The sequence below is a fragment of the Grampus griseus genome, assembly GCF_964374135.1.
Source record: "Grampus griseus genome assembly, chromosome: 12".
NCBI lineage: Eukaryota > Metazoa > Chordata > Mammalia > Artiodactyla > Delphinidae > Grampus > Grampus griseus.
This window is the reverse complement of record NC_139006.1, coordinates 31,349,113-31,562,328: the sequence shown is the minus strand read 5'-3', so window position 1 is coordinate 31,562,328 and position 213,216 is coordinate 31,349,113. Positions and strand designations below refer to the sequence as shown.

Here is a 213,216-nt window from a genome sequence, read left to right as displayed (position 1 = left end):
TTCTGGTGCAAATGAACGTTTCCCTATCTTGGGCTGTTGAAAACTGACATTCTTAAAGCTTGTTCTCTTATGAGCACAGGTCCCCATAGTTAAGGTTAGGTTGAAAAGGGCTGTTCCTGTGCGTCCATAACCTTTGGTGTAGTCAACGGTCACAGGGCCCCTATTTCCTCATCGTGAATATGGTGCTCAGTGAATAGCTTTGCATGTGCCAGGCACAGATTTCCTTTCCTCATCAAACATATCATTTTTTATATTTCACAGCTGTAGAGAATCACTTCTGCAGCCCCAGTTTTAAACTGCAGAACTGCCTTTGTCCAACTGCTCTTTCTTCAAGAGTGCTGAAAAATACTGTTATATCCAGATTTTGTATGCTGTAAAAACAGGTTTTGTTTCTGTTCATCAATCATAGACTTGGCCAAGCACTGTGGATTAGCATCAGGCTTTAAAATCAGATGAATGTTTGGTGAGCTGAAAACTGCCTCGCTATCAAGATCCCACGGAGCCATTTTCCAGACCTGCAGTTGGTGAGAAAGCACAATTCATGATTCTAATTGAGAGCAAATCTGAAATTTGCTGGGGGGTTGGACAGCCCTACCTTTCATTTGGAGACTGCAGTATAGTCGTTCTAGAGTTGGTTAGAAATGGGGACAGAGGTCTCATTTATCCCGTGTATGTGCTTTGGATTAGAATCTACTAAATAGATTGAGATTTTGATGAATTTACACCAGTTTTAATGAGATTTAACGCCCAAATGACTCTCTCTTGCAAATCAAACAATAGACAAAGTTGCTCACCAATGCAGAATACATTTAATCTACTTACCAAGTCTCAAAACAAAAATGTGATAATAATTTAAGCCTATAGTATAGAAGAAATCTTTTACATGCTCATTATGCCTTGATATCTATAAAAACATAATTTATATTCAACATGTAGATAATTGCATTTCTGGCCATTAGAATTTTGTTATATTTTTATAGAAAACTCAAATATCCATTCATTTTATTTGCTTATTTGAGAATTTTTTATTTCCTTTGCCTGAAAACCCATTAGAAGATAAACATGTGTTCTGTTGGTTCATATTTATTCCTACATTTCATCAGTTTTCAATGTATGGCTAATTGACGGCATGTGAGTTTACATAATGAACTTTGAGGGTCTGAGAAAATGCCGTTATCATTTTTGCAATTCAAGCAACAGGAGTAAACATTTTACTTCATGTAGTTGCTAAGGTCCAAGACATAAGATGGCTGTAATTTATGCCCACATACATGGAAGAAATTCTTCAAATTAGCTGCCTTACACTTCTGTGTATGTATTAAAACAATGACTGATTTTTCTCACTGAATTTCCTATCATTTAGAATATATTCTGTTGTGTTTAGAAAATTCACAGATCTATCCATTTAATTTTTTATTTGGGAATTTTTTTTATTTCTTTTGACTGAAAACACATTAGGACAGATGCATAAGTTCTAAAGGTTTTAAGATTTACTTCATTAGTCATTAGTTTTAAATAAATGGCTAACAGATGACAGATTAAAAAAAACTAAGTTTCTGAATTTCTTATCCACTTTTATGTGGTTTTAGATGTCAAAGGCTTAGCCCAGTCAATAATTTTAATCACTTCAGTGCATCCAAGGTTGTGTGACAACTTTCAAATAACTATATGATATGGAAGCCCACGTCAATACCAATATCATTGGATATAACCTGAATTTTTAGTCATCAAGTTAACAAACTGATTAGAGAAGAATTTCCAGTAGACACACAAACTAATTTTTGTGTGGTTAAAGAAGTTCTTTTTACTAATTTTTACTTTTCTTTTTTTTACTAATCTTATTCTTAATGAATAATTTTATTCTTAATGAATAAACAAACCCCTACAATTAAAACTCAAAATTGCTGGTCACCTAAGTGTTGAAAAAACTGTCTTTGCCTTATGAAGAGTTGTTTTTTAAAATAGTTACAGTAATCTGTAACAGTGAATAGTGTAAAAGCAAACATGAATAGTATATCTGCAAACAAAAGAAGAGTCAGATACTGGGCTTCTAAATTCTTTTCTTGATAGCTTCCCACCTCATCTCTTCCCAAGCGCTCTTGGTGTACAGTTAGGAAAATTATATCTACGAAAACATTAGAGAAAGTTAACGTTTTAGGAACAATTATTCAGAAAAAAAACCCCTAGAACAGGCTCATTCTTTCCTCCATTCTACGAAAGAAGATCCCTTTGCTAAACAGCTCACTTGGGGATATGATTCTTGGAGTCATTGAACAATGAGTTTAGTGAGTTCAAGGAGTGACCTTTGAACAAACTGGAATATTAATCTCTTTACAATGTATATACAATATAAACTACCTCACTTGTCTTTCTTGGGAGAAAAAAATAACAGACGTTAACAATTTTTGTTACAAACTCTTCCTGAATCTTATTATTTAAGTCACTTCAGTTAGCTTTCAGTGTACATTTAATAATATACATTTAATGATGTAAAATATTGTTAGCAAAAGCTTTAAAACCAAATACTCTGTAACTATGATGTGTGGTGTAGACGCTGAGAGAATCCGTGTCCCTTAGTCATTGTCTTGTGTGTTTAACTGTGCTGAATCACAGGTTTTCAAATGTAGGAATTCACTTCATCTTCTTTCATGCATTTTCAACCGCTTTCCCCACATTGCACTTGACTAAAAGTAGCGTGAGATTAAACTTCTTTCTATCAAGCATATTTCAACTGTTTTTCATAAATGTATCACATGTCTGAAAGGAATATATATTACGGGATTGAATAGTTTGTTTTCTGACAGGCACTTTCAACGGTTTTTTTTTTTTCCATAAATATGTCACTTAATAAAAAATAATATGACATGGATTAAAATGTTTCTTTCAAACATTTTCAACAGTTGTACACACACACACACACACACACACACACACACACACACCCCTTAATTTAAAAATAACATCTTTTCTTTTAGGCATTTTCCAACTTTTCTAAAACTATGTGCTTTGATTGAAAAATCATGTTGTCACTAGGTTGCCAATTTTTTATGTTGTCTCCCATCTCAAAAGTTAATGTTCTTTCATCCCATCAGTTTCATTGTTAAGTATAATATGTATGTTGCATTTTATCCATAAAAATAAAGAGGAAAAAACTAAAAACATTATCATGAGAATCCTTATATTCAACTAGTCTGAGGTTACCATGGTGCTGGTGAAAGAAAAGGAGCTTTAAATTCAAAAGGTCTGTGTCTGAGCCCAGTCTCTGTCACCTACTAGCCAGATGGTGGTCTTGTGCAAAAATCACGAGGCACTAAGGTAATGGTGGATGTTTGTGCAAAAACTATTTACTAAACTTGTTTGAGTGCTTTTTAATCTGCACTTAAAAAAAAAAAAAGAATCTTTTCAATTGATACAGAAAAGACATTTGGCAAATTCAGTACTCATTCATGATTTTTTTACACTCAACATTTTACTGTATACCAAAGCAAGGAAAAGAAATAATAAAAGGCATAAAGGTTAGAAAAGAAGAAATAAAATAGTCTCCATTTGCAAATAATATGATTATTTATGTATAAAAGCCTAAGGTATCTTCAACTATTAGAACTAATAAGATAATTTAGCAAGGTCATGGAATACAAGATTATTATATAAAAATCAGTAGTATTTTTTATGCTAGCAGCAAGCCATTGGAAAATAAATTTTTAAAGCTTCCATTTAGAATAGCATCAAAAAACAAATACTTGTGAGTGCCTTTAACAAAATATATGCAAAACATGTATACTGAAAACTACTACTATACTAAAAGCAAAATATTTGTGGTAGAAATGAAAGTAGCTGAGTAAATATATAGATACAGTATGTTTCTAGATGGGAAGAGGTGGGTGGAAGAGAATTGGCAAGATGTCAGTTCTCCACAAATATATCTGTAGATTCAGTGCGATCCCACTGAACCTGGGCCCCCTGTATTGGGAGTGCGGAGTCTTATCCACTGCAGCACCAGGGAAGTCCCTCTCCTCCTGGCTCTTGACTGTGGAGTGGGTGCTCTCCTCTGCTGGCCATCCTGGAAGCTTTTCACCCTGCTTGAGCCCAGTTGCAACCTCTTCCACTACATCAATTTGGAATCCTGTTGGCTGTAACAAGTGATGAAGTACATTAGCTCAATTCCAAAGATCTCTGCAAAATGGGGTTTGACAGCAAAGCATATGAGCAGATGGAAAAGACTCAGGAATTCCCAGGGATGCTGGGGGCTTCCACATACCTGCTTCTCTTATCATCCCAGCAGTAAATGACACCTTTCCTGACAGGCCAGACAGAAGTTGGGAGCAGGTGGAGGGCAGTCACCAAAGGTTCATCTGAGTTTTATCAACTAACAATCACATGCTGACTCCTACAGAGTGTCATCTTGTTTGTGAACTTTTATGCTCTAACACTTCATTCTCAACTGTTGCTCTGCATTTGTGTAACATTTTTATTACTGCACAGCAGCGCAGCCCTTAGCTCCATGTCTTTAGATGACAGATTGGGAACAGGCTTTTCTACCATGTGGCCCTCACTATGTCACACTGCAATGGGGCAGCAAAAAGTTAGCCATAGAAGGAAATAATTGATAAATTGGATCCATAAAATTTTAAGAAACTGAAAACATAGATTTAGTGAAAAATATATAACACACTGGAGAATAAAAAAGGGAGTCTGGGGTGCAATTGTAATTGGTCATATTTTTTCTATAATCGAGGAATTCAACTAACCAGCATTTTATTGAGGATTTTCACATCTAGGTCCAAAAGTAAAATTGATCTATAATTGTCTTACAATTCCCTTACCTTGTTTTGGAGCCAGGGTTGTACCAGACTTGTTGAATGGGTAGAGTAGCTTTCCTGTTTTTGTCCTCGGCTTTGCAACAGTGTGTGAGGGGTTTCAAGGAGGACTGGGAGGGAGGGGTTGCAAAAGGGCAGGAGGAAACTCGGGGGTGATGGGTATGTTCATTATGCTGAATGTGGTGATGGTCGCAGGGATGGATACATACGCTCAAAGTCATCAAACTGTACACCTTTAAGTATGTGCTGTCAAGTTTATTGTATGTCAGTTATTCCTCAGTAAAGCTGTAAAAGAAACCAACTGCACACACTTAGGCCTGGGCTCTGCGCTTGGGCCCCCAAACATGGTGCCCTGGATTCCCCTGTGACCGGACCCTGGAAAACGGCCAGGCTTCGCCCACCACCATTGCCTGGAAAACAGCACCAGGCAGGACACCAGGGACAACATTTAGATTGTGAGACTGTCCAGAAGGACAGTCAAGAATATCTCCTGTGCAAACTGATGATTTCCATTGGAACAACTTCTGGAAAGAGACCGAATCTTCGCGTGCTCCTTTCCAGGAGTCGGGGGAGTCTGCAGTTCCTCCCGCCAGTGACCTCAAGGTTGGTTTGGAGGGGAGCACGAAGTCTCCACGTTTCTTCAGCAGGTTTGACTGCCGTTGTTGGGCTTCCAGGGGCCATGTCACAGCCAACACTGGACAGTAGTGACAACAGAAATGACTTACAAAGGCTTCCGGATTCCTTGGACACACAGCCTGTTGGGACATGCGGGGGGAAACCAAGATGTTTTACTTCAGCCTTCCCCGGGGTTCCAGATGGATGTGTCGCTGGGCCAGTGTTCCTCTCAGGAGCACTAAGGATCTGAAGTCACAAACCCCACGTTCTTTAAGAAGGAATTACCAAAGCAGCCTTCACTAATTTACAGCGGGAATGAAGCAACACACAGGAGGACCCCTTATCTGATCTGCCTGCAATGGTGGAGGCGTTAAAGGGGATAAACTGTGTTACATTTAATGCCTAGAGAGGGGCTGTTGGTCATTGCTATAATTCTTGAGATATTTCTTAGTCGGATAGTATCACTTGACAGATGTCTTACAACCATCAGGAAATAAAGGCAAAAACACAGTCTCCTTTCAGAATGACTTAGTGGTCAACGTGGTCTCCAGAGAAAACGGCCCCCAACCGCCAGGATAGCAGGCAGGAGATCAGGAGAGCTTGGGCCGCCTGGACAGACCTCAGGCCCCAAGAAGGCTAATTTCTCAAAAATGTTTCCCGGACAAAAATCAGCATTCATACATTGAGGCCTTTGAAAAGGCCTAAAGGTAGGAATAAAGGGAGTTTTCCCAGTTTGTGTTCTCCTACATCTCGACATGGGTAGAGTTGCTAGACAGAGCCTTGGCTTTCCACTCGGCGGAGGAGGACATTGCTGAGCCCAGCACGGCAGGGACCTCTGCAGCCCGTGTCTCTGAAACCAACAGGGAAGGTCCAGTGCTCACCCGGGCAGAGCAGGGCCTGCAGCTGCCCACACACATCGTGTGGATCATGCCCTCCAAATTGGACAGTTCATGGATTCCTCCACTGAGGGGACGTGGTTGCTGCTTCCTCGGGTGGGGAAGGAACCCTGTCCACCTTCCTTCAGTGAATCACAGCTCCTCAAGATGAAATGACAAAAGGCAATCATCCAAATAAGACATATCAGGGAACCAATGTGCCAAATGACATTCCCAGAAGCCTCCATCCTAGGCTAGCCCTCTCTCCCCTAACGCCCACCGCAATAGAGCTCTACCCGCCAGATGCATTAATATCGTTTCGTGAGGAAATGACACGCCTGCCTGCAAAAGAGCAAAGGCTTTCCGGAAAACCCATGGATTCAGCAAACTAACTCTCCGAACCCCACCTGGAGAAATCCCATCAACTCTTACCTTTACTGCAGGAATCCTTTCCAGCCTGTGTCAGCTACATCAAGCTCATCACCAGTTCTGAATAAACCGTCACTGATGGCGACCAAGGACAGTTATCTGAGGTCTGTCAAATCCACAGAGAACTGAAGTCCCTGGTCACCACCTGAACCTGACCTCACAGCAAGGGGACAAGCTGCTACCAGGCCCTGCATGGTGGTCTGTGCATGAAGTGAGGGAACTTGTGAAGGAGGCCGCTCCTCAGACTGTGGCACTCCTGGAAGAGCTCTGCAGTGGACATGGAACTGTCGAAGGTTCCTGAGGGACTGATGTGATGATGCAATTCATGAGACTGAGGCTAGGGTAGCACCAATGCTGGTCCCCACATAAAGAGACATGACAGTCGACAAACTGTGAGTCCATCCAGACTGTATGTACTTCTCAGGCGCACGGATGCCTTCTTAATGTTCAAGTGTGTGTGCTGCCCCAAGCTGTCTTCCTTTAGCAGAAGACCACCCCCCCTAAAAATTGTAAGACTGACATTTAAAATCTACTTCTCTAAAAGCTTCTCAAGGTATTAGTATACACAAATTTGAGTTCTATATATCTTAATTTTTAAAAATTGTACAGTTTACAGATATACTTTGTTCAGGAAAATGGAAGTTTTCTTGATTTAGGTAAATACATTTAGAACAGCTAAATCCCAAAGAGTAAAATATCAGGGATGAACATTTTCCATACGTAAGTCCACAAAAAAGTTTCCTTAGAAGAAAACTTGAAGAGGAAACTACATCGTGCTTTCTCAACCTGGCACTGTTGGTGTTTGGGTCCAGATCATTCTTGGCTGTGCAGGCTGTCCTGGGCATGGTAGGGTGTTAGCAGCACCCCTGGCCTCTCCCCACTAGATGCCAGAAGCCCCTCCCCTTTCTACTCAGTTGTGACAAGTAAAAATATTTCCAGACCAATGTCCCCTAGGGGGCAAAACTGCCTCTGGTTGAGAACCACTCAATTAGATGTACCTTCTCTTTCGTGAACATTCTCTCTGTGTGGTGCTATAATGCTCCATTCATGTACTATTTGTTTCCAGAAAGGGAAGAGCCATATAAAGTACTTCCTTTGCTGTTATTAGTTTATATCCTTTCTTTTTAAAAAAAGAAAAAGCTTGTAAGCTTTGGGGAAAAAAAAAAAAGAAAAAAACTTAGGTTTGCCTGAGTTCAGAGCCTCTGCCATGAGGCTGGAAAATCTAAAGACAGGTCATTGTACCCTAGTTTCTGGAAAGGCTGTAGGGGAGAAACATTTGCAAAGTATTTTTCATAAGAGGCTTTGTGAGCAGCTATAACAATGAAAGCCCCAGATGCTATCAGATGAAGGGCTGGTCTTACAGATCAATCTGTGAAACTCAAAAAGAGAGATGCAATTTCTATTTCAGAAAAAAAAAAAAAAGTAATTTCGGTGTCTGGATATCTCATGAGTTTAATGACTGACTTTCAGGGCACTCAGGAACTTCAAGTACCAAACATGGGCTGCGGTCACACATGTCTGCCTTGAGTGTCCCACCCTCCTCCTCTGAGAACAGATGTGTGTTCCTGACATGCATTTGACATGTAACTTGAGATTCTGCTTCCACGTCTGCCAAGTTGGGGTCTGGGCTGGGAGCAGGGGAAGGACACCGGCTCTGAACTGTCAGACTCATGAAAAGGCATTGCATTATCAGCTCTGTAACAGTGAGGAGACCTCTCCACTCCATCAGCGAATACCTGGCAGTTGGTGATAGGTGTTTCTACTGTTTCTCAACTGCTCTGACACTGGGGTGAGGCGGGGGGACCCCATCCAGATTCAGCACCCACCTTGCCATTTACAATCTCTAATCCCATGGCATCCACTTTGGTGCTGCTGATGCCCAGGAGGACACCTCTGAGGAGGTACGAAACTCCACCATTCTCTGAGGAGGTACGAAACTCCAATGTAATGTTCACATCTGATTGCACTTTGTAGCTTTTTTTTTTTTTTTTTTTTTGTGGTACGCAGGCCTCTCACTGCTGTGGCCTCTCCCGTTGCGGAGCACAGGCTCCGGATGCACAGGCTCAGAGGCCATGGCTCACGGGCCCAGCCGCTCGTAGGCTCAGCAGACATGGCTCACGGGCCCAGCCGCTCCGCGGCATGTGGGATCCTCCCAGACCAGGGCACGAACCCGTGTCCTCCACATCGGCAGGCGGACTCTCAACCACTGCGCCACCAGGGAAGCGCTGTAGCCTCTTTGACTGAAAAACACAAGGAAGACCCCCAGTTGGGGGGAACAGTAGCATATTCTTTTCTTAAGGAAAGAGGAAATACAGGCTTGGAGAATTAAATGATCAATTTAGAACCTTAAGCAGGGAGACGTCTCATTGCCAAAGCCATGCTCTTTTCACTGTCAAGCTCTGCCTGCCTGGCAAATGGTTGCGCAGTGCTAGGAATGGGGATGACCATTGTTCTGGTGGCTGCATCCTTACCTTCAATCAAGTTTAAACTGGCCTCCCTGTAGCTTCCATCTGTTGGGGCTGGCCTTGCTGTCTGAAGCAAGAGAATTAAAAAGGTAGATGACACCTCGAGTTTAGAGGAGACCGTGCCTACCCCCAAATCCACATTAATCGGGAGAGCTTCCCCAGGAGCGGCGGCAGCCCCGGGGCCCCATTTTCAACTTGCCCTCAACTGAAGATCACAAACGGCCTCCTTTTGCTGCTCGCAACCTGTCCCCGCATTCCTGAGCCTTAGAGAATTCTCCTGTTAGAAGGTGCCCATCACGCCTCTAGCAACTGTCCCAGGTGAGCCTGGCCCGTTCCAGGGCTGCTTCACTAACGGCACACGCTCGCCTCCCCTCCTGAGTGGCTTAAGAGCCCCAAGTCCACTGTGGATAAACAGAGTAATTTTACTCCGCTTTCTAATTTACGAAAAGAGATCATGAAATCACGATGTCCAGCTTCTCTGCAAATACCCTCTGGCTTTTGAGCAATCAATCACTGAGCATGACTAGGACAACGCACCGTTCCCAGCTTCTTTCCCCACCTCTCAGGCCTCGCAGGGTCCTTGCTTCTCGGAGCAGATGCTCTTTGCAGCGTGGGGTGGCCGCGGGTTTCTGCTTTCTACCGAGCTGGACAGCCTGGGTATGACTGACCCCGCCCCCGGGGCTGAGACCACACCACCAAACCGTCAACGGCCACCAACCGTCCTACCAAAGTCACAAAAGGCCGGGCAGTCACCTCTGGGCCCTCTAGCAACTTCCCTACTCCGCCCTCCGCCCCGGCTGCAGGTCGACTCCGCCCACTCTGCCAACCACCACGCCCACCGCCAGGCTGGTCCCATCCCTCTGTGCACCTTCCCGCTTCCCCGACCCCGCCCCTCTGAAGAAGGCCAACCCCGCCCATCCCACCCCATCGCCACGCCCACTACCAGGTCGGCCTCACTCCCCTCAAGCCCTGCTTGGAGCTCAGGCCACACCCTCTGACGTGGTAGCTGCGCGCGGCCTTCAGTTCCGGGGCGCACATCCTTTCCCGCCACGTCTAGCGCCCGCGGGCCTGACTGGCGTGATAGACGACGCTTTCCGCACTTCAGGGCGTAGCGCGCGCCTCACAACGCTAACCTGAAAGGTGAAGCTCTGAAGAACTTTGCCCCGGGTTTCCCGGTCTAAGGAGAGGAAAGGGCCCCAGAGAACCATGAAACTGCCCAAGCCGGCGGGGCCGAATATTCCATCAGGAGTCCAAGGCGGGCGAGGGCCGGGCCTCCGACGGAGAACGGCGGCTCCTGGGACTCCCGAGACCCGAGGCCGAGAGTGGCCCGTCCGAGGGGGCGGCTCGGCCGCGGAGGGGCCCAGGCCCCGGCCACTCCGGCCCGGTCCCCGCGCGGCCTCCGGCCGGTCCCCCCGCGTTTTCTCCTCCCGGTTGTTTGCACCGTCCCTTCCGCGAGTAAATGACACCCACGGCCCCGTGACAGTGACCGGGAGGCGTGCACGCGCTGGACCCGGGCTGGGCCGGAGCTGCGGACCCGAGAGGCCGCCGGGGCTCGAGGCGGCGAGGCTTCCAGGTGAGACCCGGGGTCAGGGAACCAAACCCGGGCCGAGGCGGGGCTGCTCCGTGGGTGAGCGGCGGCCGCGCCCGGTAAGAGTCCGGTGCTGGTGGTGGGAGCTCAGGTTCGGCGTGGTCTAGCCGATGCGCCGGGGGACACGGTAGGGCGTCACCGGCGCTGCCCCGGGTGGACGCTCATGGCTGCTGAGCAGAGAAGTGGTCCCGGAGAGGTGACCTTTAGAGTCACCCTGGCCTTCGCTGGTGACCTCAGTGCAGACCGTGTCAGGGGACCTTGGGGTGGACGCTGCATTGAGGAAAGAGGGAGAAAGGGAGGCGGGGGTGGAGACAGCCCTCTAAGAAGCTCAGACTTCTTAGGACGTGCTCCTCCACTCCCATATCTCAGCACCTCTGCGCCAGCTGTCCCTCCTGCCTAACAGCCTTCCAGTGCCACTCTAACCTCCTGCCCCGCAGCAGCAGACCCGTGCTTCATGCTCAGCCGTCAGACCTCAGCGTCTCCATCACGTCCTCAGAGAAGCTTTCTCTGGCCCCCCAGAGGACCAGGTTAGATCAGTCCTCCGAAGCCCCTTCAGGCTGCTAGGACAAAAATGCCATAGCCCGGCTGGCTTATAAACGACATCAGTTTACTTCTCCTAGTTCTGGAGGTGGAAGTCAGATCGGGGTGCCAGCATGGTTTGTAATCATATAGTTTTGTTCTTTTAAAAACTTGATATATATCTCATTCATCCTACACCCTACACACTGGATTGTAAACTCTGTGAGGATGGGAGCAAATACCTGTTTTGCTTACCGTTGGATTCCTAACATCTAACATGGCGGCTGGCGCGCGGTAGTTGCTCAATATATATTTATCGAGGAAGGAATGTTGTCTTTAACACCTTGGAAGTATAAGATTTTGTGGCTCCTTTCTTTTTTTCTGTTGTTCATTATCTACATTTGATCCCTGAGATCCATTTCTGTAATAAACAAAACTCCATCAGCATGACCTTGATTAATAATTTGGCCTAAAAATCCTCCCCTATAGATTACTTTTGGTCTAAGTCATCCAGGGAAAACTTCGTTTGTCAGGTCAGTGCTGCCATTCAGGAAGTAGGTAGCTGTTTCCAAAGGTTTTTAAAACAACATTCGAATTACTTGTGCCTCCTTGTTATTTATTAGGTGTGAAAAGTTTCATAAAGGATTTTGACACTGAGCCTCAGCTTCCTCCTCTGTAAGGTGAAGAACCTTACACTTACTCTGCCTGCTGCCGGGCATCAGTATGGTAACATGAGGTCATATACGTAAGAGCACTTTGAAAATTCTAGAATTCTTTCTAGAACCCTAAAACTCTAGAAACTTGAAGAAATATTTTTGTTATTCTTCCTTTTCAGTAATTGATCCAGGCCCCACTTCTCCAACCTTATGCGTTGTTTACAGCTCACATTACCCATATGGAAGAATGAAAACACACTTTTTTGCTATCCTCCCTTTAAAACTTTGGTTTCTTCTTAAAGACACTTGGTGTCTTCTGAAAGGTTTCTTAAAGGTACTTAGAGTTGCAAGTAATCCTTTTATCATCTGTGCAGGAGCTAAGCTCTCTAATGTTTTATCTGCATCTTACAGTAAATGTAATGCAAAGCACATTTTCTAGTTGCTGCTCAATGGCAAGAAAACAATTCATTTGTGGATTGGAATCTTTAGATATAAAATGTGCCATTCTTGACTATAGTATCTAAAAGCACATTAAACTTGAAGTATTTCTACAGAATGCAGACCAGTGCTCACCTAAGACAACCCATGAGAAGTCTTTCTAATCAGGCATAAATATTGCATAGATGGTCTCATTTACATGATATATGCAGTACCTATAAATTTGTCACAAGCCATACAGAAAAATCCATTTCATTACTTTATAATCTCCCTTAATCACTATAATCATACTTAGTATGGTAATTAAGAGCGAGGGAATAGGGAGAGGTATACAGGTATAAGCACCTCTATTCAGGTTTCACTCTGCTACCTACCAGTTGTATAAGTAAGTGCAAATTATTTAACTTCTGTAAATGTCTTAACCCAAGGCTGGGAGGATGAAGGTGGCCAGGTGGAAAGCGCTGCTGTCCTAGAGGAAATGGGGATAGGGGTATGGGATGGAAATCACCTGAGCAAGTTAGGAGGGGAGTTTGCTTGCACTAGTGTGGCACAGGGTGAATGGGGTAAGGGAAAAGGGAAAAGAAGGATCACTTTTTGGCTAAGCATTCAGCAGCAGGGAGAGACTGGAAGCAATAGGGATTAGACTGAGGCCTAGGCAAAACAGGTGACAGTATTTTCCTAACAAAAACATGAGAACTTGTGGACAAGTACAAAGGAACTTATGCGGATAACGTTACTAAATATCTAATTTGAATAGTTGAAGAAAGTGTGGTGTTTATGGTAGCCATACAATAGGAATGATCATTGGGGTGGGCTTGAAGAGGTGGCCTTTCCTATCCCTTGGTGTCTGTCATCTTTTCCCCATTCCTGGAAATCAACAAATCTTATTTTCTTCCTTTCTCCATCTTTTCTCTCTTTCTAAACAAGCCTTAATAAGGAAATTAAGAATGTTTTTATTATTAGCTTTTATATCTTAAAGAGTGGGAGAATTGAATATTTTACATTTTTCTTCAAATGTCAACTAAGCTATTATTGTATAGACTCTCAAATGATATTTTCCCCTTTGATTGAAGTCTCCTCACTTCTTTCTAACAAAATGTAAACATCCTTTGTTACTGAGCAAGGGCTTACTGCCCAGTGTGAATGGAAGCCAATACTATTGCACCAGGCTTGAGGAAATAAGAGCTTTATTACTAGGTCCACCAGCAAGGAGAACAGGAGTCAGGGCTCAACTCTGTCTTCCTGCTTGGGTTTGGTCAAACTTTTATGAGTTCGGGAGGACAAACTGGTATGCAATTTCTTGCAGTCAGATATATTGCATCAACTATTGTTTAACTTAACTACTTAAGATTGGTGAAAAGACAAACATTTAAAGATAAATAACAATGCAGTTAATAAGGAGTCCTTTGCAATGCAATAGATGCCCCAAGGTAAACCATGATTAATTGCCAGGTATATGTGATAAAATAATTCAGAAGTGGGCAAGAAAGGTTGAAGTGGGCTGGGAAGAATTCACATAAGAGGGGGAATTTAAGAATGTCACATGTAGAGAGATGAGAAGAATAAATTTTAGATGGAGAAGTATAACAGGCAAGAGTAATGAAGTGGGAATGAGCCAAAAGCAAAGATCCAATTTTGGCTGGGACAGAGGGCCCGGGAGATAAGGAGTTTGGGATGGTCCTCTATAGACTGTAGGGGATGGAACTCTAAGAGGGTGGAATTTATCTTACAGAGCCCTTGAGAGGCAAGAGGGGGCATAGTGATATAGCAAAGGAGCCCTTTAGCAGTGCAAGCAGGCTGCATTGAGTAGACAGCCCCCTCAAGCTGGAAGAGACTGACACCAAGGTGGTAGGATAGATGAAGTCAGGAGGGCGTGACTTGGTCTGTTTTGTTCGTACCCCAGGACCAAGAATAGTGCCTCTCATATAGTTATTGCTGTATATGTATTTATTGAATGAGTGGAAAAAGACAAAAACTAGCAAATGGAAATAAAGTTGGGAATGCAAAACACATTTTGAAGGGAAAAGCAGTAACACTGGCTGACTCGTTGGATATGAGTATTAGCATTATCCTGACATTTCTAACAATGGGATAATTTATAACCTATTGAAAGAATAGTAGCACCAATAAAAATAGGGAAATCCAGAGATGAAATTAATTGTGTGGGCTAGAGGTGGGGAGGAAATAGGCATGTTTGGACAAGGTGAGTCTGAGGTGCTGGGTGACACATCCAAGTGGAAATGCCTCGTAGCAGCAGGAACTGGATTTTGAAGGACAAGTCAGGACTGTGAATATTGATTTTTTGAATCTTTTGGAATACTTTGCACCTCGGATATGTTTGAAACCTTATATGTAGATGAGGTCAAAGTTAAAGACAGGAGAAACAGAAAGACAAAGTCAATATTGGAAATTTGGGGAGCATCCACATTTAGGGGATTGGAAGTGAAATTTATTAACTTTATCTGAGAAAAACACACACTGAATGTCTGCAGAGTGTGAAGTCAAGCAAAATGGAATTTTAGTATTTAAAGACTATTTTGTACATGATTAAAAACATAATATTAAGAGTGATAGTGATCGATGACCTGAAATGACTGAAATGAGTTCTCAATGATTTAAGATCAGACTGGTAAGAGAAAAAAATATATAACAAAAATCAAGAACCATGTTTTATTTTTTGTGGGGAAAGCATAGCATAGCAATAAATATTCTCTTAGCCAGCCTTATATTCACCTCCCCCGCTTCTAAGCCCACCCCTTCCCAAGCCCTCAATATTCATTCCCTGGCATATTCTCCTGTTTTCTGCATGGGCGTGTTAGACAGGTCTGAGAATTGTATTTAATTTTAAAAATTTCCTTCCAGAGTGTTTTGGGTCAGATCATATAAGCCTTCTGTCTTTTCTTACCTGCTATTTGTACAGGTTTAAAATGACTACCCTGAGGCCTAGCCAGATCCTCAATCAATTAAAAATTCATTTCTCATCATTTCATAGACAGTAAGTTAATTGGAGAAATCTGAAACACATGGAAATTTGTAGTTAATACTGACATAAGCAGAGATTTCAATTACCTTGAATATTTCACTTAATGAAGAACTGCAAACCCCCCAGGTCCCTGGTCAGTCATGTAAAGTGATTGCAGGGACGGTGTCTTCCCTGCAAGAATGTTCAGTGTTACAAGCATGCTTTGATGTATCACATTCAAATGCCCTTGTGGAATTTAAATTGAGCCTGTTAATAGCCATAGGACTAAAGAGAGAGGATTTGTGTTGTCAACATTTTTTGTTTGTTTGTTTTGTTTTTGTTTTGTTTTTATTTTAAATTAACTAATTTTTTTTTGCTTTACAATGGTGTGTTAGTTTCTGCTTTATAACAAAGTGAATCAGTTATACATATGTTCCCATATCTCTTCCCTCTTGTGTCTCCCTCCCTCCTACCCTCCCTATCCCACCCCTGCAGGCAGTCGCAAAGCACCAAGCTGATCTCCCCGTGCTATGCGGCTGCTTCCCACCAGCTATCTACCTTACCTTTGGTAGTGTATATATGTCCATGCCTCTCTCTCGCTTTGTCACAGCTTACCCTTCCCCCTCCCCATATCCTCAAGTCCATTCTCTAGTAGGTCTGTGTCTTTATTCCTGTTTTAACCCTAGGTTCTTCATGACATTTTTTTTCTTAAATTCCATATATATGTGTTAGCATATGGTATTTGTCTTTCTCTTTCTGACTTACTTCACTCTGTATGACAGACTCTAGGTCTATCCACCTCATTACAAATAGCTCAATTTCGTTTCTTTTTATGGCTGAGTAATAGTCCATTGTATATATGTGCCATCTTTATCCATTCATCCGATGATGGGCACTTAGGTTGTTTCCATCTGCGGGCTGTTGTAAATAGAGCTGAAGTGAACATTTTGGTACATGACTCTTTTTGAATTATGGTTTTCTCAGGGTATATGCCCAGTGGTGGGATTGCTGGGTCATATGGTAGTTCTATTTGTAGTTTTTTAAGGAACCTCCATACTGTTCTCCATAGTGGCTGTATCAATTTACATTCCCACCAACTGTGCAGGAGGGTTCCATTTTCTCCACACCCTCTCCAGCATTTATTGTTTCTAGATTTTTTGATGATGGCCATTCTGACTGGTGTGAGATGATATCTCATTGTAGTTTTGACTTGCATTTCTCTAATGATTAGTGATGTTGAGCATTCTTTCATGTGTTTGTTGGCAGTCTGTATATCTTCTTTGGAGAAATGTCTATTTAGGTCTTCTGCCTATTTTTTGATTGGGTTGTTTTTTTGTTTTTAAGCTGCATGAGCTGCTTATAAATTTTGGAGATTAATCCTTTATCAGTTGCTTCATTTGCAAATATTTTCTCCCATTCTGAGGGTTGTCTTTTGGTCTTGTTTATGGTTTCCTTTGCTGTGCAAAAGCTTTGAAGTTTCACTAGGTCCCATTTGTTTATTTTTGTTTTTATTTCCATTTCTCTAGGAGGTGGGTCAAAAAGGATCTTGCTGTGATTTATGTCATAGAGTGTTTTGCCTGTGTTTTCCTCTAAGAGTTTGATAGTTTCTGGCCTTACATTAAGGTCTTTAATCCATTTTGAGCTTATTTTTGTGTATGGTGTTAGGGAGTGATCTAATCTCATACTTTTACATGTACCTGTCCAGTTTTCACAGCACCACTTATTGAAGAGGCTGTCCTTTCTCCACTTTACATTCCTGCCTCCTTTATCAAAGATAAGGTGACCATATGTGCGTGGGTTTATCTCTGGGCTTTCTATCCTGTTCCATTGATCTATCTTTCTGTTTTTGTGCCAGTACCATACTGTCCTGATTACTGTGGCTTTGTAGTATAGTCTTAAGTCAGGGAGCCTGATTCCTCCAGCTCCGTTTTTTGTTCTCAAGATTGCTTTGGCTATTAAGGGTTTTTTTTGTGTTTCCATACAAATTGTGAAATTTTTTGTTCTAGTTCTGTGAAAAATGCCAGTGGTAGTTTGATAGGGATTGCATTGAATCTGTAGATTGCTTTGGGTAGTAGAGTCATTTTCACAATGTTGATTCTTCCAATCCAAGAACATGGTATATCTCTCCATCTATTTGTATCGTCTTTAATTTCTTTCAGCAGTGTCTTTTTTTTTTTTTTAACATCTTTATTGGGGTATAATTGCTTTACAATGGTGTGTTAGTTTCTGCTTTATAACAAAGTGAATCAGTCATACATAAACATATGTTCCCATATGTCTTCCCTCTTGCGTCTCCCTCCCTCCCATCCTCCCTATCCCACCCCTCCAGGCTGTCACAAAGCACCGAGCCAATATCCCTGTACCATGTGGCTGCTTCCCACTAGCTATCTACCTTACTACGTTTGTTAGTGTGTATATGCCCATGACTCTCTCTCGCCCTGTCACAGCTCACCCTTCCCCCTCCCCATAACCTCAAGTCCGTTCTCTAGGAGGTCTGCGTCTTTATTCCTGCCTTACCCCTAGGTTCTTCATGACATTTTTTTTTCTTAAATTCCATATATATGTGTTAGCATACGGTGTTTGTCTTTTTCTTTCTGACTTACTTCACTCTGTATGACAGACTCTAGGTCTATCCACCTCATTACAAATAGCTCAATTTCGTTTCTTTTTATGGCTGCGTAATATTCCATTTTATATATATGCCACATCTTCTTTATCCATTCATCCGATGATGGGCACTTAGGTTGTTTCCATCTCCGGGCTATTGTAAATAGAGCTCCAATGAACATTTTGGTACATGACTCTTTTTGAATTTTGGTTTTCTCAGGGTATATGCCCAGTAGTGGGATTGCTGGGTCATATGGTAGTTCTATTTGTAGTTTTTTAAGGAACCTCCATACTGTTCTCCATAGTGGCTGAAGCAATTCACATTCCCACCAGCAGTGCAAGAGTGTTCCCTTTTCTCCACACCCTCTCCAGCATTTATTGTTTCTAGATTTTTTGATGATGGCCATTCTGACTGGTGTGAGATGATATCTCATTGTAGTTTTGATTTGCATTTCTCTAATGATTAATGATGTTTAGCATTCTTTCATGTGTTTGTTGGCAGTCTGAATATCTTCTTTGGAGAAATGTCTATTTAGGTCTTCTGCCCATTTTTGGATTGGGTTGTTTGTTTTTTTGTTATTGAGCTGCATAGCTGCTTGTAAATTTTGGAGATTAATCCTTTGTCGGTTGCTTCATTTGCAAATATTTTCTCCCATTCTGAGGGTTGTCTTTTGGTCTTGTTTATGGTTTCCTTTGCTGTGCAAAAGCTTTGAAGTTTCATTAGGTCCCATTTGTTTATTTTTGTTTTTATTTCCATTACTCTAGGAGGTGGGTCGGAAAGGATCTTGCTGTGATTTATGTCATAGAGTGTTCTGCCTATGTTTTCCTCTAAGAGTTTGATAGTTTGGGGCCTTACATTTAGGTCTTTAATACATTTTGACCTTATTTTTGTGTATGGTGTTAGGGAGTGATCTAATCTCATACTTTTACATATACCTGTCCAGTTTTCCCAGCACCACTTATTGAAGAGGCTGTCCTTTCTCCACTGTACATTACTGCCACCTTTATCAAAGATAAGGTGTCCATATGTGCATGGGTTTATCTCTGGGCTTTCTATCCTGTTCCATTGATCTATCTTTCTGTTTTTGTGCCAGTACCATACCGTCTTGATAACTGTAGCTTTGTAGTATAGTCTGAAGTCAGGGAGCCTGATTCCTCCAGTTCCTTCTTTCGTTCTCAAGATTGCTTTGGCTATTTGGGGTCTTTTGTGTTTCCATACAAATTGCAAAATTTTTTGTTCTAGTTCTGTGAAAAATGCCATTGGTAGTTTGATAGGGATTGCATTGAATCTGTAGATTGCTTTGGGTAGTAGAGTCATTTTCACAATGTTGATTCTTCCAATCCAAGAACATGGTATATCTCTCCATCTATTTGTATCATCTTTAATTTCTTTCATCAGTGTCTTATAATTTTCTGCATACAGGTCTTTTGTCTCCTTAGGTAGGTTTATTCCTAGATATTTTATTCTTTTTGTTGCAGTGGTAAATGGGAGTGTTTTCTTGATTTCACTTTCAGATTTTTCATCATTAGTATATAGGAATGCCAGAGATTTCCGTGCATTAATTTTGTATCCTGCCACTTTACCAAATTCATTGATTAGCTCTAGTAGTTTCCTGGTAGCATCTTTAGGATTCTCTATGTATAGGATCATGTCATCTGCAAACAGTGACAGCTTTACTTCTTCTTTTCCAATTTGGATTCCTTTTATTTCCTTTTCTTCTGTGATTGCTGTGGCTAAAACTTCCAAAACTATGTTGAATAAGAGTGGTGAGAGTGGGCAACCTTGTCTTGTTCCTGATCTTAGTGGAAATGCTTTCAGTTTTTCACCATTGAGGATGATGTTTGCTGTGGGCTTGTCATATATGGCCTTTATTATGTTGAGGAAAGTTCCCTCTATGCCTACTTTCTGCAGGGTTTTTATCATAAATGGGTGTTGAATTTTGTCAAAAGCTTTCTCTGCATCTATTGAGATGATCATATGGTTTTTCTCCTTCAATTTGTTAATATGGTTTATCACATTGATAGATTTGCGTATATTGAAGAATCCTTGCATTCCTGGAATAAACCCCACTTGATCATGGTGTATGATTCATTTAATGTGCTGTTGGATTCTGTTTGCTAGTATTTTGTTGAGGATTTTTGCATCTATGTTCATCAGTGATATTGGCTGTAGTTTTCTTTCTTTGTGACATCCTTGTCTGGTTTTGGTATCAAGGTGATGGTGGCCTCGTAGAAGGAGTTTGGGAGTGTTCCTCCCTCTGCTATATTTTGGAAGAGTTTGAGAAGGATAGGTGTTAGCTCTTCTCTAAATGTTTGATAGAATTCTCCTGTGAAGCCATCTGGTCCTGGGCTTTTCTTTGTTGGAAGATTTTTAATCACAGTTTCAATTTCAGTGCTTGTGATTGGTCTGTTCATATTTTCTATTTCTTCCTGATTCAGTCTTGGCAGGTTGTGCATTTCTAAGAATTTGTCCATTTCTTCCAGATTGTCCATTTTATTGGCATAAAGTTGCTTGTAGTAATCTCTCATGATCTCTTTTATTTCTGCAGTGTCAGTTGTTACCTCTCCTTTTTCATTTCTAATTCTATTGATTTGAGTCTTCTCCCTTGTTTTCTTGATGAGTCTGGCTAGTGGTTTATCTATTTTGTTTATCTTCTCAAAGAACCAGCTTTTAGTTTTATTGATCTTTGCTATTGTTTCCTTCATTTCTTTTTCATTTATTTCTGATCTGATTTTTATGATTTCTTTCCTTCTGCTAGCTTTGGGGTTTTTTTGTTCTTCTTTCTCTAATTGCTTTAGGTGCAAGGTTAGGTTGTTTATTCGAGATGTTTCCTGCTTCTTAAGGTGGGCTTGTATTGCTATAAACTTCCCCCTTAGAACTACTTTTGCTGCATCCCACAGGTTTTGGGTCATTGTGTCTCCATTGTCATTTGTTTCTAGGTATTTTTTGATTTCCTCTTTGATTTCTTCAGTGATCACTTCATTATTAAGTAGTGTATTGTTTAGCCTCCATGTGTTTGTATTTTTTACAGATCTTTTCCTGTAATTGATATCTAGTCTCATGGCGTTGTGGTCAGAAAAGATACTTGATGCAATTTCAATTTTCTTAAATTTACCAAGGCTTGATTTTTGACCTAAGATATGATCTATCCTGGAGAATGTTCCATGAGCACTTGAGAAAAATGTGTATTCTGTTGTTTTTGGATGGAGTGTCCTATAAATATCAATTAAGTCCATCTTGTTTAATGTATCATTTAAAGCTTGTGTTTCCTTATTTATTTTCATTTTGGATGATCTGTCCATGGGTGAAAGTGGGGTGTTTAAGTCCCCTACTATGAATGTGTTACTGTCGATTTCCCCTTTTATGGCTGTTAGTATTTGCCTTATGTATTGAGGTGCTCCTATGTTGGGTGCATAAATATTTACAATTGTTATATCTTCTTCTTGGATCGATCCCTTGATCATTATGTAGTGTCCTTCTTTGTCTCTTTTAATAGTCCTTATTTTAAAGTCTATTTTGTCTGATATGAGAATTGCTACTCCAGCTTTCTTTTGGTTTCCATTTGCATGGAATATCTTTTTCCATCCCCTTACTTTCAGTCTGTATGTGTCTCTAGGTCTGAAGTGGGTCTCTTGTAGACAGCATATATAAGGGTCTTGTTTTTGTATCCATTCAGCTAATCTGTGTCTTTTGGTGGGAGCATTTAGTCCATTTATATTAAGGTAATTATCGATATGTATGTTCCTATTCCCATATTCTAAATTGTTTTGGGTTCGTTATTATAGGTCTTTTCCTTCTCTTGTGTTTCTTACCTAGAGAAGATCCTTTAGCAGTTGTTGTAGAGCTGGTTTGGTGGTGCTGAACTCTCAGCTTTTGCTTGTCTGTAAAGGTTTTAATTTCTCCATCAAATCTGAATGAGATCCTTGCTGGGTAGAGTAGTCTTGGCTGCAGGTTTTTCTCCTTCATCACTTTCAGTATGTCCTGCCACTCCCTTCTGGCTTGTAGGGTTTCTGCTGAGAGATCAGCTGTTAACCTTATGGGGATTCCCTTATGTGTTATTTGTTGTTTTTCCCTTGCTGCTTTTAATATGCTTTCTTTGTATTTAATTTTTGACAGTTTGATTAATATGTGTCTTGGCGTATTTCTCCTTGTATTTATCCTGTATGGGACTCTCTGTGCTTCCTGGACTTGATTAACTATTTCCTTTCCCATATTAGGGAAGTTTTCAACTATAATCTCTTCAAATATTTTCTCAGTCCCTTTCTTTTTCTCTTCTTCTTCTGGAACCCCTATAATTCGAATGTTGGTGCGTTTAATGTTGTCCCAGAGGTCTCTGAGACGGTCCTCAGTTCTTTTCATTCTTTTTTCTTTATTCTGCTCTGCAGTAGTTATTTCCACTATTTTATCTTCCAGGTCACTTATCCGTTCTTCTGCCTCAGTTATTCTGCTATTGATCCCATCTAGAGTACTTTTAATTTCATTTATTGTGTTGTTCATCGTTGCTTTTTTCATCTTTAGTTCTTCTAGGTCCTTGTTAACTGATTCTTGCATTTTGTCCATTCTATTGTCCATTCTATCTCCAAGATTTCGGATCAACCTTACTATCATTATTCTGAATTCTTTTTCAGGTAGACTGCCTATTTCCTCTTCATTTGTTAGGTCTGGTGCATTTTTATCTTGCTCCTTTATCTGCTGTGTGTTTTTCTGTCTTCTCATTTTGCTTATCTTACTGTGTTTGGGGTCTCCTTTTTGCAGGCTGCAGGTTCGTAGTTCCTCCTGTTTTTGATGTCTGTCTCCAGTGGCTAAGGTTGGTTCAGTGGGTTGTGTAGGCTTCCTGGTGGAGGGGACTAGTGCCTGTGTTGTGGTGGATGAGGCTGGATCTTGTCTCTCTAGTGGGCAGGTTCACGTCTCGTGGTGTGTTTTGGGGTGTCTGTGGCCTTATTATGATTTTAGGCAGCCTCTCTGCTAATGGGTGGGGTTGTGTTCCTGTTTTGCTATTTGTTTGGCATAGGTTTTCCAGCACTGTGGCTTGCTGGTCATTGAGTGAAGCTGGGTGCTGGTGTTAAGATGGAGGTCTCTGGGAGATTTTCGCCGTTTGATATTATGTGGAGCTGGGAGGTCTCTTGTTGACCAGTGTCCTGAACTTGGCTCTCCTACCTCAGAGGCAGAGCCCTGCCTCCTGGCTGGAGCGCCAAGAGCTTTTCATCCACACGGCTCAGGATATAAGGGCGAAAAAGTAGAGGGAATTAGGAGAAGTATGAGGAAAGAAAGAAGGAAAGGAGGGTAGGAAGGAAGGAAGAAAGAAAGAAAGAAGCAAAGAAGGAAAGGAGGCAAGAAGGAAAGAAAGGAGGGCGGGAGGGAGGGAGGAAGGAAGGAAGGAGGGAAAGAAGGAAAAAAGACAGAAAGAAAGAAGATACAGTAAAAATAAAATAAAGTATAATAAAGTTATTGAATTAAAAAATTCTTATTTAGAAAAAAAAAAAGGACGGATAGAACCTTAGGACAAATGTTGGAAGCAAAGCTATACAGACAAAATCTTACACAGAAGTATACACATACACCCTCACTAAAAGAGGTAAATGGGGAAAAATCATAAATCTTGCTGTCAGAGACCACCTCCTCAATTTGGGATGATTCGTTGTCTAAAGGAGGGAAGGAAGGAAGGAAAGAAAGAAAGAACGAAGGTAAAGTATAATAACGTTATTAAAATTAATTATTAAGGAAAAAAAATTTGAAAATAAACATGGACAGATAGAACCCTAGGACAAATGGTGTAAGCAAGACTATACAGACAAGATCTCACACAGAAGCATACACATACACATTCACAAAAAGAGGAAAGGGGAAAAAATCATAGATCTTGCTCCTAAAGTCCACTTCCTTAATTTGGGATGATTGGTTGTCTATTCAGGTATTCCACAGATGCAGGGTATATCAAGTTGATTGTGGAGCTTTAATCCGCTGCTTCTGAGGCTGCTGGGAGAGATTTCCCTTTCTCCTCTTTGTTCTCACAGCTCCCAGGGCTCAGCTTTGGATTTGGCCCTGCCACTGCGTGTAGGTCGCTGGAGGGCGTCTGTTTTTTGCTCAGACAGGATGGGGTTAAAAGAGCCGCTGATTGGGGGCTCTGGCGCACTCAGGCCGGAGGGGAGGGAGGGGCACGGAGTGCAGGGCGGGCCTGCGGTGGCAAAGGCCGGCGTGACTTTGCACCAGCCTGAGGCGAGCTGTGCGTTCTCCCGGGGAAGTTGTCCCTGGATCCTGGGAACCTGGCAGTGGCAGGCTGCACAGGCTCCGCGGAAGAGGGGTGTGGAGAGTGACCTGTGCTCGCACACAGGCCCCTTGGTGGCGGCAGCAGCAGCCTTAACGTCTCACGCCCGCCTCTGGGGTCCGCGCTTTTAGCCGCGGCTTGCGCCCATCTCTGGATTCCGCGCTTTCAGCCGCGGCTCGCGACTGTCTCTGGATTCCGCGCTTTCAGCCGCGGCTCGCGCCCGTCTCTGGGGTCCGCGCTTTCAGCCGCGGCTTGCGCCCGTCTCTGGGGTCCGCGCTTTCAGCCGCGGCTCACGCCCGTCTCTGGGGTTCGCGCTTTTAGCCGCGGCTCGCGCCCGTCTCTGGAGTTCCTTTAAGCAGCGTTCTTAAACCCCTCTCCTCACGCCCCAGGAAACAAAGAGGGAAGGAAAAGTCTCCTGCCTCTTCGGCAGGTGCAGACTTTTCCCCGGACTCCCTCCCGGCTAGCTGTGGTGCACGAACCCCTTCAGGCTATGTTCAAGCCGCCAACCCCAGTCCTCTCCCTGCGCTCTGTCCGAAACCGAAACCCGAGCCTCAGAGCCTCAGCTCGCAGCCCCGCCCGCCCCGGCGGGTGAGCAGACAAGCCTCTCGGGCTGGTGAGTGCCGGTCGGCACCGATCCTCTGTGCAGGCATCTCCCCGCTTTGCCCTTCGCACCCGTTGCTGTGCACTCCTCCACGGCTTCGAAGCTCCCCCCTCCGCCTCCCGCAGTTTCCGCCCGCGAAGGGGCTTCCTAGTGTGTGGAAACTTTTCCTCCTTCACAGCTCCCTCCCACTGGTGCAGGTGCCGTCCCTATTCTTTTGTCTCTGTTTTTTCTTTTTTTCTTTTGCCCTACCCAGGTACGTGGGGAGTTTCTTGCCTTTTGGGAAGTCTGAGGTCTTCTGACAGCCTTCAGTAAGTGATCTGTAGGAGTTGTTCCACGTGTAGATGTATTTCTGGTGTATCTGTGGGGAGGAAGGTGATCTCCGCGTCTTACTCTTCCGCCAAGTTCCTGCTCTCTCCAGCAGTGTCTTATAGTTTTCTGCATACAGGCCTTTTGTCTCCTTAGGTAGGTTTATTCCTAGATATTTTATTCTTTTTGTTGCAGTGGTAAATGGGAGTGTTTTCTTGATTTCACTTTCAGATTTTTCATCATTAGTGTATAGGAATGCTAGAGATTTCTGTGCATTAATTTTGTATCCTGCTACTTTACCAAATTCATTGATTAGCTCTAGTAGTTTTCTGGTAGCATCTTTAGGATTCTCTATGTATAGTATCGTGTCATCTGCAAACAGTGACAGCTTTACTTCTTTTCCGATTTGGATTCCTTTTATTTCCCTTTCTTCTCTGATTGCTGTGGCTAAAACTTCCAAAACTATGTTGAATAAGAGTGGTGGGAGTGGGCAACCTTGTCTTGTTCCTGATCTTAGTGGAAATGCTTTCAGTTTTTCACCATTGAGGATGATGTTGGCTGTGGGTTTGTCATATATGGCCTTTATTATGTTGAGGAAAGTTCCCTCTATGCCTACTTTCGGCAGGGTTTTTATCATAAATGGGTGTTGAATTTTGTCGAAAGCTTTCTCTGCATCTATTGAGATGATCATATGGTTTTTCTCCTTCAATTTGTTAATATGGTGTATCACGTTGATTGATTTGCGTATATTGAAGAATCCTTGCATTCCTGGAATAAACCCCACTTGATCATAGTGTATGATTCATTTAATGTGCTGTTGGATTCTGTTTGCTAGTATTTTGTTGAGGATTTTTGCATCTATGTTCATCAGTGATATTGGCCTGTAGTTTTCTTCCTTTGTGACATCCTTGTCTGGTTTTGGTATCAGGGTGATGGTGGCCTTGTAGAATGAGTCTGGGAGTGTTCCTTCCTCTGCTATATTTTGGAAGAGTTTGAGAAGGATAGGTGTTAGCTCTTCTCTAAATGTTTGATAGAATTCGCCTGTGAAGCCATCTGGTCCTGGGCTTTTGTTTGTTGGAAGATTTTTAATCACCGTTTCAATTTCAGTGCTTGTGATTGGTCTGTTTATATATTCTATTTCTTCCTGATTCAGTCTTGGCAGGTTGTGCATTTCTAAGAATTTGTCCATTTCTTCCAGATTGTCCATTTTATTGGCATATAGTTGCTTGTAGTAATCTCTCATGATCTTTTGTATTTCTGCAGTGTCCGTTGTAACTTCTCCTTTTACATTTCTAATTCTATTGATTTGAGTCTTCTCCCTTTTTTTCTTGATGAGTCTAGCTAATGGTTTATCAATTTTGTTTATTTTCTCAAAGAACCAGCTTTCAGTTTTATTGATCTTTGCTATCGTTTCCTTCATTTCTTTTTCATTTATTTCTGATCTGATTTTTATGATTTCTTTCCTTCTGCTAACTTTGGGGTTTTTTTGTTCTTCTTTCTCTAATTACTTTAGGTGCAAGGTTAGGTTTTTTATTCGAGATGTTTCCTGTTTCTTAAGGTAGGATTGTATTGCTATAAACTTCCCTCTTAGAACTGCTTTTGCTGCATCCCATAGATTTTGGGTCGTCATGTCTCCATTGTCATTTGTTTCTAGATATATATTTATTTCCTCTTTGATTTCTTCAGTGATCACTTCGTTATTAAGTAGTGTATTGTTTAGCCTCATGTGTTTGTATTTTTTACAGATCTTTTCCTGTAATTGATATCTAGTCTCATAGCGTTGTGGTTGGAAAAGATACTTGATACAATTTCAATTTTCTTAAATTTACCAAGGCTTGATTTGTGACCCAAGATATGATCTATCCTGGAGAATGTTCCATGAGCACTAGAGAAAAATGTGTATTCTGTTGTTTTTGGATGGAGTGTCCTATGAATATCAATTAAGTCCATCTTTTTTAATGTATCATTTAAAGCTTGTGTTTCCTTATTGATTTTCATTTTGGATGATCTGTCCATTGGTGAAAGTGGGGTGTTAAAGTCCCCTACTATGAATGTGTTACTGTCGATTTCCCCTTTTATGGCTGTTAGTATTTGCCTTATGTATTGAGTTGCTCCTATGTTGGGTGCATAAATATTTACAATTGTTATATCTTCTTCTTGGATCGATCCCTTGATCATTATGTAGTGTCCTTCTTTGTCTCTTTTAATAGTCTTTATTTTAAAGTCTATTTTGTCTGATATGAGAATTGCTACTCCAGCTTTCTTTTGGTTTCCATTGCATGGAATATCTTTTTCCATCCCCTTACTTTCAGGCTGTATGTGTCTCTAGGTCTGAAGTGGGTCTCTTGTAGACAGCAAATATATGGGTCTTGTTTTTGTATATGTTCATTTAATCTGTGTCTTTTGGTGGGAGCATTTAGTCCATTTATATTAAGGTAATTATTGATATGTATGTTGCTATTCCCATCTTCTTAATTGTTTTGGGTTCGTTATTGTAGGTCTTTTCCTTCTCTTGTGTTTCTTGCCTAGAGAAGTTCCTTTAGCAGTTGTTGTAGAGCTGGTTTGGTGGTGCTGAACTCTCTCAGCTTTTGCTTGTCTGTAAAGGTTTTAATTTCTCCATCAAATCTGAATGAGATCCTTGCTGGGTAGAGTAATCTTGGTTGCAGGTTTTTCTCCTTCATCACTTTAAATATGTCCTGGCAGTCCCTTCTGGCTTGCAGAGTTTCTGCTGAGAGATCAGCTGTTAACCTTATGAGGATTCCCTTGTGTGTTATTTTTCCCTTGCTGCTTTTAATATGCTTTCTTTGTATTTAATTTTTGACAGTTTGATTAATATGTGTCTTGGCATGTATCTCCTTGGATTTATCTTGTATGGGACTCTCTGTGCTTCCTGGACTTGATTAACTATTTCCTGTCCCATATTAGGGAAGTTTTCAAGTATAATCTCTTCAAATATTTTCTCAGTCCCTTTCTTTTTCTCTTCTTCTTCTGGAACCCCTATAATTCGAATGTTGGTGCGTTTAATGTTGTCCCAGAGGTCTCTGAGACTGTCCTCAGTTCTTTTCATTCTTTTTTCTTTATTCTGCTCTGCAGTAGTTATTTCCACTATTTTATCTTTCAGGTCACTTATCTGTTCTTCTGCCTCAGTTATTCTGCTATTTATCCCATCTAGAGTATTTTTCATTTCATTTATTGTGCTGTTCATCGTTGTTTGTTTCATCTTTAGTTCTTCTAGGTCCTTGTTAAATGTTTCTTGCATTTTGTCTATTTCATTTCCAAGATTTTGGCTCATCTTTACTACCATTCTGAATTATTTTTCAGGTAGACTGCCTATTTCCTCTTCATTTGTTAGGTCTGGTGGGTTTTTATCTTTCTCCTTCATCTGCTCTGTGATTTTCTGTCTTCTCATTTTGCTTATCTTACTGTGTTTGGGGTCTCCTTTTTGCAGGCTGCAGGTTCATAGTTCCTGTTGTTTTTGGTGTGTGTCTCCAGTGGCTAAGCTTGGTTCAGTGGGTTGTGTAGGCTTCCTGGTGGAGGGGACTGGTGCCTGTGTTCTGGTGGATGAGGCTGGATCTTGTCTTTCTGGTGGGCAGATGCGTGTCTGGTGGTGTGTTTTGGGGTGTCAGTGGACTTATTATGATTTTGGGCAGTCTCTCTGCTAATGGGTGGGGCTGTGTTCCTGTCTTGCTAGTTGTTTGGCATAGGATGTCCAGCACTGTAGCTTGCTGGTCGTTGAGTGAAGCTGGGTGCTGGTGTTGAGATGGAGATCTCTGGAAGATTTTTGCCATTTATTATTATGTGGAGCTGGGAGGTCTCTTGTTGACCAGTGTCCTGAAGTTGGCTCTCCCACCTCAGAGGCACAGCACTGACTCCTGGCTGCAGCACTAAGAGCCTTTCATCCACACGGCTCAGAAGAAAAGGGAGAAAAAGTAGAAAGAAAGAATTAGTAGAAGTAGAAAGAAAGAAAAAGAAAGAAAGAAAGGAGGGAGGAAGGGAGGAAGGAAGGAAGGATAAAAAGAGAGAAAGAAGATAAAGTAAAATAAAGTAACATAAAATATAATAAAGTTATTTAAAAAATTATTAAGAGAAAAAAACCCAAAAACAAACAAAAAAACGGACGGATAGAACCCTAGGACAAATGGTGGAAGCAAAGATATACAGACAAAATCTCACACAGAAACATACACACTCACAAAAAGAGGAAAAGGGGAAAAAATCATAAATCTTGCTCTCAAAGTCCACCTCCTGAATTTGGGATGATTCGTTGTCTAAAGGAGGGAAGGAAGGAAAGAAAGAACGATGATAAAGTAAAATAAAATAAAGTTATTAAAATGAAAAGTAATTATTAGAAAAAAATTAAAACAAAACAAAAACGGATGGATAGAACCCTAGGACAAATGGTGGAAGCAAAGCTATACAGACAAAATGTCACATAGAAGCATACACATACACACTCATAAAAAGAGGAAAAGGGGAAAAAATCATAAATCTTGCTCCCAAAGTCCACCTCCTCAATTTGGGATGAGTCGTTGTCGATTCATGTATTCCACAGCTGCAGGGTACATCAAGTTGATTGTGGAGGTTTAATCCGCTACTTCTGAAGCTGCTGGGAGAGATTTCCCTTTCTCTTGTTTGTTCTCACAGCTCCCAGGGGCTCAGCTTTGGATTTGGCCCTGCCTCTACGTGTAGGTCGCTGGAGGGCGTCTGTGTTTTCGCTCAGACCGGACGGGGTTAAAGGAGCCGCTGATTCGGGGGCTCTGGCTCACTGAGGCCGGGGGAGGGAGGGGCACGGAGTGCAGGGCGAGCCTGTGGCGGCAGAGGCCGGCGTGATGTTGCACCAGCCTGAGGCGCGCCGTGCGTTCTCTCGGGGGACTTGTCCCTGGATCCCGGGACCCTGGCAGTGGCAGGCTGCACAGGCTCCCCTGAAGGAGGTGTGGATAGTGACCTGTGCTCGCACACAGGCTTCTTGGTGGCGGCAGCAGCAGCCTTAGCGTCTCATGCCTGTCTCTGGGGTCCGCGGTTTTAGCCGTGGCTCGTGCCCGTCTCTGGAGCTCCTTTAAGCAGCGTTCTTAATCCCCTCTCCTCGTGCACCAGGCTGTGTTGTCAACATTTTTAAATTATTTTTTTTTTACAACTCTCTTGAGGTATATTAAGTACAGTTAAACAGCAGATATGTAAAATGACTGGTTTCGATATATGTATAGACCCATGAAACCATCACCACTAACAAAATAGTCAGCAGTTCCATCACCCCAAAAAGGCTCCTCATGCCAATTTGTAAATCTATTCCTCTCTCCTTGACCTCATTTTCTAGATTTTTATATAAGTGATATCATACAATATGTATTTTTGTGTAAGGCTTTTTTCATTCAGCATAATACTGATATTTCTAAGATTCATCCATGTTGTTGATATATCAATTGTTTATTCCTTGTTATTTCTATGTAATATTCCAGTATGTGAATATACCACACTTTATCAATTCTTATATTGATGGACATCTGGGATGTTTCTAGTTTTTGGCTACTACAAATAAATCTCCTAAGGATGTGTATCTACAAGTCTTTGTGTAGATATATGTTTTTATTTCTCTTTGATAAAAACCAAGAATAGAATAGAATGGACATGTGGTGGGTGTATATTTCACTTTTTAAAGAAATTACCAAACTGTTTTCCAAGGTGGTTGAACCATTGTACATTCCCACCAGCAGTGTGCAAGAGTTACAGTTGCTCAGCATCCTTGTGAACACTTCGCCATTCTAGATGGTATATAGTCGAATCTTTTTGTGGTTTTAATTTACATTTTCCTAATGACTAATGATGATGAGTATCTTTTCTTCTGCATTTGGTCATTCATATTTCTTCTTTTGTGAAGTATCCGTATCTTTTTCTCCTTTGTAATTGGGTTGTTTGTATTACTGTTGAGTTATAAGAGTTCTGTATATATTCTGGATACAAGAGCAGGACTGCTCCTGATGAATTATCTTTGTTTTCTTTCATCTGAGAATGTCCTTATTTCGCTTTTATCTCTGAAAGATACTTTTATATTTTCACCGGATGTAGAATTCTGGGTTGATAAACCCGTTTCTTTTTGTACATTAAAGATGTAGTTCTGCTATCTTCTGGCCTTTGGGATTTCTCCTGAGAAATTCATAGATATTTGAATCATTGTTCCTCGGTATGTAATGTGTACTTTTTTTCTCTAGCTGATTTCAATAATTCTTTAATTATTTTTGGATTTTAGAAGTTTGATTATTGTTGTTGAGGCATTGTTTTCTTTGAAATTTTTCTGTATGGAGTTTGCTGAGTGTCTTGAATCTGTAAATTTATGTATTTCACTAAATTTGGGGGACTTTTTGCCATTCTTGATGAAAAAATTTTTTTTGTTCCAAACACTCTCTCTTCTGCCTATAGGACTCCAATTATGCTATGTTAGATCTGTAGAAGTTATCTACCTGACACTCTGGGGTTTTTTTCAATCTTTTATCTCTCTGTTATGTTGGATAATTTTCATTGTTCTATTTTCAAGTTTGCTGACCCTTTCCTTTATCATCTACATTCTGATACTGAGTCCATCCAGTGATTTTTTTCACTTCAGATATTGTATTTTTCAGTTCAGTAATTTTCAGTTGGTTCCTTTTTCTATTTTCCATTTCTCTGTTGAGAATTTGTATCATTTCATTCATTTCAGATGTGTTTACCCTGACCTTTATGTAGCATAGATATAATCACTGCTTTAAGGTTTTTGTCTGATAGTTCCATTTTGAGGTTGGCATTTTTTTCCCCTTGAGAATTCGCCCTATTTTCCTGGTTGTATATATCAATATGTTGAAAGATTTTGAGTTGTATCCTGGACATAACAAATGTGAATGTTATGTATTGTAGACCCTGGGTCCTATTATACGTCACTGAAGAATTGTTGATGTTTTGTGTTTTAGTAAGAAATCGACTAGATTATGTTCAGACCATAAGTTCTGTCACACTTTCTGTTGGTTATATATCAACTAACACACACACACACACACAAATGCATACCTTTCACTTGACTTCGGGAATTGCTATGAGTCAGCAATAATTCACTGATTTGTCTAGTCACTTTATCAGTTTAGGATTCCTCTCCTTTTTCTCCCCAACTTTACTCAATTCCATTATAACAACGAGAGGAGGAAAAAGTGTTCTCTTTTAGGTTAGCCTATTAAGAAGTGCTTTCTTCAGTTCATTTCTGATCTCACCTAGAAGATTGAAAGATTTTCACAGAGTCTTCTGAGTTTGAACATTTTTTTCCAGCCAGACTTAGTGAGTTTAGCCTGCCAGCTGGTTTTCCACATTTTGCCTTTCTCACTCGTATTTTTTTCTTAAACTCCATGATCAATTTAATCAAACTTCAAAGGTACAGAATTACATTTTTAAAATTTTTTATAAATTTGTTTATTTATTTAGGGCTGCATTGGGTCTTCATTGTTGCGCATGGGCTTTCTCTAGTTGCGGTGAGCGGGGGCTACTCTTTGTTGTGGTGCACGGGCTTCTCATTGCAGTGGCTTCTCTTGTTGTGGAGCACGGGCTCTAGGCACGTGGGCTTCAGTAGTTGTGGCTCGTGGGCTCAGTAGTTGTGGCTTGCAGGCTCTAGAGTGCAGGCTCAGTAGTTGTGGTGCACAGGCTTAGTTGCTCTGCGGCATGTGGGATCTTCCTGGACCAGGGCTCGAACCCGTGTCCCCTGCATTGGCTGGCGGTTTCTTAACCACTGCGCCACCAGGGAAGTCCCAGAATTACATTTAAATCAAACAGTATTAATCAGGCTCATTAATTTCCTAACCACACCTAAATGCTGCTTACCTTTCTAGTCTGGTTGCAAATGGTTACACACCATTTTGGTTACATACCACATGTAACCTCTGGTGTGTCTGTTCCTCACAAGCTCCCATCTGCTCCCTTGACTGATGTTCTTTCCCTAATTGTTCTCTTCTGAGCACCTAATAGCGACACAACTCAGTGCTTTCCAATTTTTATTAAAGCTTTTTACTGTGTTTTTATTCATAACAGACAGTCACATTTGGACTTTGAACACATGCTAAAAATTAAATTGTTGATGAAATGCTTGATGTTTATAATGGTTCTGACTAAAACAAACTGCCATAAACTTTACTCTTTCATGTCAATGAAATTCCTCTAATTATGTAAACAGAGACCACCACAGCTTTACAATATTCAAGATAGGAGTTTGTGTTTTAATAGTTTATAATTAAATATTACCCACTACATATACTCTGAGAAGAAAATATCATTTCTAAATTGTGTTACTCAGAAAAAAATGATTTCCATTATGTTTTCACCCAAGTCCTTGCTTCAGACAACTGTGATGGGTCCCATTGCTGGACCCTGAGAGAGTTTGAAAGGAACATGAGCTATGTCTTTGTCACAGTTTGAAAAAATCGTGATAGTTTTGACACTTCAGAATATTAAGCTGAAAATTTCACTACATATTGATATTATGAAAACTGTTCAGCCTATAGAATTTCTTTTGGGAATATCTTGCAAAAGAGGCTTATTCTGCTTATTTGCTCTGTGCTTTTTAGATGGCTCAGAGGAATTACATTTGCAAAGAACTTTTGAAATTTATAGGAAGAACTACACTGCTGAGGTATTTTTGGAAAAAAATGATAAACTAATATTCAACTCAACAATTATCTACTAATAATCTCCCATAGGTCCTAATTATTTTAGCTCCGGGAGAAATGCCCAAGAAATATCCAACACAATATAGACCTTCCAGGAGCTATGAACCAATTAACAGATTGTTGAGGAGCACATACAATCTGAGGGGGAAAATGAGCATAAATAAGAACCATTAAAAAACAAAAATACTAATTTGAAAAGATACATGCATTCTACTGTAGCACTGCAATATAGCAATGTAGTAGCATTATTTACAGTATCCAAGTTATGGAAGCAACACAAGTGTCCATCAACAGACAAATGGATAAAGAAGATGTGGTACATGTATGTACAGTAGAATACTATTCAGCCATTAAAAATTTAAAAAGAATGAAATTTGCTCTTTTGCAACAACATGGGTGGAATTGGAGGGTATTATGCATAGTGAAATAAATTATACAGAGAAAGATAAATACTGTTTGATATATAAATGACAAAGCTTGCAGTAGTGAGAAGAGTCCTGGGCCAGTCCTTGATCCAGCCAGCTGGCTGAGACACCTCCATTCAGACGTTCTCACCATTCTCTCAAATTCAATACATTCAAAGCTTAAGTTCATAATTTTTCTCAATTTACCTCCTGTCTGTGGAACCACCGTTCTCATTGTCCAGGCTCCCGATCTTTTACTGCCTAAAGCTAATGTACTGCTGGAGCCTCTAACATTCCTATACACCTCTCTTGTCCTTTATCACTGCCCTGGTATCAGCCACCACTCAATTAGTGTTGCTCAACTGGCTGACTCAGGCTGCACTCTCCAGCTAGTTTATGATTTCAAATGCACCGTTTCATCACACCACTCTCCTAATGGAAAACCCTGACACTTCATAAGGCATTGCATCCAGTCTCCTTCCTACCTCCTTAACTTTTGGGCTCTCCATGATTAGGCCCCATCCACTCTGTTCTCTCTCCACCTACCCGTTCTCCCACCTGCCCCCCATTATTCCTAACAGTCCCCTTTCTTTCAGCTGGGCAGCTTAGACCCATGTGTCATGGTTCCACACCTCCTCTCTAGACCCAAACAACACCATGCATAAGAAAGCACTTTGTAAATTGTCTGTGGCCCACAAAAGCCACTGTTGTGCATTCTGCAAAGCCTAGTTACAGCTGCCTCTTTAAACCTTCCCAGACCTGTCTTTCTCATGGTACCACAACTTAGCCCTTGATTTATAGTGTTCTAAGGTGAGAATACACGTGTCTCCTGGCCCATCAATTCTAACAGAGCATTTTATCTATTTTCATCTCAATTTCTGGTTTGGATACTAAATTGGCACTTAATTCATAAGCCTGTGTTGAATATGGTTGTTCCATATCCAGCCACATGTACATCATCCCTAATTATGATGCATCCTTTTAGAGATGGTCGTACAGACAGACAATATAGGAAAATCAATAAGGTATTATATAAATCAGGCTTCATAAAGGTTATACCAGCTGTGTTAAATGCATTGGTTAGTTTTCTTTTTCTTGTTGCTGCTGTTTAATAAAGCTTGTCTTTAAACCAACTGATCCTTGCACTTTTTTTTGCCAGCAGGTGTGACTGAGGATTACATTTCACTGAGGATTAAGGTCAGTGTTATTGGCTTATCCAGATGTTCTCCTTTTTGAGTCAATTTTAGTAATATTTCCAAATATATGCCTTTCCATGGTTGGTATCATAACCACACCTTACAGGTAGAAGATTGAGGCTTAAAAACAGCATTGGAGGGCTTCCCTGGTGGCGCAGTGGTTGAGAGTCCGCCTGCCGATGCAGGGGACACGGGTTCGTGCCCCGATCCGGGAAGATCCCACGTGCCGTGGAGCGGCTGGGCCCGTGAACCATGGCTGCTGAGCCTGCGCGTCCGGAGCCTGTGCTCCGCAACGGGAGAGGCCACAACGGTGAGAGGCGCGTGTACCGCAAAAAAAAAAAAAAAAAAAAAAAGCACTGGATACTATGGGGAAAAAGTATGGTTGTTCCTCAAAAAATTAAAAATAGACTTAGACTTACCGTGTGATCCAGTAATTCCACTTCTAGGTATATACCCAAAAACATCAAAAGTAGGAACTCAAAGAAGTATTTGTTTACCCATATTCAAAGCATTATTCACAATAGCCAAAAGGTGGAAGCAACCCCAGTGCACACTGATGAATGGATAAACAAAATATGGTATATACACATGATGGAATATTACTCAGCCTTAAAAAGGAAGGAAACTAACACATACTACATCATGGATGATCCTGTAGGACATTATGCCAAATGAAATAAGCCAGTCACAGACAGACAAATGCTGAATGACTCCACTTATATGCGGTGACTAGAGTAGTCAAACTCCTACAGACAGAAAGTAAAATGGTGGTTGCCAGGAGCTGGGGAGAGAGGGGAGCTGGGAATTAGTGTTTAATGGGTACACAGTTTGTTTTGCAAGATGAAATGAGTCTTGGAGCTGGATGGTGGTGATGGTTGCATAAGTGTTAAAGTACCTAAAACCAGAGAACTATACACTTAAAAATGTTAAAATAATGGTTAAATAACTTAAAAATGGTTAAGATAGTGGTAAAAATGTTTTTAAAATATATTTATTTTTGACTGTGTTGGGTCTTCGTTGCTGCTTGCGGGCTTTCTCTAGTTGCAGCAAGCGGGGGTTACTCTTGGTTGTGGTGCACGAGCTTCTCATTACGGTGCCTTCTCTTGTTGTGGAGCACAGGCTCTAGGCGTGTGGGCTCAGTAGTTGTGACACATGGGCTCAGTAGTTGTGGCACACGGGCTCTAGAGCGCAGGCTCAGTAGTTGTGGCGCACGGGCTTAGTTGCTCCGCGGCATGTGGGATCTTCCCAGACCAGGGCTTGAACCCGTGTGCCCTGCATTGGCAGGTGGATTCTTAACTACTGCACCACCAGGGAAGCCCCAGTAAAAATGGTTTTATGCTATCTATATTTTACCACAATTTTAAAAAACAGTGATGGATTAACAAACTAAGCAAATGCTTGGGCCACCAAAAATAGGTTTTGAAAATAATCTGATGTTTCAATAAAAGCATCATGGGAAAAATATGATCTTCAACAAATTATGTTACATGTCTTTTAAGATGTAGATTTAAATTTTTTTTTTGAATTATTTGGTAGGGAGGGAAGGGGTATCAATCTTTCTAGGCCCTTGGAGCCTGTAGAGTGGGATTGCCAGATTTAGCAAATAAAAAATATATGATATCATGGAATAGTTAAAAACATGTTCATTGTTTATCTGAAATTCAAATTTAACTGGGTGTCCTGTAGTTTATCTGGCAACCTTACACTAAAGACCTGAATCCTGCCTTGCTGAGAGAGGTTAAGGAACCAGCAGAAGGCCCTGCAGTGAGAGTCAGAGCCAGGTGTCTTAGCTGCAGCCCAGGTTCTTTACCATCACGGGGAGACAGCCAAACCAAGGGTGGCTCTACGCATGCTCTGTAAAGGCCAAAGCGGACAGAGCTGGGTGCTCCCTTGAGGGGGTCTTCTAAGAGAGGCCTTGGGAATAGTTATAACCACAAAAGGCCCAAACTCTGTTTTAGCTTTATTAATAAGTTGGGAGGGGGAGAGAGGGGCAAAAGCCCATGGCAACTCTATAACCTGCTGTCTGTCCTGGTTTGGATCTTTTCCTCACCCAGTGTGATGAACCAAGGTCTAGAATGTCTGAGCCGTCATCTCCCGCTGTAGATGGTTTCCATAGAAACATGAACAGAAAGGCCACCCACGGCACAGTGAGGAGGCCCCTTGTGCATTTTCACTGCTGACATGGCAAATGCCCTTTTCCTAATCCAGCTGTCAAGTGAGCTGCCTTAAGTCTGCAGTTGTCTCAATTCCTTAAATTGCCAGATGCTATAGAACAGACGGCACTCCCGCAGTTGGCTGCTACCTTTCCTAATATCTTCATGCAGTTGTTTACTGGGAAGGAATTGCATCAGCCAGGAGGTGCAGATGGCCACAAGTGTTCAGAAACATGAGCAAGGCGCAGAAGGACAGGGCCCAGGACCACATTTGTCTTCCTTGTTTATGAAATTATTCTCTCTCACAGAAATAGAAATTGAACCTATCACCTTCCATATTATAAAAGCAGGTCATTTCTAAGAGTGGTAGAGACCTCTCTTCAAGTAATCATTTGCAAAGTGCAATCATTTTTCTGAAGCAAATGGAATAGTAGCCATTTTTTTTTAACATCTTTATTGGGGTATAATTGCTTTACAATGGTGTGTTAGTTTCTGCTTTATAACAAAGTGAATCAGTTAAACATATACATATGTTCCCATATCTCTTCCCTCTTGCATCTCCCTCCCTCCCAGCCTCCCTATCCCACCCCTCCAGGCTGTCACAAAGCACTGAGCTGATCTCCCTGTGCCATGCGGCTGCTTCCCACTAGCTATCTAACTTACGATTGGTAGTGTATATATGTCCATGCTTCTCTCTCGCTTTGTCACAGCTCACCCTTCCCCCTCCCCATATCCTCAAGTCCGTTCTCCAGTAGGTCTGTGTCTTTATTCCTGTCTTACCCCTAGGTTCTTCATGACATTTTTTTCCCTTAAATTCCATATATATGTGTTAGTATACGGTATTTGTCTTTCTCTGTCTGACTTACTTCACTCTGTATGACAGACTCTAGGTCTATCCACCTCATTAAAAATAGCTCAATTTCATTTCTTTTTATGGCTGAGTAATATTCCATTTTATATATATGCCACATCTTCTTTATCCATTCATCTGATGATGGGCACTTAGGTTGTTTCCATCTCTGGGCTATTGTAAATAGAGCTGCAATGAACATTTTGGTACATGACTCTTTTTGAATTTTGGTTTTCTCAGGGTATTTGCCCAGTAGTGGGATTGCTGGGTCATATGGTAGTTCTATTTGTAGTTTTTTAAGGAACCTGCATAGTGGCTGAAGCAATTCACATTCCCACCAGCAGTGCAAGAGTGTTCCCTTTTCTCCACACCCTCTCCAGCATTTTGTTTCTAGATTTTTTGATGATGGCCATTCTGACTGGTGTGAGATGATATCTCATTGTAGTTTTGATTTGCATTTCTCTAATGATTAGTGATGTTGAGCATTCTTTAATGTGTTTGTTGGCAGTCTGTATATCTTCTTTGGAGAAATGTCTACTTAGGTCTTCTGTCCATCTTTGGATTGGGTTGTTTGTTTCTTTGTTATTGAGCTGCATGAGCTGCTTGTAAATTTTGGAGATTAATCCTTTATCAGTTGCTTCATTTGCAAATATTTTCTCCCATTCTGAGGGTTGTCTTTTGGTCTTGTTTATGGTTTCCTTTGCTGTGCAAAAGCTTTGAAGTTTCATTAGGTCCCATTTGTTTTTTTTGTTTTTATTTCCATTTCTCTAAGGAGGTGGGTCAAAAAGGATCTTGCTGTGGTTTATGTCATAGAGTGTTCTGCCTATGTTTTCCTCTAAGAGTTTGATAGTTTCTGGCTTTACGTTTAGGTCTTTAATACATTTTGACCTTATTTTTGTGTATGGTGTTACGGAGTGATCTAATCTCATACTTTTACATGTACCTGTCCAGTTTTCCCAGCACCACTTATTGAAGAGGCTGTCCTTTCTCCACTGTACATTACTGCCACCTTTATCAAAGATAAGGTATCCATATGTGTGTGGGTTTATCTCTGGACATTCTATCCTGTTCCATTGATCTATCTTTCTGTTTTTGTGCCAGTACCATACTTTCTTGATTACTGTCGCTTTGTAGTATAGTCTGAAGTCAGGGAGCCTGATTCCTTCAGCTCCGTTTTTCATTCTCAAGATTGCTTTGGCTATTCGGGGTCTTTTGTGTTTCCATACAAATTGTGAAATTTTTTGTTCTAGTTCTGTGAAAAATGCCAGTGGTAGTTTGATAGGGATTGCACTGAATCTGTAGATTGCTTTGGGTAGTAGAGTCATTTTCACAACGTTGATTCTTCCAATCCAAGAACATCGTATATCCCTCCATTTATTTTTTATTATCTTTAATTTCTTTCAGCAGTGTCTTATAATTTTCTGCATACAGGCCTTTTGTCTCCTTAGGTAGGTTTATTCCTAGATATTTTATTCTTTTTGTTGCATTGGTAAATGGGAGTGTTTTCTTATTTTCACTTTCAGATTTTTCATCATTAGTATATAGGAATGCCAGAGATTTCTGTGCATTAATTCTGTATCCTGCTACTTTACCAAATTCATTGATTAGCTCTAGTAGTTTTCTGGTAGCATCTTTAGGATTCTCTATGTATAGTATCGTGTCATCTGCAAACAGTGACAGCTTTACTTCTTCTTTTCCAATTTGGATTCCTTTTCTTCTCTGATTGCTGTGGCTAAAACTTCCAAAACTATGTTGAATAAGAGTGGTGAGAGTGGGCAACCTTGTCTTGTTCCTGATCTTAGTGGAAATGCTTTCAGTTTTTCACCATTGAGGATGATGTTGGCTGTGGGCTTGCCATATATGGCCTTTATTATGTTGAGGAAAGTTCCCTCTATGCCTACTTTCTGCAGGGTTTTTATCATAAATGGGTGTTGAATTTTGTAGAAAGCTTTCTCTGCATCTATTGAGATGATCATATGGTTTTTCTCCTTCAATTTGTTAATATGGTGTATTGATAAATTGCATTGATAAATTGATAAATTTGCATATGTTGAAGAATCCTTGCATTCCTGGAATAAACCCCACTTGATCATGGTGTATGATCCTTTTAATGTGCTGTTGGATTCTGTTTGCTAGTATTTTGTTGAGGATTTTTGCGTCTATGTTCATCAGTGATATTGGCCTGTAGTTTTCTTTCTTTGTGACATCCTTGCCTGGTTTTGGTATCAAGGTGATGGTGGCCTCGTAGAAGGAATTTGGGAGTGTTCCTCCCTCTGCTAAATTTTGGAAGAGTTTGAGAAGGATAGGTGTTAGCTCTTCTCTAAATGTTTGATAGAATTCGCCTGTGAAGCCATCTGGTCCTGGTCTTTTGTTTGTTGGAAATTTTTTTTTTGTTTTTTTTTGCAGTACACGGGCCTCTCACTGTTGTGGCCACTCCCATTGCGGAGCACAGGCTCTGGACACGCAGGCCCAGCGGCCATGGCTCACGGGCCCTGCCTCTCCGTGGCATGTGGAATCCTCCCAGACCAGGGCACGAACCCGTGTCCCCTGCATCGGCAGGCGGACTCTCAACCACTGCGCCACCAGGGAAGCCCTGTTGGAAGATTTTTAATCACCGTTTCAATTTCAGTGCTTGTGATTGGTCTGTTCATATTTTTTTATTTCTTCCTGATCCAGTCTTGGCAGGTTGTGCATTTCTAAGATTTTTGTCCATTTCTTCCAGATTGTCCATTTTATTGGCATATAGTTGCTTGTAGTAATCTCTCATGATCTTTTGTATTTCTGCAGTGTCTGTTGTTACTTCTCCTTTTTCATTTCTAAATCTATTGATTTGAGTCTTCTTCCTTTTTTTCTTGATGAGTCTGGCTAATGGCTTATCAATTTTGTTTATCTTCTCAAAGAACCAGCTTTCAGTTTTATTGATCTTGGCTATCGTTTCCTTCATTTCTTTTCCATTTATTTCTGATCTGATTTTTATGATTTCTTTCCTTCTGCTAACTTTGGGGTTTTTTTGTTCTTCTTTCTCTAATTGCTTTAGGTGCAAGGTTAGGTTTTTTATTTGAGATGTTTCCTGTTACTTAAGGTAGGATTGTATTGCTGTAAACTTCCCCCTTAGAACTGCTTTAGCTGCATCCCATAGGTTTTGGGTCGTTGTGTCTCCATTGTCATGTGTTTCTGGGTATTTTTTGATTTCCTCTTTGATTTCTTCAGTGATCACTTCGTTATTAAGTAGTGTATTGTTAAGCCTCCATGTGGTTGTGTTTTTTACAGATCCTTTCCTGTAATTGATATCTAGTCTCATAGCGTTGTGGTTGGAAAAGATACTTGATACAATTTCAATTTTCTTAAATTTACCAAGGCTTGATTTGTGACCCAAGATATGATCTATCCTGGAGAATGTTCCATGAGCACTAGAGAAAAATGTGTATTCTGTTGTTTTTGGATGGAGTGTCCTATGAATATCAATTAAGTCCATCTTGTTTAATGTATCATTTAAAGCTTGTGTTTCCTTATTGATTTTCATTTTGGATGATCTGTCCATTGGTGAAAGTGGGGTGTTAAAGTCCCCTACTATGAATGTGTTACTGTCGATTTCCCCTTTTATGGCTGTTAGTATTTGCCTTATGTATTGAGTTGCTCCTATGTTGGGTGCATAAATATTTACAATTGTTATATCTTCTTCTTGGATCGATCCCTTTATCATTATGTAGTGTCCTTCTTTGTCTCTTCTAATAGTCTTTATTTTAAAGTCTATTTTGTCTGATATGAGAATTGCTACTCCAGCTTTCTTTTGGTTTCCATTGCATGGAATATCTTTTTCCATCCCCTTACTTTCAGGCTGTATGTGTCTCTAGGTCTGAAGTGGGTCTCTTGTAGACAGCATATATAAGGGTCTTGTTTTTGTATCCATTCAGCTAATCTGTGTCTTTTGGTGGGAGCATTTAGTCCATTTACATTTAAGGTAATTATCAATATGTATGTTCCTATTCCCATTTTCTAAATTGTTTTGGGTTTGTTATTATAGGTCTTTTCCTTTTCTTGTGTTTCTTGTCTAGAGAAGTTCCTTTAGCATTTGCTGTAAAGCTGGTCTGGTGGTGCTGAACTCTCTCAGCTTTTGCTTGTCTGTAAAGGTTTTAATTTCTCCATCAAATTTGAATGAGATCCTTGCTGGGTAGACTAATCTTGGTTGCAGGTTTTTCTCCTTCATCACTTTAAATATATCCTGGCAGTTCTTTCTGGCTTGCAGAGTTTCTGCTGAGAGGTCAGCTGTTAACCTTATGGGGATTCCCTTGTGTGTTATTTGTTGTTTTTCCCTTGCTGCTTTTAATATGCTTTCTTTGTATTTAATTTTTGCCAGTTTGATTAATATGTGTCTTGGCGTATTTCTCCTTGGATTTATCTTTGTATGGGACTCTCTGTGCTTCCTGGACTTAACTATTTCCTGTCCCATATTAGGGAAGTTTTCAAGTATAATCTCTTCAAATATTTTCTCAGTCCCTTTCTTTTTCTCTTCTTCTGGAACCCCTATAATTCGAATGTTGGTGCGTTTAATGTTGTCCCAGAGGTCTCTGAGACTGTCTTCAGTTCTTTTCATTCTTTTTTCTTTATTCTGCTCTGCAGTAGTTATTTCCACTACTTTATCTTCGAGGTCACTTATCCTTTCTTCTGCCTCAGTTATTCTGCTATTATTGATCCCGTCTAGAGGATTTTTAATTTCATTTATTGTGTTGTTCATCGTTGCTTGTTTCATCTTTATTTCTTCTAGGTCCTTGTTAAATGTTTATTGCATTTTGTCCATTCTATTTCCTTGGATCATCTTTACTATCATTATTCTGAATTCTATTTCAGGTAGACTACCTATTTCCTCTTCATTTGTTAGGTCTGGTGGGTTTTTATCTTGCTCCTTCATCTGCTGTGTGTTTTTCTGTCTTCTCATTTTGCTTATCTTACTGTGTTTGGAGTCTCCTTTTTGCAGGCTGAAGGTTCGTAGTTCCTGTTGTTTTTAGTGTCTGTCCCCAGTGGCTAAGGTTGGTTCAGTGGGTTGTGCAGGCTTCCTGGTGGAGGGGACTGGTGCCTGTGTTCTGGTGGATGAGGCTGGATCTTGTCTTTCTGGTGGGCAGGTCCACGTCTGGTGGTGTGTTTTGGGGTGTCTGTGGACTTACTATGATTTTAGGCAGCCTCTCTGCTAATGGGTGGGGTTGTGTTCCTGTTTTGCTAGTTGTTTGGCATAGGTTGTCCAGCTCTGTAGCTTGCTGGTCGTTGAGTGAAGCTGGGTGCTGGTGTTAAGATGGAGGTCTCTGGGAGATTTTCACCGTTTTATATTATGTGGAGCTGGGAGGTCTCTTGTTGACCAGTGTCCTGAAGTTGACTCTCCCACCTCAGAGGCAGAGCCCTGACTCCTGGCTGCAGCACCAAAAGCCTTTCATCCACATGGCTCAGAATAAAAGGGAGAAAAAGTAGAGAGAGTTAGGGGAGGGAAGGAGGGAGGGAGGAAGGAAGGAAGAAAGGAGGGAGGGAGCAAGGAAGGAAAAAGAAAGAAAGAAGATACAGTAAAATAAAATATAATAAAGTTACTGAATTAAAAAATAATTATTTAGGAAAAAAAAGGGACACATAGAACCTTAGGACAAATGGTCGAAGCAAAGCTATACAGACAAAATCTTACACAGAAGCATACACATACACCCTCACTAAAAGAGGTAAAGGGGAAAAAATCATAAATCTTGCTCTCAAAGCCCACCTCCTCAATTTGGGACGATTCGTTGTCTATTCATGTATTCCACAGATGCAGGGTACATCAAGTTGATTGTGGAGCTTTAATCCGCTGCTTCTGAGGCTGCTGGGAGAGATTTCCCTTTCTCTTTGTTCTCACAGCTCACAGAGGCTCAGCTTTGGATTTGGCCCTGCCTCTGCGTGTAGGTCGCTGGAGGGCGTGTTTTTTGCTCAGACAGGACGGGGTTAAAGGAGCCGTTGATTCGGGGGCTTTGGCACACTCAGCCGGGGGGTAGGGAGGGGCATGGCGTGCGGGGCGGGCCTGCGGCAGCAGAGACCGGCGTGACGTTGCAGCAGCCTGAGGCCCGCTGTGCGTTCTCCCGGGGAAGTTGTCCTTGGATCCTGGGAACTTGGCCGTGGCGGGCTGCACAGGCTCCCCGGAAGAGGGGTGTGGATAGTGACCTGTGCTTGCACACAGGCCCCTTGGTGGCGGCAGCAGCAGCCTTAGCGTCTCTCGCCTGTCTCTGGGGGTCCGTTCTTTTAGCCGCGGCTTGCACCCGTCTCTGGGATCCGCGCTTTTAGCCGCGGCTCACGTCCGTCTCTGGTCCATGCTTTTAGCTGCGGCTCGCGCCCGTCTCTGGAGTTCCTTTAAGCAGCGCTCTTAAGCCCCTCTCCTTGCACACCAGGAAACAAAGAGGGAAGAAGTAGTCTCTTGCCTCTTCTGCAGCTCCACACTTTTCCCCGGACTCCCTCCCGGGTAGCCGTGGTGCACTAACCCCTTCAGGCTGTGTTCACGCCGCCAACCCCAGTCCTCTCCCTGCGCTCCGACCGAAACCCAAGCCTCAGCTCCCAGCCCCGCCCACCCCGGCGGTTGAGCAGACAAGCCTCTCAGGCTGGTGAGTGCCGGTCAGCACCGATCCTCTGTGCGGGAATCTCCCCGCTTTGCCCTCCGCACCCCTGTTGCTGTGCTCTCCTCCGCGCCTTTGAAGCTTCCCCCTCTGCCTCCTGCAGTCTCCGCCCGCGAAGGGGCTTCCTAGTGTGTGGAAACCTTTCCTCCTTCACAGCTCCCTCCCACTGGTGCAGGTGCCGTCCCTATTCTTTTGTCTCTGTTTTTTTTTCTTTTGCCCTACCCAGGTACGTGGGGAGTTTCTTGCCTTTTGGGAGGTCTGAGGTCTTCTTCCAGCATTCAGTAGGTGTTGTTCTGTAGGAGTTGTTCCACGTGTAGATGTATTTCTGGTGTATCTGTGGGGAGGAAGGTGATCTCCGCGTCTTACTCTTCCGCCATCTTCCCAGCCAGTAGCCGTTTTGACTCCAGCCACAGCTGCAGAGCAAAACTAAATTATATTTGCAGGGAATTAAATGATCCTTCAGAGATCTTAGTTTAAAACTGCTTAGTTCGTTAAAATGTATTTATGGCTTTAAAATTTTCCTTCTTCTGGAATTTACACACATTCTCCCAGAAAAAGTAGCTGATCAAGGAAAACTGTTTCATCCCAAGGAGTGAAAATAAAATTAACAGTAAAGGAAGAGCTAACTAGTTATGATGCCACTTTTTTTTCTTTTGTCTTGCAAAATACTCCTCTGTTAGGTTAGGTCCTTACCAAACAAGGATATATCTAGAGGAGGCTCTGCCTTCTTCCTGTGTTCCCTTTGCCTGTGACTTGCTGGAGTCTGGTCAAAGTGCTTTTGGGGCAAACAGCTGGTGCCCTCAGCTGGAACGTACCCAGTAGTATTATTGAATACATGTTCTTTGTAGGAACTGGAGCTTAAAATATTGATAAAGAAATGAAAGTATTCATACTCTCCTCTAATCTAATCTATTATCGTCTATAGTGATATTTTATTTTTTAAAAGCTCAAAATGCAAAACATGAAATACTGTCAAGTAATCAATAGAATATTCAACATTTTAAGTTTCATTTAAAAAACTTTCAAGAAAGAGCCAGTGAATTCAATTTACATTTTAAACTATTTAATAGAGGTATTTGTTGTACATGTGGTTTTAGTTTTAGATTTTTTAGAGAAAAAAATTTCTCTCTGGAAACATTTAACCTGAGTTGGAAATGAAATCTGAACTAAAGGTTTTAATCCACCAAATAATTTTCCTCAAAATATAAATGATGATTCCCAACTGAGGAGTTCCCCAAAGTTCAGGACTCAGTCCCAGGACAGGAATGAGGGAAAACTCCTTGTAGGTCAAAAGCTGTGCTGAAGTCATAGGATTGCACTTGTGGGCCCTTAATTAGAGTGAGTTTTCTCAAACAGCCCCGGAAGGAGGTCTGGCTGCTCAGGCAGTTTTGCTTTACATCAGCTGTTTAGGAAAGAAGAGAAGATAGTGTTAAATTTTGCTAAATGACATAGGTAGCACAATAGGAACAAAAATAACTTCTTGTGGTTTCCAGATCAAAATCAGAAGAATATTTTTCTACATAAGTGGCTTCAGTGATAGCAGAATTCATAGAAAACTATTAATAAACAATGTTAAGGTATAGTGACTTAAAAAGTCATAAAAGGGATTTTTATTTTATTAACATTTGTATCAATTACTTGGAACATCTAGAATGCATAATTTAAATCCAAAAAACGATGTGAGAGGATAAGACACATTTTTATCCTCTAAAATGATTACTGACCCCTAAAATGATTCCCAACTTGGGGGTCATCTGAGAAGATGTTTCTCAGTGAAGTCATCCAGCTTCCTGTACATCACATCTGATGTTCTCGGAGTCTTACCTAGTGATTACCTTATATGCGTAGATTATTTTAATTTTTCCAAGAATTCCTAGGAATTTGAAATAGACTTTCTAAAATGGTAAAGGATTTATCACCCAAGCCATGTATTTTTCTTCATCCCTATTCTATATCCACATGAACTAAGACTTTCCCCAGTGGCAATGCCCCTCAAAAGTGAATGAGCAGAGCAGACGACATACGCACCAGGATAGCCACCAACATAAATGGGATTGTTGGTGTCAGCAGAGGTAGACTGGGTGTGTAGACTTTCAGCTCGAACTGCATTCCCATCGACAATCAGAACCACACGATGTTTGCTTTTGTTTGCCTGAAGTGTGTGCCATCTTCCATCACAGAGAGTATTGGGAGCACTGGGTTCGTATGTGGCTGTTATCCTACCAGCACCATTGTTAACGTGAAACAAGAGCTAAACAAACAATAGACACAAGCAAATATCTTGGTGAATTTTTCCCTATTTAAGGAAACCAGTCCATTCACATAATGTTCTTGTAGTGGAAAACATCAGAGCATTCTTCTAAAAAGGAGGGCTAACTATGAAAAACAAACAATGGTTTTGAAAAATAGCCTCTTAAGGATTCTGATGCTATCCTATGCCCGAGGTTTCAGAATGGAAAATGCCCACCTCCATGGGAACAAGCCTGAGCCACGATCTTAGCATTGCATCCTCAGATCAGTGCCTCATTTTCAGCACAAGAGTGCATGGGTTTACTGAGGGTGTCAGTTCCTAGAAGTTGCTATAGCACCTGTGAAGGAACATTTACTAACTCCCTTCTGACAAACCATAGATGCTCTACTACAGCAAGTGGTAGCACGAAAAACTGGAGACCTGCAGAAGGTGAGAGGGAAGAATTGTGACTATCCTGTTGTAAGGTTCTTATGCTATATGTGAAGCTACTCATTTCAAGGTAGACTGTGACAAATTAAAGAGATATACTGTAAAGACTTGGGCAACCACCAGAAATATTTTTAAAAGAACAATAAATAATAAGCTAATAATAGAAGTAAAATATACAGTACGTCAGAAATTACATTTTTGCAACTTATACTTATAACATTTTTCAGATGTCACATAAAAATGTGCAAATGGGGCTTCCCTGGTGGCGCAGTGGTTAAGAATCTGCCTGCCAAGGCGGGGGGATGCGGATTCGAGCTCTGGTCTGGAAAGATCCCACATGCCATGGAGTAACTAAGCCCATGAGATGCAACTACTGAGCCTGTGCTCTAGAGCCTGTGAGCCACAGCTACTGAAGCCCGCGCGCCTGGAGCCCGTGCTCCACAACAAGAGAAGCCACTGCAATGAGAAGCCCGCACACAGCAGCAAGGAGTAGCCCCCGCTCGCCAGAACTAGAGAAAGCCCACACGCAGCAACAAAGACCCAACGCAGCCAAAAATAAATAAATAAATAAATAAAATAAAAAATTTTTAAATGTACAAATGGATAAAAAAATTTTCAGAATTCTTTTGAAGTACAGCTAAGAAAAGATGTTGGCTATAAGCCACAGTGCAGAGCATCAGCAATAGGATGTAAAGGCACTTTTGTTTCAACATGAAGATGACATAAAGGGGGAGAAGAGGTGAAGGACTTGTGACTTTATTATATCCTCCCCACCCCCATTCTAGGATATCCTAGGGGCCAAAGTCCCAGTGGGGAGTAAGTAGGGAAATGCAAGAAACAAGCTAATAAGTTTGGGAGAATCAAGAGACTTGTTCCTTGCCTTCTAGGAGGCAGTAAGTAGCTCAGGAAGAGTCAAGCATCATAGTCCCACAACATGAGTTGACCACAGTGCAGTAAAAGTGCATTAGGGGGAGAGAGGACCCGAGAGACCACCACCTTGACTCCCCATGTCTGATGAGTGGTATAGCAGACCTTCCCAAGTTCTCATCTGGCCCTCTGGGGATAAGGAAGTTATAGAAAACAATTATGTTTTTGTATTAAAAAAATTAGACTGTTATGCATCCATCTTATGGAATACTCTGCAATAAAAAGAAATGAACTGTCTTCGACATTCACAACAAACCTGGATGAACTGCAAGGAAATGAGACAGTGTAAAAAGCCAATCTCAAGAGAATACATACTACATGACTTACTTTATGTAACAGTTGTGAAATAACAATCAGAGCGACAGAAAGCAGATCAGTGGTTGCCAGGGGTGAGGGAAGCAGGGAGAGAGTCGGCATGGATATGAAGGTGGTGGCTTGAGGGAGCCTTGTGGTAATGGTACCACTGTCCTGATTGTGGTGGTTACATGAAGCTACACATGTGATAAAACTGTGAAGAGCTACACACACTCTGGTAAACACGTATAACTAGCGTAACTGAATAACCTCTGTGGATTGAGCCAATGTCAGTTTCATAGATTTGATATACTAGTTATGCAGGATGCTAACCCTGGAGAAACCTAGGTGAAGGGCGCACAAGGACCTCCCTGTACATTACATTGCAGCTTCTATCATCTATAATGATTTCCAAATAAAAAGTTAACCAATATTAGGGAGAGTGGGGCATTAGGTTGGTAACTTACTTTCAGATGGTTTTCAGGGCAAAAAAAAGTTTTTTGTATTGTAGTTGCAGTTTTGCTTTACATTTTAATTTCTAAAATATAAAAAATTATTCTTAAAAAGCTTTTTTAGGATTATCTGTTTTTAAATATTAATCAGCCTTTTTCTCCATTCCACTAAAGTGAATAATTGGAAATTTGGTTCTAGATATGTCTACTGTTTCTTAACTGCTCTACTGTTTCTTAACTGCTCTGTCTCTGACACTGGGGTGAGGCGGGGGGACCCCATCCAGATTAAGCACCCACCTTGCCATTTACAATCTCTAATCCGATGGCATCCACTTTGGCACTGCTGATCCCCAGGAGGACACCATTCTCTGAGGAGGTACGAAACTCCAGCGTAATGTTCACATCTGATCGTACTTTGTAGCCTTCTTTGACTGAAAAACCAAGGAAGACCCCCAGTTGGTGGTGAGGCCTGCCCTGCCCAGGAAGGCCCAGGCTCAGAATGGCCTCAGGCTGGGCTGGCTGGCTGTGCATTTGGGCTCCTGATGAGGGTCAGGAGAGCTGGCTCCACCTCTTTCTCTGAATCCGGCTCCACCCCCACCAGCAAGTCATTTCCAACCCCCGAGCCTCAGCTTGCACCCCTGTAGGATGAAGCTGACTAGAGCTGAGGTAGGCACATCCTCCCAGCTACAGCCATACAGCCATGTGGGTAAAAAAAATCACAAGGGATTTGATCCGTGTAACTCCATCATCATCTATCCAGGAAGAATGCAATTTATTTTCCCAATATCTACTTACTGGGTATGTCATTATTTGCTGAGTATATTAGTCGGAGTCCACACTAGGCTTTTTTTTAATTGAATGAATTTTTCATTCAGGTGATAAAAAAGCTGAGATAGGTTAGGGATATTAGCAATAGCAGGCAGTTGTTACCGTGCCCAGGGCTGAAGGAAAAATGGGAGAAGGTGGTGCTACTAGATCTTGGAAGCACAGAGTGAAGGAAGGAAGCCTGCTGGCTTTCCCCTCCTCCCTCCCAACCTCAGTCTTCCACTAGAGCCTTCCTGGAAGCCAGGGCAAAGGAGCCCAGAAATTAGTTCTCTGTGATAGAAAAAAGAACAGGGCCAGAGAAGCACGGTTCTGAGTGCGAACAGGAAGTTAATCAGCAAATCAAACATCTAAAATGGGGAGAGAATGTAAGATATATTACAAGGGCTAGTTCTAAGCCTTGAGGACTTTACATTCTAAGGCATTTTAGAGATTTACATTCCTCTACTTATAACTGATTAATATTTCAACAACCTAAATGGGGTTAATTTCTTCATCAAATCTGACTCACATTTGGCTGGCTGGTCCAGACATTTTATGCTACTGATTTTGAATTCAAAGGTCCTAATTAACTTGGACAGGGAAAGTATGCCTTATGTAAATTTGGGGAAAGTACAGATGAAACCAGCACCACATGTTGCACTCCGTCTGGAGTGGCACCACCCCTGGTGGGAGGAAGCCACCTGGATAGCATAAGAGGTGAGAAGGCTTTTACGCCAGAAGCTGAGAAACCAGAATACACTAGAACATTTCACGAAACATGGTCTTGCTGCAGCTTGTGCAGTGGGTCCTGTCCTATCATATAGTTCTTGGACCCATATCATCTTAGGAGTGCAGGTGCGTCCCAGAGATTTCTTTCGAGATTGTTGATTATACATACCAAGGGCTGCATATCCACTTCCTTCAAAGAAAGTTCCTTCCTGGGCTGCTGCATAGCACCTGTTTACTGCAAATGCAGACACTGGGCTGTCCTTGTCCAGCTGTTTGCTGTTCACTGTCACCTCCCCAATGCAAGCAGGGATGCTGTGGGTGATCTAAGCCAAATGATGCAGGAGTAGATGATGGTGAGGACAGTGAGAAGGGCAAGCACAAATTTTCCCTACACGTCAACAAAACACATTAAAATACTGCCTTTCGGTTTTAAAAATCTAATTGCCACAGTACTTCACATGAATGTCTAACTTAAAGCTACTATAATGTAGTAAAAGGGTTTTATATTATTTTGAGTAAATATTGTGGAAATTAAGAATGTGGGGTAATTAAGAATGTGGGGTTTTCTAATCTGCAAATACAAATTTGCCAGACTTTCCTGCACTGTACTGGGGCTAAGTGGCTGTAGAAAGGGAACTGTTTGTTAACTAACCAGCAGGAAGGCTGGTTGGGCTTCAAGGAGGAGCTCCAACACACAATCTAGGAATGTGGATTGAAAGGCTTGCATCTTGCAGCCAAGCCCTGGGCGCAAACAAGATAATTTAAACATAAATATATTCCTCCACAAAACAAACACAACCACAGTAAAGGCAAAATGGGCCCAGAGAGAAAATGCTGCTTACATTTCCAATGTTCCTGGCCCTGTACTCGGAGGGAAGGCCTCCTAGGTACAACTTTCCTTCCACATCCAACGTGGTAGCATCTCCCGCCGTGGTCACCATGGGCGATTCCTGGCCGTCAACTGTCATGAAGCCCTTCCTTTTAAAGTACTCTGTCTTGACCTAGAGCGATGTGAAAACATGCATAATTTCTAAGGAATCTGAGAAATAGCAGTAATAACCTGAATGAAATCCTAAAGGTATGGCTCAGGTTTTCACACAGTTGGTGTTGAGAGGAGGCTGAGCCTGGAGCCGGTTAGAACACAGCATGCTCCAAAAACAGAAATATAGATCAATGGAACAGGATAGAAAGCCCAGAGATAAACCCACGCACCTATGGGCAACTAATCTATGACAATGGAGGCAAGGATATACAATGGAGAAAAGACAGCTTCTTCAATAAGTGGTGCTGGGAAAGCTGGACAGCTACAGGTAAAAGAATGAAATTAGAACACTCCCTAACACCATACAGAAAAGTAAACTCAAAATCGATCAGAGACCTAAATGTAAGACCAGACACTATAAAACTCTTAGAGGAACACATAGGAAGCACACTCTGACATAAATCACAGCAAGATCTTTTTTGATCCACCTCCTAGAGTAATGGAAATAAAAACAAAAATAAACAAACGGGACCTAATGAAACTTAAAAGCTTTTACAAAGCAAAGGAAACTACAAACAAGACAAAAAGACAACCCTCAGAATGGAGGAAAATATTTGCAAATGAATCAACAAAGGATTAATCTCCAAAATATATAAACAGCTCATGCAGCTCAGTATTAAAAAAACAAACAACCCAATCCAAAAATGGGCAGAAGACCTAAATAGACATTTCTCCAGAGAAGCCATACAGATGGCCAAGAGGCACATGAAAAGCTGCTCCACATCACTAGTTATTAGAGAAATGCAAATCAAAACTACAATGAGGTATCACCCCACACCAGTTAGAACAGGCATCATCAGAAAATCTACAAACAACAAATGCTGGAGAGGGTGTGGAGAAAAGGGAACCCTCTTGCACTGTTGGTGGGAATGTAAACTGATACAGCCACTATGGAGGTTCCTTAAAAAACTAAAAATAGAATTACCATATGACTCAGCAATCCCACTACTGGGCATATATCCTGAGAAAACCATAATTCAGAAAGACACATGCACCCCAATGTTCACTGCAGCACTATTTACAATAGCCAGGTCATGGAAGCAATCTAAATGCCCATCGACAGACGAATGGATAAAGAAGATGTGGTACCTATATACAACGGAATATTACTCAGCCATAAAAAGGAACGAAACTGGGTCATTTGTAGAAACATGGATGAATCTAGGGACTGTCATACAGAGTGAAGTAAGTCAGAAAGAGAAAAACAAATATTGTATACTAACGCATATATGTGGAACCTAGAGAAATGGTATAGATGAACAGGTTTGCAGGGCAGAAATTGAGACACAGATGTAGAGAACAAAGGTATGGACACCAAGGGGGGAAAGTGGTGGGGATCGGGGGGTGGTGGTGTGATGAATTGGGCGATGGGGATTGACGTGTATACACTGATATGTATAAAATGGATAACTAATAACCTGCTGTATAGAAAAAAAACAAATTAAATTAAAAAAAAAAAAAAGAATACGGCATGCTCCAGAGTCCTAGTCACAAGAACACAAATGCCATGATGTCAGGTTTGGCCCATTCATGCCACCCTGGGCTTGATTTACTTCTCGTCAAGCCAAGGACATTTCTGGTGCCTTTTTTTCATTTACCAATGTTTGCTGAGTGCCTACTAAGTGTCAGGCACTGAGTGAGGCCCTGGGGATATTTCCAGAAGCAGAAAAGGTCCCTGCCCGCAAGGAGTTTACATTCTATGGGGCAGATGTTAGACACAAAGCAATCTGGAAATCAAAGGGGATGATCCCAGTACCGTGAAATGGAGTGGACACTAGGGACACGTGGAGCAAAACTCAGAACGAGTGATCACAGCTTCCTGAGAGCGTACCGTGTGCCACTGGCCATCACTGAGCAGCGCAGGGTGCGAGACTTTTGTTCTGCCCTTCCCAAGATCGAACATGAAGTGGAGGCGGCCCCCGTGCAGCTGCAGTGTGGCGTAGTCAACCTGGTTTTGATGAGCCATGTAGTAAACCAGGCCACTGGAGGCGAATGTTCGGATACTTAGCTGGACCAAGAGCCTGGAGGGAAGCAAGAGCTCAGCTCTCAGGGATATGCTTTCACTTTTACTCTTTAACCTTAAAGAGAGACCCCAATAAGTGTTTCAACATTTATATTTAACATCTCAGGTCATTCATCCCTTCATTTACTTGTTATCCATTCATTCAACTCATGGTTACTGCGTACCTCCACCTGCCAGGAATGGTTGTAGGAGCAGAGGATCAAGCAGTGGACCGAGGAAGGTCCCTTCCCCGCTGAAACTAATACCAGAAATATATCAGGGTTAAAACTGGGGCATGTGAAGGCCCAAGTGGTGGCTACATTAAGTAGTCAGAGCAGGCGACTCTGAAAGATGGTTATTTCTGAGATCTGAAGGAAAGACAGGAGGAAGCCCCACAGACCTCTGCAGGAAAGGCCTGCATTTCGTTTTCAGACAGTGCAGAGTATGTGAAAACCACCGGTTGATTCTGGTGGTCGGCCAGGAATCCCCAAGGGGGCCACGTGGGAGACGGCCCCACATAGGAGTGGAGGAAGGTTTCGTCTGGGTGTCTTCCCACAGAAGGGAGCACAGGGTCACCGAGGCACACGGGGACAGGGGAAGGAGAGCGTGGCGGATTTCAGTGTAAGTGCAGTGGAAAGTCACGGGAGGATTTTAAGAAGGGGGATGGGCATGGCTGGATTTGTATCTTAAAAAGAACCTGTGATGTGAAAAGCAAATCAGATGGGGCCAGGGTGACAGCAGGTGTCAGGCTGGCAGCTGTTACAAGAGTCCACAGAGGCCAGGTTGGGGCTCAGACCAGGGTGGTTGGGGGGCGGGAATGCAGAGGAGGTGAATTAACACATGAAATGTTCTGGATGAAGAAGCCTCAGGACTTGCTATGGGACTGAATTTGAAGAGCAAGGGAAGGAACAAGCTCTAGACGTGGGCCTTGGGCAGCCAGGTGAATGGTGGTGACGCCTACAGAAATGCAGGTTTCGGGGAGATGGTGAATTCTCTCTGGGTGCACTGAGGCTGAGAGGCCTGTCCCCATCCACGTGGAGATGTCCAGGCAGTTGGGTGTACAGCCCGAGTTCTAGGTGGAGCTCAGAGCTAGTGATGTGGATGCTGGTGCGAATAGATGGCATTTCACAGCCACTGGAACACAGAAGGCGCCGTGGAGGGGAGGTGGGAGGGGCGCTGCCCCCTCTGATAGCAGAGGAGCCGGAGGAGGAGACTGAGCAGCGGGCGGGGCAGGGGTGAGGGGAGCGTGGCGCCTCGGCCGTGAAGGATGCAGAGGGGCCCAGGGCGCTGATGCCGCTGAGCGCCTGGAGGGGGCGGCACCACCACGCACAGACGTGGCCGCAGCAGGGCTCCGACGACCTGGCGAGGAGCGAGGCGAGGCTGACCGGGTGGGGAGAGGAGGGAATGGGAGGTGGGGAAAGACAGACAGCCACGTACGGCAACTCTTCCAAAATGTTCCACTGTGAAGCAGAGCCGGGATATTGAGTGGGGTGGGCTGGGATGTGCAGTGTACCAGAGCATTTCTGTTTTAAAAGTTAGGAACTCCTAGAGAGGAAGTCGGCGCAGTGGTCACAAGCACCTGGGTGGGAGTCTGAGCAGGTGCCTCAATTTCCTGGTCTATAAAATGAAGATAATACCCTCCTCACAGGATAATTATGAGGACTAAGTTGGGGTTTGTGTGTAAAATACCGAGACGGTCTCTGGTACAAGTGTTTGCTCCTTGGTCTCCCTGATGACGGGGTGATGGAGGTGATTCTGTGTGCTGACAGGATCAGGTACGAAAGAGGGAGAAATGGATGCTGCCCGTGTCCTGGGAGGAGGGGTGACGGCTCCAGTGGGCAAGACGAGGACCCTTCCTCCATGTGGCAAGGGAGGGGCGGGGGGACAGAGGCAGGATGCTCTTTCTGATGGTGGACAGAACGGGCTCTTTCTTCTCAGTGACGCAAGACAGCAGCTGGGGCATGAAAGGAGCTGTGGGGATGCATAGAGTTTTGAAAGAAGAGAAGAAGCTGCGAAAAATAAAAAATGTGAAGGTATTAGAGACGTATACTGGCTCCCCATACGTTTGGAGTTTGGAGGCTCCATCTAAGATCTGTGGCCACAGCTTTAAAGTCAAACCAGGTAGAAAAAAGAGATGCATCTCTGCAGCCCTGACCACCAGCTCGGGTTCTGGCATGGATTAGGCCCTGTATGGGCTTTACCTGGGGTCACAGTGAAGAGGAGAGGGTTAAGGGAGTTTGCAGAGGAATACCTGTAATAAAGGCATCAAACCTATCTGGGTAAGGGGGTAAACTGTGCTGTGGGAGATAGAAAAAGGGTGATGATGCTGAGAAAGCATGAGGGCTCAGGGGTCTTGATGCGGTTGAGGGACTGCTGGAGCCGGAAGTAAGGAGGAGGAAGAGGGTTTAGTAGGATGCTTAAGGTAGAGGTTGTGGAGGTGGGGTGGGTACTTATGTAGTACTCAAGGGTGTGAGCATGGGAGAGGGTGGCTCAGAGGGAAGGACGAAAAGACAGATCTAAGCCGGAGGACCTCAAAGATGAGGTGCTGGGCGGCTGCTGAACTCATGGGGAACGATGGCAGGGGCTGCAGAGAGAAGACGCTGAGCCGAGATGTGTACTGGGGCGGTGAGCTCAGATGACACGGCAGAGGCACAAGAGCATGGCAGGCCTGAAGGTGCGGACCTCAGGGCTGAGCCACAGGAAGAGCAGGGAGGACTGTGGGTCCTCGGCCATGAGATCCCTGGGATGTGAGCTGGCTTCACTGAACGGAGAAGGGTACCTGGGACAGGCATGTGTGAGGGCCGGGGGAACGTGCAGACTGGTGTGGGTGTGGCACCAGGAATTTGGGGGCACAGTGAAAGTTTGGGTAGGCAGTTTCATCAGATTAGTGAATGCTTACTGTAGAATGGGGTTCAAAGGCCAGATGATAGATCCAGAGAACCTGGGATTCCAGAAGGAAGGGGGATTTAGATACCTACATGCTTTCCTACATACACACAGACAGGCAGCAACCAGCCATCATCAAGATGGGGTAAAGACAAACCACAGCACCCCACTTAATCACGTTTAAGCATCTGAGGTCCACAGAGGCTGCCTTCCCCTCTTTGCCTTCTCACTGCTGCCCTGTGGTGGCAAGTTGAACACTCCATGGTGAAACACAAGAAGCTTCAAGACCCATTGCTGAAGAATACGTCCTAGACTCATCTAGCAGTGAGATACCTCATGAGGACATTAGAGCAACGCCTACCTCTTTCTGACAGCCAGCTGATTAAAGGGCAGCACCAAGTGGCTGCCTCCTGCGAGGCCGAACTGGCGGGCGTTGGGGACGTACTCCGGGGCTCTGTCCACGGCACACAATTCCTGTAAGACATGCACATGGTTCTCAGCCACACACGACCAGGACCCCCACTAACACTGACGCGTTTTTCCACGAGGGAAACATCTCAGAAGCAACTGTGTCAGAGCACCAGCAACACAAACACACAGCACCGATTTTACCTTCTTTGCTTCGAACAGTTTACTATACATCCCTTTATCTCTCTGAGAAGGCAATTAGAGTTTTTGTTTTTCACCTCAGCCCCACTCAAGTTCACCTAAATTCCCATGAATTTTCATCAGGCCTAAGGGGCAAAGGCCTTGCCCTGCACCCCTGTGCCCCTGAAACCCCTGCTCTGGGGAGGGCCTGAGGATGTCAGCAGTTACAGGAGCACCTGCCTCACAAGCACCGGGCAGCTGTAAGTGCCCACAGGTGACAGGCCGAGCCAGTTCCACCCAGACAGGAGCGGGTGCAGCCAGGAGGAGCTGGCCTGAGGGGCAGGTGCCCTGACTCCGGACCAAGTGAGGCCTTAGACTCAGTTTTCCAGGTTGGTGGACGGATGCTACCAAGACAACTGTCCTGAACTCAAAGATGGGCCCTGCTTGCAAGGTACTGCTTTTGTGTGATTGTGCCATCTAAATCAGAGGGTAAACTTTCAACCAAGGAAGTAGAGAAATCAGAAAAGGGAAAGAATAGTGAAAACTGACAATGGCTGCTGTTAAAAATACTTGGTCAAACTGGCTTTTCCTAGATGAATCAAATCTTTTTTTTTAAAGCAACAATGATACGTACGATGGCCTGTATAAATACTTATTTTCATGTTTCTGACTAAATCCAAAGTGATACTGAGTCCTTATAAAGCCTCTGCCTCAGAGCTGGCTGTGTGGCAACCAAAAGACGCACCCGAGCATTAGAGCTTGCAGCTCGGGACACTCTGCCATGTCTGATACGCTGTTTTCTCAGAGAGCCATCCCGCTTGCCCTGCTGCTTCTCATCACAGACTGGGGGTGACCCTGTAACTCTCCCAGATTCCTTTGGAAAGTGGCTTCCAGCTGGTTCATCCAGCCAATGGAAGGCAGTGCTGGGAGGCTGGAGAGTGAATGGGAGAAGCCGCGTGTCTCTCCCTCCTTCCTGTCTCCCTGGCAGGGCCTGTCTTCTCATGCTCCAGAACCCACTGGGAGACGCTCTGCTCAGACTCGCTCCCTGGGCAGCCCCGGCTCTTCCCTCTGCTCCTGCGGCTTTATCATGAGGTCCCCATTTTAACGTCCTCTGGGTGGTGCTCTTTTTTTCTGACTGGACCTGAACCATAGAATTAAAGAAAGCCCTTCTTACTGGACTTGGTAAAGGCTGGGGCTCTGGCAGGAGTTCGCCGTCCTCTCCGTGGAGAGCCATCTTTGGCCGTTCTGAGAGCAAGCAGGAGTCCAAGTCCACGTGTTCATAGCCAGTGGCACTAGTGAAATCCGAAAGTCTAGATACAAACAAAGTGTTTTCAAAATTAATGGGAGATAATACAAACCAACCCATGAACCAAGGTCATGTGATTATTGAACACTTAAAATCCATTAAAAAACATTAATATACGCGTGCCACAACTACTGAAGCCCGAACGCTTAGAGCCCATGCTCCGCAACAAGAGAAGCCACTGCAAGGAGAAGCCCACGCACCACACAGAAGAGTAGCCCCCACTTGCCGCAACTAGAGAAAGCCCGCATGCAGCAACAAAGACCCAATGCAGCCAAAAATAAATTAATTTTTAAAAAATCTACACACTACAATTCTGAAAGGCAAAACTATAGAGACAGAAATGAGATTAGCAGCTGTCAGGGACTAAGCATGTGGGAGATGACTGACTATAAAGGGGCACAAGGAAACTTTCTGGGGGTGATGGCAATCAAATGTGTAGTAGTTAGGTAACTATGTATTTGTCAAAGCTCATCAAACTGTACACCTAGAAGAGTTAATTTTGCTGTATTTAAATTATACCTCAATAAACCTGACTTTTTAAAAAACAAACATTAATATAATACTCTTAGAGTAACCAAACTGACCGTCTCCCACACTGACTAGAAGTCCACATAACCTCCCTTATCTATTGTCTTGTTTGATTCTTCTGCCTGAAATGGCAGCCCCCTGTCCGCCCGCCCCGCAGCCCATCCCCCCCCGTGTCCACCTGGCCATTCCTGAGTGTCCCTCAGGAGTCGGCTCAAATGCTGTCACCTGCTCCTGCAGCCTTGGCTGGGCTGCCTCAGGGCAAGAAGCTGGCTGTGGCTCCCACAGCGCTGCACAGCAGCCTCCATGAAACACTGGCTTCTTTCTCACAGTTTCCCTTTGCCAGGAAGTCGTGAACTACCCTGGTCATATGTCCCTTTACTCTACAACATGTCCCCTGTCTGCACGTCCTTTGTTGGCACTTTCTGAGGACATGGCTGTGAACAGTAGTACATAGATGTTTCTGCCCTTTCAGGTCCCCGGTCTCACGGCTTTCAGGAACAAGAAGGTCACTCTCCACACCTCCCCTCCCAGGAGCCTGTGCGGCCCACCACTATCAGGGTCCCGTAATCCAGGGACAACTTCCACGGGAGAACACACGGTGTACCTCAGGCTGTTGCAATGTTACGCTGGCCTCTGCCGCTGCAGGCTCGCCCCGCATCCGTACCCCTCCCTACTCCCCCGAGCCGAGTGAGCCAGAGCCCCCACATCAGCTGCTCCTTTAACCCCGTCCTGTCTGGGCAGGGAACTGACACCCTCAGGCGACCTACACGCAGAGGCGGGGCCAAATCCAAAGCTGAACCCCAGGAGCTGTGTGAACAAAGAAGAGAAAGGGAAATCTCTCCCAGCAGTCTCAGGAGCAGTGGATTAAATCTCCACAATCAACTTGATGTACCTTGCATCTCGGGAATACCTGAATAGACAATGAATCATCCCAAAATTGAGGTGGTGGACTTTGGGAGCAACTGTAGACTTGGGGTTTGCTTCCTGCATCTAATTTGTTTCCGGTTTTATGTTTATCTTACTTTAGTAATTAGAGTTTATTATTGTTGGTATATTTGTTAATTGATTTGGTTGCTCTCTTCTTTTTTTTATGTATAGATATATTTTTTTTCCTTTTCCTCTACTTTTTTCTTTTTTTCGTGGCACGTGGGCCTCTCACTGTTGTGGCCTCTCCCGTTGCGGAGCACAGGCTCCGGACGCGCAGGCTCAGCGGCCATGGCTCATGCATGGGCCTAGCCGCTCTGCGGCATGTGGGATCTTCCCGGACCGGGGCACGAACCCATGTCCCCTGCATCAGCAGGCGGACTCTCAACCACTGCGCCACCAGGGAAGCCCTCCTTTTTCTCTTTTTGTGAGTGTGTATGTGTATGCTTCTTTGTGTGATTTTGTCTGTACAGCTTTGCTTTTACCATTTGTCCTAAGGTTCTGTCTGTACATTTTCTTCCTTTTTTTTTTTTTTTTTTAGTTTTTAGCAATTGCTATCATTGGTGGATTTGTTTCTTGGTTTGGTTGCTCTCTTGTTTCTTTTCTTTTACTACTTTTAAATTTTTTTATTTTTAATAATTTAAAAAATTTTTATTTTAAGAACTTTATTTTATTCTTTCTTTTTTTCTCCCTTTTCTTCTGAGCCATGGGGCTAACAGCATCTTGGTGCTCTGGCCACATGTCAGGCCTGTGCCTCTGTGGAGGGGGAGCCGAGTTCAGGACATTGGTCCAGCAGAGACCTCCCGGCTCCACGTAATATCAAACGGCAAAACCTCTCCCAGAGATCTCCATCTCAACGCTAAAACCCAGCTCCACTCAACGACCAGCAAGCTACTGTGCTGGACACACTATGCCAAACAACTAGCAAGACAGGAACACAACCTCACCCATTAGCAGAGAGGCTGCCTAAAATCATAATAAGGTCACAGACACCCCAAAACACACCACTGGACGCAGTCCTGTCCACCAGAGAGACAAAATCCAGCCTCATCCACCAGAACACAGGCACCACTCGCCTCCACCAGGAAGTCTACACAACCCACTGAACCAACCTTAGCCACTGTGGGCAGACACCAAAAACAGTGGGAACTACAAACCTGCAGCCTGCAAAAAGGAGACCCCAAACACAGTAAGTTAAGCAAAATGAGAAGACAGAGAAACACACACAGATGAAGGAGCGAGGTAAAAACCCACCAGACCAAACAAATGAAGAGGAAATAGACAGTCGACCTGAAATAGAATTCAGAGTAACAATAGTAAAGATGACCCAAAATCTTGGAAACAGAATAGAGAAAATACAAGAAACGTTCAACAAGGACCTAGAAGAACTAAAGAGCAAACAAAAATGATGACCAATGCAATAAATGAAATTAAAAATTCTCCAGAAGGAATCAATTGCAGAATAACTGAGGCAGAAGAATAGATAAGTGACCTGGAAGATAAATAGTGGAAATAACTACTGCAGAGCAGAATAAGGAAACAATGAAAAGAATTGAGGACAGTCTCAGAGACCTCTGGGACAACATTAAACGCACCAACATTCGAATTATAGGGGTTCCAGAAGAAGAAGAGAAAAAGAAAGGGACTGAGAAAATATTTGAAGAGATTATACTTGAAAACTTCCCTAATATGGGACAGGAAATAGTTAATCAAGTCCAGGAAGCACAGAGAGTCCCATACAAAGATAAATCCAAGGAGAAAGTTGCCAAGACACATATTAATCAAACTATCAAAACTTAAATACAAAGAAAAAATATTAAAAGCAGCAAGGGAAAAGCAATAAAATAACATACAAGGGAATCCCTATAAGGTTAACAGCTGATCTTTCAGCAGAAAGTCTGCAAGCGAGAAGGGTGTGGCAGGACATATTTAAAGTGATGATGGAGAAAAATCTACAACCAAGATCACTCTACCCAGCAAGGATCTCATTCAGATTTGACAGAGAAATTAAAACCTTCACAGACAAGCAAAAGCTAAGAGAAATCAGCACCACCAAACCAGCTTTACAACAAATGCTAAAGGAACTTCTCTAGGCAGGAAACACAAGAGAAGGGAAAGGCCTACAATAACAAACCCAAAACAATTAAGAAAATGGGAATAGGAACATAAATATCGATAATTACCTTAAATGTAAATGGATTAAATGCTCCAGCCAAAAGACAAAGACTGGCTGAATAGATACAAAAACAAGACCTGTATATATGCTGTCTACAAGAGACCCACTTCAGACCTAGGGACACATACAGACTGAAAAGTAAGGGGATGGAAAAGATATTCCATGCAAAAGGAAATCAAAAGTAAGCTGGAGTAGTAATTCTCATATCAGACAAAATGGACTTTAAAATAAAGACTATTACAAGAGACAAAGAAGGACACTACATAATGATCAAGGGATCAATCCAAGAAGAAGATGTAACAATTGTAAATATTTATGCACCCAACATAGGAGCACCTCAATACATACGGCAAATACTAACAGCCATAAAAGGGGAAATCGACAGTAACACATTCATAGTAGGGGACTTTAACACCCCACTTTCACCAATGGACAGATGATCCAAAATGAAAATAAATAAGGAAACACAAGCTTTAAATGATACATTAAACAAGATGGACTTAACTGATATTTATAGGACATTCCATCCAAAAGCAACAGAATACACATTTTTTTCTAGCGCTCATGGAACATTCTCCAGGATAGACCATATCTTGGGTCACAAATCAAGCCTTGGTAAATTTAAGAAAATTGAAATCGTATCAAGTATCTTTTCTGACTACAATGCTATGAGACTAGATATCAATTACAGGAAAAAATCTGTAAAAAATACAGACACATGGAGGCTAAACAATACACTACTAAATAACCAAGAGATCACTGAAGAGATCAAAGAGGAAATCAAAAAATACCTAGAAATAAATGACAGTGAAAACATGACAACCCAAAACCTATGGCATGCAGCAAAAGCAGTTCTAAGGGGGAAGTTTACAGTAATACAATCCTACCTCAAGAAACAAGAAACATCTCAAATAAACAACCTAACCTAACACCTAAAGCAATTAGAGAAAGAAGAACAGAAAACCCCCAAAGTTAGCAGAAGGAAAGAAATCATAAAGATCAGAAATAAATGAGAAAGGAATGAAGGAAACAATTGCAAAGATCAATAAAACTAAAAGCTGGTTCTTTGAGAAGATAAAAAAAATTGATAAACCATTAGTGAGATTCATCAAGAAAAAAAGGGAGAAGATTCAAATCAATAGAATTAGAAATGAAAAAGGAGAAGTAACAACTGACACTGCAGAAATACAAAATATCATGAGAGATTACTACAAGCAACTCTATGCCGATACAATGGACAACCTGGAAGAAATGGACAAATTGTTAGAAAAGCACAAACTTCTGAGACTGAATCAGGAAGAAATAGAAAATATAAACAGACCAATCACAAGCACTGAAATTGAGACTGTGATTAAAAATCTTCCAACAAACAAAAGCCCAGGACCAGATGGCTTCACAGGCGAATTCTATCAAACATTTAGAGAAGAGCTAACACCTATCCTTCTCAAACTCTTCCAAAATATACCAGAGGAAGGAACACTCACAGACTCATTCTCCAAGGCCACCATCACCCTGATACCAAAACCAGACAAAGATGTCACAAAAAAAGAAAACTACAGGCCAATATCACTGATGAACAAAGATGCAAAAATCCTCAACAAAATACTAGCAAACAGAATCCAACAGAGCACATTAAAAGGATCATACACCATGATTAAGTGGGGTTTATCCCAGGAAGGCAGGGATTCTTCAATATATGCAAATCAATGTGATAAACCATATTAACAAATTGAAGGAGAAAAACCATATGATCATCTCAATAGATGCAGAGAAAGCTTTCGACAAAATTCAACACCCATTTATGATAAAAACCCTCCAGAAAGTAGGCATTGAGGGAACTTACCTCAACATAATAAAGGCCATATGTGACAAACCCACAGCCAACATTGTTCTCAATGGTGAGAAACTGAAAGCATTTCCTTTAAGATCGGGAACAAGACAAGGATGTCCACTCTATTATTATTCAACATAGTTTTGGCAGTTTTAGCCACAGAAATCAGAGAAGAAAAACAAATAAAAGGAATCCAAATTGGAAAAGAAGAAGTAAAGCTGTCACTGTTTGCAGTGACATAGAGAATCCCAAAGATGCTACCAGAAAACTATTAGAGCTAATCAATGAATTTGCTAAAGTACTAGGATACAAAATTAATGCACAGAACTAGCATTCCTATACACTATTGATGAAAAATCTGAAAGAGAAATTAAGGAAACACTCCCATTTACCACTGCAACAAAAAGAATAAAATACCTAGGAATAAACCTACCTAAGGAGACGAAAGACCTGTATGCAGAAAACTATAAGACACTGATGAAGAAATTAAAGATGATACAAACAGATGGAGAGATACACCATGTTCTTGGATTGGTAGAATCAACATTGTGAAAATGACTCTACTACCCAAAGCAATCTACAGATTCAATGCAATCCCCATCAAACTACCAATGGCATTTTTCACAGAACTAGAACAAAAAATTTCACAATTTGTATGGAAACACAAAAGACCCCGAATAGCCAAAGCAATCTTGAGAAAGAAAAATGGAGCTGGAGGAATCAGGCTCCCTGACTTCAGAGTATACTACAAAGCTACAGTAATCAAGACAGTATGGTACTGGCACAAAAACAGAAATATAGATCAATGGAACAGGATAGAAAGCACAGAGATAAACCCATGCACCTACGGTCACTTTATCTTTGATAAAGGAGGCAAGAATATACAATGGAGAAAAGACAGCCTCTTCAATAAGTGGTGCTGGGAAAACTGGACAGCTACATGTAAAAGAATGAAATTAGAACACTCCCTAACACCATACACAAAAATAAACTCAAAATCGATTATAGACCTAAATGTAAGGCCAGACACTATAAAACTCTTAGAGGAAAACATAGGCATAACACTCTATGACATAAATCACAGCAAGATCCTTTTTGACCCACCTCCTAGAGAAATGGAAATAAAAACAAAAATAAACAAATGGGACCTAGTGAAACTTAAGAGCTTTTGCACAGCAGAGGCAAACATAAACAAGATGAAAAGACAACTCTCAGAATGGGTGAAAATATTTGCAAATGAAGCAACTGACAAAGGATTAATCTCCAAAATTTACAAGCAGTACATGCAGCTCAATATCAAAAAAACAAACAACCCAATCCAAAAATGGGCACAAGACCTAAGTAGACATTTTTCCAAAGAAGATATACAGATTGCCAACAAACACATGAAAGGATGCTCAACATCACTAATCATTAGAGAAATGCAAATCAAAACTACAATGAGGTCACACAAGTCAGAATGGCCATCATCAAAAAATGTACAAACAGTAAATGTTGGAGAGGGTGTGGAGAAAAGGGAACCCTCTTGCACTGTTGGTGGGAATGTAAATTGATACAGCCACTATGGAGAATAGTATGGAGGTTCCTTAAAAAACTAAAAATAAAACTACCATATGACCCAGCAATCCCACTACTGGGCATATATCCTGAGAAAACCGTAATTCAAAAAGAGTCATGTACCCCAATGTTCATTGCAGCACTATTTACAATAGCCAGGACATGGAAGCAACCTAAGTGTCCACTGACAGGTGAATGGATAAAGAAGATGTGGCACATATATACAATGGAATATTACTCAGCCATAAAAAGATACGAAATTGAGCTATTTGTAGTGAGGTGGATGGACCCAGAGTCTGTCATACAGCGTGAAGTCAGAAAGAGAAAAACAAATATCATATGCTAACACATAATATGGAATCTTAAAAAAAAATTGGTTCTGAAGAACCTAGGGGCAGGACAGCAATAAACACACAGACGTAGAGAATGGACTTGAGGACATGGGGAGGGGGAAGGGTAAGCTGTGACAAAGTGAGAGAGTGGCATGGACATATATACACTACCAAATGTAAAACAGATAGCTAGTGGGAAGCAGCCACATAGCACAGGGAGATCAGCTTGGTGCTTTGTGACCACCTAGAGGGGTGGGATAGGGAGGATGGGAGGGGGATGCAAGAGGGTGGAGATATGGGGATATATGTATATGTATAGCTGATTCACTTTGTTATAAAGCAGAAACTAACAAACCATTGTAAAGCAATTATACTCCAATAAAGATATTAAAAAAAAGCGCATGCCAAAATGTATTTGACCTCTGCTGTGTGTTGACAGTACTATGGAACTAATGTTTAGTGGTTCTTTTTTTCTCATGCATGATGACCAGATTTTTCCATCATTCTAGTCTAATAAAGCCATTTGGCGGAGTTTATAGAACACGGGATTCACTTGTTATTCGGGAACTTGTAGAATTTGGGGCCATCTCAAACAGCAAAATTACGTTGTAGGTTAGTGTCAGTGCTGGGCATTAAAAGATCAGGAAGTGCAAAATCATGCTGAGAGCACAGTCACACTTACTCCATGTTAAAGATCAGGTTTTGGATACAGCCATGGAATGAGCTTCTCATCTTGAGCATGGGTGTCCCCTCGCCCTCTGGAACACCACCTATGTACAGGTTGGACACACTTATTGTCCTGCTTTCTGCTGATGGGCCCAGCTTCATTTCCACAGGAGCTGTCTCATCCAGTTGGACAGTGATAATTCTAAAAGGTTAAAGGAGAAAATAAAGGTTTTCAAATATAATGAAACATAACTGTCCATTTTAATATCTAATTCCAGCAAGTTCTTACTGAATTATAAAAGTGCCTTGAAGATACATTTTAACATGACATTTAACATGTGTGTGAATAAAAAAGTGAATCTTGAATAATAAAACTTACAGGTAAACGTTCTCCAAAAATGAATGGAATGTGATTAAATATTATTCGGTTCAATTGCTTTTTGGAGAGAATCTTTTACTTCTTTACCTGTGACAAAATGTGCAGTGTTTTTTTTAAAACTTTTGGTCTACAGTTCTGGAGAGAAATTATATAGAAATGTTGATATGACACTGTTTACTATTTCACTGTTTACATTTTACTATTTACTATTTGCTATTTTACCATTCACTATTAGAATTTACTAATACTGTAACACTATTTGACACAGAATTATTCCAGTGTAAAGAAACTTTATGCCGGGTCCCAGAAAGGGCAGGTTTAAGGATGTTCAATTATGAAAATTCTGCAAATATCTTATTACAAAGCAGATCAAATTGTTTTCCAAAGAGGTATTCTATCAAGCTTCTAGAATTATTTTGGAATTATAAAGACTCTGAATGACATCATACTAATTATCCCAATCATTTCACTGCATACAGGCCTCCTACTGGGGAGCCTTCGTAAGGTGACGCAAATACCTCCCGGTCCTTATCAAGGAGATGGAATGCTCTTGACCGTCACCATATGTGCCCGTGGGAGCATGCAGGAGAGCTCTTCTCAGGCTGGTTCCATCCCCAGGATTAACATGCACTTCGATGTGGCCTTCAATTAGCATGATGGAAAAGAAGGGCTGGGAAGGTCACACAGAGAATTCCCAAAGAAAAGACATTACTATAGGATTTAAAGAATTATCATCTTATGAAGGTAATGTGGGAGTATTGGCACCAAGGAAGCAGTTCCTTAAGAATATCACCATCTAACAACTATTTTATACTTTGTATATTGCTTTCTAACCTCTGCTGACATAATTTACATTCTGTATTATGCTATTATCACTAACCATATCAAAGATTTCCATTTCTACAGTCTTCATACTTATTATTTATTGCTACATTATGTACTAACAAACAGTTACATTGTAAGTCATTGATCTGTTTCTCCCTTTCCCATTTTATTGAGATATAATTGACATATACCATTGTGTTAGTCTTAGGTATACAACAGAACCATTGGATATTTGAATATACTGTAAATGATCACCTCATATAGTTACAAAATTTGTTCTTGTAGTGAGAACTTTTTAAGATCTACTCTCTTAGCAACTTTCAAATATGCAATATGATATTGTCACTATAGTCACCATGCTGTACATCACATCCCCAGAACTTATCTTACAACTTGAAGTTTGTACCTTTGACCCCCTTCACCCACTTCTCTCCTGCCCCTACCTCTGGTAACCACTAATCTGTTCTGTCTCTATGAGTTTTTTTTAAGATTCCACATATAAGTGAGATCATACAGTATTTGTCTTTCTCTCTTCGACCTATTTCATTTAACGTAATGCCCTCAAGGTTCATGCATGTTGTTTTCAATGGTAGGATTTCCTCCTATTTTATGGCTGAATAATATTCCACTGTATAAATAAATAAATAGATATTGATAATATGTATACATATACACACACCACGTCTTTATCCATTCGTCTGATAGACACTCAGTTTGTTTCCATGTCTTGACTACAGTAAATAATGTTGCAATGAACAAGAGGATATAGATATCTCTTCAAGGTAGTGATTTCATTTCCTTCAAATATATACCCAGAAGTGGAATTGCTGGATCATATGGGAGTTTGATTTTTAATTTTTTGAGAAAGCCCCATACTGTTTTCCATAGTGGCTGTACCAATATATTATACATTCCCACTAGCAGTGCACAAGGGTTCCCTTTTTTCCACATCCTCACCAGCACTTGTTATCTCTTATCTTTTCTTTTTTTTGTTTTTGCGGTACGCGGGCCTCTCACTGTTGTGGCCTCTCCCGTTGCGGAGCACAGGCTCCGGACATGCAGGCTCAGTGGCCATGGCTCACGGGCCCAGGCGCTCCGTGGCATGTGGGATCTTCCCGGACCGGGGCACAAACCCGTGTCCCCTGCACTGGCAGGCGGACTCTCAACCACTGCGCCACCAGGGAAGCCCATCTCTTATCTTTTTTGATGGTTGCCATTCTCAGAGGTGTGAGATGAAATCTCACTGTGGGATCTATTCCTTTTTTAAAAATGTAGGTAGTTTCTAACTTTTTATTACCATACGTAATGAACATTTAACTGTTTTTTGTTTTTTTTTTTTTTGCCTGTGAAATTTTTCTAAGATTTCTAAAGGTGGGATTAAAGAGTTGAAGGTTTGAAAATGTTTAAAGCTCTTAACACTCTTTTGCCACAATGAGAGAGGTCCACCAGCAGAACTGGAATGGGAGTGTTTCACAAGGTCTTGCCAGCACTGGATGACACCGTTCCTTTTTGCTGACTTAGTAGCAAACTTTGATTTATAAGAGGTCCTATTAAGATTGGTGGAGAAAAACAGTTTGATAGTTCCTCAAGAAGTTAAACATAGAATTCCCATATGACCCAGCAATTCCACCCATAGGTATATACCCAAAAGAATTGAAAACAGGTACTCTAACAAATACTTGTATGCAGATGTTCGTAGCAGCATTATTCACAATAGTCAAAAGGTAGAAACAACCCCAAACGTCCATCAATGAACTAATAAATTATGCTCTGTATACAGTGGGATACCATTCAGCCATGAAAAAGAAGGACGTGCTGATACATGCTACAATGTGGGTGGACCTCGAAAGCATGCTAAGTAAAAGACAGAATATCACTCATATGAGTCCACTTATATGAAATATACAGAATAGGTAAATTCATTCCTAGATACAGAAAGAAGACTGGTGGTTACCAGGGTTCGGGGAGGGGGTGAATGGGGAGTGACTGCTTAACAGGCATAGGCTTCTCTTTTGGGTGATGAAGATGTTTTGGAACTTGATAGAGAAAGTGGCCTCACAACATTATGAAAGCACTAAGTGCCACTGACTGTTTCACCTAAAAATGGTTACTTTTATTTTATGTAAATTTCATCTCAACTTAAAAAAAGGAAAAAAGATTGGTGGAGCCCATAAACCAATCTGTCCTTGTCAGACCTTCACTCAGTGTCTTGTGAGGTATCTGGGGTCTACAGACTGGTGTTCCAGGTCAGGCTCTGAAATAACGGGTGTGTGATCTTGTGCAGGTTAGCCAGGCTCTCTGAATCCATTTCTCCCTCAGCAAAATACAGGAAGCAGCATTCACCCTGAAGTGTGGCTGTAATAATTATACAGCAATGTCTGTAAAATACCTTGCACAGTAGAGAACAGTACTCTGAATTGTAGCTGCATGGCTTCTACTTCATTAATACATTAGTATTCTGTGAATCTCTTCAAATTACATAATATATAAAGTTCAAGCAGACGAAATGTAAATATCACCTATCCTATAAGAATCCTAGGTAGACAGCAAGGATCTTTCTTCTCAATGGCTAAACAAGGAAGATGGATTATGCAACACAAAGAGACCGCTGATTCGTAAGGGAAAGACATTCAGCAATAATCACTTTTGCTTATTAAAAACGCACACCCATTAACAACCAGGCACACATGTTGTAGAATACATGTTATGACTAAGTCATCTTCCATCCAGTGTTTCCTGAAGTCATTTCCTTCCTGAGCTCCTGGCTTGAGAGCCTTTGAGCCACTCACCTTGTGGGCCTGCCGGTGACCTTGCTTCTCCCCATGCTGGCCCAGGGCAGCCAGGATGATGCCGCTGCTGTTCCTGGTGGCAAATGTTGCCAACAATTCCGAATCTGGTGACAAGGACTTGGGTGGCAATTCAACGTAGCCGCCTCTCAAGAAGCTAACGCTTCGGACAGGCTGGTCACAAAGGAGAGGAGAAAGCACCATGAGGCCCACCCGCATGCTGAACCTCCCACCCTGGAGGCTGCTGCCGTTTTCCCCACCACCTCTTTTCTGTTCACACCCCTGGTTTAGATCCTGTTGCCTTATTATGTTAGTAAATCAGTGGGCATTTATAGAAACTCATCCCAATATTAATAAAACACTTCCCACCTCCAGTATACAGCCTTTTCTCACTCCGTAGGAATTTCTGAGTAAATCAAAGGTCGATCTAGATATTTCCAGGTTTTTGATACAGCCCACGTAGCTTTTGCTGGTGACACCTTTCCTGTAGGGAAGGGCAAGAGAACAACAGCAACAAAATTGGATTTTATAACTCCAGTTTTGAAAGAAGAAATAAAAATGGACCTACAAATAAGAAAGATCTCTTTCCTTGTGTCATTCTCATAAATGTCTAGGTCTCCCTCTAACAAGACTACTGATGGTGAGAATTCAGGTCAAACATGTACTCTCCTTAGGACTAAAGAAAGGGATTGAATTTATGAGGCTGATTACCTAGATGGCTACCTAGATAAAAGCATGCTTAATATTTTAAGGGAAACTATTATAGTCAGTACCATTTAGATATACTCACTAAAACAGAGGCTAATTATAAGAGAGACAGTGCACTGCCATAAGGAAATTATAGCATTTAGATTTCAATTCAGTCTCCGTGTAGAGCAAACATTCACCTCCCACGGGGGCAAGCGTGGGCAATGTGATTTCCCAGGATCTCGGTTAGAGACAGCATCGGCTCTTGTCCATACCACATATTCATGAACTTCCTCCTGAAGGAAATAACTGCATTTGGTGAAGTCTGGGATTATCCAGAACCCTTATTTCTTTGATACTAAGCCAATTCCATATTTTTATTAACAGAAATCGCCACTCTGCTGGGTGAGGTGAGCTTCAGTGTACTCAGGCTAACATTTCCAAATGATGGAGACTACTGAACATCTCCCAGTTACACCCTGAAGCATCAGCTAGTGACAGGAGAACTGTGCAGGAACATGGCTTCTTGCTACATGTCATATCTCACTTTTTCTCTGTGCTATGCAATGAGCTGTCGGCCATTAAGAAACCACATGATTTAGGGCAAATTTCAACCTTTCCGAATCTCAGTTTCTTCCATTGTAAATGAGGAGACTGGCCCCGATGACACCCGAGACCCATCTATCATGAAAGTCTGTGATTTGAGATGTCTTCCTAGTAAAGGGACTCTGTCCTTTTCTCCAGGGTCTATGCTGTGTACCATTTAGGTAAAGAACAAATGAATTACAACACAGCTTGTAACCTCAGAAACATCCCCAATGCCACTGTGTTAGGAATGACATCTGTAATCAGGGATTAAGGGAGAGGCTTCCAGTCCTGGCTCTGCCTTGGCAGAGGGGTAAGACCTGGGACAAGCGACCAACTCCACTGAAGTTTTGGGACATTTATTTCCAAGACCCTGAAGGTGGGTGACTGTGGTTGTAAACTATGTTCCTTGGAACTTTCACACATTTCTGGCAGAGAAGGGGGTGTGTCAGGAAGTGGATTCTGGGCTGCTCAACCCATAGCAACTGGAGTGGCTGCACTTCTGTATAAGAACCCGGCTTGAAGATGAGGTACTGCTACAAATATACATTTGAAAACCACGGGGCTGAGTGACTCGGTTTGGACATTTGGTGATTCCACTCCCTGGAAGCTAGGCTGCCTTGACTGTTGGCCGTATATGCCTTTTTTATAATGGTGTGAAACTTAGAGCTTACTTTGTCCCCAGTCCAAAATTACAAAACTGAGGACAGTAAACTACAGAAAGTTTATGAAATTATTAAAGTCACAAAGCTAAACAAGAACAAGAATCAGTGCATCTCTCCTCTGCTACCTTTAATCCAACTTGCTGATGCTGGTCTTTAAACTTTCACATACATTATTCATTCTAATCACCAAAAGGGGAATCCAGATAAGTCTGCAGAAAGCATGATTCCTTTCTTTTTGTCACCAAAAAGATTCTACCACTCTAGAATGTCTGGACAAGAGAGTGACGTGTGATGGAAAGTGGGTCTCCAAATATTGCACAGTAACAATTTTTAGATGTTTTATAGGCAATAAACAGAAAATCATAAGTTCTATTGCAGAAGGCTTTCTTTACTTCCCAATTATATGGCATACTAATCAAAACAGAACGTTATAGGTTAAATGGTGTTTCCCCACCTCGACCAAAAGATTTTGAAATCCTAACCCCCAGTACCTGTGAATGTGACCTTATTTGAAAATAGGGTCTTTACAGTTGTAATCAAGTTAAGGTGAGGTCAGTACGGTAGGTCCTAATCCAGTATGACTGGTATCTTTATAAAAAGGGGAAATTTGGACACTGAGAGACACACACAGAGGGAAGACAGCGTGTCCACACAGATAAAGAATGCCACCTACAAGCTGAGCAATGCCTGAAGCTACCAGAAGCTCAGAGAGAAGCATGGAACAGATTCTTTCTCACAATCCTCAGAAGGAAGTGGCCCTGCTGACACCTGATTTTGGAACTGTAGCCTCCAGAACTGTGAGAGAACACATTTCTGTTGTTTAGGCTGCCCAGTCTGTGGAACTTTGTTACGGAAACTAAGGCAGTTGGTAATTAGGGACATGAAAATTCTGCAATGTGATATCATACCTTACAACTCTTGACCTAGGTAATCCACCCACATAAATTGGATCCTTATCTAGACGATTGAGGTCAGAAGATGCTCCTGGAGTTTCCCCTTGCTTGGTTTCTTTGTAGCTGGTGTTATATGCATCAATAACTGCTAGGAGTCCTAGAGAAGATCAAGAGGAATAGACAAGAAAATGAGTCATTTTCTACAATAAAGTAAACACAGACGTCTAACAAAGGTCATTTACAAAGACATATTCTTTTACATTCTGCAAATTTGACCAGGGGATGTTCTTGACTGTTAAAAGACAAATGAAAACCCTCTTTACAAAAGTCAATAAATCCAGAATATACATGCTAAATGGTAGCAGTATGTGTGTCAAAGAAAACAGAATCAATTTTATCCTTGACTCCAATTCAGCATTTAACGTTAAATAATGCATTTGGAAACCATAGACAGAGAATTAGAATATTCCTCCAGCAAAATGTGAATCCTGGTGCTCAGTATTCCAAAGAAAACAATGGCTTTTGATTAGAATATCATTTAAGCATACCTAGAAAGCTAAAGTAAAAAAAGACTGCTGACCTTGGAAAGATTTCTATTCCTATGAGGGCGGCCGGCATTCCGTCCGTCTACCTGTGCATTTACCTTGCTTTCTGTTTCGCTGGAAGGCAATTTTGTACCAGGTTCCATTATTATAGCGTCTGTCAGTAGTAAGAGCAAGAGGCCCAGAACCCAGGTCAACTGTAACTCTAACTCTGCCGTCGACCAAGTCGATGGATAAAAAGTCTTTCTGTAATAAAGAAAAGTTACCCAAGGCTCCATTATTATCACAATATTTCCTTTCTCTTCAAGTCAGGGATGGCGGAAACCTCCTACAGTCAAACTAAGAAAACAGGATCTGGCCCAACAGTCCAAAATTAAAAGTGTCCACAAAGGCTTTCTAGAATAATATACAGACATATGTCAGATAAACTCATGGTCATCAAAATCTACAATGCAGGAAGAGAAGTGGAATCTCTATTTTTTTCATTTAGATTGACAACTGGGCCAATCCTAAAAATAAAACTAGAAGATTGAGAAAAATCAGCAGCACTTAAGATAAAAATAAGAACATGAACTTCCTGCAATGGAATTCAAATAAGGTGGTCAGAGTGAGTAAAACAAGACGTCTTATTCAAGCTCAAAATTTAATAATAAATGTTCAACTGATATTTATAATGATAGGAAGCTATTTTCTACTTGATATGCTTCTATACTTTCCAAACATTCTTCAGTAATTTTGTACTGACAAATCATTTAAAAAGGGGGACTGATATGGCATATATACGTATATATTATCCTAGCATGTGCTCATAAAACAATCATCAAACATAAATATCCTCATAGCAATCCAACTGTATACACACAGTAGGGTGCAGGGCCCCACAGACTCTTACGGTGCCATTTGAAGCCAGGTAGAGAAGCAGCCCATTAGGTGAAAAGGTACTAAAAAGCATAATTATCTGCGTCACAGTAGCCCGGAGCATCTTCTCCACGACAGAATACCCACTCCCATCAAAATGGAAGGAAGCACCTTCATTTTGGGGGCTGCAAGGACAGAAGGTGAAATACAATCCGTTCTTAGGAAGGCAGTTAAATAGAATACATGATACTTCTACTGAGTTCTTCCTCACAAAAGTCGTGATAGAGCATTTATTTCCATAATTTGATAACAAGTGTAAGTCATAATATCTTAAAATATGCTCCCCATGAGATCATGCGAGACAAGCACCCAGTTGCCTTGTAAGGAAATGAAAGTTAACATGGGCAGTGTTCACTGTAGTAAAAAGAAATTCCCTCAAAGGATGGATTACTGCTATAAATAGTTCTACTTAGTGACTAGATTTTCATTTGTTCTAATTCTCTTAATGTGACTTTGATGTCCCTTAATGTCTAGTTTCCTTTAATGTCCTTTCTTAATTCCAGCACTTTCAGAATAAATTTTTTACTGGCATGTATCACCTTATGCTCGTTTTTAACTAATTCAACTAAACTGGACTAATGATGGAAAACAAATATGTACCAATGTGCCAAAAGGATCAGTTTGCAAAAATATCATTGACAAAAAAGAATCTCAAAAATCTGCAGGATAAGCTTACAGCAGTTACATACCATGGACCCCAGCACTTCTTAGGTAAGTGTTTTCCAGTTTTCCCAACGTCTCAAAAAGCTGACTTGATTCACTCTTCAGGTACAAAGTACTTAGAACATATTCTTATGTTCAAAAAGTACTTTTCTGGAACGTCATAGGGCTCGAAAGTGAATTAGATTAGGGTGTTTTGGGGTAAGAATTTGCATTTTTCCCAGCTGAAGGTGCAATAACCACTCTGTGTCACATCTCCAAGCAGGAACAGAATAACCCAACAGTGAAATTGTTTCCATTAACAAAACAAAATGTAGCAGTGCTTTGTAAAACCTGAGGTTTCAAATTTATAGCTTTCTACAGTCCTGCTTTTTCTAAAAATTTCCGTCTTGAGATCTCTTATAAGGAAGTATAACTTTAAGGAAATGCACTCTGCATAAACAAACTGTGGCCTAATTCTCAATTATTTAATCCTTAAAACTTTGGCCTCCTAGAAGCATGTCCCATTGCTTTATCTTTTGGCAACCGGTTTCATGTAGCTAAGGACACACACTCCAGAACCAGATTGCTAGGGTTCAAATCCCAGCTCCCCAACTTACTAGCTGTGTAACCTCAGAGAAGTTACCTAACCCCTCTGTGTCTCATTTCCTTCATTTGTAAAATAGGGGTAACACTAGAACCTCTCTGGAAGAGCTATACATGATTTAATACATGTAAAGTTCTTTAAACGGTGCCTGGTACATAGCAAATGTTCACTCTGGTTTAGCTCTGAGAATTGTACTGTGTTCAGAGGTCCTAGTGGGGTCCCATTTTGCCTATTAAAAGCTGAGCCTCAAAGATTAAGTTCTTGCCCAAGAACACACACAAGAAGATGCAAAGCCAGGTTTCAAACGAAATTCCAGAAATCCGTCTGCCCTCTCCCTCCCCAGAACTCAGGAGTTCTCTGTTCTCAGGAAGGTTGAGTCTTTGCTTCTGGCTTCTCTCCTTCAGCAGGGCCTGCCCCAGTCAGGTGGCCACCAAGAGGGATGAATGCAAAGGAAATGATGACTGAATGCGATTCTCCTGAGAAGGCTCACATCCCTCGGGTCAGCGGCACATTTCTGGGGCTTGTCCCCTGTGGGTCAGACTTCCATTCTATAACCATGAGGCCCATATGCCTTTCCCCAGCTGGGCCTCAGGAAGGCAGCTCCAGGCCCCTGCCTGGGTAAGAGGCCGGGACAAATGACAAAGGGTCTGCCACAGCACTTCATGGCTGGCTCTCCTCCAGCGCCCAGCATTTATGGGAGGCCGGGGGGAGCGCTGCGGTCGGGAGGACCGGGCAGACGCCCTCCCTCCCAGCTCTCAGCCCCGTGACCCTGGAAGAATGACTAGACTGCTCTGATCCAAGCTGGCACCCATGAGATGGGGACCTGTCAGACTCCGTGCAGCTGTCCCGTGAGTGAGGAGGCATCACTCGGGCCCCACGCCCAGGATGCTCTACCTACCAACGCCCCTACAGCGCAGAGCTCTTTTTTATGTTACCACAAAAAAGTATTTTAGGTAATTTTCCGTAGACCATGAGACATTGAAGGAGATAAGCTTGGGTGACTGATGTTGCCATCACCAGTACCGAGCAGAGGGCCCAGAAACAGATGACTGTCCGGTCAAGGTCAGCCATGCAGCCAATGCTCTATTGCAACAGCCTCTCAAAACTAACACAAGAATAAAGGCCTGGGCTTCCCTGGTGGTGCACTGGTTGAGAGTCCGCCTGCCGATGCAGGGGACACGGGTTCGTGCCCCGGTCTGGGAGGATCCCACATGCCGCAGAGCGGCTGTGCCCGTGAGCCATGGCCGCTGAGCCTGCGTGTCCGGAGCCTGTGCTCTGCAACGGGAGAGGCCACAACAGTGAGAGGCCCGCGTACCGCAAAAAAAAAAAAAAGAATAAAGGCCTGTTGACTAAATGGAAGTTTTTTACCCATATTTAGATGTGAACTGTTAGAATCAATGGTTTATTTTATACTATCCTTGAAGGATCTGAGAGATTGTTCATAATTATAAACATATGCTGACACCATGTTAAGAGAAGTGTAAGTATATTCAAAGAAGAATAAAAAAAAATCAGTTAGCTTACTTGGTAATATAAATCAAAGTTAAAGATAAATGATTATATTAAGAAAAAAAGTTTTTAAATCTAAAGGACATCAATGGACCATGCTAATGATTTAATAATGGAAAATTACACACAAAGGTAAAAAGCGCAATGAATTCTAATTACTGGCCCGCTCAAATGGATTCCGTTGCTAGAAGTAGTTTATTAACTCACTGAGCTAAAGTTTTTGGCTAGTAGGTAGGGGCACTTATCTAAAATGAAGACAGTTTTAATCCATTTACAAATGTAGACATAAAGCACCTGTTTGTGTCTACTTCAGCACTTGCGAAGTATGTTCTATGGAACATAAACAGCTCTGGAATGCTCCTTTTTAAAAAGAGATCAGGGTCAAATGAGTTTGGGAAATGCTGCAACTCTAACCTCCTCCCGGGACACTGTTACCGTGCATGTTAGCATCTTATGTGTTACTCATGGGGCACGTTACCTTCCAAAGCAGCCGTGGCACTTTCCCTCCCTTTCAATATAGTTCCATAGGCCAATCGACTGTCCATTCAAGAAGGCCTCTCCCATGCAGCCTTTAAAATGAGTAACCTTCACAGCAGGAGACTTCTAATGTAAACAAACAAACAAACATAATCCAAGTATATTTGTTGAAAAGAAATATATTCTCTAAGTGCACAAAACTCCTCCTTGGGAGCTCAAATCTAACAGATCCAAATTTTGAGAAAACAACATCCAGGAAAATGACCAGTCTGTAATCACTGAACTTCCTTCCAATTATGAATTGGAATCCTAGAATCAACACAGCAGGACAAGATCTCAAAGGTCAGGTCAGTTACTAGGGTCACTGGAGAGAAGGCCCTTTAACTAATGAGGAAAGAGACCCAGAGAATGTGGTCAGTGGTGAGGGCCTGCCGGGAACTGGGACCCTTACTCTCATTTCAGAGCACTGAACCAAGTCCAGGTGAGTGAACTTTATTGGGTGAGAGGGTAACTGGTGTAATAAAATATACGATGGGCTCCTTTGCTAACTGCTAATTAGTATTAGTCCACCACTAGAGTCAGAATAGAGATAAAGGGAGTTTACAGAAATTCATGTGGAATATTGAGTTTCCTCTTTTATTATTGGGGGAAAAAACCAAATAATAAAATGAACCACTGGCTTCTTTTCCATTATGCTATCTATTAAGCATGATCCTTTACAAAACCAACCCAACTCTGCAGATGAACTGTCCTTAAACAAAATAACAGAAGCAGGAAAATCTTCATCTGCCTAGAATATTTTCAAAAATTTAAACATATTCATTTTCTACGTTGGTAAAATCAGCCAATCAGCACTGTTAAGATGAACGTTCAGAAGGTTACCTTGATCTGTCCTCCAAGCCCTCCAACAAACATTAGTGTTGAATTGTTTACATCCAGAACATTAGCTGTTCCAGGGGATTTACTTGTTTTTGGTGGTGGCTTTTGAGATGCGCTCATTTCCTTTACACTCACCGAACCAATGTTTCCAAACCTAAGGGTCACAGAATTGCAAAAAGAGCACCTGCAGAATTGCAAGTTGGTCCACATACACACACATCTGTTTCACACACAGCCTCCACCTGCTTCTGCCCATGTCTCCAACTGGTCTCCCTGCTTCCAGTCTTGCCCATCCTGCCCCTAGTTTGCACTCCAAAATCTTGTGGAGTATTTCTTCTTAAAACATAAATTCCATCATGTTACCTCCTTGCTTAAAATAGTTTCAGATAATGAACTAAATATATTTGGAACGGTCTACTGCCTTTATCATTACCCTATTTTTTCAAATAACAAAGTAAAAATCAGAAATTTCCAATAACACACCATCACCAACCAACTGTGATATTACAGAAAAGTGAAAAGAAAGCTATACCTACAGCCACTTAACAGCAGTTGCCTCTGGAGAGGGGCTTTAAAAGGAAGAATTTTGCTTCGTGCCTGAATTTTGAGAAAACGCATCCCCCACTTGTACCCTCATCTTCTGTCCCACTTGTACCACTGCCAGCCACGTGGCATCTCCACCACGCTGCACTTTACTCCCCTCTGCTGGGGCGCAAACATTTTACTGGGTTGGCTGCCTCAGACTTGGACCTAACATTCTAAAGGCAACATAAACTTTTAACTTTTTTCTTCTGATTGTTGGTTTTGCTAACAAACTTTATTTCTTCTGTAATAATGAAAAAAATTATTTCTATAATCTAAACCAAGTATCCTTTCACTGACTTCCCAGAAATTTCGAAGACAGTTATATGATGTTACAAACATGTAATTACTTATAAGATGCGAGATGCTCAGAGAGAACTTTCTCTGCTACCTGGTTACATAGATACTGTGCCATTTGCTGTCATCAATCGGGAAGTCTGGAAATTCCAAACGTGTGGACCCGGAGCCCAAATCCCAGAGGAAGGCCACTTTCCCTCGCCGCATCTCCACTGCCAGGAAGTCAGCCTGGGGTGCAGGGCATGAGTTGGGATGAGTTCACACGCCAGACTGTGTGCATGACCACCAAAACACTTTAAAAGATGATTCTTACAGCATTTTCTCTACTTTAAAAATTTTTTTTAAGTAGAAAACAAAAAAGATCGTCTTTTGTCTTTAAATGCTCCCCTCCCTGGAGCTGGAGCATGACCTGGAGTATTGGTACTGGAGATGGTGGCCACCGTTGGCCATCAGTGCCCACCACCCTTGCCCAGCATAGCCCTCCATGAAGCCTCCCATGAAGTTCTCCAAGAAAACTTGCTGGGGGTTACCAGCCTCTACCGGGGTCATGAGGGGAGGCATTGCACTTGTTTGTTTGCCTGGTCTGAGAAGGCAATGCACGAACGTGAGATGTACAGCGAGACAGGAGCCATGAAATCGTACATCACGGACTGACCTGTGCTTTGCACCTTGTATCTTAAGAAGACATCTCGATGGCATTTGCGCTTGCTAATATTTTCTGCCCTAACGTACCCAAGGGCTCTGACCTGTTCCCAATGACACAGTCAAATGAATCAGTAGTCTTCCATAGGGGACATGCCCTCTGGGAACCCTGGGAGTCTCGCTGGGTGGAATAGCCTGGGGGGAAGCTTGGCAATTCTGATATGCCCCTTGTGGTGCACACCTCCACTCCTGGTAACAGCGGCCAATGTCCACAGACCCAAAGCATAACTCCGTGGCTTCGGAGGTCACAGGAGACATTAAGAAAAGCTCTGTCCCACAGCTCACAGTTAAGATGGCAGAGGGAGGTACTTTTCATAAATGCCATTCTTCTCCTCACGGGCATTCAGTTCTGTAGTTTGATTATTTTTAATCTAATGTTACCAGTTTAGCAAAAGATTAGTTCTCATAGAAGAATTAGTGATTTCACAAAGGCCCTATTTTTTTTTAACCGATTCAGAGAATATACTCTGTCCCTAAGAGACTCAGCGTTGCTTTTGCGGGTCATACTCACACTGATGCTACTCCCCAGGTAGAAGAGAAGGTTGTCAGGTTCGCTTGTCTTCACATTTAGTGTTAAGCTGTTATAGTTGGTAGAAGAAATCTGAGGCTGGTAGGCCCGGATACAGTCTCTGTCTGCAGACACAGCAACTTTGATCTGTAGAAGGAAAACGGAAGTGTCCCTAAGTGCCTAAAAATCATGTAGGGCCACACGGTGGCAGCACGCCTGGCGCTGAACGGTGCTATTCTGTTCCAGATCGTCACTGCTAGCAGGTTTCCTCTCTGGATGATGCACAATGCTTCGTGTCTCACAAGGTGAAAGTCAGATGATGCTGAAACTTATTTTATTTGGTAAAATATTTTAATGTGGAAAAGTCAGTCAGGTTTTAAAAGGGAATTTTATGTTGGGAACTCTATCATGTGAGATTTAATTCCTTAAAGACAAGGAGCTTATCCAAATCACCTTGGAATCTTATACCTGACACAGGACATTTGATGATCATGTATGGAATAAATGGAGGGTTGATCTACTTACTCAGCAAATATTTATAGAGCAATTATTTCACTTACATATTTCTCTGATAAGTAACTACTTGCATATAATCCTTGTATTAACCTTCAAGATTATAAGTTTACATTAACCAGAGCACTTGGAACCATCCATCGGGTTTACATTTATTTGGTGACTGGAACTAAAACAGATGGAAACCAGAGCTCTTGTAAACCTACAGCCCTTTTCCCAAAGTGAAGTCACTCAGGGATCAAAGAATCCAGAACTCCTTTTTCTTGGCTAGAAACTTCAGGAAGATACTCTTTAGACCAGAGGTCACATCTATTGTCTACAGGTCCCCAGGATCAAGACAAATGATATTCTCTCAAGTTTTATTTCCCTGAAATGCCCCTCCTTTGGCGCACAGCCAATGCCATGTGCCGAGGATGACCAGGAAGCAGTCTCTCAAATTGTGTGTTTTATGCAGTTAGTGACCTGGATTTGTGCAGCATTCATGCAGTTCAAGCTGTTTTGTCAGAATCACAGAGAGGAGGCCCACACTGTATGAACCTTCTGAAGAGTACTTGGATTATGAACACAAAGTTGGTAAAATGATGGAAATAGCACCATACGCAACCAGTGAGACTTACAGGGATGCTGACGCTCAGGCCTAATGTGTTCTGCACCATCTAGCTAATTGGTACAGATCTATAAATCTAGGCCACGATGATAAATGTCCATAAGGACACAGAGATCTCTTTGCTAACAACATTCTGAAACACATCGAAAAAAGCAAGACTCAAAGAAAATGAGACTAATTAAATAGACTTAAATATACTTAGGTAAATATATATAAAACACGGCTTTAAATATACTTGGAGACAAGGCTGTGAGGAATCAGGGGTTACTGAGAGCTGGTTAGTAGAAAGTGTGGCCGAAGGCCCTTTGCACAGGAGGCCTCTGGGACTTGCAGTTCCAGGAGCCTCAGCTGCAGGGGTGCTGGGCACTCACAGACGCTGCTTGCTTCCGGGCCTGGCTGATCAGCAGTTTGATTTCTGATAGGTTTCTGCTCAGGTTCTCTTCTAACATCTTCAAAGGCTTCAGCCGATCAAATAAAAGGTTCGCTTGTGTTTCCACATCTTTGACTTTTCTTCCAGCCAACAAAGCTAAAATATGAGGTGGCGAGAAAGTTGGCAGGAGGGAGGAAACGAGAGAAATGAATTGGTCATTATTAATGCACTGGATAAACCAGAATATCTTAATAATCAAATCCTTGGCATTTTGGTAAATATATGAAAAATGCACCAGCACAAGGCATCAAGGCCCCTCTCTTTTTGTAAGTGCAAATCCAGATGTTGGTGCATTTTTATTTTTTAGGACTGCTGTTTGTGAACAAGGCACCACTGTGGCCTTGGCAAACTCAAACGGCTCGACGCAGACTTTCCTAATGGGAGGGGAGACCACGACCTACTGGTCACTGAGGAGTCACGGAGGAGTTCTTCTGTTTCTCGTAACGTGGCATTAACCCTGGACAGGTCAGTGGACGTATTCAACAGCTTCTGGCCCAATCCCACGACATTCTTTAGAGTGCTCGTAGCGCTCTGATTTGCAGATGTGGCCAGCTCTTTGATTTTGGCGCCTTTGTCTCTGACACCTGAAATAAATTTATACGTAAGCATGCACTCTGGTGGTTATACACAGAGAAAACCAAAAACCCACAACAAATGTAATTTCACATAGACACATGTTACAGAATTTTCTGCTGGTTGTTGAACACAAAAGGGGGCTTCTGTTTTTAATGGCCAATATTAAGGCTGCATATCATACGCTCTACTGCTTCCTTTTATGGATGAACGAAATATTTTTGATGACAACCCTCTGTATTGAAATATGATTTCAGTACACAATGAGATGCCATGTGCTCAGCGTCTTCCATGTTAATAATCTAAACTTCTTTCTTTGGTCCCTTTCCTATCACTCCCTTCTCATGGTCATTAACGCCATCTCCAAATCATTCTGCGTCTAGATAAGAAGGTTTGGGAATTTAAATCTGTAAGTGACATGAAGTATCCTAGGCTAGAGGAAGTGTACCTGCCCACAACATCAACTGGCTGCTGGAAATAACAGTGCAGTAAAAACTAAACGGTCACTAAAGATAAAGTGGAATTCAGTTATTCTAGAAAATCTGGGGGATGGGTTTTTTTAAAGGCACTCGTATTCATTTTTAAAGTGTTTAATCACAAACGGGGCAAAGATTAACACTAGAAGAAGCTGGATGAAGGGTATGCAGGTGTTCTTTTTTTACTCTTCTTGCAACTTTTTGGCAAGTTGGAAATTGCTTCCAAATAAAAAGTTATTTTTGAGTGCTTGATCAACATACACCATGTATCCTTAAAAACAGATAAATAAGAGCAAAAGAAATTTCCATATCAGAAAATGTTCCATTGATTTAAGTCAGTCCAAAGCGCCGCAAGTCCAGCTCCCCACGGTAACTTTCATGCTTATAAGATGAACCAGCAGACGGAAGAACTTTGGAGATGTTTGGCTATCTTATAAGACTTTTAAAATAATCTTATAAAAAAAAGAAAAGGTTGAAGGAGTGTAAAATAAATCACTGCAGCACAACTCGCCTGTTATACTTTTAAAAAGTTAACCTATTAAAAATTTTAATGAACACTGCATTTCCAAACCATCAGTATTCAAGTGATCTATTTTAGAATGCTTATCGCCTCACAAAGGAAGATTTCTTTAATTTCCAAGCAAGAATTCTCTAATTTCCCACATTTGTAATGAATCTAGCATTTCCCCCTAAAGCAGGAACATTCCAGCTTCTTTACCTCCTTGCTTCTTTGAATGGCCCCTCTTTCATCTCAAGCCCATTTTAAAAGTAAGCAATTAATACGGTAGCATAAAGAATCTAAGGCTTTTGTTTTTCAGGTATAATTCTACTACTTCAATGCAGGTGTTCTGATGTTATAAAAAACATAATGATCTTCACTTCCAAACCATATTCCTCTACCAATCTTGGCCTCAATTCGGGTGAGGGGTCTCCATCAGACTTGCGGCAGGTCTTCCTCACACTCATGTGTAAGGGTTTTGCAATGAGAAGATATTAATTAAATCAAGAACCCCCCTTCCACTTACCTTCAGGAATTGCTCTAAGTATCAAAAGTGATTCATTGGTCTGCTTAGTAATTTTATCAGCATTCTCTTGAAATCTCTTTGCAGTATTTTTCAATTCACTCAGTTCCAACGTGATACCTATTCAAAGGGGAAAAAGTGTTCCCTTTTAGGCTAGTCCTAAAAAGTTGCCTAGATGAGAGCTTTATCATTCCTGACCCATCGATAAAATCAGCAGCTTTCTATAGAGACCCCAAATATTGAAAGTTTTTCCAGCAAGACTTACCACCACTCATTATAAAAATTGTGTGTTTTGGGGCTTACTTGATCATCTTTTCTTGTTTCCCTTCGCACTAACATTTCTTCCTAAATTCGTGTCCAATTTAATTAGAGCTCTAGGGTGAAAAGCCGTGTTTAAGTCACTCAGTCTTAATCAGACTTACTAACTTCCTATCCACACCCAAGTCCTGGCCACCTCTGTCCCCTAGGTTGTAAGACCCCAAACATGGGCTCCTGCTCTGGAATCTTCTTCTCAGTCCCCCACCTGCTTCTCAGCCAGGGTCCCTCCCCTACTTTCCTGCTCCCTTCTGACCACCCAATAGGCACTCAACTCGTCCTCCTTCATGTTTGATCAAAGCTGTTGGATCAAAGCTTTTACTTTTAAAATTGCTGTTCATAATACACAATCACATTTGGATTCTGAACACCTGGTTAAAAAATAAATTATTGATAAAATCCACGATGAACATGATGGTTCTGCATAAAATTTTAATTGCCAGAAAGTTCACTATTTTGTGGCCTACAAAACACCTTTAGTTATGTAAACTAAAGCTACCGCCCATCAGCAGCGATGCTAGAGTTTGTGTTTAAAGCTTTATGATTGAGAATTAGGGACTTTTTATATTTTGAGATGAACATAAATTCTAAATTGTGCCACTCACAAAGAAACAAAAAATATGCACCTATCCAAGCCCTTGGCTGTGGAAGGGTCCAGGACTGGACATGGAAGTAGTCTAAGGGGTATGAGCCTTGTTTATGGCCCACCATTTACTCCCATAGGAAAAGACAATATTTTTGTTGTATTAGAGTATATTAAGGTGACAGGTACACTATACGTTATAAAACTTGTATGTTTCTCTTACACAACAGATTCCTCTGCCATTTTGTGTTATGCTTATTGGATAACTCTTACATATGCCAAAACTGCTTACTGAAACTCTTGGGAAAAATGAAACTGCATAGGTATTTTTTTAAATAGATAAATCAATAATGATTTAATTCAGTAATTATTTAATAAGAACCTATCACGAGTCTAACATTACATTAGCCCTATGAAGAAGACACAAGAAGAATCAAACATAATACATCTTGGGCTTCCGTGGTGGCGCAGTGGTTGAGAGTCCACCTGCTGATGCAGGGGACACGGGTTCGTGCCCTGGTCCGGGAAGATCCCGCATGCCACAGAGCGGCTGGGCCCATGAGCCATGGCCGCTAAGCCTGCGCGTCCGGAGCCTATGCTCCGCGGCGGGAGAGGCCACAGCAGTGAGAGGCCCACGTACCGCAAAAAAAAAAAAAAAAAAACCATAATACATCTCTTCAAGAAACTGTGAAACCCTGAGAGATGAATAGAGAAGCACATGAAATCACAGATAACCTGACAAACGCTATGAAGAACAGCCAGGGCTCAGGCACTAAAGCAGCGAGTAGAGATTTTGGTTCTCACGGAAGGATTATCGAGTCTATGGAAGATTGGAGGGGACTGCACATTAAATGAGATATCACTAAAATAAAAATTATATGATGTGTCTATGATAGGAAACTGGAATATTATTGTGACAACGAAATGTTAAGCTTCAAATTGCTCCAGGAAAGATGAATGTTCTGGAAGTATGTTCAGAGATGTGTCCACAATCACTCCGATATCAACACAGTCCAAGCTGGAAACTGACCTCCATGCTTTCTGCTCAGGCTATTGCCTTCTTTTAGAAATTCAGCACTGCGCTGGAGAGCCGCTTTCCCATTAGAAACAAGAGATTCTGAGGCCTGTAAAACAGAACAATTTAAACATAGCAACTGGAGGGCAGGGCGGAGGTGGAGAAAGCAATTCCATTCTATCAGAATAGCCTCCAGTGTAGTTCCAAACAAGGAAGTCAGCGAGATAACAGGCAGGGACAATTTAAACTGTCCTATCTTATGTTTAATATATGTTCCAGTTTGTGGCTGAAGAGAAGGAACACAGCCATTTTTAAATCTATAAACACAAAAACAGCCATTATATGCAGATCTTCACCACAGGTAAGAAAAGCTGTCTCAAGTGGATATCAAGTAGCATTATCATTTTTGTTCTAAGAATTATTTATGACTTAGGAAATGAAAACTTACATCACATGATGACAGAAGCCTTAAACAGATCCCACCAGAAAAAGAATGTTGACAAGCATAGATTTAAGCCACTGCATGTCTGCTCAAGCACCTCATGGCAGGATCGATGCCCCACAGTGCCCAGAAAAGGAAGGCGCACACGGAAGCCCCCAGGGCATTTCTTACCACGCTCGCCTTTCTTTCAGTCCTGAGAGTATCTTTCACCAACTTCTCTGATTCTTCAATCAGGTTCCGGATGTTGGAATGGACATGGGTTGCACTGGTCGCATTTAGGGACACGTGACTAACATTTCCAAGGCCACTGTGAAATCAACATATTTAGAGATGTTATGATCAACTAAATTGAACTACCCCACTATTCTTAAAAGCCTTCCAGTTTCTTCCCCCTTAGAGAATTATCATCAACAAGGAAGACAGGATTTCATGTCAACATGTGGATTCCCCTCAAACTCCAAAAGTAATCTTAAGAAGTGATAACACTAAGAACTGCTGTTTAATTAACACCCAAAGAAGAGATGACTGCTGTGTCCCATCTTTTAAACCATCCATTCTTTGATCTCTGTTCAAACCCCCTGCGTGTGTCTGGGGTGCCGCTGCATGTTTGCATTGGCTGTAATCTCTCCTGCTACGGCATGTGTTAATTTAAAAAAAAACAAAAAAGGCTTTCCTAAGCATATATGAGGATGCTGAATCTTATTCCTCAAATAGTATAGACCGATTTGAGGAAATTCACTAGGGGTTTTGGAGGAGCATCAGATAATATTTCAATCATCTGAACTTTACTCTTGTAAGTGGGCAAATCACTCAAGGAGTTGCCAGCTGGTAATGGTCCAATTTCATCCAGCTCACTCTAGCTTCAAAATGAAATCTGACAATTGACACATCTTTGCCTGCTGAGTAACCTACTTCATTTTCTTCCCGAGGTTATTGAGTTGCGTGATTCCCAAACCAGACACCAGCAGTTATTACTTGTTACTACTTCACTGGCAAAATTCAGTGACTTATAAATAAAAGATAATAATGTTATTTAACTTTACGTATCATACCAAATTACTTTTACTACTCATACTAAGTAATAAAGATTTTGTTGTAGCTATGCCTGTAATCAGAACATTCTTTTGTCTTTTGGGAAACGATGAAAGATGAAGAAAGGAGAAGAAATGAGTATGTAATTCCATTTTCTGATTCCGATGGCAGACACAGGCGGTAGTGCTCAATGCAGCACATAATTTAAGCAATAGTCTATGTTATTCAATACATCGTTTTCAATTGCTTTCATTGTGTGGGCTAATCTTTTATGGCAGCATTCCTCAAACTGGAAAAATATTTATTTTTCTCCTTCCACAAAACACACCCGACACACAGAAACACACATATTCTAGTGTGTCCAGACTTTTTCCACTCATAATTTATAACAGATTCTAAAAGAAATAAATGTACCAACTAACAATATTGTGTAAATCACTGATAAGGCCTAAAACCCCGATTCCCTCATTTGCTGCACATTAGGTCACCTGAGTATCTTAAAAAAAAGGAAAAGTACAGCTCACACCCCACAGTCTTCGGGGGATGGGAGAGAGGCAAGTGGACACAGGCATCAGTATTTTGAAGTTCCCCAGGGTATTGCTGCAACAATTTGGGAACCATTGGCCTAAAGCTGTGCTTCTCATTTAAAGGTATTTCTAACAAGCTGAGGATATATTTGACAAATATCCAAAAATATATGTTAAAATTATGATAGTACAATGGTAGACCTTCAGGTAGTAGAAAGTAATGGAGATGGTATCTTTCAGTAGTTGGAAAATAGATTCCCAACACTTCTAATAGCCCGAGACGGGCAACCACTACCTGCATCCACGCATAAAGCCCGCGGGATCACAAGGTCCAAGAAGACAAGATGTATAAAAATAAATCAATATCTGGTTCTGTCCATAGGCAACCTAACAATAAAGTCCTGAGCACCAGGTAGATACTTAAGGCCTCGATGGCTTGATATCAGAGCATAATATTTGTTTTCATTCCTATCTGGTTCAGTTTGCATTTTTCCATCATACGGTCCTGCTGATGGTCAACCACGTTACCAGACATGGGAGAAAATCCTCCTTGCCATGGAAATAAAAGAGAAGTCTTCATTTTTAGACAAAAAAAGAATTTCACTCAACACTGTGATCAAAATAGCCATGCTTTTTCTCTCTGATCCACAGATCACAACCTGAGAACTCCTGCAAGGTGTGGTCTCACCTGTCCAGAGCACCTGCCAGTCTCTGGAGCTCAGTGGCATGATCCTCCGCTCTGTAGACAAGGTCCAGTGCTCTTCTTTTGGACATCTGCATGACCAGGTCATCTACATGGTGCCTGATTTTGGCAGTCCATAGAAGCAGCTCATCCCGGTGATGCTCTAACTGCTACATAGAGAAATTAACATTGTGACTACATGTGCAACTATTTAACAATGTATCTGAGACGTGGGAAGATTCTTTGGAAACTTTGGGTACTGCAGCTGTGCTGAGTTGGGACTTACTGCTAGAGCCTTTCCTGAAGCATTTGCAGGTGCAGTGGCAGCATCAAGCAGTCCTCTTCCTTCTGCGATTAGCACTGACGTCAAGTTTTGTTCTTCTTGAACACGCAGCTTTTTATCCTGTAGCAAAAATCACCTCTAAGGATGCTTCATAAAAGCAAGTCGGTTTCTGAACCGCGGTGCCTGACACTATGTGCTGAAGTTAGCCTTCGGGGCTCTTTTTTTTTTTGTGTGCGGTACACGGGCCTCTCACTGTTGTGGCCTCTCCCGTTGCAGAGCACAGGCTCCAGACACGCAGGCTCAGCGGCCATGGCTCATGGGCCCAGCCGCTCCGCAGCATGTGGGATCTTCCCGGACCGGGGCACGAACCCGTGTCCCCTGCATCGGCAGGCGGACTCTCAACCACTGCGCCACCAGGGAAGCCCCGGGGCTCAGTTTTTAAGAAGCTAAGACTGGTATCATTTACATGGGAGAATGTGGTACCAGCTCTAATGGAGAGAGAGCTGGTAAGACTCACGCTGAACTCTCGCAGGTTGGCCCTGACAATGAACAGCAGGCGCCTGCTTTCCTGGGTCTTCCTCTCTGCCTCCCTCAGGAGCTCTTCTGCGGCCTGCACTTTACTGCTGTGTCTTGAAAGGAGACTGCTTGCTGCTTCTTTTAACACCTCCAACTCTTGCTGTGGTTTCTGGTAATTTTTCTGAATTTGTGACAATAAATCTTCAGCAGCCCTGGGAAAATAATAGACGGTTCACATGGTAAGAAATGAACAACAAAGCTCGTATCATTGAAATGATAGTGGAAGAAACTTTTTGTTTTATACAGGAGGTTCTTATTAGTTATCCATTTTATACATATTAGTGTATATCTGTCGATCCCAATCTCCCAATTCATCCCACGACCACTCCCCCTGACCCCGATAGTGGAAGAGACTTTTACATAATCGTTCTGAGTTTCTTTGTGACGTCCTAAGTGGTACCTTGTAATCTCTTAAAAAGGGAAACAATTTTTCTAAGACAGCTATTAGTATGGCAGATTTACATTTTATCCTTAATAAACTCTCCTTATTCACAAACTTACTAACGTATTTTAGTAATGGAATTAAAAGAAACCATCTCAGTGAATCTTGATTCAGAAAATTGGGACCATAGTCTGTGAGTGACGGCAACTGAAATCTTTCATTATAATATGGCCAGAAATTGAAAAAAGGAGACTCTTCAGTGATTTGCTCTCAAGTTACCAGTGTATTTATACAACATAAAAGTTTTTCTGCAGCTAGTTAAAAAACAGATTTTATAAAAACTTTCAAATCCAAATTGCCAATAAAGATATAATTTGTACCACTGATAAAAGCAAGCTTTAGGAAATCGAAAGACATTTTCCTCTATTCTTTTGTAAATTGCTATTTCAATCAAACTTAAAGCTCTATAGAATGATACAGTTTTCATACTACAGAACTTTGCAGTGGTTGAATATATCCCATTAACTTCTTGCTTCAATTTGTCAGAAGAACTTTGAAAAATTTCATGGAAAATGCCTTGTAAATCACCCTTAGCTTTCACATATCATCAGATCGCTGGGCTAAACACCACAAAAAACATTTTCCAAAGATACATATTTGAACTCTGACATCATTGAGCATTATCAGGAATTATTTGAACATTCTTATGATTTTTAATGATTATAAAAATGATAGCAAGATGTTGCATTATGATACAGGCAACAAGAACCAAAAAGAGCACATGGGAAACACACAAATAAATCCAATATATTCCTAACATGTGGCCATGAATCTGTCAATTCACATTGTTAAAGAAGGTATCTCTCAAAGAAATTTAAATATAGAGGTCAAGTTTTCATCTATGAAATGAATTTACCACCTAAACTGTGATCAGATGAAATGATATAGTCAGCAGTGACTTGAAAGACTAAAAAGAAAAAACACAAAACCCCTCAGCACTCTTAGCTTCTTCTTGTAAAATTTATTTAGTTAACACAGTAAAACAGTGTTTTTCAAACTGCGTTTCTCCACAACACTAGTGCCGTGAACAGGTAAGCAAGTTCCATGAGAAAGGGTTGCGTGCTGCAGTACATTTAGCTGTGTTCTCCAGGCTCCTTTTGGAGATCCTGAAACATCAGCCTGAAGACTTGTAGTAAAGACCTTGTCTCTCCTTAAGACACTGCATTTACCAAATTATCTAGGCACAGGACACATTTCTTTACTGAAATATCTTTTGAATGGTGTGGGGACACCTGCGTGGAAAACAGTTGGGAAACACAGCTACAAAGGATAATTTACAGGGTGCGGTAAAGGGAAAGATAGCAGGCCGGAGTTGGCTACCCTTAGAAAGGCCTGCTTGCCAGGCTGGCCCTCGGCTGGCGTCTGCAAGTGCTCCCGCTGTCCCCTGACTGGTAAGGGTGGCTCACTGCCTCGACTGTTTGTGCAAACAATGTGGTTTAGGCTGAACACCTGCTTCCCTCCTGGGAGTCTGGAATGTGGGTATGTGCTGGGCAGAGGGAGCCTATGGGACCAGCCCCCACTGAAAACCTCAGATGCTGAACTCTACGGGCTTCCCTGGGCATCACACACAAGCTGCTGCATTTTCATTGCTGAGGGGAGAGTGTGCTCCGTGGTCCCTCCTGGGATGGAGAGAGTGTAGGGAGCCTGCATGGGCTCCTCCCAGCTCCCCTGCATCTTCCTCATGATCCAGCGGTGCATCCTTAATACGCCACTCTAGGAAATCTCAGCCCTGAGTCACAGGAGTCCTGGTGAAACTCTGAATGTGGAGGTGGCCTTGGGGACCCTGACACATGCACAATAAGCAACTAGGTTGTGTGCTAAGTACTCTCACTTACAGGATTGCCGTACTTCAGCATAAATTATCAATCTTCTAAGAATTATAATAAAAAGGCTGAGAAATAAGTCCTAAAATAATCCATGAAATTTGAAATGACTTAAGTACACGGATTATCTATGGAAGAAAGTGGAGGCCTAAGAATGCATTTAAAAATCTTTTTAAAATAAAAGTCTCAGTAGTAATAATTTAACTTACAAATTAAAGAGAGAGTTTAAGAATCTTATTAATAACTTAATTTCAAATAGAAATAGAAGAGCTACAATGACAGAGAAAGGGTGACAGAAGGAAGGCCTAGTGGGGACGAGGGTCAGGGGGCACAGGTGGGGAGAGGGCCCCCTGCCTTCTCAACTGCTACTCAGTAAGTCAACTTTTCCCAGTTGGACTGTGAGCTCCTAGTGGGCAAAAGGCTTTATTGTTCTCTTTTGTGTCCCCAAGTCCTAGCACAATGCGGGACACCTGTGGGCTCAATCCACTTTATTGACCGAATGACATGACCGTGGAAGGTACTGGTGGGGGGAGGACCCCTGCAAAATGACTCCTGGGATCTGCAGGGATTCCCCGTCTGAGGGAGAGACGTGCAGCCGAGGGAGAGAATGAATGAGATGACCGACCACGTGTGGTGCTGGGAGGACCTTGAGTCTAGGATGAGCTGGAGCCGGGTGGATGGGGGGAGATGGTGAGTGAAGAGGGAGGCTGGAATGAATACGTGATGTTTACATGTTGTCCAGGAGGCAGTGGGGAGCTGAGGAAGGTGGGAAGAGAGCAGGGTGCCCTGGGGTGGCTGCCTCAACTGCAGGCGGGTCCTGGGACCACCTGCATGGAGGTATGAGCCTTTCCCTGTGGGGGTCCCCACACCATGCATCCAGTGAAGGGAGGATGCAGGGGAGGGGCTGGGTCAGGGAGAGGTGATTACAATCTAGTGTAGGTACACAGCCATGGTCTCTGAGCTGACCATGGAAATTCCACCCACCCATTTTCTATGGACTGGGTCTAAAGTGTACTTCCTGTTGTTTAGGGCTGGAAAATAACGGTTTAATGTCAGACAGATTTAGGTGTGTAGCCAGATTTCATATTGTCCTGCACGTGGGGCAAGCTACTAATATTCTCTGGGCCTCAGTTTCTCCAGCTGGATATTTCCCACCTAACAAGGTGGCGGGGATGAGCCCCTGCAGTCCATGAGGGGTGCAGTCTACACCACCCAGCACAGAAGAGGTGCTCTGTAGATGGCGGCCCCTTCCCCATCCCCTGGGTCCTCGCCCACTTCTGAGCCCCCCTCGACCAGTCCATAGTCCTCTCAGGGCCCTTCTTGGGCCCTAACAAATGTTCTAGTAATTAGATTATGAGTCCCCTCTCCAAATCCCATGCAACATAAGTTCCTCCTTTTGTTTCTCACAGAACAAATTAACAACGTCAAAAATCCCATTCAATGATGAAAAAAGATGTCTAAGCTCAGCTCTCCCGTGTGTGCCGGTAGAAGTGGATGTTGTTTTTAAAAACGTTTTAGAAAATAATTTGGCAATGCAAGTCGGGAATCCTCAAAATGCAAACTCTTTGGCTAAATGATTTCACTCCTTAACATGTACCCTGATAAAATAATAATGTGAAATACAGAAAAAGATTCTTATCTAAGTTGTTCATTACAACATTATTTAAAATAGTAAAATATATTAAAAATAGTTTAAACATCTCACTATAGAGACTGGAGTTTTGATGGAGTATTATGTGACTAAACCAGTACTTAAGACATTTATCACAACCTGGCAGAGAGATAGCTTTGCTATTACATCAAGTAATTACTGTGTGAAAATACTACGAAAAAAGCCTGAAAGCAAATTACAAGCTCCTAGTGACCATGTCTAACAATTCTTTGTGATCTGTCATTTCACATCATGGGTTTTGATGACAGTGTGCATGACTGAGCTAAATTAATCTGGCATGATGCCAAACTGTCCTAGAGTTCACAGCCTCAGTGGTAGCCACTGCCTGTGTCTGCTTCCATGAGAGTTTACAGCATTACACTTAATCTTCAAGAAAGACAGTATCATGAGGTTTTTTTTTTGTTCACACAAAGTAGAAATGCTGTTTTAGGGTCGCGGAGAAAAACCGAACCTATGACATAATAGCAAAGATAGAAATTCTACTGATCACACTTTTCTCTTGTGGAGGGGCCAGCACCCAGCTCTTCTCCTATGACCTTCTGCCCCACTGAGAGCTTTCTTTCCTTCTCCTCCACTTGCCTCCTTCCCCCTCAGCTTTCAAGTTCCTACCTCTAATTGGTTGTGTCATGAATGGTATTCAGGCACTTACTTGAGTCCAAGAGTGGCATTTTGGTGCAACTGCAGGAAATTCCTTTTCTGAATGATTTCCAGCAACGAAGTAATGTTCTTTTGCATATTCTGAAGAGTAGAACTGGGTAACTGGACATCTTCATCCAAGGTCTGATTTAGAGTTGCTGCCCTTTCGATGATTTCTACGGAGAAAATATATCAATCATTGAGTAAGTTTCTCAAAAATGGACAGTACTAAAATGGAAAAACTTAGAACCTTCTCCAGTAAGGCCTGCTCTGCTCACCTAAACTGGATTGAACCTCTAGCCAGGCCAGGTCAGCCCATATATCCCAATGCACTCTGGACATCCTATGTCAAAACACTCATGGACTTGGGATTACTGGTTTATTTCATGTCTGCTTCCCCAGTACCCATAAACTGTAAGGGCAGGGGCTGTGCCTACCATGCTCACGGCAGCATTCCCTGCCCCTGGCACGAACATCTGCATGTAGAAGCACTCAGTAATATTTACTGCAGAAACAAACCACCAGTACTTGATACTACTCTTTTTTTCTTTTTTTTTTTTTGCGGTACATGGGCCTCCCACTGCCGCGGCCTCTCCCGTTGCAGAGCACAGGCTCCAGACGCGCAGGCCCAGCGGCCACAGCTCACAGGCCCAGCCGCTTCGCGGCATGCGGGATCTTCCCGGACCGGGGCATGAACCCGTGTCCCCTGCATCGGCAGGCGGACTCTCAACCACTGCGCCACCAGGGAAGCCCAATACTACTCTTTTCTAAAAAATATGTCATTTGTTCTAATAATACCCTTACCTTTTGCTCTATAAAGTCTGATTCGTATTGGAGTCTACGCATTTTATGCCCTTACACCATAACCCAAAAAGAAAAGCCAGAATTTCTGGTAGCCAAAAAACTGACAGTAGCATTCTAAAAGCCAGATCAGATGGGACATCCCAGTTGAGTAGGGAGTAAATCACTCTGATATTAGGACATACTTTGGGACCACACTGAAGCTCCAAATCCCATCAGCTCCTATTCTGGGCAGAGATGGTGCTGAGAGTTTAGCTAAGCTACTCTGTGGCACTGCTGCCTCTGTGTCCATTTCATTCAGCTAAGTGGCCTTCAGGGACCTGAAACTAACACTGGCCCCTCATGCAAGCATATGCCCTAGACGCAGCCGCAGAGGCAAAGCAAATGTAAGTTCTAGATATGACTTCCCCAATGGCCCTAGTGATCGACAGTCTTCCTGTCTCCCAGCACCTTCCCCTTCCATGCCCCGTAGATAAGGTCCCTGGGGACTTACCAAAACCCTGCTCTTTTGCTTTGGATTGGCCAATCTGGCCTTAGCCCAGGAACCCCAAAGCTCTCCACGCACAGACCCTAATAAAGGCCTGCGCTCCAGGTACCGTCTCCCACTTTCTGCCTGCACCCTGCCTTGACCACGTCGTGTGGCCCCTTGAGATGGGCTGGCTACTTCCTCAGGCTGGACCCCCCCGAGCAATCAACTGCTCTATCTCATCTTCTCTAGTGGTCTGTTGTTGGACCTCGGCTCACCACTCGGCAAATGTGCTCCGTTTAATGTGTTCATTTGACAAATTCATAATGGATGGGGAGGCACCATATCTATTTGATACTAAGGACCGAAGTGTACGGCATGACGTGGAAAAGAAAAAAGGAAACATCCATTTTTTAAAAGATAAAACTCTCAATGAAAGACAACGATGTGGACACTGGGAAGGCTCCAGGTGTCCAGTCTAGGAGTCTAGGACATGGTTACTCATGTGCTGAGTGAAGCGAATAAGCTTTTCCTACCGAGGAAGCCAGACCCGCCAGACAAGGCTCCGAGGACACTACCTTGGATGTCTGCCTGCAGCTTCTCCGTAAACGTCAGGAGGTCACGGCTCTTGTTGAGGATCCCTTCAGTGGCCCTGGTCACGTGCTGGCTCCGTGTTAACACTCTGTCCAGCTGATGGAAAATAAAGGCCTCAGTTTAGTTTGACTTTGAATACAACGTGAACTTCGGCACTCCAGATGTTGTCTCTTTTAAGCAACAAACATATTCCAGAACACAGAGTGAAGGTGTACACCATCACCTATGCTAAGGTCAACAGTTGGGTTGGAAGTGGACGAGGTCGTTCATGAAATGATTTACTGCTCACTCTGTGTGAGAAAAGGTGGTCTATTTTTTTAAAGGCAACCTAATTGGCCATGAAGCCACAGACTCCCCCAATGTCTCCATTGTGAAGACCTCATGTTCACTTTAGGACCCAAATATGCAGAACCTAGAAAGTAAAATCTTATTAATTTCTACTGACCGTGAGAACTTAGTCAAGGAGTTAAGACATAGAGTTAGGCAAATGGGCCTGCTTCTGCCAGGCTGGAGACCTGGTACTAATACCTCCCAGTTTCATCAGTAACCTGCAGTAATAATGACACTGCCTCACAGGACTTCATGATGATTATATGGGATGATGTCTGTTAGGCCGGCAGTCCAGGGGCTGAGAGCTGCTCTCAGCTGTTATTTTTATTAGGAATGCTCTAATTTGTGAAAAGAAAGGTTTCATAAATTACAAACGTAACTTCCAGGAATGTAAAGTAACTCAGAATGGTTCTAAAAGTGTTTTCGAGTCAAAATCCAAAGAGAATCTTCTTTAATGGATACAAGAATTTATTTTCATCAGCTTATCACTTCCTACCAAATGTTTGCTTGCAGAGGTACTTTAAAGCCCACATATAAACCCTTAAACTCTTCCCAAATCATCATTAATTCCAGGCTAATACATTTTAGGGTGCACGATTGTATACGTGTGTGGATGTTGAGAGACAGAGACAAGATACATATATACACAGATACACTATCATACACATATCAATGTGCATACATGCATACCTATGTGTATGTGCGCGTGCGCACACACACACACACGCAAAATCCATGAGTGAAAATTATAAATTTAGCAATAGGCCTCCCTCACCATCTGCAAATGAGCAGATTCTTTTTTGGTCACCAGAAACCATTTATCTGGCATGGGCTAAACAGAATAAATAACCCCCTGCTGACATCAAAGTCCACAAATCAGAAGCACAGGGCTGAAGCCTGAGTGTTGCCGACACCACACAAGGAGCTGCGCTGGTGTTGGGGGCAGGGGTGGGGACCTCCGTTCTCACCTTGTGCAGTGAATCCAGGACAGGGAAGAAGCCCCATCTTTTCATGCCGCCCACCCCTGGTTCCCAGGAGGAAATGAGAGGTGATGGTAAAGTGGCAGCCCGACTCCTCCCTCAGTGGACAGGACAGCAGAAATTAAATCAGGAGCCTCTTCCCACTAAAGCACAGAAGCTGGCAGCATCAGAACCGATTTGAACACAAAGCACCTGGAGCACAGCTCCTGGGAGGAAGAGGCTGCCCTGGTCTGATCAGAACCTTCCAGGCAGCCACCGGCAAGGGATCACAAGGGCTGGAGTGGGTGGGGGAGCGGGCCCTTTACGTGAAGAACTTACCTTCCTTTGCAAGTCCTCTGTTTGTTCTGAGACACCTTCAAGCTGTATTTTTGCCAGTTCTTTCTGTATATTTTCTTTTAAAAAAGAGTCCTAAAAGAATGAAGAAAACAAATTATAACGCTTCAAAATAAATCTTCTGGTTCTTAACTAACAATCACCTGTTATTACCTTTTTTGTTCATAGAAAGAAATTCTCCTTTCCTTGAAATTGCATTAAAAAATAAAATGAATCCCATTCACTGAAGTTCTGACTTCAGCAACATGGTTCCATACTGCCATCTTTTGCACTGAACTTCCTATGTAGATATGAATTGAAAGTCTGGTGGGTTATGCAGAACTGAACTGCTGCAATTCCTGGGTGAGTCGGGCCGAACTTAACAGTAGAGTCACATAAATTTTAACTATAATTGCTAACACCTCAAAAAATGCTTACTAAGCTAAAATACAAATGTATTAAGTAAAGAAAAGCCTTTATAATTACTAACAACGAGGTGCTTAATTTATGCCAACACTCTTCTAATTTCTTTACTTGTATGACTTTACTCAAACCTTACAACAACACTTGAAGGGGCTAGATTATTGTTTATGGTCAAGACAGTTATCAACTTGCCCAAGTCGCAGTGTAGGTCAACAGTGAAAACAAGAAAAAGTGAAGGGTTCACAACTTTAAACTCCTGAGAACTTTACATAAACATAAAAAGTCATTTAAGGGAATTAACAAGGTGGTTTAAATGAGGGAAGATCACTCAAAAAGAGTTAAAGTTGAAATCAAGTGTTTATTTCACGTGGTAAAAAGAAATATAGTTGTACTGCTGGAGCCCAAACTGACAGAGTAGTACTTACTGACTGCGTCTATAGTGAGTGGAAAAAAAACTTAAACATTTCTTTCCTTCCTTTTTTTTCTTATCTTTCAAAACATTTCGTTCTATTTGAGGAAAAATAATATAGAAACATCTCTTAGAGTTTCCTAACCTTTCTTAACTCCATTATATCTAAAGAGAAAAGACCGGGATTAACAAGAGTGGATCACTGAAGCAGCTGGATTCCACTGTGCGCGCACGCACACACACACGCATTACTGCATAGCACAGTGAATTAAATATCTCAAATTCTAATGCATAGGCTTTAAGCCAAATTAAGAATCACATGTTTTCCCAATTAGAATGAAAAAACACTGTCTAGTAAGTCAATTTCTTACCTTCCCACCTTCTTTTGGACCCAGATCAAAACACAGATTTTAACTAAACATAAAACTATGATTTACCCTCAGAGATTTTCATATAGTCTTCCAGGGAGGAGGAACTTTTGTGCCCTGCAACTCCAGTTAAGAATAATACACTGACAGAAAACAGTTCATCTTCATTCAGCACATTAAAGAAGATGCCATCCTGATTCCTTTTCTGTGTTTGTATTAGGTCTGCTGTTTTCAACTATCCAAAGACCTGTTATAAACAGGGGTGAGTGGACTTTGTCTTATTCCAAAAGGCAGGAGAAAGAGGAACACAGAGGAAGAATCTACAAGGAGGCATCTATGGATCAATTCTTGACCAATTAGAGCTGCCCCACAGTGAAACGAGTTATCATGTGGATGATGCAGTCCCCGGTCAGGTTCAGGGGAAGGCCTGGCGCCTACCAGCGCTGGACACTGGGACTGAGGCTCCTCCACCTATGCGGAGCATGGACAGAAAAAATGACCCCTACTGTCAGGCCAAGTCTTCACCTCCCCATGACACATGTTTCTATCCATCTCTGTATTCCTAGTACCTACCCGGAGATATTTCGTTGTATTTTCCAGGTTTGACAAAATCCCATACGGGACAGGGATGATGCCGGAGAGGTTCACAGACACGATGGCATCACCCACATGGTCCATGTCATTCAGCAGCACGCCTCCACATTCATCGTCACAGGCTACAGGGTAGAGGAAGTTCAAGTTAAAGCAAAGCGGCCGGCACGTTTTCCCGTGCGTGCGCATGGCATCCTGTAATAACAACATCTACAGTGCTTCCGAGGACTCATCCCATCTCATCCTCATGCCAACTGTGCCTCGGGAAGTAAGCAGGTCCCAAGCCCCTGTTCTCAGATGACGACGCCCAGACGCAGGTCACATTAGTGACTCCCCAGGGCCACACAGAAACGCTGCTCCAACCTTTACAGCACGTTTGCCCATCTTTGACCTGGACCTACGGCCATGAATTCCAAGTGCAAGTCCTGTCAGGGCCTGGCCTGTGATTTCCTCAGATAGTTTGCAGACACCTTCAGCAAGTACAAATGAAGGGAAGTGGAGAAAGTAACGGATGTGTCTTGCTAATGACAAACACACGAAGAAAAGCAAAAGAGCTCTGGACTGCCATGATCCTGACCTTGCTTCTTCCCTACCTTCCCCGCGAACCACTGAGGAGACATCCCAAGGTCACTACCTCACGTACTTGCTATTCAAATAAATCAGAACTGGCGAAAAAAAATTCCACAACAGCCAAGAGCTGAGGCCACACGTGAAATCTGGTGACACAAATGAGCAGCCACAGGTGTCCTCTCTGCTCTGACTGACCCTTGGCTCCACTAGAGGGGACATTAACCAGCTGAACCATGAAGCTGGCATTGCTGTGCTGCTGATAGTGATGGAGAGATAAATGCTGTTATCCTAGAACCTTCTCCTCGGCTCCAAACGCACTTCACAGAGTTCAGTTCGGCAGATGCAAAGGAATCTATGATTCGTTAAAATAAAGTAGGACTTTCTCTATCCTGCCAACGCCACTGGGCGCCGTACCAGGAAACCATCTGGGAGGAGAAACCACCTTTCATCCTTGAGAGGAGTTGATACCCACACACACAGTCGCTCTCCACCAGAATGTGCCTTGGTTCACAGTCCTCACAGCGGAGCCCCGTGGCCCCTGGCCTGCAGACGCACTGCCCGGACCCGCGGTCACAGTCACTGTGGACAGAGCCATGCGGGCTGCAGTCACACCTCTGGCAGGTGCCGCCCGGCATCTGAGGGTTCCCACGGTAGCCCAAGGAGCACCTGCAGAAGGAGACACGCAGGACAGACAGGAGGGTCAACACCAGTGAGTAAATACACAGAGCAGCTTCCCAAGGACAGTAATCACTTCTGCCACACGAAGTGCAGAGAACACAGGCCACTCACCTTATTCTGCATTTTATTTCCTGAAAGGAGGATGAGATGGTCACAAGGAAGTGCATTTACCTATTTTGATGCCCGGGGGGTTTCATTTTGCATTATCAATCGCGCACATCCAAACTGATAAGGGCTCCCGATCACGTTCATAAATATGTCCTACGTGTATAAAAGGGGCAGGTGACATACCTTTCACAATATTGTCCTTCGTAGCCTGGAAAACAGGCATCACAGCGAAAATCGTGATCACCTTCCAAGACACAAGTGGGACTAAAACTGGAAGAAAAGAATTTTTTTGAATTTTCAGATACACAACTTCAAATCTTTCTTAGGGTACTTATTCGTTACTCTTAGGGTACATGATACTGTCCTAAAAAACAACTGATGACACTGGACAATTGGACAAGTTTTTTAGAGCTTATACTCTTTGGGGCAAAAAAAAGGAAAATAAACACATAATTGATACAAGCGGTTGCATCTCTTGTATCTAGAAGATACTCACAGATGCCTGTCCAGTGACAACCATGTGAGTGCTGAGGGGATGCAGCCCGATTTACAGAAGACAACTACTTAGTCACCAAACAAGAAAGCTTCCCAGGTGAAAAGGGGCTTGTTCTGAGATGTACGTGAATTATCTGACTTATCAGATGAAAAGGTGGCTGGAGAGAGCTGCACGTGCGCAAACGTGCGGAACAGCAGGGAGAAGGGAGCTGGACCAGCGCTGGGGATACACCTGACTGCAGTGAAAGGCAAGAGGGAAAAGCAGGGGAAAGAAGCAGAGTGAGGGCGGGATCTCAAGGTAACTGGACCTAAAGGTGGGGAGTCGGGCGATGGGCTACAGCAGCAAAAGGACAGAGCACCAAAAACTGGATGATCCACTCAGATTGTGACCCCTCACTCGGGGACTGCAGCTTCTGGCGTGTTCCTTTTTCTCAATAGCCTCTGCCTCCACATTTTAAATCACCAACTAGAGGCTCAGCTGGGTACCTGCAAACCACTAAAGAAACAGCTGGGGTATCTGGCCGGTAAGAGAAGTTCCCAGCATGAGTTACAGGGTTGCTATGAGCCCTGCTTCACTTCTGACTTTTTTCCCTCCTTAAACACTAAAGGGACAGACTTCAGTGAAAACACAAAATATGTAGAAAACAAAGCACGTCTTTCGAGGCCTCTCAGATGCACAGCACACACGGAACGTTCACACTCTCACCGTCTCTTCCTAACAGTGTACTAATTTATTAGCGTGTGTGTGTGTGTGTGTGTGTGTGTGTGTGTGTGTGTGTGTGTGTGTGTGTGTGTGTGTGTGTGTGTGTGTGTGTGTGTAGGGGGTGTGCTGTGGGGACGGTGTGGACTTTCTGTAACTGAAGAAGTAAAATACACAAACAGTATAGAACTGTACAAAGCAGAAGTGTAAAACACCCGTCCAGACATTTCTCTGGGCATGTACAGCTATGGAGCTGTGGACATGGACATACATACGGATATGAATGTTTTCCAAAATGGCATCACACCGTATGTTCAGTTTCATAATTCCATTGGCCATTCCTCCAATTCTGTACATACAGATAATGCCTTATTCTTTTCTCAGTGTTGGTACAATATTTCACTCTAGGTACGTACCACAATACACTCTAGGTATTTAATCAGTCCCGTGTAGGGAGATATTTTAGTGCCCTCCTCCAATTTCTTGTGAGTACAAGCAATGCCCATCTTTATACACATATGCAAGTATTCATATAGCTTAGATTACATGAGTGAAATTGATGATTCAAACTTTATATACAGGTTTTATACAAAAAATAGCAGCAGCAATACATTTTAGGATGCTTGATAGTTTACAGCAGTTTACACAGTGCCTCTCATTAGGTATTCGTTGTCAAGCAACACTTACTTGGAGACAATAAAAGACAGAAGATTAGAATATTAAAAAGAAAACTTCATTTTAGTATACCAAAAGTTGGTATTTGATCTATACATGTTCAATGCCTTGTCAAATATTCTAAGCAATAATGAAATGTTATTTATGAATTACAGTTTTTGTTGCAACCAAAGAGGACCCACGGATATTCCAATTCCCGCCTAAAATCTCTTGTTTCTTTTACGTGTTCATATAACTCTATACAAGCATCATGAGTATGAGGTAGAACCTGGCCCCAATTTCCTTACCATGCAGCATTTCTGCACTTCATCAGACATCAGCATGTATAAATTCTAACCCCATTCCCTTGCATTGAACAAGAACTGAATTCTTCGTATCATTATTCATAAAATTAATAACAATTCATCTCTAGACACACTGGTTCCACAGGTTGGAGGCTAAAATTAGTCTTCAAAAAAACAAAACCTGGGGCTTCCCTGGTGGCACAGTGGTTGAGAGTCCGCCTGCCGATGCAGGGGACACAGGTTCGTGCCCCGGTCCGGGAGGATCCCACATGTGGAGCGGCTGGGCTGCTGAGCCTGCACATCTGGAGCCTGTGCTCCGCAATGGGAGAGGCCACAACAGTGAGAGGCCCGCATAACGCAAAAAAAAAAAAAAAAAAAAATCCTGAAAGTCCTTTCTTTAATGGGTTCCATTCTAACACTCAAAACTAACACACAGATACTTTGCTTTTGAAAAGATTCTCCTCAAATGCTGGAAGAATGAACACTTTTTCTTAAAATTAGCCTTTCTCGACACACACAGCGTATTCATTAAGACAGATCACGTGGAGACCCTGGAAAGTGAAGCTGAGAGTGGAAGCAGCCCGCCTTCAGCAGTGGGTGGTGCGGGCGTGCCAGTGCACCTGCAAGGCTCACCTGGCAGGGAGGCCGTGAGGACAGGTGCAGAGAGAGCAGTCGCTGGCCGAGCCGGTCACCTTCCCGTAGTAGCCGGGGGCACACACATCGCAGTGGTCTCCGGCGGTGTTGTGGCTGCAGTTCTGGGGCCCCATGTTTCAAAAGGAGAGGAAAACAATGGGAAACTTGTTAGAACTCATTCTCATCTGGCAATAGCCCAGCACTACCACGTTTCATATCAGTTGACTTTTTTTAATTCTCAAGGAAGGGTGAGCATTTTTCTTCATATTTTTAAAATCCTGGACACACTGGCAGCTCTGTGGCCTTCGTTCATTATAAGATTGCATTCATCTGACACAACCTAGAAGTTACTGATACATTCTTCTTATAGAAAATATACCCAGTGCGGCCAGCTTTCAGAGCCTTAAAATATGGATCTAAAATGTATAGGGACCCAAACAGCGATGTGAAGCGCACTGATTTGTGCATAGTTGGGGTTCAGTGATCACACTGGAGGGTTGAGAGGGCAGAAGAGAACGGATAGATGATTCAAGAAATCGACGGTGGGTTAAGTGGGCTGTGTTCTTTCCTGAGTATAAGTTGACAGGTCAGCCGCTGACCTGAGAACTTTGTTCTGGTAGGTCAGGAAAGGGAGGGGAATCATTTAATGTCCTAGGAGTACCTAATCTTGTCAAAGTGCTTAGCTGCACCAAGGAAAGATGCAGCATGAAAGAACCAATTAACTTCTCAAACTATCCGTGTGACTTTTGTCCCCGTGATTGGCCAAGGGACCTTCTTAGCTAATTACATCTCACCTGAAGTTGCCTGAAATCAATTCTCCTTAAATTCTTAAATGAGATTTTCTCATTTTCTGTATTAGGACTTTACTTCTGCCCGGAGCGTGAGCTGATTAGAATGAATAACTTTTTTAACAGTGTTGCAGCTATCTGCATCTTCATTAAGTCCACTTTACCTTGAATGACTTGGAATAATTCTTTAATTCCAGATATATAATGAAGTCAGCCAAGGTGAACACACATCTTTTTAACTGAGGAGAACCAAGCAGTGCTTCAGCTTCTAAATTCACCTGGGCACTGCTATGGTTTAACAGCTTTCCCAGTGGAGACTGCCTTTAAATTCCACATATGAAAGATGCTTCCAAACAGAAGAAGATGGATCTGGTGTGGGAACCCTGGTTCCTGTGTTTGGGCCACAGCCAAGATCTCTAAGGCTTTGGTGTCTTTCTTGGTGGGGAGCTCATTTTCCTTCAGTGAGTTATTTTACCTGAAGCAGGTTAGTCTTCGCACAATTTAGACAAGGAACCAATGTTCCCACATGAGTTATCAGAAAGAATGAGGTTTCACGAGTAGGGAAAGAATATCGGGTTATTCTATGTTATCAATAAGGTCTCGTCGGCTTAAGGAAAATCCTGGATGCAAGAGTTTGTCCTCAGGAACACAAGACTTCTGTCTGGGTCACTTGGTCCTTTGCAGTGGTCAGAACTCTCCTTGTGTCCCTGACGGCCTAGGGGTAGGTGGCCAGGAAACAAATGCACACTAAGACCTCTAGGACAACATGTAGTTTTTAACAAATGCAAGGAGAGGGCATCACTTTACACAGAGAAACACATTTTCAACTTTGACATTAACTCGTTTTGAAACCTCCAGGTGACCCTTCAAATTCTATGACAGAAAGTTCTCACGTACTTTGACTACAACCACCAGTACTGCAAGTAAAAACAAGAGACGGGCTTCCCTCGTGGCGCAGTGGTTGGGAGTCCGCCTGTCGATGCAGGGGACGCGGGTTCGTGTCCTGGTCCAGGAAGATCCCACATGCCGTGGAGCGGCCGGGCCCGTGAGCCATGGCCGCTGAGCCTGCGTGTCCGGAGCCTGTGCTCCGCAACGGGAGAGGCCACAGCAGTGAGAGGCCCACGTACCGCAAAAAAAACAACAACAAAAAAAAGAGACACTTGACTAATTCCCAAATTGATGTCCATAAACAGATTCAAGGAAGTAAAATTTATAAGAGAATTTCCACCAACATTATCAGACCACTTAGCTAGACCTTTCTGAAGGAAATATACGTATATCTTACATTTAGCTAAATTTAAACTCTAAATCAAGAAGCTTGTATGACCTCGAACTGGAAATGTAGATGCTCAGGGCCTGCTCTAATTCTAAGCGTCAGGCAAGTACCCAAACAAACCAGCGTACCAAACACTTCCCCGTTTCAGGGTCACAGGTGTCACTGTGTTTGTTGCAATTGCAAGGCACACAGGGAGCCAGCAGAGGGCGCGGTCTCCTGCCATCACCTTCTGGAAGCTTCCCTCTGTGGTAACCAGGTGCGCAGTCCTGAGGGAATGCAAAAGCAAAGGAAATGAACAAGAAACCTGATTAACAAATGCGCAAAGGACTTGAATACACACTTCTCCAAAAAAGAAACACAAATGACTAAACAAGCACATGAAAAGATGCTCATTAACACTAATCATCATGGAAATGCAAATCAAATACCAGCTCACACGCATTAGGATGGCTAGTATCAAAAAAAAAAAAAAAAAAAAAAACCCAAAACAAAAAACCCCCAGAAGATAACATGTTGGCAAGGGTATGGATAGACTGGAAGCCTTGTGCTTTGCTGGAGGGAATTAGAAAGGTGTGGCACTGTGGAGCAGTATGGTGTTTCATCAAAAAGTTAAAAACAGAGTTACCGCATGATCCAGCAATTCTACTTCTGGGTATAAACCCCAAGAACTGAAAGCAGGATCTTGGAGAGATACTGGTACACCCATGTTTGTAGCAGCATTATTCACAATAGCCACAGGTGACAGCAACCCATGTGTCCACTGATGAATGGATGGATGAACACAATGTGGTCCATCCATCCAATGGACTATTATTCAGCTTTAAGAAGGAAGCAAGGAACTTCCCTGGTGGCGCAGTGGTTAAGAATCCACCTGCTGATGCAGGGGACATGGGGTTTGAGTCCTGGTCCGGGAAGATCCCACATGCCACTGAGCAACTAAGCCCGTGCGCCACAGCTACTGACGCTGCGCTCTAGAGCCACTCTGCGCTCTAGCGCTACCGAGGCTGTGCTCTAGAGCCGTGTGCCACAACTACTGAAGCCCGCGTGCCTAGAGCCCGTGCTCCACAAAAGAAGCCACCGCAATGAGAAGCCCGCGCACTGCAACGAAGAGTAGCCCCCGCTCGCCACAGCTAGAGAAAGCCCACAACAAAGACCCAACGCAGCCAAAAATAAATAAATAAATTTATAAAAAAAAGAAGGAAGCAAATTCTGACACGTGCTACAACATGGATCCATCTTTAGGGCATCGTGCTAAGTGAAATAAGCCAGTCACAAAAAGACAAACACTGCATGATTCCACTTACATGAGGGGCCTACAGTAGTAGATTCATAGGGATAGAAAGTACAAGGGTGAGACTGGGGGAGGGCCCAGGGGGGTTAGTGTTTACTGGGTACAGTTTCAGTTTTACCAGATGAAGAATTCTGGAGATTGGTTGTACAGCAGTGTGAGTGTACTTAACGCTACTGAGCTGTACACCTTAGAAATGGTCAAGATGGTGAAGTTTATGTTTATGCCTATTCTACCACAAGTAATTTTTAAAAGGCAAAAATGACGTAATAGAGACACACAGTTCTCTTCATCACTCGGAGCTGCTGTAACAAGCATACTTCAACCCCAAACCAGGAAACGGATGTTAACCACAGTCTCCCTACCTGACATGAGAATCCAGCTGTGCCAGGAGGACAGAGACACTTCTCTAAAAGGGATGCCACCTCCCTCTTGGGGTGCGACTCTTCAGCCTTTCTGCCAACCTCCATAGAAATATTTGAGATTCTGTGAAACCGTTGGGTTAAGAAATGTGAGAGGAGACACTAATATTTAAAAAGACACTTTCTTGAAACAGCACATTACTGAATAATGTTGGCACATATATGAAACCAGAGCTTTCCTGCCAGTTTGAGAGTAGTCCCTACTCACAGCTATAAAGGAAATGGGTAAAAACACACTAAAAGCACACTATTCATTATACAGGGAAGGTCCACAGCCACAAGTTTAGAACTTCAATATAATGTTAGAGAAAGCACACCTAAAAGAATCTGAAGTACGAGCTTGGCCATAACCTAGGCGGCTTTCTTTATGGGAGTAGTACTACATGAGCAGGGGACAGCATTCTTGATGCCCTGTGACAGAGAAATGGGCACTGCAGTTTAAGGGCAGAAAATAGCAGAACTGTTTTGTTGTTTACATAGAAGATATCACCATTACGTACTTACATGTTATATCCACATTAATACAGGAGATGAATAATCTATGTCACTTTTTACATACTTCATAATAATATTAACATTTACTAAAGTTTTGGTGAGGGACAGAAATATATATGATATTAAAGATAGGAGATAAAGGGGGTAAAGTGAATCAAATCCCTTCAGTTTGCTTTCAAATAAGGAATATATTTGGAAACTTCTAGAAGTTTCCAAGTACCTGCTTTGCTGTAATCCTTGGCCATAAGATGCTTTGATGAGGATGTACTCAATGTTGCTAAGAACAGACATAAAATCTGAGCGTGTGACAGGTTCTTCAGAAACAGAGTTAAAGTATTTCCAAAAATTCTGTGGATGAGAAGCACATTCAATTAAATTCAGGGCACAGATCCTCAGAGGCATATGAACTTAATTCCTTTAGAAATTTCTCCAGCAGTGAGCCCAGTTCTAAGTGACACTGAGTTTAAGTGAGGAAGCTCTCATGTCACCTCCCAGGGGTGGCAGCCGCACCATCTCATTTATCAACGGCCTCACATCACCTCTGGCAGCGCTAGCCACGCAGACAGTCAGTAAACATCCGCTGGAGGAAGGAATCCACACTTTCCAAATTCAAGGGCAGCCAAAGACTCCAGACCATCATATCCAAACAGGTTGAGATTCGTGTGCCACGATAAAGGATTTAAGATGCAATTTGCACTAAATTAACATAAGCCTAATATACATTTCTTGAGAATGTGAACTTTGAATTCTGTGTAGAAGTTCTGCTAAACCCACTGGAATTTTGACCCAAAGCCGCCTTCTTCACTCTCTTATTACAGCAGCTTCATGATTTCATTGCATGCAGAGCAGAGTTCCCAGCCCGAGGGGCCTGCATGAAAAGAGTGCTAGGTCACCTCTTTCATCCCCACTTCCTGCTCTTGTCTCAGTCCGTTCTTGGGGGCGGGCGCGTCCACATAGATGACTTGCTTTCTGGTCCGGCCTCCTTTGATGAGCACCTGAGGCTCCAGGTTGGAGGTGCCGATCCCACTGGAAGAATAGAAGGCCACGCTGTACCGTAGTTTGCTGCCGTAGGCCATGAGCTGTCGAAGAGTACAGTGTTGTTTACTTCTCTGGCATAGCACTGGTTTAAAATTATTTTATCATAAGCCTGCTGCCATTTGAAAGAAATCTTGTGTCTTAAAAATACATCACGTGGGTGGAATACGTTGTCTGATATGAGTTTCCTTCTAATTCTACTTAATTATGGATCGTTAAATTGACCTAGGCTATCGTTCCTAAGTAAGCGATCCTTCAAAAGTTTTAAAAACCGCATCATGAAGGTGTGATCGGTTGTAAAAAGCTGTACTTATGTATTGTATACAGGTTGATGGATTTGGGGATAAGTATACACCCATCGGACCACCATCACCAAAGCCACAGCCACAGCCATCACCTCCCAATGTCTCCTCTTGATGATACTAACAAAGGTAAGCTCCAAAGTAACAAAACTGTCATTCTAATTACTTTCAAGCTCCTTTGAATTAAAAATTATGTATAGCCATCAGAGCACATGTTTTCAAGTTTTAAAAATCAGGCTGAATTCATATACAGACTGCTATATTTATATAAACAAAGATGCATATGATGACTTCAAGTCTCTGTCCCCCCCCCCCAAAATGAATGCCCATTTCTTGAGAAGACCCTCTCGGGCCATAGCACCCAAGTTTGCATTGAGCCTCTATTAGTAAAAACAATAAATGTTTGTCGAATGACTGCTTTAAGAAGAAAAAAAATATGTTTTGAACTTTAAAAGACTTTCAAAATTGATGGAGAAATTTAAAGTGCCATTCATCTGGGGGATTTTTACAAGTGTTAACCTTTTCCATCCCCACTTAGAAGAGGAAATTAATAACTACTCCAGTTAGCAATAGGCCAACCCAGGCCACTGTGATTTCAAAGTGCACCCAGGAAATGTGGATGGCTGGAGGCTGGGTGCACGTCTCACCTGGTCTCCCTGAAATTGCCCGGGCAGCCGCCAGTAAAACGGCTCTGTGTGGACATGCCGCCTGACGGTCACGGCATCCAGGAGGACATCAGGGGCCTGGTAATACACTCCCTCGGTCGTACCCTTGAGGTTACTCTGAGAAACCACACGCAGAAGAGGCTGATCTGAGCCCAGCGTTACCTAGTCACGGAGGGGAGGACAAAGCCACTTTAGAATGTGAATTAACGCCGCACCTTTGACCGTCAGATTCTTCCACTGTTTCAGACGAGACAGTTTCATTATTAAAACAGGAATAAGAAAGACTTTTCTTTTCAATTTAAACACCTGGATTAAAATGAACTGAAAATGCCTTTAAACCACTGCATTTAGGGTCAAACTCTTCCTATACTGGGCCAGGTCCAATTACATGAAGGAGACTGCTGAGAGTTTTCTCTTCACTCCGACTAAAGCTGCAGGCAGATTAGCACAGAACGACACTGACGCCCTGGTTCCTGCTCCATTTACTTCCTGGACAGCAGAAGCAGACCTCTGACTCTGGACTAACCCAAATCAGCTTCCTAGAATTTCTGATGCAGTAAGGGCAAAATTTAATGTAAGTACTTGGCTGCCTCTCCCACCCTCACCCAACTCCCAAGGGTAGAGGCTTGCAAACAGAACATTTATCTGCGTGTGTAACCCACCGGCATTCTCACGTAGCCCTCGGCCTCGGAGCAGAGCTGTGACAGCCCAAAGCAGAAGCATGGGGTGCACCCCCGAGGGTCCGCCTCGTCCAGAGCAAAGGTGCCAGCTCGACACTCACTGCATTGAGGGCCAATGACATTTTCCTAAAGGGGACAAAGTGACAGACTCATTTTTACCTGAAAAAAAGAGACACGGTTTATGAACAAACAGAAATGGGAAAAAACACAAAAATAACTTTGGATGAACAAATATGGCTAACTAGCTGCTCTTTAGGCTGGTTCCTTAACCTCTCTGAGCATCAGTTCTCTCAGACTCAGTGATTCCCCAACTCAGCTGATCATCAGAATTGTCTTGGAAGCTTTTGGAAAATGCAGATTCCCTGGTGAGTCTCCAGCAGCGGGCCTGGATCCTCTTGGAGGTCCCAGGTGACCAGTCAGGTGGAGAGCCACGGGCCAGATAATTATTAGGGCAGGTCCTCCTGTGCTGACCATCCGTGGTGAGAACTGCTACCACAGATGTGGTGAACCAAGCACACGTCCACTGATGTTCCCGTTACCCCGCAGCCACATGAGTTTCCCCTTCCTCCTCCCCCACCGCTAATCAACCAGGATTCCATCTCTCAGACCCTGGGAAAGGAACAGAGAAGATGGCCAAGGACCTTCTAATAACAAAGCACAACGGGAAAATGAAAGGAAATACACGGAGTTAAGTATGATGTTGAAATCTAACCTCCTGGGAAAATAATAAACACAAATGCCCTCCAGTCTGGCCAGCACGCACAAGAGAATAATTACTTACCAGGTATAGAATCACAAATCTTCCTGAAGCCCTGTGTTATCTATTTTACCTGTATATTCAAGATAGATAGGCTACTCAGCCAACTGAAACACATGATAGAAAACTCAGCGTGTTTTTCAAATCAGTCCCATCATCTGACACTTGTGATTAACAGTACAAATTCCTTCTAAAGAATCATCCATCATTCTAGAAGAGCATACACAGAATTTAAACCCAGACCCAGAAGGTGGTGCAAACTCATTATGAGAAGCGTCTAAAACCCAAGTGCTTATTTAAATAGTTAAAGCCCCGAAGTCAGAATGGCGAGTGGGAGGGAGGGAGGCAGTGGAACCGGGCGCTAGTACCTTGCAAGAGCAGGTTCCGGTCTCCGGGGCACAGCTGCAGAGACCCTGCTCCTGGCCACAGGTGTCGGCCAGTGTCCCTCTCAGGTCGCAGTCACAGGCCACACAGTCCGGAAAGTCTCTGTACCCCAGGGAGCACTGATGGCAGGTCTGTCCACCAAATGCAGGCTTACATTGGCAATGGCCAGTGAGCACATCGCAGTGATGACTGGCTGACCCCGCGCTACTGCAATTGCAGGCCTGCAAGAAAAATACTGAATAAATAAAAAGGCAGCTTTTATATTTTCATTATGTACACATATGGGGATTACAGGAAAACACTAAACGTGGGGAGATTATACACACAAATGGATCGCTCTCACTATTGCCATATGGACTCACTTTGCCACAAGCCATCAAGAGGCCAGGACTTACGCTGCTGGACGTTAGTGAACCTTTGTGACACATGCAGGCTGGGCCACAACCGTGGCCTGAAATTCAATCTACTTAATAGGACAAAGCAGTCCAGCAAAATTATTTTAGAAGTCCAGTAACACTCCCTCTGTTTCCAAAATGCAAAGTCTAAGTTTAACTGACAAAAGTAACACAGAAATACAGAACCATTGAAGATCGGACATACCTCCCCCACCCCCAATAAAGTGATTTATGTCTTTCTCCCGGAAGATAGCATATATTGCAGAATATATTTAAAGGGCACCAAAATAAATTTTTGATCTTCTAACCATCAATTCCACAGCTAACTCTTGAAGAAAATTTAGAATACTGTATTTTAAGGATGCTGCTTCTTCCACTTTGATTCCTACAATCGGTACTGAGTTCTGAATAGAAACCATCAAGCTACTCAACAGGTTAAAATCAAGCGAACAGATAAAAGAAGAATGAAACCTGACACAGCAAAGTAATTCTCAGTTGAGAAAATGTGCAGGTGACAGTGCACACCTGGCATCCGAGCTCCGGGTCGTGGCCCCAGTATCCGTCTACACACCCCTCGCACGCTGCACCCCGAGTATGAGGCGGGCAGACACACTCCCCTGACTCCGGGTCACAGGTGTTCTGAGTGTGAGCACAGTCACAGGCTACAACAGAGACACAAGGTGTTGTTACAGATCAGGACCGTCGGGTCAAGCGAAGGGGTCAGAGATGATGCTGCAAGTTATTTCCCTTGTGTTAAATAATCTCAATCACTCTTCTAGTTCCTGAAAGAAAACTCGTGATCCCCAACACCCCGCCGTGTCTCACGGGAGGTGAATGCTCCTCCTTGTGGAGAGTTGCTCCTGGATGAGAGAGAATAGGGCACAGTGGGAGAAATAGAGAAAAGACCAGGAAAGGCCTCCACAGGTGGGGAGAACAGAGAGTTAACACTTACCGAGCACTTGTTTGCCAATCGCCATGCTAAGGACTTTAAGCACAACCTTGACGGTAACTCCTGGATGGAGAGAATAATCGACTCCTCCATTTTATAGATGAGGAGACCAAAGCTAAGTAAAGTTAAGTAATTAGTCTAAGCTCACACAGTTAGTACAGCCTGACCAAGGCTTGTGGACTTACCCAGAATAGGGATCAGGAAATAGAAAAAAGGTATGAAATCTTACACGTTCAGAAAAAAGAATGTAAAGGAACTTCACAGAATTAGACAGAAGTCAAAGGAGAGCTCAAAGAAAAGTCTGGGAATTACAATGACGTCTCAAACACTGAATTCAGGAGCTTACGTGTACAGCCACCGTCCTGGTAGGCATGGAAGCCGCGGGCACACCTGTCACACCTCTCCCCAGCTACACCTGGGCCACAGCGACACTGGCCTTCCTCCGTGCAGTCGTTCGACAGGGAGCCCGATGCACTGCAGTTACAGGGCAGGCACCCGAGCCCCGTGTCCAACCCGTAGTAGCCGTGCTGTTTCACAGGGGCAGAGCCACGGAAGACAAAATACATTTTAGTAAGTGGCTAGTATCTACTAGAACACTTCCCAAATCAACAACTGCATGTGTCACAGATTCCTCAAGTGTTCTTGACATCATTCCACTGGTCTCTGTAAACCAAATACATACTCTCCAGGTAGGGCCGCATAGCACTCACCAGCCATGTTGCAGGAACCTGCTCTTTCTGGTGGTCGGGATTCCATTTCATTTGAACCAGTTAAGGCATCATTTATAGACATTAACACTGACACACACGTTAATTGTATGTAATGACCAGGAGGCGTCTTACCAGGCACTGGTTACACTGCTGTCCGGTCACGTGTGGTTTGCAGTCACAGAGTCCAGTCTCAGGATGGCAGGCAGCAGAAAGGGAGCCTTGGCCATGGCATTCACAGGCTAACACACACAGAAGGCATATTTGTGCCCATTTCTGGGTACGGCTGTTATAAAATCCCTTAATCCCCAAAGGAGAATTTTTTTTTCCCCCCAAAAGGAGAAATTTTAACATTCATGTTTCAAATCATGAAACAAAATTATTGCTTTGCAGTAACTTGAAAATTTTAGCATTTTTCTGAAGAGTAAGCCAAAATAAGGTTGGTGAAAGGAACCATCACAGAGAAAAAAAATTACTTGAAGCTGTTAAGATAATAATTGGCAAACGAACTTAACCAATTTCATGAATTCTTTGAAATTTTTAAAATGAGCCACCAATGTATATCAACCAATCTTCATTAAAAAACATGCAAAGAAAATTTCAAAATCAATTTAGCCACTTGCTCATTCCAATCATACATATTTAATATTTTAAAGCTCAGTTATAACGACCTAGATAACTAATACCGTACATCATAACTTAATGAACTATTTCCGTGTTCTGAGTCATGACTCCTTTGAGGTTCTTACCTTCTGGCCAGATGCTTCCGTTTTATCTACAGCCAGAATATTGATGTTTAAAGCCACAAAGTCGCCCCCCCCTTCTCAAAGTGATTCAATTTAACGGGTCCAAGAACCGTTTACTTCGTACCACAGCTGTCAATATGTGCTTCATTTAAAATTTGTAATATGTTCACTGACAAGATATCCCAGGACGTGTACCATTTATGAATGCCTGGGCTCGGAAAATGCACACTCTCCGTCCTATGGTATAACCACGTTAAGAAAAACGTCACGAATTATCTCAAGCCCTAGCACACTTTGTGTGGCAGCCTTTGTGGGGCAGAGCAGGGGTGGGCACTGGAAATTAGAAGGCTGATGGCCAGAGGAAAGGAGGTGGGATTCTGCTTCCTTGGTTGACTATGGCCATGTCACTGGGCCTCTCTCCCCTAGTTTTTCCCTTGTGTGCATGGATCGATGTTCACAGCTCTTGTAGGAGGCTGGTCAAGTGTCATGGGCACCACACAGTGCTGCCCATTCTTGTAGTTTAACTTTTATTTTCTGTTTTTCTGATACTTTGACTTCTGGAGCCTTGCTGACCCTGGAGAGACAGCCACGCCCAGGGCTAGTCAATTTCCAGAGACTGTAAACAGCTCACCTGCTGGAATGCCTTTCATATGCAAACCATCCAATCCAGAGCCCGCACCCCACGCCTTCCTCACTGGCTCTCAGGTTCCTTTGGGCCCTGACATTCCATTGTCCACCAGTCCTAGTCACCCCAGGGCCTGGCATCAGACAAGAGGCACAGTCACTAGGCCCCCGGACCGGCTGAAATGATTCAGACTAGCCAGTCCCAGACCTGCTTACCCTGCCGGCCCTTGTCTTCCTGCAGATAAACGCTCCTGTCCACACTTCCCCTCGTGACCAGCCCAGGTGCTTCCCCGTGTAGCCACCCCCATGCTGTGGGGTGTCCCCTGCGCCCCCGACTCCCCCCTGACCTGGCCTCCAGAGTAACAAACTGCCTTTGTGATGGCGGTCCTCTCCTCATCTGCTGGCCTTGCTGTACCGAAATAATAACAAAGCCTGTATTTAAAACCGTCCTCAGCCTCCCACCACTCTTAACTGTCTCCCAGGGAAAACATCACACACTCACACACATTCACTCACACCCCGCCATCCCCCCCCCCACCGCAAACCCTTAACTCTCTCTAAGTTTCCACCCCCGGCTCTCCCTCCCGTCTCCCTCCCTCCCTCCCTCCCCCTTCACACCACCCAATCTTCCAGCCCAATTCTTGGCCCCTGGGCTGCTACAACTGCTCCTCCTAAAATGTCCAGGGCTCCCGGGTGCAGATCCAGCGAGCAGATCCTGCCTCCGTCCTGATGCATCTTTCGGTGGGACGGGCCATGCACCCCTCTCTCCCTTTTGAACCTCTCTCTTACCAAGGTTTGGGGACCCCTTCCAAACTCTTTGGTTTCCTTCCTCTTTCTCTTGTATTTCCCTCTGATCCTCCCTTTCTGTGCCTTACTCAAACCCCACCCTTCCTCTGGGGAATATTCCAAGTTCACTTCGAGTATGATCATCACCAAATATTGATGATAATAACAAATCACATTTATCACACACCCGTCAGCTCGTGTCTCCATGTTACAGTCAATATATGAAATGAATGAATGAACCTTCATAGCAAACATACGAGGGAAGTACTATAATTTTCTCTATTTTTGGGTGAGAAGTCTAACACTTAGAAAGGTGATGTAGCTAGCCAGAGATCACACTGTTATTTGCAGTTATCCCTCTATAACAACAATTATAATAGCAATTATTAATAAAAATTGTTCATGTTATAAATAATACTAATTTAAAATACCTGGCAATTACCTTCTGCCAGGTTCTTTACAGGTATTTTAATTCTCAGAAGAACCCCACAATATAAAAATTATACCTACTTAAGTTATTTCGCACAAGGTTTCTTTAATATTAGTGCCCAGGAGGCTTCCCACCAACCTTTTCTCCCTCCACACCACTCTCTGCCCTGGACAACTGTGTCCACAGCCACTACTGCATCTATCACACCAAAGCTGATGTCAGTAATACTGAACACTGGCATTTTTACCAGGTTCACCTAATAAAATACGGTATTATGTTATCGTGTGGAGGCTTCTGAGAAGTTCGTAAGAAGGACCCTTATTATAGACCTGGAAAGATTTCTAGTGAAACATTCAGAAACAGTTGTAGGAATTCATCTCGTCAAAGCTAGGAATGGGGGGGAAAAGGAGATAGGAAAAGAATAAAAAGTGTAAATGCTCAGAAACTAGAGAAAGTCAGGCGGGGTCAGCCCATAACCAGTCCAGCTCCCTGGGCCAACAACGAGGACCTAGACCCAAATCCCACCTGTTCTGACCCCCCCACTCCCCCGCACTCTCCACTCATCCCTGAGACCTTCTATTTTATATTTTCCCTTTTATCCCCATGGCAAAATGCTGACGCAGTTTGTCAGCGTGGATGCACATAAAGGAAAACACGATGGAAAACTTTTAAATATGTTTGAACAACGTGGGTGTCTGAATCCATTTCTTCAACATTGAATTTTATGTAATCTAAATACAGATCAAATATTTCTGATGAAAACTTAGCATCCTAATCGAGATGGGCTATAAAACACACACTGAATTTTGAAGACAGTATTAAAAGAAAGAAAACAGTTATTAATACTTTGAAAACTTGATTACATGATAAAATAATACTTCTATATATTGAGTTAAATAAAATGTATTATTAAAATGTATTTCACCTGTTTCTACTTTTTAAAAGGTGGTTACTAGAAAAATTTAAATTACATGTGTGACTTACATTTCTGTTGGACAGCACTGTACAGAAAAATAATAAAAATGACTGCTCTTATTACCAGCAATTGTAATAGCTACCATTTACTGTCTAGAACTTTATTATTATTTTTTTTTTTTGCGGTATGCGGGCCTCTCACTGTTGTGGCCTCTCCCGTTGCGGAGCACAGGTTTCAGACGCGCAGGCTCAGCAGCCATGGCCCACGGGCCCAGCCGCTCCGCGGCATGTAGGATCTTCCCGGACCGGGGCACAAACCCGTGTCCCCTGCATCGGCAGGCGGACTCTCAACCACTGCGCCACCAGGGAAGCCCCTGTCTAGAACTTTAAATTTGTCATCCCATTGACTTTTCAGAAAGGCTTTAGTGTATACGTATAATTATGTCCATTTTATGTATGAAGAAATAGTTGCTAGGAGAGGTTAATAAAATTTGCCTAATGTCACAGGGCTGGTTGGTGACCAATCCTGGACTCTAAACTAGTCAGACTCCAAAGCCCTGAATCCACACACGTGCCTCTCTCCTACACCATTGTGTGTAGCTCCCAAATAGACTTGGGATTTTCAAGTCTGATTAAATAAATTTCCAACTCCAATCACAGTATTTGGCATAGTGCCTGGGAAGTAACAGACACTTAATAAATGACAAATGAACTAAGAAATTAATCATCAAGGTTTGCAGTAAGGATGAAAACAAATGCCATGAGAATTGTGAAAGCATTCCATAAACTTTGAAGCTTTATACAATTACCGGTTATCATAATTATCTACCTATGATAACCAGTCAAGGTGCTGAAGATCGGGTTCATAGGCCCAGAGCAACAGAAGCTTGTCAATCTCTTGACGTGATCCTAGGAAAACATCTTTTCTGGATCTCTTGCTCCCTCTTGTGTCTCCACATTGTAACAGCACAGTAGGACCAGCATTTATAGGAAATTATCAAAATAATTTATAATTGTCACTTTTACTCTTTCATTCCTTTTTCAAGAACTGTGTGAAAAAATCTGAGAGCTGTTATCAGCCCTAAGGCTATAAGTTTGTCATTCTAGGAGTCTGAAAATCTGCTTTTCTAAGTAACTGGTTTTACATGGTCTGTAATTTCAAGGGTCTGAGCAGAGAGCCCTGCCGAGCGACGTGGGGATTGGTGACTCAGGCGCAGACCACTGAGACGCACCAGTTTTGGGGGCTAGGGTCTCCCCATTTCCCATTCCACGTCCTGAAATCCCATCTGCCTCACGAAGCCCGTAGCATCTCCCTGACAAACGGGACAGGCTTCCTTTGCCTCCCTGGTCACTGGGAGCAGTGCCAACACTGTGAAGGACCACTTTCTCCTGAAATGGAAGGGCGCGTGCTTTCTAGGCCACCTGACCTTCATTTGGAGTAACGGATCAAGCTAACCCAGCACAGACCGGATCAACTGACCTCCTGGGCCGAGCGCTTTCTGATGCACGTAAGTAAATGGATGGAGACTTCACAGGGTGATAAGTAATGGACCCGACCGCCAGGTCACACACTCACCGCGGCAGTTTTTCGCAGTCACGGCATCCCCATAGAACCCGTAGGCACACCTCTCACAGTGGGGGCCGTCAGTGTTCCCAAGGCATCTCAGGCATTCTCCGGTGACGGAATCACAGCTCCTGGCCTCCAAGGGGTCCACATTGCCACTGCAGTTACAAGGGACACAGGAATCTCCGGGCACTGTTGGGTTTCCAAAGTAACCGTCTGCACATCTATATAGAAGATTGAGAGAGGGATGCAAACAAATGCGATTACTGTAGACACTACCCCACCATCCAGGGACTCTCTGAGTAGTTAATCAACCACACTGACTCTTTACCGAAGATTTACCGTGAGAGGAATGCTGCTCGAGTTCAGGCATTCACAGATTCCCGTCACTCATTGTGTGGCAGGGGGAGGGCGTCCAAAAGGAGCCACACATCCCGGGGACATGCTCCGGCCCCAGACAATTCGACCCGCATCCCACCACTCAGCGATGTCACCTCCCACGGAGTCCAGCCAGACTTGGCACCGGGACGTACACGTGGGACAGATAACCCTGGCTTCCAGGCGCCAGAAGACAACTATTACATCAAACCACCCCTTGCTTATGGAATCACCCAGAGTAATGGGACATTCAAACGTATGAACAGAAGTACTGACTCCTGGCAGTTTCCTATTGATACTGATGAAAACTGAGATTAGCTCAAAGAGATCAAAAAGTCCCCAGGGACTTCCAACATTAATTTTTTAATCGATCGACTGGTTTTTCTCTGTGATCCGATGGAATAATAATGACATACCAAAGGCTCTAAAGCCACACTTAACCACACATTTAAGAATAAACACATAGAATTTATAGTAAAAAAATGTTTGGAAACCGGTCGAGCGAAGCAAAGTACCTCTCGCACCAATCCCCCGCGTATCCTGGGGCACACTGGTCACAGAACACTTCATCTCCATCGTCGAGGTGGCAGGTGGGGCTGAAACTGACAAAGCAGTAGAAATGAATGCAGTTCTCCAGTGGATGGTGCAGAATTCCTAAATATTAAAATGCTTAGTTTCTACTACTCCTGTCCTTACAAACTTTCACCGCGTGCTCACTCCTTAGCCCAGAACCCAAGGCCCCAGGCCACGCAGCCCGCCCATGGGCACTGGACACTCCCTGCTCGACCCTCGGCCCGGACTGCGCTTCTCCCCATCTGCCCAGGTTCACCGGCTCACCCCCAAGGCCCAGCTCAGCGGTCCCCTCCTCCAGGAGGCCGGCTCTGATGCTCAGGCAGAGTTCCTGTCCTCGAGTTCCCAGGACTGGGCTGCCTGCCTTAGAGCTGCCCACACTGGCCAAGAGTGAGCCCGCTTACAGGACAGAGCCAAGGGGCTCCACACTTCAGTGAGTGTAACCAGCATCCCCCGAGGCCCCCATGCAGCCCGAGGTCCCTTCATACTCCATTCCTGGTCTTGGGAGGACCGCGAAGGGAGGCCTGGGGGCCATAGCGAGGTCCCCACGATTTCACCAGAGCAGCCCTGATTGCTGTTTTGTACACTGGAGTTCCAAATAAAACTCCCCATGGGAGAATCCTCTAGGCGTGGATGGGGGGAGAGTTCTAAAGGGTAAACAGTGAAAGAGACTTTCAGACCGCTGGCCTGGGGGCACACAAGCCCCAGCATGTTGGTCGAGGCCGTGACTGTAACCATCCTCCGCCTCCCCTCGTGCTCTGTGCCCCGGGACCACCTGCAGCTCCGCAAACCGACCTGCCCCTCACGCTGCCAGACCGCGGCACCACTTCTTCCCGCCTAGCAGGCCCTTCTCCTCCACTGCCTTCAAACTCCCTCTCATCCTTCAAGTCTCAGATGGAGAGCTTCCACAAGGAATCGCCCCACACAGATTCCCTCTGCACAGTGGACCCACTTCCTCTGCCCTCGTGACCGCACTGTGGATTCCACGGCGTCGGCAGCCACAGAGGAACAGTTTGACACTCAGGACACCTACCATGATGCCCAGCATATACCAGGCGCTCAGTAAAGATTCGTTAAATTAAACTAAATGAATTCAGCCCATTCTCAATGAGCCTCGTATTTACATATTTTGGTCATTCGCTCAAATACTCCTGAAGCCCAGGAACATGTTTTATTCATCTCTGCATCTCCTCTGCCTCTTAGCACAGTGGTAGGCACACAACATATACGTGTGAAGGAACTGACGGCCAACATTAGACCAAGGGCAAAAAAGGCCATGCAAATGTCCTTGCCTTCACACAACTTGCCTTACGCAATTTAAAACATCAAAGTTTTTGTTTGTTTTTTTTAAGGAAGAGAAAATCTGTTCCTCCATCTCTAATCCCAATTAATTGCCCCAGGGCAAAATTAACACTCTCATCACACACAGGTCTTGCTCTGAAGGTATCAGTGCACGTCTGGATGGAGACCCAGGCCACGCGGGGCAGGACCGGCTGGTGGAGGAGCCCGGCTTACTTGTTGGAGGCCGTGGAGAGCGGGCAGGCACACGGCTGGCAGTCCCCAGGGGTTCCTCGGGAAGGCAGCCCGTAGAAGCCGGGCAGGCAGCGCTCGCAGCGGTCCCCGGTGGTGTTGTGCTGGCATGCCTAGGACACACGCATGGAAAGAAGACTCGGCTCAGGCCTCCTTAAAGGAATCTCAGGTTCACCTTCAAACAACCTGAAGTCCAAGTGAAGAAAAAAGGCAAAACGCTAAAGCAAGTCACCAAACTCTCTTATATGAGGAGGAGTTGCCTGTTTCCAGATCCGCTAATAAAAATTTTTAATTTATGTAAACGGGAAGCATAAGACCTTTCATTTCCAACCGTGTCAGAGTAACTGGCAGCAGACTTGCTCTCTGTAGGGACGGAATACAATACATCAAAGAGCTGCTCTCAGACCCCAGACAGCGGAGATGCAGGATGTGCAGGGAAGGGAGACAGCGGGATGGGTCCTGCAACTGCATGTCTTTCCCCCTGGAGACAGTCCAGGAAATCCTGAATTTATACTACGGCATGGAGAACATCGGAAATGGTAAATACATGAATAAGTACGAAAGATTTCTTATCCTCATTTAAAACACCTCTTTAGAGAGTGAAATTACCCTGCGTCAGGTGTAGGAGGTGTGCGAGAGACGGGCCCCCGGGCGGCTCCTCTCCTGCCCGTTCCTTCCAGGCCCCTCTTCTCCCCTGGCTTGGTCTCCCTATTGCCCCCACCTGGTGCTGATGCCACCCAGAGCTCTCCCCTACAACCTCTGCCCTCCCCTGCCCGTACTCCCAGCCCCAGCCCCAACTGTGGGCCCTCTCCTCTCACTTCCTCTCCCTTGGGGTCTTCCATGTCCTTTTATACCCCTTCTCTTAAAGCCACTCATTTTACACACATTTACTGGACATTTTTCATCTGACTATTCAAATAATATTTCCAGTTGTTAACTACATACTTTTCTATCATTCCTGAGGTTGATAAAAGTTTTCCCATCTGTTCCATTTAATTGTGTTGCATCCTCTATATCACGGTTTCACCAGTTTTATTTAGGGTCATCCCAGACCAGAGCTTCCAAATTTGAATGTGTATACAGATCATGTGGGTTAAATGTTGACTCTGATGCTGCAGGTCTGCGATTTTGAGTTTCTAAAAAAGCTTCCAGATGACGCCCATGCGCTTTTCTTTTTTTCTTTTCATCCCTCATATGACCTTGGTTTTGATCATTAACCCAAATCTACGCAAAATGCAACCGGCCTTGGTAAAGAGCTACATGGTTGTGCTAAAAGAATTATGCAAAATAATTAGTTTCGTTAAAATCTATTTGATTAAGCTCAACTGCAAATGTCTCTGATTTGCTTTCTTTCCTCAAAGGGCCAGACTGGGTCTTCTTTCTCTTTGGGAAAACTACAATGTAGTTCTGTTGAAAAACCTGCTGAAGGTCTGTTTCAATGCTTTCTCAGGCAGGCGCCAACACCCCTTTAAGTGATGATCCCTGTTGGTGGATCTGGAACGTGAAGGGATAGGAATGCTCATCTCCTTGGGGAGTGAGCACATCTTCTCTTGATTGGAAAAGGAAAAACCAGGAGGGCCCAAGACATGCACAACTGCATTTTATGCCCCTGTCTTTCCAAAGAAAAGAAATTGATTCCTCCTTGGAGTAAGAGCAGAGAGAGCTCAGAGAAAATAGTGAGGACACAGGTAAACTGTGGACTCTGGGTGGCTGTGATGTGTCAGCATGGGGTCACTAATTGTAACAAATGCACGACTCTGGGGCGGGGGGGATGTTGATAATGGAGGCGTATGAGCATGGGTGCCCACAGGGGGTAGATCGGAAATCTCTATACCTTCTTCTCAATTTCACTGTAAACCTAAAACTACTCTAAAAATAGTCTTTAAAAAAAGACAAGAATAGGAGCACTAAGAACAACTGGAAACTTCTCTCTAATAAAATGTATATAAGGAGTCAACCCCTAGAATCTAGATAACTATATACAAGGCCAGGGGCTAGTTACAGCTATGCTAAAGGAAGAATTAAAGGTTTCTTTTTAAAATAGAATTTAAAAAGCAAAGCAGATTAAACAGATAAGTGATCTTACAAGTTTTTATATTTCCCTGTATTCCAATCTAAATTTTATTACTTTTCTCCTTTAATTACTTAAAAAAGGAAAAAAAATAATTTTACAGCAGAAAAACCTGGCAGAGACTCCCTTATCCCAGTGACCCAGGCTAATTAACATCCCCCAGAAGCAGCCAGTGGCATCACGGACCCTGACAGCACACACTGGGAGGGCACGTCACCTCAAGGTCCTCTCACCAAAAATGGATAACCTCAACCTCACCACGAGAAAGTGGACCAGCTCCAGCGGAGGGACAGTCCACAGAAGGTCCGAAGATCTCAAATGTGCCCTAGTCCTGAAAACCAGGAACTGTCACAGCCTGAAGGAGGCAAAGCCTCCTCATACTAAATGCAGTATGGGACGGTAGGTTTGATGCTGGAAAGGAAAAGGATGAAACCTGAATGGAATCTGACATTTAGTTGATGGGACTGTGCCATGTTAATTTCTGAGTTTTGATAACCATACAGATTGTGTAAGATGAGCATCCGGGGAAACAGGGCGATGCTCACACGGGAACCCTCTATCCTATTTTTCTAACCTTTCTGTAAATCTAAAATTATTCCTTAAAAAATTTTACACTATAAAAATTATTATCTTCTATACTTAGAGCTTTAAGGCTATTTAGCATCTTCACTTTCACAGGAGAATATATTTTTGGAAATATATATTAACAGAAGCACGTGCAAATCTTCCAGCCTGCCTGTCACTAAAGCCATAGGTGGTACAATCACGACCTGCTGACCACCCCCAAGTGCTGGCAGAGGCCTCCAAACCCAAATGGCAGGGGGAGAGAGGTTTTAAAAAAGCAGCGACCAGGACTTCCCTGGTGGTGCAGTGGTTAAGAATCTGCCTGCCAATGCAGGGTACACGGGTTCGATCCCTGGTCCAGGAAGATCCTACGTGCCGCAGAGCAACTAAGTCCGTGAGCCACAACTACTGAGCCCACACGTCACAACTACTGAAGCCCAAGCACGTAGAGTCCGTGCTCTGCAATAAGAGAAGCCACCACAATGAGAGGCCCATGCACCGCAACTAAGAGTAGCCACTGCTCGCCGCAACTAGAGAAAGCCCGCGCACAGCAACGAAGACCCAACACAGCCAAATAAATAAATTAAAAAAAAAAAAAAAAAGCAGCGACCTCCCTTCCTTGTGGGAAGTTACACCTGAGGAACTTATTCTGGAGGGACCGAGTAGGCGTGCAAACATCATTCCACGCCATCCTACAGACGCTTCACTTACAGAACAAAGACACTGACAAAGAACAAAACAAAACAAAAGCTGTACTTGCAGAGAAAAAGAAAAATTAGGCTCTAGAGAGAAAAAGCAATCAGCGGCATCATGCCGATATCTTCCCCATGGGTCTGATCGTTTATTTTTCCTAACCCTGTGACTCAATCAAGCTCTTTTGGAAAAAGCATGATCCTTTCCCTGTGCAGTGAATAGGGTTCAGCTGATGCATTCACTCCATCTCTGAGCAGTGAATCCACTAGAACCCAGGAGTGTGGCCTGGCTCCCAGGCATAAGAGCCTAAAAGAATTCCTGACTGAAGTTAAAAAACAAGTCTTGCCCTGTATCTGCCCCAAAGTTCATTCTCAAGATTAACTACATATTTGCTAAGCCCTATTTCAACTCCAACTGCATGAAAGAGGTACTTGTTTGCAGAGTTTATCTGAACTAACATCTATGAAGCATTATATATTATACAAAAGAGTGAGATTATTAGAAATTTTTTTTATTCCTCTTACGATATACTATGTAACATAATGTTAAAATCTACTAGCACTTGCGTTTAAAAGATCTGATGATCCTTTTTATTTAATCAGTGGTCGTTTTCTCCCTTTATATTGCTTTTTAATCTTGCAAAGTAAATCATTACTTATTGTTCTAATAAAAAACCTGCAATGAAATCATACATCTTTTTTCTGCTATCACCAAAGCAACTTTTCTTCACAAAAAAAAGAAGGAAAAAAGCAGGAAACATTTTATGACTTAAACTTAAACCTGCAGATTTCCTCTAGGGTCCACAAGGGCAGGGATATTCCCTGTGGAGGAAGCTTCCTTTTTAATCACTTCTGTACAGTGAGGGCTTCAGGGTGGGAGGAGGGCGTGCACTCAAGGTCTCAGCCAGACTCACAAAGCAAACGCCATGAACGTCACACTCAGCTGCATGGCCGTGGCATTCACAGGGCTGACAGATTCCTCCAAAGAGTATTCCATCCACGCGGTAATAGCCAGGGAGACAGGACTGCAAAAGAAGGACGGGTGACTGTCCAGGTTAAGGCAAATTTACAAAAAACGCAAATCATCTTCTTCCCAGTACGTTAGAATCATAAACCGCTCAATTTTCCATGAATGGAAACTTATTTTTTTTGCCCAAACGTGCCATAAAATGCACCCATATTAAGCATACGATTCAATGGGTTTTTTTTAGTAAGTTTACTGAGTTGTGCAACCATCACCATAATCCAGTTCCTTATATATTTTAAAGGTAGAAACATGCACACAAAAATGTAATGGCTATGCAATGAGTCAGCGTACATCATAGCAGTTTTCCACTGCAATATTCTTAGAAATCATGTAACAGCCTTTTAATCAAGGCTGTTTCAATCAAGGGGATTTATTTCTCTCAACACTTTTTCTGTTGCTTAAAATTTAGTAAATGTTGCCATCAAAGTGTTAAATGCAGGTCTGCGTCAAACGGCATCAGTTTAAGAGAGCAAACGTTGCAGGTGAGCTTCCCTCTGGCTATGCGCTGGACAGGCAACATGGGCGTTCAGGGGCAGGGAGCCACCTCGGACACTGTACTTCATGTCGCCCTTGTGACGACCCTGAGAAATCGGCTCTCTATCTGATAGACTCGGAATCCGGAACACGGCGCGTTAGCTACGGTCCATGGCACCCGTGCAGTGATTCCACACCAGGTGTGCACACCTCCAAGATCCATGTCCACGGGCTGCCCAGGGCCACAGCAGACAAGAAACACATCCAGAGTGCAGACCAGGGAGTAATTAATTTGGAGGTTGGCACACTCCCTTGGGGGCATGGGAGGAGGGGGTGTGGATGTGCCTTTTATTGTCCTAAGAATTCTTAAAGAGCATTTCATTATAGTAATAATATATAATGCCTTCATTCACACTGACCTTGGGAAAGTCCCCTGCCACCTCCCCCACGACCCCGCTCCGCAGCCAGACTCCCCCGGGGACAGCGGACTTGTCTACAGACAGGCACTGAGCAGGCAGCTGCCTGGGGGTCCGTGTTGCGGCTACAGGGCTCCCCCAAATTCCATTCCCAACCAGTAGCTGCCTGATTCTTTAAGTCAGCTTCTGAGTAACAGCTGGATAAAAGAATGAGTTCTTCTGCTTAACACAAACTCTTGCAAAGGCGTCTTGACCTGCCTGTGTGATGCTTGAGCCATCAACCCAAGCACACCAGCACTTCTGGGAACAAAGCCCCCCGCGCACTTGTTCTCTAGCAGCAGCTGCTTCCTGCTGTCCCCTCCCAGTCCAGCTGGCTGCGCTCCCACTTCCATGGTTGTCCCTGCTCTACCTGTCGCTCCCCTAAGCCCACATCCACATACTATGAGGTGGTCTGAGGGTCATTTATCCATTAAGCACTAGGCCCGCAGGGATTAGGACTTATGGACATTTGCTGGTCCTAAAAATAAATGAGATGTAAAAATAAGTTCATTGGTCCCAACCCTGTGGCCAAAAAAAATCTTGCAAAATATTTAAAATAGAAATAAAAATATTTAATTAAATATGTACACCACGAAGCTTTAGGCCAACTTTATTACCTACAAACCTAATATTATAGGTTAAATGCTCTCACTTTGTAAAAATGCTTGCCAAGAAATCACAGCCAATGACAAATGTTCACAATCACAGTCATGGGCTCATGAGGCGCAGGACCTCATGGCAATTAGCAGGGATGAAGTTCAATGACCACTTCCTAGCTGTGTGACCTTGGTCAAGTTACTTAACCTCTCTGTGTCTCCGTTTCCTAATCTACGGAACAGAAAGTATATGAAGGGCCTACCTCATAGGATTGTTGTAAGGATTAAATGAGGTAACATATGGAAGGGGCTCAGAATAGTGCCAAATGCATAGAAAGTTCTCAGTAAGAGAGAGTTACTATCAATATGTATGTCCAAATAATTTCAAAAAATATTTCAAAATTTTTAAGCGACAGATTACTTTCATCCATGACTGCAAGTATGGTTTCATATACTGCATATGTGAGGTAGAGCCCACCTAAGTAACATAGCCTGGGGCCATCAAAGGTCTCCAAAAAGGCCTGGCTTGTCTGAAGCTTTCCAGGGTCGCATGTTGGTAATTGGTAAATGTTCAAATACAATCAAATTCAATCCTCCTTAGAAATGCAAAATATGGCATGGGTGTCTCAACTTTCCTGTTGACTAAGCAGGACGGTGACACTTACTTAGAGTATTCCCAGATGCCCCAGAGGAATTAGATTTCCTTAAACAATGTATTTCCAATGTTCCAATAACCTCCAAAAGTCTGATGTTTAGAAACACTGGGTTTCCAAAGTTAAAATTCAAACACGCATTACGACATCACCTTCAATATGCTTTTCCCCCAACCCCGCAGGAAGGAGAAAAGGAAGAAGACGGGAAGGAGGAGGAGTGTTACCTCACAAGAGATGCCCGCATAGCCTTGGGGGCACTCGCAATGCTCCACCTCTGTGGCCAGGGACAGGTCTATAACGTTAGGGCTGGCTGTGTCCAGAGAGACAGAATCCAACCTGCAAACAAACAGGCAGGGCCGTTACAGGACTTACACACTCGCACACGGCATCTAACACCTCAAAGAAGACGAATTCCTAAGAAAGATTTAATTCAAACAAAATGGTGATGTGATTTTTGTAAGTAAGTAAAGATTTTCACAACAGGACACTTTCTGGGAGCTGTTCATTAGTCCCTGGAAATGCCTTGGACATTTGGTACAAGACGAGCTGCTGTCCATACACAGCCGTGGGAAGGCTCTGAGAAGCCCGTTCCGAAGAGTGAACTCCAGAACGAACCCATGCAGCTGAACTCTCTCTAGTGCAGAGAGACTGTCCTGAATGTGCAGTTCTGTTTGCTTTAGCTGCATCCAACATGTATGCTTAGCCTGGCATTGCCAGAAACTGACCTTCTCAGAGTAACAAAACGACTAAGGATGGACTCATGAGCTTAAATAGTTTGTGAAAACCTAAGACCATTAACATCAGGAGGGTGAAAACCAGATGCAACACAGTTAACAACTGTCACCTCATTGGGCATTTCTTAAAAATCCACCCTGAAAGTTTCTGATCCCAATGCCAAGTCTATCTCCTACTAGATACATTTGTCATGGACAACAACTGTTATGCCTTTGATAAAATTATAGTGATAAAAAATAATTCCAAGACAGTTCTGTTAGCTGTGTCCTTAAAATAATCAAGTAAAGTATATTCAGCTTAAAATTGTATGATAATAAAGACAAGATCACCTACGTTTTCCCTCCTTTTCAGTACACACCTGTAAAGAGCCATCTTTGCAGAATTGTAGTCGGCTCTGATCAAGAGATGTGTCACGTTGGCAAGCACGGTCATCAGCTGGTCGCGATCTACCTCCCTCCTGCTATGAAAATCTCGGAAGTGCTCAGGCACGAGTCTAACCACGTTCAAGTGCTCTTCATAGGGCTGCAATAACAGGCCCTCTGCCTGGGTCCTTAAAGTGAGCCCATTCCCCTAACATTTAAAAACAAGAGGAAATATATTCATAATTCAATTTCATGATCAAACACTAAAAGCAGATTTTGTATTCAGCCACGTGGCTTTTCAGTTGTGTGCAGGTTTTTGGCAAACGTGTAATGATGTCCATAGCCCTTGGTCCAGAACGACCAGAGAAAACGTATCACTATCTTCCTCTCAGAGGGATTCGGATAAGTCTAAAGACTGTGCCTGTGCTGGGATCTCAGAAAAGAGACAGTCATGCACTAGCCCACAGTTTCCCTCAAAGCAACCAATCTGACACCTCTAATCTTTTTTTTAATTGAAGCATAGTTGATTTACAGTGTTTCAGGGGTACAGCAAAGGCCAAGGCCTTGCTGGGTCTTTTTGTGATGGGAGTGTGGAAACAGGGACAGAGGTGGAGGACAAAAATGACAATGCATCTCCAGTTCCCACACAGCCAGGCACTGCTGCCTAGTCATTCACATGGGGAGGATGCTACAGGAGGGGAGGAGGGACCCAAAGGGCCTAAAAGGAAGTCCCAACATCGAGGAAAAACTCCTCTCCCTCTAAATTGTGAATAGACAGGTCAGCTACAGGAGCAAGCGAAGAGCTACAGGTGCTGCCCTGAGGCAATTCTGGAAATTCCCAGTCTCAGCGGAGTCCAGACGGGCAAAGCACCGCTGAATGGCCACCTGGCCCTGAGCTCCTGCCACTACGGCCTCGCTTAGCCACCTTCAGTCATAAAACTGCTGCCCCACGAAGCCCTCGGCTCTAGCGAACCGATGCGAAAGCAATTACCTTAATGATGACGTCGGCGTGAGACATGGGGTCACCGTCCGCCATCTCCACTGGGACCTCGTAAGACACCGTGTACTTCAGGAATCCACCAAACGCCGTCAGCTGGAATGTTTAAGTGACAATGAGCACGGAGGGGAAGGATCATAGCCCTTGGCAAGGGGACACGGTCACTAGGATCCACCTGGCAACAACTAGGCTGCGAGGTGTCCCAGAGGCCACAATATGTAAGGATTTCACATTAAAGGCAGTGGAAAGGAAGCACGTTATACGAATGTTCTGTTTAACTGATACCATGAAATGTAGGATACTGTCTAAATGCACAGAAAAAAATGTACTGCTCCTTAGAGATCCCGAGGTAAATTACTCTGAACTTGTGCTAGTCCCACGATAGACCTTTATTTCACTTAAGGACTTTAGGGGGCAGGGAGTGTGATCCAGGACTACAACCTCAACACTGGGGCTCACCGCCCTGCTTATAGGACGGCAACAGCAACACGTGTGATCAGCTAAAGGAAGGACTAAGGATTTCCTTCCTGATCAGACATCCTTTAATGTAAAAGAGAGATTTTCTTTCTGCCAGCTATGGTACAACGTTCAGAATCCAATCTTTGCACCATAAAATTGGAGAGGTGCTCCCCAGACATGAAAACAAAACTATTGAATTTTGGTGATAAGATCCCATTCTAAATAGAAAATGTCTTCTAAGATTATAATTTGATGGGAAAAGTAATCATTTTCAAAAATAAACACTACTGGGCTTCCCTGGTGGCGCAGTGGTTGAGAGTCTGCCTGCCGATGCAGGGGACACAGGTTCGTGCCCTGGTCCAGGAAGATCCCACATGCCGCGGAGCGGCTGGGCCCGTGAGCCATGGCCACTGAGCCTGCGCGTCCGGAGCCTGTGCTCCGCAACGGGAGAGGCCACAAGAGTGAGAGGCCCGTGTACCGAAAAAAATAAAAAATAAAAAAAATAAACACTACTTAAATATACACAAAACAGCTATAAAATTAAAATATAACCAACAAATTAACTGGAAACGTACCATGGTACGAGACCTACACTACATATACCATGACTTCAAACAAACCAAAGGCCTGGATAAGGTGAGCAGGGAGCTGTAGGTATTGAGAGAGATTCCATTGGATATATTTTCAGATCGATCAGAGTCTGGAGGGAAGCTGCCTAATTGGTGAGGAGGGACAGGACCATGTCATTGAAGGGAGAGGTTAAATCGTAGCCACCAACTTCCCACTTTGTGGAATCACCTTTGAGCGTTTTCTTACAGTGGAAAGTATTCTACCTGTTCTTAAACACGCACTTCACGTGAGCAACAAGCATAATAAAGAAGAAGGGGGCAGTGCAAGGGTTCCTGCACACCTTTCCCAGGGGTGTTCTATACGCCAGGTAAGACAGGTACACGGCTGGCTCCACAGGGCAGGGATGCGAGGGACCTTCACAAAGGCCCAGGTGACCCAGGAACCCAGAGCAAAACAGAAGGTCTGTCAGGGAGGGGACAAGATTTCATACAACAGACCACCTTCGACGGGGCCAAGAAAGACATAGGTTCATATTTTAAAGATGCAGTAAAGTCTAACAAGGATAAAAAGACCGTGTGAGTCAGGTGTCAGTAAACGCTGTGTGATATTCTGCTAAACTCAAAAAAGACCAACGACAGTACTTGAAAAGCCAACACAAGGTCTTCCTTAATGTGCTCTGAGATCTCTGCCCCAGACACCGGCCCTGGAAGTACCTTGTTTCCCAGGTAGGCCTCCGGGGCCGACCAGTAATACTGGGAGGTCAGCCTCTGCACCACCGCCGAGCTGTTGATGCTGATCTGGTGACGCCCACCCAGCATGTCCTGCTGGGACCGGAGCTGGCTGGAACTGACCAAGTCGGTGACCAGCCAGCCGGACATATCTTTCACCTTAAAAAAGATCCAAGAATTTTAGAACATGAAATTGAAGTCACCTTAGGTTTCACCCAGCCCAGTGTTAGTATCTTCACCGTGAAGGGACAGACCCAGAAAGCACGGCGAGGACGGAGCTAACACACGGTGGCCCTTGCACTCGTCAAAGGACCCGGAAAACCTGAGAACGAGTCACACGTCCCCCAAACCCAGGTCAATTAGAAGCAAATAATGAGCAAAACCATAAAGGCCACGGGTATATAACTTAGATTAAAAAACAGCAAAGAACTCAATAAACGCATTGAACACAGTGTCTCTGGCTAACTCTGACTTCGTTGTTGCCCCCTGCTTCTTAGCCAAATGCCAAAAACCGTATAAAACGACCTCCAGATCCTATCCTCCCAATTTGTCATCTACATAGAGATGACAGGAGATCACGCACAGGAACGCACCCCATTCTCAAGTACTGATCCGAATCCCTCCTCCCCATACGCTGGTGAGGAGGGAGGAGGGAGGAGAGGAGGGAGGGTCAGGGACTAGCCCTAACCTCCAGCCATCACCCTGTCCTCCCTAGAACCCACTCAGCACTCACCCAGAACTCGTTCCCCCAGAATTCTCGATTCCCCAAACAAAGGGAGTACCTGCCTCTCCTCATAAACTGTGCCACCTGCTGCGTTCCCACCTCGCCTGCTTCTTCGAGCTAGAAAATTCTGCATGTCCCCAGGTCCTGCTATGCTTCCCGGCCTGAGACCGGGGTGGGGCTGGTGGGGTAAGATTTGACCCCACAACTCCATGCATTTCCCCACAGAAGAAATTTACACACGATGCATTCTGCAATGCCGCAGCATCCTATTGCTTCCATAGGAAAATGTATGAGGGAACAAACACATGATCTAAGAATTTTAGTGACACTTTGGTAAGTGGGCAGCCTTTGATCCACGTCGACGTCGGTCCAAAGGATGAGAGTGGTGTTACAGAAAAGACAGCCTCATCGCTTTCTGACACAGTTCCTGGCTCTCAAAGGATTCCCTCACCTGACTGATTGGCCAGGAGAGGCTGTCGCAAACGTCAGAGACACCAAAGCAGAAGCATTCCGAGCAGCCCTGGGGGTTCCTTTCCTCCAAGTTATAGAATCCTGGTTTGCATCGATCACAATGTTTCCCCTCAACATTCTCCTGCAAATTGGAGTAAAAAGTTAGCTTTTGAAACCAATAGGTAGGCAGACTACAATGACATTAACATGACATTAGCAAGAAAGATGTCTGGCGATCCAGAGACACAGGTAAACAAAAAGACACTCAAAGTCAATGCGAAGCCTCATGATGTCACGATTTCCAGATAGTCTGAAATACGTATCATTTGATTTTCTAGTCAAGACTGAGGCTAGGGATCTTAGAGCTCGGTCCTCATATTTAAATGGCTTTTTCGTGTTGCTTTGTTTTAAATCTTTTATGTCTGCAGATCTTTCAAGCATTTTAAAATCTGAAGAGGACTATGTAATTGTCTTGTTAATAAATGCTCAAGATAATTTTCCATCGTATGTAACGTACCTAAGACTCTGCTTACATGGGAAGGAACACAAGACACAGCTGGAAGTCCGCTGAATTACGGGGAGATGGTTATTAGTGTCAGATAGCCAGAAAACGCCTCCCTGGTACCAGATTCATGCATTTCTTATCATTGTTCAATTCCTTTTTAAGAGAAGTCCAAAAGAATCTATCTGCCTTTAATTAATGTTCTTAGAAATGTAGTGTTTACTTGCTTCTCCTCTAAACATAAAGCTTAAAAAGGATGTCACAGAAGAGGCATTAGGCCAAGGCCTAAGAAAAGCAGTATTTGGTTTCAACCAGGAAGTCACAGAAATACTTCTGGAGTATCTGGCCATCACCCAGAAGGCACCAAAAAAGAAAATCAGGTGCCCATCTAAGTCCAAGGATATATTCTCTGGCCAGTTCACTGTGACATAATGTCATGCTTCTCAGGAAGGCTCAGGGGAAGGGAGAGTTCCACTTTCACCTCGATGCTTTGCTTAGGACCTGATCATCTGAGCCAACGAAATGCATCCCATTTTCAGGACATCTCAAAGGAAACTCTGGGGCAGCTTTAACCTCCACACATACCTTACAGAGACAAGCCTCGGAGCAGGGTTCCTCATTCACGCTGCCGGCTGGGTTACAGTCACAGGGCACACACGCAGGGTAACCCTTATAACCAAACTGGCAGCGATCACATTTTTCTCCTGCGTAACCTTCCTTGCACGGACACTGACCCGGCCACTTCCCTGCGAAGAAAAATGGCAAAATGACCCAACAGGAAGGTAAAAGAGGTTTAAAGCAGGGGTTGGCCAACTATTTCTATAAAGGGTCAGCGAGTAAATATTTTAGGCTTTCTGGCCAGAGACTCTGTTGCAACTATTCAACTTTGCCCGTATTGCTTGAAAGCAGCCACAGATGATACATAAATAGATGGGTACAGCTTTATTTATAAAAAACAGTGGTGCCAGATATGGCCCATAGACCATAGTTTGACAACTCCTGGTTTAAAGAAAGAACAAGACAGATGGAAAGCACAGAGGCTGGTGGGAATGTAAAATGGTGCAGAAGCTTTGCAAAAACATTTAGTACTTCTTCAAAATGCTAAGCATAGTGTGACCATAAGATCCAGCAATACCATACCTAAGTATTTAGCCAAGAAAAATGGAAACACACATCCTCCCAAAAACTTGTACATAAATGTTTGTAGCAGCATTATTCACAATAGACAAAAAGTCAAAACCACCCAAATATTCATCAACCGATGAGTGGATAAGTTAAACGTGCATGCAATGGAGTATTATTCAGCAATCAAAAGCACTGAAGTACTGACACGTGCTACATGGATGAACCCTGAAAACATTATGCTCCGTGAAAGAAGCCAGTCACTAAAGACCACATAGTGTATGGTTCTATTTATACGAAATGGCCAGAATAAGCAAATCTCTAGAGAAAAATTACATCCGTGGCTGCCTAGAGCTTGGAGCTGGGGCAAAGGGATGGAGGAAAACAGGCAACAACTGCCAGTGGGGAAGGGGTTTCTTTATGGGGAGATGAAAATGTACCAATATTGGATTGTGGTGATGGCTGCACCCATGAATATGCCGAAACACGATGAATTGTACACTTTAAATGGGTGTACTGTATGGTAGTCAATCATATCACAAAATCAAGCTTTCTTTTTTTTTTAAAGCACATAAGCCAGTGGTGGAGGACAATAAGCACTGTCTTTGCTTCTAATGCCAGCTTTGAAAGTTGTGTACTCTTGGCCAAGGTTCTTAAGTACTCTGAGCTACAGTTTCCTTGCCTATAAATTGGGTAAAATAATTTTTATTGGCCATGATTTGAAGTCGAAATGAGGGATTCCCTGGTGGCGCAGTGGTTGAGAGTCCGCCTGCTGATGCAGGGGACATGGGTTCGTGCCCCGGTCCGGGAAGATCCCACATGCCGCAGAGCGGCTGGGCCCGTGAGCCATGGCCGCTGAGCCTGCGCATCCGGAGCCTGTGCTTCGCAACGGGAGAGGCCACAGTAGTGAGAGGCCCGCGTACCCCCCCCACAAAAAAAAAGTTGAAATGATATATATTTGAAAATGAACCCAATCAAGGGTGATTGTCATCAGCCCCAGCATCTCATCACGCGTTGCGGGTAAGAATCAACTCCCTCCTGTAATTTACCCTCCCCCTTGTCAGCAGGGCCCACAGACAGCACATCCCTCCCTGCTGAGCAATATCCATCCTCACTGCTAGTGATGGGGCACTGGAGGGGGTCACAGGGGTCTCTGGACAGATGCCACCTCCTCAGGAGACTCTGGTATTTGCAAGTCCATTTGCCAGTTTTTGAAATGGAAAGAACACTGACATTTACAAAGTTAACTGGGGGATCTGATTGCTTTGTGGGAGGATGTATGCTAAAGGCTCTGCATGTCTTCTGAGCGCTAAGTAGAGTGATTGCTATTTACTGTTTCACGTATGACTTGAAACCGAGCCTTATTTCCTCTTTCGTCAAAAGCTAATTAACCTCTCAAATGTCATTTCATTGTCCCAACATTGCCATTTCCACCCTCTACCTCCCTCCCATCACGATTCCTAATTTTGCTTTATGCCCAGGGCACCGATTCCTACCTGGCTTTATATTATTTATGTACTTGTTCGTTTATTGTCTGCTTGTGAGCAGGGACCTTGGTCATCTTGTTCGAGGATATATATGTTCCTAGGTCCTAGAAAACTGCCTGACACGTAGTAGGTGCTTAGTAAATATTTGGTGAGTGAAACAATCAATAGAGAATCACACCACTAAATTATTACACAATGGTAACAGTCTCACTAGGTACAAATCTTACACACATACACACACACACACACACAAATCAATTACAAGCACAAAAATGAATCAAGTACTCACCTCTGTGTAAGTCAGAATGAAGGTCATTCTTAATACAGACAGAACTGAGGGACCCCAGAGGGTCACAGTCACAGGGATGACAAGGGTTGTCATCATAAGGTGACACCTGAAAGGCAGAGGTTGCCCTAGATTATCTTGCTAGAAATAACAGCAATATTAGTATTAACATTGAGAATAATACCAATGACAAGGTATTGACTTTTTATCCAAGATGTGACTATCACAATGATTCTGTGTACCCAGTGGGTGTAGGTCAAGCCAGAAAAAAAGTGCAAACATCTTTTTGACAGTGACAGCAGCTGGCGTCATTAGCAAAGTGTCATCCTTCTTCATTATCACTGCTACCCGTCCCCTCACTCTGCCATCTCTTGGAGACATGTAGAAGCCTCTCCTATGACTTAGCCACCATGGGATTCCCGTGACAGCTACATATGGTGTCAACTGAGGAGTGAGCACTTCCTACTGGCAAGATACAGCTGCTTTAGTTATTGGCTGACTCTCCACAGGGACACTTACTATCACAAAACTCTGAGATGACGCAGCCAGTAGACCCACAATTCAAGTTAAGTAATGGTGAACATCCTACCCTGAGCAAGAAAACAGGATGGATAGAGCAGGAAACTGATATCTGAAGAACACTACCAGCATATTGTAAGAATACAGATGAAATGTTGCAAAAGGAAATGTCTTCAATACAGAGACTGATGCGTGGCGGCCTGAATGTCTTTTCTACCGCAAAGCTGGGCGACAGTTGAGGCGCTCTTACCCTGTGTGGTCTGTAATATCCATCCACGCAGGTTTCACAGTTGATGCCCATGGTTTTCTGCAGGCAATCAATACAAACCCCTCCTCCTCTGAATTGTCCGGCAGTATTCAGACTTCTCTTCTGATTCGCCACATTTTCATCATAGTAACAGTCTTTGGCTTTATTGTGGCAATTGCATTCTAGGAAAATATTTTAACATCTCAATTAATACAGATACCGTGGCCTAGATAAAGAAAAGCCTTCCCTCCTTTAGTAAATTTTGATGACTATAAATTAAATTAAAATTATAGAAGTCATTTTAGTAGCAATCTTTCAGAGGCATTGGGGAGTAGCTATCTGAATTATACGTATGCATATCCACTTGATTCATCAACCTGTCTTCTGGGATCATATCTTGCAGAAGCACTTGCTCACTTGTCAATGACAAAGGTGAATTACTGCACCATTGCTTGTGTTAACAAAGGACTTGTAACAAGCAAAATACCACGGGTAGGTAGCTGTTTTGATTATGTTACATCCATATAATGGAGTTCAGTGCAACTGCTTTTAAAACAGCATTTCATAGTGTTAATATGGAGATGTTTCATTTAAGATATATTGTTAAATATAAAAGTAATGCATAGAATGGCACGCATAGCACATCAGGTTCTGTGTACAAACAGTGTGATGTGTTGGAATATACTAACTTATGCTTTACTTGTAAAAACATTTCAGGAAGAACCTACCAGGAAATAATAAAAAGTAGGAAGGATGGAAACAGAAATATATAAATATACTTTTATATACTGTAGATATTGGAACCTTGTGAATATATTGCCTATTTAAAATTTAAATCCAAATTTATAAAGAATAAATTAATATATGGGAAGTGGAATCTTAGAGAAATAGCAAATTGATAATCAATGCATTCGGGTCTCAATCCTTTAAATTTTATTAAGGTAGTCTGCCTCTTTGTGAACTACTTGAATAACTAAGAAAACCAGTTATTTACTACTTACAGATGTTAAGTCACCATAAACTGAAGCATATGAAGGGGGAAAACTTCACATCCTTGCAATTCTCAGTGAACTTACCTTCACACGTGTTACCAGAGGAAACAGTGCCGGGCCTCCAGGGCTGCTGACGGTACCCAGGACAACACCGATTGCAGCTGTCACCACACGTATTATGTTCACACTGACACTGGAATTTCTAGGCGTAAAGAATATAAAATTGCATCTGAAAATTTACCTGTATGTTTTTCTTAATTTTATTTAGGAAGAACCCATCACAGTCAAATACACAGCAAGAGTTTACAATCAAGCAAACTAGCATTTAATTTTTAGAGAAAAAAAAAAACATATGACCTGGTTACAAACAGAAATGAGAAGGAATAAACCAAAACTAACATATGGCTTAACAAAAAAGAACTTTTCAAAAGAGACACATTGACCTGAAAGGTTTGGAAGCTCCTACTAGTAACTTTCTTGATACTCATCTCTGTTTTTTCAGCAATAATAAAAGTCCTAGGCTTCCCTGGTGGTGCAGTGGTTAAGAATCCGCCTGCCAATGCAGAGGACACAGGTTCGATCCCTGGTCCAGGAAGATCTCACATGCCACGGAGGAACTAAGCCCGTGCACCACAACTACTGAGCCTGTGCTCTAGAGCCCGTAAGCCACAACTACTGAGACCGCAAGCCACAACAACTGAGCCCAGGTACCCCAACTACTGAAGCCCGCGCGCCGAGAGCCTGTGCTTCGCAACAAGAGAAGCCACCGCAATGAGAAGCCCACGCACCAAAAGGAAGAGTAGCCCCTGCTTGCCGCAACTAGAGAAAGCCCATGTGCAGCAACAAAGACCCAACGCAGCCAAAAATAAATAAACAAAAATTAAAAAAAAAAATCCGATTCAGGAGTTAAATTATTACGAAGATTGGGTAAAAATAAGTAGCTTCGTGTAAGTTTTAAAAGAAGAAAAGAGGATGCCTTCTTCTTCACTTAATACTACGTTAAAAGAGGGAAACTTTATTTTACCTTGATTTACCACCACAAAAAAAGAAAGAGGGTGAAGTCAGAAGAAGCGGAATCCTTCTTTTAAAAAGTATAGCAGACGAGGGAAAGATGGCGGAAAGACGAGGGGAAGATGGCGGAGAGACGAGGGGAAGATGGCGGAGAGACGAGGGGAAGATGGCGGAGAGACGAGGGGAAGATGGCGGAGAGACGAGGGGAAGATGGCGGAAGAGTAAGACGCGGAGATCACCTTCCTCCCCACAGATACACCAGAAATACATCTACACGTGGAACAACTCCTACAGAACACCTTCTGAACGCTGGCAGAAGACCTCAGACCTCCCAAAAGGCAAGAAACTCCCCACGTACCTGGGTAGGGCAAAAGAAAAAACCGAGACAAAAGAATAGGGATGGGACCTGCACCAGTGGGAGGGAGCTGTGAAGGAGGAAAAGTTTCCACACACTAGGAAGCCCCTTCGTGGGCGGAGACTGCGGGTGGCGGAGGTCGGGGGAGCTTCGGAGCCGCGGAGGAGAGCGCAGCAACAGGGGTGCGGAGGGCAAAGCGGGGAGATTCCCGCACAGAGGATCAGGGCCGACCGGCACGCACCAGCCCGAGGCTTGTCTGCTCACCTGCCAGGGCGGGCGGGGCTGCGAGCTGAGGCTCGGGCTTTGGTCGGAGCGCAGGGAGAGGACTGGGGTTGGCGGCGTGAACACAGCCTGCAGGGGATTAGTGCACCACAGCTAGCCGGGAGAGAGTCCGGGAAAAGTCTGGACCTGCCGAAGAGGCAAGAGACTTTTTCTTCCCTCTTTGTTTCCTGGTGCGCAAGGAGAGGGGATTAAGAACGCTACTTAAAGGAGCTCCAGAGGCTGCGCGAGCCGCGGCTAAAAGCGCGGACCCCAGAGACGGGCATGAGACGCTAAGGCTGCTGCTTCCACCACCAAGAAGCCTGTGTGCGAGCACAGCTCACTATCCACACCTCCTTTCCGGGGAGCCTGTGCAGGCCCCCACTGCCAGGTTCCCAGGATCCAGGGACAACTTCCTCGGGAGAATGCACGGCGCCTCAGGCTGCTGCAACGTCACGCCGTCCTCTGCCGCAACGTCATGCCCTCCTCTGCCGCAACGTCATGCCGTCCTCTGCCGCAACGTCACGCCGTCCTCTGCCGCAACGTCATGCCGTCCTCTGCCGCCGCAGGCCCGCCCCGCACTCCGCGCCCCTCCCTCCTCCCGGCCTGAGTGAGCCAGAGCCCCCGAATCAGCGGCTCATTTAACCCCGTCCTGTCTGAGCGGAAAAACAGAAGCCCTCCAGCAACCTACATGCAGAGGCGGGGCCAAATCCAAAGCTGAGCCCCTGGGAGCTGTGAGAACAAAGAAGAGAAAGGGAAATCTCTCCCAGCAGCTTCAGAAGCAGCGGATTAAAGCTCCACAATCAACTTGATGTACCCTGCATCTGTGGAATAAATGAATAGACTAACGCATCATCCCAAATTGAAGAGGTGGACTTTGAGAGCAAGATTTATGATTTTTTCCCCTTTTCCTCTTTTTGTGAGTGTGTATGTGTATGCTTCTGTGTGAGATTTTGTCTGTATAGCTTTGCTTCCACCATTTGTACTAGAGTTCTATCCGTCCCTTTTTTTTCTTAATAATTAATTCTAATAACTTTTATTTTACTTTATCTTCTTTCTTTCTTTCTTTCTTTCTTTCTTTCTTTCTTTCTTTCTTTCTTTCTTTCTTTCCTTCCTTCCTTCTTTCCTTCCTTCCTTCCCTCCTTTAGAAAACAAATATTCCCAAATTGAGGAGGTGGACTTTGAGAGCAAGATTTATGATCTTTTCCCCTTTTCCTCTTTTTGTGAGTGTGTATGTGTATGCTTCTGTGTGAGATTTTGTCTATATAGCTTTGCTTCCACCATTTGTCCTAAGGTTCTATCCATCCGTTTTTGTTTTTCTTTACATTTTTTCTTAATAATTATATTTTAATTTAATAACTTTATATTTTACTTTATTTTACTTTATCTTCTTTCTTTCTTTTTTTCCTTCCTTCCTTCCTCCCACTGTCCCTCCCTCCCTCCCTCCTTTCTTTCTTTCTTTCCTTCTTTCCTTCTTTTCTTCTTTCTTTTTCTTCCTTCCTTCCTTCCTTCCTTCCCTCCTTTCTTTCTTTCTTTCTTTATTGCTACTTCTACTAATTCGTTCTCTCTACTTTTTCTCCCTTTTATTCTGAGCCATGTGGATGAAAGGCTCTTGGTGGTGCAGCCAGGAGTCAGTGCTGTGCCTCTGAGGTGGGAGAGCCAACTTCAGTACATTGGTCAGCAAGAGACCTCCCAGCTCCACATAATGTCAAATGGCGAAAATCTCCCAGATCTCCATCTCAACACCAGCACCCAGCTTCACTCAACGACCAGCAAGCTACAGTGCTGGACAACCTATGCCAAACAACTAGCAAAACAGGAACACAACCCCACCCATTAGCAGAGAGGCTGCCTAAAATCATAATAAGTCCACAGACATCCCAAAACACACCACCAGACATGAACCTGCCCACCAGAGAGACAAGATCCAGCCTCATCCACCAGAACACAGGCACTAGTCCCCTCCACCAGGAAGCACACACAACCCACTGAACCAATCTTAGCCACTGGGGACAGACACCAAAAACAACGGGAACTACGAACCTGCAGCCTGCGAAAAAGAGACCCCAAACACAGTAAGATAAGCAAAATGAGAAGACAGAAAAACACACCGCAGATGAAGGAGCAATATAAAAACCCACCAGAACTAACAAATGAAGAGTAAATAGGCAGTCTACCTGAAAAAGAATTCAGAATAATGATAGTAAAGATGATCCAAAATCTTGGAAATAGAATAGACAAAATGCAAGAAACACTTAACAAGGACCTAGAAGAACTAAAGATGAAACAAACAATGATGAACAACACAATAAATGAAATGGAAAATACTCTAGACGGGATCAATAGCAGAATAACTGAAGCAGAAGAACGGATAAGTGACCTGGAAGATAAAATAGTGGAAATAACTACTGCAGAACAGAATAAAGAAAAAAGAATGAAAAGAACTGAGGACAGTCTTAGAGACCTCTGGGACAACATTAAATGCACCAACATTCAAATTATAGGGGTTCCAGAAGAAGCAGAGAAAAAGAAAGGGACTGAGAAAATATTTGAAAAGATTATAATTGAAAACTTCCCTAATATGGGAAAGGAAATAGTTAATCAAGTCCAGGAAGCACAGAGAGTCCCATACAGGATAAATCCAAGGAGAAATATGCCAAGACACATATTAATCAAACTATCAAAAATTAAATACAAAGAAAAAATATTAAAAGCAGCAAGGGAAAAACAACAAATAACACACAAGGGAATCCCCATCAGGTTAACAGCTGATCTCTCAGCAGAAACTCTTAAAGCCAGAAGGGAGTGGCAGGACATATTTAAAGTGATGAAGGAGAAAAACCTGCAACCAAGATTACTCTACCCAGCAAGGATCTCATTCAGATTTGATGGAGAAATTAAAATCTTTACAGACAAGCAAAAGCTGAGAGAGTTCAGCACCACCAAACCAGCTGTACAACAAATGCTAAAGGAACTTCTCTAGGCAGGAAACACAAGAGAACGAAAAGACCTACAATAATGAACCCAAAGCAATTTAGAAAATGGGAATAGGAACATACATATCGATAACTGCCTTAAATGTAAATGGACTAAATGCTCCCACCAAAAGACACAGATTGGCTGAATGGATACAAAAACAAGACCTATATATATGCCGTCTACAAGAGACCCACTTCAGACATAGAGACACATACAGACTGAAAGTAAGGGGATGGAAAAAGACATTCCATGCAAATGGAAACCAAAAGAAAGCTGGAGTAGCAATTCTCATATCAGACAAAATAGAAATTAAATAGACTCTATTACAAGAAACAAAGAAGGACACTACATAATGATCAAGGGATCGATCCAAGAAGAAGATATAACAATTGTAAATATTTATGCACCCAACATAGGAGCACCTCAATACATAAGGCAAATACTAACAGCCATAAAAGGGGAAATCGACAGTAACACATTCATAGTAGGGGACTTTAACACCCCATTTTCACCAATGGACAGATCATCCAAAATGAAAATCAATAAGGAAACACAAGCTTTAAATGATACATTAAACAAGATGGACTTAATTGATATTTATAGGACACTCCATCCAAATACAACAGAATACACATTTTTCTCAAGTGCTCATGGAACATTCTCCAGGATAGATCATATCTTGGGTCACAAATCAAGCCTTAGTAAATTTAAGAAAATTGAAATTGTATCAGGTACCTTTTCCGACCACAACGCCATGAGACTAGATATCAATTACAGGAAAAGATCTGTAAAAAATACAAACACATGGAGGCTAAACAATACACTACTTAATAACAAAGTGATCACTGAAGAAATCAAAGAGGAAATCAAAAAATACCTAGAAACAAATGACAATGAAGACACGACGACCCAAAATCTATGGGATGCAGCAAAAGCAGTTCTAAGAGGGAAGTTTATAGCAATACAAGCCCACCTTAAGAAACAGGAAACATCTCGAATAAAAAACCTAACCTTGCACCTAAAGCAATTAGAGAAAGAAGAACAAAAAAACCCAAAGTTAGGAGAAGGAAAGAAATCATAAAAATCAGATCAGAAATAAATGAAGGAAACAATAGCAAAGATCAATAAAACTAAAAGCTGGTGCTTTGAGAAGATAAAATAGATAAACCATTAGCCAGACTAATCAAGAAAAAGAGGGAGAGGACTCAAATCAATAAATGAAAAAGGAGAAGTTATAACAGACACCGCAGAAATACAAAGCATCCTAAGAGACTACTACAAGCAACACTATGCCAATAAAATGGACAGCCTGAAAGAAATGGACAGATTCTTATAAATGTATAAACTTCGAAGACTGAACCAGGAAGAAATAGAAAATATGAACCGACCAATCGCAAGTAATGAAATTGAAACTGTGATTAAAAACCTTCCAACAAACAAAAGCCCAGGACCAGATGGCTTCACAGGCGAATTTTATCAAACATTTAGAGAAGAGCTAACACCTAACCTTCTCAAACTCTTCCAAAATATAGTAGAGGGAGGAACACTCCCAAATTCATTCTACAAGGCCACCATCACCTTGATACCAAAACCAGACAAGGATGTCACAAAGAAAGAAAACTACAGGCCAATATCACTGATGAACATAGATGCAAAAATCCTCAACAAAATACTAGCAAACTGAATCCAACAGCACATTAAAAGGATCATACACCATGATCAAGTGGGGTTTATTCCAGGAATGCAAGGATTCTTCAGTATACGCAAATCAATCAATGTGATAAACCATATTAACAAATTGAAGGAGAAAAACCATATGATCATCTCAATAGATGCAGAGAAAGCTTTTGACAAAATTCAACACCCATTTATGATAAAAACCCTGCAGAAAGTAGACACAGAGGGAACTTTCCTCAACATAATAAAGGCCATATATGATAAACCCACAGCCAACATCATCCTCAATGGTGAAAAACTGAAAGCATTTCCACTAAGATCAGGAACAAGACAAGGTTGCCCACTCTCACCACTCTTATTCAACATAGTTTTGGAAGTTTAAGCCACAGCAATCAGAGGAGAAAAGGAAATAAAAGGAATCCAAATCGGAAAAGAAGAAGTAAAGCTGTCACTGTTTGCAGATGACATGATACTATACATAGAGGATCCTAAAGATGCTACCAGAAAACTACTAGAGCTAATCAATGAATTTGGTAAAGTTGAAGGATACAAAATTAATGCACGGAAGTCTCTTGCATTTCTATACACTAGTGATGAAAAATCTGAAAGTGAAATCAAGAAAACACTCCCATCTACCATTGCAACAAAAAGAGTAAAATATCTAGGAATAAACCTACCTAAGGAGACAAAAGACCTGTATGCAGAAAATTATAAGACACTGATGAAAGAAGTTAAAGATGATACAAATAGATGGAGAGATATACCATGTTCTTGGATTGGAAGAATCAACATTTTGAAAATGATTCTACTACCCAAAGCAATCTACAGATTCAATGCAATCCCTATCAAACTACCAATGGCATTTTTCACAGAACTAGAACAAAAAATTTCACAATTTGTATGGAAACACAAATGACCCCGAATAGCCAAAGCAATCTTGAGAAAGAAAAACAGAGCTGAAGGAATCAGGCTCCCTGACTTCAGACTATACTACAAAGCTACAGTAACCAAGACAGTATAGTACTGGCACATAAACAGAAAGATAGATCAATGGAACAGGATAGAAAGCCCAGAGATAAACCCACGCACATATGGTCACCTTATCTTTGATAAAGGAGGCAGGAATATACAGTGGAGAAAGGACAGCCTCTTCAATAAGTGGTGCTGGGAAAACTGGACAGGTATATGTAAAAGTATGAGATTAGATCACTCCGTAACACCATACACAAAAATAAGGTCAAAATGGATTAAAGACCTAAATGTAAGGCCAGAAACTATCAAACTCTTAGAGGAAAACATAGGCAGAACACTCTATGACATAAATCACAGCAAGATCCTTTTTGACCCACCTCCTAGAGAAATGGGAAAAAAAACAAAAAAACAAATGGGACCTCATGAAACTTCAACGCTTTTGCACAGCAAAGGAAACCATAAACAAGACCAAAAGACAACCCTCAGAATGGGAGAAAATATTTGCAAATGAAGCAACTGACAAAGGATTAATTTCCAAAATTTACAAGCAGCTCATGCAGCTCAATAACAAAAAACCAAACAACCCAATCCAAAAATGGGCAGAAGACCTAAATAGACATTTCTCCAAAGAAGATATACAGACTGCCAACAAACACATGAAAGAATGCTCAACATCATTAATCATTAGAGAAATGCAAATCAAAACTACAATGAGATATCATCTCACACCAGTCAGAATGGCCATCATCAAAAAATCTAGAAACAATAAGTGCTGGAGAGGGTGTGGAGAAAAGGAAACACTCTTGCACTGTTGGTGCAAATGTAAATTGGTACAGCCACTACGGAGAACAGTATGGAGGTTCCTTAAAAAACTACAAATAGAACTACCATATGACCCAGCAATCCCACTACTGGGCATAGACCCTGAGAAAACCATAATTCAAAAAGAGTCATGTACCAAAATGTTCACTTCAGCTCTATTTACAATAGCCCGGAGATAGAAACAACCTAAGTGCCCATCATCGGATGAATGGATAAAGAAGATGTGGCACATATATACAATGGAATATTACTCAGCCATAAAAAGAAACAAAATTGAGCTATTTGTAATGAGGTGGATAGACCTAGAGTCTGTCATACAGAGTGAAGTAAGTCAGAAAGAGAAAGACAAATACCGTATACTAACACATATATATGGAATTTAAGAAAAAAAAATGTCATGAAGAACCTAGGGGTAAGACAGGAATAAAGACACAGACCTACTGGAGAACGGACTTGAGGATATGGGGAGGGGGAAGGGTGAGCTGTGACAAAGCGAGAGAGAGGCATGGACATATATACACTACCAAATGTAAGGTAGATAGCTAGTGGGAAGCAGCTTCATAGCACAGGGAGATCAGCTCGGTGCTTTGTAACCGCCTGAAGGGGTGGGATAGGGAGGGTGGGAGGGAGGGAGACGCAAGAGGGAAGAGATATGGGAACATATGTATATGTATAACTGATTCACTTTGTTATAAAGCAGAAAGTAACACACCATTGTAAATCAATTATACCCCAATATAGATGTTAAAAAAAAAAAGTATAAACATGATTTCTAACTGCACGTGATTTTCACTTGACTATCTTATAGAGAAGAGCTTCAAAATTCAAAAGGTTACTGAATTGCACACTTAAGAACGATTAAAATGGTAAATTTTACGTTACCTTTTTTTTAAACACCTCCAAAAAAAAAATTTATGGAAAGAATTTAATTAGAAACATATTCTCCTACCAACACAAAATTAAATTGTTTAAAAAAATTAAACCAGTTAAATTATCTGAAAATCTTTTTTTGTGGCTTGATTTTATAACTTTCAACACATGCCTGAATAAAAAAGTGCAATGCAAATATTATAGCTACAAGTGCTATTTTGAATTTTTAGTAAAATGTGAAATACTATAACTCACCTTTATAGTTTCATCCCATGGGCAGCTACTAGCATGGCCATAACAAATACACATTCCTCCAACAGAAATGTCTTTTATTGAATAGTAATACTAAGGAAAAAGAAAGTAACAAGCAAAAATTAAAACCTCTTCTATTTCAGTGAGAAGAAAATGTTGGCACTCCAACAAATATCTCAGTTGTTATTGGTAATCAAAAACACAGATATGCATTTTAAACTATATTTCATGCACAAGTAAATATAAATAAAATATTTATGTTCAATTAATGTAAACAATGTTCAGGGCTTCCCTGGTGGCGCAGTGGTTGAGAGTCCGCCTGCCGATGCAGGGGACACGGGTTTGAGCCCTGGTCTGGGAAGATCCCACATGCCACGGAGCAACTGGGCCCATGAGCCACAATTACTGAGCCTGTGCGTCTGGAGCCTGTGCTCTGCAACAAGAGAGGCCAGAACAGTGAGAGGCCCAGGCACTGCGATGAAGAGTGGCCCCTGCTTGCCACAACTAGAGAAAGCCCTCGCACAGAAACGAAGACCCAACACAGCCATAAATAAATAAATTATTCATTAAAAAAAAATGTTCAAATTAGCTCATCAACAGAAACCAAAGGAGTTTAAAAAGAATTTCTCAACTGGGCTGCATCTTAAACCGAGGCAGTCATATTCAAAGGCCATGTTACTGAAAACCCTAAAAATATTCCTAAATTGAACACAGCCCTATATAAAAAGGAATAACTCATGACCAATTAGGATTTATCCCATCGGTGCAGAGTTAATTTAACACACAAAAAAATCAATAAATGTAAATCACCACATTAACAGAATAAAGGAGAAAAATCATATGATCATTTCATTAGATGCACAAAAAGCATTTTACAGAAGGCAACACCATCAATTAAAAAACAACTCAGCAAACCAGAAGTAGAAGAGAACTTCTTCAGTCTAATGCAGGCGTGTCTATGGAAAACCTAGAGCTAACAGTGAAAGATTAAGTGCTTTCCTCTTGAAATCTGCTCTTACCATTTCTATTCAACATTCTATGGGAGGTGCCAGCCAGTTCAATAATGCAAGAAAAAAGAAGTCAAAAGCAAACAGAGTGCACAGTAAGACTAAACTGTCATTATCTGTAGATGACATGATTGTGTACACAGAAAATCTATCAAAAACTACTAGAATATGTGAATTTGGCAATGTCTCAATCAACAAAAATTAATTGTACTTCTATACACTAGCAATGAACAAATGGAAAATAAATGTTAGAAAGCAAACCATTAACACTAATATTCAAAAACATGAAATACTTAAAAATAAACTGAACAAAAGATTGACAAATAAACAAATAATAGATCATTGCCAAGAGGAACTTAAGAAGACAGAGATAAGTGGGGAGGTATAGCACATTCATGGACTAGATGATCCAATATTGTCAAAATGTCTTCCAAAATTCCTCCTAACTCGATCTATGGAATCAATGGAATCCCAATGAAAGTCTTAGCAGGATTTCTTTCTTCCCTTCTTTCTTTATTTCTTTCCTACTTTCTTTCCTTCTTTCTTTCCCTCTTTTTGGTATTAATTGACAAACTGATTCTAAAATTTATAAGGAAACACAATGAACTTGGAACAGCCTAACCAATCTTGAAAAAGGACTGAGTTGGACTATCATGGTACCTGACTTCAAGATTTACTGCAGTAATCAAGAAAGACTGTTATTGGCATAAGGATAGACAAATAGATCATTGGGACAGTATAGAGTCCAGAAACGCACCCACAATGATACGGTCAAGTAATTTTCAACAGGGCACCAAAACAATTTAAAGGGAGAAAGGAAAGTATTTTCAACACATGGTGCTGGAACAATTGTATATACACATGGGGAAAAAACAACCTTCGCCTCTACCTCACACCAAATACAAAAATTAACAAGAAAAGGATAATAAACGTGAAAGCTGAAACTATAAAGCTATTATAAGAAAGCATCGGAAAATATTTGTGTAAACTTGCGATAAGCAAATATTTTTCAGAAAGGAATAGAAAGCACTAACTATAAAAGAAAAACGATAAACTGGACTTTATCAAAATTAAACCATCTACTCCTCAGAAGTCATAGTTAGGAAAAGCAGATAAGCAAGAGACAAACCAGGGCAGGAGAAGGGATTTGCAGTATAGACACAACTGACAAAGGATTTCTACACAGCATACATAGAGATCTTTTATAACTCAGGAATAAGGAGATGGATAACCCAATTTAAAAATGGATAGAAATGTCATCAGATACAAATAAGGACACGCTCAACATCAGTCATCAGGGAAATACGAATTAATACCCCGAGGAGATGCCACCGCATGCACATCAGCACGGCTGAGGTGACAGTGACCGACGCCCCGATGTGTGAAAGTGTGCGGTGCACCCAGAGCCCTCACACACTGCTGGTCTGTAAAATGACACAGCTGCTTCCGATAAGGCTTAGAAAATTCCTAAAAATTAAACACATAGCTATCCTGTAACTAAGTAATCCCACTCCTACTTTATCCAAGGGATTTGGAAATGTTTGTCGCCACAAGCCTTATACGTTTACTATACACTGAAAATATGTACGTTTTCCTGGATGTAGCTTATATCTCAAACTTTAAAATTTTCTTCTAAGTGGGAAAAAACTCCAGCCATTCTCACTTGCTTGATCAGATGTAGAGCCAGATTAGAAGGTGAAGAAATGACCACTACATCTGCTGCATGATGGCGTTATGGGATGGGTGGGGACAGGGGGACCTGAGGGCACCACGTCAGAACCATAACCTCGTTTAAAGGTGGCATTTTTAACAAAGCATAACTAACGTTCTTCAACAAAAATAAGAAAAAAAGGCCAACCTGGGAGGAAAAGTCTATTTCCCTGAAACAACATAAACTTTTCAGCGGTCAGGAGCCCTGCCACACTCACTCGTCTTGTGACAATAGGGTCGAGGTCTTTAGGGTCCAGGTGGCTGAGGGTCATAAGATCGGCATTGAGGGTTCGAATGCGCTGTAAGCGCAGGCGGATGTATCGTGCAGAAGTAAATTCCAACAACTTGGGTGAAAGATCATCAGAGCTTGGTCTGCCATTGATTAGCGATGTATGAATCTAGAGATAAAGAAATCAAAATAAACAAATATCAATTTTAAGCATGCAAAAAATAACCCTGATTGTTTACATTCAGGACATAATCTTTACAGATACTATCTAAAATCAAACCAAACAATGGGGTTCTTATAGAAATCTGTCTAATATTCATTGACACTTGTGAACAGCATGATCACAGCCCAAGTTCAGTTTATTGAAGTTATTCGTTGCAGTGTCTCAGAGATTGCGGGAAACTTTTAAACAGGACCACTTCTCCCAGTGAGGTGAGGGCATTTTGACGTGTATCCACAGGCTTCTCTGAAACAGATTCTAAATGTCATGAATAGACTGGGGAGAGTGGGGGAAAGTGCCAGAAAGCTTTGTAACTCCCATTTTCTCATCTCTGCTCTTGAAACAATGCAGGGCTTGCTGCAGAGTTCCTGCTGTGAAAAGCACTTGCAGGGTTTTTGTAGTTTTAGCTCATCAAGGTATGCTACCAAGGCATGACTTGTTTTTGATTACACTCTGACCTAAGGATGTGTGTGCAGTCCGGGCATGGAGAGCACGGAGCTGGAATATTTCATGAACCATCTCCAACCCTGAACACCTCCAGGGACAGGGAGAACTTCCCAGAGAAAACTGGGAGCTCTATATTTGAGAAGCATTTTCACTCTCTTTAATATTTTAACAAATCTTGTTGCCTTGGTGTCATGAGAAAGATGCTCTGAGAATGATCTGATGGAGTTATTAAATCACAGCACAGTGAAGGTTGAGGGATCTCCCTGAAGGGAAGAAATCAATAAAGTAAAATGTGTCAGTGGTGACATTAATCATCAGTAGACACCAGTCAATGGCACCTTAACTACAGCAGCTAGATAGTTAAAGATCTCTGTGATCTGTACCAGGAGAGCTCTATTTTGAGTGTTTCCTGTTGGCTCTGTGATGGCTAGGTTGTCCCTGGAGGTGACACTGATGAAAAAACAGACCTCCTGGCCAGCAGGGGGCGCCATACCTCTCCGTGCTCAAGCGGCACCAGCCTGGAGTAATAGGAGGTGCAGATCACTTCGTCATCTGCCCTGTAAGTGGGCGGCCCCCGTCTTGGAGTGATATTGTAATGAGTCAAACATTCCGTGTCACTAACTGCATAGTACTGCCAGGGGCTGAACTCCATGCCGTCCAGAGAATGCTCCAAGATCCAGTTTCCAGGCCGAGGGGCATTAGCAGCTTTGATGATGACATAAGCGACTTGAAAGACCTGGAACAAAGATATTGAAAACTGTCCATCGAAAATCGGTAACAAGTGCTCAAAAACCAAAGTGCCTCTTGAGAGCGTTGCCACCCGATGAGGGCCAGTGTCTCTCACTGCTCTTGAGGCTAACTGCTCATAAATGTTAATCAGAAATGTATCTTGTAAATGTTTTCCTGGTGGCATTTGTCTTCAAAATAAACTCAAAAAATACTCACAAATAAATTTGTATTATTATTATTGTTGTTGTTATTAACAGTATTAATATTGACATAAGTGCTTGTTTTCTTGTTTCCAATGTCTTTTTCCATCAGGATTCTGAATGATAATAGTTGTATTATATTTCATTAGTAGTCGTGTTAAATGTATTTCTCATATAGTGATTTGGAGATAACACAGCTGAATATGAGAAAAAAAGTCAGCCCATTACACACTTATCACGATGGTTAAAATCCACAACACTGACAACACCAGATGTTGGTGAAGATGTGGAGCAACAGGAACTCTCATTCGTTGCTGGTGGGAATGCAAAATGGTACAGCCACTTGGGAAGACACTTTGGTGATCTCTTAAAAAATTAAACACAGTCTTACCATATAATCCAGCAATCATACTCCTTGGTATTTACCCAAAGGAGGTGAAAACTTCCATAGGTGAATGGATAAAGGAAGTGTGACACATCCATACAACAGAATATTATTGTGATTAAAAAAATGAACTCTTAATACACAAAAAGACATAGAGTAAACTTAAATGCATATTGCTAAGTGAAAGAAGCCAATCTGAAAAGGCTATTTACAGGATGATTCCAACTATATTGCCTCTAGGCTTGTTGTTTTTTTATTTTTGGTTTTAAGCTTCTCCCCATCTTAGCCCTCACCAATTCTAGCAACACAAGAGCCCCTTAAAATTAACCCAGCTGGGGCTTCCCTGGTGGCGCAGTGGTTGAGAGTCCGCCTGCCGATGCAGGGGACACGGGTTCGTGCCCCGGTTCGGGAGGATCCCACATGCCGCGGAGCAGCTGGGCCCGTGAGCCATGGCCGCTGAGCCTGCGCGTCCAGAGCCTGTGCTCTGCAATGGAAGAGGCCACAACAGTGAGAGGCCCGCATACCACCAAAAAAAAAAAAAAAATTAACCCAGCTGAAGCCACAATATTTCACATTTATCTACGAATTATTCCCTGCAAAGGACGGTTTTATCTCATTATAATAACTCTGTTCACCTACAAGAAATGTCTCCCAATAAAATTTAGTCTATAAATGGTGTAAGTGTGAAATGTTGAGTACCCATGTTCATGTGCAATTTTCCTCTAGAACACAATCACTGTTTCTAAAAAAGCACATTAAAAGCAAAATGATGTTCTCAGATTTCAATAATCAGGAAAATCAGGAACTGTGTATCTGTTATGAAAGTTTATATCTGGAGCTGAATGTCCAATGTTTAAAAATCTAGAACCGTCTTCATCGATTTAAACCACTTTTTTTTTTTTTTTTTTTTTGTGGTACGTGGGCCTCTCACTGTTGTGGCCTCTCCCGTTGCGGAGCACAGACTCCGGACGCACAGGCTCAGCGGCCATGGCTCACGGGCCCAGCCGCTCCGCGGCATGTGGGATCTTCCCGGACCGGGGTACGAACCCATGTCCCCTGCATCAGCAGGCAGACTCTCAACCACTGCGCCACCAGGGAAGCCCTAAACCACTTTTTTAAAAATTAAAATAATGCAAAGGCCATTTTGTCCTAGCATAAATATCTCCAGAACATTCTCCTATGAACATAATTACATTTTTTTCTGATTGGAAGTTTATTTTTAAAAAAAACCCTTTTCCGCAATTTTGTAATTCATATATTCCATAATTTATATTTTTAAAGTCTACTATTTTTTAATATTACTGGAAAACCAAACACTTCTCAGAAATACCTGGCAATTAATCTTACTGTCTCCTCTACAGCTAGTCCTGAAGAACATCAGGGTTTTTTTTAATACAGCTTGGGGGAGGTTAGTTTCACCTTTGCAAAGTTCCAGCACTGTCCCAGAACACCATGATGGAAACCGGCCTAAGTAGCTTTCCATTTGGTTTTCATACTGATGCCCAAGCTAACTGGAGGGAGGACACCCTCTTCTTTACTCATCACTGTCCAATTGCCTTGCAACTATTTTCACCATAAAAGGAGAAGTCTATGAGCATGTGGACCACTGTGGAATATGTTAAAATAGACTTCACAAATTGCAGGTGCCAGGTGAGATGGCATGATCAGGCAGCCCATTTGAGAGGGACGGAAATCAAGGTCATTTACAAATGGACTGACTGCATTTACCTTCTGTTTTCCAATTTCACATTTGAAAATGGACAGAACCAACAGGTTCACCTCCTGTGTGCTAAGAACTTCATGTATATCATCCCATTTAACTCCAAACAACCCCATGAGTTTCAAGTCATTGTGGTTCCCATTTTACATATTTGGAAACTGATACTTAGAGAGGTTAAAAGACAAACTACTGAGAGTTGCAGGTCCCAATGAGAAACCAGGGGTCTCACTCCAGAGTCATTAGCATCCACTAGACACCCCCCAAATGTCCACACACACTAAGGTCATTGAATTTTCTTTTTGTAACCCCAGAAAAAGACTCCTACATACACTTGGGTGCTGGGTTCATGTCTAAACAGGCACCGTGGCAATTGTTTCTGTTAACTCTGCAGTTTCTGTTGTGACGGCCCAGGATGTGTGGCGGGGAGGGGATGGAGAGTGTGCAAGGAACAAAAACGAATGCTATGTAGCGCCCGCTATGGCCAAGGACAATGCTAAGTCCTTTTTTAGAATGACTAGTCTTCAGACCCTTCCAACTACGTTCTTCTTATGAAATATGTACTGTCACTTCCCCTACTTTACAGATGAGGAAACCGAGGCACAGAAAGGTTACATAATCTTCCCAGGATCTCACATGTACTAATATGTAAACCACACTTCTACAGATTGCAAGGAAAAAGAATGAAACTCCCAGCTGAGCAGCTGGTGGGTACCAATCTGGTTTTCCAAACCACTGACCTCAACCAGTAGCAATTATTTCAATACCATGTTCTTGTACTTTCATCAAACCCTTGTCAGCTTTTAGACGGACAGCTTAGTCACATGTAACAAAACGTAACCCAGTGGAAGAACCACCATAACAGGAAAACTTCAGGACCATCCCTCCAAGGATCAAGGTCTTCAGCTATGAAGCTGGGCGTTGTTCTCACAGTGTCTCACTAGTTCTCTAGGTCCCCAAATTGGAGACTAGGAAACAAGCCAAGAAAGGGACTATGAAATATAAATCTGCAAAAGAGGAAGAGGAAGCCATGAAATATCTAAACGCTATTTGTTTTCACTTAAGTCACGTTATTGGCTGACTTATGTCTCCCCAAAATTCACAGGCTGAAGTCCTAACCCTTAGTACCTCAGAATGTGACTGTATCTGGAGAGAGGGTCTTTAAAGAGATAATCAAGGTCAAATGAGGTCAAATGGGTGAGCCCTAATCTCATCTGACTGGTGTCCTTTTAAGAAGAGAAGATTAGGACCCAGACGTAGGGGCAACCCTGTGAGGATACAGTGAGAAAATGGCCATCTGCAAGCCAACGGGCAAGGTCTCAGAAGGAATCAACCCTGCCAACACCTTGCTCTTGGACTTCCAGCTTCCAGAACTGTTTGCTAATAAATTTCTGTTGTTTAAGCCCCCAGGTTTCGGTATGTGCTACGGCGGCCCTAAGCAAATGAACACAAGCTAGTCTAATTCACCAATTGTGTGTTGACAGACTAGTCTTAACACCCCCTACAGAAAAAGTAAGGAATTCTCTGTTAATATATAGAATTTTAAACCTTTGCCCAAATGAAATCCGTGATATTTCTGTTGCTGCTTTTTAGCATGGTTGACTAAAGTGCCTTTTCTCTCCATATAAGGTTGGCTGAACACAAAGTGATGATGCAGGGCTTTCACTAAATGCAGAGTCACTGAGGTCTTGCCAAACCTGCAGCTGATACAGCCACTTTCAAATCCACTTTCATCAGGGTTTTCTACCAAGAGGCCTTTGTTAATGATCACTGGAATGCTCATAAACAGTGCCACATAAATAAAGCACACATACACCAAACACCGCTTTCTACACAGGAATCCAGACAGGAATTTCCATGTGGGCCTCAACCTTAAATATATTAAAACCCCCTCAGGCACAGAGATAAGAAAAATACACAGAGCGTAATTCTCCAATATCAGGGGCCAGCTTCAGACGTGCTCAGGGAAGCAAAGTGCTTCTTCTCCACAGAAAGCTCAGCTGCATAAGCTGCAGGGGCCCAGATACCACACGGGACCCCTGGCTGGAAATTCTCCACACAAGCACTTACCTGCCTCCAAGGCCATAATGAAACAGTGAATGGAGAATTGTTTTCTCTTACCCGATGGGAAAAACCTTTTCACAGGCAAAAGAGGTTTAGTTTTAACAGTCAAATTAAACTTTTAAAAAAGAGTTCGGTCTATTTGGTAAGTAACATTGCTCAGTTATCCCTATAAAAGTGGTGAATCTGTGCTCTGTCAGCGTTATTTCTTAGGACCTTATTAGACAATAAGATTCAAAATGATCGTTTGAGCTAACGTTTATTACTCAAGAATAAAGAAATAACTATTTATTAGAAGTCTAATTACTAATGCAGCTATGACTCCCTTGTGGTTTTACAGAGTATGGATCACGGAACTAACTAATCAATTGATAATCATGTGAAGTAGCAACAAACACTTGGCAGAACAAGAGAAGTTTGGGGCTTGGACGTTCACTTGGCACGTAGGATCCGTGGGATACACATTTTAGGTAAATCTCTTACGGGCAATGATCTTGAAATGTCATTTCTATTTGATTTTAGTGGCTGTTTTACCATTATTGCCTCGGTTTAGGACCAGTATACAAAATTAACAGACAAAAGGAAATAGCTTCATGAGTGAGAAGAGAAGTGTGGAATAAAATAGGTTTGTTTCTCTTTAAATTTGCTGCTGTCAATAGAAGTGCGGGATAAACACGTCAGAATCCAGTCTCTCTCCCCCCCTTTCTTTTCTTCTTGCTTTTTCCTTTTATTGAGGGCAGGAGGGACTGGCTACTTGTAATGGCAAATTTAGATCAAGTAGGGTTTTTTCCTTAAAATTCTTAAGCTTCGTGTCTCAGGAAATCAAGGAAGGCTCACTTCGGAAGCAAGCTCAGATTCTTCAGGTGGACCCTGAGGAAAAGCCAGGGTGAGAAAGATGATGAACAAGGAAGGAAGCGCAGAGAGACGGGCCCATCACAGAAGTACAGGGGAACCAGGACCAGTTACCTGAAGGTGGGAAAGGGGTATTTAAAGCTCCTTCAGAAGGAGTTCTGTTTCTCAACAACTAGAAAAGTTACCTCAAAAAGAGCCCACGGGGCTGCCCTGGTGGCGCAGTGGTTGAGAGTCCGCCTGCCGATGCAGGGGACATGGGTTCGTGCCCCGGTCCGGGAGGATCCCACATGCCGCCGAGCAGCTGGGCCCGTGAGCCATGGCCCGTGAGCCTGCGCGTCCGGAGCCGGTGCTCCGCAGCGGGAGAGGCCACAACAGTGAGAGGCCCGCGTACCGCCAAAAAAAAAAGAGCCCACGATAAGCTGTCCCATGGTCCATGAGCCACTAGTTCCGTCTCAGGATGCTAGGGGGATTATCTCAAAGGATACGTGTTGCGCTACATTAAGAATCAAAACTGGAAAGTAAGAGGCTGGTTTCCGTCCTTAGTCTCCATGGATCTCCCTGTAGAATTGCTCCCAAAGTTCAATTTCACCAAGGGTTCTGGGAAGATTTTGCTAGGTTTTGTGGGAGGTGAGTTGGAACGACCTCAAAAGCACAGCCAGGCAGGTCACCAAATGTCCTTTGTGGGGATCTTCACTGATTTCCCCCACCTGTAGGTGCCGGGTGACAGCTGAGCCCCAAGAATGAGATAAACCCGCTGCAAAATGCAGTTACCGGCCATTCTAGGACCTGGGAAATGCAAAGAGCGGCTTTCCCATCCCCCGACTCCTGACCACCGGTCAGCCGGAGCCATCGGTTTTCACCCAGGAACATCTCAGTCTTTGAAGTTACATTGGGCTTTTCCCCCAAATGCAGTGCAGTTTGTTCACAGGGGAACAGAGGGGGCAGTAAATACCATTCCTTCCTTTCCCTCCCGAATGTGAAGGGGGCTTGGGAGTCCATCATGGAGATGGAAGGAAGTCAGCAACGTTCCAGGAAAAAGCAAAGCTGGAGGCAGCGGCCTCGACGGTGGCTGCAGAGGTCAGCCTGACACTTTGCCTCTGGTGGCACAGGCTGAGTGGACACACGCTCGGTGGCCTTGTCCTGTGGGTCAGGGACCTGGGCCTCCTGAGAACAGCCTGCCCGGAAGAGAGACAGATGGAGCCCCGGAGTGATGCGGTCAGCTCGTCTCCCAGTTAGAAAAATGACTGCCCCTCTCCTGGGGGGAGGGCAGGCAGCAGAGATGTTACTGTCAGAGAAGCTCGCCTTCCTCCCCCAACCAGGACACAGGACACTGGGACCAAGGACGCCCCTAACACCTTTTCACTGGAGATCCATTCAGTGAACACTGATTGAGCAGCTGCTTTGGAACAGGACCGTGGCGGGTGCCACAAAGACAGCGGTGAAGTGGGGGACACGGTCACGGTGGCCTGGATGCCCCGATGGGGAGACACAGGTGGGCCAAGTCCCCCGGGAGAAGGACGGAAGGCGGCCAGGGTGTCTGGCGGGGGCCAGCCTAGTCTGGAGAAGGGGTGGTCAGGGAAGGCTTGCCTGGAAAGTGGGGGAGACTGAGTAGGAGATGTCTAGGTAAAGAGAGGGATGTCAGAGGGATGGAGAGTGGGACCCTGCGGGGCCAGAGCATGGAGTGTGGGACATAGCAGGAGGCCCGGCTGGCTTGAGTGTCGAGACGGGAGGGGACTGGACAGGGCAGGGCTCTCTGCGAAACGTTAAAACTTCTAGACCATTCGAAGACCCTAAACCAGGGAGTTACCAGGTCACCAGGGATGAAAAGATTGGGTGCCGGAACTGGATGCTGGTGCCAGGAAATCGTGAGAGCTGGTGGTGTTGACACAGTGAAGACCAAGACTAAAGTAGAGAAAAAAGCCAGCGGGTCTTAAAGAGTTTGCCAGAAGGTCCAGTGTGAGTGAGAAAGAAAACACGGAGGCCCAGCGGGGCTTTCCAGCTTTGGCCAGACCCCCTCTCCACCTCAGGAAGATGGGACAGGTCTCCCCGACATGGCCCCAAAGCCCACACTTTGCCCTTCTTCCCTCAGTCCCAGAGAATGTCTGGCTGAAAACATGTGAAAGCTTCTTTTCACTTCCTCTCTTGGTCCTCACGTTGACCTATGGTGCCCGGCAGGTCCAGCAATGGTTAGCAGCAAACCGCCTGACAGCTCTCTTTTCATCCCTCATCGTGAGAAAACAGTTCAATTGCACCTCAGAAAGTAAAAGGGGCCCCAATCATTAAGCCTCACAAATCCAACTGGCGACACCGTCTAGAAAAGCTGTGCAAATCTGCACTTGACTAACTCCATTAAACATTAACCTGTGAGTTACACATTTACAGCCTCTAGACACAATAATTATGTGTTTCTTTCACTAAATCTAGCTGAATCGCTTATAGTTTTAGCCCTAGAGAGATTAGAAAGCATTTTTTGTTTATGCAAGATTTCACTCAGTACATGGAACCTTGGTCTACATGCTATTTGAAGATTCTCATCTTTCTTTAGGTACCTCTACCTTCACTGAGCATCTATCATTCGTCAGGCATCAAGCTGACACATCATCACATTTAAAGCTTTTTGTAAAAAGGAATATCTAAACAAAGGTCTTATACAGGAAGGCTTTTGTTTATTTAAAAAAGTGCGGCAGGAAGCTAAGTGGCGCAGCTGCATGGAAAACAAGATGGCGGTTCCTCAAGAAAGAAACTTAGAATTACCATGTGATCCAGCAATTCCACTCTGGGTATATACCTACAAGAACTGAAAGCAGGGACTCAACAACAGATATCTGGACAACAATGTCTATTGAAGCACTATTCACAGTAGCCAAAAGATGGAAACAAACCAGATGTCTACCACGGATAAATGGCTAAACAAACTCTGGGATACAGGGGAATATTATTCAGGTGTGAAAGTTTGATACCTGCTACAACATAGATAAAGCTGGAGGACATTATGCTAAATGAAGTAAGCAAGACACAAAAGGACAAATACTGCATGATTCCACTTAAATGAGTTACCTAGAATAGTCGAATTCATCGAGACCCAAATCAGAATTGCGGAAAATGGGGGCAGGGGAGGGGAGGATGGGAAGGTAGTGTCTAATGGGGACAGAGTTTCAGTATGAGATGATGGGAAAGTTCTAGAGAGGGATGGTGGCGATGGCTGCACAACAATGTAAATGCACTTAGTGCCAGTGAACTGTACACCTAGAAATGGTTTAAATGGTAAATTTTATGTTACGTATATTTTACCACAAGAAAAAAAAAGATGTGAAAATAAGGAGAGAAAAGTGAATGATACAAAGACTCAACTTTTTGTGGAAGATGGAGATTTCTAAATTGAAAATGACGAGGGACCAACCCTGGAGAAGCCAACCGAGCCATCTGGAGGGCAAGCTAGCAGCTCAGAGGGGATGCGTGAAACCCTGTCTTTCCCATGACCCCATTTCTGTCAGTTTCTTACTAAGCTCTAGTGGGGCCTGATGACACGTCACAAAATACAAAACTGGAGCCCAAACTGTTAGGGTTTGAGAGTGAAAGGAGACCCCTGAGTGACGTGGCTGGAGACTCTCAGCTCAGAGGGCGGCATCTCCTCCTGGTGACGTTGACTAAGTGCCCGGCTGACCTCTGGGCCGCCCTATTCTTGGCCTGGCCCTGGAGTCTGGTACAGCATTGTAAATGATCCTAAATGGTGAGCATCTCAATGGAGGCCTAAGAAACAGTTATTTCACGGGCTTTCTTGTGCTTCTAGCACCTGAAGAACAAAGATAAATATCTTCTGATTGTATGCCATAAAATAGAGAAAACAAAATTTTAAATTATAAGACTGACAATTCTCATGGTCACCTAATAGCGGGGAAAATGTATTGGACACTATTAAAACAACACTAGATAGGTCACTTTATGATCTTACTTTTAGAAAGATGATTAAGAATAACTCAAATTTGATTAAAAAAAACTATTATAGAGGGGGTATATGGAAACTCCATTTTTCTGTAAATCTAAAACGTCGCTATAAAATAAAGTCTATTAATTTAAAAAGACACACAAAACAAAGGAACAGGACTATTTACACATGTTATAATAGTTATCAGTTATTCTAAGAAAGCTTAAACCCCTCCGGTTGGCTGCACAGAAGCTAATAAGTGGTTTTCAGGCTTCACCAAACTTCTCAGGTATGTGGGCTTCGATAGCTGTGGCATCCCAGCTAATTATCTGCAGGTTTTAAATTGATCGCACAGTTTTCCCAGCCTTCATTTCCGGACCTTATGGGGCATGGAGGCCACCAAGCCAGGGCGAGCCAGTGCTCTCCAAGTATCTGTGCAGAAATGTCAAAGGAGAACAGAGCTGAATGCACTGGCACAAGCAGGCCCAGTCCCTGAAGAGTTTCCACCTTTGTCACTACGTTGGCAGCCTCCTCACCTCACCAAGGCCAATGCTTGCAGAGTCAGACTTCCAGAATTACTCTCCACCCTCCTCCCAAAAAGGTAGTGATTAACAGATCTTAAATTTCTTACAATCCAGAGAATTACAGAAGGAAATTTAATGTTTCCCAGGATTCAGGCTTAAAGTGATAAATTCAGCTGTGTTCTCTACACCCCACTGCATTACTCACAACGAATACTGTGACTACGGATCTACATGTTATTCCGATTTCTCACATTGTAAGTGTGAAATAACAAATAGAAAAACACTTTATAAAATGCACGATACAGATGTAAGGTATCACTATCAGATTTGTAATCACTTTCCCTAAGCGCCATAGTTATTCTGCTGACCACTGGCACCTCTCAAGATGATATTTGCAGTTCATTCAATTTTTTTCTCATTTGTTATGACTTGAAAATTCTGTCCTGCCTCTTACACTGACTTTCAAATATCTAAAACTGTCACCACCATTTGACAAAGCATTTGCCTCATCAGAGGTAAATAATCATGGCATAATTTACACATGTGAAGGTGATAAACAAGACCAAACAAATATTGTCTAAGCATCTGAAGTCAGCCCAGCGCTCCCAAATATATGTTCAATACAGTGACCAAATGTAAATAAATGAATATATGCTATATCTGAATGAATGAGTGAATGAATGAATAAGTAAATTCCTTGCTATTCAATTAACAGAGAACAAAGAAAGAACCTTTTAGTCTCCATGCTGCTGAGAGGTTGTGAGACACACTCTTTTATTCACTGTTAGTGAGTATATAAATCGAGCAATATTTTTGAAAAAAAAATAAAACAATAAAAATTAATTTTCAAAAATGTTTAAGCTCTTTTGGTTTTGTTTTTTTTTTTGTTGTTGTTGTTGAATGAGTGAATTTATTGCATGTTTCCTTATATAAGCACCACTTAGCAACATCATAAGCGAATTCAGTAAGCTTTACAGAATTTGTAGACATTCTCACCATTGGGCCATTTTTTTGTGCTGACCCTTGCTAACACCAAGGGTTTTAACAATAAAATGGAAAACATCTTTAGGGGGTTAATTAATGAAACCTTGGTAAACATCTTTTTTAGTGATTAACCTTAATAAAAGACAATCTCAAGTACTTGAGAAATGTAAGGATAACATGTACATACTCTTGAGTAATTTCCTCAAATATTTATTAGTCAAGTTTCTCACAGGAGCTGGACGATGGTCCGTTCAAGTCTGGAGTATCTATGCTGCTAAATTAAAATCTTCATGCTTTGGCTATCCAATGCACAGGTGACAAGACTGACGTTGTTTTGGAGGTTAAGAAATTGTATGTAATTTCCTCTGAGGGGACAAAAGATTTCTTCTCCTTAGGAAACAACTTTTAGACTTATTCAAGAGCTGAAACAAAACTCAGCTGACTAGTTTTGTAAAATGTAGTATTACAGAAATTGCTTTAGTCTGGAAAAAATGTAAACATAGTTTATTACCAGTTTGTACCTTCACCATAGAAAAACCTTAAAATCATTCTTGTGGAATGTCTGATTTTCAGTGGCATTGTCAGATGGTTGAGTAGCGAGTCTGAAGAGACAAAGCTGGGGCCAGTATATGGAAGGCTGAACTTTATAAGGTATTCAACAGGATCTGCTGAAAATATTTCAGCAGAAAAATGAAAGACAGTTCTTGTGGCAGTGATGTGAGGAATGGCCTAAAGTTGGGGAAGATGAGGTAGCGGATGGGAGGTAATAAAGTCTTTTACTGGAGTGATGGCTACGAATATATTTAAGAAATGAATGCGACTAATATTCAAACAATTAACAGGACCCAGTAAGAGGCTAGATAGAAAGAATGGAGAATCCCTGACTAGAATGGGAGAAAGCAGCAACCCCTGAGTAAAAGCTTACTATCAGAGACAAAGCCAAAGGTAGAGCTCTGATCTCCTGATTCCCCATCCAATTCTCTTTCCACTGTAGCTGTTGACTGATTTGGAATGTTAAAGCTGGTCTGAAAGACCACAAGCTTCAGTAGGCAACCTGATATGGCATAACAAAAACTCAGTAAAATTACTTTGAGGATTTTTTTTTCTTAGACCATGGTTATAATTCTAGCTTTTGTGCTAACTAGCTTTAATCTTGGGCAAATCATTTGCCTTTGACACCTCTTACGTTTTTATATGAATTTATTTCTTTTGTTAATATTGCACAGACGTTTTTCTTGTCTCCCACAATAAATAATTTCTTTGAGGGCAGTAATATGGACTATAGGTGGATCCTCTACCGTTGATTGTTTATCATACCTAAGCAGTGGCTCTGTGAAATGGTGTCAAATTAATGAATATAAATAGTTGAGAACATCTTGTTAGAAACAACACGAAATGTTAATAGAAACACAAACAGGGCTTCCCTGGTGGCGCAGTGGTTGAGAGTCCGCCTGCCGATGCAGGGGACACAGGTTCGTGCCCCGGTCCGGGAAGATCCCACATGCCGCGGAGCGGCTGGGACCGTGAGCCATGGCCGCTGAGCCTGCGCATCCGGAGCCTGTGCTCCGCAACGGGAGAGGCCACAACAGTGAGAGGCCCACGTACCGCAAACAAAACAAAACAAAACAAAAGAACCCCACACAAACAGAACCTGAACTGTTCACATTAATTTCGGCTAGTGGGGAAGCTTCCCTACCTTTTATTAGACCTCTGGCTACTTAAAATGAGTTTCTAGCATTCATAAGTACCTGATAGCCACCGCCATGTTATACTTTATCAGGAGAAGAAAATGTCCCATTTCACAGGAGAACCATTTCCCCATACTCTTCTTCATCCTTCCTCCCAAAGATTTCATGGGGCAGCAACGAAGGGCAAGGGGCACCCTGAAAACGACCTTTCCATTTTTAAGTTAACACAAACAATGGCTTGGTTTGGCTTCTGTGACCTTCACTGGAGAAAAATGTTGTACGGTATATATGTAAGTTTCTTAGCTGCTTGTGATAACGCCAGTATTCAGTCCTTACTCCTGTGCAAACTACTTTGGGGCACTTACAGGCAGGCAGGCAGCCCACAGAGGAAGGCTTTTGGATTCGCAGAACTCTCCCTATACAGCACTCGGCGTCAGTATAACCTGAAAGTTCTTGCCCCAGGAACTCTGGCCAGCACACCCTTTTCTGGGGCTTCTTAGGTTATTGGCTCCAGCATAGGTGGGTAGGAGAGCTAAATCAGCAGAAGAAAAGCAAAACTGAGGAAGGAAGAGGGGAGAGGTCATAAGAACAAGGGAGCAGAGTCTGCGACTAATAAACACTGAGATGGCTTTTTTATGTGATTTGTAAAATGTCTTTAGAGGCAATTCCAAAAGAAAAGTTTCAAAAATATTCTAAGTAATATCAGCATCACTACAATAAGTGCATGGCCTCCCAAGGGTACCATTTTAAAGGATAATCATTTGATTCTATGAGTTATATGATTGTTTTAAAAAAATATTAGAGTTTATTTTAAAATTCAATATAAAAAGCACTGCTTAAGTGATGGCTGTGACCCACAAATATAAGGAAATTTGTAGGATGTGTGGGTGGGATGGAAACGCTATTAATTTTATAGTCTAAGGACTAAATTCAGCGCTATGTACTTCTGCACTGGCCACCATTAAGAACTGAGGCTGCTGGACATTTGATGAGGAAACACAAGATTTTAAGAAAAGTGAAAATGAACGGCATGTGTAATTTCAAAGCAAGCCTGCTTCACAGAATATATGGGTGTTTGGGTGAAGCAGAGCGAATAGTCCATCTCAATTTTAATATACAGAAGCAACACAGTATGAGAGTAACAGAAGTTTTTGTAGCTCAACAGACCTAGTTTACATCCTGGCTTCACCCTTTTGTAGTTGAATAACCCTCTGCAAATTATTTAGCTTCTCTGAGACCCAGTGTCCTTACCTGTAAAATGTCTAGTGAAGGGCCTGGCAAACAGAAAATATTCCATAAATAACAGTTCCTCTGTAAGGGTGGGGTTTTTTTTTCAAACTAAGGGTCAAAACCCTTTGGTAGATTATGAAATCAATTTAGCAGGTTACAACTAGCATCTTTTAAAAACTAAAACAATAAAAAACATCAGAGTGCACTGCACATAATGGTAAGTATTGTTCCATAATGCATATGCTGAGTTTTGATATAAATGCTTTTTTACTGTGGATTACAACCAAAAAGTTTCAAAGTCTCTGTTCTACAGAGAAATTATCAGATTATTATATTAAAAAGGCTTTAAGAGTGCTGCCTTTATCCAAATGAGACTCTGTAAATTTTAAGAACTTAATCAAAGTGTTCCTTACCTTCTAACTTGTTGCAGTAAAAATAAGACATGAATCATAGAGAAGATAAATTTAATCTGCTACTGTAGGGCATTAAATTCCATTTTAAGATTGGTTTCTGTGTTATATTGACTAATTTATACTTCTAAACACTTTATAGTTTATACGTATATCATTTATAGTTGACTAAACACATCTAGAAATTTCTACAAAAGGTTGGCTATTAGCTTCTATTATGGGGAAATTAGATACAATTTCTAAATAATTTTAAATTATAAAACTTTTAAAAAGGATTGCAACTTGCCTAAGCATGAAGACTGCTAGAGTAATATTCCCATCCTGATGAGTAGTAAAACTCAAAGGCCTCTATGAGCACATACAGTGATGTCCCACACTGGCTCAGTAAAAAGGAGAGCTCCCAAAACAAACTGTGAGGGTCGATAACAGGCCTCTTTTCTCCTTCAGGTCTTGATGTAGAACCAGCCTGACAGTAGAATGAGTCCCTAGTGCTGTTAAGATGGTGAGCTAGCCAATTTTGGGTTGGCAGAATAGGAATTTTAGGTTGGCTGAAGGGTAGAATACTAGAAATTACAGGATTCAATGATACAGCTGAATCTTGATATAACTGTAACTTAAATTTATAATTTTAGCTGACCAGGCCAGATTGGCTATTATTAGAACCTATGGGACTGAAGTTTAGGAATCTTGTTTTAAATTAGCGCCCTGGGCAATTCTGATCCTCATTCTGGTTTGAACGCCCTGTGTTAAAGGGACAGCAAGGATCCAAAAATACAAAAAGATGGAGTTCAAAAGTATTTATCCCAACCTTACAGGTATCCAATGTCAAATACTGGATCAGACTCTGACACTCAAAGTACTTCCTTCTTGGTATTATATTAAAGATATGAGTCAGCAGGTAGAAATACTTGATGTTTTCCAGTTATTTAAGAACAATAAGAAATGGTATGCTGCTTCATTGGAATTCACTGGTGAGAAGCAAAAAGTATGAATGAGACAGGTCTCTTTAGATTAGACATAGAAGTAAAAGGTAGCAATCAATAAAAGTTATTAAGAGTAAACTCAGCAAGAGAGAAGTGATAAATCATTCAACAGCTTGATGAATCCATTTGGCGCCTGAGCAGAGATCTCATACCTTTTGTGGTGTAGGTGCCCTTTCCTCTGTCCTCAGAAAAGAATAAGGCAAACGGTGGTTCCTTCCTATTTCAAATGAGGTGAGAGTACAGGATAAGTCTGCCTATAATCTTAAGTTCTTTTTTCCTAAATTTAAAACTTTTCTGCTATTTGAGATAGACATTGGGTTGGGCTGAGCCATGCTTGCTGTCAATGTCAAGTGTTGAGATTAGCACCACAAATCCTCCACCAGGACTGAGTCTTGGCATCAGGCTTTGTCCACCATCAACCTTGAATGTGAGAAAAGGCAAGCATGAATGCCATTCTTGGGAAGAAACAGCAGCTGTGCAAGGTGAAAGAAATCACAGGAGACAGCAAAGCCTGGGGAAAAGGATGGTAGTAACAGCAGTGAGGTAGAAAGCTAGTCCTTAGCTCCTCCAACTGCCAGCTGAAGAGACTTAGGGTCAAACACTCCCTGCACGGCAAGTACATGAGTCCCCTGAAATTGTAAGATGCCCCAAGAAATGATCTGCTGTTCCCCCCTTGCTTATTTTTTAGCTCAAACTCTAACAACGTTGAAAGTATTTGGAGACTGACACCTCTCTCTCACTTTCTTTTTTACCTAGAGGTTACAGTAGAGGATGAACAGAGATGGCAGCCAATACCAAAAAGAACCAAAACAACAGCAACAAAAAACAAACAAAAAAACCAAAACAGATTATGAGAAAAGTCTGCATTACACATGGGTAGAATTCACCCCATAAGTCAAAGAACTTTTCAAAATTACAAGGCAGGGAAGGCAGAGGGGACTAGATATTTGAGGTGTTAAGAGACAGGCTGTTAAAGTCCCCCACTATTATTGTGTCACTGTCAATTTCCTCTTTTATAGCTGTTAGCAGTTGCCTTATGCATTGAGGCGCTCCTATGTTGGATGCATATATATTTATAATTGTTGTATCTTCTTCTTGGATTGATTCCTTGATCATTATGTAGTGTCCTTCCTTGTCTCTTGTAACATTCTTTACTTTAAAGTCTATTTTATCTGATATGAGTATTGCTACTCCAGCTTTCTTTTGATTTCCATTTGCATGGAATATCTTTTTCCATCCCCTCACTTTCAGTCTCTATGTGTCCCTAGGTCTGAAGTGGGTCTCTTGTAGACAGCATATATATGGGTCTTGTTTTTGTATTCATTCAGCGAGCCTGTGTCCTTTGGTTGGAGCTGTATAAAAAAATAAATAAAATAAAATTCAAAAATTAAAAAAAGGGGCTGACAGAGCAAGCTTAGTGACTGGCCTTATAAGTCTACCACTTGAGACTGTGTTCTTTATTTACAGAGAGGCAGAAAAAAGAGTTCAGAGAAGAGGCCAGTGTCACAAATTAAGATATCTGAAAGAGAAGTCGGGCCTTTCTTTCCATTTTCTTACACTATTTGTTTCCTTCACTTGAAACTATGGTTAGAACAAATTGCAATAGGGTTCACCAAATGGACTCCATTAATGCAATTCAATTGTGCCCCTTGCTAGCTCCTGATTTCCCTATTTGATACAAAAAGCTACTGAACTTCCATTCTTTCCTCTGCTAAAATGCCTAACTAATCTATATTTAGGAGATAAAGAAGCATATTTACAATAGGCTTAGCCTTGGAGTCTCCATGTCAGAGTTATGGAAGAAACTGTTCTGAAAACTGTCCTTCTGTAACCCAACATGTTCACACATCGCAAGTCCTTATCAAAGTGATGGGTTGGGTTTCCACATTTCCAGGTAAAAAGTCTGCTCCCTGGCAGTCCTTAAAGTTTACCTGCCAAACACTGTACACCCTCAGTCCAGGCTTCTCAGTATCTAACATCCCCATTAACACCCCAGCAAATGACAAAATATATGCACTTATCACAGTTCAATCCCACTTGAGCATCGATAGCCACTATTTTGATATAATCATGTTCATGTTCCAAAAGCTGATGAGTATCCAACGCAGCAAAGGATAGACATGTTGGCACCAATAATACTGAAGTTTGGTTTTTAACTGCATTTTTTGTCAGTTTGGCTGGAAAGACTTGGACAGCTGGAAGTGAACTTCTGCATCACTTTCTGTTTCTTTCTTTGTAACAATTTTCCACCTGTGAAGCCCACCACCCCACCACCAAGCGCAGCTGCAATTCCTGCCACTCTGAAGCCTGCAAGGAGGCCAGTCGGGCCCCCACCATTCCTCTGATGAGAGCACCTGCCACAGGCAGAGCTGCCAGCTTGTACTTTGCAGCCTTCCCCAAGTTTTTGGTTCCCTCTTCAACACTCACAGCAGCACTGTTGATATGGTCTTCAACGCTGTCAATCTTCTCCTGCTGAGAATTCACTAGGAGAGAGAAATCAGTGACCAGTTGGCTAAGTTCAGTTAAGTTCGCCTCTAAGGTTTCCCATGATTCTGCAGCATTTTGATCTCGAGGAATTTCAGGCAACACATATATCTGAGTCATACTCTGAGGATTAGCTTCATCTTTAGGAGCGTGAAATGTTCCACCAACAGCCATGGATCTGGTCAAAGAAGGCTGTAATAAGGTTTCTTCATCATTAAATTGTTTCTTAAGTTCTTCCACAGATTCTAGATGGAGTTGAAGAAATTCTGCTGTGGCTGCTGATGCTTCTTCTTTAACAGGAGCTATCATTCTCTTCAGAAGTCCTAGGCCATCCCTTTGGACTTTCAAACGAAGCTTCTCCATTTCTCGGATACTGGAGTGGAGTTGCTGAACTGTACGTCCTGCATTGATATGCTCTTCATGCAACTTGTCCCAGACTCTGCACCTCTGATACTTCTCAATATTTAGCTGGTGCATTCTTAACCTCTCCAGGTCTGTTGGGATTACTATCTTAGTAAATTTCTGAAGAGCTGGTTCAAGACGGCATAAAAATTTCACTTTTTATTCATCTTCAGACATCCTAAAAAAAAGTTGTGTCTCTTCTACTTGCAACAACTACCTCCTCCACTCATGTAGAATAACCTGGTGCCCTGCTTCCTGCGGGGCGACCCTCCCGCGCGCGGGGCTGGCACCCAGCCCACATTGCGGCCAGGGCCCGACGCCCCCAAGGCGGCCTCTCGCGATCCTGTTTAAGCTCTTTGACCCAGAAATCCCATTTCCTGGAATCTACGCTAAAACATAATCAGCACTGCAGCCGCAAAACTATTCAGATGTTTGTTGCAGTGTAATTTATAAAATTACAATCACCTTAAATGTTCAACAGTGTGAGCAGGTTAAACAAATCTCTGTATACCCAGATGATGACATTATTCTGCCATTAAAAATTGTTACAGAAATTCAGATACCAGCCATGAAGAAGAAATTGGTACTGCCTAGCCCTCTGGCAATAAACAACTAGAAACTGGACAAAGGGTTTTCTACTGAAGCCACTTTCTAGGCTGGTGTGTCCATGTCTTACAAAGTTAAATGTGCACACGTCCACTGGCCAAGCAATTTCACTCCTTAAGAAATAAAAACGTATGTCCAGAAAGACTTTTATAGAATGTTCACTGCAGCTTTATTTACAATAGACAAAACTGTAGCAACTAGTAGACTAAAAAGTTCTGGAGAGCTAATGCACAATATTGTGATTATAGTCAACAATACTGGATTATAAACGTCAGAGTTGGAATTATTTACAATACAGAAAAAGAAATGATAATTATGTGGTGTGATAAAGGTGTTAGCTAACACTGCTGTAGTAATCATATTGCAATATATAAACCTATCAAACCAACGTGTTTTGTACCTCAAACCTACACAACGTTATTTTCAATTATATCTAAATAGATGAATAAAACAGAATAAAATAAAATAGGCACTGACAGAAGAAATTATAATAACCCAAACACCCTAACAAGAGGATGGATAAACAAAGTGTGGTATATTCACGGAGTGAAATATTGCTCAGAAATAAAGGAACAAACCACTAAAAGCAACAATGGGGGAATCTCGCAGACATAATGCCAAGAGAAAGAAGACAGACACAAGAAAGACAGGTTGTGTGATTGCATTTATATGACGTTATATAACAGGCAAAGCCAATCTAAGTGAAAAAATATTCAGAACAGTGGTTCCTCTGGCCAGCGGGTGTCGGGGAGGGGAGCTGGTGAACGGAACGGGATGGACACAGGGGAACATTCTGGGTGATGGAAATGCTCTGCATCTTGATGGCGGTGAGGCTTATACATGTGACTGTATTTGTCAAAGTGCATCCAACTATACCCTTAAGATGTGCGCACATCAGTGCATGTAAATTGTATCTCAATAGAAAGAAGAAATGAAAGACAACTGTTATGATCACACTGGATGAACTATTTTGGCTCCACAAACAGGCCTTTTCTATGATGCTCTCTCCCAGGTACCTTTCCTCCACCTGGTCCTACATTCGGGTCGTTTCTCTGATGCTCTGAGCTGCCCTTCCTATATGTGCCCCATACCTGCTCAGCTCCCCTGACCCCCATATCAGCCAGCAGAAGTGATCGGCTTACCTGCCTCTTTCCCCAGCTAGCCCAGAAGCCCCTGAGGACCACGGTCAGCCTTAAGCAACAACTGAAGTACAGTGATGATACCAACATTTATATGGAACCTACGGTTTGTTGAATACTTTCCCTGGATGTCGCTACTGTCTTGTTCATCAAGGAATCCTGAGACCCCTGCCGTCAATAAGCAGACGTTATGAATTATTAAATACAGGCAATGCTCTCAGATATGCTGGAACGGATCAGAAGATAATTCCTGGTTGTTAGGATCACAAGGGAGTTTTTTTAACAATTCTTTTCTTATGTTAAAAAATTTCTGCTTCTGTATCATAATAAAGGAAGTTCTATATAGAGAAAAGTTCCACTGAAGACACAAGAAGCACATGAGTTATTCTGAGGTATAGCAGAGGTATTCAGGAGCTACTTTGTTTTTTTACTTTGTTACAGCTTTCTTTTTAAAGATGAAGATGTTAGATGTTTCAATTTGAATACACTGCTAAGTAAAAAGCAGAAAGAAAAAAAAAAGCAAACACTAGAATGGATTCCAAAACGTATTTTTCAAAGAAAAATTTTTTCAGAAACTAAAACATCTTTTTTTTAGCTTTACTATAACAGGAAGAAATAATTCCAGAACAGACCTCCCTTTCTTTCCATAAATATACAAAAAGCTTTATTTTGAAGCCAAAACAGTTGGAGATATGAAAAGTATATTTTGACAGAGTCCTGCAAAACTCTCTTCGCTCATTTCCCAGAACCCTCCCAAGGCCGATCTAAGAAGCCCTGTAGAGCAAGCAACACTGTAACAGTATGGCCAACCCTCTGCCATTCAAAACAGAAAAAGAAAAAAGGGGGAAGGTTTGGTAAACTAAGTTGTGCTAACTGGAAAAATGGTTATGCTTGACTGTTTGGCAGACCACCGTTCATGACAGACAAAGGATAAAGCTTAAAAATAAATCTTGCCAGGAAAGGAAGCTCCACATATGGCCTCAATTATTTTCATGTATTCAGCTCACTAGTCATTAACATTGAACAATTTAAGGTACAATATCTGTATTGCCACTTGGCCCTATAGCTCTTTACATCACCTAAAGATAAAGGTATAGCCCCTAAAAGGTAAGCTATGGAAGACCAGCAGAGAGAAGCCTCTTTTCAGAAGTGTGAGGAGGCAATGGGGGGTTCAGACGTGTCTCAAAGTCTTTACCCCTCGTCCTGTGGCAGGCTGGGGTTGCCTCATGTTTTCTCCACTTGAATCTTTGCCCACTTCAGAGACTGGGAGGTCCAAAGAGCACAGAGGAAGATGCTGTGTGACACTGAGGCCAGGTCTTAAAGGGATGCAACTTCTGCCTCTTTCTCTGGAACACTTGTGCTGGAGCCCTGAACTGCCCTATTCACAATGCTGCCTTAGGGCTGCCATGCTGTGAGGAAGCCCCTAGCCCACAAGGAGAGTCCACACAGACAAGCCCAGAGACCACATGAAGGGAGAGCCTTGGCCAGCCCTCAGCTGCCCCAGCGCCCCCTCCCCCAGCAGCTCCATCCCAAGGACTGCAGCCTGAGATACAACCACTCACAGTCAAGCCCTTCCTGAAACCTTGACCCCCAGAAACAAACCCATAAAGATATAAGATGAATGTTGCTTTAAGCCATAAAGTTTGGCAGTGGTCTCTTACAAAGCAGTAGATAATTGGAAAAGCCGCTGTGTAGGAGAAAACAAAATGAGATAACAAAAATGTGAAAACAAAAGACAGACATATCTCTGAGACAAGCAGCTTCATGGAGAATAGGACGGAAAAGATAAAAATGAAGGAGAAGAATTTCATGTGGCTTACTTCCAAATAGTAATGAAGGGCTTGATTTCTTCCAATCTATTCATTTTGCCAAACAAATTCAAGAAAAATTTGAAATTGGTTGAGCCCAGTATGAAGTAATATAAAATTGAAATAAAATCATTTTGAATAAATACAAGTACACAGTCATGGTCATTTCTACCAGGGTTTCCAGGAACAATTTCTGCCTGAACTCTTTTAACAAACACCCAAGACTCATTTGTAATGAGAAGCTCCAATTTACATGCAACTCTTGTTCTAAAAGTCTTTCAAGATTTTCTGCCTTAAGAATGTGAAAGCTGCCTGTTCTTTTTTTATTTACTGTGCCAATGTGCTTAGCAAACACTCTACTTATGGACGATACAATAATAAACCTCAATCCAGCTCTGGCCAATTTTTCAGAAATTTTTTGGGGAAAAAAGACAACAGCAGACGTCCAGATTAATGAGGTTTTATAAAACCCAGCAAACAAGCAGCTCTTGTCTAAAGGTTTGCATAAAACAAAGGCCCTTCTGTGATTATGTGCCCACAACAAAGTGTTACTTCCTAATTAAACCTACACAGAGTATAGAGCACTGCTTCAAAAAAGCAGCCTTTATTTTCAATGCCATAGGAAACGTTTTCTTTTTTATGAAACACACTTTGTCTTCTAAAGGGACATTACACATTTTTACTCACAAATCTGACCACTCCCAGCGAACATTTTGCCCAGGTTTAAACATTTTGAAAGGAGATTACTAAACATTGATTCATTTTCCTGCTTCTTGGCCAAAAATCACGTTAGACAGCACCCAGATTTACCATGAGAGAAGCGTTGATACTCTGCCCCATTCCCAGGTGAGAGGACCCCATTGAGTGACAAAAAAAACAGGGGTTTAGGAAGAACCCAGACACTCCCAAATCAGAAGGAAATTGTCAGAACTCCTGCCAGCATCCCCAGGAAATCGTAACAGAAAGTGAAACAATGATGGGAGACTGGGAACAAATGAGGTGAGACTGTGTGGGTGGTGTGGAAGGAACCAGAAGTCGTGGTGTCCGGCCCCAGTTGCAGCAGGTACAGCCATGTGACACTGGGCAAGCCAGTGGACCACTCTGCACTGCCACTTCTTCACCTGCAAAGAGGGGGCCATCTCCTCTCCAGGATTGTTGGAGATGAAGTAACATGGATGAGAAAAAAAATGCTGTAGAGTCTATAACCTATACCTATATAGATACCTATATATATGTATATAGACACACATATGCATAGTATATGAATATATAATATATAGGTTGAGTGTTCATATACATATGTAGATTCTATATGCTGCGTAGATAATATACTGTATATATTCTATATACTATATTACTAAATTCTATATTATTCTAAATTCTATAATACTAAATTCTATATATTACATATAGATTCCTATACATATACACGATATATATGAATATATGTATAGATTCCTATACACAACAGGCAATGAACATTTCTTTTGAAAGGGATACTCAAAACTAAACAGAAACTTGCCATATGAGCCTTGAAACTGATTTGTATGCACTGCACTCCTTCACTGGCATGCAATCCTTTTTCACTGAAACCTCAAGTTATTATCCATAACAGAAAAGCAACCAACATGTCAGGCATGGGAGCTATTATGCAAATCATGGGTAAGCCATAGAGTAGGATGTTAACGCAGCTTTAAAATTATTAATAATGATTTTAGTTATATTGGGAAATGATCATGCTATCAAGTTAACTAAAACATCAGGACACAAACGTATTTGTCACAAACCTCAGCCGGAAGGATGATATCGTCCAAGAATGCAGACAGGGATGAGTTCTACCCTTGAATTACTTCAACTAAGGCTCAGTTCTGCCATTTGTCAAAAGGAGATAATGCAGAACCAAACTCATAGTGTGATTACGAGGGTTCCATGCGCTAGTCCAGAGCAAGGGTTCCACAGAAAGCCTGGCCTGCAGGAGTATGGAATAAACGGCAGCCCTATGACTGCATTGTTAATTTAAATACATAGACATGCATGCAAAAGTCTAAAAGCAAGTACACTGATGTCATTGGTGATTGTGTCAGCGTGAAGGGATGACAGGTTTTTCTGTCTCTTTACACTTATCTGTACTTTCCAGTTTTTCTACAGTGAGCCTATATTACTTCCCTAATTAAGAAAAAAATAAGAATTATTGACTTATGAGTTTATTTTCTGGAAATCTGCATAATTGCACTTCTTAGCTAACCCTATTAGCTAACTCTAATTAGATTGTATCTTGCTTAATGTTTCCCATGTGATATCTGAAGATTTTTAGGACTCCTAAGTCATTTGTGGACTACCAGTGTGACGGGGGAAAGGAAACATATTTTTTATAAGGAATTTGTCAGGTGCTCAACCAGGAACCCTCCTTCATTTTTTTTTTTAAATTGAAGTACAGTTGATTTACAATGTTGTATCAGTTTCAGGTATAGAGCAACGTGGTTCAGTTTCATATGTTTATTCTTTTTCAGATTCTTTTCCATTAAGTTATTATAAGACCTTGAATATAGTTTCCTGTGCTATACATATACAGTAGGTCTCTGTTGCTTATCCATTTTATATAGAGTAGTGTTGCATTTTACTTTGTAAGCTGTCCGACAGCATAGCACCCAACCACCCTTGATGCATCTCTGCCACGATGCCACACGATCAAAAAGGAATAATAAATAAATACATACAGAAATAAATAGAACTGCTTCCACTTCCCCCACCACTGTCCTTAAAGTCACAGTGTCACCTACGGCAGCCTCTCAGCTGAGATCCCAGGACGCCTAGTCTGTCCACGTATTAGAAGGCAGTCCATGATTTCGCCATGAGGATTATGAATTTTGCATTTTCATTCCAAAGTTAATCTAAAAACTTATAAAAGCATACTCAGAATCTGGCTGACCACTGTATAACAAAATTCTTACCCAGGATTTCAAGGCTGCCGATCTGTGTTCATGTCACTGCCCTGGCACAGTGATCACCTACTGAGATGACAGTATTACTGCCGGTTGCAAAGTGACTGCAAATCCACCTGCTGTACTCTGCTTCTCGGGGTTTGAAGGCACTAGTGGGAGGCAGGGAGGCCAGAGGAGGGAGGCAGGGAGGCCGGAGGAGGGAGGCTGGAGGAGGGAGACTGGGAGGCTGGAGGCAGGGAGGCTGGAGGAGGGAGGGAGGATATTTCCCCTCTGTCTACTTGCTGTTCCGGTCAATGTCTTTCGCCCAGCAGCAGTTGGCCCCAGTCTTTGGCTTTCCAGAACTCCCCACATGAGCCTCCTCACCCCGGCTCAGAGGTGGGGTACTCTCCTGCAAGCCTCCAGCTGTGAGTAACCCCAATCGCCTCCCTTAGTTCCTCCTCAGTGGTTAACTCTCAGTTAGCTAGGGACTCTCTTTCCCAGTTCTCTCCCACCCATTAACCAGTTCCTCCTACTAGACCTGTCCTTTTAAATAACTGCTGTGGTTTCTGTTTTCCTGATTGGACCCTGGCTGATAGAAAACAGCATGTATTTCACAATATTTTAACATTTTTTAATTGTGGTAAAATATATATAACATTAAAATGACCATTCCAGCCATTTTAAGTGCACAGTTCAGTGGCATCAGGTGCATTCACATAGTTGTGCAACCATCACCACCATCCGTTTCCAGAACCTCATCATCTTCCCAAACTGAAACTCTGCACCCATTACCACTCACTCCCCATCCCCCTCCAATCAGCACCTGGTGCCTTCTGCCTCCATAGACATGACTATTCTAGGAACTGCATGTACGTGGAATCATACAGTGTTTGTCCTTTTGTGTCTGGCTCATTTCACTTAACACACTTTCAAGGTTCATCCACGTTGTTCATATATCACAATCTGCTTCCTTTTTAAGGCAAAATAATCCATGCTACGTACAGACCACATTTTGTTTATCGATTCACTGTTGATGGACACTTGGTTCCTTCCACCTTTCAGCTACTGTGAATAGGCTGCCATAACACATGGGTGTGCAAATATCATTTTGAATTCCTGCTTTCAATTCCTTTGGGGATATAGCTAGAAGCGGAACTGCTGGATCATATGGAAATTCTGTTTAACTTTTTGAGAAGCCACCACACTGTTTTCCATAGTGTTGCACCATTTTACGTTCCCAACCAGCAATGCACAAGGGTTCCAATCTCTCCACACCCTCACCAAACTTTATTTTCTGTTTTTGGATAATAGCCATGTTAATGGGTGAAAAGTGGTATCTCATTGTGGATTTTCTTTTCTCTAATGATGAAAGATGTTGAACATCTTTTTATCTGCCCAGTGTCTTAACTTAGAGTATCTCAAACTGGAAATCCTTGAGTTCTTAAGTTGAGAAACTCTACCATAGGAATACATTTTAATATATTTAATAGAATATATACAGTTTAATATAATTAACAACTAAAATAATGCTGACAATCACAAAATTCACGATCTATCAAATGGGTATGCTCCCTCTCTCAGAATGATTTCTTTAAAATTTTAAGTTATCACAGGAGATCCTGGGCTCATGTCCATGGTATCATGCTAGGTCATTGGACAGTGAGCAATAGTTTACGACTGGACACCACCCATGTATATGTTAGTTTTACATTTGTTAAAGTGACTCGTCAGTTTTATTTTTTTTCTTAAAACTACCGCACTCATTCAATTCCCACAGACTGTTTTCTTTTTAAGTAAGACATTGCTAGATATCAGTGTAAATTCTAAAATATGGTGAATCGATGCAAGAAATGAATAGCAGGCATTACTTTAAAGAAGTAAAGAAATAAATCTAATCGTTCCTCTTGTAATGTGTTACTAAAGCAAACACTCTGTAGTTAAATCTTATTGCAAACCACACAACATTTATGGACTTTCTGATAACACCACTTTTTATCTTTTCTTTAGTTTATCTTTCAGGTAACCAAACATTATATACAGAGGCTAAAATGTCATAATTTCTACAGCCGTCATCAACTAGAGAATGAAGAATGGTATCAATGTCTTTGGCATTTGCCAAAACAGAACGAAACTGACTGATTTGGTCATAAAACCTCAGGGGCTGACATATTTATTAAGTTACATGAACACATTTACAACATGAAATTGTTGATTCCTGATAACACTGAGGTCTGCCTAATTTTACTTTAGAGACCTGTACTTCAGAGTTTATATTATATATATATATTTTTTTGCGGTACGCAGACCTCTCACCGTTCTGGCCTCTCCCGTTGCGGAGCACAGGCTCCGGACGCGCAGGCTCAGCGGCCATGGCTCACGGGCCCAGCCGCTCCGCGGCATGTGGGATCTTCCCAGACCAGGGCACGAACCCGTGTCCCCTGCATCGGCAGGCGGACTCTCAACCACTGCGCCACCAGGGAAGCCCCCAGAGTGTACGTTTTTAAAGGAGTGAAACAAAGCAGTCAATGGGTTATTAGTTGATGGTCATCTTTTAATCAGGCTGTGAACCAAAAAAAGGAGGGGAGTGTGAAAATAAAGCACTGATTCACAGTGTGATTACACACTCACTGCCTCACCTCTGCCGACGTCAGGCTGTGAAGTCAAGCCTCCATAAACGTTAACAGGGAAGGAAAAGGGAAGAGGAAGAAGAAAGGAGGAAGCAGACAGCTGTGGTCCCTGCCCTCATGGGGTGTATAATCTAGAAATTAACTAGCAGCTGGTGAATTGTTGGCCTGACAGGGAAATACACAGACTTTGACGACAGAAAAGTCATCAGAAGGTATAACCACATTCTAGAGCTGAGTGTCAATGAGGCCCAGGAAACAAGGATGAGATGAGGCGGAAGGGAGCCATCCAGCTGTCAATACCTAAGCAGGACCCAAATATAGCCTCACTCCTCATGGGACAACCAGCTCTGGATGCAACAGAGCAGCCAGGATCGCCAACGGTGGGTTCTGGCCAAAAATATTTAACTGGAAAGTAATCAAGACTTTAGAGCTGAGTTTAGTTCATAAGAAATAGAGGGCATAAAGGAACATGGTAACAAAATCACAATGAAACCACCAGACAAATCCAGAATGTAGGATATTCTACAAGACAACTGGCCTCATCTATTCAAAAATTGAATATCATTTTTAAAAACATAAGAGAGGACAATTCAGATTAGAAGAGATTTAACAAGCACATAACAGGCATCAAATGCTATGAGTGTTCCTTACTGATCCTGGTTTGAAAGAGAAAAATAAAAGCTATAAAAGACATCGGTGGCTAAAGTGGGACAACTGGATATGGGTGGAGAAATAGTTACTAGGAAATTACTGTTAGTTTTGTTAGCTAATGGCCTGGTGCCTATTCAGAACAAATGTCCTATTTTCTGAAGATACAAAAAATCTTGTATTGGTCCAATGTCACCATGACTGCAATTCACTTGCAGAGTGTTCCCAAGATGAAACAAATGTGACAAACTGCTTAAAAATTCCTGAATCTCGGGGGTGGGTATGTGTGTGTCACAATAATACTGTTTTCTACATATTCAAACATTTTCACAATAAAAAGACTCAATAAATAAATATCTGAGAAAGGTTTGCTCAGCGATAATCATATTGCACTTTTTTTAAACTGAAAGCACAGTAGAAACTTTACGTTGTGTAAAAGGTAAAGAAAATTCTGAGTATTTTGTTATTTTAAATAATCTCAATTTAGAAGCTTATGTAAAAACACTAGAAAGTACTTAGAAGCCTATAATTCTGTGTGTATGCTTGTGTTTGAATATGCCTTAAAGACCTAAAAGTGAGGCCCCCGAATTCCTCAAGCTGATTCAGTCCAACTTACAGCAAAAAGATCTCCTGTTAGGAGAAGTCAAAATTGACAAATTGCATGACAAATTGCAAGATAAACAACAGTTGAACATGGATGTGAAGTCTATTCGTAAAATGTCCAGCTGTTAATTTGGCCAAACGCACGTAGTATTGCATTTGTAATGATGAAAATGTTGTAGTTTTTCCCTTCAAGAAGGAAAATACATTGAAAAGATGATGAGAAAACCAACATTTCCTGCAGAAGCATCCTTACCACTGAAACAAAAACAAAAACCAGGGCAAAAAGGGGTTTTTTTCTCTCTTCCTTCAGGCAGATTTGAAAATACAAAGGCATGACATATTAATTCAGGATTCGTGGCTGGAAACACCCAGAAGTATTATTTCACTTACGTTGATACTATGAACCTGAACTTTAAAAATGTCTTCTGAACTTCACATTTTACTACCTCATTTACTGTTACGATTAGAGCTCAAAAGTTCCTTGTGCACAAACAGACACAGTATTGTCTTGTTTTCTACTTAAAATCCTACTTTTTTTTTTTTGCGATATGCGGGCCTCTCACTGCTGTGTCCTCTCCCGTTGCGGAGCACAGGCTCCGGACACGCAGGCCCAGCGGCCATGGCTCACGGGCCCAGCCGCTCCGCAGCATGTGGGATCTTCCCGGACCGGGGCATGAACCTGCGACCCCTGCTTCGGCAGGCGGACTCTCAACCACTGCGCCACCAGGGAAGCCCCCTACGTATTTTTTAATGATCACTTATTCAAAGAATTATGACTTTTCATCATAAGATCTCCAAAATTCCTATTTCCATCCTACAGTGCACATTTCAACTAGTCGTCTCTTTCAAGGATATTTCACACAACAGTGATGAGTTCTAACCCAAGAGAAACGGAATGGACATAAACAAGAAGGCTATGCCATCACTTTTCTGGAGAACTGAAATCAGAAATTTGACAATAGCTGCCACCTTTCTTTTTCATCCTTTCCACTCAGATTTCTTTCCTTCTCCTTCCCTTCCCCAGAAATATGTGGAGCAGCCAGAGCCCGTACCATGTTTCTCTCCATTCTCCTATGTGGTCTTAAAGCAAAGCAAGGGGATGCAAGTGGGGTCCGAGCCATTTAAACGCTGCCTGTCCCAGCTCGTGCTGAAGGCTTGCTCACAGCAGTAATGGACAACCCCAGGTACTCACAGCCCTCGCAGACGGTGTGACGGGGTGAGGCTGTGTCCAGAGGTTTAAGACTATCCTCTTTTGTTTCCAAGCTTTGTTTTCTATGTAGAACCCTCTTACAACAGCTGCATAGCGATAACAGCAAGATAACAAGCTCAAAAGGCCGGAAATGCATGCGTTTTGTGACGTCACCTGCAGTGTGTGTGGACACCTGGGTACCGCCTGGCGTGGCATCCTGGGCGGATGGACGATCAGCGTCCCGTCCCGACATGGCTTCTAAGAACATCAGACCACGTGGAAACACTCCACTCACCTCCCCAAGGATACCTGGGCACGATAAACGTGACAAGAAACGGTACCAAGGACAACTTCTGTGTCTCACTTAAATTCACCGGGTGGAAAAGCAGTGAGACCAGAATGTAAATGTATTAAGAAACAAGTGGACTTTCCGGAGCTCATGAGATTACAACCCAGCCACCCACAGGCCTCCTGCAGGGGCTCTGGCCTTACCCACCTGTCTCAAGTCCAGAGTGATTGTGACCCAGTGGTACTCTCTCCCGTTTTGGATGCTAGGACTCTGCCACCAGCTATTCGTGCCATCGATGGCATTTGATATGGGATGGCGTTCTGTTGAAAGAAAACAAGAACACGCAATGCTCTCAGCTTCTGGTTTCAGTTTTTTAACTTCTAAACTGTAAAATCAGTGGAAATGGACAGGTGAGGAGAACGCAGGTCTGTGGCTCCCTAACACAAGTCTCCAGTAGTCGGCTCAGAAGGTGTACATTTCCACGGGTCCTCCCAAAGGGGGCGCCACTTGCCTTTGGGGTTGGCACTGCTGCCGTCGCAGAGCCGGCACTGGGCGTTGCGCATGGCCCTCCTGGGCACGTGCTCCACCAGCTTGCAGTATGTCTCCGGCCCCTTCTCCCCGCAGGTCGCGTTGGTGCTGATGTGGGCATTGCTGGCAAGGTTGAGAATGGCAGGGAACAGCCCTGAAAGTCAAAAGGCACCAGATCAGCTCCGCCACTTGAAACCAAAAGGTCAGATCACTTCATCTCACTTTGCAAGTAAATCAGAAAGAGATGGCAAACTTACAGTTACCAAAGGGGAAAGGAGGGGAGAGGGATGAATTAAGAATTTGGGATTAACAGATACACACTACTGTATATAAAACAGAGAGACAATCAGGACCTACTGTATAGCACAGGGAACTCTACTCAATATCACAGAATAACCTATAATGGAAAAGAATCTGAAAAAGAATATATCTATATATATAAATGAATCATTTCACACCTGAAACATTGTAAATCAACTATACTTCAATTAAAAAAAAAAAAAGGAGGGGAGTTCCATGGTGGCCTAGTAGTTAGGACTTGGCACTTTTACTGCCGTGGCCCGGGTACAATCCCTGGTTGGGGAACTGAGATCCCACAAGCCGCGCAGTGTGGCCAAAAAAAAAATAATAATAAAATAATTTTAAAAAATAAAATAATAAACAGAAAGAAAAAAAAGAAAAAGATGGTAAGTTCACATGCTGAGCGGAGGGAGCCCTATAGGAAAGCAGTATATACGTCAATTTCATTTATATGAAATTCTAGGACAAGCAAAGCTCATCTATAGGAAAAACCGAAGAGCAGTTGCAAAGGATGCGGACTAACCATGAAGGGACTGGAGGGAATTTTGTGGGGTTGGGCTCCATTCTCTACCTGATAAAGGTTTGCGTTGCACAGGCACACGCAGGTGTGAAAAATCACAGAATGCACAAGGTTTGGGTAGATTTGTGTATTCCGCTATAGGTTGATGTGACCTCAAAAAATAAAAGTCATAAAAAAATTTTTTAAAAAAGAGTCATAAAAATATTGATGCAAATGCTGAACAGTTTAGGAGCAAAGTATACTTAGGTCTTTAACTCACTTGGAAATGCATCAAAAAATTAACCTGGATTGAAGGGTAGAGATGGATACATGGACGGACAGGTGAGGAAGAGAGTAGGTAAATGTTCGTTGCAGAATCTAGGTAGGAGCACAGATGTTCACTGTACAGTTCTTTCCACTTTTCTGATTGAAAATGTTCATAATAAAATGTTGGGAAAGTAGGTTTTAAGACAAGGTTCAAATGACCCAAAACCCGTATTTGCCACTGAAATTCAAGCAACTTTCACTTAGGACATCCATCCTGTGTTCACTTTGTTCCAGGTGCCTCTGCTAATACTTACGAGGTCTTTCCTATGATTAACTAGGATTTCTCTCTCTTTGCTTTCTTTACTGCCTGTCTGTTTTGGTGAAGAAAACATTAGAACACAAAGATCCAGTTTTCAAAATTCTCTTCAAGTCAGTATGAATCTGTCTTTGTATAATCTCTTTGTCTCCAGAGATTTTTATCTTTAAGCAGCTGATCCAAACTCTTCAGAAAACAGCCTTTGGATGACTGTGAGAAAAATAACTCCATTGGGTTCTTTAGAGATTTGACTTTATCTTGGTAAAGAGGATCATAGCAGTGAAGATTCTATAAACTTCTAGAAAGGATGGGGCAGGTGATACAGAAGAGGTGTTCTTCACGAATGGATGTTGTGAACTCAGGTAGTGTGAGAAGGAGGGGTTTCAGTTAAGCGAGCTTCCTCTAATTTACCAGAACTTGACTCAAGGTCACAGAAGATAAACTTTTCTTTATAAAGGGCATAGAATCAATATTATCTCTAAAATATTTCTTTTCCAGTGAAATTTGAAAAAGCACAATATAATTTTAGTAATCTAGAAGGAATTCATGTATTTAATTTTTATTTTTTAGGTACTGCTTAATATTTTCAATGACCTTTACTTTTTTTTTTTTTCCTTTGGCCACACCTCATGGCTTGTGGGATGTGGGATCTTAGTTCCCCCAACCAGCAGTTGAATCCAGGCCCTCAGCAGTGAGAACGCGGAGTCCTAACCACTGAACCACAAGGGAGTTCCCAACCTTTTCTATTACAAATATTTTAATAATTTAAATTATAAAATAAAAATGGTTATTTTTATGAGTTTCTATATTTAAAAAAACTCATCATGCAACTATTAAAAAAAATAACTTATGGTTCAGTCAAAATAAAAAGAAATATAAATAGAAAAAAAATAACTTATTAGGTAGTCTTCCAAAGACTTTCCACATAAAACAGAGCTATCTATTAGCAGTTCTATCCTAGGAGAATGGCCCTACTCAAATCAATAGACCCTTAGCCTCTCAATAGAAAATAGTTATGGAATATTGTATTCTAGAGCATTACTCTTAATTTTGAAACATAACACGGACTTACATCATATAAAGTTTTAATATGTTGTGTATTTTTTTGTTTTTAAAGTTGGTCATTTTTATCATATTCTTTTAAAGGGATTTCTTTGTCAATTAAAAAGGCTTTATGAAAAAATAGATGCACCTTTACATTTAATTATGCAGGTCCCCAAATTATTATTTTTCTCAACCGGTAGTTAGACACTTACATTTTAGGCAATGATCTAGTTCCTAAAGTGACATGTAATTCTTGGGAGTCGTACTTACATGGGGGGAGGAGCTGATATTTATTCTGTTTGGTACCGAGGTAAATATTAATTTTAATAACTGTGGTGTTACATCCAAATAGCTGCAGTGGTGTTTTCCAGGCTCTGGATCATGTCTATGCATTTCGATTTGCAGTGCAATCAACTCTACCCCTTCCCTTCTCACAGACTAGCCAAGCAAGGAGAAGAAAAAAAGTCACAGGAACTAATTTAACAATGCATTTCTCTATCAACAAATCCTTTACCAGTTAACTAAAAACATGTTCCCACTTTCTCTTTTTTTCTCCCCCTCCAGTTGCTGGACATCAAGAGAACAGCCCACTTCCTGCCCGGAGCTCCCCCCACCCCGACCTGCAAGAGCCTTGAGTTATTGGGGAGGTGGAGGGTGAAGGGGGCGGGGGTCAGGAGGGCACCTGCCTCTTTACTCAGGAGCCTGTGCTCTGAGTCACTGAGAAAAAGAAGTTTAAACCTTGTGAACACAACATAACTTTGGTGAATAATATCTCAATTGTAGGAATCAGGTAGGTCTTACACTAGACAGGTTTTAAAGCACTTCCACACCTCCTTACCTGGCTGGTATTTTAAAAACACTTTTAATAAAAAGAAAGATAAGTCCCTTCGTTAGCATGGTTGTGTAGAAACACCTTGAACTGACTAATTTCTAAAATCTATAGGGTTGCCATTCACTAAAACTAAATCTTTCTTCTCAGATAAGCTCATATTTGGGAAAAAAAATTCACTAAAAATTATTCCTTACCTATTACATTTGCTCTCACTTCATAGTTCTAGAATAATTATTATTCCTTGTTGCATATGACCACAGCTGCTAGAATATGAAAGAAAGTTGGAAATTTGTACTGGAGGAAGCATGTTTGAAGAAGAATTTTTAAAAATTCCTCAGGTTGCTGAACCTTTTCAAAGACTACTGAAATATTTCAATAAAGGGCAACTAACGTGAGCTTCAGGTAGGGGGAGAAATAGGAAATCAAACGGTCAGAAAGGGCGCTGGGATCAAGAACCTGCCAAGAACAAAAGTTCGGCTTTACACATAAAAATCAAAGGCAGAACGAGGTCTGCAGCAGGCACATGTGACACAGTTTCCCATCACTTGGCCGTGCACTTAATATATTAGACGACTATACATTTTTGTTGAGAGACATTATTTACTTTAGTTAGTGTTAACTGTGATTTGTACTTTTGCCCCCATTCGGGACACACAATGGAATCATTTTTCCACCCCTATACTTAACCAGTAGCTAAAGACTTCATGACACCAAACTCCATCGAGCATGAAATAAATTCCTTCTCACTCACCAGTAGTTCCTTTTCTTTTTTAAAACCCTTTATTCACAGTCTGGGTCCACTTGGCCTTCTTAAATGCATTTTAGGACCACTTTCATCTACTGGAAACTCCCTCATTAATAGTAGGTGAAAACTACCATGAAACTGAGGGCAAAAAAATGCTACTGCACATGATTAGCGCAGTTTTTAGCTGAGATACTTTCCACATTGAATAATTTGTTTTTAAAAGTTTCTGGGCTTTTTCCCAGTAAAAAATATTTTTGCTATCTTAAAAATAGGGTATCTAAAACACTGACTAGCGCCAAGGTGCAAGGCTCACTGCAGCAATTTCTTTATCAATATTTCTCAAATTATTCGGGGCCAACCGTTCGTGGCTTTAATGCATTTGGGGTGTAAGAGAAGCATGAGTTTTTTCTAATGAGTTTTTTTTTTCTTTTTTGGAAAAAAAAAATTTGGGGGTTCTACCAAATGTTATATTTGTCTAATCCATACTCAGAGTCATTGTGATATTCTGAAAAGGAAACGATTTGCAATTCTAAGGTAAAGTATCTGGGAAAATATGTTCAGATCGTTTTTAATGGCATATTTAATATCTAACCTGGAGGTGTCCAGGCTTAAAATGGACTGTCCATTCTAATCATGGGTTTACTATCACCTCTATTAGAATCACTAGTGCCTGTAACAGCAGCTTTGGGTAAGAAGTGAGCATGTGGGATTTTGAGTCAGAAAGCCCTTGGCTTGAATTCCGGGTCTACCAGTTGCCTGCTGAGGGCTTCCCCTCTTGAGTCTCCTTGTCTGTGTAATGAGAAGCACTATGCCTGGGAATATTTATGAGCATTAAATGAGACTGTGTCATAAAGGGCCTAATACAATGTATGAAGGGCTCAATAAATAATTGCTATGATTATTTTCATATTATCATTGGATATCACTAATACAAATATAATTAGACTTTCATGGTTATATTTCATCTATTGGAGTCTCTGTATCTCTGATTAAGTTTTAGATGAAGTAGTTGGTTTGCATTTAAGGGTCACCAAGTACGAAAAGGATCTACCTTTAAAGAGAAGAACCATGCAGCCCAGAAAGCTGTGCATCACGAAAGAGGCGTGGAGGAAACTCAGACCCTCGGGTCACCCCACCCTCCTCCAAGGCAGGGGGTCCCTGCACAGAAGGCTGAGCAGGAGTGTTCGCCCGACTCACTCATCCCACCTCACCCTCCGGCCCTCCCTCTCCTCTTTTCCTTCTTATTATTCTTTCTGTTGTTGCCTTTGCAACACTGTATAGCTGGATCCAAGTTAAACGTACATTTGTAAACAGCGATCCCCTCCTCTCATTTTTCTGTAAGCTGACAGGGAAGGCATCTCTGGGGTGACATTTGAGAAGCTGCCTCAAAAATAAGAAGGGACTAGCCATGCAGGGGTAGCACTATCGTTTAACACATCTGGCTTTCTTTGTATTCTCCTTGCATTAAAAACATGCTGAGAATAGGTCTGTGAGCTTTGTCAAAGGGGTCCACTGGCGCCAAAAGGTCAAGCACCCAGGCAGGGAAAGCACTTCGGCTACAGTGCTGGGAGCCAGGAGTTCATGGCGTAGGTGACTCTGTAAGTCTGCTTTCCCACCTCCTCTGCCAGGAACCTAGCTCATCCCTGGACAAGGGCAGCCAGGAGGATCCAGGTGGATTGTGAAGGTGAGAGGGGCTTGGACCAAGGCAGGAGTTAATGTCCTGCTCAGGTGAAGTCCTCAGCCACCTGACCAGGTGGCCTGGAGAAGCAGCTGCCTCCAGCTCAGGGGCCCCAAGTGGAAAATGAGTCCTTAATGCCAGCTAGGTTGCAGGACCAGAAGACGAGATGCCTTGAGGAAACTAATGAAAACTTTCCCTCTCTCCCAGGGAATATAATCACCCTCATGAGATGTAGGTTATCATCTGATTTCCCACATTTGGCACACGAGCGTATTTTCAGGGCACGCTCTCTGTGGATGCTAAGGACCACACATGAAAGGAGAGAGGGGTAGAGACAGAGGAACGTTTAAACTGAAATTACGTAACAGTAATGCATCCCAACCCCTAAGATATGTTCAGGAGGCTCTTGACAAGCTGTGGCACAATTCATCTTAACTCAAACTTTTTTTCCCAGAAAACAATACAAATATACCTGTATATTATGAAGTAGGTGTATTTGAAAAATATTATAAATTAAACTGTTTTCCCACTTTTACTTCTAATTCATCAGCCATTGACAGCGGCTTCTGACAATAAGGGATTCCTTATTCCTGTTTCTTTCCCACAAGAAACCTACAACCAACATTTTGCCAAACAGAACTATACCATTTAAAGACATTCTATTTCAAGTTATTTATTATAAATTAAAACCACTTTAATCATTACTTGTTTTGTTTATCAAATACCAATAGTTTCAGAATGTTGAAACAATAAAACATCGACACTAAAGTTGAAATAGATGAAAGTTTTGCTTGCTTTGTGTCAAACAGGGCTTCTGTTTCCGATGAGAATTCTGCAAACTTACCAGTTATTTTATTTATCAAAAAACTACCACTTGGGAGCACTTGTGAAGGAAAGTGACTTGAGTCCCCTGTGGGCTGTAGTGGACCCCTTTCAGCCAAGACAGAGAATGAATGGCCCCTCCCTCCATTCCCAAAAAGCAAATACTTGGTTTTTGGACGAAACCTATTTAATCATTGGTGGCTGTTAGTAAAAGAAAAAGCTTTAAAATATTCTAGGGATTCCAAGGCCCTTTCCAGCACAGTGGGAAAAAAAAAAAAAAAAAAAAAGATGGGAAAGAGAGAGAGAAAGACCCCACAGGAACTTGAGGGAGAAGTCAAATCCCAGCTCCTGGGAGTATGGCATTTAACACCCTTGACTTTTTTTCTCACGTGGGAAGATGAGAAGAAATTTAATCTCAGAAAACCCAGATGGGGTGGTGGGCAAAAGGCCTTGGAAGGGTTTTGCCAGAGTCCATTTCCATAGCAATGGGCTCGAGGTGTCCTTGACAAAGACAGAGGTTTTCACTGTAAGATAAACAAGCTATGAGGACCTAGGCCTGAACACTGTCTGTAGAAACTAACACCTTATCAAGACCGCCTCCTCCTGCCACAAAGGTTCCTTAATGCTTATATTTGATGACACTGCGGGTTTTGACTCAATACCCGAGTTTAGTTGCAGAGACCATAACTACAATTCATCCATCAAGAGGTTTTCTCTTTTGTTGCCACAAAACTGAAATTTAAGGGCAACAATTAAAAAGCTCTACAGGATCGAAATCACTATAGCACACAGGCAAAGTGCAAAAGCACCTCAACATCCATAAGTATTTTGATATTTCATATTATTCCCATTACCCTGGGAAGCCACTGCCCCTCCTCCCTCCTCTAGTTTCTTACAGGAGGGAACTCAGCTTAAAGGGAAATCAAAAAGCAAGTGCAGCCTTTAGGTGGAATATTGACAGCTCTGTTGAATGAAAATGCAGTTATATTCTGCTTGTATCAATATCATTTATCATGTCTACAATGTTGATATCATTTGCTTAAATACCTAAAAGCATCAATTAATTCAACATTTCCTAACCAGCTAAACGCTTCCAAAAACCACCAACTCTTCTACGAACGCTTCAAGGTCTTAGTTATTTCTTCCCCCTTCTTCTGCCACTTCTGTGCTCCATTATATAAATTTTACTTGCTTATGCTTTAAAGCTTTGGCATGCTCTTTAGGGACGTACCCAAGGCCACTTCATGGGTGTGCAGGTGCCCTTGGTTTACAGCCCTGTTGACACTGTCTTGAAATTTCTCATAATGTAAACAAGGGGGCCCACATTTTCACTTTGCACCAGCTCTTAAAATTACGTAGTTGGTTCTGGATATGCCTTGTGAAAGCGTCAGTCAGGGACTGTCCTCGCGAGCATCCGTGGACCTCTGATTGGATCACCTGGCATTCGAGATGCCCGATGCGTTACCGCCTCTAACACCAGGACAATGACCCCGAGGAGGCTGGATCCACCGGATTACAGCTCCATTTATTCCAGAACATACTGAGAGGGACAGCTTACAAACCACGAAAGCATTTGCAATATCTTCCACCTCAGAGTCCAACAGCAGACAAACACATCTGACAGCTAGAGTAAACACCCCAATCAAAAGTCCAGAGTCACATTATCTTGGTATCATTCTCACTGGGGCTGATAACACTGTACTTTCTGAGTTCTGGTACCATTGTTTTTTCTGAGATTGGGCTGCTTCTTTATCTAGATACATACGCTTAATGGGATAATCTATTTTTTTAGAGCTATTACTAAGTCAAGGATGTATATGAGAATCGTGATCACTCTCTTCAGTTCCTGGCCTCACGCTGGCTCTTCACTCAACTTCAGTTCGGATTCTTCTCCTTTAAATCACTCAAAATGCCCTCGTCAAGGTCTCCATCCCCAGCGTGCAGTTCACCTGCAGTTTACTGGACCTCACGGTAGCTTTTGTAAACAAGGACCCTTCTCTCTGGTTTAAACCCCTCTTCTTTTGGCCCTGTCATAACTGCAGACACCTAGTTCTTCCCTCTGTCACAGCAGCTTGCTGGCCGTCTCTGCCAGTGATCCAGACTCTCCCCATGACCCGATGTCCCAAGGAAAGCAGAAGAGGCCCATCCCCCATACAGGCACATTCTCAGGGGGAAAGCGGGAGGCGTATACTTTCCCCCAAAACTATGTACAAACACTATTTCGGTTTTCCACCCCACGTGCCCAGCACTCCCTTGTTCGATATGATTAGTCCCCATGTGGATAACAACAGAACAAGGCATCACACGCATGGGAAGTGAACACACTGTGTCCTGGAATGAGTGGAATCTCAACAGTGGCTAAAATAAATCCAGTATAAGTTTCACAGGGATAGATGCAGGACCTTCCACGTTTCCCCAAACCCACCTGCAAGCACAGCGCAATCTGGGTGAAGACGGAAAAGATGCTCTAGTTCCTGGTGACAGGGACACACAACATGAAAACGGTGCTATGAGAAAAGTGAACATGACCTAAGGTTGAATTAATAGAAAATGACCCTTGGCATCCACAGATTTGATCTTTATAATTGAACTATGCACAAGATTTACGAAAGTCATTCTGTGCTCAACTGGGCAAAGAGAGGGTTGGAGCAGAGCTTCTCAAACTTTTATCAAATCAGCTGGAGATCTTGTTACAAATGCAGATTCTGATTCTGCAGGGCAGGGCTGGAGCTGAGCTACTTCCTGGTTAAGTATCTCCCTGGGGCTGCTACTCTGACTTCAGCAGATGAAATGGTCTCTTGGGGTTTTTCCAGCTCTAACTCTCTGGGGTTGGCCTATTCAGCCGCGCCCTGGAACAAAGTTCATCAGACTGATGAGTAAGATCACACTTCCTCCAGAGTCTTCTGTCACTATTTAACCAGAACTCCAGATTCCCCGCACTGCATTTATGTTTTGGAAACCTTTGGCAATTATTTTTAGAGGGAATTCGGGACTTTGGTTAAAACAAAGTGTTTTGGCTTATTGTAAAGAGGGAAAAAAGGTGAAGGCCTCCAAAATTAAAGATGTAACATACAAACAAGGTCACCTGAGCATCAACCAGGACAATCTATTAATCCAGTGTTTTGATTCCTCAGTCCTGTTCGACCCGAGTGATGCTGCCACTGGCTGGTTCATCCATGTTGAAAATGATGCTATTGAAGACATGGTGAAATGCTTCGATGATGTTAAGTTTTAAAGAAGGCTATGTACCTGCGCTGCCTATTGCTGACAGAGACCCAGCCCTTGCAGCCTGTCCTGTCCTGATGGTGCTGGTATTCTGACCTGATGTCTTTTCACAGAGGCCTGGAGGGGGCTTTACACACTGGGGTCGGGTGGGCCAGAGGGGACAGCATGGCATCCATCCCCTGGCTGCCCTGGGACCTTGCCTTTGAGCTTCCGGGACATGGTCCAGGTCTAGGTGATAGAGGAGAGGAAGCATTTTCGAAAGAGCCTCTGAGCAAAAAAAGGGCCATCCTCAGAAGGTGGGGCCGTCTCCCCATCCTAGCGAGGAAGACAGCTGGAGAGACTTGGGAAAGGTCAAGGACACAGCAGTGCCCTTGAGCCCTCCGCCCCCATCATGTTAAAGTAAGATTTCTAATATTATTTTTCTTTCATTTTCTGAATTTTTCCCTATATTTTCATTATGATAATAGGGAAAATTTAGTCTATTTCCACACATTAGTAGTGAGTCAGAACCCAGCCTGGACTGCATGAATAGGTGACTCTCAAACAGGCCACATATATACAACTTCTCTTTTTATATTTTAAATTGAAGTATAGTTGATTTACAATGTTTCAGGCGTACAGCAAAGTGATTCAGTTTTATATATATATGTACGTGTATGTGTGTGTGTGTGTGTGTGTTCTTTTTCAGATTCTTTTCCATTATAGGCTATTATAAGATATTGAATATAGTTCCCTGTGCTATATAGTAGGTCCTCGTTTCATATTCATCTTCTTTAATACATTTTCTTTTCAAACAAACCAGTAAAAACCAAATAGCCTGTCTTTCCTGCACACTGCAGTAGGATTCACATATAGATCCCCCACTTTGAGCAAAGTACACATCTTCAACCAATGGACTGTGGACGGTGAGTTCTCTGTTTTAGTCCTAAGTGGCACTTTCCATACTTGCCCCTCCCCCTCGGGTCAGCACCTCAGCACAGACCTCCCCCTGCTGACTCTCCAATCCTCTGCCCTTTACACTGGACAAGCTGGCATGGTTAGGAGCCTAATTTGTTTACAGGAGGATGTTAGCCCTTCTTTCAACCTCTGAGATTGGTTCCCCACTGGCCAGTCCAGAACTTCTGTGAGTGCGGCAATTGTTCCCTCCTGGGGGTTGCAATTTCCAGAGCCCTGCCTGACTTGAATGTCTTGAAATCGAGGATGTAAACTGATTGACTCAAGATGAGCATCCTCTAAACATAAACGGTAACTAGTACAGTGTCTGAAATTAAGAAACTTCAATATAAAGACAGTGACTTGATGCATGTGATATCGTGTGTGTGTGTGTGTGTGTGTGTGTGTGTGTGTGTGTGTATGTGTGTGTGTGTGTGTTACTTAGGTTAAACTACCCATTTGCAGCTGGTATTAAAATCAATGATGCATCTCTTGGGGTGGTCAGGGCGTATTCCAATAAGGAAGACTGTCCAGGGTCGGGGCACTCACCATAATGTTCTCTGTCTCCATCAACACCAATACTTTGCTAATCAGCGAGGAAAATATGTAAAATGGGCTATTAGTAAAATTAGTGGATTGTTAACAGAATCAAAACAACAGAAATAGAATCTCATAAAGAGAATTTCATGGTAGTCAAGATATTTATATAAATTAAAATATTTTAGTGGGACTTCTGGCTATGGTAAGTAAAGAGATTGAAAAAAACAGTTATATAACTGAACAAAATTTTCAGAAACAACCATTTCAGGATTCTGAAACTAACCAACAACAAACAAGCTGGGAAGCTTTTCTTTATGAAAAGCTACTCTCTCTCTCAGACTATGAGAGAGAGAGTAGCTTTCTGCCTGGGTCTACTCCATACTCACCCCCGCTCCCAGGGCAGGGTGAGCCCTGAAAACCAGCAGCTTTAGTGCTGGAGATGGACAGCTGACTTGATTTGGAGCAGAGAGTGGAAACAGATGCTCCGTGATGCTGACAAAGTTGTAAACTCAGTAGAAAACAAATGGGAACACCCTGTAGTTCGGCTAGCTGAGGTTGCCATCCTAGTAGGAGAAGATACAGATGGCTAGACCAGTCAAACACTTAACAGGGGATCCTGGGCACACGGGCATCAAAGAAGGACCAGATCAGCTCTCCATACTTCCCAGGCTTTTTTAATTGAAAAAGAATAAAATAGTTAAGAAAAGATTTAACAAAGGAAATTCAAGACCAATACACTGAAAACTGAAACATTTCTAAGAGAAATTAAATAATATCTAAATGAATGAAGACAGGTTTCTTATTCATAGACAGGAAGAGTCAATATTATTAGACAGCACTTCTCCCCAAACTGATCTACAGATTCAATCTAATTCCTATCAAAATCCCAGCTGGCTCTTTTGTAAAAATTGACAAGCTGATACTAATGGAAATGCAAAGGACCTAGAACTATCAAAGCAATTTAGCAAAAGTGAATTGTGGAATGGCTTAAATCACCGAGTTCAAAACTTATTACAAAGCCAAAGGAATCCAGACAGTGTGATGTTAGCACAGGGACAGACACGTGGATCAAAAGAACAAAAGAGGGTCCAGGAATATACGCTGAAAATCTATCTGATTCCTTCAAATATTATTTCAGAATTATTTGAATACTGAATTTGAAATTACTTCATTTACAGAAAACTGTCTTATGCACAAATTTTCGGGGAATGTTTGACCACAGAAAACAAGGCACATCTTAACTTAGTCAATTTTAATAATTAAAACTAAACCAACCAGGTTGGAAACTACTAAAGGCACACTAGATGTTATGCTCATATTTCTAAAGAGAATAGGCCATTCTTCCATTCAGTAATAAGTGATGTTTATCACACAAAAATCCATCTGTGACATAAATTCTGTATGCCTTTGTTCTGTTCCTGAGAAGACCAGGCTGGCCTAGCCCAAAATGCCTGGAGGAGAACAGCTGTTCCCCACTTAAACGAGGTCCTCCAAAGGCAGGCAGGTAGAGTTCCTTTAAACAAAAACTCTATATAAAAATGTAACTCCAAGAGCTAGTCAACAAATGCCAAAAAGACCGAAGTCAAGACAAAATAGAGTGTTCTACAGTCACAGTCTTCAAACTAACAGGAAACACATTGCAGTAGAAATGCAGTGTTTACTCAGAGCTCTCTCTCTGTTTACAGTGACACTATTTTACAGCAATAAGTGGGGTGATAATGGTGGTCCAGGCATTCAGAAACAAAAATCCCTCCAAATTTGAACTGATGGACACACGTAGCCTCGGATTCCTTGGGCACTTCTTGTGCCTGCTTGACTACAGCTCTAGGGGTTCAAGGACCAGGGTGCAGAACTCTAGAAACTCAACAAATACCTATTGAATATGTGAGTTAATGAGTTGTGGGCTTGAGATGCCTAGAAGTCAGTGGCCCCAAATCTAGAAATAAGATTTTGTTAAATATAATCTGGGCTTCAAGCCTTATTCGTCATTCAATATTATTTCAATTACAAAAACGTAATCCTTTTTTCTCCTTTGTACTGAATTGGTATATGGGGAAAAAAAGGTGAATGATCTCTTCAAGCTGCCAAGCCCCTCCTGATTTCCAGATTCTGTGGCTCTTCTCTCTCTGTATTGGACCCCGTCTGCGAGCAGGGAAAGTATCTGGATTCAGTGTTTCTGCTACTAGGTTGTCCCTGGTCATGTGTTTTGGTTCAGAATGTGAGCTTTGGTCCCCAGAATGTCTGACCATCTCCTACCGTAGCTTGGCTACCTGCATTCTTGTTCCCCATCCCTGCATCCTGTCTGGGTACCTGCTAAGGCCTCCCAGCCTTCTCGAGCTGGCATCTGCCCTTTCCCAGCCCATCTGTGCCCAGGAATCATCACTCTGCCTCTTCATTAGGGACTTTTCCAAATCCCAACCGCCTGTCTGTCTGAACCTCTCAATACTATCCATCCACTGGGTTCCCTCACAATCCCTGGTGCTTGTCTGAATTGGGACTTTCATTCATTCATCCAACCAATATTTACAGAATCAACACAACGCCAGACGCTGAGTAGGTATTAGAAATAAGAACAAAAATCTCTGCCCTCCAGGAGAGACAGGCAAGGTAACAAACCATTACAAAATGACGTGCTGGCCAGAGGTATGCACAGATTGCTATGGCAGGAGCAGGAGGCACACCTGGATGACTGGGTGGACCAGAATAAGGCAGTGTCACAGGTGAACCACCATGTCACATTATGGGAACCACGGATGCGTCAGAATGGCCCGAAGAGGGTACGCAGTGGGAGAAGCAGCTGTGGAGAGGCTGCAGCAGGGCCAGACCACAGAGGGCCGAGTAAGTCCTGCTCAGTAGAGTGAGAAGCCACTGTAACAGTTCCACAGGGACAGGATGACCCCATTAGCTTCATGGCCTGCTAACCCCTGGGAGGCTTCGGATGCCAATGGCTTTCTGGGCCCTGGGGAAACTTTTATTGGCCACATTAGACTCATCCCAGCATCTGCAGCCCGGCTATCCATTCCTGCAGAACCTGCCTCAACCCAGCAGATGGGCCGGATCCAGATTCCAGCTCCATCAGTCTGGGGTTAGTCCAATACAGCACCCTCCAGTACCGTTAAGCCTTTAGGTGGGCGCTGGTCTGCAGGTCAGTGTAGGTGGGTTGTGGGTGTGTGTGGTGTGCGTGTGGTATGTCTGGTGTGTGTGTCTGTGGTGTGTCTGGTGTGTGTGGTGTGTGTGTGGTGTGTGTGATATGTGTCTGTTGTGTGTCTGTTGTGTCTGGTGTGTGTGTGGTGTGTATTTGTGGTGTGTGTGGTGTGTGTGGTGTGTGGTGTGTGTCTGTGGTATGTGTGGTGTGTGGTATGTGTGTGGGGTGTGTCTGTTGTGTGGTGTGTGTGGTGTGTGTCTGTTGTGTGGTGTGTGTCTGTGGTGTGTGTGGTGTGTCTGTGGTGTGTGTGGTGTGTGTGGTGTGTCTGTGGTGTATGTGGTGTGTGTAGTGTGGGGTGTGGTGTGTGTTAGGGACGTAGAAGGTAGAAAGGCTCTTATTTTGCTGTTGGAGCTTGAAGGGAAGTCATAAGCCAAACACTGAAAAACCCTTCTAACATGCAAATGACCAGGCCCCACCCCACCCCACATAAATGGTAGTCCCTGCGGGGGGGGGGGGGGGGGGGGGGGCGGCCCTGGGCATTCATGGGATTAAAATCTAACGCGCAGCCCAGACGGAGAATTTCTGAATTAATTGTACCTGCTCTCCAGGCACAAAGAGCTGGCCAAGCAGGAGAGCTGTGAGGCCCCCTGAGACAAAGGAAGTCTGGAGGAGTAGATGTCACCCAGCAGGGGGTTTGGCAAGGAAGCTAAGGCAGGGCACTCGCTGCCCCTCCCCTCTCCCCACCCCCCCCACCCCCACCCCAGCCCCACGGGGCCTGCTTGCTGCAACCTGAACTTATGTGACGCGGAGCAAGCAAAATACAGATGCTAACTTCCACCTGTGCTACTTGAATCCCCTCAACCATGGTTTCTCATGGAGAACGTTTCTTTCTAGCTATGCACTGGGACTTCCTCAAAAACAATTCCATCAAGAATGTCCAGGGCTGCCCTGTTGGCGCAGTGGTTGAGAGTCCGCCTGCAGATGCAGGGGACACGGGTTCGTGCCCCGGTCCGGGAAGATCCCACGTGCCGCGGAGCAGCTGGGCCCGTGAGCCATGGCCGCTGAGCCTGCGCGTCAGGAGCCTGTGCTCTGCAACGGGAGAGGCCACAACAGTGAGAGGCCCGCGTACCGCAAAAAAAAAGAAAAAAAAAAAAGAATGTCCATAGTGGAATCATAATGAGGAAAGCAGCTGAGAAGGACCTCAGGACACACCCCGACTTGGGGCCTGGAAGGTTGAGGGTCCACCACACGTTTGGTGCATGAAACTGAGCAAGTAAGTGAATGAGCAAACACAGGGGAAAATCTATAAACACTGACTAGAAATGACAACAATCCCACAAGAAAACATTATTCCCTACCCCAAGAAGGTGTCAAGGACTTAAAATGCCAACTCCCTTACAAGGAAAGCAGTGGGAGCTCCCAAAGACACTTCACAACGTTCATGAGTATCTCAAACTCTCCCCACCCCAAACTTCTAGAATGAACAAAAGTGCAGCCATGAAGCCAGGGCAGAGTTGTAAAGAGCTGGGAAAACTAGATCACGTACAAAAACAAAGACAGAAATGCCTGAATTGGAGATTCAGAAGGAAGGGGCTGAAGGATGGACAGTGGGAATTTTGAGGATGGGGAAAGAGGACTAGCCCACCACAGGACAGAGCAACAGGTACAGAAACTACACCAAGTGGCAAAGATAGTTCTGGAAACAACTATGTAAACTAGAAACCCAACAGGCTCAGCTTGAAGGCCAGTTGGAAAATTCCTTCTGCCTCTGGTATCCAGATAGGAATAAGGTTTCCTAAAACAGATTCTAGATCCTACTCAGACCTGTGGAATCCTAATTCCCTCCAGTGGTACGAAATCTAGGAAGCTGGAGGACCTCCTGCCCCGAGAGGAGCTGGGCTCAGGGCTGGGTTTGCAATCCAGGGGCTGGGTAAGGGTTTCATCGTTGTTAAGGCAACCCCGTTGCCTCTGCGGGGGGCTGGGGGGATGGTGTGTTGGCGTTACTGCCCTCTCACTGCCTAGGGCTCAGGTCCCAGCACTAGAACCTGTGCCCCCAAGTTATCTGTGTGTGGAAAGAAATGTGGGGAGCTAAGGTTTTGCTCTTTGAAAGAACAATGTCCCCTCTTTTTGACCTTGATCGATGGCATTCTGGGCAAGCCATCCACAAGAGGACCAGATGGCAACTCTGGCTGGATGGGAACCCCGATTGATCACAAAATACAATGCAAGTTCAAAAACGGCCATAGAGGCCATAAAAACAAGTCTGCCCTGGGGCGGGGACCAACTGGCCATGGGGGGTCGGCTGAGGTTTCAGGTAGAGAGTGGGGATGCCACTCAAGTGAGGGAGTCATGGGAACAAATCACACAGCCCAGAGTCAATACCTGACTTTGTGAATCTGGGGGGATGACGGACGGCTGTGGCCAGCGGGTGAAGCCAGGGGGTGCATTATGAAGACAGTGGTTAAGGAGCACCAGTCTCACCGCCATGTGGGACTAGACTAGATGAGCGGATGCTGCCATCAGAGACTTATTCCAAGTGGCTGGCTATAGTCTTCTGGACAGACAGTGATCATCTGCAGTGTAACAAAGAGGAACAAAGGCAAAAAAAACCAAAAAAAAATCAGGGACCTTTTTAAAGGAAGAAACAAAAATGCAGAGGGATGATTTAGATAGGGGGAATACCAAAAAAAGAAAAGAAAGAAAAGGAAGATGAAACCAAGGCGACCGAAAGAATGCCATAAACTGGGAGAAACAGGGAAAGAAGTCATTGGAGCAGGAAAGAATTCCTGTGCTGGGCCTGAGATAACAAGAGAATCGCTTTTAGTGAGTAAAATCCTGCCATTACAAAGAGGTTGGAAGACATTTAAAAGTGGGGTGTACAATAATCAGCATCGTGGAGCGAGGTTTTTCTCCTTTCTGAATGTCCCCTCTTAACTAAAAATGATCTGCTAAACTTAAGCATCTTTTATATTGTTGTAAAGAGTTTCCTGAGGTTCTGGCAGGAAATTATGGAGCAATGCCACAAAATGCAGGAAATCCTTCAGGGAATGGGAAAAGACGGCACTTTCCATAAATACTCATGGAGCTAAATCTGACATTCCCATCAGCAAGGCAGGAGGTTCTCTTGCACAAGAACTGGAGTCATACTGCCTGCTGGGCCAGCAGATCTGACTTCAAAGATAAGTTCAGGAATGAAGAGATTCGGACTTCAAATGGTTGAATCAAAAAAGGGAAAAAATGCACACACACGCTGAAATCAGGATCTGATGTGTTTCCACAGCATCGTTTCTGGATTAACCTCTGAGGTAAATGCTTACCTAGGCAAGAATGTTATCCACCACGCTGGTGTGGAATCTCAGTGTTTCCATTGTCTGTCTCCTGCCCCTAAGCAAGACAGAAAATCACTGGGAACGAGTTACCCCAAAGAAAGCTCTCCCGATCCAGCCCTGAGAAAACAAAGACGCTGGTGGCAAGCATCTGTGCCGTGAAATGGTTACTCTGAGCGCTGTCACCTCAGTACAAAGGACATGAAGATGCAATGAACCCAGCTGGAGTGCAGCATTTTACACTGAAATAGCTCCCTGGCGGGCATGTCCCAACAGAACCCAAGTTCACGAACTTACCTAAATTACTTCTGTAAAGGAGTTTCTTCTCCTCATTAATTTTGAAATGCATTTATTTACTCAATTGTCCATGGATACACGCTAGGATTTTAGAAATAAGACGAGTAAAATCATTATTTGCAAGCATGTAAATAAGCTACATACATCCTTCTTAGGAGACTATAGTTTATCTTGTTCATCCAAACATTTCTGAGGAATATCAGTAACAGGTTCAGCTAAGGTCTCAGAGCAAGAGTTCTCTCTGGTTATCTCCACTTAACTTTGTATTCAAGGTACAGGTACAGGCTTAACTTTATTCATCAGGAATTATTATTATTACTTGTTGATGTTGTTTTTGTTGTTTTGCGGTACGCGGGCCTCTCACCGCCGCGGCCTCTCCCGCTGTGGAGCACAGGCTCCGGACGCGCAGGCTCAGCGGCCATGGCTCACGGGCCTAGCCGCTCCGCGGCATGTGGGATCCTCCCGGACCGGGGCACGAACCCGTGTCCCCTGCATCGGCAGGCGGATGCTCAACCACTGCGCCACCAGGGAAGCCCAGGAATTATTTTTAAAATTTAAGTTTTTCTGTGTCTGCCATTGTCGTTCCAGTAATAAATCATACTTTTTAGAAAAATAAATAACACACTATCCTTAACTTCTGATAGAGTTATTCTTAAACTTAACCTCTCTACATCATAAATCGTCTAAATATATATTTTTTTAATTATTTACAGCTTCAGGAATAGCTTATTAATGCTACAGTAAGCAATACTTTCAGAAGGAGTACAGGGTCATGAAAGCAATCAATGAGCTAGTTTTTAAATTCCAAAAGATCTAGGAAACAAGGCTCTAATACCGTCTGTCAAAGGCCACGTTGAAAGGGACAAGTTGGAAAGTGAAAAGTCGGTAAGTGTAGACATTGATTAAGTGATGCATTTAACATCCGGCAGCAGGGATATTAAAGAAATAGCATGAAGGAAGAGCAGTGGAGATAGGAAGAGTGTTTCCTGTTTTATCAGGAAATAACTAGTACCTTTCTTATACTATTAGGAAGTGCTAGGGAGGAAGCAGGTTTTAGGAAGTAGCTTGCTTTTAGGAGTTACATGAAGAAACATGTAAGGAAAGATACTCAAGAAACTCAAAACTGTAGTTGCCTCAGAAGTAGGTGACTTAACCTTTTCTATATACTCTTTGGTATCTTTTGAACTTTGTACCATGGGCATGGATTACCTATTCAAAAATAGTTTTTAAAGTTACTTGATTCGTGAATAAAGATATTAATCTCAATGTGGCTCAACCAAGACAGGTGGTTAGTAACCACCAGGAACATGGCACAGCGATGGACATCCAGTTGGGAATAAAACAGCCCCTGCCCTCAGGAAGCCCAGGTCAGTGGGTGAGACAGATCAGTGAGCGACTTGCTTAGGCCACCAGGAGAAGGACAACAATAGTGCTAAGGGACCAGAGCACCAGGAGTCCAGGGAAGGGCACATCATAAATACTTCAGCAATGACGGTACCGGGGAGGTTTCTGGGGGTTTTAGACTGCAAATGGGAGGCTTGTCCAGCACTGAATAGCCCATGTGCCCGGCATCACTGGTCAGCTATGAACAGGGGCACGTTCGTCCCCAGGTAACACCCTGAGCTCTGGGCCAGCAGGCCAGCTGGGTCCCAGCCTCCTCCTTTAGCCCCATGGGATTCTCCAATGTCATTTTGTGTGTCTGTGTTATGAAATCAGGAGTTTGAGAGGCGTTAGTCCAAGCCTATAGGGTGGTACTTCTAGAAAAATCACGGTGATGGTGGTGCCGAAGATGGAGAGGAGAGGAAGAGGGAGGCCCAATGAGAGAATCGTCACAATATTTCATGGGAAAGACAAACAGTTCCTGAGCCTAGTCAGCAGTGGGGACAAAAATGGGAGATGGATTGCACAGATTTTCAAGAGATAAAATCAACAAGTCTTAATGCCCAAATGAATGTGGGTCCAGGATGGTGAGGACGCACCACAGGCGGGACAGTTAAGACCATCACCATGGACTGCGTGCCTATGATGCTGACATGCCCAACGCTGGCCAATTTTCTCCCTGTGTTACTGAATCACATCAGTTCTCTGCATTTCACAGATCCAGAGATGCTGAGAAACTTAACCAACATCACGGCTCGTCAAAGTGACAGGTCTGGCATTTGAGCCCAAGACTACTTGATTCCAAACCCAGACTCCAAATTCCAGAGAATACAGCTGGCAAGAGGGCCTCCCAATAGTTCTGTGCAAAACAGTAATAATGATGCTTAGATAATGCTTATTGAGGGCTGATCCTGGGTTAGGCACTGTTCTAAGAACTTATCTTGCATTCTTTCATTTCATCATGAACAGCCTCTCCAAGGAGGCACCATTACTACTCCCACTTACAGATGGTGAAACCAAAGCACAGAGAGGTTAAGTAACTTGCCCAATTTCCCACAGCTTGTAAAGCCAAAAAGTAAAACACCTAAAGCTTAAAGGCAAATCTTGTCCTTTCTCCATAAAAACCTACTGTAGGGCTTCCCTGGTGGCGCACTGGTTGAGAGTCTGCCTGCCGATGCAGGGGACACGGGTTCATGCCCCGGTCCGGGAGGATCCCACATGCCGTGGAGCGGCTGGGCCCGTGAGCCATGGCTGCTGAGCCTGTGCGTCCGGAGCCTGTGCTCTGCAACGGGAGAGGCCACAACAGTGAGAGGCCCACGTACCGCAAAAAAACAGAACAAAACAAAACAAAAAAACCTACTGTAGATGATAATGAATATCTGTAGAAACTTATGAATTATTCTAAAATTGTAGGGTGTCTCAAGGAAGATTACCTTGAAATAAGTGGTCATATAAACATTTTACAATACTCGCGATTCTAAGAGTGGCACGAGACACTAGGGAACAGCATGTGTTTATTTCACATCCTTGTTGCATTTGAATTCTCGATCGTGCTATATTAACTACAGATGTAGGCTTTATATTAATGTCTGGAAAAGTGGAAGAGAAAAAAGGAATGGGCCAAAGTCTGGGATACATAGGAAGTGGGCAGTGATGTTTTTATTACACAATCCTTGTTTCCAACTGCTAAAATAAGTATTTTTTCTTGGCCCTTACTTGGGGAATACAGCTACAGGAAAGAAAAATGCACCTTTGAAAGCCATTCAGGTACACACTTCACTGGAGAGCACATACACGCTAAATTTGAATGCTATATCATTTATGAGAATGAAGTAAATTTCTTCTAGTCATAGTACAGATTTTTTCCCCTATCCTTGGAATTGTCTATTTTTACTAAGAAAAAAAAAAAAAAAACCAGTTCAAAACAAGAGTTGCTGAGCTGACCTGTGAAGCAACTATAATCCATGTAATTGCCAGCTGTGGACGTAACACAACATCATTGTTAGAAATATACCACCTAGTATTTTATACTTAGGAATAGCTCACTTTGCACAGGTTACATCTCAGAGGAACTGAGCTATTGGGTCACATACCATGAGATGTAAAGTAATCCAGAGAGGCTGTGAAATGATAGAGAATTCCTAATAATCTGAACGCTATGATTGCTTTAAAAAATATAAGCACCACATAACTAACTCACTGATGATGCTAGTCAGAATTATTTTATTATTATATTATGACCAGATTACACCATTTCACTAGTCATTCATGCTATATACATGGGGTCCCAACTTATATTTTAAAAAGTCAAAACTCCCTTAAAGGCGCCTGTTAGGAAGGGTGATGGTTGTGGGGTAAGGACTGAAAATCTGGAAGGTAGTGTGAAGGATTCAAAGGCTCCCACGCAGTGGGTGGTTTTCCGCAGCATCTTAAAGCAGGAAAGCCCCACGCGGTCCCACTTTCTCCAAACACGATTCACAGCCGCCCAGGCCAAGTGCTGAGCCCAGAGGGGGACGGAAAACACTCAGGGCATCTCCCCAGTCCAGGACTTTCAATTTCTTAGAACAAGGAAGCTGAGTCCAGCTGCTCTCCCTCCACCCTGTGGGAAACCAGGCTTTTCACTGTCAGCAAAACGAGAGAAAGGCGCTCAGCTCGAAGAGTCCAAGCCCGCTCTCCCGCAAGGCCGGCCCCTTTCTTCCCGGGATAACTATGTAAATTCCCTGCATCCCAGCCCCCGCCTCGCGCAGAACGGACGCCCAGCCATTCAAAGCGTGTCGCTCGCTCCGGTCCAGCGCTTCCACCACGAATGCGCCAATGAATGCGACGGGCTGCAGAGTTCACAGCTCAGCACGATGCCAAACACCCATCTTTCCCACGGGGTATTTCGTGTTCTGCTTGCCTACTTTTTTTTTTTTAATTGGAGTTTAGTTGCTTTACAATGTTGTGTTAGTTTCTACTGTACAGCAAAGTAAATCAGCTATACGTATACATATATCCCTTCTTTTTTGGATTTCCTTCCCTTTTAGGTCACCACAGAGCCTTGAGTAGAGTTCCCTGTGCTATACAGTCGGTTCTCATTAGTTATGTGTTTTATACATAGTAGTGTATTGGCATATATACACCGCCTACCTACTTTTGGCCTGTACTTTCCTCCGTTTTTAATGGCACGTGTATTTGTAGGAGCATGCCCGCGGTCACGTATTGCATACATTAAGACGTTTTCAACAAATATTTGTGACCGCCTAGCCAACAGCCGGCGCCTAGAAGCCTTAGCCTCTGGGGAAAGCGGGCACGGTGTTGTCCACAGAAACCGGAGGGGGGTTTCCCTTGCTCTGGGGCACTGACAGAAGCTTTGAAAGTTCGCTTCGGGTTTCTGTTCTTCACCAACGTTGCTCCGCGAGTCAGCTTGTCCGCGCAGCCAGCCAGCGTCCAAGTTCCCGCTCCCACACCCCGAAGTGACCACCGTCTATGCTGCGAGGGAACGGCCGGTTCGGTCACTTCGGGGCCTGCACCCAGCGCGCCCGAGAGGCGCGTCCGGGCCCTGTACGCCGCCCGCGGCCGGTTCCCACGTCCTCTCCTCCCCGCGCACTACCCGCGCGCCGGCCCGCCCCGAGTGGCCATGGGACCGCCCCCTTTCCCGGCCGCGGACCACCAGCTTTCCGCCGCCGGTCAGTGGCGGGGACTCTGTGGGCGCCTTTCCCATTCATTCTCCGCCCACCCGCCGCAGCCCAGACCGAGAGCCGGGCCAGCGCGGCTCTCCATAGGGGCTCCCGGGTCGCCAAGCCAGACCCGGGGACCCAGAGCCCGAGGAGGGGAAGCCCGAGGCGCGGATGAGGGGGCTGCGTCCGTCAGGGGTGCTCCCCCAGCCCTCTCCCCACCCCGGCCGGGCGACCTTTCCAGGGGCCGCGCGGGAGACCCACGTGTCTGGTCCCCGCTCAGGGGTGAACGCGGATGCGCGCACCGACCTCAGGCGCGGCCAGGCGTAGGGCTTTGTCCCGTAGCCTCCCGCCCGCCAGGGGACCGGGACGCGACCCGGGCTCACCTCTCTGCTGGCCCTGCACGGCGACCCAGAGCAGCGAGGCCAGGAGCGCCAGCCCCGCGCCGCCGCCACGCATCTCGTCTCTGCCGTTCGGGTGGCTCCGGGGAAAAAGCGGCGACCGCGCGCCGGGACTCGGCGGAGCGCGAGTCTGCGCTCCTGCGGGCCCCTCGGACACACCCCCGCCGACCTCCGCCGCGCCCGGCCCCGCCCCGCGGCCTTCATCGGAGACCCCTCCCCCTGGAGACCTCCTCCCCCAGCCCGGAGACCCCTCTCCAAGGAGACCTCCCACCCACTCCGAGAGCCCTCCCCATGGAGGCTCCTCCCCCCGGAGACCTCCCCCCGCCCCGAGAGCTTTCCTCCCCCTCTCCAGAGACCCCTCCCCACAGAGACTCCCTTCCCCCAAGGCCCCTCACCCCCGAGGCTCCCGCGCTCGGCCCGCGGGGACCGCCAGAGCCATCCCACAACTCGGAGGTGGCGTGGGGGTCGACCCGCTGCAGCCGCGGGCTCGGAGTTGGGGGGCGGGCGGAGAAAGTGGGATGGAGGGGGTGCGGGGGAGATCTGCCGAAGTTGGCCGAGGCGGATGGATCCGAGAAAGTATTTGCCCTGTTGACCTTTCCCGCCCCAGCGCGGCCCTGCAGCCGAGCCCCCGCCGACGCCGCCGCTGCCCCTGCCGCCGCCGCCGCCGCCGGGACCGCCGCTCTTCTAGTCCGCGCCCGAGGGGCCCCGGCCTCGCCCCGAGGATGGGACCCCGGGCCTACTGACCGGCGCCCCTGTCCCCCAGGGGGTGGTGGCTCGGGCCTGGCCGAGAGCCTCCCCTCCCAGGAAGGGACTCTCTGGGGCTTTTAGCTGCCAGCTTCCCCGCTCTGCCGTTGGCAAAGGATTTTGTGAAGATTTTTCTGAAAATGAGTTGTAATTTGTTTCCCACTTTGCCTAAGAAAAGCAAGAAGGATTGCTTGGATTTAATTATCATTAGCATACCCTTACTGTTCAAGAAAGAGGGCTTATGGAGGGGAGCGGAGTTCAGTCTTAACAGGAGATTTCAACAGCTTTGTTCTTTTTTTAAAACTACATCTGGTCCCCGTTAAAGAATTTTTAATTTCCTCTGATTTTTTTCCTATTGAAAGTATTCATAACACTTTGCAGATCTCACTTTCTCACAATATAAACATGCAAGATAACGTAAGTCACTTATTACGGCCCACGCTCTCATTTTTGTCTTTTTTTTTCTTTTTTGCCTCATAGGGAGATAATTTTATTTCAGTTGTGTCAATCAATTTGACAACCTCACCAATTACATTTTTCTCAAGACATATCCTTCCGCACTTAATAAAATATCATTATAATATTAGCAATTATTATTACTTTTAATCATAGAAGTACAGAACAAAAAGGTAGAATTTGGCCCTTTAAAAAGGATGCAATATGGCTGGGTAAGAAGGTACTCATCACAGTACTGAATTTAAAATGCAGACGTTCTTAACTATTAAAATATTTAAGTATTAAAGTATTAAGTATTTAACAAATCAATGATGACATTCAGTCATCATTTAATAAGTAATCAAGGATTGAGCATTTAATATTAAAAGAATTACAAGTGTTTCTGCACTGAAATAACTTTGTATTTACATTATACACATACAGATATATCTTTTTGAGTGTCTTAAGAGCATTCATGTAGATTAGCTCATGGGATCTTCCCAATTCTAAAAGATGCAATTACCCTTGTATGAGAGATGAGGAAGTGAGTTCAGGGGGTTTAGGTCCCAATGTCAGTGAATGTCCCGTCCAGAGCTAGTCCCCAGATCCGATTTCTGGTCCTGCGTTCTCTCCCTAGCTGCACTGAGACCGTGGAGGATGAGCTGAAAGGCAACAGGGGAATCACGAGGGGTCACCTGTCCCCCCCATATCCTGGGTTCCTAGAAAGTCCCTCCGGACTTCAATCAGACCTTGTCTTTGAACTGCAGACAGGGAACTCAGGCTCCTGATTTAGGGAAACGAAGGGTCAGCACATCTGAGGAGTGAATAAGAAGCATCAAAAGTTGCCAAGTTGGCCTGTTCTGTCACTGCTCAAAATTAAGCAGAAAGATTTCAGCGAAAGAAGAATTTCAGAAGCCACTTTAATGACTTGGATAAGATAATGACTTTAATGACTTGGATAAGATAAATCTTGGATAAGATGGAACAGTAAAAATGTCACAATTCTACGTGTCTTATGAAACCCTGCAGTGCAAATGTTCCCATTCTTTAGCAGGCTTGGAAATATCTAAATTAGCTACAGCACCATGGAAGGTCAGAGGTGGCCTGTTCAAGGTGAAAACGATATAAGAATGTTCATGTTTTGTGAGAAAGTAGAAATTCAGCTCAACCAGGCACCCAAAGATGCTGGCTTCAATGTCACCTGTAAATAAAGAACAAGGACAATGCCTAAATGCTAGGCAAGGGTTAAATGGTTAATAATTTATAGTAATCAAGTGATAAGCTAATATGTACCCATTTTTAAAGTATGAAAACTTTAAAAACTTACAAAAAACATTAAGTAAGAAAAGCAAAATTCCAGTTAACATGGGCATCCTGGTTATAATTATATAAAATAGCACATGTGTAAACAAGACACTAGAAGGCAGGTTACAGAAGAAAACTGTTGTGTTCAGCTGATAAGAGGGCAAATGGTGGGGTAGGTGCTTCTAACAATGATAAAGAACTTGAGCCAGGCTCAGAGACGGCTCTCATTCCCCCTCACTTACTAGAAATGACATTGTGGGCAAGTTTCCTCATCCGTAACATAGGAATAATAATAGTGCCAACTTCCTTCATTCAACAAATACTTTTTGAGTGCCTGTTAAGTATCAGGTGCGATGGATTCACCATTAAACTAGACAGGGTCTCACCTCTGTGGAGTATTCAGTCTGACAGTTAAGACAGAAAGAAAAGTATACTAAAATTATAAACGTAATAAGTTCTGTAAAGGAAACAACAGTTCACTGAGATAGAGAATTTGAGACCAAGCATTGATCGGGCAGTTTGGGAAGGTTTTGCTGAGAAACTTCGTCGTAAGGATTCAACGATACAATGTCTATAAATCACCCACACTCTGCCTAACATACACTAAATGCTCAAGAAAGATGAATTATTATTTCAATTTTTTTCTAATACTACTATATTTTTCAATTAAAAGAAAAAAAAAAACCCTGCTCGATTATGAACATGTTTCAGAACAAGAGTTCAGACAGAGTGAGACGGGCTAGATCAGAGCTTTCAGAACCACTTGGGGGATCTTGTTAAAATGCAGACTCCAGTGCAGTAGGGCTGGGATTGGAGGCCTGAGTTTCTGCATCTCTAACAAGCTCCTGGGTGATGCTGATGCTGTTGGTAGGCAGAGCTCACCTTGAACAGAAGTCCCTGGCTTGCCTGTCCTTGATCTTGCCTGCAAATTGGAATCAATGGAGGAGTTTGAAAAGATACTGATGTTCATTTCTACTCCCAGAGATTCAGGTTCAGTTGGTAAGGGGTGCAGTCTAGACATTAAAATATTTTAAGGCTCTCCAGGTGCTAACGTGCAACAAAATTGGAGAAACCCTGGGCTAGACTGGCCAGCTCCTGCAGGGAAGTTAATCCAGGTCTAGTCATTGGTGGCTGGGCAGGCTGGAGGAGCCAGTCTCAGAGAAGTATGGTCACAGGCAAGAGGAGGAAGCACGGCCTGACAGATGTTTTCCCTCGAGGACAGACAGCCACGTAGCAGGAACCCAGCCAGTGATGCCCAGAGCATGAGGCAGGACCGTTTCTCTGGAGGCTTGGAATAAGCAAGGCTGCCCTTTAGTTCTAAAGGAATTTAGATTCCAGGCAGGGACATCATACTAGGATCTAGGCACCAAGCCTGGAGTATACAGCTGGGGGGGTTAATTACCAGGAAAGAGGTAAGAGGTCAGTCACTAAAATTGGGTTATGGTGTCAGAATCTGATCCAAGGCAAAGCTAAAGAGGCTGAGTGTAAGCTAAGCTTCTTAACGTCCCGCGGCAATAAATAAGGTGATTAGGAGACTAAGCCTTAGGCAGGGGTGAGGGGTGCTGGTCCAGCAGACAGAGTAAGCAAATTAGGGATGGAGGCCGAATAGTGCACCCCAAAGATGTGCACGTCCTAATGGCTGGAACCTGGGAGGATGTTATGCTACGTGACAAAATGCATGAAAAGTTGTAGCATGATTCAATAGGAATTTTTACAATAACTTTATCTATTGATATTTATTCATTCATAACCCCAAACTGGAACCAAGCCACGTGTCCATCTCCAGGAGAATGGATTTTAAAATGTTGGATGTTTTGCAATGGCATGTTACTTGATAGTAAAGCAGAATGAACTACTGGCTCACACACCACTTGAATGCATTTAAAAAAGAATTTTGCTGGGCTTCCCTGGTAGCTCAGTGGTTAACAATCTGCCTGCCAATGCAGGGGACGCAGGTTCGAGTCCTCATCTGGGAAGATCCCACATGCCGCAGAGCAACTAAGCCCGTGCGCCACAACTACTGAGCCTGCGCTCTAGAGCCCACGAGACACAACTACTGAGCCTGCATGCCACAGCTACTGAAGCCTGTGAGCTACAACTACTGAGCCCATGCACCTAGAGCCCGTGCTCTGCCACAAGAGAAGCCACCACAATGAGAAGCCCACACACTGCAATGAAGAGTAGCTTCTGCTCGCCTCAACTAGAGAAAGCCCACGTGCAGCAACGAAGACCCAACGCAGCCAAAAATTTAAAAATAAATAAAAAATTAAAAAAACATTATGGTAAGAGAAAGAAGCCAGACCCAAAAGAGTCTATTAAGGGAAGCTTAGCAACAGGCAAAACTAATCAAAAGAGTGCTTGCCTATGGAGAGAGTGAAGATTGACTGGAAAAAAACAAAAGGGAACCTGGGGTCATGGAAATGTTCTGTATCCTGGTTGGGGTGTTGGTTTTATGCATACAAACATTCACCAAAATTCATTCAATTATATAGATTTAGGGTCCATGCATTTCTCTGAATAAATAAGGATCTTGAGATGAAGTGATTTTCCTGGGTTTTCTGGGTGGGCCCAATGTAATCCCAGAGGTCCCTGTAAGTGAAACGGGAGGTGGGAGGGGAGGGGAGGAGAATCAGGGAGATTTAGGGTGACACAACCGAACCTGCCATTGATGGCTTTGAAGACAGGGGAAGGGGACCGTGTTCCAGAAATTCGGCAGCTTCTAGAGGCTGGAAAGGCAGGGAAACACATTCTCCCCCAGAGGCTCCGGAAAGAACCAGCTCTGAGGACACATTGACTTCAGCCAAGTGAAAGTCCATTTCGGACTTCAGACTTCCAGAACTGTAAGACAATAAATTCCAGTTGTTTTAAGGCACTAAATTTATGGGGATTTGTGATAGCTGCAATGGGGAACCAAGATACTAGGTAAAGACTGTGGCCCAGAAATCAGATATAGATGATATTAGGGGGGAAAAATAATAAGTAGCTAAAATCTAAGCAGATAAAAATTGAGATCTAAGCAGATACTGAAGATTCCATTCGTGTCCATGATAAAGAAAGATCAGGAAAAGGAATAATTTGAAGAAATTACATGAATTATTAAGGAGAAGGGAAATAAAGAATAGAAGGTCTCAGAGCTCAGCAGTAGAGGAGGGCCTGGGGCCTGGGGAGGGACAGGACTGCTTTTCTGAGGGACTGTGAGGTTTATAAGCTTTGGTCTTCGGGTAAGAACTGATGTTCTATAAACTCTGTAAACGAGTGGGCAAAGCAGGTATAAAGTGACAGGCAGGACTCTGCTTGTAGCCCAAGGGGACAGATAGCTACTTGCCTCCTGAGATCCAGGCTTCTCTTCTGAACACATGGTCACCCAGGTGGGACTACATTTCCAGCCTCCCTTGCAGCTAGGCAGAAATAGTATTAGTCTGCCCAGGCTGCTGTAACAGAATACCACGGACTGGAGGCTTAAGCAACATGAATTTATTTTCTCACAGATCTGAAGTCCAAGATCAGGATTCCAGCTTATTCTGTTCCTGGTGAGACCTCTCCCAGCCTAGTAAATGGCCAGTCTTCTTGCTGTGTTTCCATATGGCCTTTCCTGTGTGTGCAGATAGAAAGCTCTCTGCTATCTCTTCCTACAAGGACATAGTCCTATTGGATCAGGGTCCCACCCTATTAACTTCATTTAACCTTAATTACTTCCTGAGAGGCCCCATCTGCAAGTACAGCCACACTTAGGGGTTAGGGCTTCAATAAGGAATTTGAAGAGGACACAAACATTCAGTCCATAACAGACTCTGACCAGGTTCAAGCCAACAGGATATGAGCAGAGGTGAAGTGTATGACTTCAGTCCACCTTCAACTGAAGACCTCCTTGCCCTGCATGCTGGGTCGGCCCCTGTTCCACCGGCTTAAACTCACATGTTGTTTTGCCATGAAGCTTCTACCCCACAACAGGGGGCCAGTCCAGGAGGATGGCAAAGGAACATAAATAACTTCATGAAAGAGAGCTGCCTTGCTGCCAGGACTGCATTTTGGAAGAAAGAAATAAAATGTTGTTAAGCTAAGCCACTGTATTTTGAAGTCCTTTATAAAGCCAACATAGTCTTACCCTAATACATCCTATAACCCCCCAAAACAGGCTCTCTATGTAGTTAACAGAAGTAACTCATCATGACTTTCCACCAGATTATTTTAAAATTAAAATAGAAAATTTTTAAGATAGCTAAGCTTACTTAATGAACTAGCCACTCCACAAGAGTCAGCTTCAAAAGAAGTTAAGAGGGCTTCCCTGGTGGCACAGTGGTTGAGAGTCCGCCTGCCGATGCAGGGGCCACGGGTTCGTGCCCCGGTCCGGGAAGATCCCACATGCCTCGGAGCGGCTGGGCCCGTGAGCCATGGCCGCTGAGCCTGTGCGTCCGGAGCCTGTGCTCTGCAATGGGAGAGGCCACAACAGTGAGAGGCCCGCGTACCGCAAAAAAATGTTAAGATAAATACCATCTCAAAGCCGAAACTTACCCTCAGTGTGCTCCAGGCCTGAGTAGAAAGCTACTTTCTCCCTCACCCTGAATTTCTTAACTTTGAATTAATTTTGATTCAAATAGTATGTCCTCATTACTTCTTACAAGATTTTTCTCTCTTGTTTTGGCTAGTCATAGCTTTTTCTTTTGCCTCAAACATTGTGTCTTATATCTGCTTCAATGTCAGGGAAAGTTTTACTTTTCAAAACTCTGTTATTAATATTTGTTTGCAAGAGTACAGAACCACATGAGTAGAATTATAATTAATGTCAGGAGCCTATCATGCCTTGCCTGGTCTAGAACTGCCTTATCAAATGAGAACATTTCTCACCGTTCAATTTAGGCCTGTACTTTTGACAAC

The 213,216-nt window shown here is 42.9% G+C and overlaps 1 protein-coding gene and 1 pseudogene across 2 annotated transcripts; both read right to left on the bottom strand.

Annotated features, from left to right (window-relative positions):
* Positions 1-46,283: 46,283 nt before the first annotated feature.
* LAMA1 (laminin subunit alpha 1) lies at positions 46,284-205,915 on the bottom strand (the record flags this gene model as incomplete). The annotated part of the gene is made up of 63 exons (XM_082667870.1): positions 46,284-46,444; positions 47,071-47,293; positions 49,693-49,826; positions 51,098-51,251; positions 51,771-51,929; positions 53,802-53,991; positions 57,220-57,332; positions 58,621-58,756; positions 66,783-66,968; positions 67,664-67,815; positions 70,760-70,930; positions 71,126-71,240; positions 73,602-73,743; positions 74,230-74,374; positions 75,021-75,171; positions 78,280-78,404; positions 79,161-79,311; positions 80,131-80,264; positions 81,250-81,393; positions 82,738-82,892; positions 83,198-83,380; positions 84,871-84,987; positions 86,796-86,889; positions 87,394-87,529; positions 89,470-89,633; positions 89,750-89,866; positions 90,264-90,474; positions 94,909-95,071; positions 96,741-96,852; positions 98,385-98,474; positions 100,152-100,294; positions 101,212-101,405; positions 101,709-101,795; positions 104,313-104,434; positions 106,505-106,642; positions 108,030-108,150; positions 108,802-108,929; positions 109,475-109,660; positions 110,566-110,745; positions 111,246-111,389; positions 112,389-112,625; positions 113,325-113,461; positions 114,095-114,275; positions 114,591-114,697; positions 119,533-119,744; positions 120,414-120,500; positions 121,984-122,111; positions 126,240-126,350; positions 128,755-128,866; positions 129,624-129,835; positions 130,619-130,720; positions 132,367-132,540; positions 133,557-133,697; positions 134,643-134,803; positions 136,956-137,061; positions 137,722-137,900; positions 138,795-138,912; positions 147,910-147,999; positions 150,842-151,021; positions 152,013-152,255; positions 182,131-182,243; positions 182,435-182,605; positions 205,843-205,915. 63 exons carry the CDS (start codon positions 205,913-205,915, stop codon positions 46,284-46,286), a joined length of 9,246 nt encoding a protein of 3,081 aa, XP_082523996.1.
* LOC309831320 (syntaxin-17-like) lies at positions 169,360-170,270 on the bottom strand (annotated as a pseudogene). The gene has a single exon. The product of its transcript is annotated as a syntaxin-17-like (transcript).
* Positions 205,916-213,216: the final 7,301 nt, after the last annotated feature.